Here is a 288,358-nt window from a genome sequence, read left to right as displayed (position 1 = left end):
CGCAGAAGAAGAAGTGACAAGTAAGAAAAATACAGATAATACTTAAATTAAGGTAGCTCGCTGCACAGCAGACGTGAAGCAGACGGCGGTTCAGAGAAGCATTCCTGAGCTTCTTCCCTAATCCCACAACGTTCCAACTTATACAGTAGTAATATATGATTCACACAATCAAATGACTTTATTAAATGAAATAAAATACCTGCCACCATCAAACTGTTGTTTATCTCACTTAGTGCAGGACACAGAAAAGAATAAATAGTACTTTTTATGGATACTGACTTTTTAGCGACATGCCGAGAGGCTGACAATGAATTATGCCTACTGAGACGTGTTAGTACTCTCCAAAACATGGCATTCCCAAAAACCTTTACAAATGCTAGCGGCAAACAAACTAGCCGGTAATTGTTAACGTTTCCTCCTGCTCTTTTCTCGAAATGTGGTTACACAAAGGGGTTTTTCAATCTGTCAGGAATCCGAGCGCCATGAAAACGTGTTATACATGTGACAGAGTACAAAGGTGATCGGTAGCGCACTGATCTCCATAAACCTACTACAAAATTTCATCACTACTTAGGACGAAGCAAGTCATTAGAAGCCTGTCTCTCTAAATCTGGAACAGAATATTTTTAACATGACACTACTTAGGTGTACATCGTAAGCCTCTTAGATGAAATGAACTTCTACAGTGGTCTACTGTTATCTCACTTGGCGATATAATTCTGGCACAACGCTTTCCCCTCTCAGACCAGAACAAGAGGTCACACACGAGGTCTGAGTTTAATATTTAACTATCCCAAAAAGACAGAAGTTTTGTAATGTTTTCCTGACAATTCTGAATTAAACAGAACATTATAAAATTTTTATTTGTGTCAGACATAAATAATGCTTAAAAAAGGAACAAACAAAAACAAACGTGAAGTAACAAAGCGAACATAAATTAGCAACAAGATTTTAATGCCCACCGTTTCAGGAGCCGGCCGGAGTGGACGAGCGGTTCTAGGCGCTACAGTCTAGAACCACGAGAGCGCTACGGTCGCAGGTTCGAATCACGCTTCGGGCATGGATGTGTGTGATGTCCTTAGTTTAGTTAGGTTTAAGTAGTTCAAAGTTCTCGGGGACTGATGACCTCAGAAGTTAAGTCCCGTAGTGATCAGAGCCATTTGAACCGTATCAGAACAAATTAATAATGCTGCCTGCCTTATAACAAAAACGAAATCTTACTGCCTAGTTAGCAAACTTTTTCGTTTCTTATTGTCTTAAAATTTCCAAGTGCGTAACTAGTGAGGTATGATCGGCCTTTGTACTTAGTCTATCTCCATATAATATCCCATTTAGTTTCTGTCATAGCTACACTGACTTTTTCGCTATTCCTCCAATCAGTACCGTTGGAAATGTACCACCGTTAACTTTACTGGAACAGAATCACTTGCTACAAATTCGGTAAGGGTTTTGAGTTTGGCGCATAGCCGGAAGTACTGCCTGGTTTCAAGTACTGTCCCTTCTTCGTGATTGTACGGAGGCTCATCTCATTCTTTATCATATCTTTCTTATTCGTCCGCGTAATTTTCAGTATTCTATATGTAGCATCACATTTGAAAGATTTAGATTCTCCTTCGTTTCGGTTTTTCCATAGTCCGTAGCTCACTACCATACAATGACGTGCTTGAGACGTAGATTCTCCGAAATTTATTCCTCAAATTAAGACCTATGTCTGATACTTCTTTTTGACAAGTATACACTCTTGGCCTGTGAGAATCTACTTTTTATGTTCTTCTTGCTTTGTCTATCTTGGGTTAATTTGCTTCCCAGGTAGCATAACTCCATAATATTATCTGATGCCTGAATTTTGATGTTAAGCTTATCGCTTTACTCATTTCAGCTACTTCTAATGACTTATATATTTTCCATTTTACCGTCAATCCACGTTATATATTCATTAGATACTATAATTCTTCTTACCCTTCACCTAGGATAACATCGTAATATACGATTCTTATCATTAACATCCTTTTGCTCCGAATTTTAGTCTCACTATCCAACCTTCCTTTTATTTCCGTTATTGCTTCTTCCATATGTAGAACGAACACTAGGGGTGGAAGTTTGCATCCCTTTCTTGCTTCCGTTTTTAATCCTTCTTCTTCTTTCAATCTTAATTTCCCCACCTGGATCTTATACATGATGTATATTACCTGTCGTCTCCTATAGTTTACTTCTATTTTCCTCATAATTTCGAACATCGTGCCCCATTTCACATTATCGAGCCATTTTTAAAGGTTGGCAAAACCCAAGAACATGTCTTGATTTATGTTCCTTCCATTAAGTAGCGCAACTCGAGGACTCTCTGTCTGATGCCTCCGCCTTCCATAAAGTTAAACTGAAAGTCACACATTCACATTTCTCTTTTCCACTCTTATGTATCTTATCTTTCTCCGTAACCTCGAATCATGAGCCGATAAGCTAAATATGCGATAATTCGTGCACTTATCCGCTCGTATCTGGGAAAACGGAAAATAGTGCAAGTCAGTAAACAGTGTAAGTAATTCAGCCAGAATCATAGATCAAGCTGCTAGTGTAGGTCTTCAACAAGAGAGTAGCTGCATCATGGATAAGCGTGTAGAATTGGTACGTCATTGGCTGTGCGGGCACATTACTTCATCCCCAGACACAATGGGCTCGCCGTATGTAACATTACGTGCAAAGGAGGGCGCGTCTCCCAACAGTTGCAATAAGCTGCTTGTATGTTGTGCCGCCGGCTGTCGGCGGGATCAATGTCTGGTTCTGCGACTACGGAAAGCTTCACATATTGCCTCAAAAGGATTCGCATACAAGGAGCTTCAAGAAGTGTTTCAAATTTTATAACATCAAATGGCTCTGAGCACTATGGGACTTAACATCTGAGGTCATCAGTCCCCTAGAACTTGGAACTACTTAAACCTAACTAACCTAAGGACGTCACACACATCCATGTCCGAGGCAGGATTAGAACCTGCGACCGTAGCAGTCGCGCGGCTCCAGACTGAAGCACCTAGAACCGCTTGGCTACACCGACCGGCTTTATAACATCAATAGAGGTGAAGCCACATTGGCAATTTGATCCTTAACTGTTGGGAAAATAAATTATCCTCATAGCCATAATACCGTCGTTACACGTTCCTCCACTCAAGTGGAGGACATCCCACCCCTAAGGGAATACATTATTTTCAGCGTACCAGATTTGGTTAGATAAATGTTCTTTTGTAATTATTCAATACTGTTACCCAAGTCAAGCACTTCAGCTGTAAAGGGAGATGACAAAAGTCGTAGCTAACCTCATCATAGGATGCGGATCTTCATTTGCACGGGCTAGTGCTAGTGCAGCAACTCAGCGTGGGATGGACTCAGTGGAAGCCATCTGCTAAAATATTGAGCCTCTCTGTCACTAAAGGCAACCATAACTGCGAAAGTGTCACCGGTGCAGGATGCTGTGCACGAACTGATCTCTTAATTATGTCGCATAAATGTTCGATGAGAGTCAAGTCGGATGGAACAATCATTCGCTCGAACTGTCCAGAAAGTTCTTCCCACCAATCGCTAAAAGCTGTGGCACCGCTCCATGGGGTCATTGTTGTCCATACAAATTCCATCGGTGTCTGGGAATATGAATTCCATACATATCTGAAAATGGTATTAAAGTAGCCGAACATAGCCGTTTCCAGTCAATAATTGACTCTCTTGGATCACAGGAACCAGGAAATTCCGTGCAGACACAGCGTACACCACTGTGGAGCCACAACCAGCACAGTGGCTTACTGACCACTTGGGTCCATGGCTTCGTGGGGCCTGCGCCACACTCTAATGCGACTATCAGCTATTATCAAATGACATCGGGGCTCATGTGTTTCCAGTCGCCTAGGGTCCAACCGACATGGCCACGAGCTCAGGAAAGGCAATGCAGGAGATATCGTGCTGTTAGCAAAGACACTCGCGTCGGTCGTCTATTTTCATAACCCGTCAACGCCAAATTTAGTCGCACTGTCTTATGAAGTGTTACTTGTCTTTTTATGACTGATGATTCTACACAAACGCCGCTGCTCTCGGTCGTTAAGTGAAGGCCGTGGTCCCCTGCGATGTCTGTGGTGAGAGGCGATGCCTGGTATTCTCGGGATATTGTCGACGCTGTGAATCTCTGAATACTGATTTTCCTAACGATTTCTGAAATGAAATGCCCTGTGCATCTGACTGCTATTACCATTCTCCTTTCAAAGTTTCATCCCTGTTTACGCGATACTGCCGCCATATGTATATGTGCCTATCGCTGTGCCATGGATTTTGTCACCTCGCTCTATAATGTTTAGTAAGGTAGCAAACAGAGCGTTTCCAGAAGTACAATCATCGGTACTGTCAGCCCTCTCAGTCAGTTAGGAGTGTAGAGTAGTGCATTGTCTTGTCATCTGTAGAGCGGTCAATCTAACTGAGGGATGGACAGTAGGATTCTGTATCGTGAAAGATAGTGGCAGATATTCCATAAGACCCATTTCGCAGCATCCTTCAAACGGGAATCACATTCCCATTTCTCTGAACGGTACCCTGTTGCAAGCTAACTGCAGCGTTTCGTAACATTCCTTCAGTTTTTAGTGTCTGTTCCTTTGAATCATCACTACAAGCGACCTTATTCGATGGTTTAAGCGTTCAGACATGATATTCATGTACTGAACTCAATCTCGGCAGCCTGAAATTTTATGGGGAGCAGAGGAATTTGTTCATGACAGAAGTTTTGCACACGCGCTGAGGAGGCTGTGTCGAATAGTAAGTGTGTTGAGATCTCGTTGATGTCCAGTTTTGACTTGGCAAGGGATTTTTCAATGTGGGTCGTCTTTCTAGTGTAGCAGTCCGTGACCGTCGATGGAGAAATACACCGCCGTTGTTTTCCTGATATATGCGTTTTTTAGTGAATGATTTCTACAGTTCTGCCGTTGACTATCATCATTATTTACTTTTGATAACGAAATATTTCTTTTTTTTTTCAAAAAAACATACATTTACTGTGTCGTTGTAACAGATTATTTTCGGAAATATTACTGAAATAAGAAGCTGTGTTTGTTAGATTGACGGATCCCGTGCGTCTAATCGCCAGTGAATAATGCAGAGTCTGTATTTTGGTTAGACCTGGAACTCGAAGAGACCACCGCTTTCTCTCTCCCGAAGTAGCAGATTCGAGTTGTCGGCACTTCTGTGGGCAGCGCAGCAGATTGAGAAAGTTCTCGTGAACTCGCCTTCTCTTCCGGCACGCCGCCTCTGTACCAGGGTCGATGGCCCATCTCTCTCCATCTAGTCTGCTGGCAGCCGTAACGTGACGTTCAGTCTACCGTGGCCAATAAGTGCACAACAAAGGAACATAATTCCTTGCTGCATGTTCTTACATTTTCCTTCCACGTCACGTAGCGCCTAAGTTCACACATACTTTGGGTGACCTACGAGTATATCCGTACACAACAATGCCATATGGCCGATTACATACGCGAAATACAAAAGTTTTAAATCCTGTACATTTCTTGTTACAAAATATACTTGTTCGTAAGTTATTCAATCATTTATGAGGCACAATAAGAGCGAGTACCGCCCTAATGCATGAATTTCCGTCACCAAATTTGTAACTATATTCTTCTATTGTACTGATATTTACGATCGCCAGTAAGTAGCATCCACGGCCTCTTTCATAAATTCTGACTAGAATATGTATATGTATATGTATATGTTTCAACAGTATAACCATTTTCACAAGTATTTCTTGGTTTTACTGCTGCATTTTTAATTTACAGTTGTTATCACTTCTGTCTTAACTGTCATTAAGATTCTTGCAGTGAAAAATAGATTTATTTGTTCGTCATTGCTTCTAATAGCAGCGTTTGTTACCGATCCAGTACTTTCAAATGAATCAGGAAACAGAACTATAACAAAGAAAAGCCAAGAATGCTATAAAAGTCCAGTCTGTGAATTAACCAGGTGGCTAACATAATGTCGCCATTAACGCGGCATAACGATTATTTTACTGCATGGATGACTTTTATATGGTAAATATTTAAGCAGGAAGAACCGGATCGCCACCGATAATATTTTGGAAGCGCTTCATAGATACTTTCACGTCTATTTTGGTATATGTGACCCATGCAACATGGTGGCACTCTACTGAGTAATTATAAACTCCTGAAAATTGAAATAAGAACACCGTGAATTCATTGTCCCAGGTAGGGGAAACTTTATTGACACATTCCTGGGGTCAGATACATCACATGATCACACTGACAGAATCACAGGCACATAGACACAGGCAACAGAGCATGCACAATGTCGGCACTAGTACAGTGTATATCCACCTTCCGCAGCAATGCAGGCTGCTATTCTCCCATGGAGACGATCGTAGAGATGCTGGATGTAGTCCTGTGGAACGGCTTGCCATGCCATTTCCACCTGGCGCTTCAGTTGGACCAGCGTTCGTGCTGGACGTGCAGACCGCGTGAGACGACGCTTCATACAGTCCCAAACATGCTCAATGGGGGACAGATCCGGAGATCTTGCTGGCCAGGGTAGTTGACTTACACCTTCTAGAGCACGTTGGGTGGCACGGGATACATGCGGACGTGCATTGTCCAGTTGGAACAGCAAGTTCCCTTGCCGGTCTAGGAATGGTAGAACGATGGGTTCGATGACGGTTTAGATGTACCGTGCACTACTCAGTGTCCCCTCGACGATCACCAGATGTGTACGGGTGTTGGCCCTGTGTGCCTCGGTCGTATGCAGTCCTGATTGTGGCGCTCACCTGCACGGCGCCAAACACGCATACTACCATCATTGGCACCAAGGCAGGAGCGACTCTCATCGCTGAAGACGACACGTCTCCATTCGTCCCTCCATTCATGCCTGTCGCGACATCACTGGAGGCGGGCTGCACGATGTTGGGGCGTGAGCGGAAGACGGCCTAACGGTGTGCGGGACCGTAGCCCAGCTTCATGGAGACGGTTGCGAATGGTCCTCGCTGATACCCCAGGAGTAACAGTGTCCCTAATTTGCTGGAAAGTGGCGGTGCGGTCCCCTACGGCACTGCGTAGGATCCTACGGTCTTAGCGTGCATCCGTGCGTCGTTGCGGTCCGATCCCAGGTCGACGGGCACGTGCACCTTCCGCCGACCACTGGCGACAACATCGATGTACTGTGGAGACCCCACGCCCCACGTGTTGAGCAATTCGGCGGTACGTCCACCCGGCCTCCCGCATGCCCACTATACGCCCTCGCTCAAAGTCCGTCAACTGCACATACGGTTCACGTCCACGCTGTCGCGGCATGCTACCAGTGTTAAAGACTGCGATGGAGCTCCGTATGCCACGCCAAACTGGCTGACACTGACGGCGGCGGTGCACAAATGCTGCGCAGCTAGCGCCATTCGACGGCCAACACCGCGGTTCCTGGTGTGTCCGCTGTGCCGTGCGTTTGATCATTGCTTGTACAGCCCTCTCGCAGAGTCCGGAGCAAGTATGGTGGGTCTGACACACCGGTATCAATGTGTTCTTTTTTCCATTTCCAGGAGTGTATAATTATGATGCGTGCTACGGACTGCTACAGAACTTATATTTGTTTCGCAGGAATACCTTGACAACAATAAATAATCCAGTAACACACAATCGTAAATATCTGTCACACAAAACACAATGTGAAGTACGAAACCTCACACGCCTAAAAAGTATCGTGATGAGGTTGCTGTAACCTCTGGAACACGAGCTTTGTTGTACTGCTCTTCTGTTGTGTATGTTGAACCTCTATACGATACTCATATCGGATAGCTTTTCATCGGGGAAACTTATGCATACTGCTTAGCAAGCATAGGTTTTTTTTAGGGTGGGGGGGGGGGGGAGGTGGGACCCCACCATTTTGACTGGTATACGATGCTGACCGCAACGACTTTCTTTCAGGTGCCAACGACATCGTCTCACTAACTAACACCCAACGTCCTCCATTATTTGTTGGGTGTAATCCCGTCTCTGTCTTCCCGTGTATCATATTCCCCTCTACATCTGCTTCTATTACTAAGGAGGTTATTTCCTGATCACTTCACACGTCTCTGATCATCCTGTCCCTCCTCCTTTCCAATGTTTTCCTCATGTTTTATGGACATAATTAATGTGGAGAACCTTTAATTTCTTATCTTATCTGTCTATCTAATTTTCAGCATCCGTCTATTCAGTACCACATCACAAACCCCATCTCTTCTTTTCCGATTTTCCAACAGCCTGCGATTCACTTCGATACAATGTCCTGCTCAAAGCGTACGTCCTCATACTTCATCAAGTTAAGGCCGATGCCTGATTTAGGTCACGAATACCTTCTTCACCTGTACTAGTCTGCTTTCTTGTGCCCTCCTCGCCTCCATGCTTCCAACCTACCGGAGTCCCTTCACATCATATACTTCGTCGTTCTCTTTTTCTGTAGAAATTTTCCCAGTATCCCCTTTTTGCTCTTCCTCGCTTTCGTCTCTCTTCGGCTGATTCTCACCTCATATTCTATGCTTATTAAACTGTTTATTCCATTCGACGTGTCCTGTAATTCATCCTTACTTTCACTGAAAATAGTATATCATCAGCGAATCTTATTGTTGATATTCTTTCACTCGGAATTTTTATCCCCGTACCGAAGCTCAACGATGCTGGTGTCAGTGGTCACGTTAACATTCTCGCATCCATAGAGGAAGTTCTGGACGTCCACGCAGCACTGACCCCTCTTGGATCGTCGTGCTGTTAAGGGCAGCAGTGGAAGACCGTACAGCTACCGCAGCACATATAAGAGAGCTTGTGAGCACAGACGTGTCAACACGAATTGTTGCGAACTGGTTATTAACAGTGGACTGCAGGCACACTCAACTATAGCCTTTCTTCCAATCACGCCAACAGTACTCGCATGCACGGATGGACTGGTGCCGTCAGAGGAGCACTTGGAAGATCAAATGGCGGGCCGAAGTCTTCAGCGATGAAAACATTTTCTGCCTGCACGGAAGGGACATTCGTTTGCCTGTACGACGTAGACCAGTTGAGGGCTTGTGGTCTGGGGTGCGGTAAGATACAACTCTCGTTCACCCTATGTGTTTCTGGAGGTGACGCTAACCTACGCTCGGTACGTGCAGAACGTTGTTAGACCCCTTCTTTTTCCGTTTTTGTCAAAGCAAGATGATGTGTTTCTGCATAGCAGGATAATATTCGCCCACACACTGCCCATGTAACTCAACGTGCTTTGCAAGGTGTGCAGCAACTTCTTATCACCACGATGGCTGACTTGTCTCCAATAGAGTATGTGTAGGAGGAGGTATACTTGGAAAACGCCGGGAGATACGGGAAGATTTCAATTAGATTACATCATGGTCAGACAGAGATTCCGAAATCAGATACTGGATTGTAAGGCGTACCCAGGAGCACATATAGACTCAGATCACAATATAGTAGTGATGAAGAGTAGGCTAAAGTTCAAAACATTAGTCAGGAAGAATCAATACGCAAAGAAGTGGGATATGGAAGTTCTAAGGAATGACAAGATACGTTTGAAGTTCTCTAACGCTATAGATACAGCAATAAGGAATAGCGCAGTAGGCAGCAGAGTTGACGAGGAATGGACATCTCCAAAAAGGGCCATCACAGAAGTTGGGAAAGAAAACGTAGGTACAAAGAAGGTAGCTGCGAAGAAACCATGGGTAACAGAAGAAATACTTCAGTAGATTGATGAAAGGAGGAAGTACGAACGGGTTCCAGGAAAATCAGGAATACAGAAATACAAGTCGCTGAGGAATGAAATAAATAGTAAGTGCAGGGAACCTAAGACGAAACGGCTGCAGGAAAAATGTGAAGACATCGAAAAAGATATGATTGTCGGAAGGACAGACTCAGCATACAGGAAAGTCAAAACAACCTTTGGTGACCTTAAAAGCAACGGTGGTAACATTAAGAGTGCAACGGGAATTTCACTGTTAATTGCAGAGGAGAGAGCAGATAGGTGGAATGAATACTTTGAAAGCATGTTGAGGGTAAAGATTTGTCTGATGTGATAGAAGAAGAAACAGGAGTCGATTTAGAAGAGATAGGGGATCTAGTATTAGAATCGGAATTTTAAACAGCTTTGGAGGACTTACGGTCAAATAAGGCAGAAGGGATGGATAACATTCCATCAGAATTTCTAAAATCATTAGGGGAAGTGGCAACAAAACGAATATTCACGTTGGTGTGTAGAATATATGAGTCTGGCGACATACCATCTGACTTTCGGAAAAGCATCATCCACACAATTCCGATGAGAGCAAGAGATGAAAAGTGCGAGAATTATCGCAAAATCAGCTTAACAACTCATGCATCGAAGCTGCTTACAAGTATAATATACAGAAGAATGAAAAGAAAATTGAGAATGTGCTAGATGACGATCAGTTTGGCTTTAGGACAAGTAAAGGCACGAGAAAGGCAATTCTGATGTTACGGCTAATAATGGAAGCAAGGTTAAAGAAAAATCAAGACACGTTCATAGGATTTATCGACCTGGAAAAAGCGTTCGACAATATTAAATGGTGCAAGCTGTTCGAGATTCTAAAGAAAGTAGGGGTAAGCTATAGGGAGAGACGGATCATATACAATAAGTACAACAACAAAGAGTGGACGATCAAAAACAAAGTGCTCGTATTAAGAAGGGTGTAAGACAAGGCGGTAGCTTTTCGCCCCTACTCTTCAATCTGAACATCGAGGAAGCAATGATGGAAATAAACGAAAGGTTCAGGAGTGGAATTAAAATAGAAGGTGAAAGGATATCAATGATATGATTCGCTGATGACATTGCTAACCTGAGTGAAAGTGAAGAAGAATTAAATGATCTGCTGAACGGAAAGAACAGTCTAATGAGTACACAGTATTGCTTGAGAGTAAATCGGAGAAAGACGAAGGTAGTGAGAAGTAGTAGAAATGAGAACAGCGAGAAACTTAAGAACCGGATTGATGGTCACGAAGTCAATGAAGTTAAGGAATTCTGCTACCTAGGCAGTAAAATAACCAATGACGGACGGAGCAAGGAGGACATCAAAAGCCGACTCGATATGGCAAAAAAGGCATTTCTAGCCAAGAGAAATCTACTAATATCAAACACCGGCCTTAATTTGAGGAAGAAATTTCTGAGGATGTACGTCTCGAGTAAAGCAATGTTTGGTAGTGAAACATGGACTGTGGGAAAACCGAAACATAAGAGAATCGAATCATTTGAGATATGGTGCTTTAGACGAATGTTGATAATTAGGTGGACTGATAAGGTAAGGAATGAGGAGGTTCTACGCAGAATCGGAAAGGAAAGGAATATGTGGAAAACCCTGATGAGGAGAAGGTACAGGATGGTAGCACATCTGTTAAGACATGGAATGACTTCCATGGTACTAGAGGGAGCTGTAGTGGGCAAAAACTGTAGAGGAAGACAGATATTGGAATACGTCAAGCAAACAATTGAGGACGTAGGTTGCAAGTGCTACTCTGAGATGAAGAGGTTAGCACAGGAAAGGAATTCGTGGCGGGCCACATCAAACCAGTCAGTAGACTAATGACAAAGAAAAGAGGATATAATGGTACAAGTGGCTCGTGGAACTCGTCAACCTACAACTCGTACAGAATTGAGCTGCTCGGGGGAACACAATGGAAAGCGATATCGCCGTGTCATTTGCGGTAGATGGCTAATGACACCACCTGTGGGATGCACAAAGCAATAAACTGACTAGTATTTCCAAATGAATTCAACAGATGTCAGGGAGGAGCTTAATGGTAAGCGCCACTGTCCATCTGTTGCGGAAACATAATGGTAAGTGACAGAGAGAAGGGCGGCAAGTAAAAACATCTCTGAGATTATGGCAACAGTGAACATGGCAGAAGTCGAGGAATATACTTCCAATGATACTAATATATTCGAGAGGGATCCAGAATACATTCCTCACGATTCAGATGACTAAGAGGTATGTTATTTTCTAAATATACTGTCTTTAGTTCGTTTCACGAAGATAATGGTAAGTGCATCTACATACTATCATGTTCTTGAAGTACAATTGAAAATTACGTTCGCCGAAAAGTACAGTCCTGATCGGTGGTGCGAGATCATCGAGAAGTCGGCTGGTATACAATATGAAAAGAGAGGATTTCTATCAAATACGACACTCTAAAGAAGCGTTTGTCTTCAGAAAGAAGACAGTTGATGATCGAGATGTCAACGTAAGGAAAATATGTAGGTGGAAGGTGACCTCCGAATATCCATCATCTTTATTCATCAGCGAGACATTTTGTCATGACATTTGGCATGAAACAAACTTCAGGAAACGTGGAAGGCAAGGACCAGTTCCTACACTTTGACTTAAGTACAAGGGGCTGACCTCTTGTCGCTCCTTAATTACATATCACCTGTCCACAATGTATTTTTCCTGTCACTAAAGCCAACAATTTTAGATGAAAAAGACATTAGTAATGAGAGTGACGAATTATTTTGCAGTTTCCGTTCAAGTGATGAAGACTTACTATAAAATTAAATATGTAATGTTCTATCACTATGTGTTGCTAATGGTGTACAGTAATGTAATAATTTTTGTATATTTCTTTTGTTTTAATCAATTCTGAGTTTCATTTATGTCTGTATAGTAGAAGATAGATGTTAGAATCACTACAGAATAAAAGGACTGTTCAAAAAAAATTATTCAGATTTGCAGATCAATTGAAACTTTAGAAGCGCTGTATCTCGAAACTGTGATTTTGGCGCTTGCGATTTTGTTCCCCCGAGCAGCTCAATTAAGTGAACAGCTCGAGCAGCAACCCAGGATAGTATTCACCATCTTTGCGATAAACTGGATTCCAGGCTTGGGGCCATGCACTGCAGCATGTGGGGACTACACGTGCTAATATGGGTATTTCGGCAAGGGTCGATATCTGGTACCTAAGAACCACCTGTGCTATTATTCTGTGAACACTATTTTTGTTCCAGCGCTGAATTTGTAATTCGTGTAATTGTGGAGGGACGTGTGTACAAGTTCGGTATTAATCTAATTGTCTGTGGAAAATCAAGGCTGACCGGCACACTGGACCTCGTTGTTAATATACGAGGCCGATTAGATTCGGGACCAGCGTTCCTCCGCGAATGTCGTAAGCGCGGCAATCCGGGTGGATATCAGACTAAGAAAATTACGTCTGAAAATATGTCACATATGGCTAAGAAATCATCAATGGCCGAACAGTACTGCGCACAAACTGAAAGTTACTGCCCGACGAAATAGTGAAGCATTCGGTAGGCGAGGAGGAAACGAAATGGTACTTCTTCAGTTACAACGATATATGACATTTCAGTGATTACAAGATCGAATCATATTTAATGGAATTCGTGAAACTTTTATTACCTTACCTACTAATATATCGTTGCGCCTTCTCCGGCCTGGATACAGCACTAACTCGACTAATTAGGGTGTCATAAAGCCGATGTACCCTTTCCTGGGACAAAGTGGTCCAAAACGATTGTAGCCAGTACTTTGCTCCAAAAATACTGGCTCTGGGATGGATCTGATTTACGAGGTGGTCCTAGAAATGTTCAACCGATGAGGAAGTTTCTAGCTGTGGTAGTACTTCCACATCAAATAGAGAGTTCATAGAGACACGTGTAAGTGAGTCGGAGCATTTTTCTGGCGATCAACGACATCATGATGCTGTCACATAAGAGGTTGCACACGAGAACTCAGGATGACCGAGGGTACCACTACGACATCAGAGTTCACCCATCCTTAGCGTGAAGCGATCCCCCGTGGCTGCCTACACCAAGATGCCAAGAGTAACACTACTACCTATCCGGATCAGTTGAAACTTTCCCCAGGCAGCCACTACACTCACTGACGATGGTCATCCGAGGTAATGCAGATTTCCGATTCATCCCTGAAAATGCGACTCCATTCATCGGCAGTCCATGTTACACCGGTCATTGCACCATGGTGGTGATAACTACAACCTGTACAGTGCGCAAGTGACGGTAATTCTATAGACCGGCAGCTGTTGCTCCCCAGCCGCTTGCGCTGGATGATTAATCTCTATCGAAGGGAGTCCATTACAGGTACTAGCGTGATGATTTTAAGGTGCACTTGGTGCACAGAAAGGCGATTCTTCTTTGTGGTGATCGTAGGCGGTCGGCTACAAACTTAGTGACAAATTTGCCTGCCCTTAGCTTTCCATGCAGCTATGTTCTGAACAATCAATAAAATGAGATCTGTGTCTAATTACAAGATTGGATGAAAAATCATTGTCAGTATTGTGAGTAGACACTGCTTTCTATTAATTTATCTGAAGGTTGGTAATTGCTTAGCCCAAACTAGTAAACGCTGATTGTCAAAATACTGCGATCTGGACTATTAAAAGATTTTATATACAAAATTCTTTAACGTTTAACATTTTCATAGATCGCTTATTTTCATCCTTACCTTGTCAGAAAAGTAAAACAAATATTTTTATATGGATGAGTAATCTTTTCTGTGGTAATTGTGAATTTCCATATTTCTGTTTCGTTTTTGATCCTGGAACATGTCAGTATTCTAGGTTGACATTAGGCTCAGCCTCCATTCTTATATATGTAAATTTGGTTCTACTTCATCCTGTGATCCATATCTTCAGTTTTCTCCTTTACATTGCCCCTCAAGTATTTATTGTGACAGATGATATCCGAATAAGACGTTGTTGTATCTTCAATCTCTCTTTTCCCAACTTCACCATTGGAATGTCGTTGAAAGCTCTTTGTTTTTATCGTTTTTCCACTATTGGTTGCTCTTCGACTTGTTCTTTTCGACTTTACATGCAAAACCTGGGCCGGTCGTGGTGGCCGAGCGGTTCTAGGCGCTTCAGTCCGGAACCGCGGGACTGCTACGGTAGCAGGTTCTAATTCTGCCTCGGGCATGGACGTGTCTGTTGTCCTCAGGTTAGTTAGGTTTAAGTAGTTCTAAGTTGTAGAGGACTGATGACCTCAGATGTTAAGTCCCATAGTGCTCAGAACCATTGGATTCATTTGTCAATTTTTTGCAAAACTTGACTCTGCTTTACTGCGTCTGAAGTCTAAGTTGTCTCACACTGTGATTGTTCTGTCATTTCAGGCAGTGGCTCCTCAGATGCTTCGACTGCGTGTACCACTGGTTTAATCTTAAGAGCTGCTTACGAAGTAGAGTCCATGGCGTCACCTTGAACGGTTTCCATCGTGGACTTTTCTAAGTAGTAAACGGTCCGACCGCGGTTGCAATGTCAACTTGATGGTCTGGTCTTATATCATTTGTTGATTCACTGTTGCTGCGCGTAGTATCAGCTGTGACTTCCTCTTCAGCTTCACTAATAGCGTGGGCTTGGCTTTTAGCGGGATGGGTGAGTATTTCCCGTTCGTAAATCGTTCTGATCCTCTCCACTTACGACTAAAGGCGGAAATTCACGATCGTTTAGAAGATTCTGAATATCACTAATGTGTTCAGACTTACTGTTTACAGTTTCCAGAGTGTTAACATCAACTGAATTACTTTCATTTCATGTGGTTGCGTCTTACATTGATTCTCTCCTTATTCCTGGGACTATTTCATATGATTAAAGTATAGGTTTGGTTACGAAGCCCTGTTTAACTTAGTATATTTCATTACATCTAAGGCATTCTTGTAGTTGACCCACGTATGTAATGTAAGTTTGATAGCCTTGCATACGCTTTAGTGGACGGGATCGATATTTTTATCTTCCATTTGTTTAGATCTTATTCTTTTTGGGGCGGGAAACACAACTTTCAACATAGACTTCACTCCGAATAGCACGAACGTTTTCTTAATCCGGCGATTTGGGACTTAATATTTCCTTTTAGACATTCCACGGAAATGTTGAGGAAATGCACATTTGCCATGTTGCCTCCGATTGGAATAACAGTAAACTTAGAGACAGTACTGTTGCTAAAGGGCCGTCTGCAGTGGTCGAGCGGTTCTAGGCGGTTCAGTCTGGAACCGCGAAACTGCTACGGTCTCTGGTTTGAATGCTGCCTCGGGAATGGATATGTGTGATGTCCTTAGATTAGTTAAGTTTAAGTAGTTCTGAGTTATAGGGGACTGATGACCTCTGATGTTAAGTCCCACAATGCTCAGAGCCATTTGAACCATTTGTTGCTAAAGTGAACCCAGAGTTACGAGAACATACGTCAGAACAGAGCAAAATTTGAAATAGTCGTTCGACTCTTTAGTGTTAAGCTGATTTCGTGTCAGTTTCATAGTTACCTTGTTCTGAATTTCGGTGATCTTGGCGGACTCCAGTTTCACACTACTGTTGCAGCGCTAACTTTCCACTGTTTTTATACTTTTTGACACAATTAGGAAAGTGTGTAAACTGTCATTTTCCGCTTAACGCATCCGGGTAACAGACGTTAAGGGAGACTGCAGGAATAGCACGATACGAGTAAACATTCGCGAGCAATCCACACAAGTATACAGCCCATGAGCGACAAATACGAACACCGAGGCATAACTGTTGCTAGACCACCATCGCCGTTATCCAACAGTTTACACTGCTGAAAAAACAGACGCGAATCAGAACCAAGTAGTGCTGAAGTTAAGCTTGCGGTCGAACAGCACTTTACTGTTGTCAATGGCAAATACCGTGAGTTAATGCAACAAGTTTGTTTCCGAACAAAACACACAGAGTATCGCTTATCGTCGAAATTTACACTGCTGTGTTGATTTTTCCTGAGTAGTGCCGAAAGTTAAGGGGAATAACCTCGATATTTAGTCGATAGAACTACTGGTTTTTAATTTAAGGCAATATGATTCATCGTTATCAGATATGAGACGTACCTTCATTAACAAGAAATTACGAACGTTTCACAACTAAGAATATCAATCCTGCCCTGAACGAGGGTAGCTTACTTGTCCTTTTTACATCTACCTCTGTATCGACAGTCCGCAAGCCACGTGGTGGAGACTACCCTCTACCATTGCTAGTCAATTCCTTTCCTGTTCCACTCGCAAATAGAGCGAGGGGAAAATGAGATTTACATGCCTCCGTATCAGCCCTAATTTCTAGTATCTTACCTAGGTGGTCCTTACCTGCAAGAAACCTTGGCAGCAGAAGAAGTGTAAGCGAAAATGGAGCACCGATTATCTCAGTAACTGCGAGATCAAATGTTCATCAAATTTTGGTGTGTGTTATCATATTTTTGAAATTTTTTTTTGTTTTCTTAAATTTTGGGTTCTTCGACACTCGGAAGTGAACTTTTGTAAATCGAACAAGTTAGGTCCCAGTTTATAGCCGCTTCGTCGGCAATTAATACAGTGTGGCTAAATTTCATTTTCGGTCATTTCGACACGACAGTGTCTCGTTACTTTTACGTATTGAAGTACTCATCCGAGAGAGTCAAGGTCTCAGACCTGGAGTATATATTTTGACTTTACGGATAATTAGGTCTCTATTGGCACTTAACATAGGAGTCTCTTCTCTTCAGCCTACTGCATCGGTGTCTCAGGTGACGCATTTGATAGAAGTTTAGCAATCCTCGAAAACCACGTACATCATTCCTTCAGCTTTGCGGAACTGCGTCCCCAATACCTTGTCCACCCTCATCCCTCTACAGATACGATACATTTTTTATAACCAATATCCACGTTTCTTACTGCCCCAACAATGTGAGATTCAATATCTACCCAAGAAGTTTTAATTTCAGTCGTTGTGTTGTCACTGATGTCATTTCGTTATTTTACTTATAAAAGCGGCTCATTGGTTCCCTCTATTGGGATTGCCCCCCATCCCAAGGACTTGATGTTATCTGTCTTTCAATAGTTTGATGAAAATTCGGAACTGCGTTTCTGCTTCAAATCCCCAGCAACAACATAACCTCATGGGAACTGTTGAACTTAATTAACGTGGGATTGAAGTACTTCAAGGACTCATATCATTTAGCGACAAAGTCTTCACATGTTATTATGAGAGCGAAAAATCGTATTGCCAAGTTGACTGTGATTTAAGGATAAATTTACCCCACCAATGACAATACAAAAGTCTCAATTAACACTATGTGAGCACTCCTTTATAAACAGGTGGAGCCTGTTCCCTGTTCTCGTGCCCCTTAAGTTTCTATAGAGTTGAAGGTGGAGGGAGGCGAAAGAAAAGGAAAGGGAAGGAACTGATGACAGCACCGACATGAGGTCTTTATGGGGAATCAGCAGCGGTGACGAGTGAAGATCTCGAGGCCATCCACAGCCAGGCTGGTAATACACATGCAGCAGAAAGCAATTACTATACACAATCTTCTGTAATACACTAATAAGTCATGCATTATGACCACATAATCTATAACGTTTTGTTCCACATTTGGATCCAGAGTTCGTGACATCAAAACCTTCGCTTCCAGAAGAACGGCTTCATTAACCGCAAGTATGGCTGTAATGGTGAAACGGGGGGCCGCCAACAAGAAACCAAAACATAGCACTGCCCCCTATGCATCACGTTGCCAGGCCTCATATCCCGCAGAGCTACCACCGGCGTGCAACACGTCCAATGGAGCTCACTTCATTGTAAACGGTCTCTCTAGTCTCGGTGCAGTCCTCTCTATCTCCTACGCCAGCTATGTGACACTGGCGCGTGAAGTCCCTTCTTCCGGTCGTGCCCGACATAACGTAGTAAGGAAAGTGTCTAAACGGAGGAGAAACGAATGGTTAATAACTCAAACGACTACACAGTGCGCATTTGGAGACATCACAGACATAAGCATCTTAGACTAAGACAGGTCGTTGTGGCTCGACGCTTGGGTGCGAAGATCTTGAGAAACTTGTGGAAAACGGTTGAAGGATGGTGAAATCATAAGAAGGCGATGCTTCGTCACAGGATGAGGAGGTCGGAGAGTCGCCCGCTCAGTAAATCAGGCTTTGATGCAATCCGTGGCAGATCCGACGACAGAATGCAGTGCTGCTGCAGGCACGTTTCAGAGTAAACCGTTCAGCACACTTTGTCGAACAGTAGGCAACCCTTAAGTGTTCTTGTGTTGTCCCATTGACATCCTCAATCACGGCTGCATTTGGGACGGGCTCATCGAGAATGGCCCGTCGATCATTGGAAGTGTGTCATCTGGTCGCATGAGTAAGATTCTTTCTTTGGCTGGTCGAAGGTCACGTACCATTACACCATCATCACAGGCGAACAGCTGCTTGAAACATGCACCATGCCACAGACGCAATTCACTGGAGGCAACTGGGAGGCAGTCACTCTGAATTTCATGGGACGTATGGTAGTAATCGAAGTCACCATGACAGCTGTTGGCTACGATAGATGAACATATTGCGCTCCATCGAAACCCCTCTCATGACTGATGTTTTCCCCATCCGCGATGACATCTTCCAACAGGTTAAGTCTTCGTGTCAAAAGGCCAGAACTGTGCAACAGTAGATCGAAGAGAATGGCACTGAACTCACGTTTAAGTCTTGGCCCACTAAACTAGTGTGACGTTAACCTTGCAGAGAACATTTGCATCTAAGCGCTGAGCGTGCAAACCACCTACTCTAGAACTATAAGTACACATCTGCTGCCACATACCTCCGGAAACCTGTTAATAAACTTGTCAAGCAGGGATATGCTGTGTTGCTTTCCAAATGTGGAACAAAATGTTATAGATGATGTGGTCATAATGCATGACTTATTAGTGTATTACAGAAGATTGTGAATTGTTTTTGAAAATTACGCTTTTATTGTCTGTATAGCTGACAGTTGCTCGTCATAAAACACAAACTGTAGGCAAAGACACGGTTTCCAAGGACTGCTCATTGGTGACGTCGTACTGCTTGAAATTTTGTCTTATGACCATTGGTTACTGACGTCAGAACAGTCGGTATATGATCGGGAGTCGTTTGTCACGTTTGAAGCTTCGTGTATCCCCTGATTCATTGACGTATCGATTCTTTAAGACGGTATTTATGTTCTGAAAGATATCACGTTGTTATCATGGTCAGTTTCATCTACCGATATTATTCACTGTAAGCTTTAGGTCATACTATTAACGATTTACCTCCACTTAGTAAATATATTATTATAATCCTATACCATCAAGTTCTCCTCCCTTTAGTACTTAATTCAGTATCAGTAATACTTAATTCAGTAACAGCGTAGATCAAATTTCACACGCACACCAGACAACATCTCCACGTTACGGTATTCCGTTGGGGTTTCTGTATACAGATATGAGAATACCTTCTGCATCGGCGGGTGGTGGACTTTCGTCATTATTTCATAATGAGTGGTACAACAATGTACTGTAACGAACTAGTTCTACCACAGTGCTTTCAACCACGATGTACAGAGGATCATACCTCGAATACAGTAACATGAACTCCCGGATAGTTTGAAATAAATGATCTTTATCCAACCTCAAGAGTGAATCTCATTGTCCCTAAGAGTGAACGTCATTCGTCACTTTGCTTGTTAATAGTAGTTTTGTCTCGAAATGACTCTCCGACGATTCACAGTAAAGTTTTGGTAGTCAATTACCAGTATCGTTTGCCATTCTGAAACTAATGCTATAAAAGTAACCCTCGCTGAAGCAAGCATGTCTTTCCATTCCTTTCCCTAAACTACCCACCCACAACACACTTGCAAAATATTAACTTGTGAGTGATTCATCATGTTACTTGATGTGGCATTTGTAGCTCGATAAATTATTCACAATGAAATTTGGGTCCTAGTTGAGCTGCATACTTGAAAACGATCGGTTAGTTATGCCATCTCATTTCCACACTGAACAGGAATATGAAGTACAACAGTAGGAGCCCTACATGTCAATCTGCACGAAGTAGATGTAACAATTTTCTTCTGTTGAAACGGTACTCCTTCAAGACTCCTTGGAATCCAATCTCTTTTTCGGATACTAAAATCCGCTCCCATCACCCGTAGGACGTTCGAGGTCTCTATGCAGTCGTTACCTGAACCAGTTTTAGATAAAAAAGTATTTCGACCTCATTTTTGTCGAGTTGAATGTGGTGAATGTAAAACTCATGTTATTTTAGTTCGTCAATAATCTGAAAATGTAATAGAGGTATGTTTTTAGTCGTCAATCATATAAAAAACATGTGGCACATCATATCTGAATCGTATTCATCAAATCGACATTCCCATGTTTAACATAAAGCTACTAGTATAGGGACAAGATATCCCTTCCGCAGTGGATATCTGTTCCACATGCCATGGCTAAAGCGCTAAACTTATTAAAGAAATTAATGGCTGGCTATTGGTGTAATACCGCCGAAGACAATAAAGGTAAAATAAAAGTAATTTGTGTCAAATGTAAAATAGTTGCATGATAATGAATAGAGAGGCGATAGAGATTTTTAAACACCACAATAATTTTAACAAGAAAGAAGAAGGTTTGAAGTTAGATAAAATATGGCGATCAACCTTGCATCAAAGATGTGACAATCGATTACCTTCGATCGAGAGTAATGACGCCAGTCAGAGATAGTTTTACTGTTGACATCACGTGACGAGTGGTGGCGCCCTCTACCCGCTCTATATATACAGGACCTCCGCAGCTTGGTAGCCAGTCGTAGACTCGCCTCGGAAGATGTCCGCAGCTGGCAACGAAACGTCAGGGAGAAGAAGTTCTACTGTTCGAGTGTGTTTTTTTTTTTTTTCAAAATTGAGGGAGAGTCCATTTTCTGAAACCACTTAATAATTCTTTGAAAGACATCCTTAACAATATCATCAGCTGTTTTTTCTGGAATGGGATTTATCATAACACTCGTGTCATCTGCAAAAAGTACTAATTCTGCTGGCTGCACGTTAAGTAAGAGGTCATTCACGTGAATAAGGAACAGCAGAGGACCCAAAGTTGAACCCTGTGGGACACTCTTTGTGATAACTCCTCATTCACTAGAATTTACCACGCTCCCAACATTATTTGGGTTATTTAGCTCATCCTTTTGCTTTCAGTATGATACAAACCAGCTGTGTGAATAGCTTTCAATTCCATAAAACCGGAGTTTTTCTAAGAGTGTGACATGATCCACACAGTCAAATGCCTTGGAAAGAACACAAAAAATACCAACTGACGATAATTTGTTGTTTAGGGCTTGTACTATTTGATGGGTAAATGTGTAGATAGCATTTTCTGTCGAGTATCACTTCCGGAATCCGAACTGTGACATACTTTTACGAATGTTTTAGAAAATGAAGTCAGCAGTGAGACTGGTCTATAATTATTTAAGTCACTCTTGTCCCTTTTCTTATGAAGAGGTCTGACAATTGTGTATTTCAATCTCTCTACAAAAATTCCTTGTGCCAGCGAAGCATTACATATATCACTAAGGACTCGACTTATTAAATTACAACAACACTTCCAAATTCTGCTAGAGACTTCATCAACACCACATGAGTTCTTGCTTTTCAGTATATTTATAATTCCCTTAATTTCAGTGGGGGATGTTGGTGCTATTTCTAAAGGCCTAAAGTCCTGGGGACTGACAGTTTTCACATATTTTTTTTGCTTCTTCAGCTGAACCCTTTAACCCAATTTTAGCTGCTACATTCAGAAAGTGATTATCAAAAATACTTGCAACTTTTGAATTATCACTCGCAACATCATCATTTAGCTTTATTGCTATGGTATACTGTGCACTGTCGGGCTGCCCCTCTGTTGTTTGACAATATTCCATATAGTTTTTATCTTATTATCCTCATTATTAATTTCTGTCAGAAGACATAAGCTTCTCGACTTCTTAATGACTTTCCTTAAATATTACAGTATCTTTGTAGTAAGCAAGTAACGTCTGATCCTGACATATTCTCGCCTGTTCATGTATTTCCCTCTTCCTCTTACATGATATCTTAACTGCCTCGGAAATGGCTTACTTGACTTTGTAATGGCCTTTTTGCATAACGTTTCGGGAAAGCAAATTTCCAATATTGAGACCAATTTGCTGTGGAATAAATTGAATTTGGCATCCCCATCATTTTCTGTGTATACTTCATCCCATTCTATTTCTTCTAGGCTGCTCTTTAAACTCTGTACCCTATTCCCATTAGTAAGCCTCCCTGCATTGTATGAACCAGCCTGAAGCCTGTACGGTGCTATATGTGTTATTTCTATTAAGTGTGCATCATCATCAGGTAGCTCATTAATAGCTGAGTGCACATTAATTGTTTCTGCCTTAGTGCTGTCTGTGAAAATGTTGTCGATAAGTGACCTGCTATCGTGCTGTACACGAGTTGGAAAATTCACGACAGATACTAAATTGAAATAGCCAAACAAAGACTCTATCTCATTTTTCCTATCCGTATCTTATAAGAAATCTACATTAAAATCACCACAAACTAATAACTGCTTTTTTTGTCTGACAGGTATCTCAGTAACGCGCCTAAATTTTTCATGAATAGCTGTAAGATACCTTGAGGGAATCTGTAGATTGTTACAATGACTATAGAAGTATATTGCACTAGCAACTAGGAAGCACATGCTTAAAGGATCTGACATACTCAAAAACTATTTGTTCCAATGTTTTGATTTTGGCTCCCGTGTTTATATAAGTAGCACTCCTCCTCTTTCCATGCTGACTCTGCATGAATAAGTTGCTAATCCTTAATCCATTAAATTTAACTTCTTCATCCCTGTGGTTACATGTTGTTCAGAGTGACACACTTCAGCCTGTGTCGCACAGTACACAGGGTGGGCACTATTATAAACGGATGTGGCGTGGTTATTTCGATGGGGTGGCCGGATGCCCTTCCTGCCTCCACCCTCAACCCCCCCCCCCCCCCCCCCCAGACGGAATCAGTGTACTCCAGATGTTTGCGTCTAGTGCAAGTCATGAAGTAGTGCGAACGTGTTACAAATGTCTGCGAGTCGTGTAACTAAGTGGCCAGAACGGAACACCGGCCCTTGTCGTTAATCCGCCATGAGGATTCGATCTGGGGCCGGCACAGAATCCAGGAAGCAGCGCATTAGCGCTCTCGGCTAACGTGGCGGGTCATTACAGAGGATAATGTGCAACCCTTAGTATATCGGGTCAGGGATTCAAACGCACCCTATGGTGTGACATCCTAATCGCTGTAATTGATAGAACCTTGTGAAACGAACTTTAGCCCAGAATCTTGAATGATGGATTCCAGGATCGCCGAGACACAAATGCTAAAGTTTATAAATTATGGAACGAACGGTGTTAGTGTTGAAACAGTGATCATTTTTTGAAAAAGTCTCAAAACTAAAGATTAAAAAAAAAACTGGCACGAGCCCTAAAACCTAAAACCTCCTGGGCAAGATGTTATCCGATGCCATAGGCAAGTGGGATGGTTTGAATTACCATCTTGTTGAGTATCAGAATACCGACAATTTCTTTTAAATGGAGAAACAGTTGTGAATTGAAGAAGAAACAATATGGAACTCATATCCGTAACGCTCTCATGTAGATTTGTGCGACATCTGCTATTTCAACATAGGACAAATTAGTTGGTTTTGACTGGGGGATGGAGTGAACTAATTGGCTGCCTGGTATACTCAGTTATTCTTTACTACTATAGGGTCCGTCCTATATATTGCAATTCCTTGTAAATGTGACGAAAATCTGTCTCAAGATTGCCTGAAGTGTTTATGTAGGAGCAGGTCTAGTTTACCTCACTTGTCGCTAAAATTGATGACTATGTATTTCATTTTCATTTTCAGTTATAGGGGGCCTAGAAAACGTTGGGACATGATGTGACACCAAGATCTTGTGGGATGACTGTAGATATCTTATTTAAGTCCCATACAAACGATAAACATTAGTTACCAACAGTATTGGAACACAGAGAACTCTGTCGGCGATCTGTCTGATAGATCTGTCATCTCGTGTGGTTTTCGATAGACTCACTGTCTGCTCACACCATGCTAGTGTATCATCACATCAGGATAGCTTACTCATTGCTTCGAGTCTAACTTTTCCATCATCGTGCTAATTACTTTGGCCCATGATACGCGCTAGTCGTGGAGATACTGATTTTTCTACAGAATATAATGAAATGGTACTTCTTCTTTTACCTGTATGTGACTGATGTATGTTATTGACCTTGGCAGTGGTTTATGAGACCGTTGATTAGCCGTTCATTGCAATGAGTTACTTTACAAGGGTGCATATTGCCCAGAAGAACAACAACCGATTTGTCCCAATGAGGATCTCATGTATAATGTTTCCTACTTTCGACGAAAAGTGTAAATGATTGCATTTTGCAGTCTTACTGATGTAGTCGTTGGCAAGTAAAAGTAAACTGAATAATCCCCCACGTGGCAGTGATGTACTGCCATGTCAACACATAATCATAACTTCCATTTCACTAAACAGTGAGATAAAACGCTTGCCGCGGTATCAATCGATTGCACTCAGTAAATTTAAGTCTTTACGTCGTATATAGAAATAAAAAATTAAAATAATCAGCGCTGGTTCGGAGAATTTCTTGACTGACCAATAAACTCCTGTTCTCTTGACTGACAAGAGATTAGAATTTTATCGTTCCAGGCATGACGGTGGGCTGTACTTTGATAACCTAGACGTTGATGCGTCCTTTAAATCCAAACCAATTTACGTCATAGCTGTATTCTATACCGAATAGGTACGTAAACATCATATTTATTTCAGTAATGATTGTATGTACTGAAGCATAAATCGGTAGACTGAAGCGGCAACGGCCTATAGGAGTGTTCGTATGATATTTTTCATTTAAAATTTACAGTTGTCCATTTCAGTAAGTACCGTATATCAAGAGGCATAAATTGGTACGTTGAAGCTACAACTGAGGTAGTCACAAAATTAGCGCTACAGGCATCAGAGATCAAGAATAGTGTTACTAGTAACTGCACTATAGTTCTCTGTAGCAGTTCGTCCAATAAAAACAATTTTGATGTATTCTTTACCACATCCCATTGCAGAAAGTCTCTGTTACGTCTACTTTCAATTGTTTAACTGTAATAGAGCTTTGATTCAGTATCCTGCTTCACACCATAATTCTAAAACCAACTGTAGATTTTATATTCGTCGTATATTAAGTTAGATATTACTCCTCAACACATACAGCATGTATGAAGGTAGTATCTGTTTCCGAAAGAAGATACACCACTGATAACTGCGCGTCTTCTCTAGAATGAAATGATAATTACGTCGAAACGCTAGCTCCAATCAGGCGTTATATACATCATTGGGACATGTTTAAAATGTGTGCCCCGACGGGAACTCGAACCAGGGATCTCCTGCTTACGAATGTAGTGATGCGGACATGTTGGAAATGCGGGTCTCACGGGGTGCGCGCAAGGGAAAAGTCCCTGCAGGCGCACTATCCTCTGTGCCCTCGGTGGCTCAGATGGATAGAGCGACTGCCATGTAAGCATGAGATCCTGGTTTCGAGTCCCGGTCAGGGCACACATTTTCAACATGTCCAGAATTATGTATATCAACGCCTGTTTGCAGCTAGGGTGTCGATTTAATTGACATACAGCAATGGTCGGTGACCGAGGTAGCCAATACTGGGGTAATCGGAGGCAGAGCATCCAATAAAATGCCCACCCTTTTAAAGTTCTTCAGTTTTGGAAGCTACCATCAAACTGATTGTTGATGTAGCAAAGTTTCATACTACTCATCGTAATCGCTTTCAGAAAAAAATGTGACCCAAGAAGACAAACAAGAAATGCTATTTTATGATTCATTTTTAAAAAAAAGTTAATTAAATTCCAGGTCATGGACGGTATTTTAATATAAGAGACAACGGTACGTCCTAATTTGGAATTTCTGAAATTACGAAGTCGAATAAGAAATATTTTCGTGGTATTGCTTGTATTGTGGCGGAAATGAGGAGAAGATAATTACCAGTTTTGTTTACGTGCCGCATCTCTTTCGCTGTAGATTCGGAGCAATTCGAAGAGCGTATTCTGTACCGAAATGAAGAGCGTAATATCTCTCAAAGGCCCTGCAGGCATGAACGGGAGATTGCTACATTGCTCGCTTCGTTTAAAGAAAAGTCTGCACAAGAGGCCCCGAGATTTTCATTACGCCACTCCTGATGGCAGCGAGCAGCGAGACATTATATTTCCATTGTTTACGAAAGTAGTAGCGGTGGAGAATAATCGCACAGTTCTATCACCTGAGGGTCAAGCTATTTGTTATTGTAAAGTAACACATATTCGGCATTATTCACGTTTTCGGTAGTAAGACGAACTTTAATCTACACAGTCTAGTCACGCTACTGTGACCACCGCCTATGTTCGACGTCGAAGTGGAACCATCTCTCACAGACAGGTAATGGCAGCAGAAGCGGTGGAGGGAACATAAGCGAGTCTGGAGGGGGAAGGGGGACGCAGAAAACAGTGCAAATATTGTCGTAATGCGGAAACGGAGCGATATATCTACCGTCTAAAGGGGTGTGGTCATTGGCTTTCGGCCTAAGGGTGGGATTGTCGTAGAAACGTCTAAATCTGTGAACTTTTAGCGTGCAGCCATGGTTAAAGTACTTCGCACATGACAAAATGGCGCGATCCTGAACCGGTGCCAAGGCCGTCACGGTGCGTCATGGGCCTTACATGACAAGGATGAGAGTTGTTACCATAGTTATGGTTTAATTACTTGATGCATGATGCTGCAGTGGAGCGTTTGCTCCAACAAGTTCATCTCTTCCATGTTTATAACTAGATGACAGTGCACTACATACAGCGACACAATATTTGATGTATATAGATGAGCTGAAGAGGGCATTTAAAATTAGACAAAATAGGCACTCTATATATATATATATAGTTACCGCGAACAGGGCAATTAAAGGTTCTCTAACAATATTAAACTTTTCTTAATAAGTGATGCTCTCCTGCTGACAGTATATAGTAACCATATTTTAAGACGTTTCATTTCTCAATCGTCATTTACTGTAGACCATTTTGTTGTCACTATGTTTACAAACCCTGATCATCGCAATTGTACCTGCGTTGCTTTTACATTGTTTGACAACTTGTGACTTTCTCCTAATAAATTAACGTGTTTCTGTGTTCCCCACAACCACTTTTCCTAGATATGAAATAGTCAATGGTCGTGTCATTGACAAAAACTCGAAACATCTGGGAAGAGATTTGTATTCACTTATGTTAGGGAGATGTATTACTTGCAAACGGCGGTCTTTGTGATATCATAATGTTGATGACCGTCACAGTGCAGGAAGGGGTCATTGTCAGTAGCCAGAGGAAGATATTAATTGCGTCAGAAGACACAACATGTGTTGCTTAGTATCCCTTACGACTATCTCATTAGCATTAACAACCACTGTCTTGAGGTAAGTAGAAGTCCTTCACACGATCCCTCATAGTGCAGAATGAGAAGTTCCAGCTCTCGTATAATTTAGTTGTCCATCTCCTGTCGAGATACCCGCGACTCAAATTATTTTAAAAACGATAACTGTTACGTGAGGTCTCTTCTTCCACTCGACGCTTCTTTGTAAACCACTCATCTCTATCAGCATTTTTCACAAGTTGAAGACTTATCAACATGGATGCGAGGAGATTAAAATTCAGCTTCCCTTTAGCCGAGCAGCAAGGTATTACAGATTCCTGTCGCAATTATCGATCGCCACAGTCATCTCTCTCAGGTTACCAAAGCCTGTTAAAACGCTCCTCGTATAATTTTCCTCATTTTGAGCGCTTCCCATGAACAGATACATTGGATATTGTTTCAGCTACCCTTCTATAACATCTGAGTGCAAGCCATTTCCTGTTAGACATCGTAATATTAATATATGCTGATGTGATTAGTAGGTGTTTTGTATAGTTTGGAAATTAGCTGCCTATATGGTCGTTAATGTTCTGAATTTAGATACTCGATGCTGTTTGTTCCTGGACCCACAATGATACCGTTAACAACAGTGTAAAACACTGCAGTGTTATGTTCAGTGCAATTCCTATCTATTTTAGATGGTAGTTTCAGTTCAATGTAAGTTCCCGTAGTTACGTTCTCCAACTCTTTCATTCATTAGCAATAAAGATCATCTTCAGAGCACTCATTACCTACTATTAGGGATAGCTAAGACGCCAGCCTGCTGTGTTTGCTTGAGATGAATATTAATGGCTAGTCTAGGCCAATCAGTCACTTTGATTGCTATACGAAATGAATATTCACAGCTACATTTCCATGTCTGAAATCGCTTGAGAGATAAGGAGAAGCCCGTCACTATTGGTGAGTCCTATGGCAACGTTTGTCGAAAGTAAATGGATCTGACAAATATGGATTGAGAACGAAAGATAAGACTCTTGCAGGAAGGGTTCAGATTAAGTGAGAGAGTTGTACTTTACTATGGTTTTGAAACCTCTGCATCCAATCTAAGTCTATCAGAAATCCCGTTTGCAACGCTACTATTCTATATTTTAGTTCTGTGTCCCGTTGTCCCTTAAAATATTCAGCATGATGTCGTGTCCCGTGTTTTCGGAATCAGAAGTAATGTTATCTTCACTTGCTTCATTTTGTGTGTTTTTTTAAATTTTTAAGTCAGTTTAATGTCGTAGACATAGCTTTTAACATTTTCTTGGGCCTTGCTTTGTCTTGAACACAAAGATGGAATAAAGAAGTATTATTTTGCTCATAGGATGAGAAGAAGAGTGAACAGAAGATTTTCCATCATGCTCAGTGCTACTGACTTTGCGTGAGCTTCGGGATCCGTATCTGTTATTTGCTACTGGAGAAATGACGGACGTATGTAACCAGTTATCGTTAAAGAATGTTATGCGGTTATCAGTGTTGAATTGCATTTATAGCTAAGAATTAGCAATTTACTATTAGATGGCATAAATTTGCAGGAGACGCAACCGGCATGATATTTTAGACTGTTACAGGAACAATGAGAAGCAGGCGGCAATTTCAACACAGGGTACCGAAAGCTTGCTTTAGTGCCTATCGTCTGCTTTGTTTGAAACTAACTTGTGACCGTTCTTTCTAGAAAACCATGAGAGAAGAGTTCCCTTTCTTGAAGGAAACCACCAGTACGAAGGTAGGATGTACGCTGTGTCGTTCAGTTTTACCTCTAAAAATGAAGGAAGACGTGCCTGTATAATGCAGCTCGTAAAGAAAAAGAAGAACCTATTGCCAGTTTCTGCAACTTCTAGCACCGTAACTTCCCTTCTAAGAACGAATAAACTACAAACAGAGGAAAATAAACGTATTGCTGCTGAAGAAGGACTGTTTGTGTTCCATAACGCAAAACAAAATCATTCCTTCCATTCTATGGACTGCACTGCTCTTCTCATTGGAGACCTATTTGAGAAGACAAAATGCGAGTCGATTTTAGTCAACGTTTTATTATTATACGCAATGCATGTAGTTCAGTCTGAAATTAAAGGTACTAAGTATGCGTTTGCCATGGCAAATGAATCACATAACAAAAGCTTAAAGCTAGTGCGAATTCTTGCTAAGTATTTCATTCATACCAAAAGTGTCCGATGCCAAGTATTCTGTCTTCAGAGCACTGGTTGAGAAACGCTAGAATTATTAGCTGACAAATTTTAAGGTATTTAAAATGCAAAATATAGTTGCTGAGAGTCTCGCATTTTGAGCAGATAACTGTAATACCAACTTTGGTAGGCGCAAGAGGTGAAGAACAAACAATGTTTACTCAAAACTGCATAGTGTTCTCTATATAAACATTCAAGGCATCAGTTGTGCAATGTATGTAGTACACAATGGAGTTCAAACAAGTGCTGATTTTCTTCCCATGGACAGAGAAACCACTGTGAGTAAAACTTTTCTTTATTTTCACATTTACACAGTGTATGTTGAGGAACTGTATTCAGTTTGTGATTTCGTGATACTGAATACAAGAAAGTTCTAGGTAGTATTAAAACTAGATGGTTGTTATTGTTACCAGGAAAAACAAGAGTATAGACCTTTAAAATATTGTTTTCTGTGTCAGGATAGATTTCCTACATTGCAGAAACAGTTTTTGAGAACTCAGAGTAACATTTTTTGCTTCATTTCACACAAATCCAATTGTGCTCCCTGCCGTCGTTGGATAAGCAGCTGCCAGCAGCAAGTCGTACACTCTTAGCTCACTAATTTGTTACATGGTTTAATTCTTAATTTCTTTGCGTGTTTTTGGGTACTTGCATTGTTTAACTCATAAAGTATTTGAGAGTTGTAGCATCGCGTTTTAGTACCTGAATAGTGTAAAATCGCGTAGTCTCTTTCTGCCACCGAGCAGTGTGTCAGCAGTGCGCAAGTAGCAGCATTATTGCATTTACTACACAATCTTGTATTTTAATAACCTTTTAAATTTTTTGTCGAATTGTTTGCGCTCTCTGTAGATTACTTCAAACGTTCTTTGCACAACAGAATTAGGCATGGATAGGGACGGTGTCTGCTTTGTTCGGATGTGGGCTGATTTGGCAATCCTTCGCTCCCAGCTTCAGGCAGTGTTGGCTTCGGTCACACAGTTTAAGGCTGCTGCCAATGGGCATCACTGTGGGGGTCCATATGGGGGTTTGTCGCGGACGACCAGCTCGTCCCACGCACGTCGGACTACGCTGTGGCTGCCCGGGATACTGCCCACATTGAGGCTGACCCCTCACCCATGGTAGAGTGGGAGGTCGTCTCGGGGTGTGGCAGGGAGCGAAAGACATTCTGGAGGGCTGAACGGAAGGCCTCTCCAGTGTGTCTGACGAACCGGTTTCAGGCCGGACATGGCTGCTTATCCTGTTCCAGAGGTTGCCCCTCAGTCTGCAAGATCCTGGCGGTCGCAGAGGGTGGGCTTACTAGTAGTTGGAAACTCCAACGTCAGGCGCGTAATGGGGTCCCTTAGGGATATGGCAGCAAGATAGGGGAAGAAAACCAATGTGCACTCCGCGTACATACTGCGGGGAGTCATTCCCGATGTGGAAAGGGTCCTTCTGGATGCCATGGGTGCACCCATCTGCAAGGTGGTCACTCATTTCGGCAATGATGTGTGTCAGTATAGATCGGAGGAATCTGATTCTGAGAAGACTGCCAGTCTCAATATCGTAATGAAAGCAGATCTCACCATCTGCAGCATCGTCGACAGGACTGGCTGCGGACCTTTCGTACAGAGCCGAATGGAGGGTATAAATCAGAGGCTGAGACGGTTCTACGACTGTGTGGGTTGCAGATTCCTCGACTTACGCCATAGTGTGGTGGGGCTTCGGGTTCCGCTGGATAGGTCTGGAGTCCACTACATCACAGGCGGCTACACAGGTAGCAGGGGTTGTGTGGCGTGGACTGGGCGGTTTTTTTAGGTTATGTGGACTCGAGCAAGTACAGAAAGGGTATCAGCCTCAAAGGGTGAGAGGCAAAGTCAGGACATGCGGGGACCAAGCAGCAATCGGTATTGTAATTGTAAACTGTCGAAGCTGCGTTGGTAAAGTACCGGAACTTCAACCACTGATAGAGAGCACCGAAACTGAAATCGCTACACGTATGGAAAGCTGGCTGAAGCCAGAGATAAGTTCTGCCAAAATTTTTACAAATGCAAAGACCGTGTAGAGGAAGGATAGATTGCATGTAACCAGTGGTGGCGTGTTTGTCGCTGTTAGTAATAGTTTATCCTGTAGTGAAGTAGAAGTGGATAGTTCCTGTGAATTATTATGGGTGGAGGTTACACTCAACAACCGAGCTAGGTTAATAATTGGCTCCTTTTACCGACGTCCCGACTCAGCAGCATTAGTGGCAGAACAACTGAGAGAAAATCTGGAATACATTTCACATAAATTTTCTCAGCATGTTACAGTCTTAGGTGGAGATTTCAATTTACCAGAAATAGTTTGGGATACTGAGATGTTTAGGACCGGTGGTATGGACAGAGCATCGAGTGACATTATACTGAGTGCACCATCCCAAAATTACCTCATTAGCCGTGGTTTAGGGGTAGCGTCTTTGATTCATAATCAAAACGTCTTCGGTCCGGGTTCGATCCCTGCCACTTCCTAAATTATGATAAATAATCAGCATTGGCGGCCGAAGACTTCCGGCATAAGAAGTCAGCCTCATTCTGCCAACGGCCTTGTCAAAGAGGGCGGAGGAGCGGATAGAGGTTCAGGGCACTCTCTTGTCCTAGGGGTGTGAAATTGCCCCTAAAGGCGGAAGAATCAGCAATGATCAACGACATAATGGTGGAGAAGGCAATGGAAACCACTGCATTAAAGACACATAACGTGTATCCACAGGACATGTGGCCTGTGGTTGAAGAAGTGTCATGATGATCTCTCCATTGGCAAAAGATTCCGCAATAGTCCCCCATTCGGATCTCCGGGAGGGGACATCCAAGGTTACCATGAGAACAAGATTGAATAACCAACGAAAGGATAACGTTCTACAAGTCGGGGCGTGGAATGTCAGAAGCTTGAACGTGATAGGGAAACTAGAAAATCTGAAAAGGGAAATGCAAAGCCTCAATCTAGATATAGTAGGGGTCAGTGGAAGGAAGACAAGGATTTCTGGTCAGATGAGGTATCGAGTAATATCAACAGCAGCAGAAAATGGTATAACAGGTGTAGGATTCGTTATGAATAGGAAGGTAGGGCAGAGGGTGTGTTAATGTGAACAGTTCAGCGACCAGGTTGTTCTAATCAGAATCAACAGCAGACCAACACCGACAACGATAGTTCAGGTATACATGCCGACGTCGCAAGCTGAAGATGAACAGATAGAGAAAGTGTATGACGATATTGAAAGGGTAATGCAGTATGTAAAGGGGGACGAAAATCTAATAGTCATGGGCGACTGGAATGCAGTTGTAGGGGAAGGAGTAGCAGAAAAGGTTACAGGAAAATATGGGCTTGGGACAAGGAATGAAAGAGGAGAAAGACCCATTGAGTTCTGTAACAAGTTTCAGCTAGTAATAACGAATACCCTGTTCAAGAATCACAAGAGGAGGAGGTATACTTGGAAAAGGGCAGGAGATACGGGAAGATTTCAATTAGATTACATCATGGTCAGACAGAGATTACGAAACCGGATACTGGATTGTAAGGCGTACCGAGGAGCAGATAGACTCAGATCACAATATAGTAGTGATGAAGAGTAGGCTGAAGTTCAAGACATTAGTCAGGAAGAATCAATACGCAAAGAAGTGGGATACAGAAGTTCTAAGGAATGACGAGATAAGTTTGAAGTTCCCTAACGCTACAGATACAGCAATAAGGAATAGCGCAGTAGGCAGTACAGTTGAAGAGGACTGGACATCTCCAAAAAGGGCCATCACAGAAGTTGGGAAGGAAAACATAGGTACAAAGAAGGTAGCTGCGAAGAAACCATGGGTAACAGAAGAAATACTTCAGTTGATTGATGAAACGAGGAAGTACAAAAATGTTCCGGTACAATCAGGAATTCAGAAATACAAGTCGCTGAGGAATGAAATAAATAGGAAGTACAGGGAAGCTAAGACGAAATGGCTGCCGGAAAAATATGACGACATCGAAAAAGATATGATTGTCGGAAGGACAGACTCAACATACAGGAAAGTCAAAACACCCTTTGGTGACATTAAAAGCAACGGTGGTAACATTAAGATTGTAACAGGAATTCCACTTTTAAATGCAGAGGAGAGAGCAGATAGGTGGAAAGAATACATTGAAAGCCTCTATGAGGGTGAAGATTTGTCTGATGTGATAGAAGAAGAAACATGAGTCGATTTAGAAGAGATAGGGGATCCAGTATTAGAATCGGAATTTAAAAGAGCTTTGGAGGACTTACGGTCAAATAAGGCAGAAGGGATGGATAACATTCCATCAGAATTTCTAAAATCATAAGGGGAAGAGGCAACAAAACGACTATTCACGTTTGTGTGTAGAATATATGAGTCTGGGGACATACCATCTGACTTTCGGAAAAGCATTATCCACACAATTACGAAGACGGCAAGAGCTGACAAGTGCGAGAATTATCACACAATCAGCTTAACAGCTCATGCATCGAAGCTGCTTACAAGAATAATATACAGAAGAATGGAAAAGAAAATTGAGAATACGCTAGGTGACGATCTGTTTGGCTTTAGGAAAAGTAAGGCACGAGAGAGGCAATTCTGATGTTACGGCTAATAATGGAAGCAATGCTTTAGAAAAATCAAGACTCGTTCATAGGATTTGTCGACCTGGAAAAAGCGTTCGACAATATTAAATGGTGCAAGCTGTTCGACATACTGAAGAAAGTAGGGGTAAGCTATAGGGTAAGACGGGTCATATACAATATGTACAACAACCAAGAGGGAATAATAAGAGTGGACGATCAAGAACGAAGTGCTCGTATTAAGAAGGGTATAAGACAAGTCTGTAGCCTTTCGCCCCTACTCTTCAATCTGTACATCGAAGAAGCAATGATGGAAATATAAGAAAGGTTCAGGAGTGGAATTAAAATACAAGGTGAAAGGATATCAATGATACGATTCGCTGATGACATTGCTATCCTGAGTGAAAGTGAAGAAGAATTAAATGATCTGCTGAACGGAATGAACAGTCTAATGAGTACACAGTATGGTTTGAGGATAAATCGGAGAAAGAAGAAGGTAATGAGAAGTAGTAGAAAAGAGAATAGCCAGAAACGTAACATCAGGATTGATGGTCACGAAGTCAATGAAGTTAAGGAATTCTGCTACCTAGGCAGTAAAATAACCAATGACGGACGGAGCAAGGAAGACATCAAAAGCAGACTCGGTATGGAAAAAAAGGCTTTTCTGGCCAAGAGAAGTCTACTAATATCAAATACCGGCCTTAAATTGAGGAAGAAATTTCTGAGGATGTACGTCTGGAGTACAGGATGTAGTGAAACATGGACTGTGGGAAAAACGGAACAGAAGAGAATCGAAGCATTTGAGATGTGGTGCTATAGACGAATGTTGAAAATTAGGGGACTGATAAGGTAAGGAATGAGGATGTTCTACGCAGAATCGGAGAGGAAAGGAATCTGTGGAAAACACTGATGAGGAAAAGAGACAGGATGATAGGACATCTGCTAAGACATGAGGGAATGACTTCCATGGTACTAGAGGGAAATGTAGAGCGTGAAAACTGTAGAGGAAAACAGAGATTGGAATACGTCAAGCAAATAATTGAGGACGTAGGTTGCAAGTGCTGCTCTGAGATGAAGAGGTTAACACAGGAAAGGAATTCGTGGCGGTCCGCATCAAACAGTCAGTAGACTGATGACCCAAAAAAAAAAAAACCGAACATGGAATCAGTGACCATAAGACCATTGCAGCATCCCTGAATATGGAAGCAAATAGGAATATAAAAAAGGGAGGAAGGTTTATCTGTTTAGCAAGAGTAATAGAAGGCAGATTTCAGACTACCTAACAGAGCAAAACGAAAATTTCTGTTCCGACAATGACAATGTTGAATGTTTATGGAAAAAGTTCCAGGCAATCGTAAAATGCGTTTTAGGCAGGTACGTCCGAGTAAAACTGTGGGGGAAGGGAAAAACCCATCGTGGTTCAACAACAAAGTTAGGAAACTACTGCGAAAGCAAAGAGAGCTTCACTGCAAGTTTAAACGCAGCCAAAGCCTCTCAGAGAAACGGAAGCTAAACGATGTCAAAGTTTTCGTAAGGAGGGCTATGCGTGAAATGTTCAGTGAATTCGAAAGTAAATTCTATTTACAGACTTCACAGAAAATCCTAGGAAGTTCTTGTCTTACGTTAAATCAGTAAGTGGATCGAAACAGCATATCCATACACTCCGGGATGATGATGGCATTAAAACAGAGAATGACACGAGTAAAGCTGAAATACTAAACACCTTTTTCCAAAGCTGTTTCACAGAATAAGACCGCACTGCCGTCTCTTCTCTAAATCCTCGCACAAACGAAAAAATAGCTAACATCGAAATAAGTGTCCAAGGAATAGAAAAGCAACTGAAATCACTCAACAGAAGAAAGTCCACTGGACCTGACGGGATACCAGTTCGATTCTCCACGGAGTACACGAAAGAACACCCCTCCCTTCTAACAGCCGTGTACCACGAGTATCTAGAAGAATGGAAGGTTCCAGATGATTGGAAAAGAGCACAGGTAGTCCCAGTCTTCAAGAAGTGTCGTCGGGCATGTGCCCAAAACTGTAGACCTGTATCTCTGACATCGATCTGTTGTAGAATTGTAGAACATGTTTTTTTGCTTGAGTATCATGTCATTTCTGGAAACCCAGATCTACTCTGTAGGAATGAACATTGATTCCGGAAACAGCGATCGTATGAGACCTAACTCGCTTTATTTGTTCATGAGACCCAGAAAATATTAGATATAGGCTCCCAGGTAAATGATCATTTTCCCTGACTTCCGGAAGGCGTTTGATACACTTCCGCACTTTCGCCTGATAAACAATGTAAGAGAGTACGGAGTATCAGACCAGCTGTGTGGCTGAATTGAAGAGTTTTTAGCAAACAGAACACAGCATGTTGTTCTCAATGGAGAGACGTCTACAGACGTTAAAGTAACCTCTGGCGTGCCACAGGGGAGTGTTATGGGACCATTGCTTTTCGCAATATATATAAATTACATAGTAGATAGTGTCGGAAGTTCCATGCGGCTTTTTGCGGATGATGCTGTAGTATACAGAGATGTTGCAGCATTAGAAAATTGCAGCGAAATGCCGGAAGATCTGCAGCGGATAGGCACTTGGTGCAGGGAGTGGCAACTGACCCTTAACATAGACAAATGTAATGTATTGCGACTACATAGAATGAAGGATCCTTTATTGTATGATTATATATATAATAGAGGAACAAACACTGGTAGCAGTTACTTCTGTAAAATATCTGAGAGTATGCGTGCGGAACGATTTGAAGTGGAATGATCATATAAAATTAATTGTTGGTAACGCGTGTACCAGATTGAGATTCATTGGGAGAGTCCTTAGAAAATGTAGTCCATCAACAAAGGAGGTGGCTTACAAAACACAACACTCGTTCGTCCTATACATAAGTATTGCTCATGAGTGTGGGATCCGTACCAGTTCTGGTTGACCAAGGAGATAGAGAAGATCCAAAGAAGAGCGGCGCGTTTCGTCACAGGGTTATTTGGTAAGTGGCAGACTCAAGTGGCAGACTATGCAAGAGACACGCTTAGCATCGCGGTGTAGCTTGCTGTCCAGGTTTCGAGAGGGTGCGTTTCTGAATGAGGTGTCGAATGTACTGCTTCCCCCTACTTACACCTCCCGAGGAGATCACGAATGTAAAATTAGAGAGATTCGAACGAGCATGGAGGCTTTCTGGCAATCTTTCTCCCGCTAACCATACGCGACTGGAACAGGAAAGGGAGGTAGTACTGACAGTGGCACGTAGAGTGCCCTCTGCTACACATCGTTGGGTGGCTTGAAGAGTATAAATGTAGATGTAGATGTAGATGAAAAAGTTTTTAAAATTCAGTCCATAAGCTGGAAAGTGTCGCGAATTCAACTACAGAATCAGCTGACAAGTTATAGATACTTAAAGAAAAGCCAGTAACAAGAAAATTAGTAAAATTCAATTTCAGTTATTTTCTTCAGTTTTAATTAAATCAAAAAGGAAAGTATTTTCACTCAGTCAAAATACGAGACAGTTATCAATTTATTTTAGGACACTTTGGTGACTTATGTAGAAAAGTCGACTTCGCCGTTGAAACCTCTGTTTCATTGGATAACACTGAAAGATTCTCTTTCTTGGGCTGAATTTTTAAACTGTCTGAAAATTATTAAGACAGTAGATTCAGGTGTCACATTTCAGATATATAAAGATGTATTGATTGATGAGACAGGATCTGTGAAAACATTCTATCCAAGAAACTTGAGGAATGGGAAAAGGCAATTTGGCAACAAATAAGAGATGGTGTGATATATTCCTTACACTTAAAAGTACAAGTAGTTCATGGGAAAACAGACAGAGGCTTGTGGGTTTTCTCTTGTAGTACCAGGCACAAATGCTATTGTGGGAAGGATATTTTCAGTTGTCGATCGCCTCCGGATTGATGAGAATAGCTTGTTTACCATTGAAAGTCTGGAGGGAATTGCACTTAAGACTCATTATCAAGTTCTTACCTGCAAGGAATTCTACAACCTACTGTTAACAGTTTAAAAGCATTTGAAAGATATTAGGTCTTCTGACAAATAGAAGTTAGTAGGAGTGTTCCTGATACCGCAGTTAAACGCAATTTTTTTTTTATTTCTACATTGGTGTTCATGTGTTAGAAATCATTCTATCAGGTTCTGAACATTTTGAAATATAATGAGTTATTAGACAAACAATGAATTAGCAAACATATGATCCAGAACCAGTACAAGCACGTTTCGAAGTATCTTTTTGAAACATGTCTCTTGCTGTTTGTATAAACGTTAACGTTTATTTTATATTTTTAGTAAACGGATGCAAAATATTTCCTTTATGTCTAGTGTCACTTTTCGTAGCGTTTTTTACCCTATTTTTCACCAACCACCCTTTCTTCACATGGGAAATCTTGTCTCCCTTTGGCCAAGTACTTAAGAGCAAATATTTGACTGAAATTTTAAAAGAAGAAATTCTTGTAGGTATTGTATTTCATTCTCTATCTCCTACCATACTGCTCTATTACACCAATAAATCAGTAAATGAAAGCAAATTACGCATATGTATTATCAGAAACGAGTTACAATATTATCAAATGGAAGCTTTTTGAAAAATAAACCCAGTATCAATTTCAACACTGGTAAAGTTATGAAGACATTAAAGGAAATCAATCTCTTTGTATTACATGATAAAAGGTCTCCTGTTTCTACGTTACATTGACGAATTGTGCTTTAATTGTCAACATGTTAAATAAATAGTTATAAAATACATAGCATTACACTTACCATAAAATTCTGTATCTGAAGAATTAACAGTATATTTCAAATAGGTTTAATATGTTATATGCATCTAAATGTGCAAAACGCGAAATACTTACAAATGCTGCACGAAACACAACCTTACGAAGAACAAAAAACAAAACAATAGATTATGAAACTACTTATAGCAGTGTCTACTGCACGTACCTTCATGAGACTGGAGTACCAACCAAAAGACGTCCTGTGTTTCTATGTACGCTAACCGCTGAGTACAACATCGTCCCTTACTTTATCGTACACTGTTTTCGTAAGTGGACAGTAGTTCGTTTCAAAGAGAAATTCATGAAAACATTGTTCTATGGAGCATTATAGTGAATGAAAGATCAATGAACAATTGCATTTCTTACATTTATTGTAACATTCTTTGACGTCATAAGCACGAGAAGTATTGGATGAGTGGATTTTCATTTCAGCGACAATGCGCGTCTGGTGGATGTAGCTCGAACTTTTTCTACGACTTCTTTGACCTTATTCTTCCTTCCTTCGGCATTCCACTTTCGAATTCTTATTAGTCTCTCATCCGCCAGCGTGTCCACTCCAAATATCGGCATTTTTTCTGTTCTGGGTTGTCTTTAGGCGTCACCACTGTCGGTGTCGTGATTCTGGTGGCTATTTGTTCTACTTTCGAAACACAATTTAGCCCAAGGGTACTGTAGGGTCCTGGGTAGCAACACTGCGTAGCAATGTGTCAGACAGTTGAGTGCTTTAGCTCAGAAACATTGTACTGTGACAGTTACTTTTTTATTTTTATTATATATGGTTTACTGAGCATTAAGAGATTCGCGTTTAATAAATTCCACTTGTTCTTGTTCTATTGTTAGAAATGTTTTCAGCCTGATTATTATCAGACGGATTTTTTTAACTGTAATATTTTTTCGGCTACCTATTTTCATATCAGATTTCTGCCATCTCCTACAACTGTAAGATAAGGAGGGAGATCGCAAACATTGTTTTACTTTTTTCATATTCGATTTTACAAATATAGGGCCAAAATATCGCGATAAACTAAATTATATTTAAAGCGCAAAAATGATAAGTTAACTCCCAAGAAAATTTCTCATCAAAATCGTTTGGTTGCAGATGACAAGCTACTTGAAATAAATAATACACAAGTGGTCTTGAAAAACCATGGAAACCGAGTGTAAAGGTATCAACTAAATGTCTTCTTCCAAAGCTGTTTCACAGAGGAAGACTGCACTGTAGTTTCTTCTCTAGATTGTCGCACAGATGACAAAATGGTAGGTATCGACATAGACGACAGAGGGATAGAGAAACAATTAAAGTCGCTCAAAAGAGGAAAGGCCTCTGGACCTGATGGGATACCAGTACGATTTTACACAGAGTACGCGAAGGAACTTGCCCCCCTTCTTGCAGCGGTGTACCGTGGGTCTCTAGAAGAGCGAAGCGTTCCAAAGGATTGGAAAAGGGCACAGGTCATCCCCTTTTCAAGAAGGGACGTCGAACAGATGTGCAGAACTATAGACATATATCTCTAACGTCGATCAGTTGTATAATTTTGGAACACGTATTATGTTCGAGTATAATGACTTTTCTGGAGACTAGAAATCTACTCTGTAGGAATCAGCATGGGTTTCGAAAGAGACGGTCGTGTGAAACCCAGCTCGCGCTATTCGTCCACGAGACTTAGAGGGCCATAGACACGGGTTCACAGGTAGATGCCGTGTTTCTTGACTTCCGCAAGGCGTTTGACACAGTTCCCCACAGTCGTTTAATGAACAAAGTAAGAGCATACGGACTACCAGACCAATTGTGTGATTGGATTGAGGAGTTCCTAGATAGCAGAACGCAGCATGTCATTCTCAATGGAGAGAAGTCTTCCGAAGTAAGAGTGATATCAGGTGTGCCGCAGTGGAGTGTCATAGGACCGTTGCTATTCACAATATACATAAATGACCTGGTGGATGACATCGGAAGCTCACTGAGGCTTCTTGCAGATGATGCTGTGGTATATCGAGAGGTTGCAACAATGAAACATTGTACTGCAATGCAGGAGGATGTGCAGCGAATTGACGCATGGTGCAGGGAATGGCAATTGAATCTCAATGTACACAAGTGTAATGTGCTGCGAATACATAGAAAGATAGATCCCTTATCATTTAGCTACAAAATACCAGGTCAGCAGCTGGAAGCAGTTAATTCCATAAATTATCTACGAGTACGCATTCGGAGTGATTTAAAATGGAATGATCATATTAAGTTGATCGTCGGTAAAGCAGATGCCAGACTGAGATTCATTGGTAGAATTCTAAGGAAATGCAATCCGAAAACAAAGGAAGTAGGTTACAGTACGCTTGTTCGCCCACTGCTTGAATACTGCTCAACAGTGTGGGATCCGTATCAGATAGGGTTGATAGAAGAGATAGAGAAGATCCAACGGTGAGCAGCGCGCTTCGTTACAGGATCATTTAGTAATCGCGAAAGCGTTACGGAGATGATAGATAAACTCCAGTGGAAGACGCTGCAGGAGAGATGCTGAGTAGCTCGGTACGGGCTTTGGTTAAAGTTTCGAGAACATACCTCCACCGAAGAGTCAAGCAGTATATTGCTCCCTCCTACGTATATCTCGCGAAGAGATCATGAGGAAAAAATCAGAGAGATTAGAGCCCACACAGAAGCATACCGACAATCCTTCTTTCCACGAACAATACGAAACTGGAATAGAAGGGAGAACCGATAGAGGTACTCAGGGAACCCTCTGCCACACACCGTCAGGTGGCTTGCGGAGTGTGGATGTAGATGTAGAACTAAAAGGAACAAGTTGTTGTTTGAACTATATATTCACGTATTTTTGTATTCATTTAGAAAAAAATTTCACATTACAGATTAAATAAAACAGAAACCCACTGATGATGGCTCAGAGGTGCTGAAACATGTTTGTAAACTTGGTAAAATGGTGTTTTACATAACTGGCGGACCTTACGTGCAACAGTTTTAACTGCATACACGGTAAACACAAGGAGCTGCAAACCCAAATGATGACTTTCTGTTTGACCAAATGGTTTTAGGGATAACCTAAACTATGTTTGGACAAGAAAACTGCAGATTTAGATTTCGAAATGAAAAGTGGCGTAACCTCATAACGTTCTTGAAACTGAAGAATTTTTAGAGACTCACTTACTAAATTATAAATATCCATCGAAAGCAATGTGAAACCAACTACATAGGAGTGAATGTTGTTATAAATGTTTGTAATCAAAATCGTGAGCGAGATTTAGCAACCCATTATAAGAGCAGAAAGTAAAGGCAAGAAACAATACGTGTCCAAAGCATTTTGCAGGAGAAGAGACAGTTCGTTAAATATGTTTTAAGGCATAGATGAAAACTAAATTTGCTTCTTGAAACAAGGAAAAAGACTGCAAATTATAGCGTAAACAATAAATAAAATAAATGGCACAAACTGTGGTTTCTAGGTTTAGTAGGCATAAAGAAATTTGTTTGGGAAAGATACGCAGCGACAACAGTATACAGGAACTTTATTCTTTTAATTTAGCCAAGTTGACTTCAGAATAAGAAGAGAGCTGAGCATCAAGTACTGAGTCAAACATCTCATTATTAATAGGGAGTTGTTAATGGAGCCATTTATCCATCAGAACAGAAAAATTTCATATAAATAGATTTCAAGTTTATTTACGGTCACCAGTAACTGTAGACGAATGTTCACAAGTTGATGATATTACAGATTTTACCAAGTCATGGAAGACAAGCGCAAGTGAATTATGGTATTAATACATATATCAAACGGTGTCCTAAATCAATTCGTTAAAGAGTTACTGCTTTGACCGTAATGAAAACTAATACGATTTAACTAATTAAATTAATGTGAAACGTATTAAAAAGGAACAGTCCCTGGATTATAGTGGTATCATCAGTTGAGACAGTTTATTCAATGGGTGTGGTACAAATTTTGAGGACTCTCTAAAAGTTATGGTGTAGTTAGATGCATACGTTTGCCGGATCGGGGAAAAAATTTATTAATTCAGTCATGGCACTAAAATGTGGAAGCAAAACACCGTATTAGACTACTGGTGGTTAAACAAGCGACTTTCATACAAACACGAACTGATTTCACCATTATATTACACGTAAATTAACGCTTCCAAGAAAATTTCTCAGTTACAGTATACCACGGTTTTCATTACAGACGAATATACTTTCTTGATGGCCTCTTTATTATCGGATGATACTGGATGCACTTTTTAAAGAATGCTTAAGATAAGTACGTGAATTATGGCGTATCGCAGGAAAGTTATTTATTTTTCACATCTGCAGTTACAGATATGAAAGTTCAACAGCACGGTACTTTTCTGAGAGCAGGTAGTAATATTGGCCAAATTAGATGAACAAGACTCCTATACATTACCATTACCACCACTATTTTGCAATTTTTGAGATGTTGGAGTTCATTTTAACTAGGAGGTACCGGTGACCACACAAGATATGCCCCCTTATCCATGACGGCGTCGTCATCACGTGACAAAGCAGGCTCCCCCTTCGCCCCACCCTTCCACACTATGACACCATTCGAAAACCAACAACCCACACTTCATTTCTTGGAACGTTGGCGGACATTAAAATTAAACAGACAATCGCATCCCAGTGCCTGACCGGCACTAAAAACGGAACAGCCGATCACAGTATAGCCCCAAAGGCTCCATCTTGACCATATACAAGAGTACCTGAATAACCTCTACTATCAACCAAATATACGAAAAAGAAAGTCGCGTCAAATAATGTATCTATTATCCGACTGGCCATAATAGCCATCTATGTTAAAGCGACGATTCCGAAACGGGGTGGTGTAGCCGGACGGAATCTGGCCGGTGGTTTAACGACACGTGCCGGCTTGCCAGCCAGCATGCGTTTGCTTGTTACGCAATTTACCAAACACTACTAGGTTAGTACGCAAGTCTCGCCCCAGTCACACGAATTTCTAACATTTCGAAAACTTCCGCTCACTTTTACATGAGTAGCATAAGACGCAGGTGTTTGGAAATACACGATTTCCGTTCTTGGGGGAGGGGAATGGGGGGCGGGGAGGGGGGTGTCAGGCTGGCTGCAGAAGGAGGATCAGGCCACTCGTTAAAGACTCATGCTAATCCGTTAATACTTCAGACGACCCTGCACCTATGCAGGACGAAGGCCCAAGAAAGGGAAGAAGTCCGGATCCGTTGTACGTCATATGCTCACAAAGCATCGAAAAATACGAAAGATTTGTGGCTTACAGTATTTCACCATACGTAGTATCTAAAAAAACGATTAAGCATTCAAAATTATGCTTCAGCAGTAAATTTCACCTCTAGCTGTGTTGTATGCGTCTCTAAAACTGTTTGTTTTAAATACTGTACTGCCTCATCAGAAAAATCCACCCCTCTCTGGTCTATGGCTCAAAATTTAAAAAAAGCTATTAATCAAATATTGCACTACTCTATCAATAAACTTCATCTCCCTCTGAAACTGTGATTTTCTATGACAGTGCAAACCAGATTCACCTATAAATAACATTTTAAGCAGGCAGCTTACAACTGGATTTTGTCCTAAAACAAACATCTGTTGAAGGCTGCAATATCCACTGATCGGAACTAAGGTGTGGAATTTTCTAAATTATTTTCAGACTGCATGTCGTTGCTTACCATAAGAAATTACTAAAAATTACCATAGTTTTCTTATAATGTTCTAAAACTGACATGTAAACATACGACATGAGCAAAGAAAGTTATGACCGGTTTCCACATACAGAGGAGCATTCGTACCGTGTCTACATTGCCAGCAATATGAATCCGTAATCCATCGCCCCACCAAGCATCAGTTTAGAGGAGTAGAATATAATGCATTGTGTTCTCTTCTGGAAAAATATAATCTATAACATTAACACGGATACAATGCTTTTTATTACCTTTAATCTAGGCCTACTTGAGGTTACGTAAACAAAAAAAAAAAAAAAGATTTGACGAAGGCTGCAGCATCTACTAATGGGAACTAAGTTGCGAATGTTTTCTGCGACGTTTAAAGACCATATTTTCTATCCCTTCAATAAACTACTACATGATACAAAAATCTAATCACAATTGTAGAAAATACGTGATACAAACACCTAGCATAGCCAAAGACAAATGAGCTGACCAAGGACCATATTAGGTGAGGAAGACGACAGTCTGGTGGGGTCTCTAATTCTTTGTATATCTTAAGCTGATCATTGTTAATGCATAAATATAACTTCAAAATTTTCGGAATATGATGTACAACCACACCTCATTGTCAAAGAAAATGATGGACAAGCTTTCACCTACATAGTGGAAAATCAGGTATCTCCAAAATACGATACACTAAAATAAAATTATTCATCAAATATGTAAATATTTAGATTATCCGAACACACAAAGGCTGTCTGTCGTAATACACGAGTAATATAGATCGCTACAGTAAAAGGAAATTCGGCCATGCACGAAAATGTAATATTTAGAGTATGAACCACATTCGGCACATTATTATTGTAACATTTAAAAATAATCCTTGGCTTGTAGTACAGCACTGCGTATAAAACTTACAGGTTATCAGCACTTGTCGTTGACTGAAGTTCGCTTTCTGTACCACGCGTCACAATGCACAACAGACCCTTAAATGAAATATTTCCACATCCTACCTGTTCGTATTACTTGCCAAAATACGCTTTGCGGGCTTATTGGCACTACTGATGTAACTTAAAGATTAGTTGACGAGTTTTCTTCGATTTCTGTGACAAGCATTAAAGAAAACAAAGTTTATCTAAACTAGTTCTATAAAGTGGGCGTACTACTGATCTAATTTGCAGCGTAAAGTGCACTTATCGACTAGAATAGTTTGATGGTCGTACCAAGTTACACCATGTTATTCCAACATCTAAATTAGTTAAAATTTCGTCTTACTTCAGGTAAAACCACTATCAAAGTCTCAAAACATCAAAGTGACCACCTGTGATAGAGTATTAATTCATCTTACGCAACAAAAGCTTCTCATCTGCTGTTAATGCTGAATCATGCTGTCACACGGTGGAAAATGCGTGACATTTCCATGAAATAGCATACTTAACAGTAACACTGAACAATGGTATATGTAATAACTGAGGGTTACTATACTTTCAGTAGCTGGCCGTTTTGCCGAGCGGTTCTAGGCGCTTCAGTCTGGAACTGCGGGACCGCTACGGTCGCACGTTTGAATCCTGCCTCGGGCATGGATGTGTGTGATGTCCTTAGGTTAGTTAGGTCTAAGTAGTTCTAAGTTCTAGGTGACTGATGACCTCAGATGGTAAGTCCCATAGTGCTCAGAGCCATTTGAACCATTTGAACTTTCAGTAACCCACATTCATTGTCAACCAAAGATTTTGGTAACCCGATGCTGATTCATAAACTTTATCATTTTATTCATAGCTGTAATTTGCAACAGCTGTAGAATGTATTTCAGAATAAATTTCAGTCGTCAGTTGCGAATATATATTTTTATTTTGATTTACTGGTTTCGGCAAACTAATTTGTCACCTTCAGAAGCTTAGAAAATTAGGGACAATATAAATCATTACACATTCCGAAATATTAATTTTATCTTGCAATATACAACATTCTGCTGATAATGCCAACTTATAGTATCATGCAAAAACATATTTACCGGCCATCTTCATAGAGAACCGGCAGAGCTACAGTACGCTATAGGGCAAGTTCCGTCGTTTTAAACTGCAGAAAACAAAAGCACCAGAGACGGTGATTGGCGGCAAAGAAGTATGGATGACTGAATCTGTGGGTAGGTGGTCCATTCATTCTGGAATGTCGATGTATTCCTAAGAGCTGCAATGTGGCGACATCTTTGCAAGTTTATTATGATGAGTGTTCTTAGAAATGCAGTTTGCTGATTACATATAATTCCTGACGAAAACACTTTGCAGGATGCGCCTTTACACTCGCAAGGAGTTTTTGAAGCAAATGGGTATTCACCACAAGAAATACTACTAAAACCTAAAATGAACGCAAAGGGCGACACAGCTTACGGCTTTCCTGCGATGTGTGGAAAGCCTGTCTTTAAAAACAGGACTGATTTAGGCCAATCACAATGTAATTTTGCACCCTTCAGAGAAAACAGTTGTACTTTCAAGTCCGTCAGGGGTTACTTGATGCTCCTGAACGCTGGCGTTAACAATAATCCTTACGAGTGCTTCTTTTCATACATCTGACAGTCTATAAAAGAAGTTCGAAAGACCGTAGATACACCCGGCTCTTACAATCCAGTAAATTGGCTGTGGCAGTACACAATGTCGAGACCGCTCACTCCATGCTGTATGAAAATGTCGACATTCTGACTCGGCCTCATATCTCTGGGTCTCGGTGATGAAAGACGAAACTGAAATTCGTTTGGCGAGGAATTTAATTAATACAAACATCGGTTACAGCTTGAAAATGTCATAGAACCCTGCGGTTTATTTAATAAACTCGCACTGATACTACAGTGCATTTCATAACAGTGCATCAGACTCCCGACACGAATCAACCCCGAAGCTACAGATGCAGTTCATGCATACTCGTACTTCTTTCGCCGATCGACGTCTCTGATACTTCGTTTCTGTGGCCGTATCCGCAGAATGGATCGAGCGCTGTGGTGTCAAAATGCACCTCAGTCAGTTTACTCGCGGTACGATCAGTGGTTCCTCGAGATAAACCATTCCAAATCCCAGGCAATAACTATAGGACGAACCACCCACACCCTCCGTCTCCATGCCTTTTACCTTATCTTTTACGACTGTCATATTCACTTAAAGGATACACATAAAATACATAGTCCAACCCTCTACCGGCAACTAACGTGGAACCCACTCTAGTTAACAATCCAACAGCAAGCCCACAATAAAATGAAACTATTAAAATTACTCACATGCCAAACTTGTGCACTACATCCCTCCACTAACCTCACGACAAAAAATTTCAGTTGAACACATCCTCTGCTATGCATACGTTCCATAGATGTACGCTAAAGAGCCAAAGAAACTAATACACCTGCCTAATATCGTGAAGTGCCCCCGAAAGCTTGCAGAAGTGGTTCATTTCGGCTTGACATGGACTCGACAAATGTCTGAAGATGTGTTAGAGAGAACTGACACCATGAATCCTGTAGGGTTGTCTATAAATCCTTAAGAGTACGAGAAGGTGGAGATCTCTTCTGAATATCACGTTGCAAGGCATCATAGATATGGTCGAAGATGTTCATGTCTGGGGAGTTTTGTGTCCAGTAGAAGCGTTTAAACTCAGACGAGTGTTGCTGGGGTCACTCTGTAGTAATTTTTGACTTGTGGAGTGTCGCACTGTTCTGCTGGAATTGCCCAAGTCCGTCAGAATGCATAGTGGACATGAATGAATACATGTGATCAGACAGAATGGTTACGTTCGTGTCCCCTGTCTGAGTCGTATCTGGACGTATTAGGGATACTATATCGCTATTACAGAGCCTCCATCAGCTTGAACAGTCCCCTGCTGACATGCTTAGTACATGGATGCTTGAGGTTGTCTCCATAGGCGTACACGCCCAGACTCGTCCGATCAGGCAACATGTTTCCAGTCATCAACAGTCCAATGTCGGTATTGACGGACCGAGACGAGATGTAGAGCTTTGTGTAGCGCAGTCATCAAAGGTATACTAGTGGACGTTCGGCTCCGAAAGTCCATATCGACGATGTTTCGTTGAATGGTTTACACGTTGAGACTTGCTGATGACTCATCATTGAAATCAACAGCAATTTGCAGAAGGTTTGCACTTCTGTCACTTTGAACGATTCTCTTCAGTCGTCGTTGGTCCCATTCTTGAATGATCTTTTTCCGATCGAAGCGATGTTTTATCCTATTCCTGATATTCACGGTACACTTGTGGAATGGTGCCTCGTTGGTGCTGTTTCCCATCGATCTCGCGCCGACTATACCATCACATTCAAACACATTTAAATCTTGACAACTTGCCATTGTAGCAGCAGTATCTGATCTAACAACTGAGTCAGAAGCTTGTTGTGTTTATATAGACTTTGCCGACTACAGCCTTGTATTCTGTCTGTTTACGTATCTCTGTATTTGAAAACGCATGCCTATAACAGTTTTTTTGGCGCTTTAGTGTATGTCCATCGAGGTTCTGTAAGTACATCCAAATCTGAAAACGCTAAGCACTCCGCCACCCTTTCAGCATTCGATTGCCTTTCCCCTCGTGAATGTTCTACGTCATCAAATTTCTACTCTACTTCACCCACATCAACAACTCTGCAAATCCTACGCCATCTGCAAAGTACATCCCAGTAACCCCAGTATTTCCCCTATTCCCACCAGTCATGGTACGCTGCCGTGCCTAAAGAAACACTGTCCCTGCAGCTACAAGCACTGCATACCTTACACCAACCCAACTTCAACCGATTTCCTCTCCAACACAATCAAATCTGCCGTGAAATTTACCAGTCCTACAAAACGTAACTCGTCTCCATCTATCCAAATCCACATATGGGCTCTCTTTCTATCTTCCATCAGTCACTTTACCTTCTCCTCTAGATTCCACGGCCCATCCCACACATCTAAATCTTCCACACCTTCCGTCTTTCCAGTATCTTCCCGAACACCTCACTTCATCTCCATTGTCCCTTTCCCTATGCCTTCGAACTACTTCCATCGACACTTCATAACAAATTTTGATGTCCCCAAACCACATTCTCGTGTTTCAAATACAGGGCTCGTATTTCAGAACAATGTCACTGTCTCGAACGCATTTAGTCACCATTCCTAGGACGTATTTTTAAATATATAAAATTGTTGGGCTTTATTTTTAGTACCCTTCTTTTTTAAAATCTACTGTATTTCGGAATATGCGAATACAGCCACCTCATCACTTACTGTAATATTCTACAGTTTGTCTTGACAGTTCAGAGTGCACATTAGTTTAGGTCGTACCCTAGTACGAAACTGCATAGGCTTAACCAAGGACACATTACGACATTAATCAAATTTCACATTCACAGTACGAGCATACTGAAATAATTAAAAGGGACGAAAATGTAAAACTGGATAAAAATTCAACTGATAACATGAAAAAAATATAATTAATCGCCGATGGTACACATTATGATATTCTCAATTCAATCCTCATTAAAAACTATGTTTCTAAAGTAGCACTAAATTGTTCTTTTGTATATCCAGTAGTCATTGGGAGAAGTAGCAACACAACGACTATGCACGTTGGTGTACAGAATGTATGAGTCTGACGACATATCGTCTGACATTCGAAGCCGGCCGGGGTAGCCGAGCGGTTCTAAGTGCTACAGTCTGGAACCGCGCGACCGCTACGGTCGCAGGTTCGAATCCTGCCTCGGGCATGGATGTGTGTGATGTCCTTAGGTTAGTTAGGTTTAGGTAATTTTACGTTCTAGAGAACTGATGACCTCAGAAGTTAAGTCTCATAGTGCTCAGAGCCATTTGAACCATTTGAAATTCGGAAAAATATCATCCACACAATTACGAATACAGCAAGAGCTGAAAAGTGCGAGAATTACCGCACAGTCGGCTTACCAGCACATTCATCCATGTTTCTGACAAGAATAATGTACAGAAGAATGGGAAATAAAATTGAGGATGTGTTAGACGAAGATCAGATTGGATGTAGAAAAGGTAAAGGCACTATAGAATCAATTCTGAATTTGAAGTTGGTAATTGAAGCAAGACCAAAAAAAAAAAAAAACTCAGGACATGTTCATAGAATTTGTAGACCTGGAAAAAGCGTTCGACTGTGTAAAATCGTGCAAGATGTTCCAAATTCGAGAAATATAGGGCTACGAGGGATTAATAGGAGTGGACGACCGAGGACGAAGTGTTCGAATTAAAAAAGGGTGTATGGCAGGGATGTAGTCCTTCGACCTTACTGTTCAATCAGCATATCGAAGAATCAATGATGAAAGTGAAAGATTCAGGGGTGGAATTAAAATTCAAGGTGAAAGGATATCAATGGTATGATTTGCCACCATGAGTGAAAGTGAATGAGAATTATGCTGAATGGAATGAACAATCTAATGAGTACAGAACATGGACTGAGAGTAAATCTAAGAAAAAGGGAAGTAATGGGAAGTAGCAGAAATCACGAGAGCGAGAAACTTAACATGAAACCTAAGCTTTAACTTGAGGAAGAAATTTCTGAGAATGTACGTCTGGAGCACAGCACCATATGATAGTGAAACTTGGATTGTGGGAAAACCGGAAGAGAAGAGAATCGAAGCATTTGGAATGTGGTGCTGCAGGCGAATGCTGAAAATTACGGGATGTCAACTGCAACATATTTCTGCCGTCTAGTTTCCAATCTTATTTTATTTGGCAACCAGTTCCAGCATTTTACTAGGCCACCTTCGGGACCCTAACCGACGTATAGGGAGATTCTACCTCCTTTGAGATCAAAAGAGGAGCCATCAATAGTGGTATGAGTGGACTTTAACTATAGAGATCAACCATCATCTGCTGAGGCCTGAAGAAGTAGTAAAACGCTGAAGCTAGCTGCCAAATAAAATCAGGTTAGAGACTAGACGTCTGAAAGGTGTTTACTGTGACGTCCTGTATCGAACAGCCGAATTCCGCAACCACCTCTAAAAGATTGACGTACAGAGTGTTGGAAATTGGGTGGACTGATAAGGTAAAGGATAAGGAGGTTCTGCGCAGAATCGGAGAGGAAAGGAATTTGTGGAAAACACTGATAAAGAGAAGGGACAGGATGGCGGGACATCTGTTAAGACATGAGAAAATGACTTCCATGGTACAAGGGGGAGCTGTAGAGGAATACGTGTTATCTGCATCAGACCAGTCAGAAGACTGATGAGTAATAATAAAAAAAAACCAAAACGAACCTATCCATCAGGACAGTAGTGTGAGATTTGGTTTAATGGGCTAAGACAGCAGACAACTGAAACGACTGCCTTTGCGAGCACAACATAGCACACAGCACCTTTCTTGACCCTGTGACCTTATCCTTAGGACCTAGGTGACTCGTCCCCATTTCAGTTGGTAAGACCTGGTGCTAGGTTTCGAGAGTCGTGCATACCGCAAGTTGTCAACAACGTATTGTGCACGCTGTCGGTGGTTCCATAATGGTGTCGGTTGACTTTACATGCGAAGGACTGGCTCCTCTGGTCCAACTTAACTGATCACTGACATGAAGTCGGTATATTCGGCTACTTGGAGACAATTTGTAGACATTCATGGGCTTCATGTTCATAAACAACGAAGTTATGTCACTGGGCCATATTTGTTCGCGGTTGGTTTGAACAAGATTCCTGACAATTCTAACGAAAGGTTTGGCCAGCCAGATCGCCGGACACAAATCCTTTGTAACATTTATGGGGCACAACCGAGAGGTCAGGTCGTCCAGAACGTACTTTCACAGTTGTGGACCGTTATTAATGCAGCTCAGTATTTCTGCAGGGTTTTCCGACGACTTATTAAGTCAATATCGAGCTGCTGGGCAACATCGGGCAAAAAGAAGTCGAACACAATATTCGGAGGTGTACCATGAGCCGGCCGGAGTGGCCGAGCGGCTCTAGGCGCTACAGTTTCGAACCGTGCGAACGCTACGGTCGCAGGTTCGAATCCTGCCTCCGGCATGGATGTGTGTGATGTCCTTAGGCCAGTTAGGTTTAAGTAGTTCTAAGTTCTAGGTGACTGATGACCTCAGATTTTAAATCGCATAGTGCTCGGAGCCATTTGAACCATTTTGTACCATGACCTTTGTCACCTCAGTGTACGTAGTGGCCGTCAGTGTATGTTACACTGCATTATGGCTTTTATCGAATGTAATCAACTCGGATTAGATCGAATGGTTGTAAGCGATACCAGATTTAATAAAATCGATGCGAGTTCAATAGAACTACACGGTATTATGCGTGAGACACTCTTGGTAACGTTGGCGTAGTTCAGAAGCTGAGACTTCTAACACGGCTACTTTGTCGGATGCGTAAACGAGTGTGTTCTTTTGTACAACAGTACATTACGCGTGCACTGCTCCGCGTCGGAGTACACCTCGGGGTCTCGCCGCCAGATGGGAGCGCACCGTCGTGCGAAAGTTTGTGCGTGCGCCGCTCCGGGCCTCGTGAGTGGGAAAACACAGGGAGGAGGTTTTTAATTAAAAACAGTGAAAGACGGTAGCTTTTATGCTCTTTGTGAAATATTTAGAAAACGAGTTACATCGCGAAAAGTAAGAAGGCGCAGCGCGCAGACGCGGGTGGGCGCGCGCCATTGTGCGAGGCGTGTAATTAGCACATTCAGGCCGCAGCCCGGCTCCTAATTCCACCGCAGGAATCCGGCCCGCCGCACGATTCTGCCGGTGCCGCGGCCTTCACAGCAGCGAAAATGAAATAACCCCCTGCTGCAAATGCTGGCAGGCTCCAGCTGATTGAATTCGCACGAGTGTATCAGCGGTAAGAGCCACCAGCTCAAGCGAAAGTAATGCAGCTTTATTATCCCGAAGTGGGTATTGTTAAAAATTAAAATGTAATTCGAGGGTATTAATCGAAATGAAGGCAAATGAAAATTCAGAACATGGAGAAAGACGGGGAGTCGCCTTTTTTTTGACTTGTTGACCGTAAGTGATTGATGAACTGTATTTTTGTTAGGGGCGCTGCAAGCCATAAGGGTGAATTCTGCAGCTGTATGTTTCCAGAAAATCACATATTTGTGGAGTGAGTAACATACAATTTCCATAATTTCCATAAGGAATAACTGTCTCATGACCTATCTACGAGGGGCAACCAATGACAAATTCTACACATATTTCCCCTTAATTTCGGTGGAGAATTTGCTGCTGGACGTCTTGGAATATTCCTTCTTCAGCCATTACAGTTTCATGAAGTAACAGCGCCATGCGTAGCTTTCAAAATGTCTTCTGTAACGGAGGTTTTCCACTTTTTCTTTCGGTGGAAAATCAGAGCGCCACAGGTATTCATAGATGCTTGCGAAACGTCTACGCAGGCCTGGCAGTGAACAAAAGCACGGTGAGTCGTTGAGTGAGGAGTCCGTCATTACAGCAAGAAGGTTCCACGGACCTGTCCGATCTCCCAAGGGGGCCGTCAGCACACAGTTGTGATTCCTACAATGCTGTGTGTGCATACAGTCTCATTAGAGGTGATTGACGAATCACAATCAAACGCCTCGCTCCGCAAATGGATGTCTGTGTTGGTAGTGTAAAGTCAACCATCCACCAGTTGGGCTCAAACGTGTGCGCCCACAGCGATCAACACCAGCCCGGATCTTGAAACTCCCGACATCAATCTGTTTGGCCACAACGAGTGTACTGTGTGGGAAGTAGTGCGAGGATGATTGGGAGGTTACTGAGGAAGCAAGACGTTCACTACAATGTCGAGAAGTAGAGTGCTACAACGGCCGTCCCAATAGGGTGGCGTGAGGCCGTTGCACTGAACGGAGATTATGTTCAAAAGTAGGGTTTTGTAGACAAAAGAGTGGGAAATAAGATGGGGTATTTAAATCCTGAATAAAACCTTCGTGCTTTCAGGAAAACAGTGTTGTCTTACTTAGTGAACGCCTCTCGTATTTACCCGATGTTCGCCATTTTGAGTAATACTGAAAGGTATGCTCGCATTAATGAAATTGATCATATGTTACTGCTATTACTAAATTGTGATCTGCGTCGCTATCTGCTCTTAGTTAAATCTTAAAAAATGCAGCACCTGATCTCTGAATCTCTGCCTAATCATGATGTAATCTATTGCACCATCTCCCTTTACGTATCGAATTACCGTTCAGTATCCTCATACACTTTCTCTATCTCTTCATCTTCGGCTTACGACGTCGACATGTACACTTGAACTATCGTTTTGGTGTCGGTCTACTCTCAACAACCCTTCACTACACTGTTCACAGTAACTCGATCTCTGCTCTACCTTCCTCTTCATAACGAATCCTACTCCCGTTATTTCATTTGCTGCTGTTGATATTACCCTTTACTTATCTGGCGAGAATTTCTTGCCTTTCTTCCGTTTAACTTCACGACCCCTACTTAGAATTTTCCTTTTAAGATTTTCTATTTTTCCTACGACGTTCAAACTTGTAAACATTCCACCCTAGAATTTTTTAACATGGTCATCTCTCTCTTGACAGGCACCTCACAAAAGGAGGTCTATTCGGGAATCTTTTGCCAATGGAGAGATCATCATGACACTTTGAGTTACAAGCCACATGTCCTGTGGATACACAGTATGTGTCTTTAATGCAGTGGCTTCCCTTGCCTTCTGCATCCTGAAGCCGTTGATCAGTGCTGATTCTTCAGCCCTTAGGGGCAGTTTCCACCCGAAGGGCAAGACGGTGCCCTGAATCTCTGTCTGCTTCTCTACCGTATTTGATAAGCCCGTTGGCAGATTGAGGGCAATTTCTTATCCCGAAAGTCTTCGGCCGTCATAGCTACTGATATTTACTCAAAATTTATGCGGTGGTGGGGTTCGAACCCGGGACCGAGGACGTTTTCATTAATAATCAAACACGATACGATAAACTACGGACACAACCCCACAGCTTTAAATTTCACTTGTGAGAGTGGCAAATCGTACAGAGGAATTAAACGATCCTCACATGGGACGTGAAACCGAAAAGCAAACTGTGGATTAGGATTGGTCACGTTTTTACGCCACAACGTGGAATTTCACTATCCAAAAGATTCCGTTGAATGAAATAATAAGTAAGACCAGTAAAGAAGGTAGAAGAAGAGGTAATGGCGGAATTGAAAATGTGAGGACGGGTTGTGGGTCGTGCTTGGGTAGCTCAGTGGATAGAACACTAGCTCCCGAAAAGCAAAGGTCCAGCATTCGAGTCTCGGTCTGGCACATTCTAACATCGACGATATATTTATTTTTTATTACGAGTGGAATATGAACGTGTGGAAAATAACGTAGCTCAAACATATTCATTCAATTATGTAATTATTTCTTAAAAAGATGATAATTATGTAAAACAGAGACAATATTTGTCTCACATTCTTTGTTAATCTGTCGTCCTTTCTTTTGTTTTGTACCTTTTTGTCCTCTTCTTCTGATGTACGTCGCTGACGCAAGACGCGAATCGATTTGAGGTCTGCTGAATGAAAAACATTTAATGTAAAATTATTGTGCTTTTATGTTCATTTGCTGGTAAAAAATAAATAGAGCCAAATGCGTTAAAACTATTTATGATTAACTATTGAAAAATCACTTCCTCTTTTAATTATAATTTTGTATTAATTGATTATCATAGCAGCAAGAATCGCAGCCATTGTTAGTTGCGACTATATGGCAACTTCATCTGTACTTTTAATTGAAAATAGCATGGGTCTGTGTTAAACTAATATTCAAAACAATTTAATAATATTTTTATTGGTGGCATCAATTTAAATGATTAATTATTTATTGAGCAAAGGAAAATCTTAATTAAAAAAGAAATCCTCTATCTTTTGTTGGGCGCCATCTTCATTTTTATCACAGCAGCAAATTTTAATTAGTTGAAACTGCAAACAATATTGCGATGTCTAAGAAATAAATATGCACCGGTGCTACTGAACTATTTTTATAAAAGAAAAAATTAATCGAATCACACTGCATTTTGTAAGGACAGTGATGATGGTATTTATTGTTGAACAAGATTTCGTTGCTGATGTATCAGGCCAAAATTAAACTACGCACGAATCACGGAGAAAAATATTTCTGGTAGCGTACGTCAGTGTTGTGTGCGGGTGGTATTCTGTGTTACCTTTCCATGATCAGTTTGCTAAGAATAATTAAATCCATTGAAGACAAAAATTATAAAAGCTCTGATGTGCGATCTGTAATTTTAGTGATATGAACACAACTTACAGTCAACATTATTACACTATGTCAGGTGGAATTCTTGTGCAATTTGAACAAAATAATTATCCGGGAGAAGTTGTAGTTTGAATAATGCATTACACATGTGTATAATATTGTCAATATCATTTACAATATGAAATCAATGCAACTGCTAAAAAACAGAGTGAATTCATCCCGCAGAATACCATAGAATATCGTATCATTCATATTCATTGCATTTGTCCATTTTGATGACACACAAAAACCGCCACAACTTAGTTTTAATCTACCAGGGAGTTTCACGATAAGAAAAACTTTTCATTCTTGGAGAGGAACAAGCAGTGTGATGGTATCTCGTCTTCTATGTCACAAGTAGAATTTGGAAAATTCGATACTGAATTATTTGTTTCAAAATTGACAAACATATTTGCTAGGTTTCAATTCATAACTTATGTCAAATGAAAGTATACTTTCCCAGAGCACCAGCGAACTGGGTGTCCCTATAACATGTATCGTTTTCGTTACAATTCGATGTAATAACACGTCTTAAGGAATGTTCCTTTCTTATTGTAACTTACTTGTTATGAAAGCCTATCGTTTCAAGGCAAGAAACCACTGAGGAGTTATGGAAAACGTGTCATGCTTGGTACAATATGTTAAAATATGAGACAAAAAATTATGGCGAATCAGGAGCACTTTAATATTTTTATTCACCTTCGCCTTTCCAAAATGATACAGGGTCTTTCATATTAATTTAATAGAACCCATATTTAGTAATTTTCAATATATATATATGAGAGAGCGTGTTCTCTCACTAGTGGCTCAACAGGGAACATACACCATCGAAGTGAAGATTTACTTTTACATCACTTCCTAATTCGATCGCAAATCAAGTTTTAACTATTTATTCATTATTTATTTGGTTTTTCATCCAAGTAACTTTCACGTTGTGAGATCAACGATGCCCTTAAATCTGTTATGTTTGATTGTCTAACGAAACACTGAATCATGTGCATACACATACACACACGTGCACATGTGCACACACGCAGACGCACACAGGTCCACTCACACATTCACGTCCGCTCATGCACGAGCACACACACACACACACACACACACACACACACACACACACACAGGCGCAGATGAAATACAGGACATTTAACATTAATACTTCATGAAATACAGTGTATGTATCTTGGCTTTATCTACAAATTTTGTAGAGCACTGTGGGACTTGACTTCTGCGGTCATCAGTCGCCTAGAACTTAGAACTACTTAAACCTAACTACCTAAGGACAGCACACACGTCCATGCCCGAGGCTGGATTCGAACCTGCGACCGTAGCGGTCACGTGGTTCCTGACTATAGCGTCTAGAACCGCTCGGCCACTCCGGCCGGCTTTTTATTTCATATGCTTCACAAATTCTACTAGTAAGTGGAAGCAGTTATGTGATAAGAGTGACCTCAGTACTTTACTAATAAGTGAAAATGAAGAAATAATTTTTATTTTACGGTGCGACCGCTACGGTCGCAGGTTCGAATCCTGCCTCGGGCCAGGATGTGTGTGATGTCCTTAGGTTAGTTAGGTTAAAGTAGTTCTAAGTCTAGGAGACTGATGACCTCAAGTCTCATAGTGCTTAGAGCCGTTTGAACCATTTCTTGCTTCGATGGTAGCGCAACGCCTTCCCATCGTCCAGTTCGTGCTCCACAATTGTGACGTTAATTTATCACTAATCTTATTTTTGATAGTCGCCATTGTTTTCGCCTTTCTGCGGTTTGCTCTCAATCTGCAGACAGTGCTCTGTCGACTGTTAATACTCTTCAGTATGTAGTCTAATTCTTAATCGCTGTAGCTGAAGACGGTAATGGACTAGTTAACGACTAGAAAGTTCCACAATAAAGTGCTGGTCTTGTGCATGTTTGCTTGTATTTCACAACGTTGGTATGAAGAATTCTATGAAGAATAATGACCATGAGATAAAAAAGAATCGTCGGCTTGGTAGAGTGGCAAAGCCACAAAGAACTGGGCCAAAACCGTTGAGCACAGCACATTCTATCTACCCTTCTCCTCGTCCTCCCCCGCTCCCTACAACACCAAAAATCAGCTTTTCAGTTTTTATCCTTTTTTTTCACGCGACACGTCACGGTGCTCTGTGGTGTCTGGAGAGCGGCGAGCCGCAGCTCACTCAGTGACGCGTCGCCGCTGTCTCGAGTGTCGGTACGCGGTGCACCAGCCACCGCAGCGTTCTGAGTGGTGGGCGGTGTCTCTGCGGCCGGCGCTGTCCGCCCATCACCTGGTGACGTCACTTATTAATGCGGGCAGCGATGTGACATTTGCCGGCAGCCACAAACACACGCGCGGAGGTCGCTGACACGGACGTCTCTGCAGTCTGCTTTAAAAAGAAACGAAGCCAAGTTAGGGCATTCCCTGACACTGTGTCACCCACAGCCGCCACAAAAGGCATTGTCACTGTCTGCGCGTCCGGCAGAACTATCAAATTTTTATCCCATATCCCCGATGACTGCTACCGGTTTTGGCACTTCCTTTTTGCCTTGAGTTTCAATTGTATTCACAGTGATAGATCGAAATTTTGTCTTATCATTACGAACCAGAGCAGTAATAACATATGCTTTAATAAAAGTGTTACAACGGAGACAGATATTTACTTTTCTGCACGACACAGTGCTGTCTTGTAAATTCATATTTATTCCGAGCAATTTCGGTTCTTGACCATCATTCAGAAACACTTCCATCGTGAAATGTAAAACTTCGAAAGCACATACAATAAAGCAATCGTTATTTTCTACTTACGAAAGATAAACAATAAAGCGTTCATATTTCATACATCAAGCAACATGAAAATGCCATCCCTATTACAATCAGAATTATTGCGTTCAACAAAATAACAAAGTTTCACAACGAGGTAATGTTGCCCAGTTAGCGGCAGAGAACATACTGAACGTACGATTGTAGGTGCGACCGAACCAGTTATGTAAGTTACCAGAGAAAAGAAATTACATGACAAAGATACAACCATGACAGCTATAAAATAAGTAAAAGTAAATTCACAGAACAATTTTATACAAAACTAGGGTCCTAAATGGGAACGTATACATGATGTAATTAAGCAGTTAAGCAAGAACATCATAGGCCTTTTATGGACAACGTAATGTCACTGTATCCCACAAAGTATCTCACGTCTACTATAAGAGGAGCTGTCAAATCACATTTGTAGAAACAACATGGTGCGTTATGTGATCTATTTTAGTGACTACTAGAGAGAAAACATGAAATAGAAACGAAAACATGGGTGAACACAGTGAATGCATCTCTCAATAACTGGGGCCAGAATTTACAGTGGAAAACAACTCTCCAGTTTCAGTTTTATGTCAACGTGATCAATCTGAGTAACGTGACCTTTTTTTCACATTGTTTTGAAGTACAGCGTACGTCTCAAAGTGAATCCCAAAACTGTAGAAAAATTAGTTGTCACCACAAAGTTTGCAATAGATCAAATCAAAGACTCTGTGGCGAAGAAAAATTTGGTATCTAGTAATATATCAACATTTGTAAAACAACGTATTCAAAAAGGTAATAACTACCATCAGTATCGTACATATGAGGATTCCCTAATTAAGAGCACAAATATTAAAATCACCGAGGAACAACCATTAACTTTGAAAGTAGATGAGAGTGATTCCGTTGTCGTTATGTGCGTTACACCAATTGTTAACCTAAAATTGTATTGATTTATTGGTTCTAACTTTCTTCGTGGCAGGTCACGGCTGTTAATGATGCCTTGACCTTCGTTGTTTAATATTTATTTCAGCATGTTGGTTTCTTTTTAAAATTAAGTTTACTTATTAGTCATCAGTCTTCTGACTGAAGGTTTGATGTCGGGCACCACGAATTCCTCTCCTGTGCCGACATATTCATCTCAGAGTAGCACTTGCAACCTTTAGTTGCTGAATTTATTCCAATATCTGTCTTCCTCTACAGTTTTTACCATTACAGCTCACTCGTGGAAGTATTTTCCGATGTCTTAACACAAGTCCTATCATCCTGTCCCTTATTCTTGACGATGTCTTCGATGTATTGCTTTCTCTCCGATTCTGCGCAAAACCTCCTCATTCCTTACTCTAGCAGTCGATTCTAATTTTCAACATTTATCTGTAGCTCAACACCTCGGTTTTCCTACTGTTCACCCTTCACATCCATACAATGTTATCCTCCGAACGTACATTCTCATGTATTTCTTCCTCAAAGTAAGACCTATTAGCAGGCCTCTCTCGGCCGGAATGCCCTTTTTGCCAGTGTGTCTGGTCTTCAAGTCTCCTTCCATCATTGGTTATTTTGCTGCCTAGGTAGAAAAATTCCCTAACGCCATCTATTTCGTGACCATAAATCATGATTAATTTCCTCGCTGTTCTCCTTTCTGCAACTTCTCATTACTTTCGTCTTTTTTCGATTTACTTTCAGTCCATATTCTGTACTCATTACGCTGTTCATAGAATACAGCAGATCGTGTGATCCTTCTTCACTTTCACCGATAGCAATGTCACCAGCGAATAGAATCATTGATATCGTCACCTTTACACTCTTGAGCCTTTCTTTCATGTATACCATTTCTTCTTACATGTATAGAAGTAACAGTAGAGGCGAGATATTACAGCCTTGCTTCTTCCGTGCATAGATGGAACAGTAGAGGCGAGAGATTACATCCCTGTCTATCACCCTTTCTAATTCCAGAACTTCATTCTTGGTCTTCCACTCTCATAGTTTCCTCGTGGCTCTTATACACATTGTACATTACATGTCTGTTCCTGTAGCTTACCCTTGTTTTCCTTATAATCGGAAATCTTGCACCATGCGCCATTGCTGCTTTATTCAGCTCGAAAAATCCTATGAATGCGTTTTTATTTTTATTTAGTATTCCTTCCATTACCAACAACAACGTCATAATCACCTCTCTGGTGCCTTTAACTTTTTTAAAGCCGTACTTATCTACATGTAACACATCCTCAATTTTCTTTTCCATTCTTTTATCTATTATTCTTGTGAGCAACTTGGATTCATGAACTGTTAAGCTGATTGTGCAACGATTATCGCATTTGTCAGCTCTTCCAATCACTGGAATTGTGTGGATGATATTTTTCCGAAAGTTAGATCGTATATCGTCAGTCTCGTACATCCTACATACCAATGGGAATAGCCATTTTGTTGACAATTCCCGCAAAGATTTTATAAATTATGATGCTATGTTATCTGTTTCTTCTGTGTTAGTTGATCTTTAATCTCACAAAGCTCTTTTAAATTCTGATTCTAGTACTCGATCCCCTACGTCTACTAAATCGACTCCTGTTCCTTCTTCCATCACACCAGACAAAATCTTCCCCCTCATAGAGGACGTCAAAGTACTCTTTCCAACTATCTGCTCTCTCCTCTTCATTTTACTGTAGAATACCTATTGTGCTTTTAGTGTTGACACCCTTGCTTTTAATTTCACTGAAGTCATTTCATTTTCAATTTCTTCACGTTTCTCATTCAGTCACTTTGTCTTAGCTTCCCTACACATACTATTTATTTCATTCCTCAGTGATATGTAGTTCCGTATTCCTGAATTTCCCTTAAGTTGACCTTATGAAATATATGTGGTATACATGTAAGTTGTTACATGCACTTTTCTTAGAACACAACAGTAATGTTTTTCTATAATCATATGTAACTGCTGAATACGCTTGTAATGTTGGGAACGAATGAACACTCCTGAAAGATGGATCTTAGGGTGTACGAAAAGTAAGATGTTACAGATAAGATTAAATACTGAGAGTGTCCTTATTAACGTATAAAGGTATTTTAAATGTATAGTGCATTCTTGAACATTAATCCCCAGTGCTTCTCCACTCTGAAAATTTTATAAGTTTCATACTGATTGTTTATGTAATGTGTTTATAATTAAGTTTTTTAAGCACCTTGATTTCTGTCTCGTTAATGAGAGACATTTGCACTGCACTTAACAGTTTTCACATATTTGGCAGTGTTGTTTTCTGATTGCAAAATAATATATGTTTATATACTGTTAATCGACAAATGTACTGCGTATGTTGTCCTTGTGCTATACGCATAGCTAACTTTGTCGCAACTGTGCTTCCTTTTCTTAATAATTTTTTGACAGAGTTTCACTGTAGTCCTACACTCCGGCTCCAGGTAATGATACCTACACTATATTCACGCCTTTTTATTAATTTTTGTGTCACATTTTCTCTCTGTAGTATATTTTAGTGTATCACATGAAGGACTTTTTTCTTCGATATTCATAAAATGGCTGTTGTTCATATAGTAAATATGACATAAGCTTCTTGTATTCTTTGAAATTACGTTGTGAATATATGGCCTATTACGTTGTTTAACTACTTACCCACACAATGAAAAGGAAAAATGTAGATATATTCTGGTTCGTAATCTTAAATGTCGCCATTTAGACCTATGTTTTTGTGAATTCATTTCCGTCGATGTGGTAAATGCAATAGTTTTCCACGTAGTTTCTTTGGCCTGGTAATATGGATACCTTTTTCTGGCGCACTTGAAACCAAAACTTTCGGTTTGCCTTTTGCAGCTGAATGGGCCATTTTATATCGCTGTGAACTTTCTTATTAAGCTATGTGATTGTAATAAGGGTAGTATTCTCAAGTTGCATGATGTGATACATTTGAAGGTTTCATTGTTTTTCTTCCATAAGTACCAAATTAAGACTGGTTTATTGCATGCGCTTCCGACACTGTACATGTTTACATTTTGTTTCTTCTATTTGACGTTGGTAGATTTCTGGCTGATGGTCAAAGGACCAAAACCTGTCAGAATAAATACGAATTTACTATACAGATCTGTATCATGCATTTCCTACAGTAAATTTCTACCGTTCATTGTCATGGGAAAAAATATTTTATTTACATTGTGTCTAAGGAACCATGCCGAATTTCCTACCCTTGAAATCCCATTTACTTTGACCATCCCAAATAACTATTTGTAAGGAAAATAAAAACAGTATCAATCAGTGGACCATTAATCAACATGACTGCTTTTCTTGTGACATAGTTCGTTACGAACATGTGAACAGCTGTAGATACTTTTGTAAACAGGATCGTATATTTTTTGTTTGTTAATCCTTTTACTCTCATCAGGACCTGATCAAAAACGTATCACAATGGACCATACACACAAACAAAAGGTTACTGAAAACTTTCAATGAAAATAATTGACCTTCTGTAGCAGCTCTCAGGCACCTGGGGAGCGTAACTCGTTCACGAGCTGTAGTTGTAAGTAAACGAATGGAATCACATGGAAAATGGAAACTTACGTTCTGTTTGCGGTATATGAGTAGCATTTCTATCTTCTCTTCGTTAGTGTACCTTGTACTTAGACAAACCCATAACCGAAGACGGTTTACTGAGTGGCCGTTGTACAATTTTATTGTGTTTCCTATGTCAATCCAGAGGTAAACGTTGTACTAGTACGGGAGAATCGAAGGTATTTCAGTGTAATGTTGTTAATAATATAACGTTTAGCTGAATAAGTTCGTTACAGGAAGTGGGTTAACGAAAAATACACTCATAGCGCTATTTAAAATGACGTATTGCAGTTCATGTCAATGTAACGATCAAAGTTAGTGAAAGGCAATCACGCTCACACATATACCCTTGACGGCTAAACAAGAATAAGTTGCTTCATATTTATTTTCTACTTTGTTTTGGGGAAAATAGTTATTTTCAGTGATAAAGACAATTATTACAGTGTCACGTATACAGTGTTCCACAATTCGTGTTACACACTTCTAGAGGTTGTAGAGGGGTAGATCAAGTATTACATAGGAACCCATGTATATTATTTTTTTTAAATTATTTCTTCCAAACCTCATCCAAACGTCCATTCACCATGTGTTTTATTGAAATTTGCTTTCGGAGGCGCAAAAAATAACATACGACTTATTATTGCGTGATTACGCATAAAGTAATTGTCACATAAAAGCCTGGCAATTTAGCATGTTTATGAGGTGTGTTCAAAAATAGCGGAAATTTTTGTTTCTTCGTAATAATTTAATTTATTTGCCCACATCATGATTATATCCTACAATCCCCATTAGATACTGTCCATTCATGTTAACATTCTTACCACTGCTAACCCTCTCAAGAAAGTGTTTTTAACTGATCTATAAAAGGATGGTACATCCTTACTTTTTGGAACAAGAGTGAGTCCTGTGGCCATTTCTGACGGATACGGAGATATGAAGATCGTTACGGCATTGCTTTTGGTAAAACTTTCAAGAACAAGCAACTAATTGTGAGCAGGGCTATTATCGTAGTGTAAAATCCATGAATTGTTTCGGCGCAAATCAGGGAGTTTGTTCGGATTACATTGCACAAAAGGCGTTGATCTTGTAAGAAGTCTTTCTTATCGATCGAATTTTGACCTTGGAACAAGAACTCATCGTGCACTATACCGTTAAAATGGAAGGACACAGTGAACATAACGATCACATTTGACAGCGCTTTTTTCGGTCTTATTGGTATAGAATGGCTCCAGTTGGATGATTAAACTTCAGTTCGACGCTATATCTGTGCTATGACACATTTCAGCATTTCTACATAGATGTCGACGATATCAAGTGTCACGTCAGCAACTTGAATTGCCCAGTGTCTTTGTCCGAAATTCAGTAATGCTCGAGGAGACTTCCCTGTTATCACGTTTCACACCCAAAACATGTAAGAAAAATCTTATGTCATTACTACCTGATACATCAGCAGCATTAGCAGCTCGTCTGATTGTGGTTTCGGGTTAGTCCATAATTATTTCTTTCACTTTTTCCACGATTTCGTATGTTGATGATCTTCTGCGGCTTCTACAGTGCTTGTTATTTTCTACGCCTTCGCGACAATTTTTGAAACGTGTATACCACTCATAAGCCCTTCTATTGCTTACAGCACATTCACGAAAAGCAGTAGTTAAAATTTCTAAAGCTTTCATATTCTGCATTTCGTTGTTGTAGGAAAATTTAATACGTTGAGCCGTTTTGCGGCTCGCGTTGGTGCTGTTTGTAGCTTTCCGCCCTCTGTTGGAAGCCAGATCATTTAGTTGGCATGGTTGCGGTTGTTTGCCACTCGTTTCGCAAGCCTTGCCTGTCCGCTAAAGGCACCAGCGGCGGCTATCGATATGTAATAACTGTTGCCCTATCTTTGGGGCGACGTCGTTGTTTTGCCGGGTCGTGGAGTGGGGAGTTGGGTTGAGTACTTAGAGGAAGCCAGGTCCTCGCAGTGCGGAAACACACTGGGACCGCTGGCACCAAGGACTGCCGGATGGAAGGGCTGTGGTCACGAGGGTGCACGACTTCGTCGTAAACCGTATCCAGCAGTCTTTAAGATGAGTGCATTTCAATCCAAGTAGAGAAACCTCCACCACTGTGACATCTCGCGATTCTCCAGTGACTTGGGCTCGTATTTCTGCTCGTAGTGTTGGCAAGGCGAAGAGCAGCGAGTCGAGTGCTTGGGAAAAGCGGATGTGATTAGCTTTCCTCGACTTCTTATTACTCTTTACTGCGTTCAACTTGATACCATTTGTTAAGTGCAACCAGGGGTATCTTTCCTGCCTGGTGGCTGCTAACGCCCCAGTTACCTGCCCTGGGGGTCAGAAGTATGTAACGGCAGCGTACGTTTCCTCGCCTTGCCGCTGCTTTCCGGTAAGGCGTGTAGTTTTGACAGCCTTCTTGATTGTAGGCCGTTTGTAATTCTTCGACTCTGGTGGCAGAGATTACTTTCCCTTTCCTGGCGTAGTGCAGTCCGCCGGTTCCGGCTTTGGTTTGTTGTCCCATTCTTGCATTAGGTTTATCGGACGTCAGTTAGCTTGAGAAATATTGTCTATCATTAGTCATTCCTTAGACTGCCACTAGTCTGAGCTACCATCTTGTGAAGTGAATGCAACTCTTGCCTGCCTATCTCGTCGCTCACGAAAGTGTTTTTTGCCGGACGTTCTCAGAGATCAATTCCTGGAGCATCGTCTGTGACTGGTCTTTGTGTTTTATTATTGTATTATTTATTACCATACCTTGTAATGCCTACATTAAAAGTTATGTATATCTAGGTAATAGCTCCGGTCGCCTTCTGGAATTAATCAAACAGTGTAAGGGCTGTGTTACAAGGTTATCATCATCTTATTTCACCCGTTTGGTGGTCAGTTGCTTGTTTCTTTTAATTAAACTTTGCTTGTAATTGCTGTTTTGCAGTAGGTTTCTAATTTTTTATGTAATTGCCGTTCCTGGCGTGTAAGGCCTTCAGCCATGATTGTGGTCATTTGCTTTATAAACCTTATTTACTGCAATTTATGGCACCTGATACCTTCAACTATGTTTGTGGCCACTTACCTTTTAATATTTCAATACCGGTAAGTTGTAATTGCAGCGAGTTCTTAAACATTCTTTATTTATTGCCATTCTTGGCGTGTAAGGCCTTAAGCCGTGATCACAATAGCTTGTTTTATTTAAACACTAATGGTGATTTGCTAAATTGTAACGCACTGAAAACACTATTATTTACACAGTTGTTTATTCCTTCGTTAATAAAGTGTGATATTTTTTATACATTGTTGAGTCTCGACTTACTATTTTCACAATAAAAGTGGGTAACTGTAAAAGACAACCAATAGTAACCGATTACGGCCCCGTCCAAAATCGAAACCGTATCCTGCCTTCCCTTGACTACCAGGTTTCACATATTATCTGGTCCATTATTATTTTTTTAAATTGTTTTTGCAACATAAATAATTACTAAAATTATCAAGATACTTGCTTTTAATGGCTGCCAACAGGCTAACAATTCGATTCGCGTAACTTGGTATAAATACTTTCCGGTTTTTTTCTACCAACGACTGGGATTCATGCAACAAGCCAAATTACAACTTGTACACAGGTCGTATTTGAATACATGTTAATCAATTGCTGATTAATGTCCCTGGAACATCTTACTATGTCCTTAACAGATTCTGCCGTATGTAGATCTCAATAAATACATCCTGACACACCTATGTTGTACTGAACAGACGACTAGATGTCAAAACAAGCGGATCACCTAGTATAAAAGGAGTGAGGGAGTACCGAATTGTGTTGTCAGCAGTGTAGCAACAGCTACCGAATGATTCGGTAAGGAGCGCTCCATAGCTCTGAACGGGGACTGGTCACTGGATATCACCTTAGTGACAAGTGTGTGGGCTCACCGCCAGACACCACACTTGCTAGGTGGTAGCCTTTAAATCGGCAGCGGTCCGGTAGTGTACGTCGGACCCGCGTGTCGCCACTATCAGTGATTGCAGACCGAGCGCCGCCACACGGCAGGTCTAGAGAGACTTCCTAGCACTCGTCCCAGTAGTACATCGGACTTTGCTAGCGATGGTTCTCCGACTTCTACGCTCTCATTTGCCGAGACGATAGTTAGCATAGCCTTCAGCTACGTTATTTGCTAGCAAGGCGGCAGTATCCGTCCTATTGATATTGTGAATCATGTACCATAAAGAGCGACGTTCTCCATTAATGGATTAAAGTTAAGTATTCCACCAGCTACGTCCGTTTTTATCAATTCTAATTCCCTTGTCATGTTCCAGACCTCACGCCAGCCTGCGTGAGCTGAAACGCGTGCATTTCGGCCTCCTTTAGTAACACGGTTGGCTCTCCTGCCAATCACAACATTGGCGACGAGGCAAAACCGCGTTCTTATCGATATTGCCCTTATTTACTTGTGTAATGGCTTCGCCACAATCTCCAGATGTACTGTCCGAATTTTATCGTTTACAGAATCAGCAGACGCAGGCCTTACTGGATGCCCTTGGACAGCTTGTCCAGGGTCAACGTGCGATGCAAAACTATGCGGCAGCAGCCGCTTCACCGCTAACGCAGCCACAACACGCTGTTGCACCCACTTTTCGACCTTTTGATGCTGCACTGGAAAGCTGGACGGAGTGGTCATGCCAATTTGGATTCCATCTCGCCGCCTACAGAATTCAAGGTAACGAGCGGTAGCCTTTTCTGCTTTCATCCGTCGGAGTGACCACGTACCGTGTGGTAGTCAAATTATTTCCCCGACGCGACGTAGGAACTCTGTCCTACGAAGAAATTTTGTCTGCATTAGATGCATATTTCAAAGAATCAGTCAATGTAGTTGTCAAACGGTATAACTTCTTTCGTACGAAACGTACGGCAGGTCAGACTAATCGGGAGTGGGTTGCAACCTTGCAAGGCCTTACTAGGGATTGTGCTTTTGAGTGTCAATGTGGACTCCCTTATTCAGATATTATGGTACGTGATGCAATTGCACAGAACGTTTCTGATGTTCGTATATGGGAACAGATTTTGAAACTACTAAATCCCTCCCTTCAACAAGTGATGGACATATTGGATCGGCAGGACACACTTGACATTGCTCAGGAATCATTTGAAACTTCGCCAGCAGTGTGCCAGGTTAACCGGCCCGCTGGGCGAGCTGCAGGGAGCAGTAAACAGCCCTCGCATCCGGCCGCGCCGCTGCCACCAGGCTCTCAGCCACGTGTGCCGCGCAGGCAAGCAAATGCAGTGATCAAGTCATGCCCGCGGTGTGCTACTAAACATTCGTGTGAGAATTGCCCGTCACGCCAAGCTATTTGCTTTTATTGTAGGAAAAAGGGACATGTTCAGAGTGTTTGCCAGAAAAAGCTCAGATCGGAAGCTCAAAACCGTTCCACGCCCTTTGCTTCACGCCGGAATCGGAATCGAACCAAGTATACTCAGGCTCGCAAAACTTCGACCATGGAAATTCATGTAGTTCATTCCACTCCGCCCAGTGCCAGTCTCTCTAACAGTGACTGTGTTCGTCCCAAAAATTTTTCAAAGCGCACAATGTTCCCCACGCATTGCGTGATGAGCTCGCAAAAACATTACACGATTTGGAATCACAAGGTGTAATTGAACGTGTGCAGGCTTCTCTCTGGGCATCACCCTTAGTAATTTTGCCAAAACCTTTCGGAAAATTGAGACTTTGTGTGGACTTCAAGGCAACAGTGAAGCCACAACTAGTGATTGCAACTTTTCCTTTACCCCGCCCGGAAGATCTTTTTGACAAACTGTGCCGGGTAAATATTTTTCGAAGTTGGACCTCGCAGATGGGTCCCTGCAAATACCGGTGAACGAAGAATCCCAGCGCGTTTTGGTGGTTAACACGCATCTTGGTTTGTATCGATTCAAACGACTGCCATTCGGGTGTGCATCCGCCCCTGTTTATGCGTTGGTCCCTATTGCAGCAAATTATCTGGACGATATTGTGATCTCTGGAAAGACGGAAAAAGAACATTTGGCAAATCTCAGAACATTATTTCAGGTCTTGCGACAAAATGGTCTTTGCTTGCGGAAGGACAAATGTGTGTTTTCTGCTCGGGGCTTACCATAATTGGGACATGTACTCAATGCCCAAGGCATACATCCCAGTCCCACGCACCTTCGTGTCGTACAAGACTTGCCGTCGCCGCAGAATTTGAAGCAGCTACAGAGTGTGCTGGGAAAAATCAACTATTATCATAAATATGTTCCACACGCCTTTTCCATTTCAGCTCCGCTTCATCGCTTACGCCGTAAAGGTGTTCCGTTCGTCTGGATGACGGAATGCGAACGCGCCTTTAGCCAGTTGAAATCGGCGTTGCTTTCCAATACTTGCCTTACGCCATTCGATCCCCAGAAGCCCCTCTTTTTGATGGTGGATGCATCGGAATTCGGGATCGGTGCTGTGCTTGCGCACAAAGATGGATCGCACGATCGCCCTATTGCCTTTGCGTCCAAATTGCTCTCGTGTGCTCAAAGAAATTATTCACAGATCGAGAAAGAAGCATTGGCTCTCGTATTTGGTGTTACAAAGTTTCATGATCTCTTGTATGGTCGTCACTTTACCATAATCACAGACCACAAAGCTTTGACATCGCTTTTTCATCCGAACAAGCCTGTACCTCCACGTACAGCGCAGAAATTCATTCACTGGTCTATTTTCCTCTCGCAGTACCGCTACGATATTTTGTATCGGTCCACTGCTAAGCACGGAAACGCCGATGCATTGTCCCGCTGGCCTGTTGCTGAGGATAGAGCATTCGATTCCTCCAAACTTGCTTGCATGTTCATTGAAGCGGAAACCGATGACGTGGTTGATTCGTTTCCGATTGATTTTCGTCGTGTAGCTACGGCCACAGCTGCCGACCCTGTCCTTGCTATCGTTCTGCGTTTTGTTGCTAGGCAATGGCCCTTGTCAAAGTCACGGATCGGGGACCCGTTGGTTCGCCGATTTTTTACTCACTAATAGCGACTTTTTGTACGACGTGGTGTTTTGATGTTGCGTTCTGATAATGATCAGTCCAGGGTCGTGGTACCACGTTCGTTACAGTCCTCTGTCTTACAGCTTCTCTACCAAGGACATTGGGGTATAGTGAGAACGAAACAACTTGCTCGTCACCACTGTACTTGGTTCGGAATCGATGCCGCGATTACGAATATGTACTCTTCTTGTATGGTGTGTGCCGAACAACAGTCAGCACCACCGAGGAAATTCTTTGCATGATCACAAGCCACTTCTCCTTGGCAACGCTTACACATCGATTTTGCTGGTCCATTCTGAAATTCTCGATGATTGGTAGTGGTAGATTCATTCAGTAATTTTCCTTTTGTTGTCCAGATGTCTTCCACGACGTCATCTGCCACCATCCAAGCGTTATCCGCTATCTTTTGCATTGAAGGTCTTCCACAGACCATTGTTTCCGACAGTGGCCCACAATTCATGTCCGCAGAGTTTTAGTCATTCTGCAAGGCCAATGGTATTCAACATATGACGTCCGCGCCGTTTTCGCCACAGTCAAACGGTACCGCTGAACGATTGGTCCGGACTTTCAAGTCACAAATGTTGAAGTTAAGAGTCGCATTCTCGGGAGGACGCGTTATTGCTCTTTTTGTCCTCGTATCGCTCTCAGCCCCGAGATGGTCGCTCGCCGGCTGAGTTGCTCCACGGTCGTCCTCATCGAACCTTGATGCCTTTGCTACATCCGCCGCATCAGGTTCCTGTGCAGCGGCAGACACCTGCTTTTGCTCCAGGCGACTTTGTCTACTATCGCCACTACCGAGATTCACGGCGTTGGCTCGAAGAGCGCATTCTTCGCTGCCTCGGAGGAGCTTTGTATCTGGTTTTGGGAGCCTCTGGTGAGGTGCGTCGGCCTCTCAATCAGCTGCGCCTCTGTCGTCGCACGTGATCTGCCGCTCGCCGTCTGCTTTCTGTGACGGTGCCGTCCGGTCAGCGCCCCGGAGACCCATCTACTGGCTCGCCTCAGCCTCAGGTGTTACCGACGCTGCCTTCCATTTTGCCCCATGGCGACGCGCCGCCGTCACCGCCGCCGCCGCCACCGCCTGTTCTCTCCCCGGCGACGCCCGCAGTGGACGCGTCGCTGCAACCGCCGGGCGCCTCCCTGGGTCACGCGCCGCCGATCGCTTCCCGTGACCAGTTGTCATCCGACATGGAACTCTTGTCCGCTCCGGACCATATGTCGTCTTCGCCCGTCGGATGCCCCGGCCCGATGGAGGTCGACCCTTCGGCCCCTCCTGTCTCTCTACGGGCGCATACACCGCATGTTGGCGTGCACCCTGGAGCAGGTTTTCAGGCGTTTCCTAGCTCCTCGCGGTCCGGATGGCAGGGTGCGGGTGGCACAGCCTCGCCTGTTGTTAGGCTCCCCACCTCGTCGCAAACGTCAACATGGGGTCATCCTTACGGCGGGCGAAAGCCTTATGCCACAACCGTACGGGGAGGAATGTGGTGTCACCGCCAGACACCACACTTGCTAGGTGGTAGCCTTTAAATCTGCCGCGGTCCGGTAGTATACGTCGGACCCGCGTGTCGCCACTATCAGTGAATGTAGACCGAGCGCCGCCACATGGCAGGTCTAGAGAGACTTCCTAGCACTCGCCCCAGTTGTACAGCCGACTTTGCTAGCGATGGTTCACTGACTTCTACGCTCTCATTTGCCGAGACGATAGTTAGCATAGCCTTCAGCTACGTTATTTGCTACGACCTAGCAAGGCGGCAGTATCCGTACTATTGATATTGTGAATCATGTACCATAAAGAGCGACGTTCATCATTAATGGATTAAAGTTAAGTATTCCACCAGCTACATCCGTTTTTCTCAATTGTAATTCCCTTGTCATGTTCCAGACTTCACGCCAGCCTGCGTGAGCTGAAACGCGTGCATTTCGGCCTCCTTCAAGAACGCGGTTGGCTCTCCTGCCAACCACATCAAAATCAACCAGAGACATTTCAATCTTTCTCAAGCTGCAGAAGTCAGCTGTTGCTTATGTTACTGTGAAGTGCAAAGAAGAAGGAATAACCATAGCTAAACTATCGCCAGACAGACTTTATATAGTAGTGGACAGAGACCGTCGAACATTGTGGAGGGTTCCTAGAATGAAATTTTCTCTCTGCAGTGGAGTGTGCACTGATACGGAATGTTCTGGTAGACTGAAACTGTGTGTCGTGCCAAGAGTCGAACTCGCGACGCCTGCTTTTTGGGAGCACCTGCTGTACCGACTGATCTAGTCAAGTACAGCTCACGACCCGTCCTCACATCAAACAGTTTTAACCTGTATGGACATTTCATATCAGTGCACACTCCGGTGCTAAGTTAAAGCTTCCTTCTTGAAACATCCCCCAGGTTGTAGCTGGGCCATGAGTTCGCAAAATCCATTCTTCCAGGACTGCTTGTCCTGCAAGTTTCGCAGTCGCACTTTTGTGATGTCTTGTTGGTAGAAAGTGAGGTACTGAAGGAAGTGAAGCTGTAAGGACGGTCGTGATTCGTTCGTGGTCAGTCAACATTTGCCTTCCCTGTGAAAGGCAAAGCTCCTGAGTCCGAGTTTCGGTGTGGTACACAGTATTAATCCGCCAGGAAGTTTCATATCATCGCAACAACACTGCAGTGTGAAAATTTTATTCTGGAAACATCCTCCAGGCTGTGCCTAAGCGATGTGTTCACAATATCCTTTCTTCCAGGATTGCTTGTTCTAAAAGTTCCGCAGGCGAACTTAAGTGGTGTCTGAAAGGTAGAAGAGGAAGTAAAGCAGTGGCGATGGGTCGTGATTCGCTCTTGAGAAGCTTAGTCGACAGAACACTTGCCCTCAAAACGCAAAAGTCCTGAGTTTGTGACTCGGTCCGGCACAAAGTTTTGATTTGCCAAGAATTCCATTTCAGAAGGTATTTGTGAAACACTGCATGATATAAGCGGAAGGAATCACACTTGAATTCCAACAAAGTATTATCTGCGGTCTAGCTAGCGTAATGAATGTGCGAATAGTTTAAAAAAATTGAGTGCGGTGTTCGATCAACCACTCATTAAGTTCACATTTCTATAGTCACTCGTAAGGGGAAACCACATTAGGAGGCTGTTTGACACTGTTTTTTGGAATAGTTTTGAAGTTGGGAAGAATTAATTGGAATTCAATCAAATTACATCATTTCATTTATATTTTGAATAGTTTTTGTGCATTGTTTTGAAAAACTTCAACCAAAAATAACTAAGTTACGCTGTGATGTCGGCATAAGGTTGTGAGTATGTTTCTCCAACTGCGTGCAGTGTAGCCATTCCTATTTTCATCTGAAATCAAAAAAGTTTTTGATTTCACCTTAATGCTGATGAATATTATGAAAATGAAAAATTTTGTAGCCGTGGAAACGATTTAGTTCTACTTTCAAGAGTTTTATCTCTAATTATGCAAAGAAAAATGCGGTTAAAATCATGATATCATCTCACAAGTTGGTTCACGTAATTCGTAATTTTCTAAAGAATCGTATTATCAGTTTTCAAATTGATCAGTACCATACTTTCTGAGTTAGACTGCACGCAAATGCAAAAATGTCATTTCGAGATAAACGCGTTGGAAAAATAAATTCTCTGAAACTAGAAATTCAAGGAAGTTCACAATAATGTAAAATGCTTACCGATTTATCTGCGGCTCCAGCACCATAAGGTAATCCTTCTTCTTCCTCCTAGGCTTCGTTTTGTACTTGCAGCAGTGCTTTGCGAGCTTTGCGATATTCCTTCGATTCCAATGAACTACGTCGATTCTGCTGGCTCGCGCATTCGTTCGGCATAATTGAAACTTTTAATGCCTACTACAATTCCTGTCTCGTTCATGACCATCAGAAGGGATGAATTTCCTTCACTGAATAAGTCCGCTGCTAAATAGGGTGCCAATCCGACGACTTTCAGTCTGGAGTGCAAGTGCTTAGGAGCTAATCGCCAAATAGTAGAAATAAAACTTTCAATCTCATTTTGTGTGTGGCCACCTAAACATCTCCCCAGTAATTTATCCCTTGATGAATCTTCATATATTTCAAGAATTTCCTTCTTTCGTCGGGATACAGTGGAATAGGGTGCGGTTCGTGTTCCCTTCCAAGAGCTGTTTGCTTCAAAGTTACGTTAGTATATAAAGAGACTGAGGTTGAACCGGTGAAACCTACCTGAGGTTGTGCTCCGCCCTACCTGCGTTCGAGCCTGTTCCAGATGTGCACTCGGCTCTATGCTCATGAAATCTCTTCGCAGGAAAGAGAGCCCCTTGTATGAATAGCAAGATCTCAGATGGAATCCTAGTTCTAAAGAAGGGAAAGCAGAAAGGTGGAAAGAGTATATAGAGGGTCCATACATGGGCGATGTACTTGAGGACAATATTATGGAAATGGAAGAGGATGTAGATGAAGATGAAATGAGAGATACGATTATGAATGAAGAGTTTGACAGAGCACTGAAAGATCTGAGTCGAAATAAAGTCCCGGAAGTAGACAACATTCCATTGGAACTACTGGCGGCCTTGGGAGAGCCAGTCCTGACAAAACTCTACCATCTGGTGAGCAAGATGTATCAGACAGAAGAAATACTCTCAGACTTCAAGAAGAATATAGTAATTCCAATCCTAAAGAAAGCAGATGTTGACAGATGTGGAAATTACCGAACTATGAGTTTAATAAGTCGCAGCTGCAAAATACTAACGCAAATTCTTTACAGACGAATGGGAAAACTGGTAGAAGCCGACCTCGGGGAAGATAAGTTTGGATTCCGTAGAAATGTTGGAACACTTGAGGAAACACTGACCCTACGACGTATCTTAGAAAATAGATTATGGAAAGGTAAACCTACGTTTCTAGCATCTGTAGACGTAGAGATAGCTTTTGACAATGTTTACTGGAATACTCTCTTTTAAATACTAAAGGTGGCACGGGTAAAATATAGGGAGCGAAAGGCTATTGACAATTTGTACAGAAACCAGATAGCAGTTATAAGGGCCGAGGGACGTGAAAGGGTAGCAGCGGTTGGGATGGGAGTGAGACAGGGTTGTAGCCTCTCCCCTATGTTATTCAATCTGTATACTGAGCAAGCAGTGAAGGAAACAAAAGAAAAATCCGGAGTAGGTATTAAAATCCACGGAGAAGAAATAAAAACATTTAGGTTCGCCGATGACATTGTAATTCTGTAAGAGGCAGCAAAGGACTTGGAAGAGCAGTTGAACGGAACGGACAGTGTCTTGAAAGGCGGATATGAGATGAACATCAACAAAAGCAAAACGAAGATAATGGAATGTAGTCGAATTAAGTCGGGTTATGCTGAGGGAATTAGGTTAGGAAATGAAACACTTAAAGTAATAAAAGAGTTTTGCTATTTGGGGAACAAAATAATTGATGATGGACGAAGTAGAGAGGATATAAAATGTAGAATGTCAATGGCAAGGAAAGCGTTTCTGAGGAAGAGAAATTTGTTAACATCGAGTATAGACTTAAGTGTCAGGAAGTCGTTTCTAAAAGTATTTGTATGGAGTGTAGGCATGTATGGAGGTGAAATATGGACGATAAATAGTTAGAACAAGAAGAGAAAAGGAGCTTTCGAAATGTGGTGCTACAGATGAATGCTGAATATTATATGGGTAGATCACGTAACTAATGAGGAGATACTGAATAGAATTGGGGAAAAGAGGTGTTTGTGGCACAACTTGACAAGAAGAAGGGACCGGTTGGTGGGACATGTCCTGAGGCAACGAGGGATCACTAATCTAGCATTGGAGGGCAGCGTGGAGGGTAAGAATCGTAGAGGGAGACCAAGAGATGTATACACTATGAAGATTCAGAAGGATGTAGGTTGCAGTAAGTACCGGGAGATGAAGAAGTTTGCACAGATAGAGTAGCATGGACTGAAGACCACAACAACAACAACATGAAATTAGATTTATTTCTTTTAACCATCCTATAAATTTATAATTTAAGAATACTGTTGAAGACAATATCTTCGGATTGGATATTTTTGGCCACCGATGGTTGGATGTCTGTGATGAAATCAGAATCAGCATATCGCATCCCTAGTTTTAGTAAATGTTGGCTACGTATCGATTTCATTGTAGGTCAAACGTTGCATAGCCCATAGTGGAGTATGTGCATCAACAACAAAAATATTGTCAGAAACATTGGTAAAATTTAATACTTTTGGATAAAAGAAATGTGTAGAGAGTTAACCTTAAATAGTTTTCCTTGCTTGCCACCGATTATAAGGCTGGATGATCAGTTGTGGCAACAAAAGAGTCTACTACTTCAAAAGCTACTGGCAATATACATGCAAACGTTTTTTCATACGAATAACATGTGGTGCTTCTTGAAGATGTAAACTAACCTCTGATTGCTAGCAAAATATATGAAAGTGTACATTAGTGTTAATTATTAAATTGATACATCTTGTAGGACAAGTGTCTTACAGTAACTTTCAAGTGTGGATAAAATCATCAAATTTGGGATCATAGTTGTCTTCGGAACTAATGACAGTGAGTCTTGGGATAAGAAAGGTTTTTACTATTGATCGGTAACACACAATTAACTAAGACCTCTTTCTACAGGAATGAAATTAGCTGTTAGTGGAAAAACAAGCCACAGTTTCTGTACGGAAGTACAGTAACAACGACGATACGACAAAAATAGCGGGGACAGAAACTCACAGATGGCAACATCGTGGTGCAGGTTTAAGAACAGGAGATCCCGTCAAAAGCTCTTCCGTCTCAATATAGTCTCCTTCTTGTAAATGCTTCTCAGAGGAAGACCTGTGCAGTATTGTCTTCAGATAACTGCAAGTACCACACAGGACCCTTAAATTACTGCAGGCAATGATGTCGTCGGCTAACAAACATGCTATCTAACGTAAATACTTTGTTAGCTTGATATAACCATATACAGACAACTATAAAGCATGTGGTTAAAAGTATCCGAACTTCTATGAATGGCAAGTTAATGGTGCATTTCCACCCTTTGCGCTTATGAAGGCTTCATATCTGAAGGGAACGCTTTCAGTGAGGTATCTGAATGGCATCCTATCCTTCATCCAGAACTGAAACCAGCGGAGGTAGTGATGTTGGATGCTGCGCTCTGGAGCGAAGTCATCTTTCAGGCTGGGACTTCGGGCGGACCAGTCAATCTCAGACATTTTACAGTCTGTAAACCATTGCTTCACAACAGGGTGTATTGCCATGCTGATATATACAATCATAGTCTCCGAATTGTTCCTCTGCTGCAAGCAATATGCATTACTGTAAAATACGTTCATATCAGTAAGGGGGACTACGCCTTGACCATGACAAACTCCCCCAACCGTAATACCACTTTTTCCGTACTTCACTGTCAGCACTACTCATCATGGCATTCGCCAAACCCATCCATGCGACTTTCGCAGAAAAAGGCGTGATGCATCATTCCACGTCCCTCGTTTCCAGTCATCCACTGTCCAGATGCGCCACCTTTACATCACCTCAATCGTCGCTTAAGGGGGTAAACCGCATTAGCAAGTTGAAAGAAATCCGATTTTTTGTTGCATAATTCGTTAGCGTAACTACCCAAGAATACGCTGTCAAATTTCTAAGCGAAATGACGATAGGACTGTTTGTGTTGCAGTATACAAGTTATTCCTTTTATTATGCTGTTCTATAATATTCGCTATATAAATCAAGTCTTCTTCCTTTGTTTTTCTAAAACTTATCGTCATAGTGACCCTCCTACATGACAGTCACTTCAACAGCTAAAAACAAATGCTTGATGACTTTGACGGTCATTGACGTTCCCAATACATCATGAAAGTATTATTTGATCTAGAATGGAGAAACATTGATATGACTGATGTTTTATTAGAGAATAGCACTCGGACTAGATCAGTGGTTGTTCTCTCGAGCGGTTCTTGATCAAACAATCAAATATTCCGTCTGGCAGTATTAGTCTGTGCAAAAAACTATAGTTTACATTAAAATTATTATTTACTAATATAATTATTAAATATGAGGTCCGGCCAAGTACAATATGTGTCCTTAACGGCAGTGTACCTAAGATATCCAAGCGAGGCCACAGATGTTTTGTTACATTATTGTGAATAAGGAAAAACATTCTTTATTCAAGAAAATATTTGATTACTCCCCTACTACTCATATCTGTAGTGTTTCGATACAAATTCCTGGACGAGAGGCAAGATGGCCAAGAAAGAATGACAAGCAGAATGACAAGTGTACTAACGAATTAAGCAAACAATGGTAATTCAATGAAAATACAATTCTGTTGAGCCAATTATGGATAGTAATCTTACTGCCTTTAATTTCTTCCCGCTAGGTGATGATAAGCGATTGTTTAAAACAGCACAATAGGCTACCCATTAATACGATACGTTCTGTCTTTTCCGGCTCCCTGTAATTTCCAATCGGAACTGAAAGCCAATTAACGCGGGAAATTAGTCCATCAGTAAATCAGAGACTCTGTACATGAGCAGATACGTACGCGGCGCGGAAGGCTTTTGTCATGGGAAATTGATACATCTGTCATTAACAGATTACCAAGTTCATAGTGCAATGCATGCACGCATCGAAGTTACTTTCTCCTACTCAAGCACTGCGAACCTGCATAGTTAGGAGTTGTAAATTGTGCCAGTTTGCTACTACAGATAGAGATGAAACAATAAACAAAAATAAAGTGTAAGACTTTTCCGTAACCTCTTAATACTAATAGGTAAATTTATTTTCATAAAAAGGAAACTTAAATTTACTTGTTTGATATTAAAGAGCGTACAATTTTAGGCTTCTGCTGTCCTTTGTATCTGGCTACGCTTCAAACGCAGTTGCCAATAACGCTGGTCAGTAAACCATTTTTCGTCTGAAGAGACATATATTAATTCTGACCTATATTTGGTCACAGAATCAAAATGTACCGATAGAAACATGATACAACGTAAGACCTTACAATGTTTCCATTTTACCATTATCTCAAGAAACAAGTATTTTAGCGACTGGAACTCTAAGTATGGAAATAAAGAGTTGTTCTCATACTTTCACAATTAAAGTTTAATATTTGTATGTGTTTGTGTATTTATTAATTAATGTTCCTACCACCTGAGACCATAAAATATAAAAATTATCATTGAATAATCCGCTGTGATTCAAATGCCATGGCATAACTAGCAGGTTTAAAGTCTTATTTCACAGCATAATGTGGGTTTCTGCCTTTAGGGACAACCGAGACATCAAAAATCATTTCCAAGATCAGTGAGATCACGTGGAACGAAGGTACGTTGAATGGACCACAGATCAGAAAACCGTTGGCCAATGAAACGTTTGATTTTAAACTCATGAATGTCCAGTTAAATTTTTTACTTACTTTCAGAATTCTTGGTCATAGCTTTCCAGGGAATATACGGCAAGCAAATTATGTTAATAGAGCGACGTACTGTTGGACCACTTCAAAAATTGGGTGCACACTATCACTAAAAATACACCATTTAAATTCGCATCTAGATTTTGTATTGCAATATTTTGATGTTGTTAGCGATGAACGGAGTAAACCCGTTCACTAAGACATTCTTAACATGGAGAATCGCTGTCATGGGCAGTGGAAACGGGGAACGGTGAGTGATTAATGTTAAATGTTCGTTTGGATTGACACATGTTGGCATCTTACAAAAGAGAACTCTCTTCATCCCATTTCTCCAATCGACCTAAATTAATCTTTGTAGTACATTGACATACCCAGTTATGGTTAGTGTTTTGGCAGTATATGAGACTTTTTATATGATTAATATGATTTTATGTTAATATTTTACGTCCTGTTTAGCTTGTAAAATAGTATCCAGCCAGTTCACCGCATCTTTATTTTCCGTGTTATAAATGTACCGCGATTGAGAAGATCTAGTTACATTTCACAGTTAAGCATTCCAGTATCAGCCTAACACACCCACTTGCAACTCGGACGCTGAAGAAACCTCGTTGTGTTAATAACAGATTTGTAAGCCGAAGTGATGCCTTCGAACCTGAGAACGCAGCAGTCAATGAAAAGCGATCTACGAAATCACATACAACCGAGACGGTTCTTACGCTGCTTGTTTTGTTCACTTGCCAGAATGGTCTCTTAGCTATGGTCGCCTTCAAAGCTAGACGCAACATACTTTATGGTAGGCTGGCTACTTTCCTTTCACTACGTATAGCATAACTGCATGGTGTTTCTCGTGAGACCGACCTATTCCCTCTTCTGACATTTTTTGCGCATATTTGATTTTTGGAATCAAAATGAAAATCTCACGGTGACAGATACACTTTTCCGGTAGGTTCATTTGTCGTGGATCTCTCGCCCAGCACTACGTTACAAGCGAATGGAAAGAAGCCGTTGGTGACTCTGGTATATAAGAAGGGTAAAATTGGGCACGTATGACCCCAGCTGTTTTTTGCGCCCTAAAGGAAATTTTTTTTAAAAAAACCAGAAGGGTAAAAGAACGGCAACTACGACAGAAATGGGCCGGTGACCTTCCGCACTGAACGCTGGTGTAGCGACAAGGTGTTGCATGCTCTGATGAATCCCAATATCTTCTTCATCATGCCGACCCGACCACAGTGGCCGTGCGTTTCTAGGCGCTACAGTCTAGAGCCGAGCGACCGCTCCGGTCGTGGGTTCGAATTCTGCATCGGGCATGGATGTGTATGATGTCCTTAGGTTCGTTAGGTTTAATTAGTTCTAATTTCTAGGTGACTGATGACCTAAGAAGTTAAGTCGCATAATGCTCAGAGCCATTTGAACTGCCGATGGAAAGGCGCGAATCCGTCGGCTTCCAGGGAACAATACTGAGAGGCGTGGATGAGCTGGAGGTGTCTCCATTATACTGTAGGAACAGTCACATAAGCACCCATGTGTCCCTTGCAGCTCTATCAAGGCACCATGACGGCCAAGGAGTATCGTACACTGGTTGCGGACCACATATACCCCTTCATGGCGATCACGTTTCCCGACAGCAGTGGCATTTTTCGGCAAGGTAATGCGCCATATCACAAGGTCAGAAGTGTAACAGAGTGGTTTGAGGAAGACAGTGGGGAGTTTCAATTGATGTACTGCCCCCGCCCCCTCCCCACTTGCCACATCTAAACCGATCGGACACGTCTGCAATGTGACTGAACGGTGTGTCAGAGCTGATCGCACCCCTGACAGGAATTTACGGGAGTGAGGTGACTTGTGTGTGTATATTTGGTGCCAACTCCCTCCGGCCATGCCAAGATGCTTGCCTGTGTTATCCTTGCCAAACGAGGATATACCTTCTATTACATACGTGTTCATAATGTTCTGGCTGATAAACATAATTGGTTTTGGTGACGATGTTACCAGAACCGTCAGTTCATTTTGCTAGGAACTTTCTGTAACCGATGAGAACAGATAGGATCATGAATATTCCATGCATTCAAAACGATAGATAAAATAAAACCACAACCACATTCACTGCATTGGGTACAAAAGCGCGGTGGCATCTTTAGCAAATTATCTCAATGTCCCTGGGAAATAACTTACGCTATATTTTCTCTCACAATCGTCGTATATCTGAAAGTGAGAATGAGCGCAGTCAGAAGAGAGATTAAAATTAGTTACTGGCGCTGTTGTACGACTAGAGAAAGGTTTCATTTCTATACGACGGATTGATCTCCATCAACGTTTTCTCTTGCCTTCAGGGGATATTTCGGAGCCACTGAAATTTAGGTCTCAGAATTGTTGTACGTTCTCACTGATAAAAAATGATGGAAGCGTAGGCACACAAGTAGCACCCGAACACTGATATCAGTAATCTGTGTAAAACTGACTTGAAAGTAATTCATTGGTGCCTATTATACAGCATTATTTCATGAATTCTGTCAGCACAGCTACCTCATCACAGACATTCAGTTCATCGAGATATGTGTTAATCGAAACTGGTGGCAGATTGTGTACAAATAGTGTCGGGGACCGTTCCCATTTTGACTGTCAATCAGTGGAGTTTTTTGTTTCGGAAACAGAAGCGTGTCCACAGATTTCTCTAGATCTGCGATAGTAAATCTAGTCCCTGTGGAGCCCTAGTGGGCTTCCAGTTATCATGGTGGGCGAGTTTTAAACTCGTTTTCATTAAAATAGCGTAAAAGTTTGACACAAAGAGTTTGATAAGTAATTACTATTATGTGCTTTAACTGCCTGTAACCCATGCTTAACAGCTTTCATAAAGTGAAGTTAGTTTCCTACTTTATAAATCACCATTCGTGTGGACCGATGGACTATTAAAATTTTTGCTAATAACACAGATACAAAAGAGAATGATAAGTAAGGCTGTAAGTTGTGAGGCAGTGACTATTTCTAAGTAATTACTGATTAATTGAAATTCTGATCGTTTACGTTAATCTGTTTCGACCACAGGAGCATGCTTAATAAAGAGAAGACCATGTTTTATTCGCCTAATTTAGATGGGGAGATGTTAGTCTTTACTTTCATTTATAGACACGCTCAGTGCTGGCGTGGTGCATAGAGGTGAAAGAGTATTGTGTAAAATCTTTATAAGGTATCGGCCTCATCTGATTAGGTCAAATAGCGGTCCTGGCACACACTTCGCAAATCCAAAACGTTTCGAAACTAGATTAATAAAAAAGACTAGATTACTGTAAAAATGGGCAGGTGCAAGTAGAACTCGCGTACTGTGGGTTCCATAAAACTCAATTGTGTATATAGGCAATTTATAAATCAATTGCTCTATTCCAATTCATTCACTCCAGGGATCGAAGATCTCGACGATTTCTGTCTGTCATCGACAGTGATATTTGCAAGATATCGGTCCGATGAGTTCGAAGACATTACACATCGTTTTAATTTCAAGTTTAAAGTCAGACAAAAAATGGCAAAGGAAATATTTTTTGTGATATAATCATAAATTAACTGTTTTATCATTATTTTGCTTTCATTTCAGTGTATTCCTAAGTCACTACTGCTTAATTTTTACACTCATATTGATAAGTACGTATAAAGTGCTACCATTAAGTAAAAAGTGCTACAGTAAATATTACATTCACCAACTGCGACATAATCGCTTGTACAAACAGTGATCCAAAACTGATCTGAGGATCGTCATTACAAACTGAAACTGGTCATCGTCTAGAGATAGCATATTGTGATCAGAGACTGAAATAAAAAAGCATTTTAAATACATCATTATTAGGGCTAAGAATAACAAATACCGCCATGAAAGGATATTATATGATTGGTTTCGACACACAAGAGAATTGCTTTTAAGAAATTAATACATACAAACTTCATCTAAGTTTTGAAATGTTTCAGAGTCGGTTCTACAGGCTGAATGTATGTAGCGATGTTCCTTCTTCTTTCGCTGCGCAAATGCTTAGTACCATATGGCCTAATCTTGATTTTCGGAGGAGACGAACCCCTGTGTAGTGACCTGAAAAATAGCTCTACCAGAAAGCAACCGGTGCTAAGTATCAGCCCCGCAGCCAGCGTGCAAAACGGCATTTTCAGGTCCGCCATGGCGAGCGCAACCGCTGTTCCTTCAATTTGCGGGCATGGATAGTGCAGACTGCCAACCTGGAAGAAATACAACACTGTTCTCATTATCTTCCTCTTGATTTATGTATACAAAAACGTTTTTCACCAGTATAAACGTACGGCAGAGACTTTGGAAACCAGATACCACGCGAAATTTTGACAAGGTAAACAAATAATATTTTCAACAAAACCTTGTGTACTTTTAAAAGGACATCCCCTTTTAATTAGTATGTAATCAATAGCATGAACAATCAGAAAAATAATGGCGTTGGTTGCACCGCAGTACGTCAATTACATCCCGAGAAATTGGCGAAGCGTAGTTGAAGCTTGAAATAAATGAAGCGCACAGGGAACGTACGTCCTGAGACTCAAGCGTGCGCCTCACGCTGCATCTGTCAGGAACTCATACAATGGGAAGGTATGCACAACCAACAAAAATAAACAAGAAACACGACCAACGCAAAGTTAAGTTCTTAAAATTGTAGATGTATGTTTATTCAAGCGAAATGACAACTAGAGCTACAACTAGAGGTAACACCCTTGAATTCACTTTGCTAAACACATTTACTAGTGCCCTGTGACCCAAAGAAATTGTATTGTTGAAAATAAAACCATATCCTGACCAATGAAGCTGTGTCATGTGAATATATGTTTGAAGTGCCCTCCATTTGCACCAGTACACGTCTGCTGACGAGAAACGAGCGAGTGTTGCACAGATTGTAGAGTTTCTACAGATATTGCCCTACACACCGCAGTAAGACGATGTTGCATATCCTCTACTGTCGTTTGGGGTTCTTGATTGTCTCTCACTGCGCCTGCGCCCCAGAGAAAGAAGTCTAATGGGTTCGAGTCGGGGTACTGTGATGGCCATCGCACAGCATCATCAGCCCCCCCCCGGTCCACCGACTTGGAAATGTCGCATCTAGAACGACTCTCGTCGCAACGTTTGCATTTTGTGCGGGACGTCCATCATGTTGGAACCACATTCATAGATGAGATTCCAATCCTAGATACTCTATGAGGAGCGCTAGTGTGTGTTGAATAAACGATGCATATCGCTGTCCATTGAATGTTCGACGGTAAAAATAGGGACTTGCAATACGATTAGCAATGATACCGCAGAAAACATTGACACTCCACTGTCGTTGATGAGCAACTAGGTGAATCCAGTGGGGATTTTGCACGGACCAGTAATGCATGTTCCGCAGATTCACATGATCATGATTTGTAAATGAAGCCACGTCCGTAAACAACGTATTGATTAGGAATACTGGAATATCTTAAGTGCAAAACGACAGAATGCAATGCGGGATTCAAAGTCATTCCCGTACTGTTCTTGGTGCAGTGAGATATGAAACGGATGAAACCCATACCGATTGGTTATTCCTACACCTCGTGCAATTTATTGTACACTCACCTGAGGATTGTGCGCTACGCGAGCCAGAACAGCGATTTCGTTTCCGTTGCCAGTCACTGGCTTTGAACGTTGACGTTTTCTGGGAGCCCAGCTTCCTATTTCTGTGAGTGTCTTGCAGATGTTGCCAACGGTTCTACGTGACGGACACCGCTGATCTGGGTGGCGTTCAGCATACATTGTCACAGCTGTGGTCGCATTTCTGTGATATTCGCCATAAATTAAAATAATATCTAGTTTTTCTTCATTACTGAAGGCCGGTATATCGACTGGATGACGGCAAATGTAACAAACCACAAGAAAACAGGTCTTAATGTGGCAGCGTATGTGAATTACTTTGCAGTATGAGAACAATGCAGCAGACCAGGTTAGGAGACACTTGTACACTGAAGGTAGAGTATGCCGTGGTGGTACTGGTACATTTACGCAAGATACAGACGCCAGTGCAGGCAACCCCTGCTTTGAGCACAGTACTAAACGCGATGCATTACGTCAGAAACTGTGACGCTGTCGCTATGCCTTACAAGGCACGTAATTCAGAACTTATGAGGTTTAGAAACTTGAAACGAAGTGTGTTGTAATTAATTGTACATCTAAGTGTCATTTCGCAACAATAACCATTATACGTAGGTCATACATCAGTCTGATGTCGCATTATTTGATACATTATAAGAGGTGGGTCTGTTCAAGTAAGGTACAACTCCAGAAGGGGCTAAACTATCCCCTTTTAGGAGTTCCATCAATGAAATATGAGCCTATGATGTGTTGTTATACAACACCACACCATACATTAACAGTCCACTGACGTAGTACGTCAATCACATCACGATTACCGGCAGCTTGAGGTGCACGCTTGAGTCTCAAGACGTGCGCTATCTGTGCGCTTCATTTGTTTCAAGCGTTAACTTCTCTTCTCAACTTCCCGGAATGTAAGTTACTTATTGAGATGCAACCAACGCCATTATTTTTGTGATTTTTTGTGCTATTGATTGCATACGAAGTAACAGAGGGTGTATATTCAAAACTCCAAAAGTTTCTGTTGAAAACGGTATTTGTTTAGGTTTTCAAATTCCGCATAGTATTTGGTTTCCTAAGCAACTACCGTACGTTCATGCTGGTGAATTCCGTTTTTGAATATCTATTGTTGTTCCAGAGATATTTGAGGTCTCAGTGTTACATACGCAAACAAACGCCTTCATGTGATCTTCACGTCAATAAACAATTCCCATAGTCGGAACCAGCACAAAATCAATACGATCTGAAACTATCTGTAAAAGTACTGGAAGTCCCAATTGTACAAGAAAATATGCAATGTACAATCTGTGCGCAGAATAAACATACCCAGAAAAAGAGGGCGAATTATTCAGAAACCAAGGGTTGTGTGCTGGGTGCCTGTAATTGAAGTTACTTACAGAGATCCAGTGTAGACTATAATCACACTATGTCAGCGAAACTTGTAATATGATCTAACGCTTTAATGTGGAACTAATTTACAATGGAAAAAATTTAGTTGAAATTTTAGCCACTAGAAGCAAATCTGGCTCTATGTATTCAAGAAATACGTATATAGTTTAAAAGAAATAGCACTTGGGCGGAAATGATCAGACAAGTGAGAGAGGCATAATATTTATTTTCTCATTGATCGCCGCTTACACGGTTTGTTCAATATGAACAACGGAGATACCGACGAGGTGCTGCGCAACACCAGATTTACAACTGGTGGCCAAAACTTTACCTAATTTCTTTCCAGCGCAAATGAGTTCCGCATTAACTTATTATCACTTACACCAGGTTTCGTTGCCATATCACAATTACAGCCCATACTGGACCTCAGTGAGTAGCTGCAACTTAATTACAATCACGCGGTATAATAAAGTCTGAAACTCTCTGTGAAATGATAGACGTCGAAAATGTGCTGTTATTGAGGTACATGTGCTGACTGGTTGACCGCTAGCAACTTCCGTAAAAGACATGCCGCTGCTTTTTCTTAGCGAATACTAGCGCAGATTCTTTTGCGAAAATCACATTTTTATTGCTCGTTGAATTTAATATACCTTAGGTTATCGTGATATATATAAACACGCAAAACGTTAACCAGTGAAAACACTATGACCTCTGCCCACCTTGAGAGTAGGCATCACCTGTTGTTGCTGGGCGCCTGTGTCGTGCTAAGCAAACAATGTGGGAAATTTTTTTACACGTGATTCAGACAGCAAGAAAACTAATACAAAGGCACAGGCGACTTCCATAAGGGCAGGCTGTTATGGTCCAGGACGTGGTAACAAGAATTTCGAAACGCCAGACCCAGTCGGGTCTGTGCTTACTAACGTGAGCATCGACGTCCGCACCTTATCACAAAACGTGGAGATCAGAGCACTGTCCATTCTCTACAGCCAGATAGGCAGTGTTCTATAGCACACCTGATGACAGAGCGTCATGAGGGTGCAGGACACATGAGTTTCAGAGCAACCCATTAAGTGCACGTTGTTACACATCAGACTTCGCTAGAAACGATCCCTATGTGTTTCCATGTTGACGCAGCGACATTGTGGGAGGCCGTTTGATTTTTCATTCGTCACTCAACTCAGAGGTTAATGAACTGAATTCAGGAAGGCGTCGATAAAATGTATGCGCAAGTATCCCCCTAAATTGTGAAATGGGACTTACGAATATTAAATCAAACAAAAATTATCAGTTTGACTTAATGCTACAAAGTGAATACAAAACAGTGGTAAAATCATACATAAACACAAGAATGAGTGGCAGCCTGTGGCAACTTTCCTCTAATATCATTGCCATATCCGACACTATCCGACACAGTGTCATGGGAGAGGCAATAATCTCGCAAGAGACTTATTCATAATCGCAGAGTACCAAATGACTCTCGTAAGGTCGAGCAGATGCGCAAAACTAGAGACCTATATCTCTGACGTCGATCTGTTGTAGAATTTTAGAACATGTTTTTTTTTTCTTGCTCGAGTATGTCATTTTTGGAAACCCAGAATCTACTCTGTAGGAATCAACATGGATTCCGGAATCAGCGATCGTGTGAGACCCAACTCGCTTTATTTGTTCATGAGGCCAAGAAAATATTAGATACAGCCTCCCAGGTATATGCCATTTTCCTTGACTTCCGGAAGGCTTTCGATACAGTTCCGCACTGTCGCCTGATAAACAAAGTAAGAGCCTACGGAATATCAGACCAGCTGTGTGGCTGGAGTGAAGAGTTTTTAGCAAACAGAACACAGCATGTTGTTATCAATGGAGAGACGTCTACAGTAACCTCTGGCGTGCCACAGGCGAGTGTTATGGGACCATTGCTTTTCACAATATATATAAAGGACCTAGTAGATAGTGTCGGAAGTTCCATGCGGCTTTTCGCGGATGATGCTGTAGTATACAGAGAAGTTGCAGCATTAGAAAATTGTAGCGAAATGCAGGAATATCTGCAGCGGATAGGCACTTGGCATAGACAAATGTAATGTATTGCGAATACATAGAATGAAGGATCCTTTATTGTATGATTATATGATAGAGGAACAAACACTGGTAGCAGTTACTTCTGTAAAATATCTGAGAGTATGCGTGCGGAACTATTTGAAGTGGAATGATCATATAAAATTAATTGTTGGTAAGATGGGTGCCAGGTTGAGATTTATTGGGAGAGTCCTTAGAAAATGTAGTCCATCAACAAAGGAGGTGTCTTACAAAACACAACACTCTTTCGTCCTATACATGTGTATTGCTCATCAGTGTGGGATCTGTACCAGTTCAGGTTGACGTAGAAGATAGAGAAGATCCAAAGAAGACCGGCGCGTTTCGTCACAGGGTTATTTGGTAAGCGTGATAGCGTTACGGAGATGTTTAGGAAACTCAAGTGGCAGACTATGCAAGAGACACGCTCTGCATCGCGGTGTAGCTTGCTGTCCAGGTTTCGAGAGGGTGCGTTTCTGGAGGAGGTGTCGAATGTACTGCTTCCCCCTACTTACACCTCCCGAGGAGATCACCAACGTAAAATTAGAGCATGGAGGCTTTCTGGCAATCGTTCTTCCCGCGAACCATACGCGACTGGAACAGGAAAGGGACGTAATGATAGTGGCACGTGAAGTGCCCTCCGCCACACACCATTGGGTGGCTTGCGGAGTATAAATGAGAATATGCATGTAGATTTAGATGTAGAAATAGTACACATCACAGCTAAGGAGATCGTCACAAATATGGGAGAAATTTAAAGCAAGCTTTTCATATCTGACAACATGCAGGTCTTCAGAAAGAAGCCTGAAGTAACTGAATTATGAAAAAGTAACCCTAATTTCCCTAGAATTTTATCTCGTGGCTGCGGTATGATATCACTATCTCACCAAAGCACTGCGAGTGATGGTTTAGGTGGCTGTAGAATCGGTCATTGGTGAAACCAACGACTCTCGCCAACGGGTAAGTCCAAATTAGCGTAAAAGTGTCCCTAATTGCCCAATGCACTGCCTCTGGAAGCTGTGCAGAAGCTCCACCAGCATATTTTATGTCTCTAACAGAATTTAACTAGCTCGGTTCCAAATCTTCCGAGCGCCGACCGATCAGACTGCTCATTACAAAAACTCATCTCCTTTACCAGGCTAGTTAACCATCGGCTTGTGTTGTACTATACTGTACAGAAAACGCCCGCATCACTCTCTCTGTGACTCTTCCTTTGGCCAGTAAGTTGCTCTTTCTCATCATCGTCTTTCTGACTTAGAGTGTGTTTACGTTAGCCAATACTGGCAGGTTTCATATGAAATAAATTTTGCTTTTCTGCAAAGTCGGAACTTTCAGTGGTGTCCCACAATTTCGAAGAAACAGGATTGACTGTCCCCTATCCATCACTTTATTTAGTGTTCTGTGCATTTCTTGGGAAACGGCCAGTTGAAGAGGTCCATTTCTTCAGTTCCTGGTTGTAATATTACTTCACCAGGCATTTCTTCATGGGAGACGCTATCTGCGTTTCTGTTTCTTGCGACTCTTCTGCGCAGCACACAGCAACAGCCTCTGTTCACAGGCCACTGACTCATCGGCCTGTTATGAGGCTGAATTCATAATTTGCATTTCATTATACGAGGGTTGGAACTTTAATAGTGGAAACTATTTATCTACAGCTCGTACAAAATAGATACGTGTTCCAAAGTCTTTCTGACCTTCAACGTAGTCACCATAATTGTGTATAACTCATGTGGAAGTCGTAGGATACCCTTAGCAGTGCCAGTTGTGTTAACAGTTCCGTCGGCGGGGTCTATTGTCCGACGAATTTGTAGCAGTCCTGATGCGAACGCCGTCAAGTGTTTCCTTCAGTTTAGAAATCGAGTTGAACTCACAAGGGCTCAAGTCAAAGGAGTGAAGTAGGTGATATAGCACTTAGCAGCCCCATCAGTCAAACAAATCAGTAACAGCTCCCACTGTACGTGCTTGAGCATTCTCCTGCAAAATGATGGTCAGAAAGAGCAGAAAGTGTCATCACTTCTATGCTGTTTATTTTTTCACACAATCTATAATGAGCCTAGAAGTGATGACACTTTCTACAGGACCTGACCATCAATTTGCTGGACAATGTTCAAGTACAGTGGAAGCTGTTAGTGATTTGTTTGACTGATGGTACTGCTAAGTGCTATACCACGTACTGCATTCCCCTGACTTAAGCCCTCGTGAGCTCAATTCGATTTATAAACTGAAGGAAACACTTAAAGTCATTCGCGACAGAACCGCTACAAATTCATCGGACAATAGACCGCACCGCTCGAAATATCAACAGAAGTAGCACTGTCAAGAAACTTTGAAACACGTATCTATTTTGTACGAGCTGCTATTAAATAGCTCCACTATTAAAGTTCCAACCCTCGTAAATAAAATGACGCTTTGTTTTGTACACAAAGCTATGAATTTTGAAATGTGATTTTTGTCTCTTATTGATGGCTGTTATATTTTAAAATAGTGCATCATGCAGTGCAAAGACTCATTTTTTACGACGTCTTGAGATCTTCTGCACTGGTGTTACAACACCACTTAACTGTATGGGTTCGCAAGCTCTTATTTTATGATTGTGACTGGTGCTTTCAAGACGCTAGTGGATTCTCGTGAGGCCAGGGCTCGAGACGTGCGACGAATTATGCCACACTGGTCACATTCGTATGAAACCGATTCTCTCCTCATCTGCGTCGTCAGTCGTTCTGTCAACTCATCACGTGACGTGCCGTGTCACCTGCAGTTTTCATTGCAGCCCCCTATTCAAATCTGCACTGTTCTGCACCCACGGAAAGACTTGCAGAGCGTTTTTACGCTAAACGGTTACCAATTTTTTTTTCAGATCTAGATCATGTTGAATAAAAGATGTGAAGACAGAAGCTGTTACAACCTAATGTGTGAAAAGATAATATTCAGACTCCCTGTTCGATAATATTCAGACTTCCTGGTCTTAGTTTTAAGAATTTTTATGTTGGTGTTAATTTACTATTCCTCTGACTTCTAATTATGTGTACATGGCTGGAACTGAAAAATTATATATTACATTATTTATTTAGTGTTTATTTAGCCTGAGGAGATGAGCACGGACAACATGTAGCAAAAACAATACAAGATCACAGAAATAATATTAATAATGATAATGATAATAATGATAATGATAATAATAATAATAATAATAATAATAATAATAATAATAGCAACTATAGTAACATTAGTAATAACATATAATTATATTAATAATGATAAATGCCAACAATAACGATAATAATAATTTTTGACTGTAAGAATAGTAATGAAAATAATAGTTAACACTAACAATAATAATAATAATAATATTAAATGGCATTAAGAAAGATTTACATTGGTGTCCAATTTTAAAGCAACAAACGGAAATTTGTGAGGTTACGTTTCTTTTGCTAAAAAATCTGTAAACAAGTGATAGTAAAGTAGAAACAATTGTACAAAATACAGAACGTAATCAACAGCAACATGCATTACGGTAGACAAAAATTTTCTTCCTTTTCTTCCGTATTAACGCATCTGTACACACATTATGACAATTGGTTAATGTGCTCAGTGTGAGGATTGTCCACTTCTGGCAGTACAGGCTTGACAACGTCATGATATGATGTGAATGATGTCAACATTTTCATGTTGAGGCAGTAAAGCCCAGTCTTCGTGCAGAGCTGCTTACAGTCTTGGAGAGTGGTTGGTTGACGCTGACGTGTTCCAAATGTCTCCCTGGTGCATCCGAGACATTTTCTATGGAATTTAAACCGAGACAGCGAGGTGGCCACGCCGTTATGAAACATCTTTCCGTTTCCAAAAAACATCAATCACCGGTGCTCTATGAGATCGAGTATTATCGTCCATGAGTACGAAGTCTGGGCCCACAGCAGCTCGCAACAACCGCGCATGAGATCCCAAGATCTCCGTACGGTACCTCATAGCAGTTGAATCTAGCTGATTTATCCGTAAAATTTCATGATGAGGTGTTAAGGTGATCAATATAATCCCTGTCCGCACCATTAGGGAACCTCATCGATATCGGTCTTCTTCCACAATGTTTGGTCCCGAAATCATGTTCTTCGTTCCCTCTTGATGTGAAACCGCTGACAATCCCTCTCCAGACCAAATAGGGACTCATATGTGAAAATAACATGGGCCCCGGTGGCATGTGGATGGCTCCATTCTAGACCTTCCCTCCTGTGAAGGCGCCGCAGAGGTAAGAAGAAGGCAGCTCTCCAAATAACGGTCCACTCATACTGATGTGAAAAATAGTCGGCCCTGTCCTGGCCCCCGGCGTAAACTGTCGCCTCGTCCGAGAAACAACAGAACGATTCACGTTAAGCCATCGAGACATATCATTTTGCGACTCGTCTGTTTCCATTCTTCCTATGACCATTCACGGCAGAGAGTCTGTAGGTGTCTTCTCTGTGCCATATTGCATCGTCTGTGACTGTGTACACAGCGATTATGAATATGGGATTATCCTGCAACCACAAACCCTTTCCATAGGTGTCCTGACGTCATGGCTGACGTGGTTGTCCATTGATCGGGATGCCATCTTCCGTACATAAATCGATGGTAATGACAGTTTGTGTGATTATATCGTGAGTTAGGCACAGCTCGGGGAAATAGCAGTTCGTTGCTTTAATTTTGTACACCTGTGTGGATTAGTAAGATGTTTTAGAATATGTGTTCAGTATTATACAAGAGGAGAAGACTGAACTGACAGTGTCAGCAGTGTGTTTGCTGGGAAAGTACAGAATTGAAATATTGGACTCAGCCAATATGGTGGAGGAAAAAGCTGAAAGCTGTGTGTGTGGCAGGGCGGGGGGGGGGGGGGGGGGAGGAGGAGGGCTTTATGACGAGAGTGAGCTGCAGAGTAGTATATGGGAATTATGGCTTTTGTGATTAAAAGTAGACCGTTAACTGTCGTTTGAAGTTGGAAAGGAATTTAATTTCTCAATTTTTTAAGATGATTTTTCGGAGGTTGGGTTCCTATACAGAAAATAATTTAGAGAAAAAGGTTGTAATATACGATGATACAGACAAGATTTAATTTTTCTGAGAATGAATACGTCTGCTGTGCTGTTCAGATAGTAGTGTAAGTGTTGCAGTTGGATAAGGTGCAATGATTCAAAAGAGGAAGGAGCAGACATACACCATGAAGGTATCTACGCTTATTAGCACGCAGCCATGATAACTCTTCTTCGGAAAGAGTGATGTATTTGAAATGGCGTACGTCACAATGTATCGCACAAAAATTTTCCTCACTCTCGTATATAGCCTCAACGAACTTTCATACAATAGTATTTGGAGAAAACCATCACCATAGCCTAGTATGAGGAGTATTAGTGACTTTGCAGTTTTTTTAACCCGAAAGGAATTTCTGTAGTGAGTGAAGTGACACTGACTTCTTACAGGCTGTAGTTGTGTTTTCAGTCCACTCTAAGTGATGACACAGAATTAACCCCAAGTTCTTTACTGACGCAATACAGTAGACCTTATTACTGTTCAACATCTTTGGATTCGGGGAGGGGGAAAGCTATAATAGACAGAAGGCTTTCGAGTGGACACCACATTCGTTTCTGTCCTAGTCTGTCAAACTAGGAATGAAGAAAGCGGAAGGTCTACTGTTTCATCGACGAAAAGATAACAGGCGACGAAACCCAAACTGTGATAGGGAAAAGGAATCGGCCAATGCAACGGAACGATCTAGGGTTTGATTGTACGTTGGAGGTTTCCGCAGCCGGTATTTGCCTTGAAGAATATGTTTTATGAGCAATTAGACCGTTATCGATGTGACAGTTCTGTTTCACCTCCTAATATTGGTAACGTAATCATAGGCTGTAAAGATCCACACAGCAGTTCCAAACTTAAACTAACCTTGCGTTCTTAGAACGAGGTCTTATGTCGTCAGGGGCTGACTGTTATGAGGACAAGTTTAAACAGTTCGGATTTCCTAACTTCTGTAAGTTTCGGATTGCAATCTGAGTCCTCATAGCTTATGACGATGTCTGCAGCATTACAATTTGAGGAACGTCAGGCGCAGAAATTTACTTTTGGGCCACGGTGTAATATCTGCACAAACAAATATCTAGTACTGGATTTATTTGATCTACATCTACAACTACATCCATACTCCGCAAGCCAGCTGACGGTGTGTAGCGGACGGTATCCTGAGTACTTCTATCGGTTCTCCCTCCTATACCAGTCTCCTATTGTCAGTATGCTTCTGTGTGGGCTCTATCTCTCTAATTTTATCCAAATGGTCTCTTCGCGAGATATACGTAGGAGGGAGAAATATACTGCTTGACTCTTCGGTGAAGGTAAGTTATCGAAACTTCAGCAAAAGCCCGTACCGAGCTACTGAGCGTCTCTCCTGCAGCGTCTTCTACTGGAGTTTATCTATCATCTCCGTAACGCTTTCGCGATTACTAAATGATCCTGTAACGAAGCGCGCTGCTCTCCGTTGGATCTTCTCTATCTCATCTATCAACCCTATCTGGTACGGATCCCACACTGCTGAGCAGTATTCAATCAGTGGGCGAACAAGCGTACTGTAACATACTTCCTTTGTTTTCGGATTGCATTTGCTTAGGATTCTTTCAATGAATCTCAGTCTGGTATCTGCTATACCAACGATCAACTTTATATGATCATTACCTTTGAAATCACTCCTAATGCGTACTCCCTGATAATTTACGGAATTAACTGCTTCCAGTTGCTGACCTGCTATATTGTAGCTAAATGATAAGGGATCTATCTTTCTATGTATTCGCATCACGTTACACTTCTCTACATTGAGATTCAATTGCCATTCCGTGCACCATGAGTCAATTCGCTGCAGATCCTCCTGCATTTCAGTACAATTTTCCATTGTTGCAACCTCTCGATACACCACAGCATCATCCGCAAAAAACCTCAGTGAACTTCCGATGTCATCCACCAGGTCATTTATGTATATTGTGAATAGCAACGGTCCTATGACACTCCTCTGCGGCACACCTGAAATCACTCTTACTTCGGAAGACTTCTCTCCATTGAGAATGACATGCTGCGTTCTGTTATCTAGGAACTCCTCAATCCAATCACACAATTGATCTGATAGTCCGTATGCTCTTACTTTGTTCATTAAACGACTGTGGGGAACTGTGTCAAACGCCTTGCGGAAGTCAAGAAACACGGCATCTACCTGTGAACCCGTGTCTAAGGCTGACATTGTATTTTGTAGCTAAATGATAAGGGATCTATCTTACTGTGTATTTGCAGCACATACACTTGTCTACATTCAGATTCAATTGCCATTCCCTGCACTATGCGTCAATTCGCTGCAGATCCTTCTGTATTTCAGTACAATTTTCTATTGTTACAACCTCTCGATATACCACAGCATCATCCGCAAAAAGCTGCAGTGAACTTCCAATGTCATCCACAAGTTCATTAATGTACATTGTGAATAGCAACGGTCCTACGACATTCTCCTGCGGCACACCTGAAATGACTCTTACCTCGGAAGACTTCTCTCCATTGAGAATGACATGCTGCATTCTGTTATCTACGAACTCTTCAATCGAATCACACAATTGGTCCGATAGTCCATATGCTCCTACTTTGTTTATTAAACGACTGTGGAGAATTCTATCGAACGCCTTGTGGAAGTCAAGAAACACGGTATCTACTTGTGAACCCGTGTCTATGGCCCTCTGAGTCCCGTGGATGAATAGCGCGAGCTGGGTTTCACCCGATCGTCTTTTTCGAAACCCATGCTGATTCCTACGGAGTAGATTTCTAGTCTCCAGAAAAGTCATTACACTCGAACATAATATGTGTTCCAAATTCTACAACTGATCGACGTTAGAGATATAGGTCTATAGTTCTGCACATCTGTTTGACGTCCCTTCTTGAAAACGGGGATGACCTATCCCCTTTTCCAATCCTTTGGAACGCTACGCTCTTCTAGTGACCTACGGTACACCGCTGCAAGAAGGGGGGGGGGGGGGCAAGTTCCTTAGCGTACTCTGTGTAAAATCGAACTGGTATCCCATCAGGTCCTTCGGCCTTTTCTCTTATGAGCGATCTTAATTGTTTCTCTATTCCTCTGTCGTCTCTTTAGATATCTACCATTTTGTCATCTGTGCGACAATCTAGAGAAGGAACTACAGTGCAGTCTTCCTCTGTGAAACAGCTTTGGAAGAAGTCATTTAGTATATTGGCCTTCAGTCTGTCATCCTCTGTTTCAATACCATTTTGGTCATAGAGTGTCTGGACATTGTTTTGATCCACCTACCGCTTTGACATAAGACCATAATTTCTTAGGATTTTCTGCCAAGTCAGTACATGGAACTTTACTTTCGAATTCATTAAACGCGTCTCGCATAGCTCTCCTCACACTAAGTTTCACTTCACGTAATTTTTGTTTGTCTGTGCTGTGAAGTTCCCTCTGCTCCCGCATCAGTTTTTAACTCGGTTGTTGTACCACGGTGGCTCTTTTCCATCTCTTACGATCCTGCTCGACACATACTCATCTAACGCATATTGTACGATGGTTTTGAACTTTGTCCACTGATCCTCAACACTATCTGTACTTTTGTGTTGGGCCGTCATATACTCTGAAATCTGCTTTTTGTCACTTTCGCTAAACAGACAAATCTTCCTACCTTTTTTAATATTTCTATTTACGACTGAAATCAACGATGCAGTAAGCGCTTTATGAACGCTGATTCCCTGTTCTGTATTGACTGCTTCCAATATTTCGGGTCTGTTTGTCGTCAGAAGGTCTAATAAGTTATCGCCACGAGTCGGTTCTCTGTTTAACTGCTCAAGGTAGTTTTCAGATAAAGCACTGGATTCTTTGTCCCTGCCACCCGTTATGAATGTTTGAGTCTCCCAGTCTATAACCCGCAAATTAAAATCTCCACCTAGAACTATAACATGGTGGGGAAATCTACTCGAAATATTTTGCAAATTATCCTTCAGCTGCTCAGCCACAACAGCTGCTGAGCCTGGAGGCCTATAGAGACATCCAATTACCATGTCTGAGCCTGCTTTAACCATGAGCTTCACCCAAGTTATTTCACATTTCGGATCTCCGTCACTTTCTTTCGATGCTATTGCACTTCTTATCACTATAAACACGCCTCCCCCTTCACTGTCCAGCCTGTCTCTGCGGTATACATTCCAATCTGAGTTTAGGATTTCATTACTGTTTACATGTGGTTTCAGCCTACTTTCTGTCCCTAGTACGACATGGGCATTGTGACCGTTTATTAATGAGACATTTGTGGTACCTTTCTATAAACGCTCTTGCAGTTTACTATTAGCACATTAATAATGTTGCATTTTGCCTACTCCTACATTGCCGCGTCTCAGGAGGCGTGTTGTCGGTACTAGGGAGGGAATTCTCTAACCTAAAAAATCAACATGTGCACACTCTGTTTGACTGCTCAAGGTAGTTTTCAGATAAAGCACTTAAAAAATTTCACTGGATTCTTTGTCCCGGCCACCTGTTATGAACGTTTTATGATGGGGAATCACAGTAACTGGAAGTGGATTGTTGCACAGGCTACCGAAGCCGCGGTGCTGTCGAATGTCTGTTCCAGAATACGACGACCAGTTAAAGCCATGTGCGAATCCCTTGCAATACTAACAGACACAGTGGCTCTTCCTCGAGTGTGTGGTTGGTCACGTACCACGACGTCCTGCCAGTGGGCCAGCAAGCCGCCCTCTACCAGCCTCGCGATGACCCTCTCGAACTGCTGGCGGTACGGCGACTGGCGGGGCACCACGTAGGCAGCTGCGAGCGTCGCCAGGCACTCGTCGACCACGTGGATGCGACCCTCGCTGTCGTAGCTCTCCTCCACCGGCAGGTACTCCGGGATCACCGCCAGGTTCCTGCCGGCGTGGTGCGACTTCAGCTTGAGACACACTCACGTAAATGGACGGGATTACACCATAAATACCTCCTATACGTAATAGAAAGTATTGCACCATGATTACCTATACGGCGATTAAAATTCCATTCATGTGCCTACATATTTTCCGCACAGAGTCATTCCGACAAATGAAGAAGACTGGCGTGGATTCCTGATCGCTGGCAGCCGACATATTCAAGGAAGCCTTTGAAGGAACGGCCCTCGGTTCAGCTCCTTTACGACCACGTTGCTGGTTTAGATACGTAGACGACACGTTCGCTATATGGCCTCATAGTGAAACGGAGCTACACAAGTTCCACGAATATCTGAACAGTATGCACGGGAAGATACAGTTCACGCTGGAGGTAGAAAAGAATGGTACTAGCCCATTTCTAGACGTCGAAGTGTACAGGAGAACGGAGGGTACACTGGGGCACAGAGTACATCGTAAGCCTACACATACTGACAGGCATCTGCACGCCTAATCCTACCACCACCCAGCGCAGAAGAACTCGGTCATCCGCTCTTTGGCAGTCCGTGCTCAGCGCCTAAGTGATACTCAAAACATCACACCTCAGCTTAATAGGTTACGCACAACGTTTTTAGCCAATGGCTACAGCCATAAGTCGATAAACAGAGCCTTGTCGACGAACATAAGCAAAAAAGGTAAGCAGGAAATAGACAAACTGCAGCCAACTGTACGCTTACTGTAAATGAAAAACGTCACTGACCGAATAGGCAAACACCTTTGAGGCGTTGGAGTGCAGCCTGTCTCCTATAGTGGTCGTAGGATCCACGACGTGCTAGGCTCCACCAAGGACAAGGTGGATCCATTACACACTGCAGGCGTTTACAAGGTGGAATGCGAATGTGGAGAGGCATACATCGGCGAGACTGGTAGGCCAATAGCAACGCGCATTCGGGAGCACAAGCGTTACATTCGTCTAGGGCAACAGAACAATTCCGCAGTGGCAAAACATCACCATGACTGCGGAAAAGAAATAAAATTCAGCGAAGCCTGCGTGTTGGCCAAGCAGCCAATTATGGCGAAACGCAAAATCAGAGAGGCCATTAAAATACTTAAGTACCCTAACAACATGAACAGGGAGGATTGACTCAGATTTGCCCCATGTTGTCTGCCAGCAATCAGAGCCCAACAGACTGCACTGCCAACACGAGGCACGAGCGCTACCGGCGAGTAACTGCAGCCGCGCGGCCGACGTCCAGCTGTTGGTAAACAGCAGCAAACTTCTCATTCGACGGTGGCCACCAATCATGGCACGTAACACAAGAGCCAATGGACAACAGAGGTCACGTTCTCCCTCCATCGCAATAACCTATTAAAATAAAGTTCCCTCTCCTTCTTCCTTAAGTGACCAATAAATCAACTACCATTTTAAAAAAATTTTGACGTAATGGCATGTGCAGTGAACAGTAACGTCAAAATATAAAGGACACTGCACAGCTAGAACGCACCATTAGAACAAGGTCGCTGCAATGGTGGCCGAAACGTTGGCTTTTCTATAGAAGCAGCAGTTTTTACATTACAACGCGGTACCAAACCCAGAAAACTCTTATGTCAACCTGAAAGAGTTTTCTAGTATCACACATCAGATTTTATTTGAGAGGGAGGTTTCTGAGAATTTACGACTGGAGCAAACAGTATTGTAATGAAATCGATCATGGATTACGGGAAAATTCTTTAATAGAGCTTTGAGACGAATTACTGCGGGGTTAAAAATAGCAAAAATGTCATTAACTATGTTAGTCTAGGTCCAGTCTGGACTGTTAGTACATGTGGTTTCACTAAAAATGGCCTACACATAAAAAGGTCTCTGAAGGGAAAACTGGTTCAACTGATTCCTACAGTCTACAACGAATTAATCTTTCTGTGTGTGTGTGTGTGTGTGTGTGTATAGCTATCACCCGGTGGTAGAGCAGATATTTCTTTTCATTGAGATTACAGAATTTCTATACGAAGGTTCACCTATAGATGTCAACATAATTTTAGATGGAGGCAGAAATACAAATGCAAATACCTTAAATCAAGCTAGTTGTACACGCATAAATATCATTCATAGATCTGAGTTCAAACGTGTGTGAAACCTTATGGGACTTAACTGCTAAGGTCATCAGTTCCTAAGCTTACACACTACTTAACCTAAATTATCCTAAGAACAAACACACACACACCCCCATGCCTGAGGTAGGACTCGAACCTCTGCCGGGATCAGCGACAGTCCATGACTGCAGCGCCCTAGACCGCTCGGCTGATCCCGCTCGGCTTCATAAATTTGGCATGTCCTTATTGGCCAATAGTGCGCCAAGGACTACTGCAATGAATGCATCATAATGTACCACGCGGCCGCAAATACAGACAGGGAAAAGTTATGTAGCTGTAAAAGACCAAGAATTTCTAGCAAATAACAATAATTCCATCAAGTATTAAAAAATCTCTACACCATAGCCCAATGAAAGATGTTATCAGAAATCAAAATAGAAAACGTTTCAAGAGAACTAGCAAACAGAAGCTGGGACGAAGTGTACAGATAAACCAAGGTAACTGTAAAATTCTCAAAATTGTTTAAATAGTATTTTGAAAAATCAGATCCACAAACATCATCATCAGTATCAATGTTACAGAAAAGGAGATGCTGAACAGCGTTTACTAGAAAGTGTTCCCAAGCCCTTACTTACGTCAGATGCATAATAAATAATCATAATTAGCACTCCATCTGAAATTTCTGTGACATGTATAAAACTATTTATAGGAAAATTATTTAATGATATACGAAGAAATAATTCAGGAAAAAAAATCAAATCAGTTGGGATGTGATTAAACAGGGAAGAGAAAGAGAAGGGAGTGGTATAAAGGAATAAAAAAATTCACACCGTTTAGCAAACAATATCAATGGGTATTTTATAAGTATTGCAGAGAAACTACTACAAAATTCCCAAATACATCTATAGCTCCTCTACGTACTTATGCACTAAGTACAATGATATTACTACCAACCACAGAACATGAATTCCCTGCAACTGTATACAGCTTAAAAATGCAGAGTCATTTTTTAAAATGAAATATCAATGTGTGCACTGAAACGGCACGCACAGAGTGTACAGCCTCCCGTAACAAACATAGTGAATGAATCATGCGCATCAGTGGGTTTAAAACTGGTAAGAGCTGTGCCTATGCTGAAGAAAGGTAATGCTAAAGATACAGATAACTACGAGGCGAACCACAGTTTATTTTCTGAAGTTGTGGACGTACAGAATCAACCACAGTAGAATTAATGAAAATGTTACTTCATGCTCTTGTCAAAACTGAGTGTGTCACAGTCATATGTTTAGCTCCCTCCAAGACTTTTCACACTGTAGAGCATGAGGTTCTACTAAATATGTTACAATCACTTGGAATAAGAGATGTAGCAAATGACTTATTCCGATCATGTCTAACATATGAGGTAAAATGTACAGAAGTTACACTTATCACAGATAAAACTACGCTGCTCGTGAAATACTTATCAGAAACAAAATACACATGTTCCTTCGGTAGCCTATTCTAACCAGTACTATTCCTCTAATACATCAATAACTTTCCCAGTAGTAATGGTCATGCAGAAAATGTCCTCGGCGCTCAAGACAACGATATTAAGGTCACCGAGAAAACGAAAGGGCTCCTTGCTGAGAAAACAAATGCAATCTAAGTGAGTAATCTGTCAGTATGTAATAAAGTGAAATTGAAGGTAAAAGAAACTAATACTTTATTTATCAATTTGAAAAATAATTGTGACCTTCAAATCAAATGTGGGCTCCGTCTCCATACACTGCATACTAACACAAAATTTCGAGGCATGAGCACCGATTCTCAACTGATGTGGTGTCACATATTGCACACAGAAAGTCATCATGCTTTTAAGAGCCCTGTCAACAGTGATTAGCAGCAACATAGAACAATATCTAGGATGAACTTACGTTTACCAAGAAAGAAGAAACATAAAACTCAAACAGAATTCTCTTACAAGGAGTGTATCTGTACAATAAACTTCCCAAGGAGGTTTACGAGTTATTAAATTTGACTTATTATAATGGTAGTTCAAAAGTGTCTGTCAGTCAGTACATTTTACACAGGAAAGGATTATGTAGGTAACACAGAGCAGGAGTTTGATAAGCAATGTAACAGAAATAACAGTAACGGTAACAAAACTTCTATCATTTCACATAATATTTTGACACAGTATTTTCGTTTTTTTCTCCTTTTCTTTAATTTTCAACAAACTTCACTTTCAAAAGCATGTAATATTCAATACTGAAGCTAAGCCTAGCATCTCAGTCAGATTTTCAGGGTAGCAAATGGGGAATTAGAGATAAACGAAATGGAGACCAAATATTTTCCCTTGATTACTAACCTCAAAAATGGCTCTGAGCACTATGGGACTTAACATCTATGGTCATCAGTCCCCTAGAACTTAGAACTACTTGAACCTAACTAACCTAAGGACATCACACAACACCCAGCCATCACGAGGCAGAGAAAATCCCTGAGCTCGCCGGGAATCGAACCCGGGAACCAGGGCGTTTACTGCCCTCAACTGATAATCTGTGCAGTGCTACATTATGAAATAATGGGTGTATAGAGTGTAGCTCGTGTAGTGTGTACAGTGACTAGAAGTGAGAGGTGAGTGAACGGTGTAGAAGTAGCTTTTTACTTTATGCAATAACTCCTTTCCAAAATTATTGTACACTAGGGCTAAACAGATTGAGGCAGCACTGATTCAAATAGACGGGCAGTGGGGTGAGGGCTCCAGTTTTCCTTCACTCGTCCAAATTTAGATTTTCTGTGATATGCTTAAATTACTGGGCAAAGTTCGGTAATGTTCTAATTTAAGGCCACTGCTGTCTACCTGTACCACCGTTGTGAGACTAGATGCGTAAGGATGTAAAAGTCTCCATATTTCAATTACGTAATTTTTGTTTTTCTTAAATTGTAATACTACGACACGACTAACATCCTTGTAAACGACTCCACAGATGAATAAGAAACTGGTAATACTGGCGGTCTACAGAAATGTTGAAAATTATGTGGACTGGTAAGATAAAAAATTGCGTCGTTCTTCAAAGACCTAGTGAGATGGGCCTCCGTACATTCCAAAGCCAGTGAAATTGCTGCTGGAGGGGCATTTTCGAAACGCTTAAATTATCAGCCTCTGTTCCCCTATTGCCTGGCCATCCTCATCATCTGATCTTAAGCCGTGTGTCTTCTGGCTGTGGAGACAGCTGCAGTGTGTTCTGTTCAGTGCTCCAGTTATTAATGCAGTATTGAGCGTCACATGCTGAACGTGATCCCGGTTACACTCCTGTGCCTCTCCATTTCAGCTACAGGCAGAAAATGGTGGACAGCATGTTGAAAATGTACTGTACCTATCTCATCAACCATCGCCGACGTATTGCGATTCGTCTGCCATTTCTAGTCACTCCATTTATATTAAGACACTTACAGTGGCCATATATATATATATATATATATATATATATATATATATATATATATATATATATATATATATATGATAGTGTAAACATTAAGGGACACGTACAGCACAAAAGCGTACAGGTTGACCTCGCCTGTTGACTGACAGGGACCGCCGACAGTTAAAGAGGGTCGTAATGTGTAAAAGGCCAGACAAACGTGTGGTTCCTGAAGAGGGGCAGCAGCCTTTTCAGTAGTTGCAGGGGCAACAGTCTGGATGATTGACTGATCTGGCCTTGCAACATTAACCAAAACGGCCTTGCTGTGCTGGTACTGCGAACGGGTGAAAGCAAGGGGAAACTACAGCCGTAATTTTTCCCGAGGACATGCAGCTTTACTGTATGATTAAATGATGATGGCATCCTGTTGGGTAAAATATTCCGGAGGTAAAATAGTCCCCCATTCGGATCTCCGGGCGGGGACTACTCAGGAGGATGTCGTTATCAGGAGAAAGAAAACTGGCGTTCTACGGATCGGAGCGTGGAATGTCAGATCCCTTAATCGGGCAGGTAGGTTAGAAAATTTAAAAAGGGAAATGGATAGGTTAAAGTTAGATATAGTGGGAATTAGTGAAGTTCGGTGGCAGGAGGAACAAGACTTCTGGTCAGGTGACTACAGGGTTATAAACACAAAATCAAATAGGGGTAATGCAGGAGTAGGTTTAATAATGAATAGGAAAATAGGAATGCGGGTAAGCTACTACAAACAGCATAGTGAACGCATTATTGTGGCCAAGATAGATACGAAGCCCACACCTACTACAGTAGTACAAGTTTATATGCCAACTAGCTCTGCAGATGATGAAGAAATTGAAGAAATGTACGATGAAATAAAAGAAATTATTCAGATAGTGAAGGGAGACGAAAATTTAATAGTAATGGGTGACTGGAATTCGAGTGTAGGAAAAGGGAGAGAAGGAAACATAGTAGGTGAATATGGATTGGGGCTAAGAAATGAAAGAGGAAGCCGCCTAGTAGAATTTTGCACAGAGCACAACTTAATCATAGCTAACACTTGGTTTAAGAATCATGAAAGAAGGTTGTATACGTGGAAGAACCCTGGAGATACTAAAAGGTATCAGATACATTATATAATGGTAAGACAGAGATTTAGGAACCAGGTTTTAAGTTGTAAGACATTTCCAGGGGCAGATGTGGACTCTGACCACAATCTATTGGTTATGACCTGTAGATTAAAACTGAAGAAACTGCAAAAATGTGGGAAATTAAGGAGATGGGACCTGGATAAACTGACTAAACCAGAGGTTGTGCAGAGTTTCAGGGAGAGGATAAGGGAACAATTGACAGGAATAGGGGAAAGAAATACAGTAGAAGAAGAATGGGTAGCTCTGAGGGATGAAGTAGTGAAGGCAGCAGAGGATAAAGTAGGTACAAAGACGAGGGCTGCTAGAAATCCTTGGGTAACAGAAGAAATATTGAATTTAATTGGTGAAAGGAGAAAATATAAAAATGCAGTAAATGAAGCAGACAAAAAGGAATACAAACGTCTCAAAAATGAGATCGACAGGAAGTGCAAAATGGCTAAACAGGGATGCCTAGAGGACAAATGTAAGGATGTAGAAGCTTATCTCACTAGGGGTAAGATAGATACTGCCTACAGGAAAATTAAAGAGACCTTTGGAGAGAAGAGAACCATGTGTATGAATATCAAGAGCTCAGATGGCAACCCAGTTCTAAGCAAAGAAGGGAAGGCAGAAAGGTGGAAGGAGTATATAGAAGGTTTATACAAGGGCGATGTACTTGAGGACAATATTATGGAAATGGAAGAGGATGTAGATGAAGACGAAATGGGAGATACGATACTGCGTGAAGAGTTTGACAGAGCACTGAAAGACCTGAGTCGAAACAAGGCCCCCGGAGTAGACAACATTCCATTAGAACTACTGACGGCCTTGGGAGAACCAGTCCTGACAAAACTCTACCAGCTGGTGAGCAAGATGTATGAGACAGGTGAAATACCCTCAGACTTCAAGAAGAATATAATAATTCCAATCCCAAAGAAAGCAGGTGCTGACAGATGTGAAAATTACCGAACTATCAGTTTAATAAGCCACGGCTGCAAAATACTAACGCGAATTCTTTACAGACGAATGGAAAAACTGGTAGATGCAGACCTCGGGGAGGATCAGTTTGGATTCCGTCGAAATGTTGGAACAGGTGAGGCAATACTGACCTTACGACTTGTCTTAGAAGAAAGATTAAGAAAAGGCAAACCTACGTTTCTAGCATTTGTAGACTTAGAGAAAGCTTTTGACAATGTTGACTGGAATACTCTTTTTCAAATTCTAAAGGTGGCAGGGGTAAAATACAGGGAGCGAAAGGCTATTTATAATTTGTACAGAAACCAGATGGCAGTAATATGAGTCGAGGGGCATGAAAGGGAAGCAGTGGTTGGGAAAGGAGTGAGACAGGGTTGTAGCCTCTCCCCGATGTTATTCAATCTGTATATTGAGCAAGCAGTAAAGGAAACAAAAGAAAAATTAGGAGTAGGTATTAAAATTCATGGAGACGAAGTAAAAACTTTGAGGTTCGCCGATGACATTGTAATTCTGTCAGAGTCGGCAAAGGACTTGGAAGAGCAGTTGAACGGAATGGACGGTGTCTTGAAAGGAGGATATAAGATGAACATTAACAAAAGCAAAACGAAGATAATGGAATGTAGTCAAATTAAATCGGGTGATGCTGAGGGAATTAGATTAGGAAATGAGACACTTAAAGTAGTAAAGGAGTTTTGCTATTTAGGAAGTAAAATAACTGATGATGGTCGAAGTAGAGAGGATATAAAATGTAGACTGGCAATGGCAAGGAAAGCGTTTCTCAAGAAGAGAAATTTGTTAACATCGAATATAGATTTATGTATTAGGAAGTCGTTTCTGAAAGTATTTGTTTGGAGTGTAGCCATGTATGGAAGTGAAACATGGACGATAACTAGTTTGGACAAGAAGAGAATAGAAGCTTTCGAAATGTGGTGCTACAGAAGAATACTGAAGATAAGGTGGATAGATCACGTAACTAATGAGGAGGTGTTGAATAGGATTGGGGAGAAGAGAAGTTTGTGGCACAACTTGACTAGAAGAAGGGATAGGTTGGTAGGACATGTTTTGAGGCATCAAGGGATCACAAATTTAGCGTTGGAGGGCAGCGTGGAGGGTAAAAATCGTAGAGGGAGACCGAGAGATCAGTACACTAAGCAGATTCAGAAGGATGTAGGTTGCAGTTGGTACTGGGAGATGAAGCAGCTTGCACAGGATAGAGTAGCATGGAGAGCTGCATCAAACCAGTCTCAGGACTGAAGACAACAACAATGTGTAATAGGCAGACATTTATCCAGACCATCACACCGGAATTCCAAACTGTATCAGGATCCATTACATGTAATATGACGGTTAGGCGGGAGATGAGAAAACTACGATTTCATTGACGGGTGGCTGCTCATCATACCGGTAAATGCCAAACAACGCCTCGCTTGGTGTCTGGAGCGTAATCATTGGACTATTGAACAGTGGAAAAACGTTGTGTGGAGTGACACATCACAATACACAATGTGACAATCCGATGGCAGGGTGTGGGTATGGTGAATGCCCGGTGAATGTCATCTGCCAGCGCGTGTAGTGCCAACAGTAAAATTCAGGGCGGTGGTGTTATGATGTGGTCGTGTTTTCCATGGAGGCGGCTTGCTCTCCTTGTTATTTTGCGTGGCACTATAACACCACAGTTCTACACTGGCGTTCTCAGCAACGCCGGTAGATGTGGCCGAGGGGTTCTAGGCGCTACAGTCTGGAACCGCGCGACCGTTGCGGTTGCAGGTTCGAATCCTGCCTCGGGCATGGATGTGTGTGATGTCCTTAGGTTAGTTAGGTTTAAGTACTTCTAAGTTCTAGGGGACTGACGACCTCAGAAGTTAAGTCCCATAGGGCTCAGAGCCATTTTTCTTAGCACCTTCTTGCTTCCCACTGTTGAAGAGGAATTCAGGGACGGCGATTACATCTTTCTACAAGATCGATCACCTGTCCATAATGCACGGCCTGAGGCGGCGTGGTCACACGACAATAACATCCCAGTAATGAACTGACTTGCACAGAGTTCTGACCGGAATTCTGCATAACACCTTTGGGAAGTTCTGGAATTCCGAATTCGTTCCTAGCCTCACCGACCGACATCGATACCTCTTCTCAGAGCAGCGCTCCGTGAAGAAGGGGCTACGATTCCCCAAGAAAACTTCCAGCACCTGATTGAACGTATGCCTGCGAGAGTGGGAGCTACCATCAAGGCTAAGGGCGAACCAACACCATACTGAATTCCAGAATTACCGATGGAAAGCGCCACGAACTTGTAAGTCATTTTCAGCAAGGTGTCCGGCATATTTATCAGGACGTTTCCCTCTGTGTCAATAATAATTTGTTTAAATTTGACGTCATTCTGAAGAGTTCTCCCTCTACAACGGTTTATAACTGGTACTTTAATGCTGGAAACATTGTAAACTACAAGATTTTAGGTAAATGCTTACGCTTGGTCCTCAGACAACCAGGCAATACGCATTCGCAATCCTTGGGAAGCGACGCATGTCCCCGCTCAATGCTTACCCTTTGGGCGAACCTATTGGTTATTGGCTGGTTTTCACTTGAACTGTCACGCAGTATATTGCGAAATATTATATGCACCATCCCTTGATCGATGTAATTTTTGTCTTACGCTGCTTCTTAGTTTCAGAGCATATTCAGTACATTCAGGGGCAATGTTGTTTAATGCTCTTCCTTCACTTCTCTCTTATTATGGCGATTGTCCCGTAGGTCTGTCAGCCTTCAAACTGGCTGGCAGATCACAAAAGGTTTCTTAAAAGGAACACGCTGCGTCGTAAATTGATCAGTCCAGGGCTACGTTTCAGCCTCAGGTAGCTGGCACAGCTTCCACGTCCACCATCGAAGCACTCCAGGTGTTATACGGGGGTATATGTTTCCCGAAAAAACAGCGTCGTTCGGAAAACCCTTTTAGAAACGTAAAAATCTAGCCTGGTGTTGCTTTCGAGACCAGCGTGAGAACCACCGTGTTCTCAATGACCACGATCCAAAACAACTTCTTGTTAAAATTTCTGAAACAAACGCATATTATGGTTAATATTTATAATGTGTATAGAGTGCGTACTTTTTGTGCCTGGATACATGTGTGCTCTCCTGTTTGTCAGTTTCAGAATCGTTTGATACAATGAGAGATATCACCTGGCCTCCTCCTAACACCACAACACAACACTGCTAGTTTCTAATAACGAAATCTGCAAGAGTAGGAATCTGTTTAAACATATTAAAGTTTACTGCACAGAACTCGGTATGCAGCTTCTATTGGCTGACAAGATTCTTGCCTGACAGACGCGTACATGTTTTAGACCATTAAGATAAAGTGCGCTTGCCGCTCGGAAATTGGGGAGTAAAGACAAGTTTTGCTGCCTTGTATAAGGATGTCTCCACTTGAGTACTCTGTAGAGAGGGAGAGAGAGCGATAGAGAGAGAGAGAGAGAGAGACAGAGAGAGAGAGAGAGAGAGAGAGAGAGAGCCGACGCAGGATCTCCAGCCGCTCTACTGCCGCCACCTTGTGTTTACTACAAGCGGTATCGGTATTTTAAGGTGGGCAGCGTTAGAAACAACGATGCGGTGTGGACTTAAAGTTAGTTCACTCCCTTCAGGACCCAGTTGCAGAGTTTCATCGTCTCAAAGCCAACTAGCTGCTTTCAATATACTCTTTGGCGATATTTATGGTGTTTATACCTATTTTTCCGTGCTCTTTGTGTAACCAGCTAACCCCTCTAGCAGTCACTGGTCGTTTCTACAAAATGTTTTACAATTAAAGTCCGTTGTCCAGTTTTTAAATGTTCATTCGTTCATACCAGTTGTAACTCATATGTTGCTTTTTACCATGATAAACAGTGATTGTCATACTTACTTGTTTCTGTTATAGATAAAACACCCCTCCTCTCTTTAACATACGTACGTGCACGGTGTAGAGAGCAGATTTTCGTGCTTCTTTGGGTCACCTGTATTTCCAGTAATACGTTTACGTTGGCATGACACTATCATTTCCTTAAAATGAATTTTCATGATCTTATGGGGTCCGTTCTCTGTTTCTCACTGGAGATCGGACTAGAGCGTCTAGAGGTATGCTGATCAGCACAACACAAGATAATATAGTTCTGAAACGTTCAAAGCCCTCTTAGGGCAGTTTATTGAGGTGTGGTTGTTTAATGCAAAAGATGTATCGGAGAGACTACAAGGGGGGGGGGGGGGAGAGACTATAACGCACACCCTAATTTGGGGGGGGGGGGATAGATTGTATGGCACCGAGAACTCATATGTCGAATAGTAAGATGGCGAGAATGTTGGTTCAATACTGCCATACGAAGTCGTATACATGTCTCCATGTCGTGGCACATTACGCTTTTCCAGCTTCGTTACACGTTCTGTGAACTTCTTCTCACTGCAACTCATGGCTCAATTATACTTGACTATACGTAAGATTACACATCTATGAAGCAAAAAGCAAATTAAGAAGTAAGTCGTGCATTCAAGTAAGATGATGTTTACTATTTAATTTCCTGTCACCAAAACATTCTTGAAGTTAGTGTATTTTATGTTTCCTCTGTATATACAATATGTCTTATCTCAAACAGAATTTATAGTTCCTGTTGCATTTAGCTAAAACTTATATTCAAGTATGCGCAAGAGATGTAAATCTACAGTCGAACCTGGATAAATGATAACTGATTTAGTGGGAAATATCTATAAACAAGAGAAACTGCCACGTCGTGTCACTATTAATCCTTAAAATCCCTGATATTAGGGTTGCTGAGACATTTGTAAGTGAGCATCGTTCTTAACGTCAATATGTCTGTAAACAAGACCATCTTCCTACTCTAACCGAATCGGACTTCTAGGAAACGGTGAGAAGCAAATCGGACTACCTATACAATCAAATGGAATATGTATCGATATATGTCAGTTAGTATGCAATATTCTACAATGTTCATGTTTTGTTATTTGTATTTACGCCTACGTTTTGAAAGGTTAGATAACTACACGAGTAGTTACTAATTCCTTGCAACGTGGTGAAGATTTACAAAACAATGACGATTTGATTCAGAATATGAGTAAGACAGTTAATTTTTCATAAGGCAATTGAATCTGGAAAACAAAACATGAAGAGACAGGGGGTGGCCAATATCATGGCATATATTATGCTCCATCGATAACAGTTTTATTATTTACTTCAATATTTGTCAGTTGCATTCCTTATCCCATTTCGTCTCCTTTCGTGAGTCCAAGACATAGTTTATAGAACTTTATTGAGGGAAACTTCTATGAGAGAAGCCATTTCTAAAACTCTATGGCCGGCTGGAGTGGCCGAGCGGTTCTAGGCGCTTCAGTCTGTGACCGCTACGGCCGTAGGTTCGAATCCTGCCTCGGGAATGGGTGTGTGTGATGTCCTTAGGTTAGATAGGTTTATGTAGTTCTAAGTTCTAGGGGACTGATGACCTCAGCAGTTACGTCCCATAGTGCTCAGAGCCATCTGAACCATTTTTTTAAAAAACTATATGAGTAGAAAACTGGGTAACTGATTAAGTTCTACAAGCAAGGAAAAAGTGCTTACTCCTGGGAACTGTCACATATCCAGGTTCGACGACGTTAAAGCTATTTTTAATGACTTATAACGAACTATTTTCTCTTGGAAAAGCCCGCAATTTTGTCGTAATCTGGAGAGACGCACCTGTCTTCAAAAAGTCCCTTTTTTATGTAATATGAAGGTGCAAGCATCGTCTTAGATGCGAGGCGCTTCCAGACTGCCGAGTCGACGCCGGTGAAGGCTGTAGCTAACAAGCTGCCAGTGACGGCTATAGACACTCCCGCCTCATCCAAGTCTTCAAGAGTGTCGATATCGGGTGAGTGCTCTGGCCTTGTTAGTATCTGAAAAACACGAATGGTAAAATTGTAAAATTTCATCAACCCTCACTGAGAACTACACAAAGAGGACAGACAAAACTATTTGATCACTAATCTAATATGGTGTAAGAACCCTTTTAATATCTGAATTTTGAGGAATTCTTCCGGACATCACTGAACGTAAATAATGAGGTGTATTTTCGGTTTTACACCATTAGAAGGAGAAAAACTATTTCCAAAGTATGATATAATAAAGAGATAACATTAAAAAACGGAGGTTGTGGAGGCCAGGAAATATATATGGTCACTGCCTGATGCCCATTAAACGACTCTCGCACTTTTTCAGCTGTTTGACTGGGGGGATTCTAGGGGCACTAACCTACAGGTTGCCTCATCTACACCAGACAATCTACGCATGGTGTGAGATTGTTGTAAAAAAAACATTTCAAAATCATCTCTTAAATTGGTAACCGAGGGAGTGAAGTCAATGACTGTGGGGACAAAACCACTGAATCCGTTCTACCTATACGTCAACTTGGAAACAATTCATTTAATATAAGCCTGCACATCAACCGTAATTTTGTTGCAACCGCATTAACTTTTGTACAGATAAATATCTTCTAGCTTATATTTCAGTGCATGGTTTAAACATTTTAAGTACTGCTACTTAGTTAATTACCGTAAAATAATATCTGATGAAATTGTGGATGAGTCTTAAACATGCTGCTGACATGCTGGTAATGTTCCTGGGATAACCAGTGACGTCTTTCGCCTGACCTGTAGTGAGTATTTTATGTATTACCTAGGAATTACACCGACAAATCTGTGTGCAGAAATGAATTCCTGTCTGAGTATCAACTTCGCTTAATGCCTGATGAATATTGATGTGATACAGTCGTAGACGTTAGTCACGTAGAATTCTTTAGAAGATACTTTGGCTCACCAGAAATCTTGTGTTACTCTTCTTGTAAAGACATATATGCAGCTCTTTATTGCGGGATGGATGTAGCGACAATAACGCCTCTCCACGTCTATTCTAGGGATGACATGAGCACTCCTCCTAATTATTGTATACTTTCTAAAATAAAAATATTTATTAAATTCATCTCTGATGTATTAATCAGTAAAACAAATAATTACTACGCTGAACGTAGGTGTAGTCAACGTTAAATAATGTACCCCAAATGTATTGGTTTATAGTTTAGCCTGGTCAAAGCAACTGTGTAGTTCGAAAATTGGTGAAGCCCCCAATACAGTGTATGTGACTATATAAAACAATAAACACATTGTTTTCAGCTAAAAATTATAAAAAGCTGAAATCCACAATACCTCACATATCATAAAAGTACAACAGACACACAGTCCAAAGTGGCGGTAAGTAGCAGATAATAATCGATGTCTCGCACTAACGAACTGAGTCTAGTCAAGACTCACTACAAAAATTTAGAGAACAAATCAGCTTCACACGCAAATTTAAAAGTTCCATTAAACTACTGCGAGGAATAAATCAAAGTTCTGCTTAATGCAGAAATAATCTCTGTCCTCAATGAACCCTTGCGAAATAATTCTGTCACGACTAACAACAGAAAAAATTTATATCACCTCTCCTCCAAGTAACACCCCGCTTGAATGTCACTTAACGACTTGGTACTTTCAGCTGCCTGATTCACCACTTTTTATGCATAAATGATCCCAAAATTTAACAGTGCCACTAGCTGCGAGCCGAAATTGTAATCAAAATTGACACCTTACACAGTTAATGTGCAGAGTTGCCCAAAATTTAAACTAAAATAAAGTTTTGTTCCATTGTTGAAAATCAGTTAGCAGTTTCTTTGCCTTCAGTTATTACAATAAATGTGGATATGGCGCCATTTCTCTATTGCATATTTCCTGCTCTTGCCGTTCAAGTAACCAGAATAACAGGTAACTGTTCACTGAGACGACAAAGATCACGGGAGCCACTGGCCAGGATGGCCGAGAAGTTCAAGGCGCTAAAGTCTGGAACCGCGCGACCTCTATGGTCGCAGGTTCGAATCCTGCCTCGGGCGTGGATGTGTGTGATGTCCCTAGGTTAGATTTAAGTAGTTCTAAGTTCTAGGGGACTGATGATCTCGGAAGTTTAGTGGTAGTCTGAACAGATTAAAACCTAGAGCCAAAAACGAAATTCTTGTTGCAAATTTGCACACTTTTTCGCTCGCGAACTGAATTGAACGCTACTACTATCCGTGCCTAATATTAAGGAATGCAGAATTTTCTCCCCACTTTGAAAGACCTTGCTACACTGCCTTGCAAGTCAACAATAATAATGATGGCTCTATGTGAAGACGAAAAGAAACGGTAGCCTAAAGTATCTGTTACGATGTGGAGTTCTCCGTCTCGATTTGCCAAACCGTGTATGAATACATCAAAAGAATGTCTTTACTTTCCAAGCTGTAAATAGGTGCAGATGAAAAGCCGGACGAATGTGTCTACATTGCTGCTCGTGGATTTTAAATGACGATGCAAGATGACATTTTGAGACGCATCATTCGATGTACTGTGAGCCAGAGTTACATTGACTATTTTGTATTAAGAATCAATAAATTTAGAGAAATATTGAGAACGGAATGTGACAGATTTGAGAAACGTATGTGAAAGAGTCATTCTTAGCTGAAATGCGGAAGAACCACCAACTAAATGTCGTAGCTATACTGCTGCAGTCGGATTAAAAAACTTCAGCGGAATTTTCGACACAGTGACGGGGCGGTTACAAGAGAGTTTCAATAACTTGGAGTCTCTGTTATTTTTCAACTTTAAATGAACGTAATTTTGGTCAATTCTGTGTTTTCCTGAGTTTGCTAAACGTCTGGCAGGGTCCTATTTTTACATTTCCTGCTTAATAACACCACTGGTATATACGCATATTTCAGGAGGGATGTGACATAGAAATGTAAGTGATTTTGTAAGTAGGCAGTTTAGGTTTTTATGTTGGTAACGTCACCCTGCGCTCTATATGAAAATCACTGGCTGTGCTGTGTGCCGTCTGTGGCTGGTTTGCATGGTTGGAATAGTCGTTATTGTAGTGTTGGGCAGTTGGATGTTAACAGCGCGTAGCGATGCGCAGTTGGAGGTGAGCCGCCGGCAGTGGCGGATGTGGGGAGAGAGTTTTGAGAGCGGACGATCTGGACGTGTGTCCATCAGAAAGAGTAAACTTGTAATATTGGATCTCATGATCCGATATACATATGATGAATTTGGAGCATTATTAAGGTAAATAATTGTTGGTTCTGAATCAAAATCATTCATTTGCTGACTATGCTTATCACTAGTTAGTGCCTTCAGTAGTTAGAATCTTTTATTTAGCTGGCAGTAGTGGCGCTCGCTGCATTGCCGTAGTTAGAGTAACGAAGATTTTTGTGAGGTAAGTGATTCATGAAAGGTATAGGTTATTGTTAGTCAGGGCCAGTCTTCTGAATGGATTTTTTAAAGTCAGATTGCGTTGCGCAAAAAATATTGTGTGTCAGTTTAGTGTTGATTAGAATAGATAAAGACCGAAGTGTCTGAGCACGTTTAGTTCTGGTCAGCTGTTTGAAAATCAAATAATGTAAGGGGTTTAGCAGTACAGTAATTCATAAATTTTTCTAAGGGCATATTTCATATGTCGACCCTTAGCACAGGATACCTCACTGATGTTTTTTGGAAGTTTGTGTAATTACTATAGCTATTGTTTATTGCTAGCGCGTAATTAAAGAGAGAATTTCCTTTGTAGTTGTAGTTTTTCATTGTTGTACAGTAAAACAGTTGTGGCATGCATGTAGATTTTGCAATAAGTATTTACCAGCTGCGCTTGCAATCAGCTAGACATTATTTTCAGTGCTATGTTAATTTGTTTTCTTTTTGCTCTTGAAATTGTGCTTTTCTTGTTATCGTGTGAAGTACGTGATAATTATGGTGTGTGAAACACGTAACACTAGGCTCCAAAGTAAACTGAGAAATAATAGTGACGACGAGGGTAGCTTATCGGCACCACCAAGTAAGGAATTAACAGACATTCAAAGTAGTAATTTCGTAATTGTGCATAGGGAAATGGAGCGGGCGGCAAATAATGGTGTAGACAATGAAACATTAGTTAACAGGGAAGCATTATCGATCGATCGGTCGACAACAGCTCACCTCAGGAATCCGAAAAGACAGGACACAATCTTGCAAATACTGTAGATTCAGGTTTTGCGTCATCACCGTTTTCTCAAATAAGTCAAGACACATTTTCTGCTTTTCAAAATGCGAATATTGCCGGTTCAAATGCACTGCCAAATAGCACTGAGGAACAGGTTTCAGATACCAGTGCATTGTTATTACAATTAATGCAACAAATGGGACAAAAGCTTTAAAAGTTTGACACAATGGAACAAAATCTTCTAAAGTTTGACACAATGGAACAAAATGTTCAAACGTTAGACACAACGATGGAACAAAATCAGAGACAAACACAGCAACAGCTTCAAAAGCTAGACTCAATGGAACAAACGCTTGAAAAAAACACATGAAATTTTAACTGTTGAGCTTCTTAAAATCGAATCGAAATATCAAAAAGTCTGTAATAAAACAAAAACAGAAATTTCTGAGCAGAGCATTTTCAGCCTATTTTTTCGCGTCATGAAACTGCATTACAGAATCACGAATCAGCTGTAGAAGAACTGCAAACTATTGTTCATGAAAATCGCGACGCCTTGCAAGCTAAAATTGGCTGAGTAGCATCTACTGATTCGGCAACGCAACTAGCAAAAACTCAGAAAAACGTAAAGGACACAGTAGATACGGTTTCAACATAAATGGACACTCTGAAACTTGGTTCAGAAAAACACACTGAGGACATGAGTTCACTATCGGAGAAAGTAGCTGAACTTTCGGATCAGTTTACTAACTTATCTACAAAGTTAGATGATGACCTGAGTGACACAAAACCCGTAGCCTTCACTGACACAGAACAGTATGAACTAATTAGAAAATTCAAAGAAAATCAAAATCAAATAAATACACAGTACAGAAGAGAAATCCGGGAAGTACAAGATCAGTTGACACAGGTAATACAAGAATTACATATTTCAGAGGACACTCGCCCTCCATTACGGGAAGAGGGACTTAGACATACGCAAAAGTCACAAAATAATAACACAGGGAATTTCGGAAATTATGGAAGAAATTGTCAAGGCGCACTGAATTTAGAGATGGGACCGCCGAAACGAAGTAACAATGACCGATATGCGACTCGCCGACATGTTGACTTTGACTATAAGCTGTTCATTACCACACATAAATTCGAAACATTTTAGAATTCTGGCAACGACATTCATCCACAAGTATGGCTTCATCAGTTCTCTCATTGTTTTCCTCCCAACTGATCATTGGAGCACAAGTTACAATTTATGTGTGGCTACTTAGAGAATGAACCAGCTGTAAGAATGCGATCGGTCATTCACGATTGTCACAGTGAAGGAGAATTTTATCGTGCCTCTCTCTCATCATATTGATCTCAAGCTACACAAGACCGAGTAAACATATCATCATAATGATGTAACATTTCAAAAAACTGAATTTTCCAGTCTTGTCAAATATTTCGAAGACATGTTACTTAAGAATCAGTATCTTTCAAACCCATACAGCCCCTCAGAACACATCCGCATTTGCTTAATCAAATTGCCTGAACATTTACGACATATTATTTTGGCAGGACGACATTGAAGCTTTTCAGGGACTGTTACAAGAATTGGAAATTGACACTGACAATCGCGGAACGCGAAAACAGGAGCACAACAATTACAGATCACATCCGTCACAATTCTACATTGACAGAAATAATAACTGGGCACGACAAGGCTATTGTTACAACGCAAATCGTCACGAAAACAGACACCACCCGTATGACAACCGTTGGCAGAGTAGTAATAACTACAGAGAAAGATCACATTTACATAGTAATGAATGTGACAGAGACAACCGTAGAAACAGACAATATGGGAACCAAACAATTATTATCTAGGGAGACAGAATAACTTCAGACACAACGGTCCACCGCACAGTTACGACTCAGGGAGATGTTCTCCACTATGTTAGCAACAAGAATTTAATTACAGAAATTACCGACATGACGACAGACAATATAATCGTAACGACTGACCTGAATTTCATCAGAACTGGCGAGATTCAAACAGGGCAGGGGCTTCTCGTCAAGGTGAATTTGTAGAAGATAGGTCTCCGAATCCGAATAACGACGCGCGCCATCAAAGAGACAGACAAGGACTCGCACCGCAGGCAGCCACGTGCGCCGGATGGCTCAGAGAAAAATAACAAAGACGCTGACCTTGAGAAAAATTCCATTATTCTTCACCGACGTATACCGCATGATAATTGCGTTCGAGTTGAAACTCTGGGTACTATGAAGAGTAAAGGATTGCACCAAATTTCGAATGTAAAACCATTTACTGACAGATAATCTGCTTCTTAACTTAGTCTTAGCTATAAAATTTTTCACTTCACATTACTTGTACGCTATGATACACTTAGAAACTGTTAACATGCAACAATGATTTAAAGTTAACTATCCAGTCAAGAACCTGAGAAACTAATTTAGACAGTAATTATGAATGCATTGTTATAGTGAACAGACGTCACAGTGTTATTGTGTGCACAGTGTTGCTTGTTAGTTGCACGATTACGTAACGACTATAAGGCTTACATACTTAGAACATATACTGGTACTGCTAATGAGATTTTAATGCAACATTTTGATTTAAATGAAAATACATTCTGGATTTAAAGTACTTTCTGAGAGATACCAGATGACACAGTGGTTAGTTTATTTGACAGCTACACGATTATATTACTACACTACTAATGTGTGACACAATTTACGTTGTTGTTTTTGCGGTGTGTGTGTTTTATATCTGCACAGTTTTTCTGAATTCTTCTGGAAAGTAAAACATGTTTTAGTAGTAACGTTTGTGGTATAGCTACAATGAGACAGCCTTTTTCGTAGCACAACAATTCGTTACAGTATAGTACTTTCTTGATGACGGTATAGTACGTAATAACTACGATATCTATACGCAAAGCATTTCACTTTTGTTTGTAATGAGGTAAGTACATTGACTTCTGCAGAACTTAGCTTACGGAGGACGATAACTACGACACTTCCACAGAATTATCTTACAGCAAGACGCACATTTAATGCTAAAGGACACGTATTTGAGTGAGTAATTTTGTACTTAAAACATTAATGTTTAAAGATTTTTGAAATATAAAGATACAAAGGTTTTCGGTGACACATTTCATTCCATTCCTTTAATCGGTAACACCTGAGGGTATAATTACATTAATTCTCAGGGGAGTACATGCTTACTTTGTGTACCATGTGCTTGGCAATTTTACACGTCGGTACCATATTTCTCTCACACATAATTACACAGCTATCTGATCATTTAATTGAGAGAGACAAACACTTTTTTTTTACTATGCCAGTGACACATGTTAATGTAATTACACAGTTGGATAACTTCATACTTATGAAATTGTATTTTGTCTGTACTTTGTGAACTGTTCATACTTTTTCAGAACCATTGTGATAGTATGAGAGCTTTGAATGATGTATTTGGTATGGGATCATGATTTTTAAAGTACATTTGAGGTAGATGATACTATTGAAATGAGCAGAGAACTTTTTTTTAGGTTTTGAAATTATTGCAGAAAGCTACGAAGTTTCTGAGATTTGGCTGAGGCTTTATGATGCTATTATTACGATGACGATGTGTATTATACTTTTTGGTATGTTTATGATCAATAAGATGATGCTACCATATATGATGAATGTGATTACATGTTTTATGTATATGAATAATGAACAGAAGTTCGGGACTCTGGTTTGTGGAAAAGGATGTTGGAAACTAAGAATCGTACTATAAGAGTTATGACTTGTGTGTCCATGCATGAAAGTATCACAACACTGCTATTCATGAGATTTCGTTTCTACGCATTTCTACTGTAATTTTTCGATCTGGGAAATTTTTTATATGAGACTGTCACTGTAGCGGAAAGTGCTGTCGTAAATATTTCGGTAAGAAAGCTAAGTGACCTTGACGTAATGCGTTGTGGGCGTCCAGCTGTGTCAGCCACATGGAGAAACAGAAATTAGGTGGAGAAAAAAGTCATTAACCTCACTCATTACTTGGAAAAATATGATTACTCGTACTTTGTGCTAGTTACTGAAGTGCCTAATGAAATGATGAGAAATATTTTATGTCTATACCCCTTATTATGATTACTGTTTTCTAGTTGAGAGATTTTTTTACTGCTGTATGAAATGCCATATGGCTAGTGAATGATGTTCATGCTTTGCTTTGTATATATATTTGCCTATTTTGTTTAATATCTAGTTTCTAGCTGCACTGCAGCATTGGTTAAAATAAAATTTAATAGATGTACTAATGTAAACATTTTCTGTCTACATATCCATTAAACAATAATTTTATGATCTACTTTCTTAAAAAAAGGGAACACAAGTAGACATTTTCATTCGCAGGAATTGCATAAATATTTTTTTAACGATTTGGCAACTTGTCTTCTAGAGTAATTTATTGAGATGATCACTCTAGTGTTCATATGTGACATAGCTATAAGAGATGGCCATCTTTAGTGTAATATTTTTCCTGCTTGTGGGTTTGTCATGTTTAGGTATAAGTTATAGCTTTTGCGGCTGCTGTTTGCCAAGCATAGTTCTACTGAATTTCCCTTCGTATTGCTCTATTAAGCCAGTTGTACTACTGATTGATTTTTCTTGTTTCCTGCACATTGCCTTATATTAGTTGTAATACTGCATTTGCTTTGCTAATTTAGATATACTGCTGCTTGCTTTGCCAATTTCCATTTTTTTGTCATTGCTGCTTGTGTTAATTTGTTATGTGCTGCTGCATTGCCTCATCCCTTAGTATATTTATCTGAGCTCAGTAGATTTAAGTTAGCATAAGATGGGGTAGACTATATAAGAAACTAACTATGAAGAATAGGGAAAGAATGCGTCGAGAAGTTATATGAAATCGATTTGGGCAAAAATGAGTATTATACAATGAGAAATATTTATTTTGAAAGAGGATACGAACAAAACAGTAGGGTTTGGGGACAACAGGGTTAGATAGGATTTTTTTTTTGCAAGAGCCGATGTTGAAATAAGAGGTAAGATCTATGGAATGAAGTTTTGGGTTGGACTGCAGTACCAAATGTTACACTGAAAACGAACCTTGTCCTTTTCTTTTGTGTACTCTTGTGTATTTGTGTTTTTCCTGTCTTTACGAGTTCATCTGATAAGAGTTATGTTGTAGAATTTTTCTAATAATATGTAATTTTCTTTGTAAAGATGTTTAGACATTAACTATTTTTGTTCTGTTTCAATGCTCAAGTGTGAAATTAATGTTTCGAAAACTATTTTCCTTCTTTATATATTTACTTATGTCATAATTCCTGTAACACTGATGTATATGTTTATGTCTATTCTTTTGTAAAGCCTGTATTACTACAAATGTTATCTGTATTATTATGTTTTAATGATGTTTTCTGTACCTTTTTAATTGTATTCTCATTTTATAAAATTGTAATTGACACCAGTTCGTTAATTTCTGTAACTTATAAGCATTCATCTCACTGCACACATTTCTGTTGGTCATAATATTTGCACAATATGTGAGAAGTTGGGACTGTTAGCGTTTGCATGTGTGTTGATAATTCAGCAAGGGACTGGTTAACAGCATTGCTGGTTCTAAGTACATTTCAAAAAGTTTGTGAGTGCAGAGGTGGTGGTTCATGGACTTGCTATATTATCCACAAGACTCTTCAATGGTGACTGTGCACCGGCACAGTCGCAACTTCGACTGACTCTGCTGTGGGGATGCTCTGCTGTGGCCCATTACCTGTCTGCATGTCAAGAGTCAGCATCGTCTTTCCGTTGGAAGGACAACACTACTTCATCAAGACTGCATGGAAATCCACTACTTCCATGTGCATTTTCTTTTACTAATGAGACTTTGTGTAAAAAAAACTGTAATTACTATTGTGATAAATGATCAGGACTGTCTTTGTGAGAACAATTTTTGCTTTTGACCAACAGTGTATCAATAAGTGTGTGTATTTGATATCTTTGTTATTGTAATTATGAAAAAATTTTTAGGGGGGTCATGGGGGCTATGTAAGTAGGCTGTTTACGTGTTTATGTTGGTAACGTCACCCTGTGCTCTATATGAAAATCACTGGCTGTGCTGTGTGCCGTCTGTGGCTGGTTTGCATGGTTGGAATAGTTGTTATTTTAGTGTTGGGCAGTTGGACGTGAACAATGCGTAGCGTTGCACATTTGGAGATGAGCCGCCAGCAGTGGTGGATGTGGTGAGAGAAATGGCAGAATATTGAGAGCCGACGATCTGGGTGTGTGTCCATCACAAAGAGTAAATTTGTAATATTGGATATCATGAACTGATATACATATGATGGCTTTGGAACATTATTAATGTAAATACATTGCTTGTTCTCTATCAAACTCTTTCATTTGCTGAGTATGCGTATCAGTAGTTAGTGCGTTCAGTAGTTAAAATCTTTTGTTTAGCAGGCAGTAGTGGCACTCGCTGTATTGCAGTAGGTAGTAACGAAGATTTTTGTGAAGTAAGTGATTCATGAAAGGTATAGGTTATTGTTAGTCAGAGCCATTTTTTGTAGGGGTTTTTGAAAGTCAGATGGCGTTGCGCTAAAAATATTGTGTGTCAGTTTAGTGTTTTCAGGATAGGTAAAGAGCGACATGTCTGAGTACATACAGTTCTGCTCAGCTGTTTGAAAATCAAATAATGTAAGGGGTTTAGCAGCACAGTAATTCATAAATTTTTCTAAGGGGTCGCTTCAATTTTACTACATCAAAAGGTCTCCTAACAGCGTTTTGTGGAGTTGTAAAGCTCTGTGAACTACTCCTGTAACGAGTGTCTCACTTGAGAGAAGGTTTTCAGCCATAAAAAGGATAAAGAACTATGCACGCAATTCACAAACTCAAGAACGGCGTGCAAACATAGCTCTACTATTAATGGAAAAGTGTCTCCTTTGGTAGATGAGGTCTGAATCTGAATCTTATTTCGTAGTTACCAACGAATTCGCTAAAAAAGGAGAGAAGAATGTAGCTCATTATGTATCAGCTAGTTTCACATACAAAAACGACCATTTCTTCTTTTGTAATTGCCACTGCATCATATATAACAGAACCGTCATTAAATTTGGCGGCTAATACAGCTGTAATATGACAAACACACTCCAAATCTGTGGTTCAAAAAAGATGGGAAATTGTACTGTCTGTGAGATTTTGTTTGTTTTGTCGTGAAACAAAATCTGGAGATTTCTCATTCCCTAGTGACGCATATATTATACAAAAATAAATGGCAAATTTGCTGTGCTCGATACCGCTACAAAGCTGTTAGATACTTCTATGTGTTTTTATTATTTCAATCATATACTTTTTAAAACTACACAACAGCAAAGCTTCATCCTCATCAGTTTTCGCCTGATCATCTTTAAAGTGTTATGTGGAGAGCAGTGATTTTATATTAACAATCATGGAATAAACTTGTACTTATTACATGGAAACATTATCTCGGCCGAAGCCTACATCTTTGGAACAGAAATAATTTTCAATAAAATCTTTTAAAACCACGTTTTGTAATGTGTAGTAAAACTCACCTTAACAAGTGATCCTTGGAAGGCACTGAAAACGATAATGCTGAAGAGTAAGCAGGAAGCAGCGAACATCCGACTGGATACTCTTTGCAAGGACGGCAGCGACGAATAAGGCAGGGTCACGAACAACTTGAGCACTTGTCTCATAGAGTCCGACAACCTGGGACCGCGTCTCTCGCTACGCGCGTAAATCTTTCTGAAGCCGTGCCAACAGAGTGCAGACGCAAAGTAAGAACTGAGTATGGTCGCCCATGCCTGTGAAATACGAGTCGAAATTTAATACTGTAAAGCATAGTACTACAATAAACGTAAGTTTCGCTGATACTCGTGTCTAAATTAGATTAAATCAATAAAAAAAAACTTTTTTAATGGTGTATATCCACTGCCTTAAATTAATAAAATACACATGCATCTAAAACTGAAACGCTGCACTTTGTTATTAACACAGCCACATTTGCTGAATCTGCACATAGTACACATATACTAATGTACAAATGTTGTGCCACGCGGGGTAGCAGCGTGGTCCAAGGCGCATTGCCACCGATCGCGTGGCTCCCACCATCGGAGGTTCGAGTCCTCCGTCGCGCATGGGTGTTTGTGTTTTGTACTGAGCGTAAGTTAGGTTAAGTTAGATTAATTAGTGTGTAAGCTTAGAGACCGATTACCTTTGTCATTTGGTAACATAGAACTTATCACAACTTTCCAACAAATGGTGAGCATAACCAAGAAGTGATATTGTAGTTCCTGAATAATGTATGAGAAAGTCTAGAGTACTTTAGTCACAAGAATTATGCAGTATGAATATTAAACACACGTAAACAGGTAAGTCATGAAGCTGAAGGTGTATTTTCGAAAATAAATAAGGAACACAACAGGATCATCTATTCGATAACAGCAATGCAATAAATACCGGTACAGTGCATGTAGCTGCTAGCCCCTTGCAATGCTGGACAGTAACGTCGAATGAGGTATGACTTAACAGTTATGCGTTGCCTGCGGATTTCAGCTCCAAGAAACAACTGCATGAACGTCTACAAGTTGCCGTGGTTGTAGCTAATAGCCCATTTTATCCCTTTAATGCATCCCTGAAATATTCCTAGGAATATACATCATTCGGACCAGATAGTGTTTTGGACGTCCACAACTTTAAATATTTTGTCTTAGCCTTCTGCCATAAATCTCATCAATTCATCACCTCCAGCATGCATAGTGTGATAGAAAGCTTTAACTGTAGCAGTCAGAATGAAATTTTCCTGCGCTAGTAATGTCAGACTGAATTATTACCGGGAAGAAGAGCCAGACCAGTCTTAAACAATGACTTATAATTATACAGATTTTGGAGCCATAGTTCAGAAAGCGATGTAACAGTTGTAATGCTTCAGTGACGAGATAAGAAATGCTGTTCCACCCACTTGGTGTAATATCTATTTCCGGTCATCAACCTGTGCTGCTCGGAGCCAAAGGTCGAGAGACGCAGCACGTGTTTTATGGCCGAAATGATGTCTCCCGGTCGTGGACTTGAAACCATGGGGTGAGGCTGTAGTGAAAGCAGACATTTGCAAATGTGAAGAAGTTTTTCAAGGGAAGAGATAAGAAATGGACACGTCCACTTGTCACGGACCTTCAGCTCGCAACAGATGATGAGCAATTGGGGAGTGCACAACAGTTCAGAAACTTCTTGTAGGGTAATGTGATTAGCCAGAAAAAGAAAATCATCTGGCCAGTCGGATGCATGGCCGCGTCCAGGGGGATATCAGCGGAATGCTAGGAAAGAGATTGTTGTTGGGGAGTTTAAGACTGCAAAATTTACTTAACTCTAAAACTCGATAGGAGACATTTAACCTTGAGACGCCAGAGAAGGGACATAGATGATGGTCTTGAGATTTGGCTTCTAAACGTCAGTGCCGCTAACATCGGACAGCCAGATCTGGCCACTGCTAAACAACAGGCGCCACTCAGTGCATCCATGTCCCAGCCGAGAAATGTTGCCAGCAGACACGAGATCACATTTAGAAATTCCAACAGAGGCGCCACTTACTGCATCCATGTCCCAGCCGAGAAATGTTGCCAGCAGACACGAGATCACATTTAGAAATTCCAACAGGAACATGGCTGTTGCCTGGTAGATCACTTGCACTTCAGAACTCCCATCAAAGTCCATGGACCAATACAGTTTTTCTTTGTGACAAACTAATTACACTCCTGGAAATGGAAAAAAGAACACATTGACACCGGTGTGTCAGACCCACCATACTTGCTCCGGACACTTCGAGAGGGCTGTACAAGCAAATATCACACGCACGGCACAGCGGACACACCAGGAACCGCGGTGTTGGCCGTCGAATGACGCTAGCTGGGCAGCATTTGTGCACCGCCGCCGTCAGTGTCAGCCAGTTTGCCGTGGCATACGGAGCTCCATCGCAGTCTTTAACACTGGTAGCATGCCGCGACAGCGTGGACGTGAACCGTATGTGCAGTTGACGGACATTGAGCATGGACGTATAGTGGGCTTGCGGGAGGCCGGGTGGACGTACCGCCGTATTGCTCAACACGTGGGGCGTGAGGTCTCCACAGTATATCGATGTTGTCGCCAGTGGTCGGCGGAAGGTGCACGTGCCCGTCGACCTGGGACCGGACCGCAGCGACGCACGGATGCACGCCAAGACCGTAGAATCCTACGCAGTGCCGTAGGGGACCGCACCACCACTTCCCAGCAAATTAGGGACACTGTTGCTCCTGGGGTATCGCTGAGGACCATTCGCAACCGTCTCCATGAAGCTGGGCTACGGTCCCACACACCGTTAGGCCGTCTTCCGCTCACGCCTCAACATCGTGCAGCCCGCCTCCAGTGGTGTCGCGACAGGCGTGAATGGAGGGACGAATGGAGACGTGTCGTCTTCAGCGATGAGAGTCGCTTCTGCCTTGGTGCCAATGATGGTCGTATGCGTGTTTGGCGCCGTGCAGGTGAGCGCCACAATCAGGACAGCATACGACCGAGGCACACAGGGCCAACACCCGGCATCATGGTGTGGGAGCGATCCCCTACACTGGCCGTACACCTCTGGTGATCGTCGAGGGGACACTGAATAGTTCACGGTACATCCAAACCGTCATCGAACCCATCGTTCTACCATTCCTAGACCGGCAAGGGAACTTGCTGTTCCAACAGGACAATGCACGTCCGCATGTATCCCGTGCCACCCAACGTGCTCTAGAAGGTGTAAGCCAACTAACCTGGCCAGCAAGATCTCCGGATCTGTCCCCCATTAAGCATGTTTGGGACTGGATGAAGCGTCGTCTCACGCGGTCTGCACGTCCAGCACGAACGCTGGTCCAACTGAGGCGCCAGGTGGAAATGGCATTGCAAGCCGTTCCACAGGACTACATCCAGCATCTCTACGATCGTCTCCATGGGAGAATAGCAGCCTGCATTGCTGCGAAAGGTGAATATACACTGTACTAGTGCCGACATTGTGCATGCTCTGTTGCCTGTGTCTATGTGGCTGTGGTTCTGTGAGTGTGATCATGTGATGTATCTGACCCCAGGAATGTGTCAATAAAGTTTCCCCTTGCTGGGACAATGAATTCACGGTGTTCTTATTTCAATTTCCAAGAGTGCACTTTCCTGCGGCTGAGCCTCCTAACTATTTTATTTATTATGATGTGTAATGTAAAATAAACGTTAATAAATGTCACAGAAAAAGAATAATCACCAAATAACCTAGACCTTTCTAGTGGCGCTCTGTGACTTTACTGCGCGTTCCCATCCGTCTAATACATTAGACGACTCGTCATAGAGCCTGCAGCACAATTCAGTCCCTGTCAGGGAACTTCATCTCTTGTGCCACGAGTTTCTGCTCTACAGAAAATTTTCTCTACTGACTGAAGAAGCTAAAGAAGTCCGAGTATGGAGATCACTGGTTTATCTATTTCTTAATTTAGACGTTAAGATCTGAAGGACAAAATTGAGGAGAAAATCTCCAAGGTGATGGAATGTGTCACTACATGGAATTGCAACATAGAAGTAAAAACAGAAAAAATAAAATATTTATGAATCTGAAGAAAGTCAAGTCGTAAGTTTTAGTAAACGCAATCAACAATACGACAAGAATCAGCTTAATTTTTCAAGGAACTCCTCAACAGAATAGAAGGAGTGACCTATGAGGAAACTATAGTTTAGATTTGAAATCGGGTGGATTACAGCAAAGATTTTTTAATTCTACGAGTTGCTTACTGAAAATGGATACTGCAGTTTAATGCAGACGTTTCTGCACTAAAGTTAAGGAAGAACGATTCAAATGCAAGTTTGAACTCTGCCGAGTATTAACTGAGGGAAAGCTGGTTATTCTTGTGAATAAGCTAATTTGGTTTATGAAATGACAGTAAAGAATATATATACTGAGGGACCAATGTCGAAATACCCAGACTCGTCAACAGAGTCGACAAGAGATTTACACCATTTGTTGCCCGAACCGCCCGTTTCTGAGGCAAAAATATCCTTTTAGAATGCGAAGAGTTACCCCAAAATATAATACCGTATGTCATAAGGGAATGAAAATAAGCAAAGGAGACTAATTTTCGCGTCGAACAATCACTCACCTCAGATACCGTTTGTATACACTCCTGGAAATGGAAAACAGAACACATTGACACTGGTGTGTCAGACCCGCCATACTTGCTCCGGACACTGCGAGAGGGCTGTACAAGCAATGATCACACGCACGGCACAGCGGACACACCGGGAACCGCGGTGTTGGCCGTCGAATGGCGCTAGCTGCCCTGCATTTGTGCACCGCCGCCGTCAGTGTCAGCCAGTTTGCCGTGGCATACGGAGCTCCATCGCAGTCTTTAACACTGGTAGCATGCCGCGACAGCGTGGACGTGAACCGTATGTGCAGTTGACAGACTTTGAGCGAGGGCGTATAGTGGGCATGCGGGAGGCCGGGTGGACGTACCGTCGAATTGCTCAACACGTGGGGCATGAGGTCTCCACAGTACATCGATGTTTTCGCCAGTGGTCGGCGGAAGGTGCACGTGCCCGTCGACCTGGGACCGGACCGCAGCGACGCACGGATGCACGCCAAGACCGTAGGATCCTACGCAGTGCCGTAGGGGACCGCACCGCCACTTCCCAGCAAATTAGGGACACTGTTGCTTCTGGAGTATCGGCGAGGACCATTCGCAACCGTCTCCATGAAACTGGGCTACGGTCCCGCACACCGTTAGGCCGTCTTCCGCTCACGCCCCAACATCGTGCAGCCCGCCTCCAGTGGTGTCGCGACAGGCGTGAATGGAGGGACGAATGGAGACGTGTCGTCTTCAGCGATGAGAGTCGCTTCTGCCTTGGTGCCAATGATGGTCGTATGCGTGTTTGGCGCCGTGCAGGTGAGCGCCACAATCAGGACTGCATACGACCGAGGCACACAGGGCCAACACCAGGCATCATGGTGTGGGGAGCGATCTCCTACACTGGCCGGACACCTCTGGTGTTCGTCGAGGGGACACTGAATAGTGCACGGTACATGCAAACCGTCATCGAACCCATCGTTCTACCATTCCTAGACCGGCAAGGGAACTTGCTGTTCCAACAGGACATTGCACGTCCGCATGTATCCCGTGCCACCCAACGTGCTCTAGAAGGTGTAAGTCAACTACCCTGGCCAGCAAGATCTCCGGATCTGTCCCCCATTGAGCATGTTTGGGACTGGATGAAGCGTCGTCTCACGCGGTCTGCACGTCCAGCACGAACGCTGGTCCAACTGAGGCGCTAGGTGGAAATGGCATGGCAAGCCATTCCACAGGACTACATCCAGCATCTCTACGATCGTCTTCATGGGAGAATAGCAGCCTGCATTGCTGCGAAAGGTGGATATACACTGTACTAGTGCCGACATTGTGCATGCTCTGTTGCCTGTGTCTATGTGCCTGTGGTTCTGTCAGTGTGATCATGTGATGTATCTGACCCCAGAAATGTGTCAATTAAGTTTCCCCTTCCTGGGACAATGAATTCACGGTGTTCTTATTTCAATTTCCAGGAGTGTAGTAAAAATATATGTCAGAAACTGAAAAAATTGAGTCTTACTGTGATTCAGCATTAGTTTATTTTCTACACGTCATGAACTTATATCATGAACTGCACTCTTTGGACAAAGCCAATGTTGCACACAAGATCGTTTACTACCAAGATAGTGTCATCAGCAAACATAAATATTTTAGAGTTACTTGTAATGCTAGAGGGCATATAATATGAAATAATATACACTTGACGATACCCCACTCAACCTCACATCACAACCATTCTCAACATTGTGAATAATGATCTTTTGCTGTCTGTTGCTAAATTAAAAGGTGAACCAATTGTGAGCTACTCCCCGTATTCTGTATTAGTGGAACTGCTGGTGCAAAATTTTGTGATCAACACAATCAAACGCCTTAGTTAAAACAAAAAAATACGCCTACCGTTCGAAACCTTTTGATTAACCCATCCGGTACTTCACAAAGAAAAGATAATATAGCATTTTAAGTTGTTAAACGACATCTAAAGCCGAACTGTACATTTGAAAGTAAATTGTGTGATATAAAATGATCAAATACCCTTACATACAAAGCATTTTAATAACTTTAGTAAAGATTGATGGCATAGAAATAGGTCTAAAGTTGTCTAGACTATCCCTTTCTCTCGTTTTATAAAGTGGCTTTACTACTGGGTACTTTAATCGTTCAGGAAACAGTCCATTCCTAAGGGAAAAATTTCAAATATGGCTACATATAGGGCTAACATGTTGCAGCACATTACTTTAATATTCTGCTAGACACTGTATCATAACGATGAGATTCCTTAGTCTTCAAGTATTTAATTTTTGACTCAATCTCCCCCTTGTCTGCATCAAAGAGAAGTATGCCAGACATCAGTCCTGTGAAGGCATTAGCCAAGAAAGTTATGTGATTCCCTGCAGAAAGTAAATTTTTATTTATTTCACCAGCAATGCTCAGAACATGATAGTTAAATGCCCTACATATATCTGATTTATCGGTAACAGAAATATTCTTACTACGAACTGAATCTATATCGTCGACCTAGTACTGCTGCCCAGACGCTTCCTTCACTACTGACCACGTGGTTTTAATTTTATCCTGTGAATTAGCTGTTCTATTTGCATACCACATAGTCTTTACCGTCCTAATAACATTTTAAGCACCTTTCAGTACTGTTTGTAATAGACTACTGTAGCTTGCTTTAGACGATTTTTAACGTTTTGATATAACTTCCGCTTTGTTTTAAATGATATCCTTATCCCACTAGTCGGCCACCTGGGATGCCGATGCCTTTACTGCTAGTAGCCCGTTTACAACGTTATGATGGAAAACAACTCTCAAGGAGCATGAGAAATGTGTTAAGAAAAGCATTGTATTTGTCATCTTTTTTATCAGCGCTATTAACATCCTCCCACTCTTGTTCCTTGATGAGGTTTAAGAAACTCTCTATTATTGTTGGATTAAGTTCCCTACATAGTTTGTAATTATATGTGACATTAGTTTGATATACAAAAGCCTTTTAGTGTTAAAATTTATGCATCGTGGTCTGGAAGGCCATTCACTCTTTTACTAACAGACAGCCCATCTAGTAATGATGAATGAGTAAAAACGTTGGCTACGACTGTGCTACTGTCCCCCTGCACCCTAGTTGGAAAAAATCACAGTCTGCATCAGATCATATGAATTTAGGGGTTGTACCAACATCCTTTTTCTTGCATCATCATATACAACATTTATATTGAAGTCATCACATATAATTACCTTTTGGTATTTCCTACAAAGTTAATTAAGAACCCTCTCTAGATTGGGCAGAAATACTCTGAGATCACAGTTAGGACACCATTAAACAACAACAATTAGAAATTTAGTTTCACTAAATTCAGCTTCCCTTGCACAACATTCAAATATCTATCCACTTCAATGCCACGATACGTGTATGGACTCAAATGGAATACTGTTCGGACAACACGCAAGTATTACGGAGATGCTTCGGGAAATAAATGTGAATCACTGGAGAGAAGACGTTGTTTCCGAGGACTATTAATGAGACAAATTAGAGATCCGGCGTTTGTGGCTGACTGCGGAACGCAATTACTTCCGCGAACTTACGTTTCGCGTAAGGTGGTCTGATGTAGCTCTCCATTCTGTCCTGCGCGAATCTCTTCATCTCCGAGTAACTATTGAACTACTGCAACCTACATCGTCCTGGATCTATTCTTGGTTTCTCTCTATGATTTATAGCTCCCAAACGTCCCTCCAATACTAAATTAGTGATCTCTTGATGTCTCAGAATAAATCCTGCCGATGGATCCCTTCTTTTGGTCAAATTGTGTCACATCCTCATTAGTTAAGTGATCTACCAATCTAACCCTCAAAGTTCTTCTGTGGCACCACATGTCAAAAGCTTTTATGCTCTCCTTGTCTAAAGTGCTTATTGTCCATGCTTCACTTCCATAAAGGCTACAATCTAGACAAACACTTTGAGAAAAGAATTCCTAATACTTACATCTATATTCGGTCGTAATCAATTTCTATTCGGTGGAAAAGCTTTCCTTGCCATTGCCAGTATACATTTTATATCCTCTCTACTTCGATCATCATCAGCTATTTTGCTGCCCAAATAACGAAACTCGTCTACTACTTTGTCTCGTTTCCTAATTTAATTCCCTCATCAACACTTGATTTAATTCGACTGTATTCCATTATCTTCGTTTTGCTTTTGTTAATGTGCATGTATATCCTCCTTTCAAGAACTACTTAAACCTAACCTAAGGACATCACACACATCCATGCTCGAGGCAGGATTCGAACCTACGACCTTAGCGTTCGTGCGGTTCCAGACTGTAGCGCCTAGAACCGTTCGGCGACAATGTCAGTTCCGTTCATCTGCTCCCCAAGTCATTTTATGTATCTGAATGAAGTGTGTTATCGACAAACGTGAAAATTTTTATTTCTTTTCCCTGAACTTTAATTCCTATACAAATTTTTCTTTGGTTGCCTTTCCTACTTGTTCAATATACTGATTGAATAACATCGGGCATAGGCTACAATCCTGTCTCACTCCCCCTTAACAACTGCTTCCCTTTCATGCCCATCGCCTAATGCAATAGCTGTCTGGTTTCTGTACAAATCTGAAATAGCTTGTAACTCCTGCTACTTTCAGAATTTCAAAGAGACTATCCCATTCAACATTTTTGAAAGCTTTCTCTATGTCTACAAATGATGTAATTGTTGGTTTGTCTTTTCTTAACCTACCATCTAAGATAAATCTTAGGGTCAGTATTGCCTCGCCAGTTGCTACATTTCTCCAGAATCCAAACATATCTTCCAAGAGGTCGGATTCAACCAGTTTTTACATTCTTTTGTAAAGATTTCGTGTTAGTATTTTGCAATTAATAGTACGGTAATATTCATAACTGTCAGCACCTGCATTCTTTGGAACACGAATTATTACATTCTTGTTGAGCTCTAAGGATATTTCGTCTGTCTCATACAGCTTGCTCACCAGATGAAAGAGTTTCGTCATGGATGGCTGTGCCAAAGCTATCAGTGTTCTGAACGAATATCGTTTAGGCCCAGGTTTGTTTTTTCGAATTAGATCTTTCAGAGCTGTGTCAAATTCTTCTCACAGTAACATCTCTCCCATCTTAATTTCAGCTATGTCTACTTCCCGTTCTATAATATTGCCATCAACTTCGTCTCCCTTGTACAGATCCCCTATATACTCCAACCACCTTTAAGGTTTCCCTTCTTTGCTGAGTACTGGATTATCATCTGAGCTCTTGAAATTCATGCAGCTGCTCCTCTTCTCACCAAAGGGCTCTTTAATTTTTCTGTGGGAGAAGTCTATCTTTCACCTAGAGAACCTTCTAAATCCTCACATTCTTCCTCTATCCATTTCTGTTAACCGGTTTTGAACTTCCTGTCAATTTGATTTTTTAAACGTTTGTATTCCCTTTCTCCTGATTCACTTGCTGCGTTTTTATATTTTCTCCTTTCATCAGTTAAATCCAATATCTCTTGTGCTGTCCGAAGAGTTCTATTAGGCCTTGTCTTTTTACCTATTTGACCCTCTGCTGTCTTCACTATTTCATCTCTTAAAAGTTACATATTACTCTTGTACTGTATTCCTTTCCCCTGTTCTACTCAACCGTTGACTAATGCTCTCTCTGAAACTCCCAGCAACCCCTTGTTCTTCCAACGTATCCGTGACCCATCTCCTTGATTTCCTACCTCTTTACAATTTATTCAGTCGTAATCTACATAACCGATAAACTGCGATCTGGATCCTAAATCTTTGTCTTACAATTATATAATCAATTCGAAACCTTCCGGTACCTCAGTTCTGTTCCACGTATATAACCTTCTTTTATGATCAATAAACCAATTGTTAATGATGATTAAATCATGTTCTTTGCAAAATTCTACCATGCAGTTTTCTCTTCATTCCCTTCTGTTACTCCATATCCACCTACTATTTTTCGTTCTCTTCGTTTTCCTTCTAACGAATGTCAGTGATCCATCACTATAATTTTTTTTCTCCCTTAACTACGTGCATAATTTCTTTTATCACGTTATGCATTTCTTCATTCTGCTCGTCATCTGCGGAGCTATTTGTCTTATAAACTCGAACTACTGTGGTGGGTGTGGGACTCTTACCTATCTTTGCTATATTAATGCGTTCACTATGCTGTTCACAGTAACTTATCCGCATCTTATTTTCTTATTCATTATTATATCTACCCCAAAAATATCCTTATTTGATTTTGTACTTATAACCCTATGTTCACCCGACCAGAAGTCCTATTCTTTCTGCCAACGAATTTAATTAATTCCGACTATATATAAAACATGAAATAATCCATTTCCCTTTTTAAATTTTCTATCCCACCTGAGCGATCAAGGGATCTAACATTTTACTCTGCGAGCCAAATAATGACGGTTTTCTTTCTCCTGAGTAGTTGCCGCCCGAAGACCCGAATGGTTAACTATTTTACATCCGGAATATTTTACGCCAGAGGACGCCACTATCATTTAACGATCCAGCAGAGGTGCTTGCGCTAGAGAAAAATTCCCCTTGTTCTCAGCCAGTCGTCGTACCAGCACAGCAAGGCCGTTATGATTGTGTTACAAGGCCAGATCACTCATTCATCCACACGTTTGCCCCTGCAAGTACTGAATAGGGGCTGCTGCCCCTTTTCAGGAAGCACACGTTGCATGGCTTCTCAACAGATAACTCTCTGTTGTGATTGTGCCTACGGTATGGCTACCTGTATCACTGAGGCACACAAGCCATCCTATAGACGGCGAGGTCCATGGTTAATGGATGGGCCGGGGAGATAGGGCGGGGGGGCAGATATTGATTAAGGCGTAGATTAACAACACCTGTTGCTAAGATGATATTCGTTAGCCTCAAAACAAGATACTAAAATAACTAGATAATGCTAAGCAAAGGAACTAAATTACTCATTGGGACAACCACACCGGCCCCTGAACCAGCTGATACGTAAGCACCTTAAGTTATGAATAAAAGCGACGATATAACACGCCGCTATACAAGCTGGAATGACCAATCATTGCCTGGCCTTAACTGACTCTCGTTAACTTGCGAGTGTGCTTCTACACGTGAACTGGAGTACATAGTAAATTACAAAAATTAAGTAAAGTCCAAGGAACAGAGTACAGTCGCCTTAGCAAAGTAGTATTGTTGTCAGTCATTACGGGATACGATCGGTGCTCTATACGAGATACTGCAGAAATAAGATTTGACTCATCAGCACAAATGAGAACTACCTGCGCATAAGCGTGTGTCTCACAGGGCAATGGTCCTATAAGACATGTGGAAACCTATCCTGAATTTTTTTTACACATGAAGAAGACAACGAAAGAAATGCACCGCCAAAATTTTAGCTGCTGAGGGGCACTACAAGCATTTTGTAAAGAACCTTTCAGGTACACGTTTCTAACGCGCGAAGAACAGCTTGCAACAGCGATTTTTAAAGCCCTGCCCTTTCAGCGGGCGACTCGGCGAATCACTCACGCAGTGACGCGTAGCGGAATTATCCGGAGTTCACAGCCGCCAAATTTAAGCACCTAAAGCCTGTTTTACAATGGAGGGAATGGAAAGGGACACGTACGAATGACAATTTGCAGAAAATTCACTGCCATATGCTTGTATATGGTTAGAATCGTTTATACCAGAGGGAACGGTAAAGAACACGAGGTAGCCAACAGTGCTTATGAACGCTGCGTTATTAGTTTTTACTTTTTGGAGCTAATATTCGACACACACGATACAACTCTATCTTGTTAGTGCCACAGTGCGAAACTTTGCTGTTCAGTGAGGATCATTTTGCATGGCGACTGCACTGTTATTGACGGAATATGCAAAATTAACAGTGTAATATATTGCTTATTCCTTGCAAGTATAGTGTTATCTTGAAGCTGTGAGAAAGGAGGACAGGCGCGGAAGCAGAGGCGATGTTGAGGACAGACGAAAGTAGCAGAGATATTGTAACAGGAAGTAAACCGTATGGGGAGAGCCTTGTGAAAATGCAGATGCCCTCAGACTCGGTCTCAGAGCTCTAGCTACTCTTCAAGAAATTAACATGTAACTTCATATGTCGCCTAGACGCTGAGGTAGGTTTCCACCATGGAACTTTGTAACCAACAGGCACGTATTAGTGTACTAAGCCAGCTTAATAGCAGCCCTGAGAACAGCAACGTAAGTAGACTTACAAGGGTTAGAAAGAGTGCGATAACGCCAAAAAACTGTTAACCTAGCAGTCCCTACTTCGGGGAGCCCGCCGGGACGGGGTTATATGACGTATAACAACAATGTTGCAAGCCTTATTTAACACAGCAGTTACATTTAGCTTTCAGCTGAACAATGTTGATACCAAATACGGAATTAGCTAATGCAACTACACTAACATCCCCGCTTTAGGAGCAGTAGAGGGGAGCTAACTAAACCGTGATTGGCAGGCGCCTGTAAGAGACCGGCGGGATTGTCTGGGTGGCTTTAAGTGGGAAAAACAGTGCCCCCACGCGACTCTTTAAAACCCCTAGATTCCGCATTTTGGCGGAGTTCTCAGTCAGACGATCTGGGCGCTGGAGCCGCGTCCGTCGACTCCAGTATCGGTCCAGCTCCGCTTAAGTCTGCCCGCTCACTTGGAGTGCCTCAGTGAACAGTGTCACATTCAGTATGTTTTGTTTACCAAGTAAGTTGTTGCGTTAAGATGATGCTAGTGTTTGCGGCTGTGGTTAGCATCCACTCCTGGATTTCTGCACTGGCTGCTGTTCTAACAGTGTTATTCAAGTGTTTTCTAAACCTAGAACTGGCCTCCAGTGTATTAGTTAGCCCTGTCTGGAATAAACAACTATTTGAAAACCATGTTTTTCCAAGTGTCTCCACAACGAGTTCCCTACCAAGTCTCACCACTTGCATTTTTGTAAGTGTCTGTACCAGTGTGGGCTCAGACAAAAGAAAACAATCAAGTGCCTTTGCTGTGAACTGTCCTCCTGCCTTCTGCTCCGTACCGCTCGGGAGCACAGGCTGACCAGTAACACCTTTTTCTCCCTCTCCCACCTATTTCAGGACACGAAAACAGAGAAGGAAGAATTTAAGTGTCTCAATTTGTATCGAAACGTGATATAGGTGGAGATCGTGCACTTTACAAGGAACTGCACTGGTACAAAATTTTCCTTGTATGTCGGTCGCCATTTTTTCTGGCTTCTCATTGCCACCGCTTTGTGATCCAGAGAGCGCAGGATCAAATCCCGTTCAGACCGCAACTTTTCACTGTGATTTTTAACCGAGCATTCACTTCCCACAGATGCTGTAGTGGCACGAAAGACATGTGGTTCGGATTCCACGTTAAACACAGGTCTCCATTTTCTGATTAGGTAACTGGGGAAGGTTAGGAACACATAGGCAGCTTCAGTGGAGTGCAGTTGGAAGACATGAAAGAGACTTACGGGGTACAGTAGACAGCATGCTCTTTTGCTCGTGTTTGTTAGCTTGTTTCTTCTGGTGAAAACCTGGCTGAAACCTTACAAACATTTTTCTTAATAACTTCATATCGACAGTTCAGTTCCTGCACATATAATTCTGATAAAAGTGGCTAGCAGAGAAAATAAAATCATGGTTGTGTACGATGTCACAGACTAGTTCCATCAATGAGAACTTGTAATTTGTTGAATTGAAATGTGTCTTGCACTACTACATTTTATAACAATTTCTGTAGGCCATTCCTTATAATAATGTTTGAATGTTGTACGTTAACCATCACTGAAACAGTTATTTGTTTATTTCCTGTAGTCGTCACAAAAATGCGAAGTGTGTATTGAACGACAAAACTAACATTTTTTCTTGGAGCAGGCGCAACTACCAGAGGAAAAATTGATGCAGTCATGCACTTCGCAGTAACCACTGGTTTTATTTAGACGGCAGTGGGATGGAGTCAGGAATAATCCCGGCCGTTGCTCTGCATATTGCACAGCATACCAGGCACACTTGATCAAATTAGTAAAGTGTGGCGAAGAAAACTGGTAATGCACAAATGAATGAAGTTTAAGAATACTGCTCTGCTCATAAACCTGAAATGAGAGAGAGGTATCGGAAATTATGTTGTCTGGTAATACCCTGAAAAAAATGCTTTCCAATATCGACAAAATTCTTGCTCGAGCGGTTGAATTGCACTGGTAGTCCCAGGCAGAATCCATATTACATATAGAGATTTTTCATCGTCCTCCACAAAAACAGAGGCGTCGCTATATCCAGACCATGAATCCAATAAAAGAAATAACTTAGATTCAGTATCTGATAGGAATACGTTTAGAACAAAATGTTGAAAATTATTGTTTTCCGTTTTTCCGGATTTTAATACCCTGATTACAAGATTTTTTGCAACCAAATTGTCCATTTTTGATTTTTGGTCCTAATTTCCCTTGTAGTTGTTGAAGACAGTAAACCACTCACACTTATCACTGGCATTATTGTATATGAATGTGTCATTGCATTCATAAATTAGACAACCGACTCCGTCTTTCTTTCAACCGGGAAGATAAAGTGCGATGTGCACGCAGTGCTTTCAGGAAACGTGAGTGATCAACGTTACACACAGAACTTTCCGGGATAACAGCAATTTCGTCTTTAAGTCAGCTATGAATTTCTCTACAGCATTGTCTATCACTGGCAGCTGCTCTACACGTTTACGTGACGTAAACTTGGTAATTTTGCGACTTCTTACTCTGTACGATTTCTTGAACCTGCGTAGCCAGATCGAAGAAGCCTGGAGATCAGCAATACTTACCACTACTGCAAAAAGCAACTTACAATTTTTAATAGATGTTACTTGAGTAGCTAATTCCAGAGAATAGTAACTGTGAACTGCAGTGTCAGAGAAACTATCAACGAACGTTAACCTGAAACGTGCTTTACATATTACGACCGGGTCGTGTCGTGTTTCCTGTTTACAAATTTACCACCGATCTCGGCAGTGTGTATGTGCCTAGTTCTACAGCCGCCTGGCGCACTGCAAATTTGGCGATTTTGAGCAATATTTTTAAACACCTGCAGTGCCCCTTGGCAGCTAAAATTTTGACACGGTATTTCTTTCGTTGCCTTCTTTCTGTGTAAAAAGTTTCAGCGTAGGTTTCGTCATGTGTTATTGGACCATTTCCTTCTGAAAGTACCTAACTACACACAAACACACACACACACACACACACACACACACACACACACACACACATTGCTACAGTAGCAGAAGCACTTAGCTAGACAGTCCTCATTAGAATGGCACTGGCAGTGAATAGGAAGGGAAACAAATCCCACGGGTTTGATAAAAATATATTTCCAGAAGGGAGCCATTTCGTAAGCCTTGCAGCTCCACAAGTTGGGTAGTAATTAGCCAGACGTGTCACAGGTTCTGTGAATACTAATAGAAGTACACGTGTCTGAGCTCCTTGCCCTACTAACATCGTTGCCACCGCCAGAACTCGCTGTTAGCCTAGTTCACTCCAACACCCCGTAGAGCTACTCGGTTCACACGCAGGTAACTCCTCCAACCCTTGAATACCGTCTCTCGCCGCTGCTTGCGTGGGCCCTGCCAACCCAACCCCCACACATGCTTGCTAAGGCAGTTACATCGAAACAGGCTAATAAATAATCTACCTACCCACTGCACGCCACATTCATAATGCGGTGTTATTTAAGCATGTGAAATCTGTTACAAGTTTTCCATTATTGCCCATAACGTCATCTGATTTTCCAATCATGACTCCACCAATGATTCTTTTGGTTCATAAATTTTACTGTTTCTTTTTTTAATGTTTCGCAATTTTTTTTGTATCTTCCTTTCCGCCTTCTGTTGGGAACTTGGTGTAAACTGCTCTTAGAAATCCTCTTTCTGCTTTAAATCTTCTAGATACTTGACATAAGGATTTTCTGAGTGTCGCACAGCGTCATAGTGTAAAGGAAGAAATCAATTCTACAGAAGCCAAAGTTTCGGCCACGGTTAAAGTGGCCCTTTTCTTGGTCTACTGGTGTGGTCTTTAGCTGTGTGGAGTCACCTATATCTTGCGATTGCTACTTGAGCCGTGGCGACTGGAGCTAGTTATGCTCCACTTGCGTCGCTGATATCGACACTCGTCGGGTCTTGTATCTCTGACTGTTCCGCCTTTGGTTTTCCGGCTTGGTATGTGGACGAGGCCTTTCTCCGGTCGGCGTTCAACGAGGCAACATATTTTGAAGACAGGCCCTCATCTCGATTCGCTGTGCCTGGGCCTCACCGTCCTTACCGTTTTGCCGCCCGCCGGGTGTACGGTGCTGATTAGTCGACGCGTTTGCTTGCGAAACGGTGGCGGGTCCGTTATCTCATGGTGGACATCTTCTCATAACGTAACTGGAAGCATGAGTTACGTATGATTCATATTTTCCTGTTAAGCTATGAAGATGTGTGAAACTTCTGGTGGCGTGTTGTTTCTACCGCAGATCAGTTAAGGATAGTTTGGAATGAGAGAATGTTATACGGAACTTACGAACTCTAAGACTTCAACGTGTTGTTTCCGTGGAGCGAAGTCTAATTATTTCGGTAAATGAAAAAGGTAATAGAGTTTTACCGCTTGTTTTAAAGGTTCCTTGCACTGTTAGTTTGATGCAGTACGTTCATTACTGTGCACTTCGCCCAGTATTGGTTTTAGACTTCCTTTCAATATGAAGGGCAGAGCGTTCATTAAGTCAGTGTAATTTAAATTGTTCTTTTATTCGGTAAAAGTCTCAGTTTGGTTTTCAGTCATGTCACAGACAGTTACGTAGGTAGTAAGCCTTGCGTAGTCTAAAAAAGGCTGAATCACGAGTTGAATTTGTCTGCCGCATGAATAATTAGCTGTTGCAGAAATGGACTGGTATGTGGGCCAGATGTGATTTGTAGCATTGGCGGGCAGTTTAAGATGGTGTGTGTTTGTTTGGCGTGTTTCGCGCCCTGGCTTGCAGCCTGATCATCTTCGAAATTGCTTGACGGTCGCTTTCTACTCGTTCGTTCCGAGTACAAGCGTGTGTAAGCCGCACTTCCATCTTTTCGTTAAATATCCGGCCTGTCCGCCGGGACGGACAAGACCTTTTCATAAGAAACACCAGGTGAATCATTAGTGTTGCGTAAATTTTGGTTACGTAAGCAATGAACTTGATATCGTGCTTATGTTGGTGACTTTCTGTAATCCTTTTGCTATCAGATCTAATTAGTTTCTTCAAAATACTGTTTGTTACATTAATTCATGATATAATCATAGTTATTCTACATTTGGTGGAGGACAAGCGTCTAAAATCTAAAGACATGATCTTCGGTAATCACATTGGTATCTTTTCCAAAAAAAATATAAAAATGGGGCAGGCGGTTGAAGTCAGTTTTATATTTTCTTAAGAGGACAAAGGTCTGCATTAGATTTTAATATTGTCATTCTGATTCTGTAAATATCGAATCTGTCCTATAGTTGCAATTAAAGTTATGTACCTACCACAAGTTCGTCCATCAGCAAAGATCCCTAGCTTCCTGTCTCCTCTGAGTAGCTGTGGTTAAGTTGCAATTTTGGTTTCTATAGGACGTAACTTGAGCAGTAACACAGCTCACTGCTCACTAAGCGTGACGTTACGTCATAATTTTAAAAGGTCATTATTATGATTGATCACTTGAGGCAGAAGGTGCAGGACTTTATTATACACTACTGGCCATTAAAACTGCTACACCAAGAAGAAATGCAGATGATAAACGGATATTCTCGGAAAATATATTGCAATAGAATTGACATGTGATTACAATTTCACGCAATTTGGGTGCACAGATCCTGAGAAATCAGTACCCAGAACAACCACCTCTGGCCGTAATAGCGTCTTGATACGCCTGGGCATTGAGTGAAACAGAGCTTGGATGGCGTGTACAGGCACAGCTGGCCATGCAGCTTCAACACGATACCACTTGCTCGGCCACCATTTACCACACTTTTTCAATTGATGAGAGATCTGGAGAATGTGCTGTCAAGGGCAGCAGTCGAACATTTTCTGTATCCAGAAAGGCCCGTACAGGACCTGCAACATGCGGTCGTGTATCATCCTGCTGAAATGTAGGGTTTCGGAGGGATCGAATGAAGGGTAGAGCCACGGGTAGTAACACATCTGAAATGTAACGTCCACTGTTCAAAGTGCCGTCAATGTGAACAAGAGGTGACCGAGACGTGTAACCAATGGCACCCCTTACCATCACGCCGGGTGATACGCCAGTATGGCGATGACGAATACACGCTTCCAATGTGCGTTCACAGCGATGTCGCCAAACACGGATGCGACCATCATGACGCTGTAAACATAACCTGGATACATCCGAAAAAATTAATTTTTGCCATTGTTGCACCCAGGTTCGTCGTTGAGTTCGTCGTTGAGTACACCATTGCAGGCGTTCCTGTCCGTGAGGCAGCGACGAGGGTAACCACAGCCACGGTCTCCGAGCTGATAGTCCATGCTGCTGCAAATGTCGTCGAACTGTTCGTGCAGATGGTTGTTGTCTCAGGGATCGAGACGTGGCTGCACGGTTCTTTACAGCCATGCGGATAAGATGCCTGTCATCTCGAGTGCTAGTGATACGAGGCTTTCGGGACGCAGCACGGCGTTTCGTATTACCCTCCTGAACCCACCGATTCCATATTCTGCTAACAGTCATTGGATCTAGACCAACGAGAGCAGATAAACCGCAATCGAGATAGGCTACAATCCGACCTTTATCGGAAACGTGATGGTACGCATTTCTCCTCCTTACACGTGACATCACAACAACGTTTCACCAGGCAACGCCGGTGAACTGCTGTTTGTGTATGGAGAAATCGGTTGGAAACTTTCCTCATGTCAGCACGTTGTAGGTGTCGCCACAGGCGCCAACCTTGTGTGAATGCTTTGAAAAGCTAATCATTTGCATATCACAGGATCTTCTTCCTGACGGTTAAATTGCGCGTCTGTAGCACGTCATCTTCGTGGCGTAGCAATTTTTATGGCCAGTAGTGTAACAGATTGCTGCGGTGGAGGGATTTGGAATCTGCTGTTGTCTATTGTTTCGCGCACTGTGTGATATGACTGGTGTTCATAGGCGAACGAGGCATGCCGCGCCTTGGCAGTCATTCGCCGGTAGCGCTCATCTCACGTTTGTGTCTCAAACCTGCATCCACCCCCTCTGTTCACGTTATTAGGATGTTCTGGTATTTCTATGGCTTCTATGATATTGTGTTTCGTGAAATGTGGCTGCGTAGCCGTTACACCGACTGCATTAAAGTTTATTGCCTTGTCGCATTCTTCCCGGTGTTCAGTGACTTGCTGTGCTGCCCCAGGCGGATGTAGTGCTCACGTTATCGCTCGCCTGTTGCTATCGGCCAGCCAGTCTCTCGTATGTACATTTTTCTCCAAACTGACATTATACAATGTACATACCTACAATGTGTAAAGAATATATCTACTCCATCGTGGAGTCTTGTACATTCCGGGCGCTGTGTAGACAGACTGGACACTAACCGGGTGAACACGATATCCAATTGTGTCAGTGACACTTTTCGTGTAAGGTAAACAATATTATCGCTGTAATTGTCGATTTTTTGTCTATGTTGCTCTCTTTTGTTTGTTGAGTGGTTGTTCGTATCGATTTATGGTTGTAGCCCCTGAGCATGAACTTCGCACTTATGAGTGTCATATTTTGAGCGTCACTTAGGATACTGTCCATTCATTTACCCATGAGTATAATGGTGCAGGGTGACAATTATTGAACCATATGAAGTAAAATCGACATAACTTCTCAACGATTTTCACTTGGAGCTTAAACGGAACGGTTGGCCGCAGTGCGTGATGGGATTAGCATGTTTAGTATGTATAGTTCAGCGACGAAGCCCACTATCATTTCGATGAGTTGTCAGTAAGCGAAATTGGCCAATTTGGGGACTGAGAATCCGTGTTTCGCGATCGGGAAGTCTCTTCGCCATCAACAGGTGACTGTGGTGTGCAGAGTCCAGTTACGGAATGACTACGGAACGATACGTGAAGGTTATGGAAGATCATTTCATCCTCATTAACCCAAGTGACACTAATTTCGACAAGACGTGGTTCGTGCAAGTCGAAGCTCGGCCTCATCGAGTAGGAATGTTTGATGTCCTGGAGGAGCGCTTTGTAGATCGCATTTTGGCCCTAGGGTACCCAGAGGCCTTTGGAATTTGCCTCGGTTGGCCACCATCTTCTCCGCATCTGAACACATGCCACTCATTTTTGTGGGGCTATATTATAAACAACGTGTACAGCAATAACCCTAACACCATTTCTGAGCTGAAAACAGCCAGTCAGGGGGTCATCGACGACATCGATTATCCGACATTTCGAGGGTCATGCAGAATTTCCCTTTTCGTCTGCGCCAAATCATCGACAATGATGGCTGGCATATCGTACATGTCATAACGTAAATTGAAATATCGCTAGTAGCATTTAATGTTGAATAAAGTATGCACACCCCGTAGTTTATAACTAATTTACGGCTTTTTATATAGTGCAATAATCATTACCCAGTATCTTAATTCACATTTTTATTGATTAATGTTACTATTACCGCTGACGCTGTAGTATGTTAAAAGACGCCACGGTTTATGATCCAGTTTCTACTAGGACCTTAGTTCCCTTCAATTTCGTCTTGACTTAGTTACTAAGACAACCTCCAAAATTACCGACCAGTATAATAAATATCGGTTCGCTACATAATTTTTGCACATCTTCTCCCCTAGAATATAATAAACTACCTTGAGCCGGGAAAATTTCTTACCACGAGTCGGCCCCACTTTAGAGATCAGCGCTCGCGCGAAAATCAGCTTATCCTTTCTCAGATGATATTCTGAAAACTGTAGATGAAGCGTAACAGGCAGGTTCCATTTTCCTATATTTCAGAAAAGCATGGTATGGTACCCAGCAGCAGATTGTTAACCAAGGTAAGATTACACGGAATAGGTTTCCATATACATGAGTGGTTTCCAGGATTTTTAAGTAATAGAACCCAGTAGGCTGTCCTCGATGACGAGTGTCCATTAGGGACAAAGGTATCATGAGAAGTTCGCTCTTATTTTCTGTATACGTAAACGATCTGGCAGACAGAGGCAGCAGCAATCTGTGGCAGTTTGCTGATGATTCTGTGGCGTACGCGAAGGTGTCATTGATGGTTCAAATGGTTCAAATGGCTCTGAGCACTATGGGACTTGACAGCTTAGGTCATCAGTCCCCTAGAACTCCCCTAGAACCTAACTAAGCTAAGGACATCACACAACACCCAGCCATCACGAGGCAGAGAAAATCCCTGACCCCGCCGGAAATCGAACCCAGGAACCCGGGCGCGGGAAGCGAGAACGCTACCGCACGACCACGAGATGCGGGCGTACCATTGATGAGTGGCGGTATATGGCAGATAGCTCTAAAAGTAGTTAAATGTCAGTTAATGCATATGAGTAGGAAAAACAAATCCGTAACGTTAGGAAACAGTATTAGTAGTATGCTGCTCGATACCGCCGTGTCGCTTAAATATCTGAGCGTAACGTTGCAAAGCGATATTAAATGGGACGAGCATGTCAAAATTATTAGAGGGATGGCGAATAATCGACTTTTTAGAGAGCATTTTAAGAGAGTGTGGTTCATCTGAAAAGGACACCAGTACTCCTCGACTGTTCGGGATCAAAACAAGGTCAGATTAAAGGAAAACATCGAAGTAGGGTTAAAAAATGGCTCTGAGCACTATGGGACTTATCTTCTGAGGACATCAGTCCCCTAGAAGTTAGAACTACTTAAACCTAACTAATCTAAGGACATCACACACATCCATGCCCGAGGCAGGATTCGAATCTGGGACCGTAGAGGTGACGCGGTTCCAGACTGTTGCTCCTAGAACCGCTCGGCCACTCCGTCCGGCAGTTGAGAGAAGACGTGTTGCATCTCTTAACGGTAGGTTCTAACAAGACGCACTTGCTACGGAGATGCTTCGGAATCCAAATGGAATCCTTGGTGGAAGGGAAAAGTTGTTTTTGTAAAACACTGTTGAGCATCTTTAGACAAGCGACATTTCGATCTGGCAGCAGAACGATTCTATAACGACCAAAGAGTCGTTTTTCCCTCGCTCTAATTGGGTGTTGGACAGGGAACGAAATGACTAGCTATGGTGCAAGATACCTTCCATCACGCATCGTACCGCGGCTTGGGGATTACGTGCAATGACGTGACAAAGTTCATGCGATATCGCCTTCTGTCCGGCATAATGAAACAACTCGACGTGCTACGGACTCAGGAAGTTGTTGGAACTCTCCTGCAGAACTGTTGAGTCATGCCAGTGCTATATCCGTCCATGATTGAGAAAATTTTACTGGTGTAGGATTTTGTGCAGAGCTTAACCTCCCAATTAAGTCCCATAAATGTTCGATGGGATTCATGTCAGAAAATCTGGGTGGCCACATCATTCGCTCGAATTGTCCACGACGTTCTTCAGAATAGTCGTGAAAAATTGCGGCCTGGCTGACACTGCGCATTGTCATACATGGTCTCCAGCTAGTCGAACATAGCTCATGAACGCCAGATTCTGCCGCACTATTCTAATGTATACGTCCCACACTGATTTCTAAGTTTATTTCAAGTAGTGGCGCTTCTCTTTTAGCACTGATAACCCTACGGAAACACCGTTTTCTCAGTTGTCAAGTGAATGGTGTCTGCCAATGCGTTGTCCGTGGTTGGAAGTTAATGTCTGAAATTTACTATTCTCGGCGCACACTTGACACTGCGGATCTCGGAATATTGGATTCCATAACAATTTCAGAAAGGTAGCATCACATGCGTGTAAGTCCAAGTGACAGCTCCGCCAATACTCTGTCCTTTTATACAGGGTGTTACAAAAAGGTACGGCCAAGCTTTCAGGAAACATTCCTCACACACAAAGAAAGAAAATATGTTATGTGGACATGTGTCCGGAAACGCTTACTTTTCATGTTAGAGGTCATTTTATTACTTCTTTTCAAGTCACATTAATCATGGAATGGCAACACACAGCAACAGAACGTACCAGCGTGACTTCAAACACTTTGTTACAGGAAATGTTCAAAATGTTCTCCGTTAGCGAGGATACATGCATCCACCCTCCGTCGCATGGAATCCCTGATGAGCTGATGCAGCCGTGGAGAATGGCGTATTGTATCACAGCCGTCCAATAATGAAAGTCTAGGGGGTTGAGGTCAGGAGAGCGTGGAGGCCATGGAATTGATCCGCCTCTACCAATCCATCGGTCACCGAATCTGTTGTTGAGAAGCGTACGAACACTTCGACTGAAATGTGCAGGAGCTCCCTCGTGCATGAACCACATGTTGTGTCGTACTTGTAAAGGCACATGTTCTAGCAGCACAGGTAGAGTATGCCGTATGAAATCATGATAAGGTGCTGCACTGAGCGCAGGTGGAAGAAAATGGGGCCCAATCAAGATATCACAACCAATGCCTGCCTAAACGTTTACAGAAAATCTGTGTTGATGACGTGATTGCACAATTGCGTGTGGATTCTCGTCAGCCCACACATGTTGATTGTGAAAGTTTACAATTTGATCACGTTGGAATGAAGCCTCATCCGTAAAGAGAACATTTGCACTGAAATGAGGATTGACACATTGTTGAATGAACCATTCGCAGAAGTGTACCCGTGGAGGCCAATCAGCTGCTGATAGTGCCTGCACACGCTGTACATGGTACGGAAACAACTAGTTCTCCCGTAGCACTCTCCAAACAGTGACGTGGTCAACGTTACCTTGAACAGCAGCAACTTTAGGGTTACCGTCAACTGCACGAAGAATTGCCTCGTCCATTGCAGGTGTCCTCGTCGTCCTAGGTCTTCCCCGGTCGCGAGTCATAGGCTGGAATGTTCCGTGCTCCCTAAGACGCCCATCAATTGCTTCGGACGTCTTCCAGTCGGGACACCTTCGTTCTGGAAATCTGTCTCGATACAAACGTACCGCGCCACGGCTATTGCCCCGTGGTAATCCATACATCAAATGGGCATCTGCCAACTCCGCATTTGTAAACATTGCACTGACTGCAAAACCGCGTTCGTGATGAACACTAAGCAGTTGATGCCAGTACTGTACAGCAACGAATCACATGTCAACACAAGAACCGAAGTCAAGATTACCTTCCTTAAATTGGGCCAACTGGCGGTGAATCGAGGAAGTACAGTGCATACTGACGAAACTAAAATAAGCTCTAACATGGAAATTAAGCGTTTCCGGACACATGTCCACATAACATCTTTTCTTTATTTGTGTGTGAGGAATGTTTCCTGAAAGTTTCGCCGTACCTTTTTGTAACATCCTCTATATGTGTACGCGAAGCTACCGCAGCTTGGACGGTGCTGCGTGGGGTAACAATTGTTGTGTAGCAGCGATCTTTTTTCCTTTCAGGGTGCCATTTTTCTGCCCAGTTTTAATCCCTTTGCCTTTGAAGAGCCCATTTCAGCGCAAGGAAATGGTTGAGGTGTCGCTCCGCCAGGTCCACTGTGCTGAAGATAATCTCCCACGAGTTGAACGAGGGGTAGTAGTTGATCAAAACACCTCAATTCAGACATCTCGTTTTCCTCGCTTAACGACATTTTAATTTGTTCAAGATAAAGTAAATCACAAAAAATTAATAACGTTTTATATACAGTGCGCAGACAATATGTAATTTCAGATTTGTGTTACTAGACCAAATGATTTAGTATGGTTTGGTTGGTGGTAAGACTTCATGTAACGGGTTGTTATACGGCACCTTCAGATTTTCACGTTTTATCACTATCAATTCAGTTAACATTTCAAAAACTTGAATGTAGTGCAGGGTCTTCCATTTCCGTTATGAAGCACTGAACCGTACTGTGACGATATGAAGTGACATTGTGTACTCAACACGATCAACTCTGGTCCGCCAAGCAGGTTTAAATTTCTTGCATTTTGACGTCGGCATGTGATATTTGAACAAGAGACACAAAGAACGTATGTTTCCCGTGATCTCCTGACTTTTCTCGCTCATTGTAATCATCTGCACATGTGCTGCTGACATACAGAGGCGACAACACTTGCCAGTCAGGATAAAGCATTTGTGGCCACTAACATGTGTTAAAATTCGCACCCTCTTTGTTCCCAAATAAGATACAAATTTAAACTTCCAACATCGAACGGGAGCCGGAGGAAAGTGGGTACTTCGTGCCCACTTTTTGTCACTATTGTAATCTAGTCAGTTACATTATATTTTGAAATTTTGAAAGAAGTATGTATTATTTTAAGGATTCCTTCTATCAGCTTCCATTAACATTTTGAATTTTCCACTTAAAATTAATCGAAGTAGCAGAAGTTACAATGACTCTTATTCAATGTTTTGAGGTACAGGATTTTACACAAAGCTATATGGCTTATAAGAAGTTAAAAATTTACGAATTTAGCATTTTTAACTTTTTAGAGTTGGCATAAAGAATGTTACACGTTATTGAAAGATTATTGACAATGCTAACAGTGCGCTACACGATAGTTTTGTTTCCTAGACCTTACTAACACATCAATACCTCATTAAAAAGTCTACTGTTATTGTAAATAAACAATAATTAACGGATTTTGCTTTTTAATTTTAAGCTGGGCATAAGGTACCCTCACCCTGTCTTGGAAAATACGTTGGTGTCGCTCGGGTTCATAATATATGCAGACAGTCAATGCTTGAGACCGTTACAACGTGTATTAAAGCAAACCTTATTTGTATCCTCTTAGTGGTGTTAACTGTTTTGAGTCCCATAGTGCTCAGAGCCATTTAAACCATTTTTTGTTAATTGTTTATAGGTTTTGTCGACCTGGAAAAAGCGGTAAGTTGGTGCAAGATGTTCGAAATTCTGAGAAAAATAGGGGTAAGCTATATAGAGACACGGGTAATACGCAATATTTATAAGAACCAAAAGGCAATAATAAGAGTGGACGAACCAACAACGAAAGGCTCGGATTAAAAAAAGGTGTAAGACAGTCATGTAGTCTTTCAATCAGCGCATCGAAGAAGCAGAGATGGAAATAAACGAGACGTTGAGGAGTGGAATTAAGATTCAAGGTGAAAGGGCACCTGTATTACGATTCGCTGATTACTATCCTGACTGAAAGTGAAGAATAATTACATGATCTTCTGAATGAAATGAACAGTCTAATGAGTACAGAGTATGACTGAGAGTAAATCGAAGAAAGGCGAAAGTTATGGGGAATAGCAGAAATGAGAACAGCGAGAAACTTAACATTAGGACTGATAGTCACGAAGTAGTTGAGGTTAAGGAATTCTGCTACCTAGACAACAAAACAACCAATGACGGACGGAGCAAGGAGGATGTAAATAGCAGAAAGGGAATTCCTGGCCAAGAGAAGTCTACTAGCATCAACTATAGGCCTTAAATTGAGAAGGAAATTTGTGAGCATTGACGTTTGGTGCACAGCATTGTATGGTGGTGAAACATAGACTATGGGGAACGTGGAACTGAAGAGAACCATTTGAGATGTGGTGCTACAGATGAATGTTTAAAATTTAGTGGACTTATAAGGAGTGAGGGTGTTCTGCGCAGAATCGGGGAGGAAAGGAATACCTGAAAAACACTGATAGGGAAAAGGGACAGGATTACAGAACATTTCTAAGACATCAGAGACCTACTTCCATGGTACTAGAGGGAGATGTAGAGAGCAGAAACTGTCGAGGAAGATAGAGATTGGAATACATCTAGGAGATAACTGAGGACGTAGGTTACAAGTGGTACTTTGAGGTGAAGAGGTTGGTACAAGAGAGAAATTCGTGGTGGGCCGCATCAAACCAGTCGAAAGACTGAGAACTAAGAAAAAGAGAAGGTATGGAGATGCTACAAGCGGAAATCCTTTGTGACTGACGCGAAATTTGATGTCATCTATCAGATATAAAAACACGCCTACGAACTTTAATTTATGTCGCAAAACTCCTTCTTGGTATTGGGATTTTTTCCAGGCAGTGTGTAAACAAATCGCATGGAACTGTGGCACATGTCAAGGCAATGCCACAATATTATCTGTGTTTCATTGTATTTATGGAACATGTTGGCCAAAGCTGACCGTTATGATGCCCAATCCTATCTCTTCACGAACCTGTGCTATCTTCATCTACTCGTAACTGGAATGGGAACAAACCACCAAAGGACAGCGTTTTTCCAACACTGAATTCATAGATTGAGAACTGCAGGAAGACTTAATCGCACTGCGAAACTGATTATCCTGAATGGTTGTATAAATGGGATTAGACAGTTATCACACATGAGGTCCTTATCATCGTCGCATTTCTTCAGGGAACCCCAAGCTCATAGTAGTAAGGCAACTGAAACACGTTTGCGCGGAGTCTCAACCTTTTCTGCCACCCGGTGGAACTGTTTGACAGAGATAAAAATAAGGTTTTTTAAATGATGCTGTATGATAAAAATCAGAAAAATTCAATAGTTTTCAACTGAATTCATTTGCGTGCACCAAACATATTTCGTCTATTCATGCCAAGTAGGTACTCATTGTAAGTCCAACTCACGCACGCATTTGCTGTCCTGTATTTGATAAATGCACATAGCACAGGTTTCTTCCATTTGATATGACATTTCTTAGCACATAACATGTACTGTAGCGTTCTATACATGTCCTCTGCCACATGCTTTAGGGCTAGTCCGGACTTGGGTTTCGTCATTGTCTCACAATGTGGGCAGGTCAAGAGCACAATATTGTGTTATAGTTAGAGTTCTGCTTAGGTACTACAAATTTCCCCATCATCCTTTACTCGGCATTCTAAAATGATTAGAAAATCTGAGTAATACCTGCTCACATTCGAAATGATATATCCTTACACAAGGCAGCCTGAACGTGATCGGCGTAAGAGTGCGACGAAGTGTTGACAAGTGCATGTGGTCACTGACCTCGACCGTGAAGACGCGGAGCGCCGTTTTGTAGAAGGGCAGCAGCGGCGCTCGTGGCACCACCACGCAGACGCGGCTGCGGCTGACCACAGGCATCAGGAAGACGGCGTCCGTGGTGCCCATGTGGAGGAGCATGCGCGGGTTCATGGCGGCGTCAGCAGCACCGGACAGCACGTCCGCCAGAGCGCCGGTGGCGCCGCCGCCGGGCAAAGCCACCCCGTGCTCCGGCAGGTTGTGGGGCAGCCGAACCTGCGGGCAGCCGAGGTGAGCGAACTCACTACTTTATTGGAAGATACACTGAAAAAAATGGTGCACCGGACTAATGTGTAGTGCCCCCTAGAGCGAGCATAAGTGGCGCAACACGACGTGGCATGGACTTCACTTATGTCTGAAGTCTCTGTTGGTCCGCCATGGACAGGGGACATAGGCTGGTCAAGCAATTGCCTATGTCAATAAAATTCACCAACAGCCGTGTAACTTACGATATTACTTTGTTTTCTCGTGAAGGCTATCAGTTTCAGCACTCATTATTGTAGACGTATGGGACCTGAAGATGGCATAATGAAATGCAGAAACCTCACGATGAAATAAAATAAGATCTTAAGTCACACGGCTCGGTTAATATTGTTGACACTGACGAGGTCTTAAGTTGCAGAATTTAAGTAACAAATCCGTACTAAATATTTGATTTGGTACCGCAGTCCAGTATAGGTCAAAACTTAGTTTTTCATAATAATCAGATGACTGATGAATTATACTAAATTTCACTAATTACTACCTTTAATTGATAGGTCGTCCTCAATTACTTCTGATCACAATTTTTCGAATAATATATCTGAAAGAGTGGAAACCTTGCACGATCGCCGTAAAGAATATTCGTATTTTCAGTAAATATTCCTCTTCAGAGCAATGGCATAACACTCAATTAGAAAAGCTGTTAGGAAGCTCGTTAACTTAGGTATAAATCTGCGTTTGGCCTCCCAATTTATGAAACACTCACAATGCGTGTGGTAGGTGGGTGGGGGTGGAGGGGGCGAGGAGTAAATGGGCCTGAACGATGGTGTGTTACACCTTAACACTAGTTTATCGTCCACTTTATGAAGTGACAGTGCTGTAACAGAGATTAAGTCGTTGGCCGTAAGATGCGAGCATAGAGCAATTTTCTGCGATAAAATGGAATATGCTGGGACTGTGCTGTGTGTAAAGTGAGGAATTAGTATTGCTGATGCTCTTCACTCACTACTGAGCAGTTCTGTGATAGGCAGAAATTAAGGATGAGCTGTAACCTGATGTAGCCGTAGTTTCTCGTTCAGCAGCATATGGATAGTCTCAGCAAATTCTAGAACCATCTACACATCTGTGCTGCCACAATAGAAGTAAATAATGCATCGCTTGTGTAGAGTGTTTCTAATTTAACCCTGAATTTTGTGTCTTTTCTGTAGCTGCATATTTTCAATCCAGAACAAAAACGTACGTATGTCGTTTAAAGTTCAAATATATGCACACAAATAATTGCTCAATATTGAGTACAGAGAAATTAGTGGTGATGGAATGTTAATTTTAAGGTTTCCACAGAGCTCTTCCTGCCGTTAATCTCACTGCTTTTATCTGGTTCGTTCAACATACAGTTTAAGTCCAGTCACTCGTATGAAGATCAATGTTTCACAATTGTGGGACTACCTTTTAAAGAGCATAAATGCTTCGAATCATCACAAAACTTTAGGAGTCCAGATATTGTCTCAAAATCTCTGGTTCATAAAAATATTTGATTTTGCTAAAGACTATTGGAATGACTTACGTCAGAAAGTTAGTTAACTCAGATTCTAATGAGAGTGGTAGTGATTCTGAAATGTCACTTACAGTAATAAAATTGAGTTACAAGGGTTAAGGACTGATGAATCTCTAGTGACATGTTTCCTAGAATTTGCGAAATTGCGGTGTTGATTTGGATGTAGACTGTTTACCTAGAGAACAGTGTTCTCTAGTGATCTCTTGTGGTATCAATTTTGTATAGTCAAACGACGGTACTCAAGGAGATTAGAGAAACTGCAAGACAGCTACGTTAAGGGAGTTCCTTGCAAATCAGGCGAAACGCCCTTCAGGCCATTGAGATACTTTTGGGTAAGGCGGTACGTTTGGAGCACAGCTGGACAACGGAACAACCGGAACACAAAAGAATCAAAGAATTTTTCATAATTTGATACAGAAGAATGTAGAAAATTATATGGAATATAAAGTTAAGGAACGAAGGGGTTCCCGACAGAATCGGTGAAGGAAGGAGGGTATGGAAAACACTGACGAAACGTAGGGACACGTTGACACGAGATGCCTTAATCCATCAGAGAATAATCTCAGTGGTACTAGTGGAAACAGTAGTGAAAACTGTAGGGATCAGAAAAAAAATTTTAATGCATCAACAAACCAATAACTGAGTATGTAGGATTCAATTGTTACCCCAAGATGAAGAGGTTAGCACAGGTGAGGAATCCTTGGCGGGCCACATAAAAAAAGTAGGAAGCCAGAAAATCTGGTAAGGCAATGGCTTAGTCCTGTTACATTGTAGGTCAATGAATGGTAAAGAAGGTGAGGATTTCTGATCACATGAATACTTGGTAATACGAACGGTACCAGAAAACGGAGTCACTGGAGTAGGATTTGTCATGAATGGAAAAATCGTGCAGAGAGAGGGTGAGAGAGAAAGAGAATTACTGCGAATAAATCAGTGTTCTCATCTGAACCACCGACAAATCACAGACAACTACAGTATTTCAGGTATACATGCCAACGTCACAAGCAGAGGGTGATTAGGAAGAGAAAGTGTGTGAGAAATTAGGACGTTTTATTCGTTACGTAAAGGAAGATGTTTAAAATCATGGAGCACTACAACAGGGTAGAATGGGAGGGAATAAAAGAAAAATTTGCGACAGCATATCGACACTGTAGTAGGAATGAAAGAGGAGAACCTATTGATTTCTGCAATAAAGTTCAGCTAGTCATAACGAATATGGTGGTTGTTGGGATGTTTAAGGGGGACTAAACAGCTAAGGTCATCAGTCCCCCAAACGAATATATTGCTCAGATATCACAAGAGGAGAAGGTGTACATGGTGGAAATCAGTTATTGGATTGTAAGACGTAGCAAGATGCGGATACGGACACATACTGCAATTTAGTAATGATGGAGGGTAGGCTGAAGTTTACTAGAATTGCCCAGAAAAATCAGTGGGGTGAGAAATGGCATAAGGAAGAACTGAGAACTGATGACAAGCGGGTGAATTTCTCCAAGGCTGTAGAGACTATTGTAAAGAATAGTACACTATTCAATTAAGTTGAAGAGGAATATATTATCCCCTAAAATGGTATTGACAGAAGTCAGACAATAAACACAGTTAAAAATAAGGTAACTGCGATGAAACTTAGGGTAACAGAATAAATATTTCATTTAATCAACGACAGAAGCACGTACCAAAATGTTCAGTGAAAGAAAGGAGTACAGCTAATTAGGACAGTCAGGAATGAAATAAATAGAAAGCGCAGGGAAGCCAAGCCGGAATGTCTACAGGAAAGTTACGAAGAAATCTAAAAGGAAATGGTCGTAAGAAGGACTGATTTAGCATATAGTAAATCATAACAACTTTTGGTGAAATTAAGATCATCAACATTAATAATGCAAAAAGAATCCCAGTGTCATATGCAGAGCAGATAGTGGATGTGAGGAAAGAGTACACTGAAGGCTTCTATAAAGTGCGAAGGCCTTGTATGAGAACGTGATAGAAGATAAACTCAGAGTCGATATTCAAGATATAGGGGATCCAGTATTAATAGTCAGAGTTTAACTGACCTTTGGAAGACCTGAGTTCACATAATTCGTAAGGGATTGATGACACGACTTCTCAACGTCTCGTGCATCCAAAATGCTAATCAGATTAATGAACAGCAGAGTGGAAGAGAAAATTGGCGAACAGTTAGTTTACGATGATTTGATATTAGGAAAATAAATGCAAAAGAAAGTGAATGAAGTTTGACGTTTCGCTTGATAATGGAGAAAGACACAGGAAAAATTAAGGCATGTTCATTGTATTCTTTGACCTAAAAAAGGTCATTGACACTGTAGAGTGGGCAAGATTTTCAAAATTACTATATATATATATCATGGTAGCACAACTAGTTTTTGTAAAAAGTGAAACTCTCGGAAGTGTAGAGCAGTGGAACTATAATAAGATTTAAATGGCAGATAGGTTGGATGCCGACAGTAGGTCCCACAACGCCCTCTTTTCTGAGACGTGGAAAGGTGTAACGAGGTGCCACTATGCCTCACTGACATAACTCTGTGAAATATCAGCATATGGACGCGCTCGATTGGGGCAGAATGATTGATCTCTGGGAGACGGGGTGTCGTTCCGTCATTTTGCGACTCGCACAGCCACGCCTCTTCAACAGTGAGGGTATGTGGAACAAGTGTAGAGTAGAGGGCCGAACACAGCGCCGACAGTGCACTGGACACAGCGCGGGATGATCATCTAGTCTGATTGGCTGTAACCGTCTGTCGTGTTGGCATTGACGGTTCAACACTGCCTTCTGCGGGCTAGACTGGTGACACACATACCTTTGCGTCAGCCTACACCTACCAGAACCCACAACGCTGTAGTTGACAATGGACACGTGAATGCCAACACTGGCGTGCTGAGTGCCTAAAGTAGTGTTTTCGGACAAGTCCCGCTTGAACTTGTCCTACAGTGACGGCCTCATACGCGTTCAACACTGCCATGTGCAAGTAGCCTGTCTGTACGTTGGCAGCGCTATGCACTGCGCTAATACTGCCGATAGCGAAGTAGCGTCTTAGTTTGATATGGTGAACACAATCGAGCAGACGGTGTTGTTTAGTGGCATAACGGAGAAAGTCCTAGTGCGATGCTCTGGGACACCATTGCCTATAACACGTGATCACGTCTCTCGCATCTTGAGACCATCTGTGTAGCTACAAGAGCATCAATGAGGTTTTTCAGTCCGAAGCACTGACTCTTCAGCAGGCCGCTCCACATGCCTTATTTCTGCAGGACAATGTCCGGCCCCATGTGGCGAGGAATGTGCAAGCATTCCTCGAAGAGTGACGGGTACTATTGCTTCCCTGACCTGCCCACTCACCTGAAATGTCGAACACTGAATATGACTAGGATACGGGGCCGGTCAATGACTTGTTCGTTCAGGTTCTCAAGGAGCCACTGTTGATATTTTGTGGACGCGCTGACAAACTGCGTCACATAGCGTATTCAGGCGCACTTTGATTTCATGCCATGACGTGTAGCCGCTCGGACTGCAGCACACAGTGACACTACTCGGTACTGATTGTCCACAGTCACAGTGCATGTAAAGATCGTGTCCCTAATTGGTAGAATAAATTTAATTATCATCTCGACCCTCAGTTTTGGTGTTTCGCTTTATCCATACTGCTACGTATAATATGTACGAAAGCAAAGAATTGTCATTAAGTAAGTAAGATGAAGGACAAAGTGTCCGAATTAAAAAAGAGTAAGACAGAGATACGATTTTCTTCCCTACTGTTTAATCTGTACATCGAAGAAGCAAAGATGAAAACAGAAGTTTAGAATTGGGATTAAAATTCAGGATGGAATAATATCAATGATAAGAGACACTGATGAAATTGCTACCCTTAGTGAAGTGCGGAAGAATTACAGGACGTAGTGAATGAAAACAATAGTTTTCTCAGCACTGATCATGGATTGAAAGTAAAACGAAGAAAGATGAAAGGAATGAGGAGTAGCAGAAGTGAAATTAGCCATGAATTTAATATCATAATTAGTGGCAACGAAGAAGATGAAGTTGAGGAACTCTGCTACATCAGATGGAGAATAAGATAAGACGAACGAAACAAGGACATGGAAAGTAGACTGACAAAGGCAAAAATGGGATTCCCGGCCAAATTTAAGTCCTGTAGCATGAAACAGCAGCCGTAGTTTGAGGAAGAAATGTCTGAAAATGTGTGTTCTATTCATGTGATGCCACTTCGGGATCTTGCCCGTCGAAATGATGAAATGATGGTGAGGACAATAGCCAGTCATAGAGCAGATGAAATCTCCAAACTGTTGGAACTAAAATCCAGGACCGCATCATATATAGGCTGCGACGCTAACCACTCTATTACTGGTGCGAAGCCTTTGGATGTGAGTCATAGACTGAAAACAAAGACTCAAAGTGTTGAAAATTATGTGGACTTCTAAGGTAAGTAATTAGGAGTTTCTCCATGCCATCGGCGGAGAAAGTAACCTATTTCCCAGTGATAAGATGAAGGGAGACATGGGCAAAGGACATTTGTTAAGACGTTAGGGAATAATTTCGTACATGGAGCTGTAGAGGATTAAATCAGTAGGTGAATACAGATACGAAAATACGTAGGCCATTTACAGACACAGAACGTCAAATCAAACACCTTTTAGCTATGAAAATTTCCAGATTGTTGTTTTATTCTCCATCCAATTTGGGCGATGTATTACTTCATCTTCGGGCCCCCTAACCCACGTCTGGGAAGACTCTCCCCTCTGGTCCAGTCAAACTAGAGGCCAGCATTCTATGACTAGTATCCGTAGATTTTTGAGACACAGATCACTTCAAACATCGGCTGCCGACTGTTAGACAGACATTCCCAAACGTCGGTCGGAGGGGCCTGAACATGGAGTAACATATCGCCAAAACTGATAGTCCAATAGAACCAAAATTTGGAAACTTATACGGGGGAAAGTTGTTTGATTTGACATTCTGTACTGAACAGCCGATGTCCCGCAACCATCTGTGAAAAGATGGACACATATAACGATAGACATACAAACAATAACTGATGGCATAGGATGCTACTCTGAGATGAAGAGATTGGGACAGGAGAGTAATTCGTGGCCACATCGAACCCGTGACAAGTGCTGTACAAGAAAAAGAGGAAAAAAGAAAAAAATGGGGCCTACGACACAAGCATGTGAAGTCACGACGTTAGCTGAAACTGACTTCCGCACCTGATAGCTGCAGCAGAAACTCTGAGAGACCGCAGTAGACGTCCAGAATTCAGCGAGTGCGTCCAGACATTCAAACAATCCGATATAGAGTTGTAGCTTCCGTCAAGTAGATAAGGAAGGGGTAGCAAGCCATGGGAGTAAAAAAGGAGGCGTGATGTAGCATAAACGCTACTTCATAGAATAAATTTCCTTTAAGTTAATGTCTATGGTCACAAACGTTTTGTTCACAGATTACTGGTTTCGGTCTATAATGACCATCTTCGGGTCTGTGTTTTATAAAAGCAACCATACTGCAGCCATAGTGGCATCGTCAAATGTTAAATGCAAAATCAGCACCAGCATCGTCAATTATATATATATATATATATATATATATATATATATATATATATATATATATATATATAACAGCATATGCACGAGTCATGTTGTCAGTAGCTCCTTCACAGGTTACACCTCAAGATGGCGGCAATCTGCGCTGACATGTTATTGTGCTTCGTAAATGACTGTACCTGGCTAGATGCCCAGGAACAACACAACTAACAAACTCGAGTTTGCTTAGTGAGTATCTAATTTCTGCGGGACCACCTTCGGCATCACTCCGGCTGTACCTGCCTCCCAGCTGGGTATGCCCACACCTTGTAACAATGATGTTTTATCACATTTGATAAAACTGTAGCAAAAATTACTTTAAATGATAGTTCGTAATTGTTGCTCACAAAAAGAATTAATGTATTGATACGTACTCCAACCAGCAAGAAAAGTGTACGTAGGTAATAAAAAAATTACCATTCAGAAATTCGAACATTTATCAAACTCAAGGGGATGCAGAAAGTATTGAAATTTACACTCAAAACGTGACCTGTGTAAACAAACCTGAGAATAGAATGTATTGCATGTTGTACGACTACCAATGCAGCTCCTCGTGCTACTCTATCCTGTGCAAGCCTCTTAATCTCTCACTAACTACTGAAACCTACATCCTCATGAATCTTCTTAGCTTGTTCATCTCTTTGTCTCCCTCTACGATTTTTAAACTCTACGCTTCCCTCCAATACTAAATTCGTGACCCCTTGATGGCTGTGACCTACCAATCTATCCCGTCTTCTAGTCAAGATGTGCCACACATTCCTCTTATCCCCAATTCTGTTCAGTGTCTCCTCATTAGTTACATGATCTACCCATCTAATTTTCAGCAGTCTTCCGTAGCACCACGGTTCGAAAACTATTCTCTTCTTGTCTACACTGTTTATGGTCCACGTTTCACTTCCATACATGGCTACACCAAACACAAATACTTTCAAAGAAGACTTCGTTACAGTTAAATCTATACTCGATGTTAACATATTTCTCTTCTTCAGAAACGCTTTCCTTGCCATTTGCAGTCTAAATTTTATATGAAACTTCCTGGCAGATTAAAACTGTGTGCCGGACCGAGACTGGAAGTCGGGACCTTTGCCTATCGCAGGCAAGTGCTCTACCAACTGAGCTACCCAAACTGGAGTCAGGCCATCTCCTCACAGCTTTACTTCCTCCAGTACCACGTCTCCTACTTTCCAGACCTCACAAGAGCTCTCCTGCGAAACTTGCAGAACTAGCACTTCTGGAAGAAAGGATGTTGTGGAGACGTGGCTTAGCCAGAGCCTGGGACACGTTTCTAGAATGCGATTTTCACTCTCCACCGGCGTGTGCGCTGATGTGAAACATCCTGGAAGATTAAAATTGTGTGCCGGACCGAGACTCGACCTCGGGACTCACAGTTTTAATCTTCCAGGAAGTTTCACATCAGCGGACACTCCGCTGCAGTGTGAAAATCGCATTCTGGAAACATCCCCCAAGCTGTGGCTAAGCCATGTTTCCACAATATCCATTGTTCCAGGAGTGCTAGTTCTGCAACGTTCGCAGGAGTGCTTCTGTCAAGTTCGGAAAGTAGGAGACGTGGCACTGGCGGAAGTAAAGCTGTGATAACGGAGCGTGTGTCGCGCTTGGGTAGCTCAGTTGGCAGTGCCGCTTGGGACGCGACAGAGATCGGACGTGCCGGTACTTCCGCGTAGTCGTAGCGCTGCACGCCGTGTTTATAGAAATTCTTGGATTGTGACCTGTGATATTCTCGGTGCTTCTTCAATACCGTCGTACACACGCTTATTAATTACCTCACAGCGGTCTCGGCCGATCATATAGTGCAGTTATGGCTCCCAGTGGGCCCCGAAAGACTACCCTGTGTTTTGTATTTAAGAAATATTCCAGGAATGTGCAACCGAGTTCTCTAGAAGTCCATGACTGGGTAGTAGATAGTATTGGCATCACATCCTACCAGGTCCACACAGCATATTATGACGTGATGGAATACTGTTTCTTTGTGAAGTTTTTGGATCAGATACAACTGGCAAAAGTTTTAGTGAATACTGGTGGGAAAGCAGAGCTCCGACATCGTGACCAGTCGGTGAGTACAGTTTCAATTACTAACGCTGACATCGAATGTAAACAAGTGCGAGTGTTCAATTTGCCACCTGAGGTTGAGAATTGTTTTCTTACAGATGTCCTCGCCAAATACGATGACATCCGACAGATTAGAAACGAAAAATGGTCCAGCCGTCACGAACTCCAATGTAATAGTAGGGTTCGCTCAGTTGACATGGCCGTTAAAGTCAATATCCCATCCTATATAATGGTTTGTGGTTATAAGGCTCGTATCATTTATAATGGACAAGTAGGCACTTGTTTTATCTGTAACACGAGTGGCCATTTACGAGAGGATATCCCACGGCGCGTTGTCGTACTTCGTAACAATTTGCAACAATGCCAGAGATGAACATTGGCTGATGTTCTAACTCAAAATCAGACGCTTTCTGTGATTGACTCCCAACCAAGTCCATCTGTGTCAGAGGACAACGAACTCGGTAGCGGCACCTTCCCACCGTTACCTCAGAAACCCCTGACTAGTCACCCCTTAGCCGCCGGAAATGCACTATTTGTCGGTAACAAACGACGCCGTACTAGTGACGGTAGTGGCTCCCATGAGCAGGTCGTAAAAAATCAAACTGATGATGCTGAGTCACGAACTTCCACACAGGACACGCATATGTCAGACGGCTCAGCTACGACCCGCCAAATTCACATTGAATCTCCCGACGCAGAAACTTTCAATACGAGTGCCGTCGAGTGTTTACAGCAATCCGTTCCGATGCCGCTTCTCGACTCGTCACATGTGGCGGAAGTCAGTCAACTGCAAATCGTAAACACAGAGGACGATGCACGCAGTGTAGACCATAACATAAACACCTGCTACCTCGGAACTGCTTCTAAAGAACGCGAGTGACCAGAAGGCTGTATACAAACAGCCAGTGCGGCTCCAACCAAACACAGTGGGCCTACAGAATACGTGTCTTCGGACTTGCAGTCACCCGTTCTGAAGCAAGGACTTTCACATACTGCTTACAGCCATGACTCGCCATCTCCGCCATCCTCTTTGACACTTCGGACGACTGCACGACGGCAAAATAAAGTTAAACCAAATGACTCCGTGGCTGGAAGTCAAAAAGTAAAGTCAGCGCAACATTAATACAGCTCGGACAGATTTAAAATTAGCGATGCTACGGCAGTTTATCCATGAGTCCGACGCTGATATAGTTCTGTTACAGGAAGTGTCTCTCTTAAGTTTTCATGCATCAGGATTTGCAACAATCGTAAGCACCGTGGCGGACGGGGGTACAGGTACGGCCATTCTATCACGAGACGGAATCCCAGTGGGCAACATCGAAATGTTGGACTCCGGTAGCTGCATAGCTTGCCAAATTTTTGACGTCACCCTCGTCAATGTCTATGCTCCATCTGGAACGTCTCTAAAATAAGAGAGAGATAACTTCTTTAAACAAGACATCATCTACTTATTATCCCGCAACCCAACGCAATTGATAATTAGTGGTGATGTTAACTGTGTGATCCACAGGAAAGATCAATCGCCATACTTTAATTACTGTAGGGAACTACATGATCTGGTGCGTCACCTGAACCTGAAGGATGCATGGGAACTAAAATTTCCTATCCTGGTAAAGTACACGTACCTGAACTCCACCACATGTAGCCATCTAGATCGTTTGTACATCTCTGAGAACATTTGCCAACGTGTTCTGGACGCTCATGTCATTCAGGCTAGTTTCTCCGACCACTGCGCCCTCTGTGTCACGATAAATCTTGCCAAACAGCATACTAAATTGCATAAGATTCCGTGGAGCCTAAAATTTTCTATTCTCTCCGATGACGCGCCACAAGATGTCATCTCCACGTCATGGGCGGATTGTCTCGAGCAATGCTGCAGATATCCGAGCAAGATAGCCTGTTGAATGTTATGGTCAAACGGAAAATGTGATTATCCTTAAAAATCTACCATTAGCAACGGGCGTAAGATGTCAAAGGCAAGATTTATTTTTACCAGACAGTTCTGCGAGAGATGTATGCGATTACATCACCAACCAACATGCAGCTGACGGCCATCAAACAAATAAAGGCGAAGCTTATAGGTATGAAGCGAACGCAGCTTGAAGCACTGAATATCGGATCTAAAGCAAAATCGCTTCCAGAGGACGAACTTGCGTCGCTGTATCACCTCATAAAACATCGTACCAGTCGCTGGCGAGCTTTTATCGGGGAGCTGAAGACAGAGATGATGGACTCCGTTTGACCCGACACATTTATATTCTTACTGCAGTTTACTGGTACTTCCCGGATCTGTACTCAAAATGCGTTGCACATGGTAATGACGGCGGCGAGATCGTGCGTGCTCTGCCCCCCGTAGTCACGCCTGGGAACTCGGCGGTCGTACACGATTTTGCTCCAGACGAAGTCCTTGAACTGATTTCTGGCTCACCATCGACTAAATTCCCTGGCCGTGATGGTTTACCACGGAAATTTTATGTGTGTTTCTGGCCCATAATGGGGCACGCATTTGCAAATGTTCTCAATGAAGTGATGCGAGGGAGTGACGTGCCGGCCGAAATGAAGGAAGGTAGAATGGTATTGATATCAAAAAGCAAACCCCGAAAAACCTTAGATAACTTACGACAGATTATTATACTCAGTTTTGATCACAAAACCTTTGCCAGAGCAATCAACTGCAGATTGTCTCCATTAATGAAGCAAGTGATTCACAATCATCAATCATGCTTCCCTGATCGCACTGTTATGACTTCCCTTTCAATATAGAGATGTAATAGCCATAGCGTCGGTCACTAACGTGAATCTCGTATTGCTGTTTATCGACTTTTGCAAGGCATATCATCACGTCCTCCGCAAGTACCTATTACAGCTACTGCAGCGGTGTGGTTTCGGTCAACGGGTTATTAACATCGTACAACATTTCGTCACGGGCATTACAACCGAAGTCAGCGTAAATGGACAGCTTACTCAGCCAATCATGGTCCAAAGAGGAGTGCTGCAGGGGAGCCCTCTCTCCATGATGTTATTTGTTTTATCGCTCGAGCCGCTCTTACGCTCTATTCGTGAGAAACTTGCACACCTTTCGATCGCTGGGACATTCTTCGTGGTTCGTGCTTACGCCGACGAGGTCGGAGTGTTATTGCGCAACGACGGAGACGTATCAACCCTCAAGACCGCGATAGACGAGTCCTGTCGTGCTTCCGGTGCTAGAACCTACATCTACATCGACATCCATACTCCGCAAGCCACCTGACGGTGTGTGGCGGAGGGTACCCTGAGTACCTCTATCAGTTCTCCCTTCTATTCCAGTCTCGTATTGTTCGTGGAAAGAAGGATTGTCGGTATGCTTCTGTGTGGCCTCTAATCTCTCTGATTATATCCTCATGGTCTCTTCGCAAGATATACGTAGGAGGGAGCAATATACTGCTTGACTCTTCGGTGAAGGTATGTTCTCGAAACTTGAACAAAAGCCCGTACCGAGCTACTGAGCGTCTCTCCTGCAGAGTCTTCCACTGGAGTTTATCTATCATCTCCATAACGCTTTCGCGATTACTAAATGGTCCTGTAACGAAGAGCGCTGCTCACCGTTGGATCTTCTCTATCACTTCTATCAACTCTATCTGGTACGGATCCACATTGTTGAGCAGCATTCAAGCAGTGGGCGAACAAGCGTACTGTAACCTACTTCTTTTTGTCGGATTGCATTTCCTTAGGATTCTATCAATGAATCTTAGTCTGGCATCTGCTTTACCGACGATCAACTTAATATGATCATTCCATTTTAAATCACTCCAAATGCGTACTCCCAGATAATTTATGGAATTAACTGCTTCCAGTTGCTCACCTGCTATTTTGTAGCTAAATGATAAGGGATCTATCTTTCTGTGTATTCTCATCACATTACACTGGTCTACATTGAGATTCAATTGCCATTACCTGCACCATGCGTCAATTCGCTGCAGATCCTCCTGCATTTCAGAACAATTTTTCATTGTTGCAACCTCTCGATACACCACAGCATCATCTGCAGAAAGTCTCAGTGAACTTCCGATGTCATCCACAAGGTCATTTATGTATATTGTGAATAGCAACGGTCCTATGACACTCCCCTGCGGCACACCTGAAATCACTCTTACTTCGGAAGACTTCTCTCCATTGAGAATGACATGCTGAGTTCTGTTATCTAGGAACTCCTCAATCCAATCACACAATTGGTCTGATAGTCAGTATGCTCTTACTTTGTTCATTAAACGACTGTGGGGAACTGTGCCAAACGCCTTGCGGAAGTCAAGAAACACGGCATCTACCTGTGAAGCCGTGTCTATGGCCCTCTGAGTCTCGTGGACGAATAGCGCGAGCTGGGTTTCACACGACCGTCTCTTTCGAAACCCATGGTGATTCCTACAGAGAAGATTTCTAGTCTCCAGAAAAGTCATTATACTCGAACATAATACGTGTTCCAAAATTATACAACTGATTGACGTTAGAGATATAGGTCTATAGTTCTGCACATCTGTTCGACGTCCCTTCTTGAAAACGGGGATGACCTGTGCTCTTTTCCAATCCTTTGGAACGCTTCGCTCTTATAGAGACCTACGGTACACCGCTACAAGATGGGGGCAAGTTCCTTCGCGTACTCTGTGTAAAATCTAACTGGTATCCCATCAGGTCCAGCGGCCTTTCCTCTTTTGAGCGATTTTAATTGTTTCTCTAACCCTCTGTCGTCTATTTCGGTATCTACCATTTTGTCATCTGTGCGACAATCTAGAGAAGGAACTACAGTGCAGTCTTCCTCTGTGAAACAGCTTTGGAAGAAGTCATATAGTATTTCGGCCTTTAGACTGTCATCCTCTGTTTCAGTACCATTTTGGTCACAGAGTGTCTGGACATTTTGTTTTGATCCACCTACCGCTTTGACATAGGACCAAAATTTCTTACTATTTTCTGCCAAGTCAGTACATATAACTTTACTCTCGTATTCATTGAACGCCTCTCGCATAGCCCTCCTCACACTACATTTCGCTTCGCGTAATTTTTCTTTGTCTGCAAGGCTTTGGCTATGTTTATGTTTGCTGTGAAGTACCCTTTGCTTCCGCAGAAGTTTTATAACTAAGTTGTTGTATCACGCTAGCTCTTTTCCATCTCTTACGATCTGGCTTGGCACATACTCATCTATCGCGTATTGTACGATGCTTTTGAACTTTGTCCACTGATCCTCAACGCTATCTGTACTTGAGACAAAACTTTTGTGTTGAGCCATCAAGTACTCTGAAATCTGCTTTTTGTCACTTTTGCTAAACAGAAAAATCTTCCTACCTTTTTTAATATTTCTATTTACGGCTGAAATCATCTATGCAATAACCGCTTTATGTTCGCTGATTCCCTGTTCTGCATTAACTGATTCAAATAGTTCGGGTCTGTTTGCCACCAGAAGGTCTAATATGTTATCGCCACGAGTCGGTTCTCTGTTTAACTGCTCAAGGTAGTTTTCAGATAAAGCACTTAAAAAAATTTCACTGGATTCTTTTTCCCTGCCGCCTGTTATGAACGTTTGATAAACGCCGATAAATGCACCTTTGTCAACATTCAGGGATTCGACGCAGTTATTGTACCTTGGGTGAAGCGTGGCGAAGCCGACACCACTCTGGGGATGATTATCGACAAATGCCCGTGAAAAATTAATGCAAGAAATAGGAAACAGGTCACCAATAAAATGCAAGGTGCCATCTATGGAAATCATTGGTGGTCTGTTGAAATTCTCCAACGCATACGACTCCTCAGCAGTTATATATTCAGTAAAACGTACTATACGGCCTAAATATTTCCAATCCACAAGATGCAGGCCAAACACGTGATGAAACTCTCTAATAGATTTATCTGGGAAGGGCAACTGTTTAAGGTGAAATACACCACGCTGACGTCTTCAGTACAGGCCGGTGGACTCAACATGCCTGACATTAATCGAAAGTATACTGCTTTATATATTAAACGAATCACTCACTTGTTGGACAAGGAACCTCTCAGCGTAACTAGTTGGCTCTTCCAAACTTTACAACCCACCCACTGATGTAGGTAAAATACATTACAAGCTACACCACGTCAATCAATTTTTTCTTGAAGTAAGCTATATACATGGAAACTATCTCACGCAGGATTTACCGACGACGCACCTGTTATTAAAAAGATGGGCATCTCCAATAGTCCGGAATTCCTTTGAACTTGAATACCCGAGTGGTCATTGGAAGGGAGTTTGGGACAACGTAAGTTTAACCATCCACGCTGCTGAGATGGCATCCTCATGGTAGAAAGTGGTAAACGATATTATACCCACTAGTGAATGGTTGCATAGAATCGGTTTAATTGACAGTGATAAATGCGTCCGCTGTGGTCTGATCGACACCTTACGCCATCGCTTCACTTGTGGCGGTCATTTCATTAACTGGAAATGGGTGCAGCGGAGGCTGGGCCTGATTACCCACAGCACCCCAGCCAGCCACTGCACTGACATCCAGATCTGGTCAGACACGAAACATTTTCCCACCACCAAGAACAACACCGTGATGTGGATGTTAGGACAGTTTGTGACATATATCATCATCCACAACAGTGAAGATAATCTCATTAGTTTCGAGGCTTATATGAGAACGGCCGTTGGAAGATGAAACGTTACCCAAGTGTCAAGACCATGTTTGGTAACATGTTACACATAATTTTTGAAAAACAGGGCGAGGGTAATTCTTGACGCCGGTAAGGACACAAATCACATTCACAACGATGTAGCAGACGAATAAGGGGCTACAACTGTTCCCAGGACTGCTCCCAAGTTCTCAACGGTGTGTATTAACTTTATTTCACGTTTCCATTAATTTATGTTGCCTGTGAAAGTCTATGTTATTCGTCTGTATGCTCCAAATAACTTTCTCTGATGAGTTTGGACGGTTGTGCACCAATTGACAAAACTGCAATTCTAGTTAAGACAGTAAATTTTCTTTTCTTTTTGTAATTCTCTTTAATATGTTTGCGTTTTAGTTTTATGTCTCTGTCTGGACTGATGATGCTATTGTTAGTTTAAAATTGTCGTTATGTTTTATGAGCATAAAATTGGCACTAATTATATCGAAATGCGTTCTTCAGTCTATTGTAGGATAAAATTTGTATTCAAACAGTCCCAGTTCTTCATTATTTTGTTTTTGTGCTTATGTGCTTGTATGCAGATTAAAACTGTGTGCCGGACCGAGACTCGAACTCGGGACGCACAGTTTTAATCTGCCAGGAAGTTTCATATCAACGCACACTCCGCTGCAAAGTGAAAATCGCAATCTACATTATATATCCTCTGTACTTAGGCCACCATCAGTTATTTTCCTAACCAAATAGCAAAACCCATTTACTACCGTAAGTGTCTCATTTCCTAACCTAGTTCCCTCAGCATCGCCTGATTTAATTAGACTGCATTCCAGTATCCTTGTTTTATGCGGTTCTGGGCGCTTCAGTTTCGAACCGCGTGAGAGCTACGGTCGCAGGTTCGAATCCTGCTTCGGGCATGGATGTGTGTGATGTCCTTAGGTTAGTAAGGTTTAAGTAGTTCTAAGTTCTAGGGGACTGATGACCTCAGATGTTAATTCCCATTGTGCTCAGAGCCATTTGAACCATTTTTTTTTTGTTTTGCTTTTGTTGATAATCATCTTATATCCTGTTTTCAAGACACGGTCCATTCCTTTCAGCTGTTCTCCGGGTCCTTTGCTGTCTCTGGCAGAAATACAATGTCATCGGCAAACCTCAAAGATTTTATTTCTTCTCCATGGATTTTAAATTCTCCCCCGAATTTTTCTTTTGTTTCCTTTACTGCTTGCTCAATATGCATATTGAATAACATCGGGGTAAGCTACGACTCTGTCTTACTCCCTTCTCAACCACTACTTCCCTTTCATGCCCCTAGACTCTTATAACTGCCACCTGGTTTCTGTACAAATTGTAAATAGCCTTTCGCTCTCTGTATTTTACCCCTGCCACCTTCAGAATTTTGAAGAGAGTATTCCAGTCAACATTCTCAAAAGCTTTTTCCAAGTCTACAAATGCTAGAAACGTAGGTTTGGCTTTCCTTAGCCAATCTCCTAAGATGCGTCTTAGGGTCACTACTGCCTCTTGAGTTCCAACATTTCTACAGAACCCAAAATGATTTTCCGCGAGGTTGGCTTTTACCAGATTTTTCATTCGTTTGTAAAGTTTCGTGTTAGTATTTTGCAACCATGATTTATTAAACTGATAGTTCCGTACAACACCTGCTTTTATTGGGATTGGAATTATTGTATTCTTCTTGATGTCTGAAGGTATTTCGACTGTTCATACATCTTGCTCACCAGATAGAAGGGTTTTGTCATGGCTGCTCTTCCAAGGTCGTCATTTGTTCTAATGGAATGTTATCTGCTCCCGGGGACTTGTTTCGACTTGGTCTTTCAGTGCTCTGTCATATTCTTCACACAGTATCATATCTCCCATTTCATCTATATCTTCTTGCGTTTCCATAATATTGCCCTCAAGTGCATCGCCCTTGTATAGACCCTCTATATACTCCTTCCACCTATCTGCTTTCCCTTCTTTTCTTAGGACTGGTTTTCCACGTGAATGCTTGATACTCATGTAGGTGGTTGTCCTTTCTCCAAAGGTATCTTTAATTTTCCTGTAGAATGTACCTATCTCACCATTAGTAAAATATGCGTATACATCCTTACATCTCTCCTCTAGCGACCCCGCCTAGCAATATTGTACTTCTTGTCGATCACATTTTTGAGACGTTTGTATTCCTTTTCGCCTGCTTCATACACTGCGTTTTTATATTTTCTCCTTTCATAAATTAAAATTCAATATCTCTTCTCTTACTTAATGATTTCTACTAGCCCTCGTCTTTTTGCGTACTTGATCCTCTGCTGCCTTTACTATTTCATCAGTCAAAGTTACTTGTTTTTCTTCTACTTACTTCTTTCCCCTGTTCTTGACAACCGTTCCCCAACGCTCTCTCTCAAACTGGAAATGTGTTACAATTTAATACCTGATTCCTAAATCTCTGTCTTATCATTACAAAAACTGTCTGAAAGCCCACAGTCTGTAGGCGTCTTCACGGATACAACCTTTCTTTCATGATTATAACATATTTTTTAAAGCAAATTTTCGAAGAGAATGGGCTTAGGTGATAAGGTCGAGTGCAAAATGCAGCACGTTGTAGGGAACGCTAGGGGACTTTAATAAACAACCACATAACATAAAAATTAAGAACACATTATGTAGCAAAGTTTCTAAGACACGGGTGTGTGGGAAATATGGCCGTATACAAAACTAACATATTGTCGAAACCCTGATAGAGGACTAGAACGAACATACAATTACATATAATAAAAGTATACATATCACGAATGAAAGTACTGCACATAAAAATGTATTAGTATAAGGTACCTGAGGATCAAATTTTAGGAACTGCCTCAATGCTGTAACGACTTCTGTGTCCATGCCATAATACTTCATCTTCGTAACATTTGGATCTAATGGCAGAGGGTCTATGTCCAACTCGTCTTTGCAGACCGGATGCAGCTTTGCCCCTCTTGGGATGGCTGTTGGGTAGTTCGGGAACATTGTCATGTTCACCCTGTGGAAATACAGGCAGTGACACAAGCAGCAACAGTAATAACACATCAAAAGAAAATATTTGAAGCTTATCTGCACGAAAGCTTTAATCACACATTTGTACGCAGAGGCAGACTGGAGTCATTATTTATAGTTCCTCTACTTTTCCAAAATGGAAGCGAACATTTTGACTGACAAGCTAATCTCGCTCTCTGTCTCTCTCTGTCTCTCTCTCTCTCTCTCTCTCTCTCTCTCTCTCTCTCTCTCTCTTTCTCTCTCTCTCCACTAGTTTCTCTCTCATTGAGAACAGTTCGAATTAGCAGAAAGGGTAGCTTACTAAAGAAGCTGAGCTGTATTTTTATTAGTTAACATGTACATACCTGAATAACAGAAGTATTGTGAAACCCTTGACTAAAAGCCGGCCGGAGAGGGCGAGCGGTTCTAGGTGCTTCAGTCTGGAACCGCGCGACCGCTACGGTCGCAGGTTCGAATCCTACCTCGGGCATTGATGTGTGTGATGTCCTTAAGTTAGTTAGGTTTTAAGTAGTTCTCAGTTCTAGGGGACTGATGACCTCAGCTATAAGTCCCTTAGTGCTCAGAGCCATTTGACTAAAAAACACCGTACTAAAACACAGGAAACTGGGTTCTCCTAATATTCGCTCTTATAATGCAGATCTTGCGGAAACAAGTGGTTTTCCTCGTCTACGAAACAGCATAAACATCCTGATCAGCCAGGCAAGAGCAACAAATGCGTGTAACCAAAAGCTATTACAAACGGCTAACTTTCTACAGTATCCAGTGGGGCGAAGAAAAGTGCGGCAAAAATCACGCACTGTAATCTGAACCAATGGCAGCAGTCACAAGAAATTAACGGGAAGTACATCGGATTTTTAAGCTCAAGAACCAGACAGCGAGAAACATACAGTGAAATGAGTGATACCCATGAAGAAAGTTCTTCGACATAGGAATATTATAATGGTGCAAAGAAGTTTAACAACTACATGTTATTTTGTAGAGACATTCAGAAGCGGGGACTATTATATTTGATATGCTATTAACAAGACTGATTCACTAGAACTCTATGGGGTAGAGTGGCGTACATAGTGTTACGACAAAGCAAAAAATGATGGCTTGTCCTGGATTCACCAAATTGAGCATAAGTGGAACGACAACAAAGTCCACATGAAGACGATTGCTAACCACCTGAAGGCATCATGAGCTTCATAAGATGACCATTCATCCGTGGGAAATTGAAGGCACTAGAAATTCCACCAGTCACCAGGCTGAGGGTGAATTCTACAACTAAAGAGAAGTGACAGCCTCCAGTAGATAGCACCATGGACAAAACGTTTTTATGTCCTGAGACGTCACCGCCTATAGTGCATTGTAGCTGTACTGAGATGGCTCAGACAGACGTTGGCAGTTGTACTATACTGAACAACCACCTCTACTGGGTTGACGTCTTCCTTGATGAAGAGACTCACAGATCTATGAGAAACATAGAATGTGTTAACATTTAATAATATGTACACGCAATATCTTTTGCAGCAGGTTCATGGATATCCCTAAATCGCGAAAACGTTCTGTAGAATATTTAAGAAAATGTGACTCAGTAGTTACAAAAAGAGTTTAATAATTCGTTGGGTTATCGAGGATATAACAAAATATAATACAGTGGCTCTCAATCTAGTCGCTACGCCCTTTAATGGGTATTCCGTCTACAGCTACATGGATGCTCTGCAAGACACACCTAAGTGCCTGGAAAAAGGTTCATGGGACCACCTTCATAATAATTCTCTGTTATTCCACTTTTGGACAGCGGGCGGAAAAAACGAACACCTGTATTATTCCGTGCGTGCTCTGATTTCACTTGTTTTATTATGATGATGATCGTTTCTCCCTATGTAGGTCGGTGTCAACAAAATACTTTCGTATTCGTAGGAGAAAGTTGGTGATTGAAATGTCGTGAGAAGATTTCACCGGAACGATGAACGCTTTTATTTTAATGGTATCCATTCCAAATTCTGTATCATGCCCGTGACACTCTATCCCTTATTTTGCTTTAATACAAGACGTTCTGCACTTCGTTGAACTTCTTTGATGCACACAATTAATCCTGTCGTTTAAGTATTCCACACCGCACAGCAGAACTCCAGAAGAGGACGGACAAGCGTACTCAAGGCCGTCTCTTTAGTCCATCTATTACATTTTCTAAGTGTTCCGCCATTGAAAAGCTTTCTTTGAATTGCCTTTTCCACACCCTTTTGTATACGTTAATTCCAAATTAAATTGTTCGTAAATGTATTCCTAGGTAATAATTTGAGTTTTGGACCTTTAGATTAGACTGATTTGTCGTGTAACCGAAGTTTGACGGATTTATTTGTTCACTCATGTGGATGACCTCACACTTTTCATTATTTAGGTTCTATTGTCTAATTTCACACCATTCAGATAATTCTCTCTATCGTTATTGTTTATATAGATAAGGAACAGTATAGTGGCCTAAAACACTACCTTAAGGAGTGGCAGACATCGCTTCTGTTTTAATCGAATTTTTTACGTCAGTTACCACGAACTGTGACATCTCTGGCAGGAAATCACGAATCCATTCACACAACTGAGACGATATTCCATAAGCAAGCAGTTTCACTACAAGCCGCTTGTGTGGTATAGTGTCAAAGACCTTTTGAAAATCTAAAAATACGGAATCAATCTGAACTCCCTCGTCAATAGCACTCGACATTTCGTGAGTCTAAAGAGCTAGTTTTGTTCCACAAGAACGATTTATTCTAAATCCTTGTTGAGTGTGTGTCAATAGAATGTTCTCTTCCAGGTAGTTCATAATGTTCTAACACAATATATGTACCAAAGTCCTGCTGCATGTCGACGCCAATGATATGGGCCGGTAATTTAGTGGATTATGTCTACTGCCTTTATAGAATAGTGGTGTGACCTGTGCAACTTTCCAGTCTTTTAGGTATGGATCTTTCGTTGAGCGAGCAGTTCTATATGAATGTTAAATATGGAGCTATTGCATTTGCATGCTCTGATAGTACCCTAATTGGTGTACGGTCTGGAACAGAAGACTTCCTTTTATTTAGTGATTTAAGTTGCTGCAGAACTCTGCAGATATCTACTTCTAAATAACTCTTGTTGGCAGTCGTCTTCTTTGATGAAGGAATTTCGGAAAGCTGTGTTCAGTAACTCTGCTATGGCAGCAAAGTCGTCGATTGTATTTCCATTGCTGTTGCACAGAAATGGAACTGATCGCGTCTTGAAGCTAGCATCCTTTACATATGACTAGAATCTCTTTGGATTTTCTGCCACGTTTCGAGAAAGGTTTCGTTGTGGAGACTATTATGATCGTATAAGCATCTCGTACTGAAGTCCGCAGTAAATTTCGAGCTTCTGTAAAAGGTCGCCCAACTTGGAGATTTTGCGTCCGTTTAAATTTGGCATGTTTCTTTCGTTGTTTCTGCAACAGCGCTATGACCCGTTTTGTGTACCAAGGGGTATCAGCTCTGCTGTTTGTCAACTTATTTTTTTACAAATCTTTTAATAATTGTTAGTACTAGTTCTTTGAATTCAAGGTACATCTAGTCTAGACTCACATTGTTAATTTGGAACGAGTGGAGATTTTATCTCAGGAAGGTGTAAAGTGAATTTTTATTTGCTTTTATGAAAGGGCATATTTTTCGTTTATTTTTGGAGAATTTGAGGGTTACAGTATTCAATCTAGCTACGACAACTCTTTGTTAACTAATCGCTGTATCCGTTTGATGATGGTTATTAGCTCAGAATTATGTGTTCCTAAGAGGTCAAGTGTGTTTACACAACTCTTTTACTATTCGGATGGCGTCATGAACTAAATGCTCCGAATAATTTTCAGAGAATGTTTTATGCGTACCTCTCGATTTAAACATGTTTTAACCAACATATCTAGGTTAAATTAAAGTCACCACCAACTATAATTGTAAAAGCCGTATACGTATTGGAAATACTACTGAAGTTTCTTTGAATCTTTCAGAAATAGTATCATAAGAGGTGGGAGATCGATAATGAGATCCAATTATTATTTTATTCCGATTGTCAAGAATGACCTCCACCCATAGTAACTCACAGGAACTATCTAATAAAATTTCGCTACTGCTAACAGAAACAAACACGCTATCGCCAATTGTGTTTAGCCTATCCTTTAGGAACACCGTTAGGTTCTTCGCAAAGACTTCGGCTGAACGTATGTCCTGCATTAGCCAGCTTTCAGTTCCTATAATGATTTGAGATTAGTGTGTTCTATCAGCGCTTGGAGTTCTTACACTTTCCCAACACAGCTACGACAATTTGCAAATGCTATACCGATTGTTCCTGTATATACGGTTGTACTATGTTCGACCTGCACCCTTTGAAGCTCTTTCTGTGTTTCCCTGACATCCTCTAACCGAAAGAAGTGTAGTCCACGCAACATAGCCCCTGTTACCCGTGTAGCAGCCTCTTGCGAATAATGGACTCCTGACCCCTTCGGCGGTACCGAAACCCCACCACCCTATAGCGCAAGTCAAGGAATCTGCAGCCAAATGGTCGCACAATCGTCTGAACCTCTGATTCAGATAATGCAATTTGCTCTGTATCAAAGCTACGCAATCGGTTGTATCGAATATGCTGCAAATGGTGAACTCTGCTTTCATCTCGCAAGCAAGACTGGCAGCCTTAACCATTTCTGTTAATGGCTTGAAATCGGAGAGAATTTCTTTCGATCCAAAACGACATATATTATCGGTACCGACGTGAGCCACCACCTCCAGTTTGCTGCCCACTCTGTTCTTCATGGCACTCTGAAAGTCCCTTTCCACGTCTGGAATGGCTCCACCTGGTATGCACACGGAGTGCACATTGGCTTTCTTCTCCTCCTTGGCAGCCACGTCCTTAAAGGGCTCCATAACGAGCGTAACATTGGAGCTCCCAACTAAAAATAATCCCACCCTCTGTGATTACCCGGATCTTGCAGGCTGAGAGTTTGCCTGTGAAACAGCACAAGCGACTGCTTCTGGCTGAGGGATACTGTCAGCCACAGACAGCACCCTTTTAATCGGGGAGGCATTCTTTGCAGCCCCCTGGAAGTTTTTCGGCGCCTTCTACGCCCTGAGGCAAGCTCTGACTCAATCACAGGTGAGTGGTGAATCTCAGTGCGAGCAGAAACTGAGCTGGCCAGTCATGCAGGTCGACTGGCGGCCTCAGACGTTCTGGACGTCCGTTTGGTCCGGACGGCCAGCCCACAACATTGACGACCATCTAACGCAGTTTCAGCAACGCAACCGAAGTCATCACAGCCTGGAGCTGAGGGCAAAGCGTCAGCATCACGGCTCACATCTGCACACAGTCATCACAGATTCTGTTCACACTACAGATCGTGGAGAACTACACTACACAGACAAACAAGGACAATCGACAAGAGGTACATAGCTCTACTGTGTACATACATTGGTACAGCTGTCCATACATTGTTTCACAGCGAATGTTGTGCAGCATACTGACTTGTGCCTCACCTACGCGTAATATGATTCATAAGGCCCTCCACGCAGCTACTTTCACATTCCATCACGGCACATCTTCTCACACCAAAACATCTCCACTTCTATGGCAGGAATTTCCTGCTGAGATGGACTGAGAAGAACAAAATTAGCTCTACTATTCAATGTGAAATTACATTAAAACAAACTGTTAAAAAAACTTGCAGGAAGACCTCTTTCTTTCTTTCCCTTAATCATAGTTTCATTTCAAATAAGTTCAAGGCCTAAGGCTCTTAAAGAATTTTCTCATCATGAGAATTGTACAAAATCATTCAACAGTCAAGAAACCATAAGATATTTCTTTATTTAAGACAACTGGTTTCAACAGACACCAAATGCCTGTTCTTAAAATATAAACCATTTTGCATATGGAGATAATTAAGAGTTTACAGTATTACCATGCCTTATTTCAGATTTAAAATTTTTGTACATTAAAACCAATAGTTAATATTAGTAGATATATCGGCAGCATATTATCTTGACACAAATGTTATAAATAACATTACCAAATGAATTTTTCCAGTAGATACACTTAAAATAAATACAAATTACATCTTAGACTCTCTGCCCTCCCTAATGTTTGGTAAGTGAGCAAGGAATGTTCTTCTGCTGTGTGGGTTTTTGACCAGTAAGGTCACTGGTCCAACTGAGCAGCAAATTTGTATCGACCCCGTAAACGTGGACAGCAACATTTCCATAATTTTATTTTTCTCCTTGTTCACCACCTGGAAGCCCTGTCACCCAGCTGGGGGTCAGTCGACCGTCTCTCCCGGTTTTATTTCTAGGCTTTGACATGACTATGCTTTAGATTAGCCGTTGTCTGCCTCCAGTGGTCGCCAGTTTCTGCTGCATCAATTTTTTCGGGCAGCAGCAGGTTGATCGAAAACCAATGAAATGAGCTTACCTACAAACATAAGGCTCGCGGGAGTTCGTTTGTGAGTTCCTGTACCATAGTACAGAAAGCAAAAGGGAACCAGTCGAGGAAGTTGTCACATTGGCCATGATCTTGGTGGTGGGGTATGATGGAAGAGCACAAACTGCACTCAGTCCAAATTGCAAATGAACGTTTAGGATAAAAGAGCATTTCAGTGGTATGAACAATCCCGCTTTCATAACAGAAGACCCAGAAAGGTGTTTTAGGAGTTCTTCTGCAAGGACAGCTGTCACAGCCGAAATACCTTAGCAAAAGATCTTGCTGAAAACCCAAGGAAATTCTGATCTTACGTAAAATGAGTAAGGGGGTCGAAGGCTTCCATCCAGTCACTCACTGATCAGTCTGGCATGGCAACGGAAGACAGCAAAACGAAAGATGAAGTTATAAATTTACCATTAGAGAAATCTTTCACGCAGGAGGATCCTACAAACATACCGCCGTTTGAGACTCGTACAAATTCCTGTATGGAGGGCATGGTGACAGACATCCCTGGGGTTGTGAAGCAGCTGAATGGGTTGAAAATAAACAAATCGCCAGGTCCTGATGAGATTCCAATGCGGTTTTACAGAGAATACTCTACTGCATTTGGCTCTTTACTTAGCTTGCATTTATCGCGGATCTCATGCCCAACATAAAGTCCCGAACGACAGGAAAAAAGCGCAGGTGACGCCTGTATATAAGAAGGGTAGAAGGACGGATCCCCAAAATTAGAGACTAATAACCTTAACATCGGTTTGTTGCAAGATTCTCGAACATATTCTCAGTTCCACTATAATGAATTTCCTTGAGACAGAGAAGTTGTTGTTCATGCATCAGCACGGCTTTAGAAAGCATCGCTCCTGAGAAACGCAACTCGCCCTTTTTTCACATGGTATCTTGCGAACCATGGATGAAGGGTATCAGATTCATGCCATATTCCTTGAAAGAGTTTGACTCGGGGCCCCACTGCAGACTCCTATCTAAGGTACGAGCATATGGGATTGGTTCACAAATATGTGAGTGGCTTTAATTGTATGGCAGTTGTGGGGAAGGCGGATAGAACCCAGTACGTTGTCTTCGATGGTGGGTGTTCATCGGAGGTGAGGGTATCATCTGGAATGCGACAGGGAAGTGTGGTAGGTCCGCTGTTGTTTTCTATCTACGTAAATGATCTTTTGGATAGGGTGGATAGCAATGTGCGGCTGCTTGCTGATGATGCTGTGGTGTACAGGAAGGTATCGACGTTGAGTGAGTGTAGGAGGATACGACTTGGACAGGATTTGTGATTGCTGTAAATAATGGCAGCTAACTCTAAATATAGATAAATGTAAATTAATGCAGATGAATAGGAAAAATAATCCCGTAATGTTTGAATACTCCATTAGTAGTGTAGCCTTGACACAGTCACGCCGATTAAATATTTGGGCTTAACATTGCAGAGCGATATGAAGGGGGACAAGCATGTAATGGCAGTTGTGGGGAAGGCGGATAGTCGTCTTCGGTTCATTGGTAAAATTTTGGAAAGATGTGGTTCATCTCTAAAGGAGACCGCTTATAAAACACTAATACGACCTACTCTTGTGTAATGCTCGAGCGTTTGGGATCCCTATCAGGTCGGATTGAGGGAGGACACAGAAGCAATTCAAAGGCGGGCTGCTAGATTTGTTACTGGTAGGTTTGTTCATCACGTGAGTGTTACGGAAATGCTTCAGGATCTCGGGTGGGAGTCTCTAGAGGAAAGGAGGCGTTCTTTTCGTGAATCGCTACTGAGAAAATTTAAATAACCACCATTTGAGTCTGTCTGCAGTACAATTTTACTGCCGCCAACTTATATTTCGCGGAAAGACCACAAATATAAGAAAAGAGAGATTAGGGTTCGTACAGAGGCACAAAGGCAGCCATTTTCCCTCGGTCTGTTTGGGTGTGGAACAGGGAGAGAAGATGTTAGTTGTGGTACGAGGTACCCTCCGCCACGCACCGTATGGTGGATTGCGGAGTATGTATGTAGATGTAGATGTAGATGCACTGGTTCCAACTATATATTCTTTGGAAAATTTTGGAGTCGCCAACACTGGCGCAATCGATAACGCCATCTTAAGAACCTCAAAAGTCTCTTTTTGGGAATATCCTCATTCAAATTTTGCTTCATTTCCTTCTGATTTCTTTCAACGGACCATAAATCTGGAAAGATGTTATGTATAAACTTCCTGAAAAGAATTATCGCACTGATGAACCTTGCCACGCATTTGGGACTCTTAGATGGTGGACAGATGTCAATAGCCTCTGTGCTGCTGTGATCGAAGGTAATACCCTAGGGAGAAACTGTAAATCCAACATTGGTAGTTGAGCAAATTTTCCTTTAGAAGGCTTAACTGTGAGCGTCGGTCACTTACTGGATGAGACCTCCTCAACAATCTGAATATGATCAGATAAATTCTCACTGAAGATAATTGAATCGTCCAGGTAGTCACAGACGAATTTAAAATTGATATCTTGAAAAACAGTATGTAGCAGATTTGAGAGCCCAAATGGAACGTGGTTACATTCACACAGATTTCAGAGCGTCAAAAAAGCTGCAGTTGTATTGGAATCTTCAGACATAGGAATCTGATAACATGGCTGGTTCAGATCCAGAGTGGTGAAGGATTTATCCTTACAAAACCAGAAGAAATAGCAGTATAGGTTGGGCAGTGCAACGGATTGTAGAATCATCTTTTCATTCAGTGCACTACAACCCACGACTGCTCGAATTCCTTCATATACTTTGGGTATCAGAAGTATCTAATGATTCCGCCCTTCAGAATTTCGTAAATGATGAACCTGAATTCTTTCACCTTTTGAGGGGGACCTGGAACGGTGGTTACCTGATCGGATTTTTATTGTTAAGCTCAGTCTGGTATTCCCGCAATGTAGCGATCCCCAAAACGTCAGTAAGCACATCCAAATACGACTCTCACACACACACACACACACACACACACACACACACACACACAGCACAACTGCTAGGCAGCTCAGTAGCTAGATGACTAAAATTAACAGGCTCCTGATTATCTGTTTCTCTGACGCCGTATGCTGCCATCGTTGAAAGAATGCTCACAATTTTTGAGTTCGCTTCGTACCAAAACAGAACAAGGAGATCCGGTCCTACCAATGAGTCCCATGTGTTAATGAATAAAGAAATACAGAAAAATCTATAGACATGTCACATTCACCTGGAAATTCCATGTGAAACCCTCGATCCTCAGATTAATGGTAAATTCCTACAACATGTACTGCTGACCGCATTTGGCCACCCTGCAACTCCCTAACTCCCTAGTCCTGTACTCAGTGGCGGAAAAGACGAGGTAATTAGTATTTGTGTTATCATTTCTCAGTAACTAGTATAGTGAGTTTCCAGTGTTAAGTGGGGCACAAACTGGTTCTTTATTCTTATTAAAATAAAGGCAATAGGACCGATAGATGAAGTCACTATAGCTACTACAGACTCAAACGTTGCCCGTATTCCCCACCTATGCATCGCATCAGAATTCTGCTTGTTCCTGGCTAGTCACCTTGACCATCTGTCTCACTTCCCGGTGCCCTTTGGCACCTTGGAAATCCATTTCTCACACTGTGTCTTTCGCTTCATATCCGCTTAATGGACGGCATCAGCTTGTCGTAACAAACGCTGTAAATCCTCCGATGACTCTGGCCTCGACATAAACAACGACCTAGACGGTATATATTCCACAAATCACTCTACGATTTGTTGTAACCGCCTTTAGTGCTGTTTACTAACTCCTGCAGTAATAGTGTACGTATCAGTTCCTTACAGAGATACTCCCGGAATTCATTGTGGCTATACTACTCCAACATTGATTTATTAATTCAATGAATTAAATGCGCTTAACACTTTCAATATAGTATCTCATAAAATTCTAGTCCTCCCACGCCATAATTGGTTCCCATAAATCGACTGTGAACCACAGCAGGCCCTCTATCTGATCTAAGGTGACGATCGATAATAGATCACTCCTGTGTAACTTATCAAACATATCATTGCTCTCTCCGTCCATTGTGCCCTAGTTGCCTGTCAACAACACTCCTAACCATTTTCCCACCATTTTCAGCTTCTTCCCCAGTATCTTTCAAGCACAACACTTCTGATTTTTCCCCTACACTCAGGGCAGACATTTTTTCAATGAATTCCGAAAGAAAAAAACCGTTTACCGTAACTTACTGCCTTTTTAGTCACTTCTTCACTTCCTTCGACGCATCGCATGTGATGTGACGTACTCAAATAACGCGTTATTCAGGTCTTCATATGCCTTACTTGCATGCAGCAGGGTCCGCCTACTTCATGAAATGACACCACCAGTGCCCATAAGGCCAAAGACACAAACATGCACATAATCGTAACAAACCGTGCTCTGCTAATATTGTGTAAAGGAGCGACAGAAGAGCAGAAGAAGGGCTGGGTGATGGGTTTAGCTGTTCCTTAGAATATTTATTAGAAACTAGCAGAATCACATTCAGGTATAAAAACTCAGGGGTAGCCTCTTATCAATTTAAAAAAAAAAAAACGAAATCTGCAGGGGTACAATGTACAACGCCAAAATAAAAACAAGAGACAGACACAGGAGATGTCACCAGATTATTCTATTAAAAAAAATTCCGGTGATTAGATGCAATGACAAGTGTTTTAAAAGTCACACTAAGGCTACCGTTGGCATCAATACAATTATAAAGGGCACATGAGGCTAGTTTGCCATCATACAAGCTCAGAGGTTGTCTCCACCGCACTCAACAAGCCTTGCGAGTGAATGACCCAAGGTAAGGCCATTATTCACTCCAGCAGTAATCACAGTACCTGCCACATGTCCATTGTTTGCTCATGGATCTCGGCCCCAAAGTCGAAATACCACCACGATTGTTGTCCTGCTTAATATAGGAGGGCTGCAAAAGCAGCAGGTGTCACAACATTCAGACTGCCCAGCCGACAGTTCTGTATCCACAAAGGCACAACAATTTTACAACGTACGTCTTATTCGATGTAGACGAGTCAGATGAAAGATTGTGTATGGTGGTAAGTGTAACAAATAAGCAAACCCACGGCCTGAACGTGTGGTCCTGTTTGTCAACCTGGAGCAGCCGCCATTTACCTCGAGCAAACCAATACATTACGTCATCGATAAAATTCTCGCTGCACCAAAATCCTATTGAGAACATCTGAGACGTCGCTGAGGGTAATGTGCATGTCAAAGATCCAGCTACGACTAATTTCTATGCTCTGTGATGGGTGCTTCAACAGTCACTTTATACTAACAAGATTGTTCCTTAATTGAGTGGCGTACAGTAATGCCTTTATCCCACAGAGCCTGGAGGGTTTAGTTCAAGCCAGAGTTTGTTCACTGTGCTTATTTCTCGTTCATGATTTGGTCCAATCGTTCAAGTTACTCTAAACGTGAACCGCAATGTTTATTTCAACATCTCGGTGACCTACTGTGGCCCTTTCTTCTACAGTTATGTTAGGATCACAAGACGTTTAAGAATGGCAGCCTATTCTTCACGGCCTGCTGCACTGAGGAGCGGTATTGTTGTCGGTTGGAGAGGCCTGGCACGAAGTCGGCGTTCCAAACATTCCAAAGGTTTTCCATAGGATTCAGTTCAGAATTATGTGCAGGCACGTCCATTGCGGGACATTAGTGTCGTGTAACCGCTCCGCATTATGAACAGGTGCTCGATCGTGTTGAAAGGAGCAATCGCCATCCCCAAATTGCTCTTCAACAGTGGGAAGCAAGAAGGTGCATAAAACAACGACATAGGTCTGTGTTGTGATAGTGCCACGCAAACGAACAAGCGACGCAAGCCTCCTCCATGGAAAACACGACCACACCATAACAACACCACCTCCGAATTTTACTGTTGGCGCTACACACGATAAAAGATGACGTTCACCGGGCATTCGCCATGTCCACAAATTGCCATCGGATCGCCACATTGTGTACCATGAATCATCACTCCACACAACGTTTTTCCACTGTTCAATCGTCAAAATGTTTACGCTCCTTACACCAAGCGAGGCGTCCTTTGCCATTTACCGGCGTGATGTGTGGCTTATGAGCAGCCCATCGATCATATAATCAAAGTTTTCTCACCTCCCGCCTAACTGATATAGTGTTCGAAAGGGATCCTGATGCAGTCTGGGGCCGGCCGCGGTGGTCTCGCGGTTCTAGGCGCTTAGTCCGGAACCTCGCGACTGCTACGGTCGCAGGTTCGAATCCTGCCTCGGGCATGGATGTGTGTGATGTCCTTAGGTTACTTAGGTTTAACTAGTTCTAAGTTCTAGGGGACAGATGACCTAATATGTTAAGTCCCATAGTGCTCAGAGCCATTTGAACTTTTTTTTTTTTTTCAGTCTGGAATCCCTGTGTGATGGTCTGGATAGATGTCTGACTGTTACACATTCCGACCCTCTTCAACTGTCGGGTCAGTCAACAGTCCTTGGAGGTTTCCCAAAAAGCCAACACCAATCAGTAATTCTAGACGTATGAATTGAAATTCCTGTAGACAGGTCAATGCCTAGATCATAATGGAACTTCAGAAAAGCATACTGGACTTCATTCTTCAAAGAATTTGATAAAGTGATCAGATTGATCCCCCCACTAAGTGAAAATTATGAAAGATTCGTCGGAGCAATTTTAACAACAGAAAAAAAAGGCATGCCTAGTGGTTTCCGGAGAGAATATTTCCCAGGCTCGAGTAATGACTGCGAAGAATTGTATTAGTCCTGTTTAACCACTAATGTCAGCGGAACTGTCTCAGAAGTCCTAAAACACCTTCAAAAAGCTTGTAAACAGTGCTGGGAGCGAAAGATAGAAAACCTACATTTTAACAGGTGAAGCAGAGAGGCGTGGAACACCTTGAGAAAACTGGGAGCGTCGACCACCCACACTAAAAGAGCCCGAAGTAACACCAGACCGGATTGCGAACAGAATGAGTTCTGTATACAAAGCACCCCCTCCCCCCACCCTCCCTTAAGCCACACAAAGAGTGGTTAAGAAAAAACTTAGAAACCTGAAGCAAAAAGCACCCAACAAATCAGAGTACTCCAGATACTTCACTGTAGATGAGGTCACTGCAGCAATCGAAGAAATGAAAAAAGGCAAAGCTCCAGGTTTTGATGGGATACACTCAGAGTTCATCAATTTTGGGAACAGGAATCACAGATGGCTTGCAAGTTTCATCACTAATATTATGCTATGAGGGAACATGCCAAAAGCCTTAAAAAGTCATAGCAATACTGAAGCCGGGTAAACCAGCGAACAAAACTGCTAGCTGTCGCCCAATCGCCTTCCTGAGCTGCTCTTACAAGCATTAGGAAAAAGTAATCATCAACCGAATCGGTCGAAAGATCCATGGACTTATTCCCATCGAACAGGCAGGATTCAGACCAAACAGAAGCTGCGCAGACCAAGTTCGCAGCTTAACTACACACATAGAAGCTGGATTCCAACGTCGCCCTAAAACGTTAGTGGCTTTTATTGATCTTACAGCTGCCTATGATGCAGGATGGAGGCAAGGACTTTCGTAAAAACTCGCCAGTGTCATACACTACCAAACCACAGTCATGCTTATAAACAACATACTATCTGAGAGATATTACCAAGAAGTCCTTGGCAACAAACTAAGAAGACGGAAGAAGATTCATAATCCTGTTCAACTTGTACACATCTGGCCTCCCTGAAATAGAGTCAAGGAAGTTCATATATGCAGACAATCTGACCTTTTCCATCCAGCAGAGAACTCTTGAAGCTGGTGAGGAGATCTCATCCGCAGATCTAAGCACAATAGATAAATACTTCAAAAAGTGGAGACTGACACCAAATACAACGAAGGCTAAAGTAAGCTGCTTTCACCTTAACAACAGAATGGCAAATGCGAGGTTGAATGTCACCTTTAATGGTCAGGTCCTTCACCACCAAGACTCCTGATAGAACCCTCTCTTACAGGAAGCACATAGAAAACACCGCAGCAACGCTGAGATCACGCAGTAACATCATACAGAAGCTGAGTGGTACCTCATGGGACGCTAGAGCTACGACCGTGCGATGCGCTGCCTCAGGGATGGTCTATTCTGTTGTCGAATACTGTTCCCCAGTGTGGCTCAATAGCACACATGTGAGAAAAATTGACTTGGGGATAAATGCAGCAATGAGGACAATAACAGGCAGCATCAAACCTACTCCTCTATATGGGTTACCACCTCTAAACCACATTGCGTCACCAGACCTCCGCAGACAGAACGCCCTCCTCAAGGAATACCAAAAATTAATTTTAAAATTCCCGAGCTTCCAATGGACTCTGATGTTCCTACACTTCGAATGAACCGATTAAAATGTAGGCAACCATCTGTCCTGCTGGCAGAATCGCAACAGGCAGCTACTTTCAGTATCAACAAAAAGTGGACAAAAATGTGGAACACTATTGCCCATGAGGAAAATCAGACGCCCCAAAGACCTGACACAAGACGAGCCGGTATGGAACTAACGCGACGTGCCCGGAAAACAATTTATCGGCTCCGCACAGGCCACGGCATCTGTGCTGAAAACCTCTACCGATGGGAAAGGGCTTCATCTTCTCAGTGTGACTGTGGAAATGAACACCAGACGATCCATCACATTGTAGCAAGCTGTAGGAGAAGTGCCTACCGTAGGAACTTGGAAGATTTCTTTGAAGTGCGAGAGACAGCCCTTGAATGGATCGACACATTAGATAATAATTTATAGACATATTTTCTTAATTATAAATTATGAAATTAATATATTTTTGTAAAATTTTGTAAAACTATGTCATCCACAATTGCTTGTCACTGTTCATATGTAATGATACATGCTAAATAAATAAATCGGTTAAAATACGTGTTCCGACGTTCTTGGAAATTCAACACGCTAAGGGAGTGAAATAAGGTAGTAAAAGTTTTATGGGACGCATTTTCAAAGCTAAATTTGTCAAAATTTGTTATTGTCTTCTCTGTTAGAAACAAAAAATAAGAGTTTCACTGTTTCCGGAAATTATTAAAATAAATGTTCATATGGCTCTGAGCACTATGGGAGGTCATTAGTCGCCATTAACTTGGAACTAATTAAACCTAACTAACCTGAGGACATCACACACATCCATGCCCGAGGCAGGATTCGAACCTACGACCGTAGCGGCAGCGCGGTTCCAGTTTGAAGCACCTAGAACCGCTAGGTGACTGCGGCTGGCGGAAATTCACCCCTAAACTGGTGGAATAGGTTTTAAAAGCTTTTAACAAAATGGTTCGTTGTATTTAACAGTTGTAAAGCTAAATCTCTGAAAACGGGCTTTTCACTTCTTGGGGAAAATACGTTTCTGTTTTCGGAAATTAGATCAACTAAGTGAGTGAAACAGAGTATGAAAAGTTTTACGAAATTAGTAGAATCCACGAAAATTTGTATTTGGCTTGTATGTTAGACAAAAAATAAAATACGTGCTTCACGGTTGTTGAAGTGGTGAAATAAAGGATGAAAATTTAGAGCACAATATTACTTTACATTAAAAACTTCTTAAATCTTAATGTGCGAAAACTGGTTTTTCACGTCACGGTTAGAAGTAAAGAAATATGTGTTAGGGGTTGAAAGTTTCTTTGCAAATAACACCCCAGGAACACAAAAGCCATGGTTCACAAAAACGTTGGACTCCAACTAGAGGTGTTTCTTTTTTAACAGAAGTACACTCGGAAAAGACCAAGCTTCTAAGGCCTTTATTAACGTTAATAGATAAGAAGGCGTTGCAATTGAAGAACAACATAAAAAAGTGACTAAAGGAAAACGAAACAAAAAGAAATATGTGCATACCGTTAATTCTACGCAAGCGAAGTAGCGGGCGCTAAACTAGTCACCCAATATATGCAGCGTATTCAATAGTAAACTGAGTCATAGATACTTTGTACCGTGGAGGTTCCAGTAGTGCTCACTGCCCGTCAGCGTGTTCCCGGGCTCATACTCGTCGATGGGGATCGGTTTTGGCTTCTCATTCTTGCTAAACTTGTGCTTCACGATGAAAGCGGCGCTTGCACTGCCTCCTGGACATCCTTTAGGTCGCACGAGCAGGATCATCACGTGGACGGCTTTGTAAACGTTCCAGCAGCGCAACAACACTTCGTGGTACTTCTTCTGGCTTCCGCCGCGTTTGCAGACCGCTTCGGCACCCGCCGTCGCCAAGAGGACGATGCGCGCATCGACACCCCACCGGAGCGTGTCCTCAGTCGTTGAACCCACGTACGATCTGATATCATCGGCGTTTGAAGTGATCACCACGAAACACACACCTTCTCCTGAAGCTCGCGCTTCTTGTCTCTTGCGCGCAGCAAATAACTTCTGGTCCTTCCAACCAATATGCGTGTTCACCCACGTAGAGTTGCGATGAGTTAAAGTTACAGCTAGCCCTAGCTTCGTGGAGGCGGTGGTAATTAGCGCGTCACTGAAATCCGTCGTTTCTCGCAGAACGGTAAGGCTTGCCATCCAGCAGTTCCTACAATGGCTAGAGATCACGTGCCACAAGGCATCTTCTGGCTGCTTTACCGTCTGTCTCTTCACAACTAGCACCGACTCTGCAACACCCAAAAAATATATATATAAGTATATTAAAAGATTCATGTAGACGAGGTTAACAGCAACTTCACAGTATGCGACGTCTGTACTTCGTGGTTTCTACGGCTCTAGACTCTCTAATGCAGTTAAATGCAATATGACTATGTGGTAAACACTAACGAAATTTTAGCAATCTGTTTGTATTCCTATCGCGAAAAACTCCTAACATAAAAATATAACAGTACGTCACAAGCGAAGATGACTGCTGCTACGAATGGTACTGCAGAACTATAGTACAACAACACCGATTGATTTCACTAGCCTATGAAATACGTTTGTCAAATTTACAGTCCATTTGATAGTCCAATAAACTAATTAAACAGCGAAGCGACAGACTTCGTAAAGCTTTGTATGTTGATACTGCAGATCTTTGATTATCTGTCTGTAACGATGTCAGCAATTTTGACTGAATGTGATGCAGCGCTAAGGATTCCGGCAACACGTTAACGACTTTGTGGCATCGAAGTGGAGAATGCAACCTCTCTTATACGATCTGCGAGCCTGACCCTGTGTTACAGTTTACGAGCGGAACGGGCAAATTTACATTACTTCAAGTAGTTTTGAGTTCCCTTGTACGTCATTCATTATTAGTAGAGAACGTCCTCAACGTACGAGCACTCTATCAGTTGTGGTGAATGTCACATGAAGTACACATTGTCTTATGACTTCATGTTAATTATATGTATACAGACGGAACGATTTTTTACCCTTCTCTCGGTTACATTCCCCTTACGTAGACGCTCAAAGCACCTCGACGGTATTGTGTGTGTGGAAGGGCGTGCGTCACTAATAGCTACCGACTAGTTTACTCAGGTGTACCAAAGAAATAGGGCATTCCATATTTACATTTAATTAAAAGCTACTGTTTCCACTGAGACGAATTAAATTAATGGTACCATTGTTTCATACGTGTTCCTTTGCCCTTTCCTCGTGAAAGCATGCGGAGGACCATTTAAAAAAACCTTGCGAAGTTTTACCGATTAACATTCCCCAAGTGTTCTCAAACGACTGTAGCAGGTAACTTCCTTTCTCATTACATCTATATCTACATTTACATGACTACCCCGCAATTGACAGTTAAGTGGAGGGTTCATCGAACCACCTCCCAACATTTTCCCTTCAGTTCCACCCTCAAATGAACAACGTGCGGGAAAAACGAAGAGTGAAATCGTCCCGTGCGAGCTGTGGCGCGTCGTATGTGCTGTGATGATCATTCCTCCCTATCTAGGTCAACGCCAATCGAAAATTGTTCCCCGTTTGTTCGAGGAAGTTGATGATTGAATTTTCGTGAATAAATCAAGTTGCAACGAAAAACTCCTTTGTTTTAATTATTTCCACCGTAATCTGTGACACTCTATCCAATATTTCGCTATAATGCAATGGTAGCTGCACTTTCTTGAATTTTCCGATGTCCTCTGTCAACCTACGGCTCGTATACCACGCAACAGTACTCCACGAGCTCGAGAGCGGAAAAGCGTAGTGTAGGCAGACTCTTCAGTAGATGTGTAGCATCTTTTAAGTGTTTTGAAAAACACTTAACACTACCTACGTTCTATCTGCTTATATACGGATAGCGTCTTTGACTGGTAATTAAAACATCCTCGGTCTGGGGTTCGAGGCCCACCACAAAAAAAATGGTTGACATGGCTCTGAGCACTATGGGACTATACTACACTATGGTCATCTGTGGTCATCAGTCCCCTACAACTTAGAACTACTTAAACCTAACTAACCTAAGGACATCACACACATCCATGCCCGAGGCAGGATTCGAACCTGCCACCGTAGCAGTCACGCAGTTCCGGACTGAGCGCCTTAACCGTGAGACCACCGCGGCCGGCCGAGCCCCACCACAGTGAAGAACTGATTACAGGAGAATACGGGATTGGTACTAGGAATGAGACAGTAGAAAGACCAATTTTATTCTGTAATACATTTCAACGAGTAACAGCAATTAGTTTGGTCAAGAATTACAAGAGAAGGACGTGTACTAGGAAATGGTCGTGCTAGACGGAAAGATTTCAGTTAAATTACATCATGGTCAGGCAGACATTCTGAAATCAGGTTATGGATTGTAAGGAGTACCTAGGAGCAGATATAGATTCAGGTCACAATTTAGTAGTGATGAAGAGCAGGCTGAAGTTTAAGAGACTAGTCAGGAAGGATCAACGCTCAAAGTGGTTGTGATGTGGAAGTACTACCAATGTATACGCCTGAAGTACATAAACGCTGTTGATTCTGCAATAACGAACAGCTGAGAGGACAGTTCAGCTGAAGAGGAACCACAGAAGTTGGAAAGAAAAACACAGATACAAAGCAGGTAACTGCCAAGAAACCATAGGTAACAGATGAAATACATCAGTTAGTCGATGAAAGAAGTAAGTACCAAAATGTTCTGCGAAATTCAGTAATACAGAAACACAAGTAGCTGAAAAATGAAAGAAAAAGAAAGAGCTGAGAAGCCAAGAGGTAAAGCCTGCATTAGAAAGGTGAAGAAATGGAAAAAAGAGAACTGACTCAGCATATTCGAACGTCAAAACTAACTTGAATGAAATCAAATCCAAGTGTCGTAACATTAAGAGGGCATCGAGAATTCCACCATTAAATGCACACGACAGAGAGTTTACGTGGAAAAAGTTCACTGAAGGACTCTATTAGGGAATATTTATCTGATGTGATAAAATAAGGAACATCAGTCGGTGAAGAAGAGAGAGAGGATCCAGTCTTAGTGTCAGAATTTAAAAGAGCTTTCGAAGCCTTGAGATAAAATAAAGCAGAAAATGTAGGTAGGATTCCGTCCGATCGATTGAGGGATAGGCAACAAAACGACTGTTCACTTTGGTGTGCAGCATATATGAGTCCGGCAAAGTACCATCTGACTCTCAGAAAGATATCATCCACACAATTCCTAAAGACTACAAGACCTGACAAGTGCGAGAATTATCGAGCAATCAGCTTGAGAGCTCATGCTTCTAAGTTGCTGACAAGAATTATACACAAAAAAATGGAAAAATAAAATTGAGGATGTGGTAAGTGGGGATCAGTTTGGCAGTACTGAAGTTGAAGGCACCAGAGAGGCAATTCTGATGTTGTGGTTGATAATGGAAGCAAGACTACAGAAAAATCAAGACACTTTCAAAGGATTTGTCGTGCTGGAAAAAGTGACAATGGCAAATGCAGCAATTTCTTCGCAATTATGAGGAAAAAAGGGAGGAGGAGCCGTGTAATATATAACGTCTACAAGAGACAAGAGGGAACAAAAGAGGGGAAGAACAATAACATAGAGCATAAGACAGAGATGTATATTTTCGCTCCCTGTGGGTATTATATACAGCAAAGAACCCATGATGGCATTAAAATAAAGGTACAGGAGTGGAATTAAAATTCTAGGTGAAAACGATCCGATCCACCAAATACATTGCTGTCCTCAGAGAAACTGAAGAAGAATTACGTGAGGTTCTGAATGGAATAAACAGTCTCATGAGTACAGAATTTGAACTGAGAGTAGATCGAAGAACGACGAAAGTGATGACAAGTAGCAGAATTGAGAACATCGAGAAACTTAACATGGGGATTGGGGGTCACGAAGTATGTAAATTTAAGGAATTCTACTACCTACACAGCAAGGAGCAAGAGGGACATAAAAACAGTAGCACTGAAAAAAAGGCGTACGTGGCCAATATAAGTCTACTAGTATGAAACAAAATCCTTAATTTGTGGAATAAATTTCTGAGAATGTACATTCGGAGCACAGAATTGTATTGTAGTGAAACATGTACTGTGAGAAATCAGGAACGGAAGAGAATCGATTCATTTCAGATGTAGTACTATAGAAGAATGTCGAAAATTAGCTGAACTGATACGGTAAGGAAAGAGGAGGTTCTGTGCAGAATCAGAGAGAAAAAGAACGTGTGGAAGTTGAAGACAAGAAGGAGGGACAGGATGACAGCAGACCTGTTAATAAATGAGGGAATAGCTTTCATGGTACTACAGGGAGCTGTTGAGGTTAGAACTGTAGAGGAAGACAAAGATTGGAATACATCCAGCAACCAGTTGAGGACGTAGGTTGCAAGTGAAGAGGTTGACACAGGGGATGAATTCGTGGCTGGCCTTATCAGACCAGTCAGAAGACTGATGACTAAAAAAAAAAAAAAAAAAAAAAAATTAAATTGAACATAGTTTGGCAGGATATCCCTTAGGATGACATGCAAGAACTCTGTAAATCAATACCAAACAGAGTAAGAGCTTGGATAAGGGCCAGAGGTGGTCCATAATGTTAATTACTTCCCAATTTGTGATGGTCGTTCCAGTGAACAAGTCATTCACCCGTTTTGAAACTGTAATCATTTGTTTATCTGCGCATGTACATCAAATACACCGATCTCCGCTCCATTGTGACAATTTCTTCACGGTGCGTAGCTGTTTTGTCTTAGAATATAATAACGTGGTCCATGACTTTTTCAAACATCACTGACAATCGTTTTATTCTCGTATACCGATGTTATGATTCCCTGTTTGTTTTTCAGATCTTTTTCTCTACGCAGCAAGCATGTTACCACCTAATCCTTTTTTGGATTGTTTCCATACGCTGAATACATTTGCTTCCCATCGAATGCGGTAAACGAATCACTGCTCATAAGCTAATATTTTTGGTACCGCCAGAAGCCTCCTGCGGCACTTTTCGTGGAGATATCACTGTGCACCTTAACAAGGATAGGGATGTATACACACAAAGAAACAAGAAACTTAATATTTAACTCAATCTTCTTTAGGTGTTGACTTAATCTATACGGCTGCCCCTTTCGGTGCCGGTGAACTGCTTACTGAATTGCGTACTCAAAGCGAAATATAAAACGGAAGCGAATAATTTATTGCTTTCAGCAAAGCTCGTAATCGGAGACATTTTTAGATGCGCCACTGCTGGGAAGAATTAGGAATCCCTAATTAAGTGAATTAGGTCTTCCGTGTTGGCACTTGGTCGCCTCGTAATATGGAGGACCAAGTCGAGTTTACCGGGAATGGGGAGTGGGGGAGGCGGGTTGGTGGTGGCCAGAGGGGGGAGAGACAGGACGCGACGCAATGCGCAATTCTTCCAATTAGGATAAGTCTCATCGCTGAGGGAAAGGGGCGGATGAGGGCAGCCGGCAATTTATGTGCGCTCGCTGCTGCGTCTGCTGGAAGCGTTCAATTAGCGCAGATTTGGGGGACGCCGCAGCCAATCCGCTCCAGCAGATGGGGGCCAAGATACGGCAGTGTAAGATGGCTTACATGTCCCCTCTTTATCTCTATGTAGGGAATGTGGTTATCGCTGAAAGAACCGATTTTCAAAGACATTTCAACCTGAGTGTTTACATCACTCAAAATAACTGGCCTCTAAAAGTAACAGATTTTCTGTTATTTATTATTATTTTCTCCTACAACAAAGATAGAAATAGAATGAAGATTGAAAACGCATGTGATTCCCGCGGTAGGAAGACACATATAATCCAAATATTAAATTAAATAGCCAAATAAAAGGTAGTCCGTCAACCGTTCGCTCTTTTCTCGAAAAGTAATACTACAAAAGGTCACCAGCGTTCACCTCTTGATTCTAATTTTTTGAAAAATCATGCTCTAATATAGTATCTGCCAAAATTTTGAAATTGTGAACAGCCACTGTCAAAGAGAGAAAAAGATTGTACTTTTCATGTTAATTTCTCCGATTTCATAAGCTACAAGCAGATAAAGGCGTAGTATGTAGACACAGTCAACAGGCCAAATCATGAGTGAATTGTTAAGCTGTATTTTCTGCTTACATGATACCACAAGTCTGCCTTTTAAGGCAAATAGTGCGGAGTACTTCAGTAATGGTTCAAATGGCTCTGAGCACTGTCGGACTTAACTACTGAGGTCATCTGTCCCCTAGAACTTAGAACAACTTAATGAGGGCAGGACGTCAAACGGGCCGACTTGGAGCAGGAGAGGAACCACAGGACATTAAAATTTCCACTGTCTATACTTTTACAAGTAAATTCATAGAACTTTGTCAGCGTGACCAGGAAAGATTCAGGATTCACACTCGTAGCAGCGGAAGTTCAAAAACATAACAAAATAAATTTTTTTACATGCGAAATTTCCTAATTTTTTCACTTACTATTGGATATATTTTTTGCTATAGATACAGTTTTCTCCATAAGTAAGAGAGACTGTTCGATGAATTTTGCACAGCATAAAAACCATACTTACAGGTGCCTCAGACTCTATAATCTATTTCTTTTATGAAAAAATGAATGAGCTGTTACGTTTTTAACATTATATTTAGAAAAAAATTAATTTTGTAGTTAATTATCTCAATTTTTACCACAGTTTTTAATAGATTTGAAAAATTCTAGAGTTTCACACACCTGTAAGTATGGTTTGTATACTGTGCAAAATTCACCAAAGAATCTCTCTATCTGGTACCTATACCAACAATTGCAGCCATCAGTAAGTGAAAAAATGATGAAATTTCATATCTAACAAAAATTATTTTGTTATGTTTTTGCACTTCCACTGCTATCAGTATGGATCCTGAATCCTCCCTGGTCATGCTGACGAAGTTTTATGAATTTATTAGTAAAAGTATAGACAGTAGAATGTAAAATGTCCTGTGGTGCCATTCCTGCTCCAAGTGGGCCCATTTGACGTCCTACCCCCCTTAAACCTACCTAAACTAAGGACATCACACACATCCATGCCCGAGGCAGGATTCGAACCTGCGACCGTAGCGGTCCAGACTGCTGCGCCTAGAACTGCTCGGCCACCCCGGCCAGCACTTCATTAATACTGCACTTCGTAAAATACGAGTACTTCAAGAATAGGCATGTTGTCATTGTGCAATACGAGTAATATCTGACGACAATAGCAAGAAACTGCCATAAAGAGCAAATGCCTAAAAATACCAGTCATCTAGAACTAAAATACCGGTATCCGTTTCAACCGGTCGGCTTTTGTCATCCCTATCTCTATGTAGCCCAGAGGCCTTACTTATGATGCTTAGAGTACAACATACCGAAGAGTACTGAATAGAATTAGGTCTATGAAATGAGTAGAACTACCTATTTCAATCATGTCTATCACTAATCTGCAAAAAAGTTCTAATAAAACTATTATACTGGTGTGCGAAACTTAAGGACAAAAGAATCCTTTGCATCATGTTTCAGTGCCAAGTAGCATATCCAGTTACTTTTGCATCCGCTTCCCATTTTATATGGCTTTATGATGGATGGTTTGAATCTTCAGCTATTTCTATACAGTTTGATGACGACCCCAAACCAAAACGAATTACTCATACTAATTACTCTTCGAGGCCAAGACTGTTTTTATTCTGAATATATTGGAAACCGGTTGCCGTAGCACCCTGTCACAACGGAATGGAAACATTTTAACATAGCTCGATGAACTTGGACCATATATAAAAGGACTGCTAAGGCATAGCAAAGTAGTTAACTGAAGGAAATACTCGATGGAACGAATAAAGAAACACTTTTATTGAAAGACAGTAATTACCGCGGTTCAAGGTGATTATGGTGATAGGACGTACGATTCCTCCACCAGCGCGGTTGACATATGCTGGATGGTCCTTGTTTCATGTGATCGTGCGGCATTATGTTTCCCCAACGCGTCTCACAAGTGATCAATGGAAATTAAATCGGCGTAACGAGCAGGCCAGACCATTCGACAAAATTCATCTCTTTCTAAGAGCTCATCTTCACCCCAGCTCGATGCGGTCGTACGTTGTCGTTTATAAAAATGAAATCAGAGCCGGGTTCATCCCTGAAAAGATGCACAGCGAGAAGGAGTACAGTGACAAAATTACTTTGCCCAGTGAGTATACCGTATTCAAAGATTTTGACGTCAGTACGCTCATGCAACATCATGCCTCCACACACCATAACATGTGGACCACCAAAATGATTAGGTTCGATAATAATCCTAGGTGCTCTCGCCATATGAGGATACGGAATGCATCCAGACGGGGTGTCTAACACGATCGTTTTGCTGATGCCGGTGTTAAGGTGTGGAGGCATGATGTTGCGTGGACGTACTCCCCTCCAAATCCTTCAGTCCAGTACAGTCAGCAGTCAACGTTATCGTGACACTGTACTCCTTCCCCATGTGTCACTGTTCTGGGATGCATCGGCCTTGAGTTCGTTTTTACGCATGAGAATGTGCGAGCGCGTTGAACTACGCAGATTGAGGAGCTCTAGGAAACAAAAGATATATGGTGATTCGACTGGGCTGCCAAATTATCCTACATAAATACGGCAGATGCTAACCGTTTGCATAGAAGAATAGGATGCCCTACCGCAAGAAGTCCCTACCACCATTGTGGCCAGCATTGTAGCACGCTACGTATCATGGACTGCCGTCCGCGTTGATCTCACACCTGATTAAGAACCATATCCTGCCTTTTGTAATGTCCAGGGCACCATCATAATTTGCGTTGACTTGGGTTTAGTTATTGTCCTGAATAAAAGTGCCTTTTTCTGTTCGTCGCTTTGCGTAGTTCTTTCAGATACAAAAAAAAATTGTTCAAATGGCTCTGAGCACTATGGGACTTAACATCTTTGGTCATCAGTCCCCTAGAACTTAGAACTACTTAAACCTAACTAACCTAAGGACATCACACACATCTATGCCCGAGGCAGGATTCGAACCTGCGACCGTAGCAGTCGCGCGGTTCCGGACTGAGCGCCTTAACCGCGAGACCACCTCGGCCGGCTCTTTCAGTTACCTTCTCTGCTATATACTGTAGCATTTCTTAGTATGTAAGTTTTATCGAGTTATGTCAGCCTACTTGGCAGCGGCACATCTTGTGAAAGCTACTTTTTCCCTTAAATTTTGCACGTCGGTGTATATTACACGGTTTAGAATGAGTATCGCTGTACACGCTGTACGAGCAACCTATCAGACTAAATAGTGTTGGAAATTTTTGAAGCTTTTTCATCATGATTGCGATTTCCCTTGCCATAAGGGGAGAAACCAGGTAAGTGGGCGATCCAGTGTTGCTTTAGTTAGTCACCACGTGGTGATATAGCGACAACAGCCCTCCTACGGTCTTACATCCACCATTTGCTTTAATAATAACTTCCGTTCAGCGAAGAATGAAGCCCTCAAGTTATTTTCTGAGTGCCGCGTGCGTAGAAGCAACTGGCTGGTGATAAGCGCCTGTAGAAGGCCCAAAATAACATCTACATCTAGACTCCAGAGACCTGCTTATAGTGTGTGGCGGTGGGTAATTTGTGATCACTGACACTTCTCTCCTTTCTTGGCTCAGTCATTAAATTTACGAGAGATAAACAATTGTTGGTTAAGTCCCCGTGCATTCTCCACTCTACCTAAATTCACATTCACAGTTGTAAGCTGTCCACATTTTCGGGCCTTACATAAGCTGCATAACCACTATACTGTATCAAATCCCCACAAATAACGATTTTATTGACAACAGGAAATAATTAGAGCCATCTCATGTAAGGAATAACAACAGGGGCCTGAGTAATATAACAAAGTGAACGCAGCTTGGAGAACGACAGGGCGGGTGGCTAATGACATTAGAAGAACTCAATTACTTTTAACAACAGAAAGTGCAGGTACAGTGCAGAAAGAAATATGGGAAAATCAATGTAACACCTATCAGAATAAACACGGCCGAGACGCAAGTAACTGGCCAGAGTACATTAATGAGTGGTGAATCGGGCAAGAAAAATAAGAATTTACCTTCAACGTGGGAGCAGTTGGCTCAAGCCAGACGTGTGACGTAGTAGAATCAAGGTGGGAGTAATAACGTCAAATAAAAGCACTTGGACAACTCAAGACACAGAGACAGAGAGAGTGGGCGCTCACGTCTAGTGGTGGGCCACACACCTGCGTGTTGTTAAGGCGCGACTCTGACCCTGCTTAACGTTTGCGAAGCGAGGGCGATACGCTTCACTTACCGTGGCGACAAACGTGAAGCGATAGTAAAATATTCCTGCGGGAAACTTTTCTGGTTGATTTTTGCGCACGTTGCTTCAACCCAGAGCGAGTGTGCACTTGCCATTAATTTCGACTAGGGAAAATTAAACGTTCCACGGAACGCTTAGAATTTGACACTGATTACCTTCAGTCAAGGCTGGAGTAGGGAATTAGCGATTTCAGATCCAGCACAGAGGCAACGCCGTCGCAGTAGCCGTTTGTTAATGTACGTAGCACTTCTGGCGAAATTAAATGTTGAATCCCATTTTCCGAGAGTTGCATGCTGCAACATGCATACGCTTGAATAGAGAAATTTATGATGGTTCAAATGGCTCTGAACACTTTGGGACTTAACTTCTGAGGTCGTCAGTCCCCTAGAACTTAGAACTACTTAAACCTAACTAACCTAAGGACAACACACACACCTATGACCGAGGCAGGATTCCAACTTGCGACCGTAGCGGTCGCGCAGTTCCAGACTGTAGTGCCTACACCCGCTGGGCCACTCCAGCCGGCGAAATTTAAGAGCTAATTACTAACCTACTCTCCAATGAGTACATGAGAACAGATTAGATGAAGTCATCCTCCTCCATCTTAGTTCATTGTGCAGCTACAATGTAGGTGTAATTTTAATTTCTAAATATTAACTTGTTTCGATTGATAACATTTTCACATATAGTGTTTTGGTAATTTGAATTTAATTTAAAAAAGGAAGAGACTGTGTTATTATTTTAGGTTAAATCACAAACTTCTCATTAATATCAATGTATGTATTCGTGGAAAGTCACAGCAGCATTTTTGATTACTTTGAATTAGGGCCATAATTAATAGCTATATGGAATGTCTCTTTACCACCCTGGGCTTGAGGAGACAGTCAGAATGTTATACTTTGCCGCATTCAAAATTAACAAATCCTACGACACATTGCACAGTGCTTTCGCGAAATATAAGTAGGATATTGGATTCGTCTTCCGGGAACGTACGCTGTCGGATACTGAAGAACAAAACACATACCGATGCAGTATTCCTCTCTTTGCAAAATATTCCACATGTGGTTGCTGCTCGCCATTGGATTTTCTCCGTTCGTTCCTTCAGTACTATCTTGTAAGGTTCTTGTCACGAGCAATACTCAAGTATCTCGTAACAAGTGTTTTGTGACCCACCTCATTTGCTGACTTCAAGAGTTCCAATGAATCTCAGTCTGGCATCTGCCTTTCCTACGATTAGCTTCATATGGTCGTTCAGCTTTAAAACGCTCTGTACTCACAGTTCCAGATGTTTAACACATAGCGTGATGATCTCGTAGGTGGCTGCCGTTACATATGGACTGGCTAAAATATCAGATATTTTGAAGTTACAATTCTTTAGTACAAATATGGAAATTTAAAACGTTTTTGTGTTCTAATATGTAAACGGACCCGTGATCTTCCTGTTTATATTCTTATTGCAGCCAATTTATAGCAGAAGGAAAACACAAGATGAAACCAAATTTTTGAATTAATGGTAGAGTACAGCGTGATTCAACTTGAAAGTTGAAGAGATACACAGCTTAAAATTACATTCATAGGAATCACACACTCGTTGCCTGATGTACCTGAAACAGAATCCTTCACAACAGCACTATCTGTGAAAATAATACGGTAAATGTCTGTAGCAACCCTTTATCAAAATGTATAGCATTCCTACAATTTTCGGATGACCTCTAATCTGAATCTTTATCAAACACTTCTCTTTCATCTTCTGTAGACACGTTGGTGGCTTTTTAAATGACTTTTCCGAACAGTTCTCCTCTTCACTGTCTATTTTGAACACAACACCAACCGAGCAACCGCGAATCAAAGAAAACGCACGAAACAGAGAGCACTCGAACATTGTGTAATGCCTACGAAACAAGAGACAATAACAAAGGTTTAAAAAACGTTGAATTATTCAAGTGATACCGCTGATGTCATCCAAAAAGTATGCAGACATCACAGATGATTACGGGAGTCGTGAAAATAAGTTCGAATCCGCGAAAGATAGTAGTAACTGGCGTGACGTAGTATTATTTCCCCAAATCATTCTCATTTCACACTAGCGTGTAACACTACGACAGCCGCACGCTAAGTGACTGACTGAGTGAACGTCAGTAGATGATGATTTATAGTGATGGCTATAGCAAAAATCTACTAATTGCTGGCCCCTGATTTGATCTGAACTCAGGTAGAATCCTCCCATACGTCGTACAGGGCCCGGAAGATGGCGTAGTAAAACGGAGAAAGTAATCGCCAAAAGTTTTGGAACTAGAAGGCGCAAAGGTGTTTAATTTAACATCTAGATTGAGTAACTCTTCAGCAATCGATTAATCATATACTAATGGTTCTATCAGTCTGTTTATGCGCAGAACATTAAATTTGATTAGGTTGTGGTTCAACTGCCAGTTCTTGCATCAAACGTCGATACTCGGCAGATTTTCTGCATTTTGCCGTCCATTTTTAGCACTGAGACTGCTCTACATTAAACGGTATAATATGTTAGAAGCTTCATGATGCTTCTAACGTTATCTACTGGGTCATTCACATTTATCGTGAACAGTGCTCCTGTAACAAGTCCTTGGGTTATGCCCGAAGTTAGTTTAACTACAGTTCTCTCCTTTAACAATGGTACCGTGCGTTCTGTTTCCAAGGAACTCAAGCCAACCAGGAAACTAGTTAGATTTTCCGTACTCACCAATTTTGTTCATTTGGTGACAATGCAGAACCGTGTCGAACGCAAGGCATGTTGATTGTTTAATTTCAAATGTTGTTATAAATAGTGCCAGATATCGGAATATTTAGAGGGCTAGTTGAAGTGCGTTACAGTGCCTAAGTGTTCTTAAACCAGGAATCTAAGTGTATAGCCCTGCCAACATGGCTGTTCTCAACGTGGACGACAAGGGTGCCCACAGAACACTCATTATGAGGATTCACGGTTTGGGATAACACTTTCTCACTGATGATGTTGATATAAATGACGTGGTTGGTGTCTATGGTAGTCTGAATGAGTGGACGCAACTCATGGTGCAGACAATATCCCCAAAATATGACAGAACCACGTTTGCCCCAAGTACTCTCTCTCTCCACTGTGAACGAAACGTCTTACTGAGCCCTCGGTGCACCGGATGCCTTATATAATTTGAAAAGGCCGGAATCGTGACTCTTCGGACCACACTACAAGCCCCGAGTCGTGTCTTGGCCCGCCCTGTTTCGTTTGGCACAATGAAGGAATGCAGCTCCGTGACTCGCTGTGTTCAACGACCTGTATTGAGATACGCTTCTGCGTGCAGTCCCTTCAAGGTGGTCGCTCAGGAACTGACAGCAGAACCTTTGGTTTGAAGCCGATAGTCATTGATAAAGAGTGTTAGTGATCAGCGATATCTTTCGATTTTTGTGGCCCCTTTCTTCGCACCAAGCCACATAGCAGCAAATGTTACGCAAATCATTGTAGACACGCACTAAGATCGACTGATACACAAAAAATCCGTCACTGAACTGTCAGGGGAGCGTCGAAATATACTGGTGTCAGGGTACGTATCGAACGGGGTAATGTCTGCCGTATAGTCCAACATCAAATATCGCTGTGCACACAGCTACAGACGGTGCAGTACGGTGCTCAGAGCCATTTTCGTTGTTTTTCGGACGTGTCAACAATTTCTAGAGACTGAAACCCTTTCATGAGGATTAGGACATGACCGACCACGTGTGATATCAGAAAGACCGGAACGTAATTTGGCTGTAAGGACACGATGGTACCACCTTAGTACAGCACGGCAACTGGTATCTGACCTCGCAGCGTCCGCTGGACGTGTTGTATCCAGGCAAACAGCGTACAGAAGTCTTCGGCAGAGTGCCTCTTACTATCGGATACCTGCTTTACGTGTGCTTCTGACGCTTCTTTACCGAAGAGAATGTGCAGAGTGGAGTCGTCAACCTGCTACCTGGACGAATGAATAGTGAGACAATGTTCTTTTCACAGATGATTTCCGATTCGGACTGGAGAGTAATTCTCGACGCATTCGCAGCTGGTGGACATGAAACACTATTTCGGGACCCAGACTTCGTGGAAAGAGACTGATGTGAAGGAGGATCCCTAATAGTGTGGGCAGGGGTTATGTTGACCACTCGAACATCTGTTCATAAAACTGTAGGGATGAATCGGTCAGGTATCGTGACAGGGTCTTGGGACCTCATGTCTGGCTGTTGGGAGGTGATGTGGGCCCAGATTTCGTGTTGATGGACGATAATGCTCTACCTCATGGAGAACCTGTGGTTGATGTTTTCTTGTAAACGGGAGAGATTCCATGCATAGCATTGTTTGCTCGCGCTGTCATTTGAATCCCATAGAGTATGTCTGGGATGTACTGGGCAGAAACAGTGCGTCACGTCAGCATCCACCAAACACTCTCCAAGACTTGCGAGCAGCTCTGCAGGAAGAGTGAGTATTGTTGCCTCAACTTCAAAATGATGACATTATCCACAGTATGCCACGTCGTTGTTAAGCCTTTATTGCTGCCAGAGGTGGTCAGACACCATAGTGGGCATATTAACGAGTTTCCAGAACGTGCGGAAAAATCCGTCAAGTCGAAAAATACGGACAACGTTTTTGTCTAGCATTATGCACGTTGCAATTGTTTACGATCTGTATTGTTTACATTGTTTCTATATTACTATCACCGGTTTACACTATTCTGTGGCAAAATAAACGCAACCTTCCAAAAATGTCCCTTTCTTGTTTTAATTTCGGACACCAGCGTACGTCAGCTCCTTCATACCATCCATCATGCGTCGCTGCCGAACAATCTTACTGCACTACCCCACACGACCGACTGGCATATACTTATCACCTAGTACTTGATCAACAATTTTTTATAATAAATAAACAAAAATGAAAATCTAAAGAACATGCACAATGAACGAAGTATATCATCTCTGACAGTCAGCATCAAGAATTTTTTTCTAAATTGTGACAGAAGTTTAAAAAATTCGTTTCAGAACAAATGCACTTTCCTTAGCAGATAAATGCCTCAGATACAGAACCTGAATTTAATCGGAATAACATCAAGGGCATCAGTTTCTTACTAAAACCGGTAGATGACGTAGCTGAACAAAACAATCAAGAAGCTAGTAGATTAACAGAGAAACATTTAAACAAAACTCCAATGAAAGCAACTAAATTGGAAAACCAGTTGCATACAAACATCATCAAAAAGCACGATGAGTGCAATGACCTGGCTCTGAAAGCTCATAAAGCTTCCACAACTGTGATTATGGACGAACCTGGATATGCGAATAACACATCTGATTGCTTTCAGAATAACAACATAAAGGAAATATCATACAATACCAAACAAAAGTTCAATAGTACGCCAGAGGAGCAGCTGAATAAAATCAGTTTCATAATCAAATTGGTAGGGAATGAACCAAACAGCTTCAAAGTTACAGGATCTAACTAGAAAACACAAAACTAATGCTCCCATTAGATTCATTGTAAATGCTATGAACTACCTAGGCAACAATATTTTGATAAAATACGTAAATGGTACATAACCACCAACATAATTTTAAAATCTCTTATTCAGTAAAAAATCGTTACCAATAATTCAAGACATCAAAGAACTTCAGATACCTACCAACAGAGATCTTACTTCCTAGTTACAGTAAATTTTACAGCAGTGCACCCAGTAAATAATCGATAGACATAATTAAATATAATTGAAAGTACCACGCAATAGCTACAGCTGAAACAATTGAACTAATAATATTACTAAGGCTCTTTCTCTCCCAAAAACTGTCACATTCCTTCGCTATATCTGTAAAACAAGCGCTATATCTGTAAAACAAGTCGTATTCCTAGCAATTGGTAATCCACCCAGTGGGATCCTGTGTAGAAATAAACTTCTGAACAACAAACAGCATCACAGAGAAATACCTAACACTGCTCCAGATCTGTAGGTGACACATTCATGGTATGTAATGGAACTGAAGAAGAAACGGAATCTTTCTAAAGTAGATTCAGTAGAACACAAAAATATTCAGTTCACTGTAGAACTCCAGAGGGATAGCAAAATAAATTTTAGATATTACGGTATACAAGCCAGAACATCAACGTACCCAGAACATCAACGAACACAGAGAGTGCCATCGATGACACCTTCACGCATGAAAAATCACATAAACAAACTGCATTCAAAGCTCTATTATGCAGAGCGCAGAAATTTCCATTTCTAATTCAGAGTATTAGGCAGAAATGAACGCAGTCACATCCACTACACGTAATAATGGCTATCATGGACATGGAATAGACATACTTTCTCAACTGATAATAAAAACAAAAGAGCAAACTGACAGAACTATCACCCACAACAACATATAAAAACCAAAGTATATCTAACCATATTTAGGCGTCATTTCCGATAAAACAAACAAACTGTTTAAAAACACAGGTTCACTTTTGCAACCACCAAGAACTTAAGCAAGGAACTGGTTTCTGATATCCAACAACGAGCTAAGAAACTGAGCAGAACAGACATTTATATTATAAACTGACATTCTGTCATTGTAATTAATCCTAGATTTTTAAACGAATACCTCGCTATTTGACTGCATTGTTGTTTATTTAATCAAATTCACTTAAAATCATTGTATGACTGTTGCTGACAAACATCAAAATCCCACATTCGGCAAACGGGCAAAAATATTTAAACCCATTTTAAAGAACTTATAGATTGTTTCAAACGCCATAAAGCTAAATTCTCAGCTATAGCCAAGCACACTGACGATACCGGACACAATGATTGCAGAAAACTACGATCTTAAAGTACTGCACATTCTGGAGAATATCTGGAAACTCGACATCTTGTCAGAAATTGTCAGTCGTGGTCAATAGTGCAATATGAGATCCCAAACGAAGTTACGGCTTCGGAGAACGCACATTATTCACCAGTTTCAATTCAGTTTTGCTACCGTTAAAAGGGATAACACAGAGCGATTATAAGTATATACGAATCTGTGTTCCATTAGTAATAGCCTTGTGATTCTTAACTAGTTCTATGCTTTCGTTATTAACATAAAACTGTCACAGCCTCTCTTGTAGTGACATATTTCGTTGAGCACAGAGATGTGACGACAAGATTTGCAGAAGACATTGCTAGTGATAGATAGCTCCAGTACGGATACATTGACAGTTAAATCGAAAGAGAATTCGATTTGACCATTATCATGTTTCCACCGCAAGGCAGGGTTGACTGTGATGGCGTGTTTTAAGTAACATTTGCCAGTTTACAAACTGTATTTGTCAAATCCAAGGAGTTGTAGTAATGGAGGTAACTGGAAACACGACAAGAAGATAGCCATTTCATAAGAACACAGTGATTATTTTAAAAACTTATTTATATGAACTACAGATTAACAAACGAGGTTCACATTCCCTCACATTAAGGTATCCTTCTCTTCCTCTGCAGGATGACAACTGTTCATTCCAACACCGTAGATATGAACTTTAATTAATACGTGCATTTTATAACAAGGTAGATTAGTATTGTCATTGTAGGCTGAAAATGAGATTTATTTCTCGAAACATTTAGGTTTATTAAAAATTTGGTAGTCAACAGACCTTGTTGTCTATACAATACGTTTTCAAACAGACACTGCGTCGCAATTTTGACTATTCGTTACAGTCTGTTTTTGTGTCATTTCTACGTTTCGCATACTCTGTAGCAACCAAAATTAGCAAAGATGCCTTCTAGAATGAAACTCTTTGAGAATGTATTTACGTGGGGAGACTTGCAAGAAAAAGCAATGAAATATCTGACTTCGAAGCCGAGTAGTTTGGGTTGACCTGGAAAGACACTGTTCCAATGAAATACTTGTTATTAGATGTGTGTTCGGCGTGATTAAATTAACGACGTAACTTCCTGGCGGCTGAGGGGCTTTATAGCTATCCTGAAAACTCCTTTCGTTGTACTCACGTGGCTCATATTTTTGAGGCGGAAAAACTTTTATCCTGGAATCAGCACGATTTTAGAAAGCATAGCTCGTGCTAGACTCATTTTGTCTTCTTCTTACATAATCTCCTGCGAATTGTGAATGGAAGTTAACAAGCAGATTCCGGATTTCTAGACTTCCGAAAAGCATTTGACATGGTGCCTACTGCTACCTGTCAACTAAGGTACGGGTATACAGAATAGGTTCCCAGACATGTGACTGCCTCGAAAACGTTTTAAGGTATAGACGCAAGGATGTCCTCGACGGCGAGTTTTTATCAGAGGCAAGGATGTGATCAGGAGTACCACAACGAAGCGTGAAAGACCGCTATTATATTCCATATACATAAATGATCCGGCGGGCGGGGTGAGCAGCAATCAGTGGTTCTTTTCTCTTATCAAGTTCTGGTGTACAGGAAAACCTCGCTGAGTGACCATACGACGATACAAGATACCTTAGACGAAATTTTTTGTTGGTGTGATGGGCGTCAGCTAACTCGAAATGCTGAAAAACGTAATTAATGTGGATGTGTAGGAGAAATAAGCCTATAAAGATCGAACACAGGATTAGTAGTGTGCTGCCTGACACAGTCACATCAGTTAAATATTTGGGCGAAACGCTGAAATGGAATGAGCACTTAAGGATAGTAGTAAGGAAGGCAATTAGTTAACTTACAGGTTATTGGGAGAATTTTCGGACAGTGTGTTTCATCTGTAAAGGAGATCGCATGCAGGACGTAAATGTGAACCATTCTGGAGCAAAGCTCGAGTGTTTGGAATCTGCACCAGGTCGGATTAAAGTAGGACATCGAAACAATTCAGTGGCGCGCAGCTAGATTTGTTGCGCGTAAATTAGAACAACACACGAATATTAGAGAGATACTTCGGGAACTCAAATGGGAATCCGTGGAGGGATGGAAACGATGTTTGCGAAAAACAATACTGAGAAAATGTAGAGAACTTGCATTTGAAGACGACTGAAGAACTATTCTACTGCCAATAATTTCGCGTAAAGACCACAAACACAAGAAACGGAAATTAGGCCTTGTATTCAGGCTTATAGGTAGTCGTTTTGCCTTCGTTCTGGAACAGGAAAGGAAATGACTAGTAGTTGTACAGGGTACCCTACGTCACGCACTTGACGGTGACTTGCTGACTATGTGTGTGGAAGTAAGTATAGATGAAGGTACCTCTACGGCGTATTAACCACATCAGTGATAGATGAGCTGACGGATGCTTTTTCTCAGGAAACTGGGTAAATTAGTTAGATTATCTTTATGACAGATGTCAAAAAGGTAGCCTTTTAAGATATGATATGAGAAATGACAAGATATAAGCGTTTCTTTATCATATCAAAAGCATCTCAACGCTTCCAGGAGGTGTGCGTATTGTAAAAGTAACAAGTGTATTTATTAGGAATGGGCTGGTAATATCACCTCAGGTATTTTTTAAGACTTTTCTTTCCAGCTATTTCATACGCCTAAAAAGCGTTCATGAGTTACATCAGAATAAAACGTGATTTCGGTAGACTGAGCTAAAATCTATTCAGTCAACAGTCTTGTAGCTGCAGTTATAATAAAGAAAAAATTTGGTTGCGCTGCGCATCTCTTATTTTGATACAGTTAAGAAGAATTTCGGTGTCCAGTATCGCTTTGGATTCAATACAGCTTCCCCACCTCCCTTTCCCTACCCACCGCCCTCTTCCTGACAAATCTTAATTTTATGAGCGTCACTTCTTGATATTTTGTCCACTAAGCCGCGGTACCTGGCGTATACTCAAAGCAGAGAATAGATTAAGAAGTAAATAATTAATACGACGATGTAATTCCCGCGCGAAAATTTTAGTTTCAAAGTTTAAATGCTTTCTGCCAATAAAAGTTTAAATATATATCAGAAAAATAATTAAAACTTACGTAACAAGGTCGGAAGTTAATTTTAAAAGTTGTAATTCCATTCCAAAGCTCGTTGTTGGAAGTATTTCCAGCTCCAAAATGTCATTAAACTGCCACACGTCTCTTTTGAATACAATGAAAAATACAACCTAAGCGCACCACATGGAATCCCTAACAATAATTTTATCCCGGAAAGTTGACTATTTACGCCTCAATTCGTAGTTTTATTATTCGTAGACTAGGATAACAATTGTAACATTTAGAAGGCTCTAGATATTTCATTAATATGGAAAGCTTCCAGCATACAGAGTTTTTGAAGTACCGATACGAAGAACAAGAACATGACGTATGAGTGAAGAGACACACAACAATAATCAGTGTACTGGGATACCGGCCGGGGTGGCCGAGCGGTTCTAGGTGCTACAGTCTGGAACCGCGCGACCGCTGCGGTCGCAGGTTCAAATGCCGCCTTGGGCATGGATGTGTGTGAGGTCCATAGGTTAGTTAGGTTGAAGTACTTCTAAGTTCTAGGGGACTGATGACCTCAGAAGTTAAGTCCCATAATGCTCTGAGCCATTTGAACCAATTTATTCGTTTAGGATAAATTTACATTTTCCTACTGAAAAAGCCTATTAGGAAAATCAAGAATATGAAAAACCTGCATTCCTTCATCATAGTTGTGCACAGTGAGAATCTTTCTAATAATGAAAGGAGAAATGAGATAGTTGCGAATGAAAAGCTAACTTGGCTTGGGACATAACAACGAAGGGCTACCGTACGTCTACTACACATCTTACTAAAAATTGGTGAAAACAAAAATGGGTGAAAATAAAATTAATAAACTGATAAAGACCCGACAGCTTATTTTTAATGGTGTTTAAAAAAAAAGGCTCATGAACTGTAACTTCATCCTCGTTGATATGGCAGCTATGGAATATATACATATCAAAACTTAGTGCCCAACTAACACTACTATAAGAGGACGTTTCTCTTAGGACCATTATTAATCGGATAAGTAGCGCTGCACATAAAACAAGCTGAAAACTAGATAGGCTATTAAGGCTATTATAAACATTCTGGAAAACAAAATACTGTTCATAGTTGGCATGATGTCACTCACGAATATATGAGAATAATGTACAACAGTAAACCAATCTAATTTGATATACCTATGATGTTTGCAAATATTCCGGTAACTGGGACTATAGACCATATACAGCGGAATCTGATTAAATATATAAAACTGACAATAGCTGAAATTACTCATATGGTTAAATTATTAGCGTTGATTACAGCTCACAACTGTTTCACATTCCAAGGGAAAAATGATATGCAAATGGGTGGCTTGGCTGTGAGTAGCTATCTGGTAGAAATATGATTTCTACAGAATTTGAACACTCAGATATCAGTATTTGGTAGTATAAAAAATATGGCAGTGACTCAGTAATGTGGTTTGATGGCTCTCTGAAGGAAGTGAAGTTAATACACAAAGTAGAAATAGCCTCTGTCACAGTACTTATTAGTTTACAAAAGAGGCCAAAGGAAACAAAACTGTTAATTTTGTTGATTTAATTTTTAAATATTGTCAACATATATATACACATCTGGAATATTCTGGAAAACCACAACTACGAACTAAACATCAAAGGGCATACTTTAACACTGTGGATGGTGAAGAGATTTAGACAGAACTACATATTTTCCAAGCTACTGCTATCTGCATTGTGTACAGGCCAGATATCCTGTTCGTTGATGTAACACCCCCGCCCTCCCCTATAATGACTGCCAGTTTCTTGTAACTAAAAACTAATATGCTATAAATTATATATGTTGTTATTTCAGGTCCATATGTCAGAATTTAATCTTGCATTGTGTTCCTGTACTTAGAAGATCCATACAGGCTAACTGAGTACCAATGTACTATCCCCCATAATACAAGCTTATGATTTATAAGGCATTTTTGATAATTTTCACGTATTCTATTACTATTAAAGTATGTATTAGTATGTTATTCTTAAGAATGCATATGGAACGTGTTATATAGACTTCCGATCTTCGCATGATGTAATTATTGCGACAACAATACTGTGGAATTAAATGAATGTGTATATGATTTTTCAATGTAGTACTGCAGTATATTCTTATGTACATAGTACAACATACCAATCTACCTCATTTCTGCAACCTTGCCTTTCCTTTCCCCTACAGCCTCCCACCTTCCATCCCTCATTCCCATAAAATGGGGAGTCAGTTTTCCTTTTAAATGGCTTACTACAAACGCTGGCACGGTTCAAGAATGTATATGAAATATGAAGTATGCTCTGAGAATCTTGTATAAGTGTACTGGTTTTTAGTATTGTGATGCTCCATGGCAGCTTTCATGGGTTTCCTATGTTATCTCATAATAATATATTTACTTAGGTTGGGTAAGCCACCAGGAGGGTGTGGTTTACGATTTTATATTATTGAGTCTTTGCGATTATTTTTGAGGAAACGTTTTGGCGTGTTTCTTAAAATGGTTACATGTACGGGATGAGTCTTGAAGAAAGATGCATGCTTTGAGAGGTGATAGAATTAGTGATTAAGTCTCACGTGACGTTCTCGCGCTATAGCTTAGGTGGTTTTTGTAAGCCAGTTTGGGGTAGTGTTTCGACTTAATAGACCACCTGTGTCCGGAATATCGTTCGCCTCTACTGCCTCTACATCACTATGGTATGTTATAAACACATTAATTGAATAATACAGAAATTAAAAAAACAATGTCTCGGAAATAATTCTGAACAGAGCATATGTCTAGCTTATGCACTTCCATCAGGTCTCAGAGCATGTACATGCTGCTAAGGATGTATATGCTGCTGAGTCATCCCGCATATTTTGAGAACGGTGTTTCAGACCATATCTGAGCAACGGGATGATAAGGTCATGTATCATAAGGGTTTATCAAGCACTAAGCACTAAGCCAAATAAATAAACCGATTTGTCTTTGTGGTAACGCCTTTATCACTGCAAAGATCGTCACTCCAAAGACACGTGGCTCCCACAGCGGTGGTACATTTTAACTATCTCTGGAGTGGTTTTGATATACGTAACATTAGTTGATGTATGGACATGATGCATGCATGTGACAGAATTCGAATAGGCCATAATGTACGCAGTACAGTATTTTAAAGTTGGTCTTCTGTGCACAATTTCAGCTGCATAATATCCTTTTAAGTTGTACTCATATCCTGCGATACAACTGGTTTATAGGACCAGATGTATGTAGTGATATTTCGATCGTGAAATGTCATTCAGAACATGTTGGGCTTTTAGTACTATGTAACTAATTTTCAACTTATAATGACTTTCATGTTGTCATTATGCTCTCCACTGACCGAAACATCTGTCTTGTAATATGTAAAGGATGGCTTTTCATGAAGTAAGTACAATCTATACAGTACATTATAGTGCAAAACCACATAATCACAAAAACTCAGTTATGTTTTAGGACGCAAGTACTCAATGTTTGTAAACCATGAAATCACAACAAAATTAGTGTAAAACTTACAAATACGTCAACAGTGCCATCTGACGAATGTCCCAGACTCGAAACTAGTAATGGTACTATGAAATTCTTCCCAAAAGCTTGTGGCTGGTTGGAGTAGTTCCTGGCATATAATGTAAGAAATCATCTGCGGTGTGCTCTAAACAAAAGGGATATAATTATTACTTTTTCTTACCGGTGTAGTACACTCACCAAAATTGCTTAGACCAAAGACAAACAGTCAGAGAATATTTCTTCTTTTCTTCGCCGGTTTGTATAGTAGGAATGAAGATGTTTACGAATACACATATACACAATCACGAACCTCTGCAATGAGTACAGTTTGAATCACAGAAGGATATCTTCCTGAACGACCAAGAGTAGGCGTTACTTCCTATAAGGCATCTGTCTCGTGTTGGTAGAATCAGACATTGAAAACTGATATTAAAAGTAGAGAGTAAATGTGAAAAATACACTTTTGGAAGAAATGGAACAATCTTCTAAGCGGGAACAATATACGTGATGAACTGAAGAAACTGAAGCAGAACGGAGATATCTACAAATACTGAAAGAAAGGAAACAGAACACTATTAATCCTCTGTAGCAGGAGGAAAGAAGGAAGTACGAATCGAAAAATCACTAGAAACAAAATACATACGGAATGACGTTTGTAAAGAAACCTAGCTAGTATAAGTGAGACATTCCCTCATATCTAAGACGACCTTCCGTTCCCTTCACGGATTAGGTGATTTCATCTATTAGGTCAACATGGCCCAGCCGTCTCTGTGTTATCTCTCTGGGTTTCTAGTCAAGAATTTGTTCTTTAAGTCTGTTTTCATGCATGTTATCTACATGTTCCATCTGTCTCTGTTAACATCTATTTTCTTGTGCACTAAATCACCTTGGTATTAATACGTAGCATCTTCATGTCTGAAGCGATCTTCCCCGTTGCACCAGGGAGAAATAGCATTTCCTCAGCCTGCATTCTCCTCATATCCTTTTGCGTGGTAACCGAGGTTTCAGGTCCATAGAGCATGGTAGGCGCTACCACGACCTCACCTGTACCTTTTTCGTGACATTTAGGAGGCGTATTTCCACTTGTTCCACCAATTACATTAGTTTAGGGCCTTGCTATAAATTTCACTGTAAAAATGTCGTCCTATGTCATAGGGAAGATACTGGAAGTCTGTTTTTTGTCCCAGTATTACATTATTATTAAATTTTATATTTTATAGTCCACTATTCCTCGAATACTATAATCTCTGATTTATTGGTGGAGCTGCTCATGTTATATTTAGCAGCCAACAAACTTAGATGACAAATGGCTGTTTGGAGATTATTTTCATTTGCCTAAATTATTATCTGGTGATCTGCGTATAGGTGAGTAGTAAAACATTTCTGTGTGTTGATAATTATGCCAAGCTCTGTCTAGGTCATCTACGATGATGTAGATGTTGAAAGTGGAGATAGGCCACACAGACATCCTTGTCTCACTCCCTGTGAAATTGGAAAGTGTTTAGACAAGTTATCTACGTTTTTGTTTATAATTTCATCACTTTGTAAAGCACTTTTGAGTTTTCAAAAGTTCTTCCTCAATCTGTTAGAGTTGATGTGCGTCTATAAGTCAAATTCGTTTCCTTTCTCTACAAGTTGTTTTGGACTAAAATTACCAGCAGTGCAGGATCATCCTTTTGTAACAGGCGTTTGCTCATCTAATAAAATTGTATCCGAGATATGACGTAGATCATTAAATATATTAAATATCTAATTCATTCATTTAGATGACGCTCATACTTCTGGTGATTGGTCAGTTCTCATAGTATTCCTCCACAACTGAATCGTCAATCCACAAATTTTTATAATGTTGTTGTCATGCTTCCAAAGTTATTAGATTTATACTGGCTGTGTCTTTCTCTTTATGATACATATGTCTCAATAATTTTTATGTTACTGACTGAAGCCCGTGAATGTCAGCTTCAGTTTCGTTAATGAAAAGCTCCCATGATTTTTTCACTTATCTCTGTATACCTTAGTTCGAAGTGTTTAAGCCTTTCTTTCTTCTGTATATTGTTTTCTTGCCAAGACCCTTGTCAGCTGTTTTCAAACCTGCATGGGAGTTTGCCATTCGTCTTCAGTCGAATCTGTTAAAATGTCAGTAGATAATTTATGTGCTAGTGATTTCTGTATTTTTCTTCACGACTGGTACTACTTTCCATATCGGTTTTCCGCATCTTGCCAAGATTTGAGTTTCAACGTATACAATATAATGCTGTGAGCCAGTATCAAATCATCTAAAAACATGAGAGCGAATCAGGAGGTGTGTAATTGTGGAGTTAGCAATATCACAGCCATTAAGAGCTCTAGTTCCTCTTGCGCTTATATTTACTAATTTCTTTGTTGAGGAAGATGATATTAATTACCTTCATTGAGTTAAAAGCGGAGAAGTCTCTAGACTTTTGGCCCTTTTTGTTGATGTATGTGTCTCTGTGTATATGCTCTAGGTTTTGGATTGGGATTTTGCCAACTCTACAATTCATTTCTCCGACACTTCTAATATTCTGACGTTAGCTGTGGCGATTGAAAGGTTGTCGTAATTGTTAGTACAAGATATCAGTTTCTTCATCTCTACCTTATTCTGCAGATAATGAGCTGTCACGAAAAGATGTCCTCTATCAGTCTTGTAACGAGTTAGTATTAACCTATCATTGGTATATGTTTAGTAGTCTGTTTTATTCCTACGTTTCTGATAAATGATTAGAGCTGCACCGTCAATTACACGTTTTTCTTTCTCAGTTCTATATACTTTTAGCACCTGTCAACGTTTCTTTTTCGTTTCTGATGTTGACCAACTTCTCTCATAATCTTTGAATGAGTTCTGACGCCATAAAAACTAGGCTACCACTTATTTTCCATGTTATTATCTGAATGGTGTCTCTTATACCACTTCTATGTCCTTTCCAATTTCCTGTTGGTCAACGTTTCGATCCATGAGCTTTTTCCATGATTTACTTGTCAGAATATTAGGTGCCGCTTGCCCGCGTTACGAGCGCTACGAATGGTAAGGGTGGTGGCTGTGCTGTCATCTCTAAGTTTCCACCCCAACTTGTCTGTTAATATACAGAGGGGGTAGCTGCTTCCGCTCATTAAGACACGAAGGGAGCGCATCTCCCCACGTCGCCTCGATGACTGTTGCAGTCTTTAATGCAATAGTGTCCTATCACCGTGACCAGGTGAACTCAGGTTTTTTTAAAGAGGTGTTACTCCTCGCTCTTTCGCAACCGTGATTGGGACCGATTATGAAGGAGTTATTGAGCTATAAGTAGGAATGTCTACTCAAGAGTTGGGGCCTATACACGAGGGACAGTCAAGAAGTAATGCCTCTTACTTTTCTTCATGATGAAAATTTGTTTAGGGAAAAATTTGAATTTTGAAACTATTCCACAATGCTTCTTCTGCAATCCACTACAGCAGTAACATTCTGCATCAACAGCGTTCTGTTGTTGATTTCTTGAATGCAAAAGGTGCGACTCCCATTCACTTTCATGAACTATTGCAAAATGTATACGGTGATGCAATAGTGGATATCAGCACTGTTACACTGTGCGTTCCTTACTGTAACGACGCTGAAGTGCAAACACCATTGGCTCATGAAACGCGGAGCGGCTGGCCTGTGACTGCATTGACTCCATTAAGCGAGTCGATGACATCTACGGCGTTGGAGCTATGAACCCATCTTCTTATAGTGCTGATATTTACCGTTGCATCACCCTACACATTTTCCTATCCTTCGTGAATGTGACTGGCCGTTCCACCTTCAAGAATTCTATCACAGAATGCTGTCTGATACGAACATCGATGTCGGCTATTTTGCTAACGACTGCAGTACCGGCATCTGCAGACGCAGAAAATTACTACGGTAGTGTATTGGAGAAGAAGTATTGCAGAGTACCTCCAAAACCCAAATTTTTCACGTAAGGAAGTTTATTTCAGGAGAAAAAAAGACAGGAGGTATCTCTTTTTGACTTAACCTCATAGGTGGAATCTAGCAGAAATAGTGAAGTTTAGAGTAATTAAATCATATAACGCTACTGGATACAATGTATGCCTTTTAGGCAAAACACTAATTTTTGGTATGGACTCAAACATCTTTCAGCACGTTTGTGCCCTGGTCAGTATATGAAATTATGAATGTGTTTCGACTGATATTTAATCTACGAAAATTAGGCCTGAAAACGGTTTTTCTTTGTTGTTTTCATTACCGTAGTTTTTCCTTCTGTACATTTTCAGGGTCTCGTAGCTTGTTATCTGCAATTAATCTGGTACTTCGAAACAGGAGGCACGAGGAGACCGAACTAATTTAAACCTGTGAATAGCCACAGTTGCTGCACCATAATAAGAGCGGGTGCGCTCCCGCCAAGCGAGACAGTTGTTTTTCTGTTACTGCCGTAGTTAATGAAGAGAATGTAAAATCGATCTGATAACGTTATTCTGTATCCTGAGAAAATTCTAAACATTGTGCTACGTTGAAATCATCAAGGCTCCGAAGATTATAATACCTGTGTGCTAATTCTCGTGTCTGAGGCATACCGGAAAACGTAGTTTCGAATGTGAGAATATGTAGAATCGCTTACTCGTCTCATTCGTATATACGAACTTAGAAGGTCATGTAAGCTTTCATTTCCGCGATCCATCATTGGTACGATTTGTGACGTCGAAGACAATTTAAAAAAATGGTTCAAATGGCTCTGAGCACTATGGTACTTAACATATCAGGTCATCAGTCCCCTAGAACTTAGAGCTTCGTAAACCTAACTAACGTAAGGACATCACACACATTAATGCCCGAGGCAGGATTCGAACCTGCAAACCGTAGCGATCGCGCGGTTCCAGACTGAAGCGCCTAGAACCGCTCGGCCGGCAAGACAATTTCAGGTCTAGCGTACACTATATGCGCGTTGCAACTAAAGTAATCTGAAAGCAGTTCATACATTCTCGAAAACGACGGAGTATCCGAGTCGTCTAAGCGGTTTGGCTTAGGAGGAAAATACAAAACGTTTTAAGGGGATCAGCACAAAAAGGATACTTCTCAAAATCTGGGACACAACCTTAAACTCTGCGATGTGGTGAAATAGAGGCCTTGCCGTCGGGAATATACTTCTCAGACTTTTGCTGCTTCTTGGAAAGATGGGAACAGAATACGGCCGACAGCACCGGGTTTTTTTTATGTATTTTAACTGGCCACACCAGAAAGTAGCACATTGACCTCAAACATTTTACTAACTAATTTTTTTTGTATGTTTATTCAATCTATTGGTTGTCTTAAGTGGTTATGCCGACTACGACAGAACACTGTCGCTTAATCAGATGTACGAAATTTGACTGAGTTGAAATCAACTGTGTGAACGAAACTGCGACGCAGTTGTCTGCTGGAGTGTTTAATTTCGTTAAATATGCAATTAACAGTTGCAGGAGAAAGAGGATACTTCAAGAAGTAACAATTCAATAACTCTAACACCAGCAAAAAGCGAATATTGTATAATAAATCTGAAACCAAAATATGAAAGGGCTTACAAAACACTCCTTCCGTTTATTCTATCGACAATACTTCTCACTCAGAATATTTGGCTGTTATGTGACTGTATTCTTTCACTCAGCATTGTTCAGCTTGCCTCGTTTACCAAATTAATTACCGCTGAATGTTTAACGACGAGATTTACTTGTTTCCCTCGCTTTTCCATAACCTGTTCTCGTGTTACTGAAATTAAAGCTGAATGATTTTCTGATTTTTGTTCACAAGCAGCAGTGTTTTCAAGGTACCTTTAGTTCCCTCCATAATTTAATACTACGGATGTATAATATGTCCACGTAAATAAGTCCAACATCGTCTGTTCAACTCAGGAACGAGAAATGCCAAATACAGGTTTACACACAAGGACTTGTCTCTGCCATATGGATGCGACTGTAGCTGCAATTTTGTTGACTAGAATAACAAAGGCACTTACCTATTTTTTTTTATTTCACGGGGGACTCATTAGACATACACACGGCTACTCAAAAACAAGGAAGAGCTTTCGAAGAATTATTGCTTCCATACAAAACATAGAAACATAATTGCAACGTTCCTGGAAAGAGGAACGTGCAAATATTCACCCCATCATTGTGAGCATCAAGTACTAGACGACAATTATGGAAACGGTGGCTCATTTCCCGCCACACACGCAGCAGCTGGTCTGTCGTTACCGAATTCACAGCTTCAAAAATGTGTTGTCGCAAACTTTCAAGAGTGTCAGGCATAGGTAACGTCGGACGTACGTGGAAAATTTCTCCAAGCGCGTCCGACACTACCTGAATGACACCATTCCAGGACTTTCGATAGCAAGAGTAGGAGCAGAAGACGAGCCTCCCACCTCTCCTGACGTCACACCTTTGACTTTTATCTGTGGAGGTAAAGTAAAAGACAGCGTTTTTATCCCCCTATGCCTGACACTCTTGAAAGTCTGAGACATCGCATTGTTGAAGCTGTGAATACGATAACGAGAAACCAGCTGCTTCGTTTTTGGCAGTAAACGAGGCATTGTTTTCATATTTGTCGTGTAACGCATGGTGATCTTATTGAGTACATAAAAATTTTACCTTTTCTCTTTCCAGGAAGGTTTAAATTGTATTTCTGTCTTCCTTGGTTTCGAAGAAATGAATGTTACAAATCTGTTCCTACCTCCTGAATAACCCTGTATCAAACTTACCTGTCAGTGCAAGATATAGGGTACAGCGAGGCTATTCCACTCATTTCAACTGTAAACGCTATAGAAAATGACCTGAAACCTTTTAAACATTTTAAAAATCCGTCAACGAGTTACAATTACGGTATTTTAATTGTGAATACATTCCTGTAAATAAAAGGTCGAAATTCCTTTACAGGAACAAAGTATGAAACAAACATTTCAAAGCAAAATTACGGGGCTATTTCACCCAGTCAAGAAGCTATTCAGCGCAGTATGTTTCAGTGTCAAAATCACAAGCACTTATGACAAGCAGACATTTTTCAGCGTTTTGCACTCACACACACTTCGTAAATAAATGTAGTATATTGTTGGCACTTTATCTAGAGGAGCTCCATATAACGCTTGTTACTGCCTGTTTCATTTCTAATGTAGCACTTGATGCTTTTTCCTTTTGCATGTACGGGCCATATCAAAAGAAACCAAATAATTGTGCTTTCTAGAATTTCACTGTAAAACATCAGTTAATCTAATAACTTGACTGCAGAAATAGACACACGTGTACGTGGGGAAGTAGCCCCTTGTGCAGACGTTCCGAAAGACTTGGCAAATCAGGCCTAGTGCAAAAAGTCAGCAGTATTTGTTGATGCACACACTGCATAAGATGTGTTCTTATACTAGTAACAATAAGAATTTAAAATTTCACTTAATTCTTCATGATACCCATAAATTTTTAAGCTTATATTCATTAACTATGGCAATAATCCATGACAATTTGCTTACTCCTGGAGTTGGTTCTTCTGTTCTGTCGATAATGTAACAGAAAATACTCTTACTACAACCACATGCGGCGACACACGAAGGGGCCGGCTGTTGTGACCGAGCGGTTCTAAGCCCTTCAGTCAGGAACCGCGCGACAGCTATGGTCGTTGGTTCTAATCCTGCCTCGGGCATTAATGTGTGTGATGTCCTTAGGTTAGTTAGGTTTAAGTAGTTCTAAGTTCTCGGGGACTGATGACCACAGCAGTTAAGTCCCACAGTGCTCGAGAAAAAATTAGTTCCACTTTTAGTCACCTGGTGCAAACAGTGCGCTGAGAATGCAAGAAAGGCCTTCAGAAACGTTTCCATAGGGACTGGATAAGGACTGGAACTTGGGCAGAAAAGGTGAGACAAGTCAAATTATTAATCACCGCTTACATAATTTGTTGACTGAGGAGCGGAGACGTCGAGGATAGGCAGTACAGCGCTAGATTTGCATCTGGCGGCCAAAATTGGAACAAATTTTTTCCAGTGTAGTTCTGTTCCGCATTAACACAGTAGCACATCTACCACGTTTCGCCCATACACGATAATTACAGCCGACGATGGACGTCCATGAGTATCTGCATTTTAATTATAACCACCAGGTTTATTTTTACGCTGCAATACGTTAATTCGGCACTGTGTAGCCACATTCACCTGTGTTGTAGGAAGCTTTTTAAATCGGTGTTATCGAAAGCGGAGAGTATTCCACCTCTGACAGCCACACGCGATTAGCTCTACCACGATACTGGCAATCAATCATTAACGGCCGCAGACACCTATTCTCACTGGACGCGTCACACCCGGTTGGAACTCTTTGATGGCGAACGCGAAACGAAACCTGACGGGGCAGTCGCTCGTCCCCTGGAGAATTACCCGTTGATGGGCAATCATAATTACCCGCAGAGCGACTCGCACCCCATTCGCACGTCCGGTCGCCACAGCGCTCGGCCTGTCCTACAGAGCGGCGCGCGGTCAACAAGTGTCTGGCTGCTGTCACCGGGTCGATACTATTCATTAGCGGCGCATTCAGGCCGGCGGGCGGCGTGATGCACGGCTTGCTTACTGAGGTGCGTGCTGCTGAATGGGGACCGATGACGGGCAGCGGCCGGGCCGTACATGAGCCGCCGGGGCGGGCGCGGGCGGCGCTGGAGAGCTCTGCAGCGGCCTCCAGTGTGTAATGCGCAGCAGGCGCACCGCCGCGTCACGTTACTGCTCGTAATTAGTGTTCACCCGTGGCCAGTGGAAGGCGCTGGTGGCGACCTCTCGAGACTGCTGCTGTGTTAGGTCGTTGAAGAGATGTCAACGAAATTCTGCTAACGAGGAGAACACGGCAAGTGCCATCGGCCGATTTTCCATGAATTTCGCACAGTGGAACAGGACTCAAAATAAGCGAACACGTGTCTCGGCTTACGGGTACACACTCCGTAGTTTCTGGAAAACGACGTCAGCAGGTCGGTGTGGCCGTGCGGTTCAAGGCGCTACAGTCTGGAAGCGAGCGACCGCTACAATCGCAGGTTCGAATCCTGCCTCGGACATGGATGTGTGTGATGTCATTAGGTTAGTTAGGTTTAATTAGTTCTTAGTTCTAGGCGACTGATGACCTCAGAAGTTAAGTCGCACAGTGCTCAGAGCCATTTTAAACATTTTTGAAACGACGTGAATAGTTTTCCGGGTATTTTCACCTTACCCTCTGTTATTAACGCACGGTATCGCCAATCGAAATGTCGTCTCTGTGGTTAGCGCCGTTGTTTTTTAACTTTGCGCCCCATTTTTTAAGCCCAATTATTGTTTTTAGTTGTTTTATTTTATTTTTATTGTTTTCATTATATATCCATTTCCGTAGAAGGTTACTACACGAATGTTTCTGATTAAATCACGGTATACAAGGGCATTATCTTGATTCTAAAATTACAACTGGATTTCACAAAAAAATAGTTCAAATGCCTCCGAGCACTATGGGACTTAACTGCTGAGGTCATCAGTCTCCTAGAACTTAGAACTACTTAAACCTAACTATCCTAAGGACATCACACACATCCATGCCCGTTGCAGGATTCGAACCTGCGACTGTAGCGGTCGCGCGGTTCCAGACTATAGCGCCCAGAACCGCTCGGCCACCGTGGCCTGCTAAGTTTCACACATTTATAATATAATATATGTGTGTGGTATGTGGAGGTATTATGTTCGATTCTCATATTAGTTCTGATGTTAATTCTCATATGCTATTCGTTCTTCGGGAAGATTTAGAGCTTCTCCAAGGATGACACCGACCCCAGAAACCTTCGAAACACAGATATTCTGACTACAAGGATCCTCACGTGAAGCCGTGTTTGTCACAGTAACAGTTCTACGTACGAGTATCACTCCGGAAAGAAACGTTGTTAACATTGGTGAATGTTTGGCGTATTGGCAACACTTTCGTGACAAACCATACATAAGGATCACTTTTCCGAAAACCGGAGCTTTCGGTTGATTATGAATCAAGATACACTACACGAATTTCATCAAAAATAAATTTCAGACAATTTTAAAATTTTTTCTTTAAACTGATTAGTCTGACATACAGTTAGTAGGCGGATAAAGAAAACGTTACGTAATATACACTGGAGTGCATTCGTGTAGCATAAACGACAAACGAAAAGGAAACTAATAATCGGATTCCGAACACGGGGCGCAAAATTAAGAAGCCGCGACGCTTACCTCTGTGTGCCATTACTTCCTCTGAGGACTTTGTCCCGCAAAAGTCACATAAAGTGTCTCAGCTTACTTCGACGTCTCTTCCACCCTAAGCGAAGTTCTTGGGAATCGGGCCGCGTCACTTGCAGTATTCTGCTTGTAAGACAAATACATCACACTCAAGAGGCAAGGTGAGTGGTCCTCGGCAAGAACAGTGACAACTGAAAAATGCAGTACCTAAGAAATTCTACTTACGGCATAACTTATATAAAACTTACTTTCAGATAGTGTAGACTTCATTTAAATTTTGGCAGCGCATTGTAGCCGTGCGGTCTCAGGCTTCCTGTTACTGTTCATGCGGCTCCTTCCGTCGGAGGTTCGACTCCTCTCTTGGGCATGGCTGCGTGTGTGTGTTATCCTTCGCGTAAGTTGGTTTAAGTCATTACGTAGTGTTTAAGCTTAGGGACCGATGATCTCAGCAGTTTGGTCCCATAAGATCTTAGTACAAATTCCCAAATTTTTTAATTTAAATTTCAGCTAAATACGGGGTGATTCAAAATGAAAGAAATGATATTAGTTCTTTATTAGAGACAAACTATTAACGGCAGAAACACTTTGCGGCTGTCATTGCATAGAAGAAGGTAGAAAGTTTTATGGTCGCACAGACGCTGTACCATAGACTCAACATGAGCATCATGTTTTTCTCGGGAAACATCTAAAAGGTATTCTATTTCATTTACACACGAATTAACGGATCCCTGTCTTTGAATCAACAGCTTCAACAATTCGATGTGTCTTATTTTGAAGGGTATCTCCCATATGTGGAACAAAGATTCTGTCTTTTATGTACCCCCACAGGAAAAAATTGCAAAGTGTGAGGTCTGCTGACCTGGGAGACCAAAAGCAATGAAAAAGTTTTTGTTGTCCAGCTCTTGTTGTTCAACGTTATGGTATGGTGATGTTAAGATTCCGCCTCACCAAAAGGGGAAAGTGAGGCGGGGCGCCGTCGCGCAAGAAAATGAAATCACTGGACTCTTCGTGAATGTGAGGATACAAGAAGTCTGGCTGCATGTCCAGATACGACAGTCCTGTTGCAGTTTCCTCTGCAAGAATGGAAGTTCCATAAGATTTGTTAACATAAACGGTATAATAAAAATCAGTTTCTGTTAATAGCCTTCATGTTCGACGACGAAGCTAGGATCTTCTGTACCTCAGATTCTTACATTAAGGCGGTTTACTTTATCCAATATATGAAAGTTCGATTCATCCTAAAAGACACATTTATGTTTTACTTTTTTTAGTGTTCGACCTGGATTCTCCTGTGACAACCTCCACATCTTAGAGTAGCACATGCAAGCTACGTCCTCAGTAATTGGTTGGACGTATACCAATCTCGTAGTTCTCGACCATTTTCACCCTACAGAGTTCCCACTGTTACCATGTGAATGATACCTGTCGCGTATTACTGCTGCATGTTATTGGTAAGATCGGCTATGCAAAATATCTCTTTATTGATTCCCCAACTCCCAAGAATGACTGTGCAAGTAGGGGCTACGTTTGCTTGATTGCAGCAAGTACCAAACAAAAAATTTCTGATTGTTGGGCCAAATGGATGTAAATATTAATTAATTAAACTGATAAAAAAGCGCCACCTCAAAGATAATTTGATGATTTACTAAAATACCAATCCCTATATTGGATATACTGTAAAATAATCAAGGTAAATGTCATTGAAACATTGCTAAGAGGAGGTGCAAGCTGAGTGACTGTAGGGATCTGACTAATGCGCGGAATGGCTCTGTGAGATGTAATGACAAAGAATTTAGCAATAATTCACATTTATTTTCTCAATAACAGTAACACATACACTCACAAAAGTGAAAATATAGTACATAGGATGCTAGTGCGTGCATCGACACATGGCTCATTATACAACGCAGCATCTGGACCGATGTACGTGGAGCAAGCCTGCTAAATTACTGGATATGATTTATCTAGGTCACACACACCACGTTCACATTGGTTACTCACACAACGAAAGTTAGGATTTCGGAAGAAAGTCTTCTCTATCCCATATTTAAGAACAATGTCACATAGAGCGACTGCCTTTAACGGTCAGTTTCAGAGAACAAAGTCCACTTCTAAATTTCCGTAGAACTCAGTAATTTTTTAAATAAGTTTACCAAAAAAGAACATATTTACTCCGTCATGTATTCAAAGGTTCGATTTGAACACGAGAGGTGTTAACGTCGAACTCGAGCCTCACGGTGTACGCGCAAACACACGTTGTGCGCCAGAGTACGGGCTCTTAAGTCCATGGAAATGAAACACAAATTGGACGGTACATGAAATAAAATTTAGCCCAATCATTCCATAAAAAGCACAACACATTCTTAAGTTGTACTCTAAAATAACTTTAGTTGTAGATCACGTCGTGGCACCGCTCGTACACGCCAGGTTACAGTTGCACAAAACATATCATCGTAAAAACTTAATATTACTGAAATTAACACCGTTCCCTGATTGAATTAGTTGATGCGAAATGATTATCAATGCTACGCAGCAGAGTGACTACCGGAAACTCAAACAAAGCTCTCACACATTTCAACTCAGCAAACAGATATGCTACTCAGAGCATCCGTACTCACCGGCGTCCTAAGGAAGAGTAACCTAATCGTCTCTCCATCCGGGGTCCACACATGGTGGCGGGAATGGCTCAGAGAGTGTAAGCGGATTCTACCTGTACCACCCTCACAATGGGTGCTGACCAGTGGCCACTAATGCCGCCTCTGACCTAACGTAGCCGTAATCGAAGCTTTACACAATAGTTGGCCGAACTGCTCTCAACATTCACCGAACCATGTAGCTGTTCACATGGAGCCGTTATAAATGGAAGTTATTCGCTGTTATCTTATGTCCTGCAATACTAACTCTTCTTCTTGTCAGTGTTTTTCATATATTTCTATCCTCACCGATTATATAATTGTGTGGAGAACTTCCTCATTCCTTACCTTATCACTACACCTAACTTTCAACGCTTTTCTGTAGCATCATAGCGCGAACGGTTCGATTCTCTTCTTTTCCGGTTTTCCCACAATGCAAGTTTCACTATCGTAAAATGCTGTGCTGCAGACGTACATCTCAAAAATTTGTTCCTTAAATTAAGGTCTATTTGTGATGCTACCAGACTTCTTTTGAGAGGGAATGTCTGTTTTCCAAACGTTACTTTACTTTTTATGTCCTCCTTGCTCCGGAAGTCACGCGTTATTTTGCAGTTTAGGAATCAGAATTCCATAACTTCACCAACTTCGTTACCATCAATCCCATTATTAAGTTCATCGCTTTTCTCATTTCTGCTACTTTTCATTATTATCGTGTTCCTTCTATTTGCTCTCAGTCCATATCTTGTATTCATTCCATTCAGCAGATCATTCCATTCACTTTCAAGGAGGATAGCGATGTCTTCAGCGAATCTTATCACTGATATCCTGTCTTCCTGAATTTTAATCGTACTTACTTTATATCCATCATTGCCTATTAGATGTACGGTTTGAACAACAGGGGCGAAAGAGTACATCCATATCTTACAACCTTTCCAATCCTAGCAATCCGTTCTTAGTCCTCCATTTTCATATTACCTGTCTTTCCTAACAGCTTACCGCTATTTTTCTCTGAATTTGGAACATCTTGCACCTTTTGACATTGTCGAACACTTCCTTCAGATCGACAAATCCTACGAACGTGCCTTGATTTTCTTCAGTCTTGCCTGCAACGTCGGAGTTGCCTCCCTGGTGCCTTTACCTTTTCCAAAGCCAAACTGATCGTCAACGAACACATACTCAATTCTATTTTCCACTCTCTTGCGTACTATTCTTGTCAGTGACTTGGATGCATGCGCTGTTAAGTCGACTATGCTATAGTTCTCGGACTTGTCGGCTATTGAAGTCTTCAGATGATGTTTTTCCGAAAGTCAGATTCATAGTCACCAATATTCGTTCTGTTGCTACTTCCCCAATTCATTTTACAAATGCTGATGGAATGTTATCGATATCTTCTGCGTTATTTCATTTTATGCCATGCGAAGCTCTTGTAAAGTCTAACACTGGATCCCGTATCTCTTGTATATCGAGTCCTCTTTCTTCTTCTATCACGTCATCAGGCAAGTCCTTCTTATCATAGAGGCCTTCAATATATTCTTTCCACCTATCCGCTACCTCATCTGTATTTCACATTGGTATTCCCACTGCAGTCTTATTGTGGTTGCCTTGCATTTGGTTTCAGCGAAGGTTGTTTTGACTTTCCTAAATGTTTAGTCAGTCCTGAGACAATTATTTTCGTTTCCAGTTTCTTCACAATTTTCCTGCAGTCATTTGGCCTTAGCTTCCCTACAATTCCGATTTATTTTATTCCTAAGTAGCACATATTTCTGTATTCCTAAATATTCTCGAACATTTTTGTACATTCTTCTTCCAAAGCTCAAATTAAGTATTTCATCTGTTACCCGTGGTTTCTGTGGTTTCTTTACAGTTATCCTCTTTTCACCGACGGTTTTCTTTCCAACTTCATGGCGCAGTGGTTTGCACACTGGACTCGCATTCGGCAGGCCACGGTTCAATCCCGTCTCCAGCCATCCTGTTTTAGGTTTTCCGTGATTTCCCTAAATCGTTTCAGGCAAATGCCGGGATGGTTCCTCTGAAAGGGCACGGCCGATTTCCTTCCCAATCCTTCCCTAACCCGAGCTTGCGCTCCGCCTCTAATGACCTCGTTGTCGACGGAACGTTAAACAATAACCACAACAACAACAACTTTCCAACTTCTGTGATTGCCTTAGTTAGGGATGGCCATTTCTCTTCAATTGAACTTCCTCGCGAGCTATTCCTTATCGCATTAGCTATAGCCTCCCAGAATTTCAAGCGCACCTTTTCACTCCTTAGTATTTCCGTGTCCTCCTTTGTGCATTTATTCATCCTGACTAGTCTCTTGAACTACAGACTACTCTTCATTCTTAGCAAATTGTGATTTGAGTCTATATGTGCTCCAGTCTATGCCTTACAATCTAATATCTCATTTCGAAATCTCTGTCTGATCATGAAGTAATCCAACTGAAATCTTCCCGTATCTCCCGGACATTCTCATGTATGCCTCCGCCTCTTGTGATTCTTGAACAGAGTGTTCTCTAATACTTGCTGAAATTTATTGGAGACCTCAGTTAATCCTTATCCTCTCTCATTCCTGGTACCAAGCCCATATTCTCCAGGAACCCTTTCTTCTACTCCTTCCCCTGTAACAGCATTCCAATCCCAATGACTATCAGATTTTCATCTCCCTTTACGTACTGAATTATCCGTTCAGTATCCTCATATACTTTCTGTATATCTCCATTTTCACCTTGGATGTCAGCATGTGTAGCTGAAAAATCGTTGTCGTTGTAGGTTTGTTGTCGGGTCTGCTGAGAATTACCCTATCACTGCACTGTTCATAGTGATTCACTCTCTTTACTATCTTCCTACTCATAATCAATCCTGCTCCCGTTTGACCATTTTCCGTACTCATCTGACCAGAAATCCTTCTCTTCTATCCATTTCGGCCGGCCGGTGTGGCCGAGCGGTTCTAGTCGCATCAGTCTGGAACCGCGCGACCGCTATGGTCGCAGGTTCGAATCCTGCCTCGAGCATGGATGTGTGTGATGTCCTTACGTTAGTTAGGTTTAAGTAGTTCTACGTTCTAGGGGACTGATGACGTCAGATGTGAAGTCCCATAGTCATCAGAGCAATTTGAACCATTTTTCTTTACATTTCACTTCAATGACCCCCGCTACATCTAGACTGAGTGTTTGCAGTACCCTTTTCAGATGTTCTATAACCCCTACCACTTTCGAACTTCTGACATTTTACGCCCTGACTCACAGAATATTATCCTTTCGTTGGTTATTCAGTCTTTTTCTCATGGCCTGCTTCTGCTTGGTAGTGCCCTTCCGGAGGTCCGTATGTGGGGCTTACCAAAACCAGTATAGAGATAACCATAACACATTTCAATTACAAGCCACATGTGCTATGGATATACTTGATATGCCTTTATACAGTGGTTTCAACTGCCTACCTCATGTTCATGCCATTTATACTTACTGATTCTTCAGGCTTTAGGGGCAGCTTAAAACAAAGAATTCCTTCTCTTCTGTGTACTCGGCATAGCGTTGCTGTTTCAGAACTTTGGACCTTCCTCTACCCAGTGACATGGGCAATGCGTTTCTCTGTAATAAACCACTGAAATCTGTTGTTTCTTTTTTAATCACCCGGGAAGTGGTAGTAATTTCTACTATATGTTTCGTGCCCGTTACACTACTTTGCACTATTTTTCAGTGACTCAAACTAAAATTGCTGATTTTCGATTTGTGTAACTTTTATTGAAGAAGTGCAGTATTATACATATCTAAATACGAGGGGTAGTCACAGAGCTTTTATTACTATCCGAAAATATAAAGTTCGGTAATTCTTTTACAGATAAATGTCTGCAGCTCCAGTATAAATGGTGATATAGGCACCACAATATGTCGCTAGAAGGGCAAAACTAAGTGGCGCCGCTACGCTGTAACCTTAGTTTAAATCAGAAATCCTTGTAATACACCATCGTGTCCAGTTACGTTGTAAATATACACGATCCACAGTGGTATCACATAAGTAAGGCCTTAGTTTAACGGTATATTTTATTAGCATGAACGTCTAGAGCAGAAAATTGTATAGCAAGTGTTACAGGGACTACGCGAAAACTCGAAAACTGCCATTAAGTCATAACTATACAAGGCTAAATAGGACGTCAGATAAGCAAGAGCTTAGTTTAATAACTAATTTTCTTAGGTTTTATGGCTGTGTCTAGAACGGAACACTGTGATACAATTTATTCGTGTACTATGGCTAAACAAAACATGTAGGGTGTCGAATCGCCTCAGAAACGCTGTCATAGGAAAACCCGTAATGTTAAGAGTATTGATAAAGAAATGAGGAGGTTCTCCGTAAAATTGGTTATGAAAGCAATGCGTCAAAATGATAACTAGGAGAAGAGAATGTCTGATAGGAAAAATATTAATACGATGGGAAATAGGCCCCCAGTCGTAACAGAGGGAGCCGTAGAAGGAAAAAAGTCCAGTGCAAGACAGAAATTTGAACATCTCTAGTAGATAATTGAGAACACTGGTTTTAATTGCAAATCTGAGATAGAGACATTAACAGAGGAGAGAAAATTCAGGTTCGTAGTAGCCTTAGGGCAGTCGGCTGAAGACTGATCATTATAGAACATAATCTATAATTTGCGACAAAGAAACTGAGGATGTGTTCGATGAACAGTTCGGCGATACGAAAAGTAAAGGCTCAGAGAGACGACTCTGACGTTGTTGTTGATGATGGTAACAGCAATACAGAAAAATTAAGACAGGTTCATAAGACTTGTAGGCCAGAAGAAGCGCTAGAGAGTGTAAAATGGTGCAAGATGTTTCAAATTCATGGAAAAACAGGGGTAAACTGGAGGAAAGACGAGTAATATCCCAATGTGTACAAAAAATAAGAGGTAACGATAAGAATGGAAGACCTAGTACGAATCGCTCGGATTAAAATGGGTGAAAGACAGGGATGAGGTCTTTCACCCATGCCACGGAATCAATACATCGAAGACGCAGTGAAGGAAATAAAAGAAAGATACAAGTGAAGGACTAAAATTCAAAGAGAAACGGTATCAAAGATAAGATTCACTGATGACGTTCGCTATCCTCAGTGAAATTCAAGAAGAATTAGATGATCTGCTTAATGGAATAAACAGTCTAATGAGTACCGAATATGGACTGAGAGTAAATCGAAGGAAAACGAAAATAACGAGAATTAGTAAAAATAAGAACAGTTAAAACTTAACATCAAAATTGGTGATCACGAAGCAGAGGACGTTTAGGAATTCTGCTACCTACGCAGCAAAATGTCACATGACAGACGGAGCAGGGAGGACATAAAAAGCAGATTAGCACTAGCAAAGAGAACATTCCGTGCCAAGTTTACTAGTATCAAAAATTGGCCTTAATTTGAGCATCAAATTTCTGAGAACCAGGAAAGAAAAGAATAGAAACATTTGTGCTATGGTGCTACAGCAGAAAATTAGTTGCACTGATAAGGTAAGGAATGAGAATATTGTCCGGAGAATCGGCGAGGAAAGGTATATGTGGAATACACTGACAAGACAAACGGACATCTGTTAAGACACCAGGGAATGACTTCCTTGGTACTACAGGGAGCTGTAGAGGACAAAAACCGTAAAAGAAGACAGAGAGTTGAATACAGACTGGAATACATCCAGCAAATAATTGGGGACGTAGGTGGAAAGTGCTACCCGGAGATGAAAATGTTATCACAGTAGAGGAATTCCTGGGGGACCGCAAGAAACTAGTCAGAAGAATGACGAGCCAAAGAACATTGCGTCAACGGAAATATTGGAAAGTAAAAGTTTTAATCTGTCAGGATGTTTCATTGAGCGTATTTTCCAACGCAGAGTGAAAGAACCACCATAGAGACTTGTCGCTGGGCATGTAGACAGGTGGTAGGTATAATACCCATGAAACGCTGGTTATGTGCGTAATTGGCTATTGCCGTAAAGGCAGATTACAGAATCTTGAACAGTTTTGTTGCAGCTCAAATACCTTTCCGTCGACAGTTTATTTAACCTACAACTAGATTCCGTGCCATGTTCCTGTGGTGTCAGCCTTTGCATGAGGAACTTGGAAACCACTGATAGCACAAGAAAGAAATGAGTTGGTAGAACAAGCTGAATTATAACATTAAACTCTATTGTTACCCGCCCAGGTTCCTCACCTTAAACTGATATATTTGGCCTTCTCCATAATCCCTGAAAGTCCGTAACTTACCAGAATCACACTTTCTAACCATAATTTTAATATTAGTATCTTTTTACCCACGGCATAAAAAGACGAAATTAACGTGATAATAATTATTCTCTCTGCAGTAATTAAAGTCTCTTTTCTTGCAATTCTGAAGTATCGCCATCTGTACTACACTGAGCGTGACTCCACTCACCTGTTCTGTCCGTATTACTATTATGGTACACACTCATCAATGTTATTTTTATCTCAATAGCTATACTAAATGTATAATATACACACATCAGAGAAAGTTTTTCATTACCTCGGTTCTTAGAGTTCCGGAACCTGTACAGATAATTGATATAGAGATCAACATAAACATCTTCTCCTCGCTACTTAATTCAAATGATTCAAATAGCTCTGAGCACTATGGGACTTAACATCTGAGGTCATCAGAGTCCCCTAGAACTTAGAACTACTTAAACCTAACTAACCTAAGAACATCGCACACATCCATGCCAGAGGCAGGATTCGAACCTGAGACCGTAGCGGTCGCGTGGTTCCAGGCGGAAGCTCCTAGAACCGCTCGGCCACCCAGACCGGACCCTATTTATTGCTCATGAAAATCACACACTGCATGTTGAACCACCATACAGCGAGACCTTCAGAGGTTGGGGTCCAGATTGCTGTATCTCTTGCGATGATGCATGCCTGTATTCGTCGTAACATACTATCCACAAATTCAGCAAGGCACTCTTGGTCCTGATTGTCGCATTCCTCAACGGCGATTTGGCGTAGAGCCCAAAGAGTAGTTGGTGGGTCACGTCGTCCATAAACAGCCATTTTCAATCTATCCCAGGCACGTTCGATAGAGTTCATGTCTGGAGAACATGTTGGCTACTCTAGTCGAGCGATGTCGTTATCCTGAAGGGAGTCATTCACAAGATATGCACGATGGGGGCGCGAATTGTCGTGCGTGAAGACGAATGACTCGCCAATATGTTGCCTATATGGTTGCAATATCAGTCGGAATATGGCAATGACGTATCGCACAACCGTTACGGCGTCTTCCGTGACCACCAGCAGCGTACGTCGGCTCCACGTAATGCCACCCCAAAACAACAGGGAACCTCACCTTACTGCACGCGCTGCACAGTGTGTCTAAGGCGCTCAGTCTGACCGGGTTACTTGCAAACACGTCTCCGACGATCGTCTCGTTGAAGGCATATGCGACACTCATCGGTGAAGACAACGTGATGCTAATCCTGAGCGGTTCATTCGGCATGTTGTTGGACCCAACTGTGCCGCGCTGCATTGTGTTGTGGTTGCAGAGATGGACGTCGCCATGGACTTTGGGAGTGAAGTTGCGCATCATGCAGCCTATTGCTCACGGTTTGAGTACTAACACCACGTTGTTTTTTATATTTCCACAGAAATTATTGACTTATAACTGGGGAACATGTTTGAAGTTTTACAATAAGTTACAAAAACTTACTCCACTGAAATTCTTATGTTTTAGGAGAGACAAACTATTCCAACACGATTTTGTTAGACGAATTTAATTTAATAAACGCACATAGTAATTATAGTCGATAAAACCATACAGAATGCCCCAGGGAGAATGGTCAGTATTGAGGGAAGTGACAAGAACGCCTTTTTAATGGAAAAAGCATATTCCATATTCCGAATGGTTTCCCACATAGAACATATTTTATATGCTTTTGTTTTTGAAATAGTGACCTGAATGTGTGCGTCTTTTTCCTCATAACTTCTTTGACATTTTATTTTACTCCAGTCTATCTCGCTGCTTTCACTTCCTTTGCTCGGGATGTCTCCTTGTCATTAAACTAACCCACTGAAAGCGCGATTGTTCATTTGAGTGAAGTAGTACGGGGAGACCGAGAATGTACCAGAGAGAAGCATCCGTTACCTGTGTTTGTAACGCGCTGCTAAACTGCTACTCGTCTTTAGTAATGAAGAATGTGGAAATACAGTCTAAGTTAACGGATTCTGTGATGGCAGCGCTCCTGCTGCTGTGGAATAATATAGTCGGCGCTGTCCGACACGTCAGATCTGTGACCGTTAGGAGCTCGTTAGAGTTTTTAGCAAAACAGAGGCTCTTCTGATTGTGTAGTTCAATAACCTAGGCTGGAGCAGCCACACACTGCAGACACGATGCAGTGTAGCCCCACCACCAACACACGGCGAGTTTCTGCACGTATCAATATTCTACGAACACGTGCATGACGCACGTTACATTCAGAAACATTGCACTTACTTCACATAGAGCGTATCACAATCTCCACATTGCCGGCAATGACAGACGACTTTAATTTTAATACTGTGAGACTAATAACAAAGATCGGGATTAAGGAAAACGCGTGAAAGGTTTGTCCAACTTGATGCGTCACTTATTATTTCTAAACAAATATTTCTATGTAGTAACACTTCAATGATGAGGAAACCAACAGTTACTAAGATTCTTGCGAAATTCGTACAAGCAGTTAAGATTCTTGAATTAAATTTAAAATGTATCGGACATTTGTATTATACATAAAATTACAAATAGTTCTCGAAAAATGTCAACACAATGGTGGCCCGACTACAGACAGTTTTAATAATTAAATAAACACGCTGTGGGGTCTGTCCCCGCAACTGGATCACAACTGTGGGCCAATTCAAAAGGACTTGAATTTTGTTCAACCAACATTAAATAAAAGATGTTAAAATACACATGTCTCCAAAGGTTGTTCTGCTCGCATTTACACAAGGTACAGCCAAACTGCCCGAAGGCTACCCACATACAAAACCGGAGCAACAGTGGTACTTTACTGATTGGCCACAAGCTTGTACCACATAAATCACGCTAAGTACTAAAAAGAATTACGGGCCCCTTTAACGTAATAACCAAGGTAATGAGAATCAAACCATTACTCGTTTAAAGAAGTCCAGAAAACTCAGTGCTCACAATGTCAAAAGACACGTTGTTCAATACACTTCGGCGTATTTAGACACCACAATGGACTGCTCGCGACGTGAGGCGCTCCTTGTCCACTAAACATGCCGGTTTGCATCGGTCAACGCCAAGGGAAAACATGGACCATCATAACCCAACGGTGGTAACTAGCTGCAATCTCCTGGACGCCGGGTATTCAGGCACACACGCCCATCCCGCGTCCGACTCACCACTCGCCACCACACAGCCCCAGAGGGAACACACCACCCAGGAAAGATGATACGACGAGGGCCAGATTCAAATGATTCAAATGGCTCTGAGCACTATGGGACTTAACTTCTGAGGTCATCAGTCCCCTAGAACTTTTTTTTTTTTTAAAAAAAAAAAAAATCTTTATTTATTTCAACTACAATAATAGTTATACTTAATAACCCACTCCCTTAGTTGATTAGTGGGCCTGTATTTTATACAATGATTATTACAAGTATGCAGCTCTTAATTCTAACTTGTAAGTGAGCTACAGGTGTTACACAATGATGGGCATTACTAATATTATTGTCTATACCTACAATTAAATACTACTTCTTATCTCTAAGTTCTAACATCTGCAGCGTCACATATATGCCAGCAGAGAGTATAAACCTACTGATAATTGCCTTGCTCTTCGAGCTAAACCCGAAGAGCATGCCCCTGGCACTGGGCAGGCCAAGATGTTATTACGCTGCAGTTTCCTAAATGTAAATATCCTAGTCTAATTCCTACAAACTAAGCTTATCCTAAGTCAAATCCGGTGCTTTCCATTTTGGTAGAGTTGACCCCTACTCCCCCTATTCCTGCACGCGGCGGATCCCAACTAGGGTGGAAAGTCGGCCAGTCCGCGCACAGGCGGTATGGGAACAGGGATCCAGACGAAATCGGTGTATATTTCTGAGTTTATGTTAATTCATGTCCCTCAGATATTCCATCAACACCTTACGTGATACCTCGTTTGCCAGAGTGTTAAGCAGTTGAAAGGTATCTTCGCGTCTCAGAAGTTGGTATGTGTCTTGGTTTGGTAGTCTATCTCGGAGTGTGGCTGCAACATCATTGAAGAGAGGACACTCGTAGATCACATGTTCAGGAGTACCTTCCAGGACGCCACAGTCACACGCGGGCGTTGCCTTCTTCCCAAACCGACATAGGTATGTCGGGTAGGGTCCATGTCCAGTGAGAAAGTGGAACAATCCCTTTGTTGGCTCAAAATACTTCATTTGCAAGCGTTCCCTCACGTCCGGAATGAACTGAAAAGTTCTACGTCCGGTTTCCTCCGTTTCCCAAGTCCCCTGCCATAATTCTTCTCCCCTTTTCATAATTTCCCTCTTATTTGCCACCCTCACCCCCATAATCTCTTCAATTTTACCTAGATTCCCCTTTTTTGCCCAATACCAGGCTGCTTGCTCCCTTATCTTTATATCTAGTGGGCAGAGCCCCATTATGACTAACAGGGCCCCCCCTGGAGACGTTCTATAAGCCCCCACAGATCGTAATATCATACTTCTTTGCACCCTTCTCACTGCCATGGCAGGCACAACCCTCGTGAGTCTATGCGCCCAGACTCCCGAGCCGTAACCCACCACTGAGGTTAAGATACTATTATGATATAGTTTAATGAGGTGTGGAGGGAGGTGAAATCTTTTATGTCCTATGGAAATGAGGTTATTTAGAATTTGTAGGGCCTTTTGGGTTACGGTTTCAATGTGCCTCCCGAAGTTCCATTTCTCATCAATGATGACTCCTAAGTATCGTGTGTCACGTCTTCGTAATACTGGTGAACCGTCAATCCTGACTGTCGGGTTCCTGGTTAGTTGTCCTTTCAGCAGTAAGTAAGTTGACTTACTTGGTGAGACTGTCATTTTGGTGGTGTGGCACCACTGTTGAAGTTTGTCTATGGCCCTTTCTATCTTAGGTTCAATGTCTTCTCGGCTCCGGCCACCGACCAACAGGAGGAGGTCATCTGCGTAGGCTATCACCTCTAGCACATCCTCGCATTGTTGTAGATTGTCCAATAAAGGCTCCATGTGGATGTCCCAAAAAAGCGGTCCAAGGACCGATCCCTGGGGACATCCTTTCGTGATCACTTTACTAACTCTCTCGCTAGAGGATGATAGCCAGACCTCTCGTTCTTCGCAATAGCTCCTCAGGCAACCATATAGCGGCCCTGGACACTCTTTCTCCCGCAAGCAGGAGAAGAGCGAAGGCCACCACAGGTTGTCAAAGGCGCCACTGATGTCCACCATGATGCCCACCACGTATTTATGCGGGGTTGAGCCGCAGACCTCGGCTGCCAGGGCGATTGCATCAGATGCCGATCGCCCTGGCCTGAAACCGAATTGCCTGCTGCTCATCCCGCACAAAACTCTGTGTGCCGCCAGTCTGTCAGCCAGCAACTTCTCAAATAATTTACCAAGCAAGTCCAACAGGCAGATTGGCCTGTATGACTTCACTTCCGCTGGATCTTTATCTTGTCCCTTCTTTATAATGACAACATTTGCCTTTTTCCATCTCCTTGGGAACTGTTGTTGCCTTAGGCATTCATTGTATAAATGCGTTAATGGCGCAACCAGCTGGGGGGCCAGGAATTGCACCACCTCCGCCACAATGCCATCTGGCCCAGGAGCTTTCCCTCTTTTGAGAGATTTTATGTGGGCCGCCACCTCCTCTTCCGAGAAGGGGTAGACCACTGCATCGTTGTTATATTGCACTTGATCCTCCTCTCGCAGTTGCCGCTGTGCTTCAGTTTCCCCGTCCGCATAGTCATCAGGCAACAGGGACTGGAGGAGGACCCCAGCAGTTTCCTGCCAGGACTCCGTCATCCCGCCCCCGTGCCTGACAGTTGATAGCTCCATAGGAGAGCGGATCTTTTCCCTCACTAACTTGTAGGGAAGTCCCCATGGATCCAGCACAAGTTGACTGAGCACATAGCGTTCCCAGCTCCGTGTCCTGACCTCGCGTAGTTCCTTTTGGAACTGTTGCTTGGCCTCCCTATACCGCAACTGCCATCTTTGTTTCTCTTGCCAGACGACACTGCGCTGGTAGTACCTCCTTAGCCTTCTGACAGACTGACGCAATTCCTCTAGTTCAGGCGTCCATGGTGACGGAGAGGCCGCCATGGCCCTCCTCCTGGTTGGTACAGCAGCCCTCACCGCTCTAGTTATGGCGGTCACTATGTCGTCAGTTCTGTCGTTTACGTCTATATCTTGTTGTGCGTCCCCTCCCGGTATTGGAGGAATGTCGCACTCCCTCGCTAGCCGCTCCCAATCTGCTCTATTAAAGTTATATTGCAATTCCCACCCCATGGCCCAGCGGCACTCTCTATCCCCTATGGTGAAAGTTATTAAATTATGGTCGCTTGTGGTGGCATTCCCTATTACCTTCCAATTTTGGAGTATGTTTGTAACATTCGGTGTTGTTAGAGTTATGTCAATATTTGTCCCTTGTCTTCCTCCCGCCGTGTAGGTAGGAGGATTGCCCGGCCTATTAGCCACCACAAGTTGGGTTGCCATAATAAATTCTTCTACCTTCTCCCCATTTGCATCTCGTGTGCCACTGTACCACAGGGGGGATTTGGCATTTATGTCAGCTGTAATTATCAACTTTCTCCCCCGCAACGCCGTGGTCACTCTCGTTAGGTGATCTAAGTGTGTTTCAATATTATCACTGTACTGAAAGTACATGTTTATTATAAAGACGATTCCGGTTGGGGATTGCAACTCCACGACGTTGCAGTGGGTAGTTGTGAATTGAGAGAGCGTGGTGACTCTCAGGAGCTTATTTGTTATTATTATCGCCGCTTTCGGGACTTCTCCTTTGCTAATTACCTGCCATGTTGCGGCAGCAAAAGCGACCTTTCCAGCTTGGGAGTACGGCTCCTGTAGACAGAGCACATCCAATCTCCTCTCCTCCACCTCCCTTCGGAGTTCCTGCATTACGAGTCGGCTGTTATGTGTATTTAGTTGTCCTATGTTAAGCTTTGTCATCAAGGGAAGTATGTATGTATGCGGTCATTTGGCCAGGTTTTAGACCAGTCAAATGCAATTCTTCCATTGGCTAGAACTGCCTGCTCGTAAATGTCGTCTAAGTTGAATTTCTCCCCTCTCCTTTCGAAGACTTTTCGTAGCAGGTCCCGCAGGGCTCCGAAGTCGGTGGGGAGATTCACTGATTTTAGTTGGATTCTGTCAACAGCCTCCATCACCGAGAAGGTTACCCTTCTTCCTTCTTCATGTCCTACACGAACCACATGTCTCAGGGCTGTGGTCAGGGTAGCTGGCTGTTCAAGTCTTGCTAGCTGCATAGTATATTCTAAATTAGGGTAGACCCTCACAGGATCCACAGGTGGCAATCTGACCACTGGAGTACTCTGTTCAGTGGAATTTATGCTGGAGCTAGTTACTTCATTTTCTTGAATCGGTTTCTCATGCTTGTTCTGTTGCTTTTCAGAGACTGTTATGGCCGCAGGATGCCCTTGCCGTTTCTGATGTTTTATCGGCTCTGCTCCCCGGCTTTCAGAGGAGGGAGCTGCTGCTATAGGGAGATCTGTTTGTATTGCTATGTTCACCCATTGGGGCTCAGTTTGAATGGCTCTATCTGTTGTTTCAGGTTTTCCGGCGCCCGTAAGCGACCTCAGAAATAACTTGAATTTACTTGCCCTCATAGCGTCCCTCCTCCTCTTGCTCGGGGATTTGCGCTTCGGCATCCTGTTCGGTATGCCGAGTTCAGCCATAATCAGTTCTGGAGATTAATCTTTGTTCCAACATTCTGTATGTTGGGCAATTCCGACCTACAGCTCCGCAAGACTTCTTCCCTCTGCTTTTGCATGGTATGCAGATTTGTGTACCTTTACAGTCCTTACGATTATGGCCACTTTCTCCGCACTTGGTGCACGCCGGCTCCCTGGTGCACAGCCTGAGAATGTGGTCCAGGTCACCACAGTTGTGGCAACGAGGTACCACGACATAGTCTTTGGTGTTGATGGCATGGAAGCCAACATAGATCCTGCCCATTGTTGTGATGTTCTTCCACATCTGTGCTGTCACTTCAGCGACATGATGTACAACATCACGACCTCGTGGACCCGTTTTAAATCTAAGTTTAAAACAATTATTAAATTCTCCAGCGCTTAGATGCTCAAAATTTTGTGCCCTGATTGTCTCTGACAACTCTTCATTCGTCATAATAGATGGCACGTCATAAAGTATGACGAGAGGATTTCTTTTTCTTGGTGGCTCACATTTCACCACTGAGTTCAGCTTTTGGTTCTTCAGCAGCTTTTCTTTATCCTCTTCCGAGGCAACTTCTACGATGACTGAGTTCCTGCTCGGTTTGATTCTCTTTATCTTTATTTTTTCCTTCACAGGGTCCACGGTTTTCGTGAATAACTCCTGTATTTTCTTTATGCTTGTGTCTTCTCCAGGAAGTGTTCTCAAAAAGACTGCCGTATCTGGCCTCTTAGTTACCTTATTTATTGTCTCTCTGGTGGTGTTGGGCTTGGTGGGAGCTTGCGCTGCCACTGCCGCCCAAGTTTTCACTGGCTGCTTTCTTAGTCTATTGTTTTCTTTTACTAATTCTTCTAGCCTACCTTCTAGTTTTGCATGGACAATGGCCCAAGCTGCCAATTCATTTTTAATGGCTGACATTCCGGCTTGGCTGATCTTGCCATTTTTAACAGATTGCTCCATGAGCGTAGTTATTCTGGCAAGTCTTTGCATGACTGACTCATTCTCGACCTGTCCCAGCTCGTCCTGAGGAGAGGGATCAGGCGCAGTAGACGCACGTTGAGGCGCACTCGAATCACTCGTATCTGTCGTCGCCATGATTTACGAGTGATATAAAAAAGGTGGGAGCCCGTCTCTTACCCCGGACCGGCTCCTCTGGCATGGGGGGGGACTTCTTGCAGCTCGCCCACCGACCTCGCCCCAAGGTCAAGGGCCCTCTCGAACTGCCGGGTTCAGCGCGCCGTTGCCAGCGCACTGGTCCCCATCGATGGCTCCGTCATCGGCGATTTCACGCGACGCTCCTCGGCAACTACACCCCGCACTCCGGAGAGGCGGATGCACCTCTCGCCCTTCGCCGCCTACTAGCCCAGGTTTCCACCCTTCGGCCAAGGACCCACTCCTACTCAGGTGGCGGGCCGGTCCCCCAGACGTTCGGCGGTCTGGACCCAGTTAACCTGGCCCAGGCAGTGTCACCACCTCCTGGGTTTGGCAGAACACGCCCCGGTTACCCAGGGGCGCGGCGAAGCGCCCTTGCCGACTCGCGCCGCGATCCCACGCCGACAAACGAAGTCGCCGGCATGCAGGGCTCCTGCTGGTCTGGGCCCTGCGAACAGAAAGGGACAGCTGTTCGTCCCTCGACACAGCTCCCCCTGTGCCACGCACCCTTCGCTTTCGCCTCGGGTTGGGTCGCAGCTCTTCCTTTTGTCGCAAGGCACACCCGGGCAAGCCCGAGAAATGCCGAGCTTAACGTCCGGCACCACTTGAAGGCGGAAAGAGCCACTTGAGAAGGAGAGGCTATATATGACGCATCACTTCCCCTGTGGGCACGTCCGACTGGAAGCGATACGCCCCAGTGCGAACCCCTGTGCCTTACGGTGCGCCGGCGCGGACTGGCCCACGCCAAAAGGCGCACCGCGAGACAACAGGTCCCACGCCAGACTCCCCTAGAACTTAGAACTACTTAAACCAAACTAACCTAAGGATATCACACACATTCATGCCCGAGGCAGGATTCGAACCTGCGACCGTAGCGGTCGCGCGGCTCCAGACTGTACCGCCTAGAACCGCTCGGCCACAACGGCCATCGGGGGCCAGAGTCGATGGAACGCGCGTCGTCGCGGAAACCCCCACAGCTCCCACTGGTTAAACGACAATTATCATTTGCTTCTGTTAATACTAGTCACTGATGAAGTAACGGAATGGAATCAACAACACACGTAAGAATCATTTATGACCACAGGAAAATTCACAGGTTACTGTAGAAACCAATTTCCAAGTTGGGTTTTTGGTCGATGTTTCATGCGGCTAGAGTGGTAATATGTTAATGGGCCCAGTAGTCTGACAGATTTACTTTGATTTTTTGAGAAATTCGTTTTCTGAACATCTTGGTAACGTCTTTTTGGCCACATGGACTGCAGTGCACTTCCAGCCCTACGGAGTCCCTCCACATGTCACCAGCAATGTGGGGGAACACCAGAGCCGCAGTTACTTTAATCACTGGATTGGTAGTTGTAATACAATTATCTCGCCACAACGATGGCCAGATCATACGCAATTAAATTTTTGTTTATGGGATTGTATGAAGTCTATGGTGTAGAAACGAAAGGTGAATGCACGAGATAAACTGTTTGGTCGCATCGTGGACGCTGCTGCCCTCATTAGGCAAAGTGAAGAGGCACTCAGACAAGCAAAACTTGTTCTTCTAAAACTGTACAAATACGAATGAAGTTGAAGATGGGATATTCGAACATTTAATGTGAAGTGTACAACACCTGTAGAGTGATATGTGCGACAACACGTTGAGGTGAAGGTTCCAAAAATATTTATTTTTCATTTGCAACTTTGTAAAACGCATGTTATAATGTTTACGATCTACTGCGCAAGGGTATAAGGGTCAACATGAACATATATTGATTAATAACAGAAAATAAATAGCAATGACTTTTAAATGGGTTGTATTTCGGAAACCATTCCGAAAGAGATGCATGCCCACACGAACATTTTCCTTCAATAGATCGTTCCTGCCTTATCCCTAAATATTGACCACTTAAATTTATATCTAGCAACAAAATATATTAACGGAACTTACGATCAGGTGATTATACTCGAATTTTTCGTGCCATGCCCGTTTTGCGTTTGTAATCTGAAAGACCTCATCAGTGGCCTGAAGTATATACGTATTTGCTTTTATACTATTTCATTTTGCATATTAAACATTGCATATTCAGCTTACAAACAATGATTTTCCATGACATAATAATAAATTAAATTTCTACTTGTAAGATACGTACAATTCTACATGTGCTCTTGTTCCACTTTCGTAACAGTTCTTCTGACTACTGCCTACATGCAGACACACACACACACATACCCACACACACACACACACACACACACACATACCCACACACACACACACACACACACACACACACACACATATATATACAAAAAAGGTTTGCATAAACATGCCTAATCACTCTGAAACAAATACACCTTCGAGAACTAACCCACCCATATATCTACCCATCCACCCAATCATACACACACAAAAGCACACACGCACGCACACACACACACACACACAGAATGACAAGCTGAGAGAGAGGGACAGTAAGAGAGAAGAAGAAATGGATATGTTTTCACACACATAACAATACTTGAAATAAATATCAATTTACACACACGTGCACACATACAAACACACACAGACACACACACACACACACACACACACACACACTCACACACACACACACACACACACAAGTTTACAGGTCACAGATATCACAAACACACATTCAATAGATGACAGTAATATTCAACACTTTGCAACAAAATCCAAAAGACAAAATGAAATAACTGAGTGTTTCTTTCCTGGTGCTGTGTGCATAATTTCTAAAGGCAGTCAGCAAAAGAACAGCTAATTAACAGCAATAAGAATACTTGTAGAGCAGAATGTAAGAAATCTGTAAGTAGACATACAGTATATTGTACATCACAAAAAAAAATCGGACTCTTAACAGTTAATAAGCTTAATGTGCAGTACCCCCCCCCCCCCATGTCCAGCATGTAAAAACACAATATGTATAAACACAAAAATATATATCAGTAATCTAGTATTTCGGGCCACTGAAGAGGTCTTTCAGATTTCAAGGTGGAACGCGTTTTGCACGAAAAGTTTATTTTTTTCAGCTATAATGAGACGAACCTAGAGAAAAGTGATCAACATCATATTAAACGCCACTGAGGACGAGAGGATGACAAAAGTGAAAGGTCTTAGGTGACAGAAATTTGGGTCAACATAATATTGGCAAGATGTTTCTGTAACATCTCAACATTATTGGAAAGAAATTTAATATTTATTTGGTTTTCCTTTTTAATCAAATGGTCCAAAGATTCTCATTTTGATGTAAAAAGAAGCTCGTGTCTTGTTCTTCTCCTCCTTTTCATTAACAGTGAAATAAAAATACATTACGACAAAGCTAGGAGGTTGGTTTTCCGACATGTTATCTCAATGGATCTCATATTTCAGCAAAAATGAAAATTAACACTCATATGGACACTCTTACACTCAGGACAAATAAGCAAAAGAAGCTGACTGCCTGTACATGTTTCGTTTGCGGCAGGGGTGTCCACCTGCTAGCCACATGCGCCCCAAAGTCGCAGGCTTTGTGAGCCTTGTGAGCAACTATGGTGACACATACATTAACTACGCGCATTTACGAAAAACTGGAAATAAAAACATCACGGATGTAGGACGGTTTCGAAACTACACCTGCTTTGAAATTCCCTTCGCCGCTAAAAATAAAACCGTTTGGCAGGTAAAACATTAGTGTTTGTATGTAGGTACGTATAGTGCGTCCAGTAATATTAAAATACAGACTAAACATGTAGGACTTGCAGATACTACGGAAATAAACTCATCATTTTGCAAAGTAAGGAGTATGTCACGTATAAACAGTTTAACATTGATGTGTATTACTCATTCCCTACACTTAGTTGTCCGATATAATTTTGTACCGTTCTTGGACGTTGTAGTATTTATCTGAAAAATGTTTCCTCAACCACAATAGATAATTTGAAAACATGATGTCACCAAAATTAGAAGTGACGATCTATTACTTTAATTTTGAGATAAGTAAAATAAAATACTTGTACTTCCAAAAGCACCTTTAATAGTGCGCTTCAATTTATTTATTAATTTTCATTAAAGCGCTAGACGAATTCAGCTGTGATTCTTGAGTTTGGCATTCAGATATGATAACGTGGAAATATTTTTCTGCATCATTCAGAACGCAACTTTTATAAATTCGTTTATTCGCGTCGCAATAAGATAAGAACGGAATGAATTATTAGGCAGAAACTCCGAAGAAGAGTGCAGAAGTTAAAAGAAAAAACGAACAGGAATGAGTAAACGACAGTAGCTATGAGGAACCGAAGGGCTGGAATTGCCCGACAAGAAGCTGCAGGCGCCGGCTCCGGGTGGAAACGCCTCGATTCGCAGAAGGGTTCTTAGAGTAATTGGCGCATTCCTCTCAGATTGGGAATCTCGTCCCCAAATTTATAGAACATCTGCCGCTGGCGTATTCCGGAAAAACGCAATGGGGTAGTAAATCGGGGATTGGAGTCGGCTTGAGGCGAACATTCCGGAAGCAGGGGGCGAGATCAAAGCGCTGGTGGGCGCTCCACAAGCCAGCCGCTGCCACGCTCCGGTCGCAAAGAATTCCGCCAGCGGCTTTTCTTTTATGCCAGTCGGCTTCACTCGAGTCTTAAGATTTCCGAGAAACAGTGTTTTTATAAATAAAATATTGCGCATAACTTAAAAATACCAGTAAATCTAAGCCTCATCTTGACTAATTATTGATGCGCAAAATATATCTTTAACGTTATTTCAGCACGTAAAACGGAGATGAAATATGACTTCTTTCTGGTGGAATTAGGTTGTTTCTGTGTGTAGCAGTGGCGTCACTCACTTATAAAAAAATGGAATTAGCATTTTATCTCATTAATTCTGGGAGCGTAGCTCTTAATATAATACAAAGCCACTTTCTGAAAATAACTTTTTGACCACGTCAATTTGACGTCCATCGAGTCTCAGCCGAGAAATTAGTAAACGATATAAAAACACTTAGATCCTGTAGAAATTGTAAGAAAAATTCTTTCTTTTCTGCTGCCTCACCAAGATCTTTGCACCTGTAGATCACAACATTCTGCCAGGGAAAATGAAACACTGAAGCTTTAATGATGTTTTCCTTACAGGGATCTGCATTCTTTAACTGAAGACTACAGAGGATCGTCCTAGCTACTGATACCCCCAACAATGAAAATATCAGATTTATCTTGAAGTGGTAGTTATGTATGCTATCGCACAGACTCCAGTACTTGAGTTACTTATGTTATTGGCCTTCATGTGTGCTTTAACAATTGCTATTTTAGAACTCTTAACGAACTGAGATTTTTTCTGATGACACAAGCATACTGATAAGCGGCTTTATATTTTCACTACAAAAATATAAAAAAAAAACGGCTAACGGCTACCAGAAGCAGAAATCAATGTCACCAAACGAAATGAAATTCCGTGTGTGAAAATCATAGACTTCCAAATTAATAACAAACTGAAGCTGAGGTGAAGTATAAGGCTCATTTCTGCCTGTAGGGACCTTTCACATTTTTTTTTTAATCTGGAGACGGGAGAACTAACATACTTTCCTACTCAGGAAGTTTTAACTGCGGTAAACTGGTTGCGAAAAACTACACCGTTTGCTCAAAAAATATATTTATACCACTAAAGTGTGCAGCAAGAATTTTATATAATGTTGGCAATCGAACATCTTACTGAACCCTTGTCAGGGATATTGTTTTTTAGACTCTTAACCGACATTTTTAGTTAATAACAAAAATTAATTTCGGACCAATATCGAAATTTGTAGAAAAAAATTAGAAGTGAATGTAATCTAACTATCTAGTATTCAGAATCGACTTTCATTTTCTCGTGTAAAGGCTATTAATAGCATATAAATAAATATCGTACATATAATTGGAAGTCCTGAGATCCAAATACAAAGCATGGACTATGTCACCATCTCCTTCTACAATTTATCAGCATATTTCTGCTTGGAGATATAGATTCCACTTATCACTGGCATTCATACTTTGCACGTTTTCTTTTCTCGAGGATGTAGGCAGCTGATAGTGTTCTATGAAGTACTATCAATGATTAATATGTCTTATCAGACAGGAACAGCAGCTAAGAATTGTAACAGGAAGAATAATACTAAAACATCATTTTAGTGACCATTAGCTGCTTATTTTGAAGAGAAGCTATGTTGTTCTATCTACTGATCGAAACTGGTAGGACAGAGGACAAAAATGAACATTTGATGGTCATCTAAAATAAGGTTTCATGATTATTTGACAGCTTTAAAGCCAGACCTCGTCACATATCTAGAAAGAACAGTAATTGAATGCATATCCACATTAACTAGCATATATAAATTCTTGGTATATTTTATGTCTGATTGCTGATGTTTAGTCGATACCTTGAACACCTGTGAATGGGACTGATGGATAACAGTGCCTCAATGAAGGGGGCCGAGAAATTCAATGAAAGTGAAACCAAGTTGCTGTTTATTATACTTTTGCTAGTCCTAATCAGATTTCTGATCCTATTAGCAGTAGTTCTACGTTGATATGCTGACAATGGCAACGATTTTATACTCATACTTACAACTACTTTACAAGCTGTGCATCACGTAGTCCTTCTCGTAGCGTGCTACGCTCACTTTTACCAAAGAACGTCAATATTAATGGAAAACCGCCTCATAAACCCACCCCCCTCCAATCTTATTACTATCGGTTTTACAGTTAATCGCTTTTCAGGGTGCTTCGACCTCAGTCTTATGTGGTTCATTTTATGAATTTGTTACGTATATGTTTCATATTCATACTCTAACTTTCCTTCATGTAATTTTGCTAACCACACGAATTTTTAGATGTTTTAATACAACAGATTACTCACACAGTAGGAGACAGTAGTTTACCTTGAAATAATTTTGAGACTTACACTTCTTGCCAGTGTTAAAATACAAATTTAATATATATACCTGTTCCAGTACGAAGTTGCAGTACTCACTTTATGTATACTGCACAGTTTTTCTGACACTGCAGAAGTTACTTTGTGAAAAAATGTTCCAAGCTACATCAGGTACACACATTCTATTCAAATTTAAAAGTACTGCAGTCTAGAAAATCTTGTCAATAGTGTATTTAACAGATGTTCTTCAGACTATTACTCTATTACACAGGAATAATTAGTAAGTGCAATCAAGTTGATATGAAGTGCTACCATAAAAATTTACAACTTAAGACATGTTGAAACAGAAGGAATTGTCAACTAACACCATGTTCCATTGTTTAAAAAGGGTAAACTAAGTTCACTTGGAAATACCATGTGATCTATCTAAAACTACCTTCTGTTTCATACAGAAGCTGATGCATGACAGGCGAGGTACATCAATCTATCAACAAGTTATGTAATTAGTTCTAAAATATGAAGTTCCCTTGGATGATATGGAACTAGTTCCAGTAACATTTTGGATGATGATTTTTGTGACTTCATCGCAGCACCAAAAAGTTGCCTGAATGCAACAATTTTATAAGTTTCTAAGGCTGTGCGGGTCAAAGACAACAAGGAAAATCTTGGAACAAAAATCTTTAAAAAGGGTAACGAAAGGAACTGTCAAGAACATTGCACCACTATGACGGAAAAGAGGTCAAGATTGAAACCAGAAAAAAACGGAAGATCTGAAAAAATTTTAGTTCCATACCTAAAACAAGATGACAAAACACTGTACTGACACATTCGCCATGCTTTCAAGAACACTTTTTACTTATTTAAGTTTCCAGTATCCTTTGAATATTTTTTCCTAAAGGGAAGTTTCTATAATGTGAGCCGTGCGCGGCTCGTGCTCAAGTCGTTTCTTGCTTGACAGCTTCTCTTTACGGATCTGTCGCCTCATTTCTTGTTCGATTTACTGGCGTCACTAAGTTGCTGGCTTGACTACCTGTGAGTGGCAGCAGCAGCGACTATCGATAAGAGCACTGTCGTAGTATCTTCGAAGCAACTGCTAGTGTTTCCAACTCGTCGTGTGTCTGTGGTTCAGTCGGGATCCAGGGCCAGTGAGATCCGGGCAGCCAGTACTCGGCGACCGCTTGCGACACACATGCACTGTCTGACGGAAAGACACTGGAGCGGGAACGACCGTCTGTTGGTCGTTCGGTCTGTCGTCTTATCGGGTGACGTGTACTTGGCCTTTTGACCGTTCCTGGGCCTCACCAGTTGGTCATCTTGCCGGATGTGGGTCGGTTCCTTCCTTGTGCTGAGATGTCGGGTGGCCAAGGTGCAAGTGTTACCTCTGCATGGTTTGGTACGAGCTAGTGTCCCCGAGTTCGCCGGCCAGAGCGGCCGTGTGGTTCTAGGGGCTACAGTCTGGAACCGAGCGACCGCTACGGTCGCAGGTTCGAATCCTGCCTCTGGCGTGGATGTGTGTGATGTCCTTAGTTAGGTTTAATTATTTCTAAGCTCTAGGGGACTGATGACCTCAGAAGTTAAGTCGCATTGTGCTCAGAGCCATTCCCCGAGTTCCAAACGGACATGAGTCGGGATGGAGCTGCAGTGAGATGCAGACAGCTAAGACTCGTCCGACCGTTGCTGACACACATGAGTAGGGACGACCTTGGTTTGTCTTTCGGTTGGTCGTCTCATCGGACGACGTATATTTGGTTTTCGACCACTCTGTGTTCCTGCGTGTGTCGACTTGTCATTCGTCCTGGTTGTTCCACAGTGAGTGCATATACGATTGTTCAAGTTCTTGTGGAAGTTTTTTCGTGGAACTGTGTCTAGCTTGTGTAATTTAGACTGAGCAGTTATGTTAATGCTGTCTGCGAAGTGGAGTAGGCAGTCGGTCGTTTCTGCCAGAGCAGCGAGGAAGTCTCCGTGGTGTGTGGTCAGGCTGGGGCCGCTGGCAGTTGAGGTTTCGTAACAGGTTAACTGATTACTCAACTCCAGTATCCAGTAACTTAGCAGCTGTAGCGGCTAGTGTCTCACAAATTCGCCTGTGCGTGCATGCCACCAGAGGCCCCAGCCTGACCTCGCACCACGGAGACTTCCTCGGTGCTCTGTCAGAACCGACCGACTGCCTACTCCACTTCGCAGACAGCATTAACATAACTGCTCAGTCGAAATTACACAAGCTAGACTTCGTTCATAGCCGGTTGTTACTTAATGGGCCATTCCCACAAGAAGCAACGTATGGTGTGCTGGTGTTGGTAAAATTTTGCAGCCATCTTCCTGTGTGGTGTTTAATTATTTAATTGATTGTAGGTTACTAGCGAAGTGCACCAGTGGTATCTTCCGACTTGTGGACGTTAACGTTCCGGTTACCTGACGTGGTCGTTAGCTTAGTTTTCCGGCAGTGTGTTTTCCTCGTCCTGTTATTACTGTCTGGCTCAGCGTGTGGTTCGACAGCCTTGTTGTTCTTTTTTTCGAGTGGTTATTGTGGCTTGACTGCATTAAGACGCCAATTGCCAAGATGTAGTGCTGCTGGTATCTTATTTCTCGCTGATAGTTTTTGTTGTCGTGCCACTGGTCGGGTGGAAGGGAATTGATTAGGTTGTTGGTTGGTTCTTCAGCCGCCCCTAGGTCATGTTGCCATCCGATTATTTAGTATCGCGCTAGACTGCCTGTCTCACCTAAACGTATGTCAGAGTTTCCTCCCCAGGCCGGCCCTTGGAACACATCTGAGCACCACTGTTTTGTTGTTTTTGATTGTAGTTTTCTTTTAGTCTCAAGTACTGCGTCAGGCTTTTAGTCATGTACTAATTTAGTTTGTTTCAATGTTCAGTATGTGGCCTTCAGCCGAACTTCTACACGAAATATTTTTAACATAAGGCCTTCAGCCGTCTTATGTTAAAATTTGAAAAATCATTTGAAACTTGAGAACTTTCCTTTCTATCTTAATTTGGTTATTCAGTCCTTAAGCCTTGAGTTGTTCTATGTTCAGTATATGGCCTTCAGCCGAACCTTATGTGAAATATTTTAAGATAAGGCCTTCAGCCGTCTTAAAATTTGAAAGAGCATTTGTTTAAAACGTTTTAAAATTTTCTTACTGAAATTCTTGTTCACCAAGCCTTAAGCTCTCAGATCTTCTATTTTGTAATTAAGGCCTTCAGCAGTATGTATTCTTTAAGGCAATTTTAATATCATGTATTCTGTCTTTCTGACATATGGTTTCTGAGTTCTTTCAAGGGCATGTGTGATTAACTGTTTTAGCGAAATAAAGTTTGCATGTTTTTGCAACTAGCAGCAGCTGATTTGGGCCCCTTTCCACAACCTGGTCCACTCTGTCCTGCGAAACCAGATTTCATAATGCACATTTTTTCAAGTTCATTATTCCAGTAACAAAGTTTTCAAGAAGTCACTCCTTTTTCCTAAGAATGAAGTAGGTGTTATATTACTTTTTGAAATAAAATTAATAATTTGTTTTCCTTTATTTAGCTCAATGTTATCCGTAACCTGTTGTTTGCTTCGTCTACACTTGTATATTTTTCATTAAGTGATACTATATGGCACTTTGACAAGTTTTAAGGACATTTAAGTTGGTACATATATCTTTTCGTGAAACATTCAGATAAATGATATAATTATAAGAACAATATACAATTGGTAACATCAAACTCTCGTGGGTGCTCACATTTAAGTGTGACATGTTACTACTTTTTGTAAGCTTAGAAAATGTGATAAAGGCGTTTATTCTGTTTTTCTCATAACTGAAATTGTGACACTTGGTTCGGTTTTTTAGATCAACATACAATTATAGCTGGTTGTTTCTTATCATTATAATACAGTTTTGCATTTAATTCGTTAAGAATAGATTTCAGTAGTGGTCGCTGATATAAAGTTCTAATTGTAATAATTTACAAATTAAGTTGCATGGGTCTGTTGCTGTGGTGGTCTTCAGTTTGAAGACTGATTTGATGCCGCTCTCCCTGTTAATCTATCCTGTGCAAGTCTCCATCTCTGAGTTACTACTGCATTCTACATCCATTTGAATCAGCTTACTATAATCACCTCATGGTCTCTCACTACAATTTTTATCCCCCACGATTTACTCCAGTACTAAATTTATGATCCCTTGATCGCTAAGAATGTGGCCTATCTTTCTCATAATCATACTGTGCACAAATTTCTGTTCTTCCCAATTCCGTTCAGTGCCTCCACATTATTTACGTGATCTATTCATCTAATCTTCAGCATCCTTCTGCAGCACCACATTTCAAACCCTTCTACTATTGTCTAAACTGTTTATAATCCATGACTCACATCCATACATTCTAGAGTCCAAATATAATCATAAAAGACTTCCAGACAGTTAAATCTCTAGTCGATTTTCACATATCTCTCTTCTTCAGAAAAGCTTTTCTTGCCATTGCACTCTCCATTTTCTACCCTCTCTACTTCGGTCATCATTAGTTATTCTGCTGAGCAAGTAGCAAAACCCATGTATTACTTAGTACTTTCTAATTCCCCCAGAGTCACTTTATTTACTTCGGATAAATACGATTAGCCTCATATTGCTTTTTTTATCTTCATCTTATATCCTCATTTCAAGACAGTGTTCATTCCGTTCAAGTGCTTTACATACACGTATCAATGAATACTCTTCAGATCTCACTCAAGTGTGTGAGACTTCACGATTGAAACTTCCCGGCAGATTAAAACTATCTGTCGAGCCGAGACTCGAACTCGGGACCTTTTCCGCAGTATCCTTTCTTCCAAGAGTGCTAGTTCTTCAGCATCGGAGGAGAGCTTCTGTGAAGTATGGAAGGTAGGATGCGGAGTACTGGCGAAAGTAAAGCAGTGAGGACGGGGCGTGAGTCGTGCTTGGGTAGCTAAGATGGTACAGCACAAGCCGGCGAAAGGCAAAGGTTCAGAGTTCGACTTTGCGTCCGGCACACAGTTTTTATCTGGCAGAAAGTTTCATGTCAGTTCACACTCTGTTGCAGATTGAAATTTTAATTCTGGATACCTTCAGAATTCTCTATTATTCCAATCTTGTTTAGCCCATGGAAAGAACGAACACCCATATGTTTCCGTACGAGCTCAGATTTCCCTTATTTTAACATGCTGATCGTTTCTCCCTATGTATGTCGGCGTCAACTAAATATTTTCACATTCGCAGGAGAAAGTTTGTGATTGGAATTTCGTGAGAAGATTCCTCCGCAACGAAAAACGCCATTGTTTTGGTGATGTCCATCCCAAATCCTGTATCATTCCAGTGACACTCTCGCCCCTATTTCGCTATAATACAAAACGTATTGCCCTTCTTTGAACTTTTTCGGTGTACTCAGTCAGTAATACCAGGTAAGGATCCCACACCACGCAGCAGTATTCTATAAGAGTACCGACAAGCGCACTGCAAGCGGTCTCCTTAGCAAATCTTTTACATTTCGTAAGTGTCCTGCCAATAAAACGCAGTCTTTGGTTAGCCTTCTGCACAACATTTTCTATGTGTTCCTTCCAACGTAAGTTGCTCGTAACTGTAATTCCTAGGTATTCAGTTGTTTTACAGCCTTTAGATTTTACTGATCTATCGTGTAACCGAAGTTTAATGTATTTCTTTTACCACTCATGTGGAGTGGCAAAGGGCCTGTAACACCTCCTTGGGGAACGACAGAGTTAACTTCTGTTTTACTCGATGGCTTTCCGTCAGTTACTAAGTACTGTGACCCCTCTTACAGGAAACTACGAATTCAAACTGTGACGGTATACCATTGGCAAGCAATTTCACAACAAGCAGCTTGTATGCTACAGTGTCAAAAGCCTTTCGGAAATCCATAAATACGGAATCAATTTCACATATGTTATCGATAGCAGTTAATACTTCGTGAGAGTAAGAGCTATTTGTGTTTCACAAGAACGATGTTTTCAAAATCCGTGCAGACTGTGTGTGAATAGACATTTTTCTTCTAGATAATTCAAACTGTTCGAAAATCCTGCTGCATATCGACGTTAATGATAGGCTGTAATTTAGTGGGTTACTCTTACTAACTACCTTTCTTGATACTGGTCTGACCTGACCTATGTAACTTTCAAGTCTTTCGGTACGGGTCTTTCGTCGAGCAAACGGTTGTATATGATTGTTAAGTACAGAGCTACTAAATCAGCAGGAACCTAATTGGTATACTGCCTGAACCAAAAGACTTGCTTTTATTAAGTAATTTAAGTTGCTTCACTACTTGGAGGATATCTGCTTCTACGTTACACATGTTGACATCTGTTCTTGATTCGAACTCTGGAATACTTTCTTCGTCTTCTTTTGTGAAGGCATCTAGGATGTCCGTTATTAATAAGTCTTCTCAGGCAGCACTGTCTTCGATAGTATGTGCATTTCTATCGCATAGAGAAGGAATTTATTGTATCTAGCCGCTAGCATACTTCACATACGACTAGAATCTTCTGGGATTTTTTGCCAGGTTTCGACGCAACGTTTCGTTGTCAAAACTGTTATAGGCATTTTGTATGGAAGTCATCGCTAAATTTCAAGCTTCTGTAAAAGATCGCCAATCTTGGGGATTTTGCGTCTGTTTAAATTTGGCATGTTTTTCGTTGTTTCTACAACAGTGTTGCGACCCGTTTTGTGTACCAAGGAGGATCAGCTCTGTCATTTGTTAATTTATTTGGTATAAATCTCTCAACTGCTGCCGATACTATTTCTTTGAATTCAAGCTCACATTTCATGTGCACTTACATTGCTAATTTGGAAGGAGTGGAGATTGTTTCTCTCGTAGACGTCATGTGAATTTTTATCTTCTTCTTTTGAATATATATATTTTTCGTTTATTCTTTATGGATTTGGGGTTTACAATATTCAGTCTTGATACGACAACCCTGTGTTCACTGAATCCGTTTTGATGCTTGTTATTAACTCAGCATTGTTTGTCGCTAAGAGATCAAGTATGTTTTCACAACCATTTACTATTCGCTTGGGCTCATGAACTAACTGCTGAAATAATTTTCAGAGAATATGTTTAGCACAATTTCAGATGATGATTTCTGCGTACCTCGGCAATCAAACATGTATTTTTCCGCCACATATCGAGGGTGAATTAACGTCTGCCAAGACCTTTGCTACCTTTGACAGAGTTACAATGCGATGGGCAAACCTAAAAAAAAATTATTTCTTCTAACTGGACTTTAGCTTCTCCTTCAAATTTTTGTTGTTTCCTTCCCAGCTTGCTCAGTGTACAGATTAAATAACATCAGGGAAATGCAGCAACCCCTTCTGAACCATCATTTCCTTTCCATTCGCATGACACAGTGTTAAATTTACGAATAAGGTAAATCGTATACATATATGAGATTAGCATGCGGAGCGGCTGAAGGCCGTCGGATTAAATCTTCAAAATTCCATATATACTATGATGATTACTGAAGGCAGAAGGCACAAATCTTTTAAGATGCTAACAGGGCTGATGACCCACAAGGAGCGCAGAAGGAGATAAACAAACGCAATAAGACTGCCGAAGGCCGCATAGTTAAATTCTGCAAATTAACGAAATATATACTGCAACCATCGGTAAAACAATACATTACGTATAAAAATTTACTTTTTGCAACACTAACGGCAGAAAGCCCACACTAACTTGCAAAATCTTTCAGAGGAAATTACAATAACCTTTTAAGAGCACAAGAAGATAATATTTTTACTTGAAGGAAACGCTGGGAACATGTTTGCAGGGCTGAAGGCCCACAACTAACCTTTCCAAAATAAAAATATAAAATACAGTTAAATTACAACAACATTAAGACTGCCAAAAGGATAATTAAGAGAACGGCACTCAGGAGTCTCCAGTGGTTCGGTCTGCCCTCCTTCACTTAGGCGTGCCAGGTGGTGAGTCCAACTAGATTTAATTCGTGCGAACCCAACCAAGAGACAGTCACGAATCGACCGACCAACCGCTTGCTTGCCACGATGGAGTACACGAGAATTTAAGGCCCCAAAACAATTACAAGTGTCAATATCCCCAAATATAAGCGTATGTGAACTGAGTTGCCGAAACTACACACCATCTTGGACAGCAACAACAGGTGAGGAAAAGACACTGCCTAAAAGCTACGTTGGCGGCCACGGTAGGTAACCAGAACACCAACGGCCACAAGGCAGAAAATTCTGCTGGTGCACATGACCATATAGAAATTAATTTTATCAATTCCACCTGTGGGCGGCTATCTCGAACACTTCACTCGCTGTTGATGAAAGGAAAACCTCCACAACAGCAACGCCGTACCAACAACATAATGCTCAAAACCACTCAACCTTCACGTCCTCGTTCGGCGAGCGACGATGCTCGTTCTGATCGGACAGTTCCAGACAGACTGAAACACTGCGCAGAGGCCGCCCGCGAGAACAGTCGACTACGCCGCACCGAGATGTCCTCGGACCAACCGACCGACCAACAATCCACCGAAAGTCAGGCCCGGTTGAAGGGATGCGTGGCGGCAACAGTCCGGCGTGTGCTGTCCACGCAGGGCTCACTGCTGCTGCAAGCCGGCGACTGGCTGGCCCGGGCTGCGCTCCAGACGCGATGCAACTGACTGCCAGGGCCCAGCTCACGACCCGAACTGCCGCCGTGAACTCTCCTCCTTTCACATTCCGGCTGACTCCACGACAGATCACAACTGGGAAGACGAAGCAGCCGAGCAAAGATCCTGTCAGGGATGATACATCGATACGCGATCCTACTGCCGATTGCGGCCATGCAAAACAGCAACTCAGTAACGCCAGTAATTTAAATAAACGTGGTGAGATGGAAATACATTAAAACAGGGTGTAATATACCAAATGATGGGATGGCGAACCATGCACGGCTCAAATTGTATTTTGTTTGTTATATTTTCTTTTGTGGGGACATTGTTCATTCATTTTGTAAGTGTTGTGATCTATGATTTTGTTTGGTAGTGTACCTGAGGTGATGTTTGTTTTGTTGTAAATATTAGTGTATAGGTTTAGTGTGGCCTTATAGTAACTTGCTATATTTAAACAGGGATGTACACCACAGTGAACTGTTAACTGCAGTCCTGTCCCATTTGATTCGGACTGCCACAGGATCATGTGAGGCAGAATTATGGTAAGGAGGAACACTAGCGGAAGACCGCCTGCAGGGCATTCGAGTACCGAAATCCTATTTACAGAGAGCTGGAAACATTGGGCATGTTCCATATAGTGTTCCATATAGCATCGAGTGATAGTTATCAAGGTATGTTAAGAGCAGGAGTGTCCTAAGGCTACAGGACGCTTGGAGGTGGGAAGTAGTGGCATACTGATGAACACTACGACCTGCGATATTTCAGAGCCAGGTTTTCGTCTCCCAGAAAACATGACAGAGGCTACAATTCTTCACATATCCGCTACTGTACTGGGCTGACAAATTTTTCAATACCGGTCAATACCTGACAGTACCTTTGAACGCAATCTCCTTTACTGTCTGGATAAGTTGAGAGGAGCGCAGAAGGAGAATACCAGCAAAGAGCAAATTAATAAGCACAAGCAAATAATATTGGAGAAATTAGTGACAGGAAGTCGTGGCAATAGGTGGTTCTACGTCAAGTACCATCTTAATTTTGACTTGCATGTGTGCAACCTATATCTATTTTTGGTGGAAAAAGAATTTTCGAAGTAACATCATTCTGCGACCCTGTGGACCTGGTCTTATACACAGGAAAGAAATATTACCCCATTACCTCTGCTAACTGGCGCTCGTAACTTTCTGCCAGGCGGGACGAACGGCTGCCGAGGCATTTCGGTGCCAAAATCTGGAAACATGATGAGCTGATACGGCGAAAGTCTGTGCTCAGACACTGAAGGCAGCCGAGGACAACACGTGTAGTCCTGCCACTACAGCCAGTGGTTGCAGATTGCCAACGCAGCGTGGTGTATACATCAGAACTTCTCAGTGGTGACCTGGATTGCACCATGCCTGGGGTGGGTGCTATCCCACTTCCGTGGTCTACACGATGAAAAGAGACGTCCTGCCATAGCATGGTCGTTTCGAGCAGCCATAAATACGAGCGGCTGCAGCCATGTAATGTCTGTCATCGACTTCAGCGTGCGCTGAGAAATGCTCACTTACTAGGCGTTGCCTGTAATAGCTGCGAATCTATGGTCTGCTCCCAAATTTGGTGCTGCCGATAGTTCGACGGTGCTTCCAATTTGGGGACCTACGGTAAGCTTACACCGACTAAGCTTACACCGACATCTGGACCCCTCGTTCCTGACTTACTGCCGCCAGATTTTGGCGTTCGGCGCTTCTGCACCTTCTCTGTTGGGGAGCCCATAGCGTTGATTCAGCCGCAGGGTACGGACGCAAGGAACTCCTACCGCTGGCGCTCTTGCACGCTCAACACACCACCGCTTTTGTGCTGACTCAGGCTCGCGTGCCATTCACACGACTTCTAAGGCTGCTGCAGGAATTCTGTTACACAAACCTGTTGTTATTTTTACTGCCTGAATGATTCCGTTACAGCCGAGGACGTAATTCTCCGTGTTCCTGCAACGCCACCGTTGCCTGCCACGACAGAGCCGGCTACGGTGTGTCAAATTACGCGTGGGCCTGCTGTGTGGGCGGCGAGCAGCCCACGGCTAGGCTCTGCTCCGCTTCGTTCGTTCCTTCCCGGAAGTATTCGGTACAGCACGGCATTTCAAGTAGTACTGCGGTGTGGTAATTTCTCTTCAGCTCGGCAGGATTATGGTGACAGCGATGTTTGCCCTTCGCTTTGTTCATGGTAGGTAAGATGTTCACAGTGACCGTTTGCTCAAAAAATAGGTAGTCTACCGACCTATCGACACAAGCCCTTAAAAATGGGAGCTAAAGAATAAAGGAATGAAAATTTTCTCTATGAAATATGCAGTGGCGTAAGCGATGAGCCTGCATATTTGCTGTGAAATGATGTTACAATACCAAGCAGAAACAATTTCAAGTTTTAGTTGACAATGAAACAGCGATAAATTACAATGATTGACAGACATGATTCATTGTTCTGTACACCAGGATACGGTTTGTGTCAAATTTGCAGCCATGCAGCATGTGAAGACACTGGCGATATGAACGATAAAATTTCTGAAGCGGTATGCATTAATCCACAGACAGCTGCATTAATTTTCGAAAGAACTGAACAGAGTGGGGACTTTAAACATGACGATAAAATACTATGAGGTAGCCAAAGGGCATGCCTGAAGCGATTTTTTCGATTTGAGACTTGCTATTGTTGAATTTACCGGAGAAAAAGGAGTGCCTGAACGAAAATTAGAGCAACTGATTTCTTATTCGATGGGGATGTATTTAAAAAGATTGGTTGGGGTGTGTGTAAAAAGAAAATTTATATAGAAGGGACACATTCTGACAAACACTGTCCAGTTCCCTAAGGTCACTCCAGTTGCAGAAAACGCCAGCTTTGAAGAATTCATTGTGGCCTTGAAGCAATATCAAGGATAATCTCCTAAAAGTGTTCAGGACTCTGACAATCTTACATCTGTTTTCGAGGGTTTTCGATCTGTTTTCGAGACCGTTTACCATCTCACACGATACTGCTCCTGTACAGATGTAAGTGATTGAGCTGCAAGTTAAGTCTCGTTTTAAAGAGAAATCATTTTAAATGAAAACTTCCCTGGACCACTACATTGCTTTCTTCACGAACAGGTTACAAAGTGCTACAATATTTCGATCACTATATTTGTGTGAAAGACGTTTTTTCGGTTATGAAGCTAAATACGTCACGATTACTCGGCAACCTGAGTGCTAAATTTTGTGAAATAGTCTTCGTCCATTCATACACCGACGGTGCATAACATATAATTATTATAGTAAATACTCAGCGCGCCAAATATAATACTTTAATACTGAAAATTTGTTTCTTTGTAAGCTTTGTTGGTGAGAAATGTGGAATATAAAACGAAGTTGTATGCATTGTGACTACACCGCCAGATGAAAAAAAAGGGAGTAAGGCTAGGACCTCCCGTAGGGTAGACCGTTCGCCGTGAGCAGGTCTTTCGAGTTGACGCCACTTCAGTGACCTGCACGTCGGTGGGGATGAAATGATGATGATTAGGACAACGCAACACCCAGTCTCTGAGCGGAGAAAAATCTCCAACCCAACCGGGAATCGAACCCAGGCCCTTAGGATTGACACTCTGCCGAGCTGACCATTTTTTTTATTCAATTTGTTCGATATTGCTGTTTGCGTTTAATGTGGGCGGACGTCAGAAGGCATCCGTTCAACTTGATAGTTGATTCATTGACTCAGTTTTTTTATTACAGAGAGGATGCAGCCCTCTGACCGAACACGCTGAGCTACCGTGCCAGCAAACCACTCGACTACCGAGAACGGACGCTGCCATATCAATGCGGTGCGTTTACACTTCCCCCGCTACGCCATCATTGCAGGCAGACAGCGTGGCATGGAGGTGGTGGAAGTGTCAATCGAGGCTGACCACTATGGCACATGTGCCAAGGTATGGCTCACGAGTCGAATTCTTAGCCACCCCTGTGCTTAAGAGGTCTGCAAGTTTAACTAAAGTCCCTTTACAGACTCTGCGGACAGATTCATTATACCACAACAAAAAAACAGTCTAGTAAATATGATCTGTAGAGTGCGTACCTTATGAGGTATGAGCACTTGTTCGTTTTTGGGGCTATGAAACACATCTATTGCAAACACTTTGTTTTCAATATTTTTTTAGGATAAAGTATTGACCAAACCAAGGAAAAAATGTCGAGTAGCCATTTATTTTGACTACTGTGACGCACATCTTTTATTGAAGTATGGCTCACAGACCTTAAGGCACGCATTTTACAGATCATGCACTTTTTTTCTCATTTCGGTGCCTACTGCCTCCTACCAAATTGCAGAACACAAGAATTTGTAGAACAAGAATTTTGTTTCACAATTTTGAAGGTGAATAAGTGCTCGTAGCTGTTAAGGTAATCATTTTAGAGCCAAGGTTTACTAGACATTATTATCTCGTTTTGATGTAAGGGACCTGTCTTGAATTTGTATAGAAGCTGTTATAACTCTTAAGGTATCCACTTTAGAACTAATGTTTACTGGATGTTTCTCTTGTTTGGGTGTAATGAACATGTCTTCAAAGTTTATACAGGGAATTTAGTTTCCACCAGTGCAACAAACCAACCATCCTGACCCCGCTACACCACTTACTAACATATCAAGAGTCGTTCCAGATATTAAATTTCAATCTTTGCTCCGCAGAAAATTAAAATGGACTCCATTACAACCAACCATATCGAAATCATTTCTATAGAAATCTCTCCTGCTCCCACATATATGTCTTCATCCCATGAACCTTAGTTCCGGATTATAGAAGCTCTTAACCGATCTTACCTTCATCCAGATCACTGCTAGTATACTTCAGCCATAATCGTATCAACAACTGATACGATTCGTACTACTGTTCTCGGAACTCTCCATACCTGTCTTTTGATTGATATACTTCCATGGTAAGTTTACATAATCCTACACCCGAACCACAGTCACAAATTCAACAATCATCGACGTCTACCGCCATTATCTGAGGAGCTGTGCTAGACGTAACCACCTATCAAACACAAGCTAAAATTAATTAATCTTCTAACCTAAACAATCGTAACGCTATTCACATTGGAAATAATTTGAGGTAATTGCATCTATCCTTCCTATACCCAGAATCCTCGTCCACCAATGGCGATCTCTGACTCAGTACTGCTCTAACACACGACAAAAGGCACAAAAATGAAAGCAAGTAACGCTGTCCACAAAAATTCACCGCAACCCTAGTTGCAAGGATTATCTTTCCGAAAACAGCGACAAACGGTCACACACAATAAAAGTTCCAGTTCTCTAAACATTCTCCTTATTCTCAGTTGCTCTTATGAGAAACACCCGCAGTTAATCACCAAGCACTACCTCAAATGCTAATTCATGACACCTCTTCATACAACTGAACTTGATTCCTCAGCATAATGTTGTCTGTCCAAATAATTCCCAGCACCCAGAACCCAAAACAAAAGACGTAGTCCCCAACCTCACAATAACCCTACGATACATTTACTCATGAAATAAGCCAGGCACCTAATTCAAACGATTTGGAGCGCTTTCGGAATCTCACATATGAGTTACGCAACTACGATGTTAATATCCTTAGGTTCTCTAGTATCAAAATGATCTTCGCTCGCCTTCCATACTCAGCTAATTATTTAACATCGTATATCCTTAGTTACAATACTGTCAACCTTATCTACCCTCGGGCCGTAAGAAGCTAATCATTTACTATCCTCTAATAAACTCAAAGTTTGTGACATCCATATGGTTGTGAAGTCTTGGCAATAAATTTAATAGAAAGTCATGATTAGTGAAAGTAGTTGCTGCCATCCTCTCCATGAGCAGGAGCTAAATCATAGGAAAATCATATTAGTCAAGCGGGAGGGACGTTACCTTTCGACAATCGTGTCTTCCAATACATTCTAACTAAATTTATCGAAGTATTATATTTCGAACTCATTGCTAACACAATGTAATAATAGTTGAGGGTAGTAAAAAATTACAGACATCGCTGATTTATTTTAAAACAGTCAGTACTGCAGGATAGAAACTGTCTGCCGTCACTAGAATACTTAACATATGGCTAGTCATGTAATAATTCGCGAGGCCGAGTTTATCGACAGCTAAATAGGAACACAAATATGGAATTAGTGGTTTACTCAACTTGTTTGCACCCAAGTCGTACCAACTGATTTCTCATTAATGACGTACACACGTCAACGCAAGGTAAATCTATGGTGACCAAACATTTGCTGTAACTGTTCTGGGGCTGAATCTTGGTAAATCCATCTTACAGTCCTATACAAGTGTACTTTATCGGGCATTAATTAGGACCAGGATTGAGTGTGGTTGTACTGTGTACATTAAATATAAGCTTAACTGTATCCGCAATTGTGGTACATTCCACTCTGTTGGAAAACAGATTATAATATCGAATTACACATTTTTTCACAAGTTGAAAAATCTATGAAGGAGTATCTGATCACTGAGGAGATTTCCTGTGTATGAATGGCCTTTTCGGTTAGGCACGCCTATCGCTCCACTGTTCTACTTAGAGATAACGACGGGTAAAAAACTCAACTTGAGAGCTACCACGTTTCTCCTTAAAAATGGAGCGAACCTTTACATATGAACACTGAGGGCCCAAGAATTGCGTCAGGAGGTCTCCTTCCTCGTGTCCAACATTGGGTAAGTACGAACAGTAAAAGCTTCAATTATCAGCCTTTTCTCAAGCAGCGGAAACAGTGGAAATCATGGTCATTTAGTATGTTTCAGTTCAAAACATCGTAATTTTCATTATCTTTGATTAAAGAGTATTGTTCCCTAGAGAAAAGGTACTGGGGGAAACACAGTAGGAAACTTACTATCGACATAGCTCACGTAGTATTGCAGTGCTCTCTACCAAATAAGTATAGTTTTTAGGTTTTGATAAGATCTCACACATGCATTTTGTACAATGATACTGTACCAGGTGGTCAAGCAAGCTGCTATACCCTAAGTTTACTTTGGTATCCAGTTGTCATTCTCAGACTTTTTAAAATCAAACAAGCGTGTAAATTAAGGAACAGCGAGATGAGACGTGGGACGTGGGACAGATCAATTAAAAATAACGCTAAATATTGTGGACGTGATCAAATCGTATATCTCGCTTATCTTGGTTTCATGAAATATCAGTCCACAATCAGTAGGGTGAGATTCAGTCAAAACAGCTTCATTGTATTGCTTCAAACTAAAACACTTAGATAGTTGTGATTTTAGTAAGTCAGAGGAAGGAGATATTATTAATTTGGTACGATGCACTTCAAAATTCCAGCATCTTTGAGAACAATTCCTCACAGAATTGAGAAATCTTTACATACCATTTCCTACAACCATTACTGGTTTCCCTTTGCAGAATGATAAGGCAGTCCTAAAATGTCTAAGATTCGTCTTAATCAGAAATTTTTGGATCTCACTAAATTGCCTTAGAAAAATATAATGGCCATTTGGGAGTAAATTATAATCTTCTTTCCTGCAAATCGTAATGGCGTTACAAATCTGTTTGTATGTATTGTCGTATAGAAAATTTTAATTATTTCTTTTTTGTTTGGCGGTTAAGTATGTTCATGTCTGCGATTGAAAAAACTTTTTGTTATTGTTGACAGCAAAATAGTTTACTTGCACTGGAGGCAAAAAGAAAACCAATGACTTCAATGGGTCGCAGAGACTGGCAAATACCGATTAATTAAGAATATGAACTGAAACTTCCTCATACGATAATGTGGGATTAATGAATTAGAGGATAATGAAATTACATTAGAGCAGAGACTGTTTTAATTAACGGTTGTTTCCGACAGGTAATAGTGCAAATGTAACATACTGAGAAATGAAGGAAGACACGAATGGAGAGGTTACACAACTTTTGTCTATCATGTTGCCATTCTGTAATTTCTAACGAGTGAAAGTATCAAGTAGGAATACACATTAAAAAATGTGCCGCGCTGATGTGTTCACACAATGCTATGAAGAGCTTATAACTTCCTTACTCCATAGGTACAAATACATATTAAGCGAGAAACATCCTGGCATTAGTCTCGCAACGGAATTTCCACAGTATGAAAAGTCTCGTCGAAAAAAAAAACATTTAATTCGTTATCGTTAAGTCTAATGACGTTTATTACTGTTTGATCGGTGCCTGTTCAGATTTTTATGACTTCGGATGTTTTGTAATGAGTGAAGGAAAATGCTTTCACCGTTAGTGAAAAAGAAGTCACGTATCTGTCGAAATAATCGTAGTGATTGGTAAAATAGTGGTGTGAAGGTCATAAATATTTTATGTACATATTTAATGTAATTAAAATTGAGATACCAACTGACTTACCTTCATTGTTTGTATTTGCTGTGGCTTGTTAGATGTAAGAGAATTCGACGAATCCTCGAAAAAAGAAAAAAAAAATACGTTTCATAATCTCCCCCCCCCCCCCAACCTCCATAACAATTTTACAACCAAGCAACGTATTTGCTGATTCGAGGCACGATTCACGGAATTGTATGTCATTATTCAGTACTGAGGAAATGTTCATGTCTGCGATTGAAAAAACTTTTTGTTATTGTTGACAGCAATATATATATTTCGTTCATCTTAGTTGCAATGATATACAGATTATGCTGCAGTGGCCAGTGGTTTCGGCTTGACACGCCCATTCGCAAATCACACATCTTGTTATTAACCGTAACTAGTCATAGAATACGGTGCCAAAAGGCATCAATAGTTCCAGTACAGAAAGTTAACTTCTGGTCAACAAGTACTCTCACTGATATTAGTCCATGTGCCTACTGTAGCAACAGTAGAATATGAATGTTTCTATGTTGAAAACATCCATTCTTGATCTACAACCATATGTCTACTCCGCAAGCTACAGTGTGGAGCATAGCCTAGTGCCTCTTGTACCACTTCCACTCAATTCATTTTCTGTTTCCACTCGCAAATAAATCGTGAGAAAATCAGTATCTACTGTATATGACTTCCCACGAATCCTAATTTCTCTTATCTTCACACTACTTATGCGTTGGCGGCAGTAAAATCGTTCTGCAATCAGCTTCAATTGCCTTTACGCGAAAAGAATGTCGTTTTCCCTCTACAGATTTTTATTTGAGTTCACAAAACATTCCTGTTATACTCACGTGATGATCCAATCCATCGGTAACATATCTAGCAGTATGCTTCTGAATTACTTCGACGTATTCCTTTAATTCGACCTGCTGGGGATCTCAAACGCTTGAGCGGAACTCAAGAATGTATACCACCAGAGTCCTGTATGGGATCTCCTTTACAGATGAACCATGTTTTCCTAAAATTCTCCCAATAGACCGAAATCGATGATTCGCCTTCCATACTACAATCCTAACATGTTCGATCCATTCCATATCGCTCTGAAACGTTACGTTGACAAATTTAATTGATGTGACTGTCTCAACCAGCACACTATTAACGCTTTATTCTAATGTTATGGGACTGTTTTCCTACTCATCTGCATTAACTTACATTTTGCTACCTTTAGAGCAAGCTGCCATTCATCATACCAGTTACAAATTCTTCCTAATTCTGCTTCTGTCGTCCTACACTCACTTAATGACAACATTTCCCTGTATACCACAGCGTCATCAGCAAATAGCCGCAGATTGCTGCTCACCCAGTCCGTCAGATCATTTATGTATATCGAAAATGTGAGCGGCCCTGTCACACTTTCCTGGGGTGCACCAGACGACACCCTCGCCTCTGATGAACACTCGTCGTCAAGTATCCACCCATGACATTCAGTCCATACTCTCGACCTATCTCAGTCTGCCGCCATTGCCATCATCTAGGTTGTTGTTCTATGATTTGTTTAGTGTGAGCGATACTTCCACTTCTGTGCTTCTAGAGTTTTCAGTCACGCTGTAGTAATGAATACACTTTTTAGTTTGTTCAGTTCGTGTCCCTTTATACTGGTCTGCGTACGGGCAGTTCTATCCATCTTTAACTTGCCTCATTGCTCGAAGTTCTCTTCCTCCTTAGTATTTAGCTCTTGCATATTCTACATTGCTATATTCAAAATAAGTTTTCGTTTGCTGATTTGTCTTATATTTTTTGTCCAGTTCCGAGACTTACTTCTGCAGGTTTAGGTTTTTTCCTGAAGATTATCTTTTAATTACTTAGAAATTCTCTTTGTCCTGTGTTCGAACCCAGCCCCAATTAAATTCTGAATCAAAAGCATTAATAAACGGGCGCCGAAAAATTCCTGTATATGGAATCTTCTCCGTTCAGCCAACGGCCTTGCCAAAGACGACGGAGAAATGCACAAAAGTTCAAGTGGATCCTCTAGCGCTTGACGTGGGAAACTGCCCGAAACGGTGGTAGAATCAGCAATGTTCAACGGCGTGAATATAGGATAGACAATAGAAACCATTACACAAATTGCTTAATGACTCTCTGTAGGGCTAGTCCACCGATCGAATCCCTGAGAAAGGACTGCTAAGAGGAATGTGACCATGAGAAAAAGACTGAATAAACGACGAAAGGGTAACATTTTACTTGTAGGTACATGGAATATCAGAAGTATGAATTTAGGAAAGCTAGAATATCTTTAAATTGGCATTCAGTGGCTCGGCCTTATTGTGGATGTCAGTGAACTGAAATGAGATGAGGATAAGGATTTCTTGCAAGGCGAATGTACATGGTGATTCAAAAAGAATACCACAACTTTGAATGTCTGTATTTAATCAAAGAAACATGATGGAACCTTGAAGAGTACTTAAAAGAGTTTTTTTCAATAGAAAACAAGTTCATAAATGTTCTTAGTGACTCCCCAGACACTCTAACGACATTAACCCAATACTCGAACTCTTTCCATACTCTCTGTAGCATCTCCAGCCTAACAGTTTGGACAGTTGCAGTTATTCCTTCTTTTACTTTCTCGATGTTAGCTGGTAGAGGTGGTCGAAACACTATATCTTCAACGCATCCCCATAGAAAAAATCACAGGCCCTAAGGTCAGGGCTTCTTGGAGGCCAGTGATGACGTGCTGTGTCACGAGTTGCCTGGCGACCGATACATTGGTGTGAGTATGTTCCGTTCAAACAGGCACGGACAGAGAAGTGCCAATGGGGTGGTACCCCACCCTGCTTAAACATAAATTGAGGTACTTGTTCTTCGAATTGAGGAAACAGCCAATTCAGCAACATATCCAGTTATGTTTGCCCAGTTACAGCTGCACCTTTGAAGAAAAAAGGTCCAAAAACTTTGTTGGCTGAAATGCAACACAAAAAAATTCACCTTAGGTGAATCACATTCTCAGTGCCCCATAAACGGACAATGAGCCGAGTGATTTTCCCTGTTGTGTGAAATGTTGCTTCATCGCTGAACACTAGCTTCGAAATGAACTGGTCTTCTGTTTCCATTCACTCAAGGACAAACTCGCAGAACTCGATTCTTTTCACCTTATTAGCTTCGGAAAGGGTTTGCACCATTTGTAGAGGATACGTTTTCATTACTAATCTTTTCATTGGGACTGCTAAATGGTCGGTTGTGGCATTTTCAACTCTCTGCTAGCTCGGCTGGTCGATTTTGCTGGACTGCAAGCAAATGCTTCCTGAACGCAACCAACATTTTCTTCACTCGTGCGAGGCCGTCCGACCTTTTCCCCTCGCACAAACACTCTTTCGTAAACTGTTTATAGCAACGTACGATACACCACCTATCTGGAGGATGAACACCATACTTGGTTGAAAACGCATGCTGAACAACTGTCGTCAATTCACTTCTTCTGTACTCGATAACGCTAAATGGTCTTTGTTGAGCAGTCACCATCGGCACCGACAACAGACGTGTAGGTTATGTGGCCAGTAACGCTCCTAGCGACCAAATGAAACTTCAGAGCTTCTTTCAATCAACGACAGAGAGAGCACAGCTCTCATTTTTTTCTTTGCAGAGTTCTCGATTCTCAAAGTTGTGGTATTCTTTTTGAATCACCCTGCATTATAATATCAACAACTGCAGAAAATTGTGTAACGGAAGTTAGATTAGTCACGAACAGGAAAGTGGGACGATGGTAAAGTTCTCTGAACAATTTAGTGATGGGATTATTACCAAGAGTTAACAGCAAACCCCACCAAAAAAATACCTCAGTTATATGTGCACATCATCAGTTACATACGCATATCACAAGAAAAATATGAAGAGATAGATAAGGTGTATGAGGATACTAAACGTGTAGTTATGTATGTGAAGGCAGGTGAATACTTATATGATTATCACGGTTGATTGAACACCGTAGCTGGGGAAGTAACAAAATATAGATATACTGGAGTTTGATTCAGTATCTGGAACGAAACACAAGAGAGTGTAATTGACTACTGCAGTAAATTTCAGATAGTAGTAGCAGCCAATACGTTGTTCAATCTTCCAAAATGAGGAGATATAGTTGGAAAACTGATGACACAAGATTGCAGCTGGATTCAATTTGGTCAGACAGTGATTCTGTAATCAGATAATGGATTGTAAGGTCTAAAAAGAACATATATACACTTACACAACAGTTTATTAGAGATGAAGAGCAGAATTGTCCAAAAGAATCACTGTGGAACGACGTGAGATACTAATCGATGAAAAAAGGAAGTACAAAAATGTTTAGGAAAAGACAGGAGCACAGTGCACGGAATCCTAGGCGAAATGGTTTCAGAAGAATCGAAAAAGGAATGTACCTCGGAAGGATTGATATTGCACAAAGAAAAGTGAAGATAATCTTCATAGCAACTATAAGCAAGGGCATTAACATTGAGACTTAAATAGGAATAGCGGTGTTAAACGGTAAGGGCAGAGCGGATTGGTGAGACACACTCGAAGGCCTCTACGAGGAGGACGTAAGCTGACGACTTGGTAGGAGTAGAAGATGAACTCACAAGAGAAGAGATAGGGATCAAGGTTGAGAATCGAACTTTAACATAGCATCAGAAGAGATGCGATTAAATAGGACATAAGCGAGATGTCACAGACTACATCCCTTGCGGAATTTCAAAAATCATTGGGAAATCAAACGACCGTTCTAGTTGGTTGGTAAAATCGATTAGTCTGGAGTTACAGCATCAGACTTTCGGAAAAATATCGTATACACTATTCCGGAGAAAGTGAGGGTAGATAACTGCAAGAAACATCGTACAATTACGTTAACATCTCGTACACAGGAATAGCTGACAAGAGAAATGTAAAGAAGAGCAGAAAGAGATTGAGGTTCTGTAAAATAAAGATGAATTTGGCGGGAATGGGAAGGTATCAGAAGCAGTTCTCATGTTGCGCTTGAAAGCAAGATTTAACAAAAGTCAAGGTACGACCATAGGATTCGACAAAGCAAAATGGCGCAAAATGTTACAAGTCCTCTAAAAATTGGTATGTTACAGGGACAGGCTGTTAGATCAGTAACTCTGTAGGTACAAAAACAAAGAGGGAAAATTAAGAACGGAAGACCCATAACCGATAGAATCTAAAAGATGTAAAGCTGGTGAGACGGCCCATATCTGATTTCCGCACGCGATGTGTAGCTCCCCGCGAGGCGGCATGTGTAGCTCCGAAGACTTAAGGAGAAAAAACACAGACCGGTATTGGGACAGCTGTGGCACGGGCAGGTGAATGTGGTGATTTATTCACAGAGCGGCTTGATGTGCTTCGATTCTGAATTTACGGCACGCACCAGGTGGTGTAGTGTTGATGTGTACTTGGTTGTAGTAGACAACGGTGGAGATCGAACAGTGTCGTGAAGTTATAAACTCGTCGTGTATAGGCTTGCATCCAGATGCGGTGCTCGATATGCAGAAAGCTCCAACTTGCTGGGAGTTGAGTCGACTGTTGTAACTACAGTGGGCGGCGACGTTGTGTGGCTAGAAAAAGTTGCACATGGTAGATGCTATGCACCTTTAGTTGATGTCAAATTGCTAAGCGTTTTGGACAGTGGAAATTTTTTCTATAGGCTGTATAAAGGCTCCACTTCGGCATGATATGGTTGGCATCTGCAATTCTACAGTACTGTGTTCATTGTCCGTGCTTTAAATGTTTTAGTGGGTATTGCCCTGTATCTAAGAGCACTGACTTCTGTTACTTTTAAATGAATTTCGTACGTTATCTTTCTCAGTTAACTCTCTGACTGCACTTCAGAGATAGGAGTTATTACTATACGTACTGTCAAAGTTGTTTCACAGTTGCTACGTTGATTTAGATATTATTGAGTTTCCTTAAGGGATGCTGGACTTATTGAAAGAGCCTACTACTTAATTACTCTAATTCGTAATCATTGGATCACTAGTATATCGCAGTAACCGTCCTCAAATCGTTTCGCCGTTGGACGGTTACTGCTTCGTTTCTTAGAAATAAATTAGCTGCCGAGTAATTATTGTGGCACCATAGCTGATGCCGTGTACCTTTTATATAAATTTGGGTTCATTATCCATGAAAATATTCTCTAAGTTGTTGTCACTGTGTATTACAGTTCTCGAGCTGGAGTCGAGTTGGCGCTTATAAAATAATTATGCTTGATATTACAGGTAAGCTTGTTTCTTGTTTTAGAAGTTACTTTTGCCAGCCTGTGACCAGACTGTTCATGATACTGCAGAAGGCCGCCGTCGAAGTAATAAGGGATTTGGAGGAGCGTTGTTCCCGTTTTGTAACAGCTATTTAATTAATAAAGCTTTATCTGCACCTAAATGCAAGGCAGTGTAATAAAGTGTTGTGAATTTAATATTTTTTAGCATGTCATGGTCATTTTTCTACCACTTCCGAGCTTGAACACAAATTTTTCCTGTCTCTTGTACTTGTGGTTGTTCCTGAGACGCGTTTTAGTTGCTCGAAGTTCAGTGCTATGTTAATAGATATTCACATTTAGGTGTTGACAGCAACAAAAACACGTGCCTTGCACTTGTTCTTGTGAGCAATTTCTTTCCATCAAAGTAACGCTGATTTCAGGGGCAAATGGAGCTTTTCATTTGCATACAAAGAATTTTAATCACAGTGGACTATCAAAAATGTGAGGTGATATCCATGGTCAGTGACGATTGGTCACTTACTGTGTCACGTGAGGACCTGGACAAAACCTAGTCATTACGCAGAGCACACGCCAGAAGCCTCAGTTAAGGACCTTACTACCGATACTACACTAATCACTTTGTTCTGAATCAATCATGTCAGTAGCCAATCTGAGCGGACAGTCTAGATCGTTCGCCGCGAAGGCGGCCTAAGGCGCCTTGCCACAGCTCGCGTGGCTGCCCCCGTCGGAGTTTCGAGTCCTTGCTTGCGCATGGGTGTGTGTGTTATCCTCAGCGTAAGTTAGTTTAAGTTAAATTAAGTAGTGTGTAAGCCTAGGTACCGGTGACCTCAGCAGTTTGGTCCCATAGAAATTCACACACATTTGAACTGGTTATTTCTCTCATATAACGTGTAAATTACTTTTAACTAATTAATACTCTACATGGATACGTCTGAGTTTTATGACCAATAACATTTATGACTAATAAAGTTATTTCCAAAGTTAAACAAACTGTTGTTGTTGGATGTGTATCGTTGAAGAATTAATCGGCAGATCAAAATGGGAGAAGAGTAAATGTTACATCTACTCCCGGAACCGAATTCTCGAATTCGACTATTCCAACGCAAAACATTAACCGCTGCTCTAAGTTGGATAACAGCTACAGTCACGGATGAAGACAGGTGATGGACATGTGACAACAATGTTTTATTGTCATCCACTTTCTCTTAAAATATCCATGGTACGTAATTTTGGGATACTCATTTTTGTAGTGTTAGTGATGATGATGATGTTCGGTTTATGGGGCACTCAGGTGCGCGGTAATCAGCTTCCGTAAACATTGCCAATCTGCACACAGTCAAATCTGATCACTTTCATGCCTGATGATGGAATGATGAGGACAACACAAACACCCAGTAACCGAGCACAAAAAATCCTAAACTCTGCCGGGAATCGAACCCGGGACCCCGTGATCCAGAGGTTTTAAAGGTAGTGTTAGTAGCCAGAGAATAACACTGACAGAATGAACCACAACAACAAAAAATAATTAATGCAGAGTAATGAACTTTCGCGAAATCATTTGCGTAGACAACATATTTAAGTGGCTAACACTACAAGTTCACAGATTAATGTAAACGCGAGATACTCCATTGCCAAAATGAAATTCTGGTACGTTAATAACCGTTGTAACTGCCAGAATGTTGAATCCAAACCAACAAACGTGCATGAAGGTACCACAGTAGTCAGATAGTGAGATGGAATTCCATGCCTGTTGCACTTTCTAGGTCAATACAGAGACGGTTAAAGCTGGTTGTAGATAAGACTAGCGTTTTTTGTCCAATGACGTCCCATAAGTGCTCGATTGGAGACATATCTGGTGATTGAGGAGGCCAAGGTAACATGTCGACACTAGTCGAGCATGTTGGGTAACAACAACGGTATGTCAGCGAGCATTATCCTCTTGCAAAACACCCCTTGTATATTTTTCATGAATAGACCACAATAAACACCAGACTGACGTACAAATATTGCACAGAGAACGTGGTATAACCACGAGAGGGCTCCTGCTGCCATACGAAATCGCACCCCAGACCATAATTCCAGGCGTAAGCCCAATGTGTCTGGCACGCAGACAGGTTGTTTTAAGGCCCTCAGCTAACCTTCCTCTACCCAAGACCCTGTCGTCATTGGTACCGAAGCAGAATCAGCTTTCCTCAGAAAGCGGTACAGACTTTCACCCTGCCCTCCAAAGAGCTTTCACGTGACACCACTGACGAGGCAAATGGCGGTAGTTTGGGACCAGTGGCATGCACGCTACAGGGCGTCTGACTCGGGGCGTCCTTGATGTAACCGATTTATAACAGACCGTTGTGTCGCTGTGGTGCCAACTGCTGAGCCATACTCCGAACACGATAGTCTTCCCTTTTAGCAGTGTTACATGGCCTTCTTACGACCGTTTTTTCTCATGACTACCGCTGCCAGCAATCGTGTACAGTGGTTACGTTCCTGCAAAGTCTTTCTGAAATATCGCATAAGGTTCATGCAGAACTCAAACACAGTGAGGTATTGATAATGGAGTCTTTATTGCCTTGTCTGATGTCAACTTACCACTTCCTATCTCGAAGGTAACTAACGCCCACTTCCCTTACAACGTGTATTTAAAGCAAGCCTGATCTGCATCCTTACAGTGGTGCATCTGTCAGATGTAGAATCACTTCTAGCAACTTTTTCTATAAGTGTATGTAAGTTGTGTAGTTTACTACATTCGTCTTTAGAGTAATTTTCTCATGTTCCCAGTGCCCATCTTCATTCACTATGAAGGAGTAGCTCACCATCCGTAGGACTGTCAAGATTAACGATTGCGGATCCTTGCTGTAAACTCCAGTGAAAGGTCTGCAGTAGATCCTCAGACGATTATGCCACCGTCTCGTATGTAGATTGCGCCACGCGATGGAGAGCTTTCGGAAGCCGCTTAGTGTAATGGGGATCCACTACAAACAGGAGGCAGCTGTATCGGTAGCGGGGACTGTGTGGAATTGACTAGACGGCTACTAAAGTTAGAGGGTCTTGACAAAGTACAATCAGGGCACCAGCCTCAGAGGGTCTATACCAAACACAGGACGAGGGCAGACATGAGCAGCATCGGTATAATAGTTGTAACTACCGCAGCTATGTTTGTGAAGAAACAGAGCCCCAAACGCTCGAATAAGACATTGCAGCAGATATCTTTATAGGTGCTGCCGAGAAGTTCAGCCAAAATATTTACCAACAGCCCAACGGTGCTGAGGAAAGATTACTCTATTACTTCTGTTGGTACTGGTGTGGTCGTTGCTGTTGAAAGTATTTTCCTCTGTAGTGAAAATGAAATCGTAAAATTTATACACCTCAACAAATTATTAATTAAATCATTTTACCCATTCCCTTCAGAGGATATAGCTGCTGAAAGTTTGAAGCAAAATTTGAGTCTGTTTTTGAATAGACACCCGACTAATAGGAGCATAGTTCATAATTATTTCAGTCTACCCTCTCTAAATTTGCAAAAATACATATCTTTAAGTCGTTGGTAAATATAAAATCTCCCGTGAAATATACTTAATACACTCTCCAAAAATTATTTTCAGCAGTTTTGACCTTGAGCAACTCTGAGCTTACATGCAGCGTGAATGGTTGCGATAACATATTGCACCTCTTAGCAACAAAGTCTTGAGCAAAAAGAGAGCGTCATGACAGATACAGTATGTTATTGTGAGACTGAATGACTTAACACCCAAATCCATCAAAAATAAAAAGTAATACTTCCGTAGTAAAAATTTACTTAACGTCTTACTAAGAGACAGTCTCCATTCCTTCCAAAGTAACTACGAGAGTGTATATCAGAAGTGACACATATAAAGAAACAGTTTTGACGTCAATTGACAGTTTCATACCAATTAAAGTAATAAAAGACGTAACATATCCAACATGATACACAAAATAAGTGAAGATACTGCTGCAGAAGCAATGAAAAAGAACCCAAAGCTACAAGACAAGCTACATTGTAAACGACATCAAAAGGGATTCTTTTAATTGTTTCTGCAACGTTACCCCGTCACGAAATCTAGCAGAAAAACCAAAGAGTCTGATCTTACGTAAGGTACACCAGTGGCAAGGCACAATCAATACCAGCAGATCGAGAAGAAAGCCACCGTAGCCGTGGCCGAAACTTTGGTTTCACTAGTATAGCCTTTTACATTATGATGCGCTACTATACTGAGAAAACTTTTATGTCGGGGAATTTCTAGTTTATATTCATAGGTTGCCGGAATGAATTTCAGACCGTTCCTCAACAGCGGATTTCAATCAACTTGCGAGCACTCGCCGTATCGTCCTAGTTGTGCAATTTAATTAGTGATTTCTGGTCGTAGTCGGCGGAAAGTCATCGAGTGCTCCACAAGGTAGTTTATCGGCTATCTGCTGTTATTAATCTACATACGATTTACAAACCAATCAGAGATGGTACTGTTGTTTACCGTCTAGTAAAGTCATCAGAAAATCGAAAGAATTGCAAAATAATTGAGCATGATGTATGTAAGGAGCGAAAGTGACGGTTGACAATAAAAAGTAAAGAGTTTAAGGGCTTTCTTATCCCTACTAAAAAATACATTGTATTTCGCTTACTAGATAAATTATACATAACTAAACGTTGTGTACTAAACTTAATACGATTACTAACAAATAGGAACCATTGTGCAAAAGACGTTGTACGGAAGACTACGTTTTATTGGCAGAACAGTTACAAGATGTAATAAATCTACTACACTATGCTTGTCCGCCCTTGCTTGAAACACTGCGGTATGGGCTCCGCTCTTGATACAACTGACGAAGGACATCGAAAAAATTGAAAGAAATGCAGCTCGTTTGTACTATCGCGATGTAATGGACGAGGGTGTCACGTATACGCAATTTCGAGTGGCGATTATTAAAATAATGGCGATTTTCCTTCAAGATCATTTCACAAAAATTCAGTCGTCTACTTTCTCCTCCCAAAACTAAAATGTTTTATTGTGTCCCATCCACATCAGGCGAATGAGCTTCAAAATAAAAGATAAGAAATTAGAGCTCGCACGTAAAAACTTAAGTCTTAATGTTTCCCGGAAATTCTCTGAAATTGATCCTATGAACTCTCCGCCAAGCATTTAAGTGTAAATTGCGAAGTAATCATTTTCTGCAGTTTTAAAATGTTCATTTTTTTGTTAAATGACATCCTGTTTTAATTTTTTTGTAATTGCTGCCGCCTATTTAATGTAACTTTTGTAGACTAAATAATGTAACTGGTGATGGCTAAATAGTGTACTTACGTTGAAGGTCAAAGAAAAAGAATCTATAGCCGTCTTCTTGCAACAAATTCTTCCGATATCAAATATTTAATATCTGATCAACCTCACCGATATATAGAAGTTTATGTTTCGAAGAATTTACAACTGCCCGCCCGTGGCTGTGACGGTAATAGTTACGTTTTATATATCTTGTACTACTGTGTAAGATGCCCAAAGAAAAGTATAATTCTTAAAAGTAGTACTGGGGAAGAATGCAAAATAAATACTAAAAACATAGTTCCCTTTTTAATCAACTTAATTCCCTCCCTCCCTCCCCCCTTCCACGATTCGCCTGCCACCGTACTCCCCCACTTTGAGTGACGTGATAGTATTTGCCATGGCATTAGTGTTCAGCCAAATGGTGCAGGATATTTATTCAATTACAACAAAACAAAGAAAACTGAAAAGCCCCTTAGTTATTTACTATAAAGGTAAAAGTGTCAAGGTTGTGGCTAGTGCCAAGCAGATGATGGAGATTCTGCATCTTCGAGCTCAGTCCCCAGCAAATGTTATGAGAGTCGGATGGTACACTGGATGCATGGAAAAGTATGATACTATGGGGAAACACAGGTAGACGGATCGTTATGTTTGGGAGCTAGCGACAGGAAAGATTATGTTCAGTAGCGAAGTGTTTTGTATAGTTGGGGTTACAACAGGAAAGAGAGTAACAGCCTAAGCATCTGAAGAAAGATGTAGGACCATGACTTACTGATATGTCAATAGTTGCCAAGGCGGATCTCGGGTATGGGATAAGGAACCTTCCTTAGGATAGGATATGAAGGATACGGAGCTGGACGGAGGGCCGGACATGTTGGGCGGCAGCAGCCCAGGGGTATACACTCATGCTCATAAACTAAGGATAGTTGCAGAATGAGGTGCCACAAAACGTGGCAGTACGCAAAACTGGCGCTAATCGCATATTCATATAGGGATCACACACGACACAGATCTGTAGGTCCACGGTACTGGTGATAAGTTGAGAAAACCGTCCCGAAACACATGAGCTACAAAACGCCACTGTTTCCTGCGCATGTACCCCGAAATCAATATGGGACATGATCACCATGCACATGTACACAGACCGCATACTCTGGATCAGGTGGTTGATCAGCTGCTGGGGTATAGCCTCCCATCATTGCACCAGTGCCTGTCGGAGCTCCTGAAGTGTCGTAGGGGTGTGAAGACGTGCAGCGATACGTCAACCGAGGGCATCCCAGACGTTCTCGATGGGGCTTAGGTATGGAGAACAGGCAGACCACTTCATTCGTCTGATGTTTCAAGGTACTCCTCCAAGATGGCTGCTCGGTAGGGCCGTGCCTTATCATCCATCAGGAGGAAGGTGGGAGCCAGTGCTCCCCTGAAAAGGCGTACAAACTGAGGCAAAATGACGTCCCGATACACCTGACATGTAATGGTTCCTCTGTCTGAGACTCCACCAAACGACGACCTCCATACAGGTCCCTTTGAAGGACATTAGGGTGTTGGTATCTGGTTCCTGGTTCGCGCCATATGAAAACCCGGCGAGAATCACTGTTCGGACTACACCCGGACTCGTCCGTGAACATAAGCTGGGACCACTGTTTCAGTTTCTTGACACCAGACTTTATGGGCTCTCCTGTGACTAGGGGTCAGTGGAATGCACCTTTCTGGTCTCCGGAAGAATGAACCATGTCTGTTCAGTCGTCTGTAGACTGTGTGTGTGGAGACAACTGCTTTAGTGGTGCGGTAAGGTCACGGGTAAGGCAACCTGCAGTACTCCGTGGCCGTGATGGTGAGATGTCGATCTTCTTGTGGTGCTGTACATTGTGGACGTCCCGTATTGTAGCGCCTGGACACGCTACCTGTCTTCAGGAACCGTTGCCATAATCTTGAGATCACACTTTGTGGCACACGGTAGGCCCGTACTACGACCTGCTGTGTTTGACCAGCCTCCAGTCGCCCCCTCATAACGTCATCATTACGTGTTCTATGAGCCATTTTCAACATAGAGTCACAATTAGCACGTCTGAAAACCTCTGCACACTTGCACGCCGCACCGTACTCTGACATGCACCAACACACCTTTATGTATGTGGACTGCTGCCAATGCCACCGTGCGACGACCGCAAGGTCAAATGCACCGCATGGTTATAACGCGAGGTGATTTAAACCCACAAACCGGCCACCAGAGCGTTATTTCACCATGTATCAACATTATCCTTACTTTATTAGCACGAGTATATCCGGGAGAATGAGGTTCCGATCCTCGCGTTTAATGAATGCATTGAGTTTCCAAACATTTTTGAGGAATTACAAGAATTTCTTCAACTGTTAGAGTGTGTTTCAAGGTGGAGAACAGAACAAGGACGTTGGGGCGACGAGAATAGTGTTATATGACTTGTAATGAGTGATAAATCTTCGGGAGTCTCTATATGCAAGTGGGCGGAAGCATACATGGATCGAAAAGTGATTGATTGGTTTTAGAGGATGATGAACTGACGTAATACCTATGCTCAACCTGTTCGTAGTTTAGTATTTGCTGTCTATTACGTGCATTTTGTTGGATAGCTAATGTGTGGGTGTCACGCTGGTAGGCACACGGAGATATACAGTACAAGAAAAAAGTATTTAGAAAAAAAAACAATAAGTAATTATTTTTATCACTCTTGTAAGAAAGCGAATATAACGTTATGGATGTTAAACGAAATAGCAACGTGAAAGCAACTGAACCTGCGTTTGATCGCCGTCAGAAGGTAAACGGGCAACACGAGAGAGAGAATATAGAGTCTTCGGAAGACGTCATAGTGTGACACCACCTAGTATGGCATACATGCTGCTGTGACAATAAATGGATAAAAGTAAGTTATAAAAGCAACTATTAACCGGCACTAGTCCACTGCATGCGACCAAACCGCATGCCCGTCTGACCATACTAGTCCTAATAACAATACCTGCCAGAATGATGAATCTTCCTCCCGCCTCACAAGTTCCACAGCTTATAGCAGATAGCTGGGCCCAACGTCTACATCCGACGGACATGTTATCATCAACAGTGACACAAGCTTGCACTTCTCGGACACTGCGGAGGGGTTTATAATATAATCTAGGGCACTGACACAAAGACTGATGGTCAGGAAATCTACACCATCGCTTGTCCTAACCTTGCTACCAAAATATCGGCAATAAAAATTTTTTCTACCACCAGGGCGTAAACTGATTACTTCTAAGTCCAGCACCAACGCAACTATCTGCGTTAGCGATATCGGCTGACTTTCCAAAAATAAAATAAAATTTTATCTGCAGATAATGTCATTAAAACGACAAAGAAACTGCTTCTTTACCACACTTAGAGGATATACTTGTAAGATGAAACTCTTCTTGCCCATATAAAGCTTCATACTAGATTTTTTTCGCTTAAAGAACAATAAAATAGCGACCTGAGTCGTTTTTAGGACTAAAAGTCACCTTTGTCTTAAAGTATTTTCAAAAGTAGTCTTAAATTACATCCTTCTTCTGGTTTTAGAGCTATGTGGAAATCATTCTGGAGTTTGTTTCCGTTTTCGTTCGCAATTTGTGGCAATAAAATACACTGCTGCAGGAATAGTTAACCTATGAACTCCTGCAGGGTCGGGCTACTGGTCTCACAGAATGCTTAGCGGAGGAATGCTCGGGTAACCAGTTGTAAGCATTGAGTGTCGCATTGAGATAAAACTTCACCAGAAGGGAGAATACTCTTGGTTTCAGTTACATGAGGCTACGTTCTAGTGATATAGGCTAATTTATTTCTTCTAGTTCTAGAATAAAATTGACTCTTTAGAAAGGAAAGCATGAACAATCGTGACTTACTAATTGCAAATTCTGGAAAGTGAACTATAAACCAGCAAAGCCGCCGTTTTTTTCTCTGTTGTCGGCAGTATCTTTCTGTTTACTTCAGATGGCTCTGACAATCTTGGACAGGACCATAGTTCTTTTTCCAAACTTGAGGCTACTCTGTTCGTCGATATTCGTAACGCATTGGGTGTCGCGATGTGTTTCAAATAAGGAGTATCTATCCGAAGCCATCTGAAGTCGAATGATCACATAAAACAAGCAGTAGAAAAAGTAGACACCATACTGAGATTTACATGAATGGTGAAGGAAATGTAGCTCATCCCGAAAGAAACTGGCTTATAAGGGGCTTAACCGATTCTCAAGTATTGCTCATCAGTTTTGGGACATTTAGGACTGATAGAAAAGACAGGGAAGTTCCAATGAAGAGCAGCACGTTTCATCACAGCACCATTTAGTACTTTCTGGGAGTCGGACAATATATTACTTCTATATTAATATGGTATCTGTTCTTCCGGACATGTCCGAAAGAACCGATACCATTGGTGATCTTGCAGCTCCCGAACAATGAAATTAAAAATTTAAAATTCCAGACAATTAACTGCTTACAGGCGTTGATAAATACGAATTTATATGAAGATTCCCGTAAGAGTTTGAGTAATGTGAGTGCATCCGCACTGAAGAAGTTGACTGTCGCGAGTAATGAGTGTAGTGGGCAGGGGCACTACACATGTAGTGTGTGGGCATATGGACAGTAAGCTGTAACTGTGGGGAGCGTGCCACAGATAAGTCCCTGCAGTCGCACTATTCTCTGTGTACTTGGGGACTCAGTCGCATAGAGCGTCTGCCATGTAAGACGTGAGACCTGGTGGTAAAGGAAGGCAGGATTCGGTTACGATTGTGGACGGGACCGTAATCAGTTACTATTGGTAGACTTTTCTTTTAATCACACATAATTTAGCCGGCCGGAGTGGCTGTGCGGTTCTAGGCGCTACAGTCTGGAACCGCGTGACCGCTACGGTCGCAGGTTCGAATCCTGCCTCGAGCATGGATGTGTGTGATGTCCTTAGGTTAGTTAGGTTTAAGTAGTTCTATGTTCTCTGGGACTGATGACCACAGCAGTTAAGTCCCACAGTGCTCAGAGCCATTTCAACCATTTGAACACACAATTTATTTAAAATAAACAACAAATTAAAGTAAAGGCAATAATTTAACAATTTTTTCACGGCTTGAAGCCTTAATGGCAATAAATCAGGAACTGGTTAAACTTTTTGCAACTTAAATTACAGTTATTAAAATATAAAAGACAAATGACTAAGGCCTTAAAGCTCGCTGCAAAAATACAATTGCCAAATTAAAATTCTAAGACAGGTAACAACATACACGGCTGAAGGCTTTAATGACATTAAATTGAGAATTGTTTCACGGTTGAAGGCCTTAATGGCAATATGAATTGTTTAACTTTTGCAACTTACAAACTATAGTTATTAAAATATTGAAAACAAATCACCCAGGTTTTAAAAGTTAACTGCTAGAATACAACTGCCACATTAGAATTTTAAGACAATCATCGACAGCCACGGCTGAAGGCCTTTAACCTAAGAATGGCAATTATTTAAAAAAATTAACAAACATATTGTCAACAGCAATGCAATAGCAAAAGTTAACTTAAAAGACAGGCAATTTATCACGAAACAGGTGAGACAAAATGATAGTAAATTTGGTAGTACAACCGTTTAAACTTGCTGTAACGCCAAGAGCGGCAATTATATATATATATATAATTAGAAACATACAACAAAATATAAAATTCAATAATAAGTTTAATTGAAAAGTATAGGCAACTGATCAGCAAAAGGTGAAACAACGATGGTAACTTGGTAATACAATAATAACACAATAATAAAACACAAGGGCTAATCGCAGAGTGTGCTACAGGAATCGACCTCTGAGTAGGTCAGGCCTAACACACTTTCGCAAGCGATGATAAAGGCAGCCAAAAGTAGCATTCACTTCGCAAGATGGTAACTCACATTAGTGGCAGTCTAACGACTGACTAATGATAATCTGCTAAAGCTACCTAACGGCCGATAACAAATGCATCAATGGAATACCACGCCAAAGCAGGAACCGGTGGACAGCACTACGTCCTCAGAATGCCGTGTTTAAAGCATCCGAAAGGAGAAAGGAACAACTACTACCAGAGTAGAAGAAACACCAACTGACCTACAAATCAAGGAAACTGTCAAAACTACACACCTTACCGTAAAGCAGCGGCAAGACGAGGAAACGTACACTGCCTTTCAAAAATTGCTCTGAGCACTATGGGACTTAACTTCTGAGGTCATCAGTCCCCTAGAACTTAAAACTACTTCAACCTAACTAACCTAAGGACATCACACATCCATGTCCGAGGCAGGATTCAAACCTGCGATCGTAGCGGTCGCGCGGTTCCAGACTGTAGCGCCTAGAACCGCTCGGCCACTCCGGCCGGCACACTGCCATTACATACATTAGTCTCCATGGCAGGTCACTGGGGCGTTAGCGCCCAACAGGCAGGAAAAATACCGCTGGTTGAAGTTAACAAAGAATAACACATAGAATGCAGAAATTAGTAACAAGGAGTCAAGGAAAGCTAATTAGATCCTCCTTCCCCAAGCACTCCACTCGCTGCTCTTCGTATGGCGAGCAGGAACACGAACCCAAGTCACCGGAGAATAGCGAGATCTCACAGTGGTGGAGGTTTCACTGCTAGGATTAAAATCCACTCAAGTAAAAGCTTGTTGGATCCGGTTGACGACTAGGTCGCGTACCCTCGCGACCGCACCCCTTTTATCTGGCAGTGGATGCTTGCCGCCAGCGGTCCTAGCGTGTTCTCGCACTGCCCTCTTGGCTCCTCCGGAGTCCCCAACAAAAGTGCACACGGCCACGACCCAGAATAACCATAAAGATAGCGCCACACTTACTACATATCGATGAAGCCGCTGCTGCCACTAGCGGACAGGCAACGGTTGCGAAACCAAGTGGCGCCAGTCGACACAAGAAGAATACAAACAACCGCAACCATCTCAACTAAACGGTACAGTCTGGCCTCCAACAGAGGACGGAAACCTACAACAGCACCAACGTGAGCTGCAGCACGGTTCAAGAATATCCTGGGCTAGAGTCCCGATCGGAGCACATATTTTCAGCTGTCCCCGTTGTTATTTATCAATGCCTGTAAGCATCTAATGGTCTGGATTTCATTCGAATTTCATTTATAACTTCTCCTCACATAATTCTTGCGAAATGACCACTACGAGAAAATTAGATAAATTAGGGCTAATACACATGCATACCGGCAATAATTCTTCCCAGACGCCATTTGCAAAAGGAACAGGGACGGGGGATCACTCAGAGCTACCAGAAGTACCCTCTGCCACTTAAATACGGGTGTCTTGAGGGTATTCTTGTAGATGCAGACGTATGATTTGTATATCTGCGTCGTTCATAAAATGTGGGAATTGCGCAGAACTAGTCCACTCGTATAAAGTTGAAGGTTTTATTAATGTTATCTTGAAGGTACTTAGACCACGTACGGCGAAGTGGGCAACACCCAAATCGTGCAAACAATGCGGGATGCAGTCGAGAAGAACAGAAATCACTTTATTGTTCGCAAGATTGGAGACTAATTATTGCACCACAGAACAGTGAAATTACTTAAGATTTCAACGAATTTATTTTAAATCTCATGCTTTTCACGCTTTCGAACTCTCAAGTCAGGTCTTAATTCACCTACATGGTGGCAGTATGGATATATTCACGGTGAACCGAAGACTTCTCGCAGAATGAATTTTCTCTTATCATCGGAGTGTGCGCTGATTCGCAACTGCCAGGTAGATTACAACCGCCCCGGACTGGGATCAGAACCGGTATCCTTGCTCCTAGTAGGCAAGCTCTCTACCGCGTGAGGTTTCCAAACATGACTCACGAGGCATCCTGCCATTCTGCCATTACCTCTTCTCCTATAACCTTCACTATTCTCTTGCATTCTAGAGCACTAGCACCCCTACGGGGAATGATACTGAGGAAAAATGGCTTAGCCACAGACCGAGGTAGTGTTTCCAGGTCTAATGGTCCAGCAAGGTACGTGGGAGAACTTGTGTGTAAGATTCACAGATAGTAGAAGAGGTGTTGGCAGATATAAATCTATAAAGTCGGCTCGTTCATAGTTATTGGGTGCTACCATGGAAAAAGATTCTGGGTTCGATTCCCGATCTGGCACACAGTTTTACTATGTCTTGATCATTAAATTTACCTCTTTCGCTGCTGTGGCCGTGCATGCACGTCGTGTTACGCTGTCTTTCACTTTCTGATGACGCGTACACGCGCGCCGCTTTCCTATAGTGCTGTGGACTTCAGAATGCGTCTTGAACTCACTGCTGCGAACGATCTACTTCTATATCCCGGAAAATAAACAAGTTTTGAGTATTTATCACACATAACATGTGTCTCGTTGCGTGCTGTCATCTTGAAAAAATCTCGTTTCGATTTCTTGAACCGTTGATGAAATATAATGACTGATATGACCTCCTGATTCACGATGGGCAAGGACGATAATGGACGTGTCGCACCCAACTTTCTGTCTAATATCTGCCCAATAACTCGAGAACGAAATGAGATAAAGTTCTGCTCTTAATTTTGTACAAAATTTCGATATCTTATCAACAGTTCATTTATTGCAACGTATCAGCTAAACTCAACGACACGCAAAGTTTGCGCTGTGCGTTTTTACTTCCGCAATATCTTTAACATTTCACTTGATGCAGCACAGCAACTATGGAATATAACGAAAATAAATTCACTCCTTCAAAAATGGTTTAAATGGCTCTGAGCACTATGGGACTCAACTGCTGTGGTCATCAGTCCCCTAGAACTTAGAACTACTTAAACCTAAGGACGTCACGCACATCCTTGCCCGAAGCAGGATTCGAACCTGCGACCGTAGCAGTCGCACGGTTCCGGACTGCGCGCCTAGAACCGCGAGACCACCGCGGCCGGCTTCACTCCTTCATCAAGCCAAGGTATCAAACTGCAAAACAAGCAAAAATGAAAATTTTTCATCTCTCTGTGTTCTTAAAAGTCAATGGTAAGTATTTCATAGCACCCGGCACGTCCGCAATGACGACTGTCTGTCGGATATAAAACCCAATAATTCGAGAACGAAATGACGTATCGTTCTGTTCTCAATTGAAAATAAAATTTCGTTATCATGTCTACATTTCATTTATTTCAGTTTCGAGCTAAAATTAGCCATATGAAAAGTTTACGAAATGCATTTTTACCTCAGCAAAATCTATTAGTTAATTTGATGTATCAAGAATAACGAAGAGAAATTCAGTTCCTCATCGAGTGTAGATGTCAGACTGCATGATGTGCTAAGTTTTCGCCTAACATTTTTCGAAAACTGAGTGATGAATATTTCTCCCAGTATAGGCACTAGCATTTGGCAAGCAGTATATCCACAGCACGGCATGCAAAGAGCACCTTTGTAGCAGCGGAAGGGTTAAGGGTGTGCTTGTATACTTCGTTCATCATAAGAATAAACGTGATGATTGGTCAGCAGCCGTAGCTCTTGACAAACACTGGAGTTGTTCCGCTCTTAAAAGTAAGCCGAACTTATGTATTACATTTGTTATGACTGTGTCACTTTCCAAATGAAACTTTAAGACATTCTGATGTATTTACAGCCATCAACGTTTTCCTTAGTCGTACTTAAGCTGCACAATTTTTATTTTAAAAATCGCTTATGCTCACAGTCTCTGTAAAAGCTACTCGTGCTCTGATTGTCTCGCTGTTCATACGTACCATAAAAATAGATGATACTGCTTCCTGCTTCGTAGTGAAACGCGCACGGAACACCGTTAATGGTGAGAAACACGTTGATGTGAATGTTTTTCGCAAGATTACAGAATCAATTTTGGCGGTTTTAGATCGGTACTGTGCATAGTATGTAACAGAAATGGAAGGGGCCCTATTTGAATTGAATGCGTGCCATAATCGACAGTGTCATTGACTGATTCATGGGTGAGCTGACGGGCGGTGGTTCGGAACTCCTTGTGGTTTATATAACTTTTTTCGGTTTGAATACCTAAATAATTTAACTACGAAATTCATCAAATATATGTTAATTAACTCATACTCAACCATCATTTTTGAAGAAAAATACACGCCCTCTAGTTTATAATTACATATTGCGCGCAAAGGTCTGGTTTTCATTGCAAATACATATTATTAATAATGGAAATAGTATAAAAGATGGTTTACGTTGTATAGGACAGAGAGGGTCTCCCACGAACCAGAATAATAAGCGTCGCAGAAACATGGAAAACAACCATTTTCACGGCGTCGAGCACACCGTACAAGAGCTGGCTTTTTACAGTTGGCACCTTAACACTGTAATCCCGATGTGGAACCAAGTTAAATGATTGGTCGCGGGAAGTAAGACGACATTTAAGCTGCTAAACGTACTGGAACTAACGCACGAAGCTTTGTGACACGTTACTGCCGAACGTTAGTGAAATTGAGAACAGCAGGCCATGAAAAGGAAATGTGGATTATTTGGTGGCTTGGGATTGTGCAGCTGATCGCATCGTTATCAATGTAACAGTACTGAAATTGAATTCCTTGGAGTCCGATATGGAAGGAGTTCAGAGATTACCAGAGGACTTACTGTAATACCTTCAGTGGCTTCAATATTTAAGCAGGTGGTGAAATCCTAGCAGTGCGATTTTACACTGCACATAGCTGATGCATAAAAATTACTGTTGTTAAAGTCAAGAATTTTGTATTATTCTGGTCCTAGTTACATTGCTACTTTAGCTAAGATCGAGGCCATGTACCTAAGAAGCATATCGACTTTTATCATATATTATATCCTTCTGTTAAAAATTAAATTACATGCAAAACTTTATTGTTTTCTGCTAATTATGTCTTTACTGCAACTGTTCAAACCATAGCAAGTTAGTTACACCAGGTGGCTGGCTAGTGCTGTCCAAGTTATATGCGCCGGTAAAGCTGTTGCCCCGCAGTCTATTTACGCGTAACGCACGGCATAAAAGGCATCCTCGTTATCGTACTAGACTGTTCTCGAGACAGCATGGCTTCGGCTACACGTGAAACGAAATGCAGAGAGGTTCCAGCAGACGCGGAATAATACAAAGTGTAATGTTTACATGCAGGTTATTGTTATGATGAACGGCGTTTAAGTGGTAAGACTACATACACAGATGAATGTGCAGCTTTGTACTCCGTTTGCTGCCATGGCGACTAGATGTGAGGAAGGTATTTATGAGACGGGAAATTATTTGCTACGTTCCGCTGAATTTTTGCATCGGTGGGATTCTGTTACGTGTGACAGGAGCCCGTGTGTCATGCGCAGCCACTCGTTGTGACGTGCAGGGGGATCTGTTCGGCGGGATTGCATTTCCGC

The sequence above is a fragment of the Schistocerca gregaria genome, chromosome 7, assembly GCF_023897955.1.
Source record: "Schistocerca gregaria isolate iqSchGreg1 chromosome 7, iqSchGreg1.2, whole genome shotgun sequence".
Lineage (NCBI taxonomy): Eukaryota > Metazoa > Arthropoda > Insecta > Orthoptera > Acrididae > Schistocerca > Schistocerca gregaria.
Note: the sequence above shows the minus strand (reverse complement) of the source record.